Source organism: Clarias gariepinus, chromosome 16, assembly GCF_024256425.1.
Source record: "Clarias gariepinus isolate MV-2021 ecotype Netherlands chromosome 16, CGAR_prim_01v2, whole genome shotgun sequence".
Taxonomy (NCBI): Eukaryota; Metazoa; Chordata; class Actinopteri; order Siluriformes; family Clariidae; genus Clarias; species Clarias gariepinus.
In genome coordinates this window covers 8,784,051-9,027,843 of record NC_071115.1, presented here as the reverse complement: position 1 = coordinate 9,027,843, position 243,793 = coordinate 8,784,051, and the positions used below count along the sequence as shown (strand labels likewise).

General features: G+C 39.9%; 7 protein-coding genes across 7 annotated transcripts in view; all 7 read left to right on the top strand.

Moving 5' to 3' along the window:
- Positions 1-6,630: 6,630 nt before the first annotated feature.
- plcl5 (phospholipase C like 5) lies at positions 6,631-96,211 on the top strand. Its single transcript, XM_053514719.1, has 6 exons — positions 6,631-6,904; positions 67,158-69,647; positions 76,358-76,561; positions 78,292-78,367; positions 85,885-85,994; positions 95,105-96,211. The coding sequence occupies exons 1-6, from the start codon at positions 6,653-6,655 to the stop codon at positions 95,315-95,317; spliced, it is 3,345 nt and encodes a 1,114-aa protein (XP_053370694.1). The 5' UTR covers positions 6,631-6,652; the 3' UTR covers positions 95,318-96,211.
- Positions 96,212-101,315: 5,104 nt separating this feature from the next.
- Positions 101,316-102,011, top strand: hcrt (hypocretin (orexin) neuropeptide precursor). Its single transcript, XM_053515267.1, has one exon. The coding sequence runs from the start codon at positions 101,316-101,318 to the stop codon at positions 101,793-101,795; it is 480 nt and encodes a 159-aa protein (XP_053371242.1). The 3' UTR covers positions 101,796-102,011.
- Positions 102,012-105,486: 3,475 nt separating this feature from the next.
- kcnh4a (potassium voltage-gated channel, subfamily H (eag-related), member 4a) lies at positions 105,487-155,053 on the top strand. Its single transcript, XM_053515220.1, has 16 exons — positions 105,487-105,884; positions 124,344-124,577; positions 125,263-125,394; positions 125,500-125,624; positions 130,567-130,828; positions 133,070-133,227; positions 134,816-135,023; positions 140,524-140,718; positions 140,945-141,144; positions 144,018-144,267; positions 146,182-146,381; positions 146,583-146,621; positions 147,835-148,187; positions 151,321-151,406; positions 152,066-152,142; positions 153,407-155,053. Exons 1-16 carry the CDS (start codon positions 105,809-105,811, stop codon positions 154,211-154,213), a joined length of 3,402 nt encoding a protein of 1,133 aa, XP_053371195.1. The 5' UTR covers positions 105,487-105,808; the 3' UTR covers positions 154,214-155,053.
- A 5,432-nt stretch (positions 155,054-160,485) lies between these two features.
- On the top strand, positions 160,486-178,099 carry rab5c (RAB5C, member RAS oncogene family). The gene is made up of 6 exons (XM_053514551.1): positions 160,486-160,640; positions 171,295-171,615; positions 173,245-173,396; positions 174,211-174,333; positions 174,445-174,538; positions 176,569-178,099. Exons 2-6 carry the CDS (start codon positions 171,444-171,446, stop codon positions 176,694-176,696), a joined length of 669 nt encoding a protein of 222 aa, XP_053370526.1. The 5' UTR covers positions 160,486-160,640; positions 171,295-171,443; the 3' UTR covers positions 176,697-178,099.
- A 3,094-nt stretch (positions 178,100-181,193) lies between these two features.
- Positions 181,194-196,992, top strand: kat2a (K(lysine) acetyltransferase 2A). Its single transcript, XM_053515407.1, has 18 exons — positions 181,194-181,507; positions 183,883-184,006; positions 184,622-184,767; positions 184,949-185,038; positions 186,349-186,530; positions 186,669-186,860; positions 188,031-188,137; positions 188,513-188,602; positions 188,710-188,846; positions 189,371-189,579; positions 190,148-190,274; positions 190,347-190,457; positions 191,178-191,321; positions 191,625-191,739; positions 193,212-193,248; positions 193,334-193,397; positions 193,617-193,701; positions 195,249-196,992. Exons 1-18 carry the CDS (start codon positions 181,298-181,300, stop codon positions 195,440-195,442), a joined length of 2,364 nt encoding a protein of 787 aa, XP_053371382.1. The 5' UTR covers positions 181,194-181,297; the 3' UTR covers positions 195,443-196,992.
- Positions 196,993-199,747: 2,755 nt separating this feature from the next.
- On the top strand, positions 199,748-207,278 carry dhx58 (DEXH (Asp-Glu-X-His) box polypeptide 58). Its single transcript, XM_053515006.1, has 12 exons — positions 199,748-199,855; positions 200,658-200,834; positions 202,077-202,281; positions 202,493-202,683; positions 202,808-202,921; positions 203,027-203,159; positions 204,841-205,026; positions 205,228-205,475; positions 205,556-205,867; positions 205,999-206,189; positions 206,315-206,408; positions 206,502-207,278. Exons 2-12 carry the CDS (start codon positions 200,658-200,660, stop codon positions 206,685-206,687), a joined length of 2,037 nt encoding a protein of 678 aa, XP_053370981.1. The 5' UTR covers positions 199,748-199,855; the 3' UTR covers positions 206,688-207,278.
- Positions 207,279-225,345: 18,067 nt separating this feature from the next.
- The window catches only part of znf385c (zinc finger protein 385C), a 96,134-nt gene continuing 77,686 nt past the window's right edge, over positions 225,346-243,793 (top strand). Inside the window, exon 1 of the mRNA XM_053515065.1 lies at positions 225,346-225,410. Within this exon, the coding sequence (XP_053371040.1) occupies positions 225,353-225,410 (58 nt within the window). The 5' untranslated portion in view covers positions 225,346-225,352. The remainder of the gene's footprint in view (positions 225,411-243,793) is intronic.

Sequence of the window (243,793 nt, the reverse complement as noted above, 5' to 3'; positions counted from 1 at the left end):
TCAGACCCGAGGCGGGAATCGAACCCAGACCCTGGAGGTGGAGAGCCACAGTGATAACCACTAAGATTCTGAATATCTGATTGGGCTTTTATCTGTGTTCTTGCGTAATCTACCATTTATTAACTTTACCACCTCCAGAATCCACGGTTTATTCTGTAAATTCCCCTTCTGTCCAAGGGCGGTCGGGACAGATGTCCTGGTGCCAGGTACCACAGCAGCACACCCCCAGTGGTCTTGTGCCATCATACCCCAAGGGACCAGGGCTGTATAGAGTATTATACACAATATTGTTTATAATATTTTGCATTGTAATGTTATAGCTGATCAGTGCACGTTGTTGTCATGTATTTATTTCATTAGCAGACATTTTGCACTAAATGAACTGAACTGCCACGTAGTCACAAAGCAGCAAGTCACTGCTCCATGGAGCTGGAGGTCCTTTTAATATTTAACCAGATATACACATAATTCAGTTTATTACCGCATCCTCTACGAGATTATAATGAGTTTATATTGGAGCTGAATAGTTTAAATCACTGATTTATTCATCGTTTTTATTATGATACCTAAAACATTTAGGGGTTTAATGTAGTAACGTAATGTAGTGCTGTTTCGAGGTTTGTGTTCTGTTAACCAGCCACACTGCTGATTCCTGATACTGATCAACATCTCAGATGTGTGTTGCAGACTCTGTGATTCAGAGGCCAAGAAACTATAATCACTTTTTTCCGTTTAGAGAGAACTGTAAAACATAGTCTTTTTTTTTTTATACTATTTTATGAAATGAGCAGTATTGTTTATATTAGTAAACAAGAGTATGTTTTTGGATGTAAGTATGATTACAGCATCAAAATGCTTTTTTCAACAATTTTCATAAATACACAGAAACTTTCTCACTCGTCCTTTATATTGCTTTATCCTGTATACCGGGTCGCAGGGGGGCAATATCCAGGCAGGAGGCGGGGTACACCCTGGACAGAGTGCCAATCCATCACAGGGTACACACACACACACACACACACACTCACTAGCTCATTCACACACCATGGGCAATTTGTGAACACCAGTTATTCTAATCTGCATGTCTTTGGACTGTAGGGGGAAACCAGAGTACCTGAAGGAAACCCACCAAGCACACAGGAATCGAACCCAGATCTCTCTCTATCGAACCCTCTCTCTCTCTCCATGTCTCTCTTTACAGTCAAGTAGCACGTGTACACGCTCTATTTGTGCAGTGCTGCTTACCATTCCGGGCCTGAACTCGGTATAAAAGCTGTATTACTTTGAGTATGTACCTCTCCTGACTTTGCCGAGGGACTGCTGATGAGATGCAAATGTAAGCCAGTGGCTCTGTGGAAATAAAATAAAAACGCATTCCATTTATCAGCTACTTCTCTTCCATTGTTCTTGTCATATCGCGACATAAAAAAAACATGCGCTATATTATCTTTGGCTATTAACATGACCTTATGACCTTCGTAACCTTCTCATAGTAAACCCTTCCTCTCGTTATTCGTTCATCGAACTGGTTTCCTCTATTCATATCCAGGCTTTGCTTCTGTTTCCGAGTGTAAAGATGGGTTGGCAGCTGCATTGGTGATGTCTTTTTCCCTTTTCTTTTTTGATATTTCAAGCGCTTAGTGCTCTACATGCCTAATGCTTTATATGTCTTTCCAAGAAATACCAGACGTGATAAACAGAGAAATTGTAGCCCTGCAGCCTTATTTTCTAGTGTAATGTCAACTTTGATTGGACAATGTCTGCCTAATCTCTGTGTTTGTTCTCCTCCCAAGGCATTTAAAAAAAAAAAGAAAAACATGATCAAGGAAATGATTCACCGCACAGGCGATCAGGTTCACACATGATATTGCACATGTGCCTTCAGCACATCAGCTCACTGCTGATAACTGTGACGTACATGTACTGTATAATGGATGTGTTACTGAAAACTAGCAGGTCAAATCTGAAAAGTCTGATATGGCTGGTTCTGAAAAAAAAAAATGCACAAATCTACAATCTGGGCTTCAATGAAATCAGCCCCAGCTTTACTTCTTCCCCCTGTTACTTGCATATTTCACCTGCTGATGGTGCTGTTCCTCCTGATTCCTCTAAAGTAAGTCCAAAATAACAGAACACACACCTTAAGAGAATCTGATTGGATTCCAAGCATATTATATCCAGCAATAGTGAAATAATGAAAAAGCAAACCAGTGAAAACCTAATGTAAATGTAATGGTTTTCTTCAGTCAAGCAACCATCTTCTGTACATGATCTTCAGGAAGAAACCAAGCAGGCATGCATTAAGACCTTTCACACTCTTTTATATACCTTGGGATTAATACTCATATTCATATTGTCATAACATACCGTAGTCTCAGGCACATATATTGTATTCATTTAATTTTCATATCTTTTTATTTTTATACAGTGTATTGACATGTTGCCCCATCAGCGGGTACGTCGTCACACTACTGTATGTGGGGTACGACATCACACTGGATTTTGCACCATACAGTATAAAACAAGAACCAATTCAATGTTTTGTTATGTTTTAGCTATTTTTATTACCTTACAAATTCAAAATTTGATTCAGCTACAGAAAAGCTTGATTAAAAGCACTGAACTTGAAATCCTGAAACGTGGCCTTTTAATCACAACTAAATACAACTCATCTCTCCTCTTATTATATCTGCCTTCTGATTCTTGCCTTGTTTCTTTTTTTTTTTTGAAGGGCTAGTTTTCTTGGACAAAGTTTTTGTGCATGGCCAATGTGTATTTTTATTTTTATTATTATATTCTTATTTCATATTCTTAATTAAAAAAATTCAATCTTTTGTCTCAATGTCAGAAGCAGTTGTTGAAGCACTTGATTTTTATTACACTACTGTAACGATACCGCAAACGTCTTTTTCGTCTCTATGCCAAGCCGAATCCAACAAGTTTTAAAGAATAAAGGGCTTCACACTAAATATTGATTATTTTATAGCAATTGCATTACTTATTCTTATCATCTATAAACTGTAATTAAAACATTACACTTCCCTTTTGTCTCAATACTTTTGGCCACGCTCTAGTGCAAATGCAATCCTGCATCCAACAGAGGTTCCTAAATAGACAATGGTTCAATTTTTTACAACTACTAAGCATTTAATAATAAAAAAGAAAGCATAGTCATGAGAAATGATTGTGTAGGGATCTTGTGCAAGCATGCAATAGGAGTCACCAAGTGAATGGACATCATACCAGTTATCTTTATACAACATCAACCATCCATGTGATTTTAAGAAAGAAATGAAAGATTGCAATGATAGCAGAATATAACGTCAACATGGGGGTGTTGACATGTTTGACTGTATGCACAGATACCACAGAATGATCATATCATGCCGCACTTTATTGATTTCACCATAATGGATTCAGACAGTCTGACTTCAAGCTCTCTTTGGATGAAAAACTAAACTGATCAGGCACAGGCAGGTCAGCAGGATGATATGGACTTTAGTGAAGAGGAATTCTTTGTAAAGCTCAAAAAGAGGAAGTCACACCCAGATGAGTGTGCAGACATATGTTGCAATCCTTTTTTCCCCCACAAATACTCAACATTCCAAATTTTTCCAGATGCAGAATTCTTTTGCGTCTTTTCTTCATCACATCCAACACGTTTGGTTGCCACGATTTATTCACCACGAGTCCACACTAGCGGTCACTGCTGTAAGGGGAAGCTGAGTTAAGGAGGACCCAACCTCTTACAGCCCCAAGCATACACACCCATTCATACACCACAGGGAATCTGGAAACACCAATCTGCCTACAGGCATGTGTTTGGACTATGGGAGGAAGTGACGTACGCAGAGGAAACCCACTAAGCATAAGGGAAACATGCAAACTTCATGGACACCGACCGGAGATGACATTCGAACCCTCTGCTCTGGAAGTACAAAATGACAGTGCTGACCCCTGAGCCAGGTACAGAATGCAAAAAAAGCTATTACTAAGGCTAAAATTAAATTTTTTGTCCTAATCAAATGTATAATGATAAACAGATTGCAATAAAGGAAAAAAATTTTTTAATTTGAACTAATTTTTTTGTGTCTTTGTTTAATCAGACCAATAATTCTCCCAATTTTTTTTTATTTATATATGTTTTTATAGGTTTTTTTCGCAATGTGCTTTTTACCATATTACAATCTTAACACTTTTTTGTGTGTTTTAAAAAATAATGAATATTGAAAAACCTTTTCCCCTGGGTCTTAGGGTGACATATTGTAGATTACCATCCCATCAGCGTTATTAAATATTAAACTTCCAGAAACTAAAAAAAAAAAAAAAACAATAGATTTGAAATCACTCTCTGTAAATAATGATTGTTTATGTAAATTTAATAGAATTATGTAGATTAAATTAATGAAAACAAATGGCTAGGCTGCAAAGTGCTTAAAGATACAATTTATTATAAAATGCCTGTTTATCTAAAAATTCAATTAAATTCAATAAAATTTTATTTGTATTAACATTGGCATTGTCGCAAAGCAGCTTTACACTAGCTAACAACCTCAGCAGCTAACTCATTTGCCCTCTCATCTGTTCCAACCATTCAGCATGATCAGTGTACTAATCGGCAGCACAATGGCTCAGTGGTTAGGGTTTGATTCCTTCCATAGGTCTGTGTGCTTGGAGTTTGCATGTTCTCCCCATGCTTGGTGGGTTTCCTTTGGCCACTCTGCTTTCCTCCCACAGTCCAAAGACAGACAGATTAGGCTAAATGACGCGCCTAAATTACCTGTAGTGTGTGAATAACAATCGGGTGTCGAACTGGCAACCCGACCCCCTAAATAACTGTCACAGAAATGACGGATATGTTTTCAGGGGGTGGAGTATCTGGTGTGAGGGATGTCACCTGGACGGACCAAATATCAGTGTTCTGATCATTCAGCATCATCGGTATACTAATCATCTGCCTGATCATCTGTCATCTGCATTTGTTTCTCACAAAACATTTTTTGTGCTTGAATAATTCATAGGACAAACAAAAAGCTTTTTTCTGAAACTGCTCAGGTACTGGGACTTGACTTATAATGAGAGACAAAGTCCTTTAGGAAGCATGAGTACTATTCTTTAAAAGAAAAAAGAAAAAACCTCAAGAAAGTCTGATTGTTTGGAAGGAATGAGGACTGGTTCGAGACTTTTGCACAGTACTGTACATGTTTACAGTATGTTGTGTAATAAAGTTGTGTAATTAATGTACAGTAAGTCCCAGACCTGAGAACATTCGAGTTATGTATTTCCGCAGGTATTAATGGACTGTGGATCTAAGAACATTCGTAAATGCAAACAAACGCAGAAGTAGCTCACATGTATTGTACAAAAAATAGACACTGCAGTGCAACAGACACCAATAGTTACAATTACATATGATTTCAGTGTGTAAGTGAATGTATAAAATGTCCAAAGTCCAGTATATTGTATGTAAATACCATGTATTGTATGTATATAGTTATCTTCCCCTGAATGTCTTCCCGGGTTCCCTTTAAATGAGGTCAGCCGTCCCCGCTGCGTCACCAGGATTCCCCTCACAAATCGGAGGTGCAGTTTCGTGAGGGTATAATCCGGAACCAAAACACCAAACCTGTGTGTTTGTTTTTTTATGCTTTACATTGTATATTTGTGTTAAAGGTGTATAAGACTCACTTTGTCTGACTTACAAACAATCCGACTTACGAACAATCTGACTTACGAACATACTTCCTGAGCGAAACTTGTTTGTAAATCTCAGGCTTAGTGTACATATTACTTTTTGTCAGCTTGTAGTTTGGTGGCACAGTGGTTTGGTGGTCTGGGTTCGATTCCCACCGAGGTTCTCCTCCTGCTTGGTGGGTTTCCTCCGGGTACTGTGGTTTCCTTCCACAGTCCAAAGATATGCAGATTAGATTACTGGGCAGTATGTGTCTCCCCTGCAATGGATTAGCACCCAGTCCGGGGTGTACCGTAAGTGTACTGAGATAGGCTCCAGGTCCCCTGTGACCCTGTGTACAGGATAATGCGGTACAGTGAGTGAGTCAGTGAGTGAGCATGTACTGTGTAGTGTAGTGTAGTGTAGTGTAGTGTAGCTAGATACAAGGCACTAGATTGCAGATTAAGTTGATTGCAAAATAGCTTTACAAACTTTCATATAGTGCATGCAGTATAATTATTATATTTAATAACATGTTTAGAATGTAACGTTGTCCAGTGTAAAATGCAATACGTTGCACAGTGTAGTACGTTATAACGCTGATTATACATTTTATAGCTCGGTTGAACCGGAAACACGGAAACTGCGGCTCAGAGAGAGAGTGTGTGTGTGTGTGTGTGTGCGCGCGCGAGAGAGAGAAAGAGAGATAGAGAGAAATGCCTGATCGCGGCACGAGCGCCATCTGTGTGTGTGTGTGTGTGAGAGAGAGAGAGAGTTTAAATCAGTGAGTGTATTTACACACACATACACACACACACACACACATACACTCCGCCTTCATGGATGCATGAGCTCTCCGTCACACGCGCTTTCGGTTCGAGACGGAGTTTGAAAGCGTGCACGCGTCCGCTCGTTCCCGTAACCAGCAGCGCCGACACGTTGTGCACGATGCGCGGTGTGTGTAGCTGAGGGCGGACCACCATGGCCGAGCCGGAGGCTGCGGACGCACCGAGACCGGCGCGAGACTTTCCCTGCGCTTCGGCGCGCGAGAGCGATGCCGCCGCTGAGAGTGCGCGCGCGTTCCTCAATCCGGCCGCTGCTTCTGCCGCCGCCGCCGCGGGACCCGGAGCGCGCGCAGCCGAGGCGGCGCAGAGTAACGGCGGACAGCGGAGCCGCGACAGCTCGGCGGAGCGCAGCCAAGGAGCCGGGAGCGCACCCTGCGGCATCATGAAGGTTAGTGTGACTCTCTGTGTGTGTGTGTGTGTGTGTGCAGGTGCGCCAATTCCGGTGTGCACGCGCGGCAGCTCGTGCCTCAGCTTTGATCTCCATCTATAGGATATAACTCAAGTTCAGAATGCAGAACACACACACACGCGCACGCACACATCGTCTCGCGCTCCAGCACGCGCATCAGGCTTGCGGTGCAGCATGAAGTTTTTGCAGCAGCAGCAGCAGCACCGACAGGAGCGCAACATAAAGACCGGCGTCTGCTTGTTTGTTTGTTTGTTTGTTTATTTATTCTAATAAATCACATGATCTGGCAAAAAATAATCTATGGGAGTCTCTCCCTCACTCTCTCTTCCTTTGTGCATCATGATCATGTTATTTTATTTTTTTTTATCAGTGTATTCTGGATTTGTGTGTGTGTGTGTGTGTGTGTGTGTGTGTGTGTGAGAGAGTGCATATGAGATCCCATCCTTGGTGAATTCTTCTCTGACCTTGAGCTCAGTGTCCCAGGTCAGACTCTGGCTCCACCACAACTCTGATGCAGTTTTGCAATTTCTACGCTCTGTGGGAAAAAAAAGATCATGATAAAAATGAAAAGTGACACACATCTGTCCGGATATTGTAATATAGGCTACTGTATGTTGTTAATATCAGGTGAAGCGGTTAACACTGTCGCCTTGCACCTCCGGCGTCCGGGTTTGATTTCCGCCTCGGAGTCTGCGTGCATGAGGTTTGCATGTTCTCCACGTGCTTGGTGGGTTTCCTCCGAGTACTCCGGTTTCCTCCCACAGTCCAAAGACGTAAAGGTTAGCCTAATTTGTGTTCCCTGTAGTGTGTGAATGTTGACCGGAGGTCCTACCACGGTCGTAAAAATGGGAATAAATGCAATGGATCACTAATGGCCTCCATAGTTCCTAGTTGGACTACAGAGGTTCCTAGATGGATGGATGGATTGTGTTCATTTCACGCACACAGCGTGTTGTATTTTAAAGCCTGGATCGTAAAGTTTACTGTTAGACATGCGTTAAGGCCAGTGGATTGTTTATTCTTTTCTTTCCAGAGCTGGAGATGATCTTATTTAACATAAATAACATGAATAACGAAGTAGTACCTGTCGGATTATTGATTTGCATCACGCTGTGTGCAGAATGACACGGTTTTATGAGGGGAGCAAACACCAATCTATCATTGGATCAATCAGTGTGATTGATCAGCTGACACGAAGCTCGAGCGGCTTAGTTACTGCTAATTGAGTTTTTTCAGTATTGCAAGGACAAACATGAAGGTGTGGGAACAAACAGAGAACACACACACACACACATACACAAATTTACATTTGCATTATCATAATAAAATATCTTTCACTTTTTTTGTCCCTTCGTGCACTTACACCTGGAGATTTACACACATCCATGATTAAATGTCACAACTTTTTTTTTTTTAAGGAGAAGTCCTGTGTTCCCCCGTTTCCTTTAAAACTCTGCAGCTTCTCCAAATCCCATTCCCTGATCTCGGGTGGGAAATTGCAGTTTTGGAAGAAAGACTTTGTCCATCGGGCCGATCCACTCCGGTTTGCTTAGCAACCGAGACGAAGCAGCGCCTTATTCTGTCACTCGCTGGCTTTATTGAATTCCGCTCTTGGCTGTGTGGGTGTTTTGGCACTGGCGCAAGGGAGCGAGTGACAGGGAAAAGGATTGTGAGTGTTGAAAAGCCTGCTAGGTTTTGTGTTTTTGTGTGTGTGTGTGTGTGTGTGTGTGTGTGTGTGTGTGTGGCAGTGCAAACTTATCAGTGATTTAATAATAAAAAATAAATAATAAAAAAATAAAATCTAACGTTTTACTCACTCTATTCAGGTCCTTCACCTAGATTGATTTTGGTTTGTTTTGATTTCTTTACTTGCGGTTTGTTTCCTTATTGCTGTTTAAACTTTTAAACCTCCAACACAATCCGAGATACCATTTTCTGTCCAATATAGACCTAAAAATGTTCTTGTACAATACCCATAAAATTGTATTTACGATTCGATCTTTAATGCAAATAAATAAATAATGTTAGACAACACAGATTTTATTATTAATAAGAAAGTCAACGCTAAATATTTAGTACAACGAGTAAAGGAATAAAGGAAAAAACTGTGATGTGCTATTTTAGGAAAATAATCAGTCATGTGATGGAGAACGCAAAGTCGATGATGCGCAGTGGCATAGTGGCATGTTCCCCGTGCTTGGTGGGTTCCTACTCATGCAGATTAGTTTTAATGGTGTTTTCATATTGTGTGTGTGTGCTCTGCGATTGATTAGCACCCTGTCTTCAGCCCTCCTTGTGCACAAAGTCTCCTGGGATACACGACCACAGGCCCCCGTGACCCCGTTCAGGATAAGCGGTGTGTAACAGTACATCCTGAAGACTTTTATTCCTCTTAAAGACGGTGATTTACATTTACATACTTGGCAGACGCCCTTATCCAGAGCGACTTACATTTTCATCTCATTATAAATACATCTAAGCAGTTGAGGGTTAAGGGCCTTGCTCAAGCACCCAACAAGGACAACTTGGTGGTCGTGGGATTTGAACCTGCGACCTTCCGAACCGTAGTCCAATGCCTTTATCACTGTTGTTGAGCGTCCAAGAGACACAATACTGGTTTTTAATAAAAACATATCGCGATTCGTGTATGATGCACACCATAACGCATCCCATTGTCCGTCCAGTAAACGCTATCGGTTCCTAGAAAATCTGCTAGGAGAAAGTATGTTAAGAATGCAGGCGTGATAAGCTGTCTAAACGCCATGAGGCCTAGAGGACTAAACCAGAGCAGTTATACTGTACTCTTTGCAAAAGACATTGCAGGACAGAAAAAACTAAACAAATCTCGAATCGCACAATTAGGTGTCATACAATACCAGTGCCCGTGTTGTTATTTTAACCCTTAAGCTTAACACCGGGCTTGTGAGCTGTTCGCCTTTATAGTCTGTGTTGAAGCTCATTCCAGTCACTCAGGCTTGCTCAGACAGATCCTGACACAGAAATAAGATGAGCCCGAGGCTGTGGCTGAGAGGAAGACGAGGTGGATGAGAGCATGCGCTCACTGTTAATGTATTTCCCTGAACAAGATAAGCCACTCCATTTAACTTCGCTATTTCAGCACGTTTAATGCTGGGTCTCAGGGACGCAGCGACTCAGGGACGCATCGACTCAGGGACTCAGTGACGCAGCGACTCGGTCTGCGCGAATAGTTAATAATCATTATATAATTAATCGTTACATAAAAACCCCTTAAGGAAAGATAATAAACAAGTGGAACTGAATAGAGAGCTTAAGTATGACTCGCCTTTACCTACAGTATGTAGCGCGCTCAACACAACCTCTTTCTGCAAAGTCATGGCGAAATGCATAAAGCCTTCGGCTGCGGATCGAAAGGTCAAAAGGTCAAATCTCAGCACTTCCAGGATGTCCCAGTTGGGTCCTAGTGCATGACTTTTAACCCACAAGTGCTCACATGGATCCGGTCTTGTTTTTGTCGCTTAAATAATAATAATAATAATTTTATAAAAAAAGCATCAGGCAAATGAGCAAAATGTTCTCATTCCACAGAGACACGTCCCTCTCGTGCCTGCTACCTGTTAATCCTGAATCCAGAGTCTTATACAATTAGACTGAACATGAACAATAGCATTGCATTAAAATTGTCTCTTTTGTTAAATAAAAAAAAGAACAGTTTTATCCTTTATCCTGTCTACAGGGTCACAGGGGCGTAGAGCTTATCCCAGGAGACCTAGGGTACGAGGTGGGGTACACCCCGGACAGGGTGCCTACAGTATTCATCGCAGGGCACACACTTACACACACACACTATGGGCAATTTGGTAAACTCCAATAAGCATGTCTTTGGAGTCTGGGAGGAAAACGGAGTACCCGAATAAACCCCACCATATCAGTGCTGAGATATCATGCAAACTCCATGCACACAGAGGTGGGAATCGAACCCAGACCCTTGAGGTGCTAACCATTAAACTTTCTTATTTAAATTCATTATTATTTATCTCTATCATTTTTTTTATCATCACTGATATTTAACAGTGTTTTTTTCTTACTCATTGTAAGCCTCAAAATCACAACTTTTTTAAAATTTTGTATATGGTCTCGATTTGACCAGAGGTCCTACCAAGGCTGTACGAAATGGGAATAAATACAATGGTCACTATTGGCCTCTTTGGTCCCTGGTTGGACTGCTACACTATATTGCAGTATATTTTCACTATAAAAAGGCTCGCTCACTTATTACACAGTGAAATCTCCATTGTTCGTTTAACACTTTCAGAGTTCATTCGACTCCAACTGGACTCATATAAACACTGCTGGGTGTTAAATGAACACTGGGGGTTTTGCAGTGCAGTATATTTTCACTATATAGACGTGTATGTAGGGAGTAGCATGGTTTATTTTCACTTTGCACTGTACAGTAGGTTCACTCAGGAGTATTATTTCACTGTATCGGCTCACCACATCTTACTGTATGTAGCACTCTGTATTTTTACTGCATAGACTCGCTTGATAGAGTGGAGTAGGGTATACTTTCAACAGCGGTGGCTCATTTGGTTAAGGCTGTGGGTTCCTCGATTACTAATCAGAAGGGTGGGGGTTCAAGCCCCAGGACTGGCAAGCTTCTGCTTTTGAGCCTTCAACACTTTTGTCCCCTTGCGCCTTCATGGTCCGGGTTCAATTCCCGCCTCAGGTGTCTGTGCACAGAGTTTGCATGTTCTCTGCGTGCTTGGTAGGTTTCCTCTGGGTACTCCGGTTTCCTTCCACAGTCCGGAGACTTGCGCACATTGATAGCAGTTCCCTGTCACTCGCAACATGAAAACGGTACCCGAGAAATATGATGTCGAGTGAGCGAGCAACTTATTACCTTTAGTGAGTTTTCATTTAACCTTTCTGTCTCCCTCCATCTGTCCAGTTGAGTCTCCTGCATCACCGATAAAAATTAAAAAATGCACTTCACTTCAAGTACAGTGAAATGTACTCCTGCCTATAATAGCAGTTAAAATAATGTCAGTCTTGTTCGCTGCGTTTTTTTCTATTGCACACAGTGGGTGTAATGGGTGTAAAAGCCATATTAAGGGGAATTTAACAGCCTTATTCGTTCATTAGCATTTAATAGCTAACATTACTTGAACGAGCTGACTAGGTGCTACTCTGTATCGAGACCCTGTGTGATGAGACCAGACATCCTGTTGACTTGAGTCAGACTGGTTTCAATAGATTATAAAAACAAGCCCACGAGTTGAACGGTGCTAATCACGTCATGTGTTGTTGTTCGTCTTTCGGCTGCTCCCATCAAGCGGACCAGCCCATCCGCACGCGACTTGGCACAGGTTTTACACCGGATACCCTTCCTGACACAACCCTCCCTTGGGACGAGGACTGCATCCAGTGGCTGGGGTTTAAAAAACACATGGTATGAGACGATACGATACAATGTGATACTCTTTACTTTCAGAATGGCAACTTCTTCTATTGAGAACTAATTGGTAGCTCTGACAGTTATTACTGCGCAATTAACACGTGTACATTACATTCAATACATTGCCTGGTCAAAAAAAACAAACTTACCATTCAATCAAAAGGATTGAATTATTATAATCTGGGGTAGCTCAGTGGTTAAGGGTTGCACTACTGATTAGAAGGTCCCAGGTTCAAACTAGTGATGGGTCTTCATGAACGATTCGTTCTTTTTGAAGAACTCTCGGAGAGTGATTCGTTTATTTTCTATATGCGCAAATCATTGCAAAACCTCTGTAGGTTATGTACAGGAAACAGAATTGAGTGATTCTTTCTAAATGACTCTTCTACTCCGAGTCGTTCGTTCTTTTGTCATGTGACTCCCATAGACGCTATGCAGTGCAATAGATTCAAAAGAACGAACGACTTAGACTAGAAGATATGAGAGGTGAGCTACTCATTCTGTTTATTATAATATGTCCGTAGCTGCATTGTTCTATTTTTATTACTGGAACTTTAGCCAAAATTTATGTATGTCGACGTATTGGGGGTCTGTTTATTGAAAATGCAACATTTTATTTTATTTCTGATCAAAACAACGAAATGAACTAAATGACTCAAAAAAGATTCATTCATTTTGATGAACGAAATTCAAAGAACCAAGTCACTAAAAGGATTCAAACTTACTAGTTCAAGCCCCATTACCACCAAGTTGACACAGTTGGGCTCTTGAGCGAGGCCCTTAACCCTCAGATGTTTAAAGCGATAAAAATGTAAGGTGCTTTAGATAAGGGCGTCTTCTCAATGGAAATTTTTAATTGAACCAAACTAGGTTAGGAACGCTTTAACACATTATTAAAACCTAGAAGGATAGTGCTGAATCATCAACTTTGTGGAAAGAAAATGTGCTTTTGGAAATCGTGAATATAGATCACTTTGACTGCATTTTGTGTAGTTGCACGGTAAAAGATCAACAGTAAAAACCAAAACTGTGTTTCATAGTGAAAGTAAGAGCATTTTTATACACGTACAATATGATGAACTCATAGGATTGGGACCAAACAGCTGCGTTTGCAAAAGAAAACCATGCGTTAGCAAGACTAATCAGGAAAAAAAAAAAAACGCTTTAGTTTGTTAGGGAGCATGAAGACATAACAGACTTTGGAACAATGTGAAAAGGTCATGTGGTCTAGTTATGTTTATAGTGGCCACTGTACAAGCCTCTGGAGGCAGTGTTGTGATCTGGGTGTTGCTTCAGTTGCTCAGGTCGAGACTCGGCAGCGTTACAGTATACGTGGCAATCAAATGAAACGTCATCAGATGACGTGAATGTACTGAATCACCAGGTTATCACATTTATAGAGTTTTTCTTCCCTGACGGCACAGGCATGTTCCAGGACTCGGATTGTGCAAGAGCGGCTCTGGGAGCTTGAGGAATCATTTTCACACGAAATCAGGCCACCACACTGTGAGCTGTAATCAGAGCTAAAGGTGACTGAATGAAATCTTAGAGATGGATTGCTTTTGTTTTTGGCCAGGCAGTGTAATGTTTGTCAGTAATACAAGCGGAATATTACGTAACCGACGACTGTTCAGAGCAAATAAACATAATGAAGGCTGAAAAAAGAAGCAGGTGTGAGGGTCAGAGACTGCACAAATTATACCTTTCGTGGCGAATGATTTGATTACAACTTAATAGTAGTTTTTTCTCCATGCTCAATATTTTTAAAGGCATGTTTGCTTTTTGCTTTCAGCATCACTCAGATTCAGGGATCGTCTCTCGCACGTACTGTATGTTTCTGCCAAATAAATAAATGAACGAATGGTAAATATAATGCACTTTTAATTTTTTTTCCCGAAGTCTTTCCTTTTGCATTAAGTGTTTTGCTTTGTGAGGCCGAAGCGTAAAAACAGATCAGCTTGACTTGCTGAAAATGCTGACACTGGTGCAGGAGACACGGAGACCTTTATTTCACAGATAGCACATAATCTGCTTACTGTAAATATACACCTTTATTAGTATCTATGTGAAGAATTGCCACATCTTTGCAGCCTTAATCTAATCAAGAAGGAACGCTGCTCGAGTGTAAGTGCCGAACCAAACAGACACGGCTGATTTTATGCTAAGCTTGTGGCATTTTATCAAGTAACTGACCGGCATTAACCTTCATCAGGTTAAGAACTGTCCAGCACATTGTTAAGAACCTGGCAGGATAGTGCTGAACCGTTAACTTCGTGGAAAAAATGTGTTCAGGAAAGAAATGATAAATAACCTCTTGGTGAAGTTGCATTACAAAAAAAAAGAAAAAAAAGAAAGAAGTCTAGACTCAGCAACGTTATGTGGCAATAAAATGAAGTCAGCTGACGACCTGAATGACCAGGTTATCACATCTGTGGATATATACAGTGGAACCTCGGATTGCGAGTAACACAGTTTGCGAGTGTTCCGCAAGACGAGCAAAGATTTTTAATCAATTTTGACTTGAAAGCTAAATAATAATAATAATAGTATAATGATATCACTTTGTGAGAAACAGCTAAGTGATCAACAACTGATATGAGAATTAACCTTGATCTAATATATTATACTGTTCTTAGATGAAAACATGATTGTCGAAACTTCAAGGTTAATTAATGTCAACTTCAATAATTGCAGTTTAGAAATGATTACAATATACAGTATACGAATTCTGAAAAGTTGTCCCACACCTCACACAGCCCATCTCTCCCAGTTTACTGACTTCATCTGGAACTGGGCTTTTTAATGACTACGCTCTGTAACCCCAGTTCCTGCTAACACTTATGCATTTTAATTGAGTGTAAAGAGGTGGTGTAGTGTGTAGTGTGGCCTTGTCGGACCGTTGCTCGTGCCAAGGCATTAAGCTAATCAGCATCATGTTCGAATGTGACGGGGTTTTTGTGCCTGATGATGTAATAACATTTCTGCTCAGTGCAGTGTGCCTCAGGAGAACATGTGGGAGCAACGTGTGAAAACACACACGCGTGTTCACGGGAACAGCATGTAGAGAATCTGGGTCAGCGCTCTCAGGGGCCCTGTGGAGACACTGAACAAAGTGTGTGTGTGTGTGTGTGTGTGTGTGTGCTATTGAACATGCTATGGTGCTCATCCATGACAACAGCCAGTGACAGAAATATTTGTATGTGTGTGTGTGTGTGTGAAGTGCTGACTATCAGAGAAAAAGTGGATTTTCTTTCTTTCTTTCTTTCTTTCTTTCTTTCTTTCTCTCTTTCTTTCTTTCTTTCTTCCTTCCTTTATGTTCTTTGCATTTATTGCGTTCATTCACTCCTTTGTCCTTTTTGTTTGACCGTTTGTTCTTTCCTTCATTCACTCATCTGTCCATTTTTTCTTCCATTCTTCCTTTTTTGATCCTGAGTGCCTGTCTCATGTTCTGTAACCATGCTTTCGCAGTTCCTTTGTTTTTTTCTTGTTCATTTATTTGTGTGCCTTCTTCTCTTCTTTCTTTCCTTCCTTCCTTTCTTCCTTCCTCCACCAGGTTTTGCAGTAATGCATTAGCGCTTTTTATTGTTCATTCATTCACTCCTTTGTTCATCTGTTTGTTCTTTTATTCCTTCACTCATTTGTCTCTCCATTCTTCTTCTGTTCCTCGTGTTCTGCTCTTATGTTCTCTAACAATAGTTCTGAAGCTCTTTTGTTTGTTTGTTCATTAATCTGTTTACTTTCTGTTGCTTTCTTTCATCCAACCATCCCTCGAACTATCCATTATTTCTTATAATGTTCAGCAGTTGCCTCGCAGCCTTCAGACGTGTGGTTAATTCCTGATCCTTAATCCTACTCTGTGTGAAGTTTCTCATGTTCTGTTCATGTCCTGATGGGCTTTCTCAGGGTTCTTCAATTTCCTTTCACCGGCCCTAAATTGTGCCCAAGTGTAAAAGAATGTATAAATAAAAGTGTGAATAAGTATGGCATGTGCTTCAATCCCCCCTCTATGCCTCCAAAATTAAATGCATACTGAAGGAGAATGAATAAATGCCCATAAAGTTGTTTCGTAATTAAACAAAGTTAGTTCCATTCGAGTAATCTGATTGGACGAGAGGTATTACATAAATGCTGATAATGAGCATAACAGCACTGAGATGTTTAACTGCATGTATCACTCCGCATTACAGGTGATCTAACAATTGTTAAATTACAATAATTATCATCATCAGCATGGGTGAAAGTAGGTCAGTACGCTCCTTAGTATTGGAAAGAGGAGAGAACAGCTACCTGCCAAAATCCAGATTCAATTGGCAAGGTTGTAGGTTCAAACCCCAGCACCACCACGTTGCCACTGTTGGGCCCTTGGTCAAGGGTCTTATCCCTGAACTGCTGAGATATAATCAGTTTGGATAAGAGCTCTAAATGCTGTAAATGTAGAAAACTAGTCAGAATCCCAAAACTAGTCAGAATCTCTCTTTCTCTCTCTAACCCCTGATCAAGGGCACTACTTGGTGTGTGGAACAAGGGATTGTACACCCTACAGTACATTGCGCACCAGCTTTCCATTTAACGCTATTTGGTGATTCAATCCCAGAACCCAGCGAAACGAGTGAAAATATGAAATAAATCTTGTACAGTAAGTTTCTCACGACTGTCCACCGCCTTCTCACCTTTGGGCTCCATAGGACCGCTGTCCTCCCAAATTACAGTATGTTAGAGGGGTTAATGTACTGTAAGAGTAAGCGGTGCATGTTTTAACTATTGAAATATATATATTTATTGGAGAATCTAACGGTAGCATAGTCTGATAGACAAATACCCCCATCAAATAATGCTTCCAGTATATAATCAATAAAATGAACCAAACAGTTCCCAAGCTTGTCTGTCTTTGCACGCACATAAAAAATGATACATAGTGTGGATTAGCAGAACACCATCACAAACTTCGAACTACTGTACTCTCACCTCGTTAATTACACGGACCGCGAGTCAGTGGCCATCTGACTGCTAGTTTCACCAGTCACAGGAGGATATCACATCCTGTTTGTGTATAATAAAGAGTGTTTGACGAACTCTAGCATGAGGGCATTATTGCATACTTAGAAATCGTGAACTGAGTTGGTGGTCATGTGACCTGTCTAAGCCTGTCTGTGTTGGGAATTTTTTTTTTTCATTTTCCCGCTTCCTTTTTCCCCGTTCGGGATCACCCCGTGTGCTCCCTCTGTTCCATTCTCAGGAAGTGGCTTCATAATCCGGCAGCTCTCATTCCATCTCTCAGCCAAGGTGCCTGGGAGACCGCCATGAAACATGACACTCTTTACACTCACATATGGTGTGTGTGTGTGTGTGTGTGAATTCTAGGATCTGAGCTTGTGCCTGGTGTGTCTGGTGTGTCTGAGACTGACCTACTGAAACCATAATAGTTTCTGATCAATGCACTTCCCACAACAGGTTAAGTGTAACTCCATAAAGGCGTAATGAATAGAACAGCCCTGCTTTACTGTCGCTCTTCTCTCTCTCTCTCTCTCTCTCTCTCTCTCTCTCTCTCTCTTTCTGTCCATTTGGCCTGGAAGGATAAAGGATACAGAGCTATCCAGTTACTCCACTGAAAGCTTGCTCTAATCATTGTACACTTACGTGCGAACAAGAAAGGAAGGAAATTTAAGTCAGCAGTCCTTCCATCCTTTCCGTTCCTCTCCTGTGCGTTTCTCTTGTTGCTCTTGTCTTCTCGACCTCTTCATTCTGTCCATCTTTTGCTTGTTGTTGTTTTTTTACTCTCACCTCGCCGTACAGATGACGAGCCAGACATATTCTCTCTGCAGGCTGAATCGTTTCACCGAACAAATTAGACTGGTACTCAGGACAAGAGTAACGTCCTTAAACACCCACAAGGTTGAGAATTAGTCTGAAATCAATGAGGAGCTCTCCCCCGCGCTCTCTTTCTCTCTCTCTCTCTATCTTTCTCTCTCGCGTTCTCTCTCACCCTTTGTCTAAAACCTACTGTAGAACAAACACTTGAAATCAGCTGTCATTGGACATCGCACTCCATTACGTTTAGTAGCTTTTCCCCGAATGTGTCTATTAATCTATTAAGCCGTCCATCTATTCATCCATCTATTCATCTATTCACAATGAATCTGCCCTTCATCTGTCCACTAATTCCCAAATCTAACTATTCACCCACACTCTTTATCCGATAATTAATGAATTTATCCATTTGTTCATCCATTCATTAATAAATCTGTCTCTCCGTCAACCATTAAAACATAAATCTGTCTATTCTTTTCTACATTCGTTCAACCATTAATCTGTTCATACTGTACACACAGATATATCCGTTGGTCCAATCATTCAATGTACATTAATTGATCCACACGTGCACCCACTCATCATCTCACGATAAGTATGTCTATACATGTTCATACATACTGTACATAAATCTGTATATTTCTGTATATGCATATCCATCCATCATTCATTATCTGTATCACTTATTCTGTATGGGGTGACGGAGGGCCTACAGGATGTCCAATCGGACTTCAGGGCAGAAAGCAGGATAGTTTAATTCTGTTTATCTATTGTCTTTTTATTTGTTTGTCCATTCATCTATTCATCATCCAAAAATCTGTCTATTTATCTATCCACGCATCCATCCAGCTATTTATTCACCCATCCATCTATCCATTTATTCATCCATCCATCCATTTTTTAATCTGGTCATTCATTTATAATTTTATCTACAGTATTTACTATCCAAAAATTGTCCATCCATCCATGTTAGAATTCTGTGCATACATTTGTCCTTTTTGTCTATCCATCTTGCAGGAAATCTGCCCATCCAAACAGCCAGCCATTTATTTGTCCCTCCTTCTTTATATCTCTTAATGTATTTTTTATTTTGTCTATTCATAATTTAAACTGTGACCATCCATACATCTATCCTTTCATCCCTCTATCCTTCCATCCATTCATCTTTAAATCTTACTATCATTTGTAATTATATCTATTCATCTTCCAAAATATTGTCCATACATCCAAGCATTCAGCTTAAATTATATCCATCCATCCATCCATCCATCCATCCATCCATTTATTCATCCAATCATCCAGCCAACCAGGTATCCATCCATCCATCTGTCTATCCTTCTTTAAATTTTTTATCTATTCATCATTCAAAAAATTATCCATCCACCCATCAATCTTTAATTCAGTATATATATTTGTCCTTTCATTTATATATTTTTAATCTATCTATCCATTTATTTTACACATGTAAATTTGACTGCTTTTTAGACAGAAAAGAAAAAGAATTGCTAAAAGATTTGTCCATTCATCCATCCATCCATCCATCCTTCCATCCATCCACATACCTTTGGAAATAATTTCGGCTGCAGTTTAGACAGAATAGAAACGAATTGTCTTTCCTCCTTCAGCTCATGACTGTGTAAAAATGACAGGTCTAAAAATGCCTTAGCAGTGAGCTATTGCTTCAGAGGACAGGAATGTGCTAGTACAGAGAGATCCTGATGAAAGAGAAGACAGAGAAGTGGAAAGCCCTATATCTCTCTCCTTTCATCTCGCCCCCTATTTTACAGTCTTCACTAAATTTGTTTGATTGGCCCAGACTCTTTAGACTTTAGGTGAAGTTTCATGAAGGGGACAAAAGGACGGTGTGTGAGCTGTGCTTTACCTGTGCAGCAAAAGTGTGTACAAACACCGCGTTTAATCACTGCACACATGCACTAATCCCTGGCCTCTAATGAGGACCTGAAGATCAACTGATCAACTGTGTTTAGCTGAATGTTTGTATCCCTGTTCTTTCTGTCATGTTCATTTGCTTCCCTTCTTCCCCTCTCTGTGGTACGACTGAGGGCAGCAGGGAGACGCTGTCTGAGAGAGGAGGAAGCCGTCTGTCGTTTGAAAAAAAAAAAAAAACAGGAAATGAGAGTAGTTATCAGCTCGCTGCAAGTCTTATTACCAGCTGTGTGTTTCTGTGCATGTAAGTGTGTATGTGTGTGTGTGGGAAAGTGAAGTGGGAAAGTGTTTTGCTCATGCACATACAGTGCACAGCATTGCATGTCTTCTTTGCAAGTGTTTACCTCAGTCACGTGTTTGTCACAGTTTCGTAGTTTTTCCATCACAGGTCTTCATGACTCACGTTGTCTGGTTAGAAATGTTAGCTGAAAGTAATGCAAAAGTCGTCTCGAACCCTCAGTGAAATCCCCTTTTGATGTGCGATACAGAATGTTTATGGAGAGGACACCGTTGATAAGAGTAATGGAAAGAAGGGGAAATGGAAACCAGCAAGTGGGAGACAAAGAGGATTTCCAAAAAGAGGATTCGAGAGTTAGGGCGGCTTAGTGGTTAGCACTGTCGCCTTGCACCTCCGAGTTCGATTTCCGCCTCTGTGTGCATGGAGTTTGCTTGTTCTCCCTGTACTTGGTGGTTTTCCTCCTGGTACTAATTGGCGCAGGCTAACTGGCGTTCCCAAATCGCCCGTAGTGAGTGAATGATCGTGTGAGTGTGTGAATGTGTGCGTCCTGCGATTGATTAGCACCCCGTCCAGGGTGTACCCCACCTCATGCCCCCCATGACCCTGTGTACAGGATTATTGCATGGCTGGTGATGGAGACTATGTTGAGTAGTACCTTTGTAGAGTTACTCTCCTTATCTTGTAGAGTACTCTACTGAGATGAAAGTGTCGAGACGTTAAAAAACTAGGAATCTGGTCCAAATCTTTGGAATCAATTCCACAGTAAAAATGATTCATCTTGCACAAATGTACTAAGCACACTGTTTTGGCGTTTAAATGTTTTGGCTAGCAGAATGTTTTGTAGGATCTTTATTTAGAATTGTGCAAATAGGCAGCATGGGGAAGTACTGGTTGGCACTGTGGCCTTGCACCTGCAGGGTCAGATTTGTTCCTTGCCTCTGGTCAGTGGGAGTAGAGTTTGCATATTGGTGGGTTTCCTCCAAAGTGATTGTGTACTGTACTTGAGTGCCCTGCGATGGATCTGCACCCCGTCCCCTGGGATAAGTGGTATAGAGGACGAGGAGTGAGAATGAGGGCATGAATGCAGGTAAGATTCCACAGGGAGATAGTCCACACTGATGCATATTACAAAAAATATATATTTCGAACAAATAATTTGAAATGTAATCTTTATATCAGTAATAGATGATCAACTTTAAATGACTTAATGTAATGAAATTAAATAACCAGTAGCCACTGTAAGTCGTCATTAAATGAAGCTCTCTTATTATTATTAACATATTCAAATGTGAAGATGAGATGAAAATGGTGTATATGAATTTGTATATGAATAAGCCGGTACTTTACGCCAAATTTACAGGAAGCGTTTATGTGCTTTGAAATAAGAACTGTCTCATTTGGTAGGTAAATTTCTTTTGGTTTAAATTTGAATGCTGCGCATCTTTCTCTTACTGAAGGCACAGCTCTGTCTCATAATTCTAAGACAGTCATGAAAGTTTAAAACGCCTGCCTAAAAGAGTTCCGAATTATATGGAAAAATGAGTTTAGTTTCAGTTCTAGCTTAAAAATGGTGCTCATTTACCATGCAGCAGTACCATGGTAATATTGCAAACAGCTTTTTTTTAATCATGCAGTTATTATATTTGGAATAAAACATAATGGGGTGTTTTGAGGCGTGTCTCATGACAGAACGTCCTGAGGGGTTTTATTCCTCGTTTACCGCAGCAGTTTGTCAGTGATAAACATTATTATTATGACAGGTCAGAGTACAAGGGGTGTTCAAGTCAAACCGGGATTTTTAAATAATAGAGTAACAAAACACAGTTATGAGATTCAAAACTGCCTTTATTTCTTTATGTAATCCCCTGCTACTTATCTTTAGTACTATCCCTATGTACTTATCCATGCACTAGTGTTTTCTCAGTACGCCGGAGCCGTGATAGAACATTCTGGCCTTCTGTGTCAACTCACTAGCAATCTAAATGTTGATATTGAAGGCAGAGAGCTCTCTCACTCGTCACCTCCTGGAAATGCAGGTGTTGGTAAATTATTGTGTGTACAGTTCTCACAGACAGATGCGTCCCTTCCCGTCGATTTTTAAGCATCAGGCATTCCACTCACAGAATGTTCGTGGGAACGACTGAAGTCGACTCTGCCGAGATCATCATTCGATACGGCCTTCTTTAAAACGTTTGCAGCATTCAATCGTTTTACTGTGGTTTTACTATAAGAATCTCATCACCGTCCTGTGCTTGAAGTCTTCTGCAATGGCAATCGCTTTTCTGTCTTGATTTACAAGAAATGTCATCACAAGTCCCGGTTTGACTTAACGCCTAGATAGTATTTATCTGATTATACTGTAGTTACAGTGCTTGTAGCTTCCATTGTTTACAATTTTTTTCAGCAAGTTAACACAGGTCCCAGAGCTTCCCCAAAGTGTGTGTTAATGCTCCAGTTGAAATACTCTCAGATAATGCATTTTTAATATCCCGAACTCTCTCTGTAAACTCACACTGTATTATTTAGTTGTTCTTTCAGCTGTTCCCGGTATGTTGTTGCCCCAGCGGACCATCCGTCGCACATTTGCCCTGACTGGTTTCACTCCAGGCCCTGATGCAATATTTCCATTTTTATGAAGTTTGGGACCAGCACTAAGGATGCCCTGCGTCTGATGCCTGGGTTTGGGGTGTTAATTGAGAAGTGAAACCTGTACCTTCAGGTGAAAGGCCTACCACTGAGCCACCACTGCCTCCAAAAGGGTATTATTAAATACATGCTGTAAATGAGTGGAAAAGAAATATGGTTACAAAAATGCATGGTTAAGGAATGAATATTTTAGTGTTGTTATATATAGAGCATGGATTAATTATACATTTCCAGCTTTCACACGGGTCCCCCGGTGATCTTGGGAGATTTGATAAGATCAGGGGTTCAGAGTTAAGCTCAAATCCCCATGTGTTGTTCGTGAATGATGTCATGGTGTGGTTCCACCCATGGAGGAAGAGGCTCTGATTTCTGCCAGACACACACATGGGTGTCCTTCTCCACCACTGCTGCCCTTAAAGCTGCTCGGGACGTGAGACAGATTAACTTCGCCCTGCAAGCAGCTTTAAGCTGACTCACCATGAGAGAGTGCACATGTCTGTGTGTGTGTGTGTGTGTGTCTGTTTGTGTGTGTGTCAGAGAAAGAGAGAGAGACTTAGGAATTCAAGTAACACTTATATCAGCATTGACACAGCTACTGTCAGACTGACCCTAATGTTTGGACATGTCCTTTGGCTTAAACAGACACCACAGTCTGATATCTGTAACTGTACATCGTACCTTGTTTTCATTCCAATCTGCAGTCTAATACGGCGAATTAGATCTTCAGACTCGCTGCGAATCGCACGGAACGTAGTCTGACCGGTGAGTTCATTTGTGTGCCTTTTCGTTCGCTTGCTCGTTGGTTGCTATAGTAACGGCGCAGGTGTACGTGCATTTAAAAGGAAAGATGCAAGCAGAGTACAGGCCACCTCAAGGCCAACTCTTGTCCTCACCTGCTAGAGATGCTCTTATTGGAAAGTTCTGCCCTCAAGAAGCCACATGCAAAGAATGAAGGCAACAATAAAAACAAGCCGCAGAAAATAAAAAAAGGAAAAACAAACAAACAAACATGGACAATACTTTTCGAAAGGGTCAGGAGCTAGCGAGTCAGCTAGCACTAATGATCATAACTCAAACAGTGTTGGGCTTTTAGCTCATCTCAACTCAATCAGAGTTCAGTGGGGTGTTATTTACTGGAGACATGTTGACGTGACCTCATATGCTATAGACATTTTAGAGTCGAGAGTGAGTCAAAAATTATCTGCACTCTGGCTGTAGAATTCATTTTTAGACAAATGGAAAAAACATTTGACATAAAACAAAACTACTGTGCTCTGCTTAGCCCTGTGGAAGTCTTCCTAATTTATCCTTTACATTCTATCAGTCTTTAGTGTTTTGGTTAGCATTGTGCTAATGTGTCTTGTTCAGGTTTGTTGTTTTTAGCAATGTGCTAATGTGTCTGGGTTAGTTCATTTTTTGTTAGCATCATGTTATTTTGTCTGGGCTAGTCTCTGGTGCATTGTGCTAATGTGTCTGGTGTTTTTGGTTAGCATTGTGCTAATGTCTCTGGTGTTTTGGGTAGCATTGTGCTATTTTGTCTGGGTTAGTCTCTGGTGTTTTTGGTTAGCATTGTGCTAATGTCTCTGTTGGTTTGGTTAGCATTGTGCTAATGTGTCTGGGTTAGTTTCTGTTATTTTTTGTTAGCATCGTGCTATTTTGTCTGGGTTAGTCTCTGGTGTTTTTGGTTAGCATTGTGCTAATGTGCCTGGGTTAGTTCCTGTTTCTTTTTTTTTTTTTTAGCATTGTGCTAATGTGTCTGGGTTAGTCCCTGGTGTTATGATGTTAATGTAGCCTGGCCATTCTGTCTCCTCATCTGACAGATGGTGAGTTTCCTGAGCAGGTAACAGGTGGCAGAAATGGGAAGTAGATGTGTGTGTGTGTGTGTGTGTCAGGGATGGGGGGTGGTTAATGCAGGCATGCTTTGGCCATAGTGATGGTAATAGCATGTTATTTGGCTGTCAGGTTGATTCAGTTCTTTGCTGTGTGTGTGTGTGTGTGTGTGTGTGTGTCAGAGGGGGAGGGAGGGAGAGAGATTGAGAGAGAGTAGGGGGTGTACTCTCCCAAAGAGACCCCCCCACACACACCCACACACACTCACACACACTGACACTCACACACACTCTCACACAAACACACACATAACTTGTCCAGTACAGTACAAAAAAAAAAAATCTACAAGTACGGACAGCATGGTCAAGATTTTAGACACCACGAACCCCCAAACACACACACTTTTGTCCCCATCTATACTGTAAGTGTGCACTAATGTGTAATATACACGTGCTGTATGCTTCTATGCATGTCCACCTGTGACTGTGCACACATATATATTACTGTGGTGTGTGTGTGTGTGTGCTTGCACTCCCTGAGGGTGAAATCACTCACCACTGTGCTAACAGAAAAGCAGGCGTGCAGTCAGCGCTGGAACGCTGTGATGTCGTTACTTCATCAGCTCTGTGTGCTTCAGTTACAGCAACAGGTGTATGATCCTCTGATAATGTGTGTGTGTGTGTGTGTGTTTGTGTGTGTGTGTGTGTGCGTGTGTGTGTGTGAAACTGTAAAACTATGTGTGAGGATCTCATGAGAAGGGCACTGCGGTCCCCCTCTTGCTGATGTGGAGCCCTGGGGAAAAATTCTACAGCAGGATTTTTATGGGTCATTTAAATCTACTGTGTTATTCCTGTGTGTGCGTGTTGTTGATAGTAATATTTAATAATAAACAAAAAATCATAAACTCTTAATATGCAAGAAATCCAATTTTCTCCTTTTTTAAATTTTCTCCTGAGGTTTCCTAATTTCCTAAGCTTAATTTGTATAGTATTAGGGATGGAAATCACCATTTTCCTCCCGATACGATATTATCATGATACCGGGGTGCCGAGGTCGCGATTCTGTAAGTATCAAGATTTTTTAAATATCCTGATTGGATATTATATTTTCCCCGATTTTGTTAAAATTTTAAACCTTTAAAAAGTTATTGAGTAATAAAATGTAGCCAGTTCCATATGACATTAGTTTTCTTACTTAAAAACCAAATGCAGCATTTAAACAATACAAACTAACTTTAGTTAACAGATATATTCAAATAAAATTAAGCAAAAAGCTATTTTTTTCACTGATGCACGTAAATTTCTAATGCATGTGAATTTGACTAATTTGCACTCATGGTAAGCCTTTTGAAAAATGTTAACTAGCCAATTCTGATCACTAGCCGATCGACCGGTGCATCTCTGTTATAAATGTAAAAAAAAATTTCTTTTTTCGGTTGTTTTGCAATTCAGTTCCCTGCTTGTCTCTGCATGCATGCGTGTGGGATACTACAGCAGGGCTGTGTTTAGTAACAAGAGCACTTGATAAAGCCTGCAGCCTTCTGTACTATCGTGTTCACTCCTGTACTTTAGCTGGATTTTTTAGATCTATTTTTTTGTGGGGAGGGTTGAGCGATTCGCAAAATGAAAAAACATTAGGCTGGTTATTCGGCCGAACATTTATCAGCCTTTTCAGTCACCATCTGGAGCACTGCTTCTCCACAGCTGCATGTTCTTACAATAAATGTCTTCCCTCGTTCTTGTTGCTTTCTGGTCAGATCTATAGTGCACACGTGTGCAGGTGCGTAATCATCACAGAAAAGGTATTCTACCCTGTCAGAGCTTTCCAGAATTAACAGTAGCAAAAATTGATAGTTCCGTCAGTCTGCACTCCTTCATTAAGATCTCTTGAGCTACACAGGGCACGGAATGGGGTACACCCTGGATGAGGTTGAGAGTATTGCAAAAAATATAATAGTGTTTACCAGAGGTAGCACGTTCTGACACACTAGTAGCACTTTCTGACATTTTTAACTTTATAAGAATATAATCCCTATGGTTTTAACATTAGTAGTTAACCTTACACAAAGGGCGTTCAAGTCAAACCAGGACTTTTAATTTTGCTGAATAATCGAACAAAATTCCCTTTATTTCTCAGAGTGCCCTTGGTAATCAAACCATGCTGTTTTTTCACCAAAAAAAAGGCCATTAATGGAGTTCCTGGGAGGTCTGCATTTCAGACGTGACACAGGCAGTCCGATCATGGCTCTGGCTTATTGAGAAAACTTTCTGCCTTAATGGTATCCAAAGCACTATTGAAACACTGGGATAAGTGCATTAGTGTAGCAGGTGATCATACAGAGAAAAAAGGGAGTTTTTACTCTCATAACGGTCTTGTGTTGAAAAGTCCCTGTTTGACCTGAACACCGCTCATAGATTAAAAGACATAAATTGTTTATTCAGCCTGAATCAGGAAATAGCAAAGGGCCGTCTCTGATGGAAATTTCTGTCCCATGAATACAGACTTGAAAACGATTTTAAAATAATCAGAAGGTCAGCTGGTGACTCCTGCTTGCTGTGTGTGTGTGTGTGTGTGTGTGTGTGTGTGTGTGTGTGTGTGTGTGTAATAAAGGACCTTTGGGTAAAAGGGACATTATTGAAGCACTGTGATTGATCACTCCATTAACATGCTAGAGTAAGTCTAACTGCTTGTTATACACAGATTTACACTCGTGTTATATAATATTGACGATAGGTGGAATCCGATTTTTTTTCAGATTGATGTAAATCGGTGTGTAAACATCCACAATTCTGCCTTTTTTTTTTCTGTTTTCGCCGAACGACGGTTCTGTCCTTTCCATCCTCTCTCTCAGGCCCAGCAGGGAGAGTGGAGAAAATGTCTGTAATTAGCATAAAGAGGGGACAAAACCCTCTGTAAAAGACACCGAGGGTGTTAGTGGGGTGTTTAGAGAAGACTAACACACACACGCACACACACACACACACGCACGCTGCTTTATACCCCTGCTATAAACATATACAGAGGAGAACAGGAGGAGGGAGAAAGAAAGATGAGAAGACAAATAAATAACTGGCACAGTCCCTGTAGGCTGAGAGTGAGTCAGCCCTGCCTGCCACACACACACACACACACACACACACACGCACCCACTCAGAATCCAAACAGAGAGCCTCCTACACATGTATACAGATGTGCCCCCATACACAGGTACACACACACCTACAGTACTCCCACACTGGCTCTAAACAGAGAACCTCCTACATACAAGTACACAGAATCATCATCGTCCACACACACACACATACACACACACACACACACACACACCATCTGTTACATAGCATGCTCCTATTGCATGTGATAAATATGCAAATATCCAGACAGGCAGTCTGAACACTAAGTAAGGTGTGAGTGAGAGACATGGAGGACAGGATAGACGAGAGAGAGACAGAGAGAGAGAGGCCAAGGTTGTGTCCATTAGACGAGGAGATGAGTGTAACCGAATCCGATTAACGAGACATATATCAAACATCGACAGTAATGCTTTCCCTTGAGACTACACACTACACACACATACACACACACTCTACACGCTACACGCACCCCCCACACACTCGCCTTATCTGTTTCTTGAAATTGATACTACGCAGTGGCTTTTAACGGAGCGCTGAAGGCAATGTGACAGAAATGAAGCGGAATTTTAGGTTTAATTTGTGTAGCACTTGAAACGAAGAGTGGTTTTACAGATCCTTTCAATTCTAGTGTAATAATTATAATAATAATAATAATAAGCTTTTTGTCATGATCTAACTTCGATTCCAGTCTCGCTGCTATCCAGTCTGCACAGCCATGCGAGTAGCCCCAAGACCGCTCAGAACAACCGCTGCAAACACACAGGCAGAAAGAGCTACAGCAGCACAGCACCAGTAGAGAACCACTCTAACATCGACAAAAAGCATGTAGATGCATTAATACATTAGACGTGAGCAGACACTGCAGATTTTTTTTCCTCCACCGACATGCACTGTACATGGGGGAGCGAAGGCTACAGGAGAACCAGGACTCAGGTTGGGGTCTGGAACACAGCAACAAGCAACAAGCAGAGGAATAGAAGCTTTTAGATTCTACACAAGAAAAGATACACTCGAAATAAACATACAGACAGAAAGAAGGAAATAACGAAGGAAGGAAGAAAAGAAGAGATGAAGGATTGAAGAAAAAAGTGTTGGTAGGAAGACAAATAAAGGTAAAAAGAAGGAAGGAAGGTATAGAGTAAAAATAAAAGGAAGGAAGGACAAAAGGAAGGGAGGAAGGACAAAAAAAACAAGGGTAAAGGGAGAAAAGAAAGGAAGAACCGAAAGAGGGAAGGAGTGAAGAACAGTACAGAGGAAGAAGGAAAGGAAGGGAGGGAAGAAAAAGGTGTAGAGAAGAAGTAAGCAAGGAGAAAGTGAAGGAGAAAGAAAGAAAAAGAAGGAAAAAAGAACACTGTAAAAAAGGAAAAAGTGTAGTATTGAGGGAACAATTGAAGAAAAATTGGATGGGCAGGAAATAAATAAATAAATAAAGATGCATGGAAGAAAGAAAAACAGTATAGGTAGGAAGAAAGGAAGTACAAAGTATAGGGAGGAAAGAAGAAAGCAAGGAAGGTATAGGGTAAAAAAAAATTTAAAAGAAGATAGAAAAAAGGAAGGAAAAATGAAAAGAAGGAAAAATAGAAGAAATGTACAGTAGGGAAAAAAGTAAGGAAGGAAGGAAAGGGTGTAGGAAGGAAGGAAGGAAGATAAAGGGTAAAAAAGCAAAGGAGGGCAGGAAAAAAATGAAGGGATGCAGGACAATTTATAGAAAAAAAACATGGGTAAGGGAAAAAAGAAGGAAGAACAAAAAAGGAAGAATTAAAGAAAAATGTAGTGGAAAAGGAAGGAAGAAAGGAAGAAAAATTTATGAGGGAAGCAAGCAATGATAAAGTGTAGGAGAAAGAACGGAAGAAAAGTAATAATGAAGGATAAAGTATAAAACGTAAAAAAGAAATTGTGTATTAATGAGAAATAAAGAAGGAAAGATACATGGAATGCAGAAAAAAGTATAGGGAGAAAGGAAGAGAAAAAGGAATAAGTATTTGAGGAAATCCCTCCCACAGTCCAAAGAGCTGAGGTGTAGGATGATTGGAAAACCCTTCACAGGATAAGCAGTCAGAGAAAAAGAGGGATGGATGGATGGATGGATGAATGGATGTCTCACTAGAATGAGATAAAGTTTGTTGAAATGGCAAACATATCACGTCACCCTAGTGGAAAGTACAGTTGAGTGCAACACATGGACAATTTCACCAACTGTATGATCCCCAAGTCACTCTTCATTCTGATTAACCCCACAGTTTAATCTCTGCTTCACTCGTCTGCCATGCAGAAGATGCCGTCTGTGCATGGAGCTCATTTATGGTATTTATTGATTTCCCTGTCATTTGCAATACCACAGCTTTTGAACATATTTCATTATCAATCAGAGGGATTATGGGAAAACTGCGATATTAATGGTAATACTTTGAGTCTGTCATATGTACAGTAACAATACACGCAGTGTGTCCGTTCCTGTGCAGGTTTCTAGTTCACTATTCTTAGCAGACTTGCCTTGGAGTGCAGATGCAGCCTGAGATATTCCTCATGGACTGCAGATTTCTGCAAAAGCTGCAGTGTTTTTTCCCCCCTTCTTTTTTTTCATGCTGCAGTGTGAAAGTTGCACAGCAGAATTTTAGAGGCCAGGATGCTGAGTGTGTCTCTTACCGACAATCTCTTTCAATGTTCAGTCCACTGACCTGAAACTTTGCCCTTGCCTTTGAACTTCTCCACTTTTTTCAGCGCAAAAAACTAATTTCAAGACTTTCTCCTTGTCGTGACTTTAGAGCTACTGGCCAAAAATATAGATTAAAAAATGGAAGATTATATAACAATAATTTGTTTAGCGCCTTTGCCTTTGATCACAGTGCACAATGTTGTGGTCAATTCAACGAAATGAAATGAAAATGATTTCTAATGCCATCAGGGAATGTATATCCATACATGTGGTAACCTGGTCATTCAGTACATTCAGGCATCGATTTATGCGTTTTCCTTCTTACCCTGATGCACCAATCGCTCTGAAAAAGGGTCGATCTGGACCGCTTAAGCAACATGACCTTTTTCTATTGCTGTTTAGTCCCAGTCCTTTGCGTTCTCATCACACTGTGTGATTGGAAATGTTCTTCCTTGTACAGGTAGTCCCCGACCTATGAACGGGTTCTGTTCTGGGAGCAAGTTCGTAAGTCGGATTTGTTCTTAAGTCAAAATGAGTGGATATCATATGCCGTTGACACGAATATAGAATGTAGAGCATATCAATCCACTTGACTAATTCTGTCTGCTTTTTCCACGCTGCCATAATGTGTCCAAATACTGTAACCACGACTAAGGGAATGAATCTCACACATGTCAAATATGCGCCTTTTGTGCAACATTTTGTCTTAGAGCTGTTTTCCACTGTATTGGACTGTGAACTTTTTTTTGTTAAGGATTTTAGCAAAAATAGGATTATTCACCATCAGGACAGACATTTTCTATTATTGTGCTCCCGGACTGATTCATTGAAACCGGTAAGGCCCACTCACCCCCCACCACACACACACATATATACAATATACCAGACTTAAGACATATTATACATTCACTTACACACAAAAAATATAGTGTATAATTGTAAATATTGGTATCTGATGTACTGCAATGTCGTACAATACACGCGAGCGACTTCCGTGATTAGTTCACATCTACGAATGTTGGTTCTGCAGTAGGTTTGTATCTACAGAAATTTGTGATGTTAATGTTCATAAGTCTGGGACTACCTGTACATATTAAACACACCTCTAATTTCTACTGTCCAAATTTTTTATCATGCAACTTTACTAACCGCTGGAATGATCTCTGTTTTTCACATTTTCTTTCCTAATCATATTTCCTCTTCAAGTTGACACTTCAGCACTATCCTTCCAGGTATTAATAACGCCTTGGAAGGTTCGTAACCCAATCCCAGGCATTTTAAACCCTCTTATTTTCATCGCTTTACCCTTCTAAAAATGTGACTCAAGGTTAGAGATTTTAGCTTTAACTTCCTGATGAAGTTCAAACTTATTAAACGATCACGTTACCACTTCCCCAGAAGTTTCACTTATTGTCCAGAGTCTCATGTGCCCTTTCCACTGTGACAACATTTCTTATTCAGAATGGGATTTGAGCCTCTAACCTTATGTTAAATGTTAAACTGGGGTCATGGGTATAAAGAACAGATCAGCTCATGGCTATTTGTGGATTCAGTAGGACTAGAAAGGCTTAAACGTCTTAAAGTTCCTTTTATATCTCTTTATAAATGCCAGGTCTCACTCCACCATCGGGGAGGTGATCGCTTCCTTTCCGTGGTGTCCGTTTCATCCGAGATGGCTTGGGCCGGACCCTTATTCAAATAGCGTTGTTTGGAGCTCAGAAAAGAGCCTTTGTACTTTTACGCTTTCTCGGGTAATCATGACAAGCTGTAACAAGCTAAACAACTGTTTATAGGTAAAGTCAATTATACGAGGAAATCATTTTACAACATCGAGCATTACGATACTGTATAGAGTACTGTATATTAATGAATCTTTAGAGAGCACTTTATTCTCGGGTCATGGTAGATCCGGAGTTAAGAATACACCTTGGACAGGGTACCAGTTCATCACGAGGTTGGGCAGAGCAGGACACACACTCCTTGACACATACAGTACACACAAATGCACAAACCTGAGGGCAATGTTGTATAGTACAAGTACAAAGACACAAGTACTGATGCATAGCGTTTCGTCCAGAGGTGGAGTTACATCACTTAAGTAACTTTTTGAAAAAAATTACTCCTATGAGTAGTTTTACCGCACCATACTTTTTACTTAAGTAGATTTGTAAAGAAGAAACGCTACTTTCACTCCGCTACATTTGGCTTTACTCGACTCGTTACTTTTCTAACCGTTTATTCGACACTTTCGATCGACTTTCGGTTTGTCTTGTCTTCAGCAATGGTAGACAGTGAAACGAACTAGTCGCGGTTAGTTTAGCTGTTTTATTTAATGTTGCAATCTTACTCACTCACTCACTCATCCTTTATACCGCTTTATACTGTATTCAGGGTCGCGGAGATCTGGAACCTATCCCAGGAGGCTTAGGGCACGAGGCAGTGTAAACCCTGGACAGGGTGCCAATCCATCGCAGGGCACACACACATACACACACACACACACACAAGGGGCAATTTGGGAACGCCAATTAGCCTAACCTGCATGTATTTAGACTGTGGGAGGAAACCAGAGTACCTGGAGGAAACCCACACAGCACAGAGAGAACATGTAAACTCCATGCACACAGACGAAATCAGGAATTACGCCTGACCGGAAATCGAACCCGGACCCTGCAGGTGCAAGGCGACAGTGCTAACCCCTACACCAGAGTGCTGCCTAATGGTGCAGGGCTGCACTCTATGGTAAAGTGAGACCTCTTGCACATGTTCTAATGTTATTTTCTATCTGCTGAGCCATTAATATACAGTTTATCACAGGAAATAGTTTACACTGTTTAAACATACAGTACAGTCTTACCTACAGTAGGTATTAATTTCAAAAGCTTTACATTACGATGAAACAGTCACTTAGTACAGTCACTTTTCACCAAATACTTTTTTACCCTTACTTAAGTAATATTTTGGATGACTACTTTTTACTTCTATTTAAGTAATATTATTTTGAAGTACAGCTACTCTTACTTTGAGTACATATTTTGGCTACTCAACCCACCTCGACAAGGTTTCGACAAGGCAGCATGAGACACAGGATGTAAAAAAAAAAACATGAAAGGAATTTTAAGACATTGGCACCGCGGTTAACACTGTGGTCTCGCACCTCCAGGGTCGAGGGTTTGATGCCCATGTTCTCCCCGTGAGAGTATAAGTGGTACAGGATAAGTGGTATAAAGAATGAGTGAGTGAAAGAAAGAACGAAAGAACTAACCTCGAAATCAGGTTCGAGACCCCTGACCTGTGAGGTGGTAACACTGTGCTGTCTTGAATGAAACTTTACATGTCATGAATTAGTTCATTAATTAATAAACCCAGACGGGTGGTGTGTCATACCAGGAGTCAAACATTCTGCTGTTGTAGGAAAACAAAGTCTCTGAAATTACAACATCATCGTTTTCATATTTAAATACAGCACTACGACAGTCCTTGTCTGAGTATTTAAAGGGTTAAAGTTAATGGTCAGGAGCTGTGAAGGGGAGTCCAGGTGAGGTCGAGAAATTTGCTTAATTCTCTCGCAGGAGATTAATTTGCCTCTCAGCGCATAGATGGAAATGAATATCTGTGTACACAAGTGCTCATCATGATGCTAAATGAGCAGAATGGACTTAGTACGCCGTGCAAACAATGGCGATCGTCTCAAGAGCGCTGTGGTATAAGTTAAAAAAGAAGCAGCTGAAATGAGGTCCTAATTGAGAAGCTGAAAACAAAAATACGAGCAGACAAACAGAGAGCATCGCGGCCGTCTGGAATTAATTGTAATAACAAGGCTCACTGGATTGTCATTTGAAGCAGGGCCAGTGAGGGCGTGTTATTATTGTTACGGTGTAAGATTTTATATATAGCTTTGTGTGTGAGGAGTCAAAGTGTGCAGACGGGAAAGTAAACACGCCCATGCTTCAGATTGCACAGCAGTGCATGACTGCTCTAGTTTCCGTGCGAGCGCAAACACACAGAGGGCACGGCGTTATGACTTCCTGCTGATCCGGCGAACCATCTGAGGGCAGCGTGACAGATCTGAAGGACCCACGCAGCCACAAGGAGAACATGTAGACCGTAATCCTGAGCCGGATCCAAACCCAGAGGATTAAATCATACTTAAATACGCTGCATACTGAAACAGTGAAGAAGAAAAAAAATGAGTGTAAAGCCACATAGAGAATGCTGCTGAAAGGCGAACGCCAAGTTTCCGCTGGTTTTATCTCTACGGTATAGAATTCTAACAATAGCAGCTTAACGGAACTCTGTACAAGCCATTAACATCGACAGGTGCACGGAAAAACTCTCCGAGATAGTAGTGCGATTAGAGCGAGCGTGTTCTCAGCGGCCCGGTGCACCAGTGCGTTCAGGTGATGTCAGAGACAGAAAGCGTAGCTGAAGGGTCATGACCTCCAGGATGTGATGAAAGCGCCATCACCTAGCAACCAACGTCTCCCATACACACTCACCCCGGCCTGTCTTTTAATAAAAGCTGTAGAAAGTGCACAGCCAAAAACACGGTCTGAACGGAGAGTTGCTCAGCAGAAATCACTCCGAGAAGAAAACATTCAGTATAAATTATAAAGTTATGTTTTGGTGTGCTCAGATATTCAGGAATGAAATCTCGGTGAAATGGAATGAGAGATAAATACTGAAAGACGTACTGTATTACAGTATAATGTCCTTATAAGTGTGACAAGAGATGATCTGCAGGGTTGTATGGGTTAATCTGTGAAAGGAACTCGATTTGGATTATGATCCATGGTAGGTTTATGGTAACTATGCAACTAATGGTTAATTATCATTTATTATTATTATACAATTTTTGTAGCGGATTCCCACTTCGCGTCTGTCTCCATGGAGTTTGCATGTTTTTCCTGTGTTTAGTGGGTTTCCTCCGCATACTCTGGTTTCGTCCCACTGTCCAAACAAATGCATATAATAGGCATTCCCCAATTGCTCATGGTAAGTGAGTGTGTGTGTGTCCTGCGATGGATTGGTACCTCGTCCAGGGTGCCCGCCTCATGGCCTAAGTCTCCTAAGCCCCCCATGACCCTGTATCCTTCCAGCACAGTACAGCGATGAGACTTTTAGTCACAGTGAAAGATTTGGCCTGGAAAACCAGGTCTCTTCATGTCATTTTCACAGGTTTGGGCCATTAAAGGAGTTCCTGGGAGGCCAGCGGTTCAACATGTGAAGCAGGCAGTCCCATCATGGCTCTGGTGTACTGAGAAAACTTTTTTTCTTGATTGTATCCGAGCACTAGTGAAACGCTGGGATAAGTGCATTAGTGTAGCAGGGGATTATATAGAGAAATAAAAGGAGTTTTTTTAGTTTTATAACTGTGTTCTGTTATTCTGCACCATTAAAAGTCCCCTTGCATCTCACGTCACTGATGCTGTTTCCCTGATCAGTTGCACGGTCATACAGTAGCTACCTATATGTGTAAGTCGATGAATAGCAGGAGTATCTCTCTGGTTAAGGTGTTCAAACACCAGCACTGCTAAGTTGCTCCTGTCGGGCCCTTGTGCAAGGCCCTTAACCCTCAACTGATCAGATGTCAAAAATAAGATAAAATCTACATTACTCTGGATAAGGGTGTCTGCCAAATGCCATAAATGTTATGTAAAGTAAAAAAAGTTAGTTATACCCTTTGTCAATCCAAAGATTTTACACAGTACTGAGATTGGAGACTTATTTAACATACAGTAGGCTGTCAGGACCTTCTGACCGATCAGAAGTGAGAAAATCTCACTATTGTATAAATAAACATCTCTCTCTCTCTCTCTCTATAACACACACGTAGCCCTGATTTGTCTTGTGCGCTGTATTTTATACGACAAATACTGGACTCGCCATTTTAGATTTCTTTCATATGCATCCTTCAGCTTACTTCAATGTGAGCTTAGTGATCGAGTACCTAAGCTCCACTTGCAGTGTAAGATCATGTCATGGGCTTAATGCCTTAATGGGATAGAGTACGGGATTTCCCATGGGCCTTTGCTACTAAACCCGTTTTTGTCGAGGGATCGCTTTAGTGTGATACGGAGCCAGGTTCTCCTCAGGAAATGTGTCTCGTTTTACTAACACGACCTCAGTGTAGTTTGCTAATCGGGACAGTGACACAAAAACTCATCGGCATCCCGGAGCTCATTCAGAAACATCGGTGGGTCAGATTTGATGTTAAAAAATCATGACATCACAACTGATAGACTTGTAGGGGGAAAAATATATATCAACAAAACTGATGTGATATATTTGTCAAAAAACAAAACAAAAAAAAAAACATTTACACAGTAGAATTCACTGAGCCTGGCTCTTCTTTAGCATCTGAACTCGGTAGGAAATTTTGTATCTCAGTGCGAAATATCACAAGTCCCAAACAGTTGGTGCTGGAGCAGCAGAACGCGGACGTGTGTGTGTGCATTTTTCCAAAAATATCCAGATTGCATAAGCAGTCGTGAAATACAGTAAGTGCACCGCTGTGATAAATACCTCTGCATTTGATTGTAAATTGGAAACTTTTATCACAGATAATGTGAACATAATTTAGATTGTTCTATCTATCTATCTATCTATCTATCTATCTATCTATCTATCTATCTATTTTAAACCCTCTACTTGATAAGACACCATTATTTTATCCGTTCGACACAAGCTGAGGACGAAGCATTATTGTGTTTCGTAATGAATTACAGCATGACACCAGAGAAGGCGTATTTTGGTGTATGATGTAAAAGAACACGAACGGATCATTATGTAGAGCTAAAGGTAGAAAAGTAGCACTGATCCTTTGATAAGCTTGACATTTAACTAATCTGCTTTCCACAAAGTCCCTATAGTCTTCCTCCTTAAGGGTTTGCAGCAAAACCAGAAGCGAGCAGTGTGTGTGTGTGTGTGTGTGTGTGTAGTCTTAAAATGCTTTCCCATGTATTAAAAAAATAAAATAAAAATGGTCTAAAGCTGAACATGTACTTACCGTCCTCTTTAATTCCTCAGACAGAAATAATCAGACAAAAATATGGGTCGGAGTTAGAACTCATAAAATTCACCTTAGGATAATCCTATAATAATCTTTTTTTTTTAAATATTCAACTAGTTTTTATTAGTTGGACCAATTAGGGAGAGCGTCTCGTGTTTAGTTCTACAGCTCTGTCCTTCGGCTCAGTCGGCGTCTCATGGCATGTTACGTTAACACAAAATATTGGCCAGTTAGGTTCACTTCCTGCAGGTGCGCTGATTTAGAGTTGAATTGCTTTTCGCACTGAAGCAAACCAGATAGGTTCTGGTTTAGACTGGTTGCTTTGGTCCACACCTAAGTGCTATTGCTATGTTCTCACCAGAACAAAGAAGCCACACCCGAGTGGGAAAACTGACCCTTCAGTGCACAGACTAAACACGCATAAAAACGCTTGTGGAAATCTCCGATTTCATGCTTTTTTTATTTTTTTTTCGTTGGCAAATACTAGGACAAATGCGAAATATCAAATTCGCACAAATCATTTTTTTAAATGCGCAGTTGCTCGATAGGCCGCGCAGTGAAAGTAGACTGTTTTCAATAGTTTCTGGTAGTCCTTTCCTTCAAAGGGGACCGACTGTAATATGAGGACCGAGCAAAAGGACCTAATATGCAAAGTTTTACATTTTATTCATTTCATTTCAGTTACATCCAGTATTAATCTGTAAACTTGTTTTTAAGTTTGTGTATTGAACAAGCCAGTTAGATTTTGTGACTTCATACTGTATAAGAAGATATAAGAAGATACCCCATCCCTACTGTAGCTTGTGGCTCAGCTCTGATCTTCTCTGGAGGGGCGTGACTCTCTCAGAAAGACCTCATTTACATAAACAGGGAAAAGGCTCACTTGAAAAAGGTATAGAACTGTCTTATCTGATAGTATTTTAGCTGCAGCATTAACGTACAGTACACTTTAAGGAAGTTGTGTTAACTTGTTAAAGAAAAAGTAAAATGTTGGACCTTTAAGTCAACAAGTGGACCGAAACCCTGAACAAACACCCAGTTGAGGCTCTAGGTTATTGATTTGGGGATCTGGGTTCAAGTCCTGCTGTCGGTCGCTTGTAATATCATTGTCTCTGGGAGGGTATCTGGCGTAAATTCTGTGCCAAGTTGTGTGCGGATCCGATGGTCTGCTGTGGCGAATCCTTGATGGTAGCAGCTGAAAGGAAGGTTTATTGACTACATTAGAAATATCTGTTGTAGCTGAATATTTTTAAATAGTTACTCCGTTTTTTTGTAAGCCCAGTCTATTTTAAATGCAAAGTAAAGACAGAAGCACTGGTGAATCCTTCCTGACATCTTTCCAGTTCAACATCTGCCTGTAGTTTGCGGTCATTGGTAGGGCCCATGGGATCGGCCTCTTCCCTCGACAAATCCCTATCCGCTTGTCGAGTTATGGTTTAAGGGGATGCAGATGTTTCTTGTGGGTCACCACAGAGCCAGTTTTCATTGCAGTGGTCTTAGGTTGTCCATCAAATGCCTGCTACGTGGTGGCGTTTTAGAGGTAAACCCAACTGAATTACACTGGTGACCTGGTTATTAGACACTTGCCCATGGAAACAACCCCAGACTTGGCTCCAGGGATTAGTCCTCGAAACCTTCATCTGGGCCGAGCACAGTTAGTCTTTTTCATACCTTTCATAGGGGATCTCTCTTTGTGTGACCAGATCTGTTAATCAAGTATGAGGTGAAGAAGGAGCTCAGTTTGTGTTTATGCTCTCTGGTAAATTTATGTCCCTATCCTCACCTCTGAAAAAAAATAAGGGCACAAGAACAGGTGTTGGACATGAGGTTGGTACAGTATGCTTACTCCTCGTGATAGGGTGATGACAATCTGCCATAATGGAGTGCCTCGGCAAAACACCCAATGTTCCTCCAGGCAGGTGGGATTGTTTCAGCACCTTATAATGATGTCCTGTGGTCAACACTTTTTGGACTTATACCAGGCATGTTCCAGATAGTCTAGGCATCATCCCTAAGGTAGTGCTGGAATCTAAGGTTGAAGGTAGAAGAAATTAGATAGAATGGACTGAGTGACCGTTGAACATGCTACATGATGAGTGAGCTTTGCTGCTTGAAAATATTAAACGTCTACCATACAGTAGGTGCTTCATCCGGCGTCTGGAAACTGAAGAATTTTTTATATTTGGCTTTTAATGTCACCAGAAGGCTATTTGACTTGACATGCCAAGCTAACCCTCACGTCTTTGTCGCTATCTAGTGTGTGTAGGATGCTTAAGGGACTTTTGTACAGTAGCTATTGCGCATCTGCTCATCTTTGTCGTACGGTAATTTTGGTGATCAGAAGGTTTGTGTGGACGAAACACCTTGTTAAAGGGTATGCGTCATTTATCCATACGACACATCTTCAACTTAGGGACTCTTTATTCCGTTTCCCTGTTTTTTTTAATGGCACAGTTATACAGTATCAAAGACACACTACATCATAATGCTGTGTCTATGTGCCCCTGCATGCGTTGTGTCATGGCCAGGTTTTTGCGTCAGAGCGAGCGAGCAGGTGTGTGCTCACCGGGATGTCCATAGGGGGATTTCTGGAGACCTTCAGGATGAGTCCCACCTGGAGGGTCGAGATCCAGTGCCATGAGCTCAGTTTAGTTGATCTAAATTTAGTTTTGGCCCTCACCGCTTTCCATAGTGAGCATTCTCTCAGCACGGCTTCACCGCTTACCGTCCAGCAACATGGTCACTCTTAGTCGGCTCCGCAGCCTCATCCAGTGTGTAAAACCGATTCAGACAGATGGACAACCCCCTTATTATGGTTTCCAGTCACGGCATGAGCAATAGGACATAGTTATGTAACATAACACAGATATTAATACTTTTCTTAGAGAATTGATGTAATAAGTGGAACAGGTTGGTGGAGGAAGAAGTTTATGAAAAGATGCTGAAAAATATTGATGTTTCCTAGAAGCACTAAATAAAACACAGGTGCTGTGGAAAGTACACTGATGAAAAAGATGCCATTGAAGTGAAAATATTGTGAATATAGTTACATCTATACTTAAAAAAAAAAAGGTTACATCTAAACTAATATATGATTATTAATTTCTGGTTCTATCTGTAGATTATTTTTCCAAGTGTTAGAAATTTACTTTCACTCGTCATTTATACCGCTTTAACCAGTGAGATACAGTGGTTAAAACAGACGAGAGGGGAAATGAGGTTGCTGCTGAGGTTATTACATAAACAACCAATTTTTAAACTGTATCTTTAGACACTACTATTCATATTGATTGAATGTACACCATCAAATGTAATTTAATATCAGGCATTGGTGGCTAAGTTTTAGGTTTCTTGCCCACAAAGTGGACAGCACAGGTTTGATTCCCACCCAATACAAACCTAACCTGGATGCAGTGCCGGTCCCAAGCCTGGATAAAATGGGATGATGAAGCCTGTGCCAAGCTGGGTGCAGATCAGATGGTCCGCTGTGGTGACGTCGCAACAGGAGCAGCCGAAAGGCCGACAACAACCGTTAATTTTATTCAATATGATAGAAATGACGGTGGCACTGTGGCTTAGTGGTTAGCACTGTCGCCTTGCGCCTCCAGGGTCCGGGTTTGATTCCTGCCTCTGTGTGCATGGAGTCTGCATGTTCTCTTCGTGCTTGGCGGGGCTACTTCAGTTTCCTCCCACAATCCAAAGACATGCAGATTAGCAACCCTGTAGAGCTGCTTTCACGCAAATGTGCGTCGGTAAAAAAATATACGGAGTTGAAATGAACATAGTGGTTATGACATTCTGTCTTAGTTTGCGGCAAAGTGGTGAAAACGCGCAGTGTAAATATTTCTTCCTACAGGTTGCAGGATCGCTACGTGCCTTGGCATGCTTTTTTTCTCTCTCAGAAGGATGTCAGCTAGTTTGAGGTGAATAGTTCTGATGAAATAATGCCTCAGCAATTATATTTTTATCTCTTTTAAAATCCAACGACCTGCTCGTGTTGACTGTGAAATATATGACAGATAAGACACACAGACTCGCTGTATTGATGAGTGCAGCAGTGTGAACACTCAGCCGTGCTAAATGTGCGTCTACTGACTGAAGACTGGATTATTTAAGTCCTAATACAGAATTAGGAAGTTTGGATGGATGTTGCCATCACATGAAATGGTGCACTTACGGATCCCGAGTTTCCCAAATTCACTTTCGATCTTCAATATTGCCAGAGCCGCACCAACCGGGGCACTGCTTTCACACTTCACATGTCATGATCGAATCGAACCCTGGTGAGTTTTCCTCTGAGTCTCGGTTAGCTGATTAGCAAGCTGTTCCTGATAGCGGGAAGCAGTTTTTTAAAAGGGAAAATAAAGTGCAGTCCGCAGACAAAATGATATTTATGAACATAAAGTTTTGCTTCAAATCAAACCAAATCTCTTCACTCAGCAGTATGTGTGTAATATTTTTTACAAAGATAATTACAATAAGATAATTAGGGATGGGAATCACCAGGAAACACCGATACGATATTGGCACGATTCATAGGAGGCATTCATGTGGATGTTTAAATGCACAGTTAAGTCAAGCTACAGGTTAAGGGTTTTCTCCGGGTACTCCAGTTTCCTCCCACAATCCAAACACATGTAGATTAGGCTAATTGGCGATTCCAAATTGCCCGTACAGTGTGAATAAGTGTGTAAGTTCATCTGTTTGCCCTGTAATGGATGGGCACCCATTCCAGCGTGTACCCCACCACATGCCCCAAGTCTTTTGGGATAGGCTACAAGACCCCTGCAAACCTAGACCATTTGTATGGTTACTTTTGGTTTTGGTGCTGTTCTGGTGCTGTCGTCTTGTTATCAGCTTCTTCTGCTGTTACACATTTTTGTGATTTCTTTGTGAGCTCTTAGCCTCCGATTCCTGCCTCCGATTGAGTCATAAGTGCCAGGGTAGCTTGACTCACATCCGTATTATCTACTGTAGGTGTGCTAGTTTGACTTCAATTCAGTAAACTTTTACTTTTTATTATTTTTTTGGATTTTTTCCTGATTTTCTCCTTAACTTAGTCGTGGCCAATTCCTCCCCGTTACTAGAGGGCTCCCACATTAAGGCTACTACTATAATTCAGTCGGGAGGGCTGAAGACTATTACGTGTTTCCTCCGAACCACGTGACGCCAGCCGACCGCATCTTGCTTACGCACCGTTAGGGGCTCGGAGGAAACTGCTATTAGCTCCTTCCGCTTGCCCGGGCTTACAGATGCCCCTAAGTGGCTGTAGAGCCGTGATTAATGTGGGAGCATTAAGTACCTCTCATCCCTCCCCTCTGAGAGAGCTCGACCAATCAGCTCTCTCTAGACCTCCGGCTTTGAGAGGTAACAGCATCACCCGGGGATCGAACCAGCGATCTCCGGATGATAGGGCGAGCACTCGAAGGGCCCCTCAGTAAACTTCTAGTTGGACTAAGAATGTTTTTTTTTTAAGTTGGACTAACACGCTTAGTTGAATTAACTCAGCATCATTTAAGCTTCCTGAGTCTGACAATACATGAATTGCCACACAAAAGAATAAAAAAAAAAATCACGATAAGTTAAGTTTCAGTCTTTATTCGACATACTTAGGTTACTGCACAGGAAAATTCTTTATTCTTCACATATCCCAGCTTGGTTAGTAGGCAGAACACAAGGTCAGCCATTATACAGCTCCCCTGGAGCAGACAGGGTTAAGGGCCTTGCTCAAGGGCCCAAAGGCGGCAACTCAGGTGGAGCTGGGGATCAAACCGTCGACCTTCCAGTCAGTAACTCAAAGCCTTAACGCACTGAGGCACAAATTTAGTGATAACATAGTCTAAGAATATCACCATTTCCATGTATTAATGCTAACAGTTTGGCAAGTCATACAGCAGTACAATATCACATCTTTGCACATCTACACATGAATATGTTAAAAATACAAAAAGGAAACCTAAAGATTCAATTACCCAGTTATTAAAAATTTTCCCATAAAATCATCAGGTCAATGTTTAAACCTTGGTGGCGTAGTGGTCAGCACTGTGGGCTCACACATCCTGGGGCGAAGGTTTGATCAGTTCTTTATTTGAATAGTTCACATGTTCCTCCTCGTGCTTGGTGGGTTTCCTCCGGTACTCCGGTTTCCTTACGGTCCAAAGACGTGCAGATTACGCTGACTAGTCTTTCCAGATACCTCATTGTGTGTGTGTGTGTGTGTGCCCTGTGATGGATTGGCATCCCTCTCACGATGTACCCTGCCTCGTGCCCCAAGTCCCCTGGGATAGGCTCAAGGCTTTCCGTGACCCTGTACAGGATAAGCGCTGTAGAGAATAAGAGAGAGAGAGACAGAGAGAGAGAGAATAAGTGTGTGTTTTAAGCTTAAAGACAGAGCAGCTGTGAGAAAAGGAGCCATGTCGAAAATATACACACCGCAGTACAGCAATATACAGCACAAATAGATACTATTTCTAGTCAGCAATGCCATGTGTTTGAGTTTACACTAGCATTTACTATAGTATACTGTAGAATTTACTATAAGAAGAAGTAACTTCTTCACTGTAATATTTGCCAGTAAGGTTGAAGAACCCCGTAGTATTTTCTCTTATGTATAAAAAGGCTAGCAGTGCAATACATTACACTAACAATTATTAGCGAGCAATGCTAACGCCTATATAACAGTACTGGATTAAGGCTAACGGGTTTCCAGGGTCATCGTGGTGTGGTCCAGGGTCATTACTAACAGACATTCTTTTGAGGAACCTGATTTGCATAAAAAAGAAAAGAAAAAAGGAATTGAAAAGAACTTTGTTTAAAAAATGATCTGTGCGCTAACTGTGAAATCGTGACACGATGCAGTGACAGTATTATTATCTTCTCACTGCGTGTTAATTGCCTCGTCATGGGGCGACTGCCATGTCTTTCACCGCGTCTGTATTTCTAGGCACCTAAAAGCTTTAAAAACGCTACATTAATTAAACCTAGCATTACACATATACACACACAGACATCAGCCATAACATTATAACCACCCTGATAATAGTGTGTGGGTTCCCCCTTTTGTGCAACCAAAACAGTGAAGCACTGTGTGTCCTGAAACTTTTCTATCATTAATCTTTTCTTATGGGCTGCACCCATATTGGATCTATTGGATCAGATCTACACTCCTCCTCCCTTACTTTTGGTATGTCCTGCATTGCAGACCAGGAACATCCCACATGACCTGCAGTCTTGGAGTTGCTCTGATCCAGTTGTTCAGCCATTACAATTTCGCTCTTCTCACGGTAGCTAAATTTTCAATACAATGGAACCTTTAGTCCCAGAGTACGACCAAATCGGTTTACATCAAAAGATTCGTCTCAAGAAACCTAGGAACTGCCAGCTTAAACTGCCGCGAGTGATGGGAAGTTTGAACCATTTTAGTGACTCGGTTCTTTGAATTTCGTTCATTAAAATGAATAAATCTTTTTTTATTTAGTTCATTTTATTCTTTTCAGAGATAAAATGTTGGATTTTCAATAAAAAGACTTCCAATGCGTCTACATACACAAATTCCAGTAATGAAAATATTACAATGCAGCTGAGGACATATAAACAGACTGAGCAGTTCACCTCTCATATCTTCTGGTCCGAGTCGTTTGTTCTATTGAATCTATGGGAGTCACGTGACAAAGGAACGAACGATTTATTGAGTCATTGAGAAAGAATTGCTCAATTCTGTTTCCTGTACATAACCTACTGAGGTTTTGCGATGATTTGCGCATGCGCGCCCAGTAGAAAATGAACGAATCACTCTCCGAAACTACTCTTTCTTCTGAGTCACGTTTAAGATTCGTTTAAAAAGAATGAATCGTTCATAAACGACCCATCACTAGCTGGTGCTATCAGCTGAACGAAGGCATGAGTGCGCTGCGCAACATCGGTTTTGCTCATGGTCACATGATAAAATAACTTTTGTGCAAAGTGGAGTGACATCCAAGCCTTTGCAGAAAAGTGTTATCTGAACAACTCTGAGTAGAGTACTATGCCCAGGTTCCACCGTATCTGGTTATGATGACGGCTGAAGGTGGGTGGGATATACAGTATTAGGCAGCAGGTCAATCTTTTTGCTGAAACTGATGGGTTTGGAAGCAGAAAAAATGGGCAAGCGTAATGATTCAAGGGACTTTGAGAAGAGCCAAATTGGGTTGGCTAGAGGACTGGGTCGGAGCAATTTCAGAACTGCAGCTCTTGTGGGATCAAAAGGGATCCAAGGAAGGAAAACCGATGAAGTGGTGACAGGGTCATGGGTGACGAAGGCTCACTGATGCACCTGTCACTCCCCATGCTGGCTCATGTAGTCCGATCCACTAGTGTGGATCAAATTGATGAAAAGGTTAATGCTGGTCCTGATAGAAAGGTGTCTGACCACACAGTGCATCACTGTTTTGGTAGCAAACGTTGGAACCTACTCAATAATGTAATGGTTGTTCGGGTTGTGTGTGTACAGTATATACTGTATATATTCTAGCTGAGTAGTGGCTAAACTCCACTCAGTGGCTTGTCAAACGTGTGATGGCTATAGAGAGAATCACAGAAGGAGAATATGAGAGAAAGAATCAGAGAGATGGACAGAAGGAGAGAGGGGGAGGTCTTCACACTCATCCTAACACGTATTTATCATCTGTTACTTTCCTCCCCTTCCCTAAGCACATCTCTGGGCTTTTTCTTGCGCCAGGATCATGTTGAACATTTGGACGTCGCTGGTGTCGTTTATCATCGCCGGCGTTTTTTAATTTATTTATTCATTTATTTTCGGTTATAACACAAGGCTGTCAGTCAGCATGTTCATGAGTATAGCCGGCGTCCATCCTTTATATTTACGTGACAGCCACAGAGTGCCGATGCAGACGGAACTGAAATGACGTGGGCGAGTCTTTGGCAGAGTGCTGCATTCAGAGCACAAGTTACGAAAGCCCGAGCGTTTTTAGTCCTGTCGATAAAAAGCTAAAAGAGACACGATGAGAGGGAGACGATGATGAAGGCATGGCTACAGGCAGGCTGGGAGGATGTCGATAGAGGGGGAGGAAAGCTCTTTCAGGAGAGGGTTGGAAGCAGTTTTAAGGCTTTTTTTTTTAATCTCCTACATATAAATATCTAAACTTACCCTCTAGTGATGAAGAAGCGTTAAGGAAAAAAAAAAAATCAGGACCAGTTGGAGTGCCACAAAATTGTGGGATATGTGTCAGGTTAGTGCCAAAGGCGTTGGACTGCGAATCCCATCAGCCACTGTGCTGTACCAAGTTCAGGTCATGTGATTGTCTGTACAGTAATGGTTCATTATGGTTAATGAGCGCTAGTATGAATAGCTATGTTGGTTACTCAGACTCATTTATAGTGTTATTTTATGTCCATGGTTATGGTTTGAGACTTTACCTATCAGCCATAGCGTCATGACCGGACCCCCTCCCTCCCGCAGACCGGTAACGTTCCACAAGAGCTGCCCTGATCCAGACGTCTAGACATCACAATATTATAACCCAAGTTAAAGTCGATAAAATCCTCATCTTCACACTCTATATTGGTGTCTTATCCATATTCAGACGCACACATGTAGCACTTACTCTATTATGTGGTATTAGAATAATAATTAGAATTATTATAATTAGAAATGACCTTTTGTAACATCGACAGTTGTAACAGTTCATTTAAATGTATAGATGAAATGATAACACGTAAAAAGTATGACATTTTAGGTTTTAATTTTTTTATTTTACTATTTAAAGTAACTAATTACATTACAAAATTAATGTCTTTAAAAAGTAATCAGTTACATTACAGCGTTACTTTCTGATGAAAGTAACTAGTAACTTCGAGGACTTTTCCATTGCAGAAAATGAAAACCCCTTTGTGATTCCTCATGCATGTTGATTTAGGTAATATAACCTTTATAATTATTCTACCATCATCACTCAGCGGCCAAACTTTGTAACGTGTTACACCCAACACTGTTAGTGGAAAGTCCAAAGACATGCAGATAAGACTAATTGGCGTTCCCAATTTGCCCGTAGTGTGTGAATGTTGACCGGAGGTTCTAACACGGTTGTAAAAATGGGAATAAATACAACGGTAATCACCATTGGCCTCCGCGGCCCCTTGTTGGACTACAGAGGCTCCTAGATGGATGGATGGATGGATGGATGGATGCTATAAAGAGACACAAAACTGCATATTTTCTAGTAATTTTGTTCGAGCAACGCTGGCTGTTTGTGCTACATGTGTTAGTTTAATCATGTCCAGCTTGTGCAAAGCCTCTTTTCTCCCCCTGCAGCTCGCATTCCTATTCATCGAACAATAGCGGGATTATTTTAATTTGTCAAGTGTATCTACTTATCCTGTTGAAAGACGAAAAACAACAGATCATTATGTGCACCGAGGGACTGATAGAGACTGTGTGTTCGTGGTGTGTGTGCAAGCAAAAAGAGGCTTGTGACAGACAGACACTAACTAGCACACGCACACACACACACACACACACACACACACATGCACTTTCTGTCAGTTTTTAGCCTGTTTCTGTCTTTAGCTTTAGAGTTAAAGCATAAGGAAGTTTGCGCCGCTGGATTACTAATACAGATTTTGCACAGAACGCCAAAGGAACTTGAAGCTGGTAGATTTTGTCTGTATTTATTTCTCAAAAAAATTTTTTAAAGGGCTGTCAATCTAATACTTTTTATTTTTTTACACAAATTAATCATATGACCAAGTTTGACCCTAATGGCTTCCCATAATTGCATTATAGCATACTGTAAATTGAAAATTTTTGAATTCGTTAAATGTTATAAAACAGCATACTCTGTTTCCTCTAACCGTCCCATTTAATGCGGATAATAAGATGACTGAGGAAACATCACCAGGTGTGCTGGACTGCAAATTTCATTATTTACATTTACAGCATTTGACAGACACCCCTATTTTTTTTATTTTTATCTCATTATATATCAGAGCAGTTAAAGGTTGAGGCCTTGCTCAAGGGCCGAACAGTGGCAACATGGAGGTTGTAGGGTTTGAACTTGGAACCCTCCAAACCTAGGTAGTCCAATACCTTAACCACTGAGCTACCCAACGTACAGTAAGCTGTGGGAGTGGTGCTTCAGGTGGCTCAGGTGGCTAAGGCCCTAGGGTGTTGCTTTTCGGATCTGGATATCCGGGTTTGAGCCCCGTCGCCTGTGGGTTGCCACACCTCCATACTACCCAGCCACTTCATGCGGTGCCGGTCCTATTTGAGAGGTTTTAATTTAACATGTGTTAATGTTTGTGATATTATAAAACTGTGTAATTTGTTTCTTCTAACCAGTCTGTCATGCATTCCTTTATTCCAACATTGCACGTTTATAATGCAAGTAAATCGAGTATTTTAAAATTGTGATTAAATTAGACTGTGACTGTGAGTAACTAGATTAACAAATTTTATAGGCTATACATTATGTACTTGTATAATGTAGCTAAGCTAAGCTAAGCTATTCTATACTAGGCTCAGCAGAGGCACTCACTAATGATCACTGATATTTCTTTCCTTCCAAGCTTTATTTCCCTTTACTAATATCTTATGAGGCCATATGTGACAGTGAAATGTTGGACAACTAGATAATTGCCACCGCTGTTTTACATTCTAAACAGACCTGCTGTACGGTTAATGTTTGCATAGACGTGTGTGTACTGTATGTGTGTGAGAGAGACCAAGCTACGGATACAATCCTACAGGGAACCGGCAGTGAGTGTGAGTGTGTATAACTGTGAAAAGGGCAGAATATATTGATGCCATATTGATATGAACAGTATGTACTGGGGTTAAACACAGTAAAATCCCCTGTTTGGAAATTCAGAGATCATTAGAGGACCTACAGTATATTGACTCTACTACAGAAGAATTTTTTTATTTCGTTTGACCCTTAAAAGAACTATTAAAGATCTGAATTATCCAAAGAGCTCAGGGACAACAGGAAGACCTGTCTTCTTTGACACTGTAGTGATAAATGTCAGATCCCTACAGAAATACACTGCCTGGCTAAAAAAAACACACTCCAAGATTGCATGCAGTCACCTTTAGCTTTGATTACAGCACATAATTTGGTGGGAAGTTCATGCATGAAAATATTTCCATGAACGTCTTTCACAATCCGAGGCCTGGAATAGTCCTGTGCCTGCAGGAAAGAGGGAAATCCATATATATATTCATGTGATGACCTCGTCATTCAGTACATTCAGATCGTCAGCTGACTTTATGTTTTTGCCACATAATGTTGCTGAGTCTCAACCTGACCACATGAAGCAAGTCATACTATAACACTGCCTCCAAAGGCTTGTCCAGTGGCAACTATGCATGACGGGTGCATCGCTTCATGTGCTCTCCTTTTTACCCTGATGGACCCATCGCTCTGGAAGAGGGTCAATCTGGCCTCATCAGACCACGTGACAGTTATCCATTGTCCAAAATACAATCTTTATGCTGCCTAGCAGATCGAAGCGTTTTTCTGGTTTGTCTCACTAACAGGTGGTTTTTCTTATGCTCACACAGTTGTTGTTTTTTTACTTATTCTGCGTGTATGGAAATTCTTTTACTTTCATGTATGGAAATTCTCTCACTTTCATTATTAAAAATAGCTAACGATTTTACTGTTGATTCTTTTTTGTTTTTTTACCAAGCAACTTCACCAAGTGTTAAAATGAAATAAATCACCAATTATAATTTTTTTTCCGTCCACATTTCTTCCAGTATTTAATAAGGTGTTGAAGGGTTCACAGCCCAAGTCCAATCAGTTCAAATCTCCTTAGTTGTTTTCTTTGCTTGATGCAGCCCAATAATTTGACCCTTCTGAATTGTGATTTGTTTGGCCAGGCAGTGTCAATACTGTAGGTGTTAAAACCACTTATTGAACTATATTATCTTGGTGGTAAGCTTCTTGCCTGCCGCGTGGAAGACCCGGGTTCGATTCCGAGTTAATAGATGCAGGGCATGCTTAGTCTTAGCTCCGAGCCTGGATAGTTTGTGTGAGGAAGCGCGTTCGGCGTAAAAGTTGTATGCAGATCGGACGGTCCAGGAGAACGACGAATTTTAAGGAAGTGTTTGCAGTACGCCGCAAAACGTCTGGATCATAATCTGGCACATAACTGTTCATAACTTCACTTCTACTCAACCTTTTGATTTTCATGATTTATCATGCAGGTTTAACTTAAACGTAACAAACGTAAATATTGCCAAAGTTTCATTAAATTCTGTCCAGCCAGTTTTGTGTGATGCTGCAACAAATTCTGATATGAAACGTAAATATATAATTGAAATGCAAGTTCTGACCAATGTCAAAACTTTTCTTTTACTGATATACAGTACAATTATTTTAATTTCTGTCTTATCATGTAAACCTTTACAGTCTATTCTTGGCCTTTATTTAATTTGTAACCCCCCCACATTATTTTGCACAATTTTTTCACATTATTTCTTGGCTACATGTTTTTAAAGTTTTTAAAAAACCTCTGCAATTCAAGTGAGCAGGTTAATAAATAAGAGCTGAGTGATAAAAATAATCATTAATCAGAGGTGTGAATTTCACAGCTGAAACGGAACTCTCGCCTTAAAATAACCTTTTTTCTGTACAATATGTATGTAATATTTTAATCATTTAAAACTGCAGTTAAACAGAAGGTTTTGGAGTTGTGAAAGATTTAAAACAAAGAAAATAAATGTACAATTTGATTCCTCACCAGTTTCTTTTTTTTTTTAATAGAAGTGAATTTATTTATCAAAAAGATCAGATGTTTATTCTCTTCTATTAAATTGTGAGGTTAGACAACACTCTGATGGATTAGATTCAGAATGAATCAAACGGTTGTGCACAATCATCTGGAGTTCATACCAGTTTGAGTGCATGTCATCATTAAAGCAAACCAAATAATAGCACCAAAAAAACTGAAAGACTGACTGACAAAACCAAACAAAACCCGAAATAAAATGATAAACAGCTTTAAAAATGTGTGTGTGTGTGTGTGTGTGTGTGTGCGTTGTTATGCACACTTTTGGGGAGTGGAAATGGAGTGGATGTGTTTGCGTGTATGTGAACTAGTATGCGAATGGCGTGCGTGTGCACCCACATCGCTTTAGCAGGGGGTTCACGGAGGAGGAATGAGGTAAGATGTGATATGTGTTAGTGGGACGATGGGTCGTCCAAGAACGATTCGTTCTTTTTTAACGAGTCTTTAACGCGACTCAGAAGAACGAGTAGTCTCGGAGAGTGATTCGTTCATTTTCTACATGCGCAAATCATCGCTAAACCTTCATAGGTAACGTACAGGAAACAGACTTAAGCGATTCTTTTTTAATGACTCTTCTACTTCGAGTCGTTCCTTCCTTTGTCACGTGACTCACATAGACGCTATGCAGTGCAATAGATTTAAAAGAACGAACGACTCGGACTAGAAGATATGAGAGTTGAGCTGCTCATTCTGTATATTATAATATGTCCTCAGCTGCATTGTAATATTTTCATTACTGGAACTAGAGCCAAAATCTGTGTATGTAGACGTACTGTATTGGGGGTCTGTTTATTGCAACATTTTATTTTATTTCTGATCAAAAGAGCGAAATGATCTAAATGACAGGAAAAAGAGACACTTTGTGGAAAAAAGATTCACTTTGTGACACAGTACTGTAATATCATTTATAATAAAAAATGTTAAATAAAAGCATTTTCACTAGTGCGTTCAGACTTTTTGGATACCACTGTATACACACTCGCTGTCTATTTTAATAGGTACACCGTACTTCTGCACATTCATGCTGCCATCAAATCAGCTGATCATGTGACAGTGCATTAAAAAAAAATATTCCGATTCTGCTGAAGAGGTTCGGTTAAAGATTCCATCAAACATCACGATGGAGAAAAAGGGTCATCTCTGTGACCGTGTCATGGTTGTTGCTACCAGATGTGTTGGTCTGAGTGTTTCATAATCTGGTGCTCAGTGAAGATTATAATAAAATGGGCTCGTCTGTGGACTCGTCGAGTTCTGGAACTTGAACCCCTTGTGGTTTTCTTCAGGTATAGCCCATTCACCTTAAGGTTTGATTCTGGTTGTAAAGCCTGATTAATTGAGTTTCTATAGACATGCTGTCAGCTTAAACCAGTCTGGTTATTCTTCTTCAGATTAGATTCTTCCGATTAGGTTCATTGGCTTTCCAAAATTGCCCGTAGTGTGTGTATTTGCAACCCGTCTAGGGTGTACCCTGCCTCGTGCCCCACGTTTCCTGAGATAGGCTCCAGGTCCTCTGTCACCCTGTATACAGGATGAGGCATTCTAGAACATAAATGAATGAATTAATGATAATAATAATAATCATAATAATAATCATAATAATAATAGGTATTAAAAGCCACTGTGCATACTAATCCTAATTATATATATATATAGTTCTATTTTTTTTTTATTGAAGGTTACAGATTATTACCAGGACTTAGTTCTGTCCCGTGTCTACATCCTGCCATTAGTGTTGGTGTTCTCCAGCCTGTTCTTGGCTTTAGTCCACTTTCCTTTATAGTTGGGTTTCCCACAGGAAACACACTCACGCTTACACACACACACACACACACACACACAGGCTGTCCTCATCCTAGTTCTGCTAGACCTTATCAGGCAGGTGACCTTAATACACAGCAGCTATGCGTACTAGACCTTCATAAGGTGACTTTGACTTGAAATAGAAACCTGTACACACACAGGAGCTCATTGGTTAGCACTCTCGCCTCGCACCTCCAGGGTTGGGGGGGGGGGGGGGGGGGGGGGGCATTCAGATCCTGCCTGATATACATGAGAGGAGCTCATGTTTAGGTTATCCTGTATCTGGTCCAGTGTGACTGAGGGATGCTTTGTACTGTACATGGTGCAGTGATGCATTAGGGAAGTCTCTGTTTATTAAGGACAGAAGACTAGAGATGTTATACCACCTTCTGATTACGTGGTCTCACCTGCCGATACTGAATTTAGCCAATTTATTGATTTTCTTTCTTTCTAAGGATAATAACTGACAGCATGCAAGAATGTTTAAGGAGTTGAATGACAAGTTCAATTAAATGTTTCCAATAAAACGTAAAATATTCGATAACTTATTCGATAAATTTTTAAAAAATTATACATGATCAGACTGCCTGCTTCCCGTCTGAAACTCTGGCCTCCCAGGAACTCCTAAAATGACCCAGAGTAATAAGTAAGAGGAATAATATTACATTTGTTTACTGCAATTTTAGTAATGGATAAATTCAACTGTACAATCAGCCCTAACATTAGACCCCAAAACATTAAGCAAATATTGTGAAACTCATCAGAGGAGGTTATTCCGCTTTACTTAAGACAGAGAGGGAATAATAGATAAGAAGACGTACACAGGTAATGAGAAACGTAGTACAAAGGGCCTTAAAGGATGTTAAGGTGCTCACCCTATTAGTTGAAGATCACAAGTTCAATACCCGGGTGATGCTGTAACCTCCCACAGCCGAGGGCCCGGAGAGATGATTGACCGAGCCTCCCATTACAGCAATCATGGCTCAACAGCCAATCATGGGTGTCTTTGAGCTCACGCAAGTGGAAGGAGTGGATAGCGCTGTTCTCCGAGTGTGTTACGCCACCCCAATGGTGCATGAGCAAGCGGTTCGATAAGATGGGCTGGTGTCATGGTTTGGATGAAACACATGATAGTCTTTGGCCCTCCTCAACTGATAGGAGTATCCTTAATGTAGGAGTACCTTTGGAATAAAAAAATCGGCCCGGTTTCCATTTTGCCTCTAAAAGACCACTGTGGGTGTGGTGTGGTGTCTGGCACCAGGACGTTAGCAGTGGATCCTTTGGGTGCTATGGATTGTGGAGTGGGACCTCCATTGATTGTTTGTGCAGACCAAGGGTGCCTAAATGGATCACGTCTGGGGAATTTGGAGGCCGGATCAGAATCCTCGAACTCTTTGTCCAATAAGTCCCATAAACAGAAAGCTGTTATGCATTACGTCTTCTGGTGCCTTTCCATCATAGCCAGCATTAACAGCAATTTTTTCTACAGTCCTTTCTGTGGGATCAGATTGGACGGGATAGCCTTCAGTCCATAGATGCATAGATGAGCTTGGGTTACCCATAATGCTGTTACCAGTTTACCAGTATATAATTTATAACCAGTAAGTTCACCAAGCAGTGGTGTTGGTGTTATGGCTCATCAGTGAATAATTAAGATATTTTACCGAAGTTAAGATGTTTTGCTGTAAAAATAGGGAGGAAGCACGAGGGGCGAATACTTATGCAAACTACTGTAACATCAGTTCAACAGTTATCCCACCACAACCACAGTGTCTTTTCAAACCTGAGCTCGAGGATGTGTGAGACGTCCATGAGCAGTCTTGGCGAACCTCAGTGCTGATATTTTTAGCTGTGAGTGGGCTCCTCTCGCACCAGGGGAGAACTGCGTCACTTTACGCCAGAGAAACTCTCACAGAGCAAAACAAAAGCCAACACCCCAGAGCTGCTATAAAAAAAAAGCAGAAGAAGAAAGCAATGCTCCTGCATTTGCGTGCATAACAAGCACACAGGAAGACAGTTTATCTGTGTCAGAACGAGCGCTGATGCAAAGCTAAAACATTCAGACAAAGATGTTGTGCTTTTCTTTCCGTATTATTGTCACCGTCTTCTCTTCTTGATGAACTAATTATTGTTTTCCCAGCATTGCTTCATGTCTGTCATCACTGTTAATGATAACTGAGAAGGTCTGCGTCTGCGTGGTGAACAATCACGGCTTCTCAAATCACAAGCCCTTTGTATCTGACTGAAAAATTCACTTTTATCTGTGTCTCTCTTTTTAAAAAATGTATTTAGTCTTTTCAACACTTCTGCTTGCTCTCTCATTACTCCCACACAGGTGCTGATCTACCTGCCAATTATTTCACCCACACTAACCCCCTTCACTGAACATCGCAGTGTGTTACTCTGTGTTTCTCAAGCATTTTTATTCCTATGGAGAAAAATCGTGCTTCCGTTTTAACTACAGAGGGCGTTCAGGTCAAACTGGGACTCACTGCGATGAAACCTGGTTCAAACCAGGTCCAACCAGGACTTTTTATTGTGCAAAGAAACTAAATACAAATTATGAGAGTAAAAACTCCCTTTATCTCTCTATATAATCCCCTGCTACACTAATGCACTTAGAGTTATTCTAGTGTTAGTGCTTGGATACCATCAAGGTAGAAAGTTTTCTCAGTATGCCGGAGCCATACTCGGTCTGCCTGCTTCATGTCTGAAACGCTGGCCTCCCAGGAACTCCTTTCCGCAGTGGGAAGTATGAGGTCATCCACTGTCATGCAAAAACAAAATTCCTTTGGTGATTGAACGAGGCTGTTTTCCCAAATAAAAGAAAAGGTCATTAAAGAAGTTCCTGGGAGGCCAGGGTTTTAGCAGTGGCGATGATGTGAAGCAGGCATTCTTGGGTCTTTTCTTTTTACAGTGGGTGAACTTACAATCATCACCTGGTTTGAAATTGATAACTTTCAACAGCTTATAGAAAATAGAAAACGTTTGCTTCCTCTGCAAGGTAAATGCAAAACTAACTGTGTTTTGATAGGGTATAGTTTCTTCTTCTTTTGAGTTTATGGATAGTTTCTACGTTGCTTTCACCTACTGGACTGGAGTGGAGTTTGAAGCCAAAGCTGGGCTTGGAAAAAAGATTATCTCTTTATATGGGATATGATATGTTGGTGCATTGGTGGCTCAGTGGTAGGTGTTTCGCCTGTCATGCGGAAGGCCCGGGTTCGATTCCCAGCCAGTATCCAAACCCCAGCCACAAGATGCAGTGCCGGTGCCAAGTTGTAGTGCGGACTGGGTATTCCGCTGTGGCGACCCCCCTGTCGGGAGCAGCTGAAAGTGAACTTACGGGATATGATATGTTACATAGCATTTAATTAATCAGCCCATAAATTACCATAAATTTAGTAGTTTAATATTTTAAAACCTGTAAGAAGTATAGCTGCTTGAGACAAATCAGACAGTAAAGTTTAGTGCTATTGAATCAGATATAACTGAGTCAAAAATCACAACGCCCAAAAATATAATCATTAAATCTAATTTAGGTCCTGGGTTTGATTCCCGACTCGGGGTCTGTGTGCATGGAGTTTGCATGTTCCGCCAAAAGTCCAAAGCCATGCTAATTGGCATCTCCAAATGGCCCAAAGTGTGTACAGACACGGTTGTACAAATGGGAGGAAACCCAATGGTACACTATTGGCCTCCACAGTGCCTAGTTGGACTACAGAGGTTCCTGGATCAATAGATGATAATAAATATACATATATATTATTTGCTCCAGCCAACCAATTTACCATGCTATAATCATATTTTTGTGTATAAAAACAATTAAAGTGTAGAAAAGAACTGTAAATAAAGTAAAATATGAAATAAATAGACATTAAACATCACTTAACCTTAATTTCTGATTATTCTTGGCACCGGCTTCTTTCAAAAGGAAACTGAAACTCTCTTTTCTTCTTAATGCTGGTCTTGCTAACATTCTTCGGACTCATGGTTGTACGTCTTCACTAAATCTTGACTGACTTCTGCTGCTACAGTGTTTATTACCAACTGTACAGTACGTCAGCAACAATATACGGCTTGCCTCAAGTCACGTAGCTGTACAAACACTGCCCCTTTAAATAAGAGTGATACGGTAGAGCTGTAATCAAAACAGATCTCACTCCAGATCATCCACTTTAAAACCACAGACTTCAGCCTCGCTGCCTCATTACGACCTGATTATCAGCGGATACGAAACGATTCGGACAGCTGAGACGTATCAATGGCGTGTATGCATGACAGTAATGATGTACGAGCCTGAGAGCGGTGCCTGACCTTCAGAACATTTTTGCTTCAAACTAAACGTACGGCTCGACTCCAGATCAGTCCGTTCTGTGATTATTGACTTGAAGGTTGTGAGTCATTTTCAGGCATTTAGTGGAACGTGGCGTGTTGTGTATACACAAGCACAAACACAGACAGAGCGGGAGAGGGACACAAGGCTCAACAAAATAAAAAGCCTTCTTTTGTGTGTGTGTGTATTATTCCGACTGTAGTTATTATCAGTGAATAATACACTTCAATGTTTATTCGAGTGGCCACTTACGGTGCACTCTCCGCGAGCGGTTCGGATTTATCTGAACAGAACAGGACGCCGCGGGGAAAAAAAAACAACAACATTCAGGCGCCTCTCAACTCTCAGCATGAACCGCCAGTGATTTGCTACGAAACTCGTACTCTGCTTGGCTTGTTTGGCAGGACAGAAGGCGTGCTACAGAATGAACCTAAAGATAATTTGTTGCTTTTTGCTGCTGATTAGCTGTAGAGGGCGAAAACTGCCGTTTCGGTTAATTAGGCAGCGTGCAGCTTGTCAAGTAGGAGTATCACAGAAGCCAGAGAAGCTTGGCTGTGTTTCAAAACCCTCAGTCCGAACCAGGACGACGTCGTATTGGCCAAATACGTTTGTTCATACTCAATTATCAAGCTCTCGCGACGTCTGTATAAATATAACCGACGGCCAAATTTCAGGAGTTCGGTTGATGAGTTCTTTAATGTCCAGCCACCGGTGTAGAGCAGATAGCGCACTGAAGAAAGAGTGAATTCTGGAGACTCACTAGGAGTGATGGACAGAGTTCCTGATTTAGGTTTCCCAAGCCTGATCGGACCAGTGAGGAGTTTCCACTTAAAGGTGGAGGAAGCCATGGCGAGACTGGAAGAGTTCAAGTGAAGCATTAATCTGGAACGCTTTTTTCTTATTTTCAAAAAAACAACAACAGGCAGCTAATAGAACCAATAAACTCTCACTCATTCTCTATACTGTTTATCCTGTTCTGGGTCATGGGACTCGGCGTACAAGGCAGGGAAAACCTTGGATGGGGTGCAAATCCATGGCAGGGCACACAAGCACTTTACGATTTGGAAACTTCAGTTAATCTAATCTGCATGTCTTCGGGGAGGAAACCAGAGTACCCAGAGGAAACCCACCGAACACACAAAGAACATGCAAACTCCACACACACACACACACACACACACACACACACACACACACACGGGAATGCAGGACTTGAACTCTTGAACCCTCGAAGCGAGAGACCACTGTGCTAACCACTGTGCCACCATATCATTTTACACGCGGTATCTAAACTGACATGCTTAAACAAGAACTCAAGATACAATCAGTATTAAAGGTCCCGTATTTTACTATTGCTGTAACAAACAAAGTCTCTCAGATTCACTTCTTTTTTTGAAAGCACTGCTTCAGTGTTTATGCAAATGAGCTACTACTAAGCAGAGGTGAGGAACAAACCAGGGCCGGGTTTCCCTTAAATGATGTCATAATAGAGGGCGAATCTAATTGGCTTGTTTAAGCCCAGGCCAATCCAAAAATGGAAAAAAGGAACAAAATGCAGAGAATGTATTTTACTCCTTCTTTTGTTTGTTTGTAGAGACACTCCAGACGTTTAAAAATGACTCCTTTAAGGCTAAGCTGAGCGTTGAGTGCATTACTGGAAAGGAAAGCAGAATTTGAAAAGCATCTTGGACAGAACGTGGAATTCTGAAATGTAAACATATTCTTTGTGTTGTACGTTTCGAAACGTACTGAAGACATGACAAATAAGAATGATGATGTTTTTCGGTGGAGCTTTTTACTCATGTGTATATACTGTTTATCCATCACATTGCACTTCGGTTTGGAGTCTAACATGTCCAGATTATACACGGCACAGCACGTCTTTGAATGTTTTTTATTCATTGGGTGAAATAAGCAATCATGAAATCCATGCAGATTGTTGTTATGTGAATTACTGTGTACAGGTGCATTCACATTTTTTATTCAGTAGTTATAATAAGAACAGCGCAAATGGATTAAAGTAATATTACACGAGTCTATGCAGCAAAGAGTGGAAGTGTTTAATGAAGCCCAGTCCCCTGGAGTTTAAGAGGTTAATTAGAAGCAAAAAGTAGCAGTAGATTTTATTCACTCGCTCTCCTGTTCAAAAGCAAATCAGAGATGTTAATAAGTGGCGTAAAAGAAAACCACCAGTTTGTACGGGTGTTCACACACCTCGTCTGAATCCACGTGCCGTCGGACTGATGCATGGAAACTAGCAAAGCTTTCTCGGGTCAGGATTCTTCTTTTCGTGTTAATTGGGTCAAGTGTGAGCAGGTGTGTTTGGGAAAAGCGCTCAGCAGGATTGGGTAAATAACAGTGTGTGTGAAAGTGGGATAATTATTAGGCCACATTCAGAGCCTTGAGTGCAGCAGAGAAACTCCAGGGTCAAAGAGAAAAACTGTTTTAATTAACCCCCAGTTAGGATCAGAGTAGTGTGTAATAAGGTTATGGGATTCTTGCTCTCGTGTGATTTAATAATCGGCCCGGTCGATACGATATAATCCGACAGAGTTCCCGTGCTAATTTTAATACGATCTTCAAATCCTGGGTTCTGGTGCAGGATTTAAATGTATTTATTCAGCAGACGTGTTTATCCGAAGTGGCTTACAGGCGAAGCAGAATACCACCTGCTGTTAACAGAGATGACGACTAGTTTAAAAATAAGTGCAAAAAAACAGTGCTGTGTGAAGCATCTCATTGACCTGGGCCAGGCGATAGTAAAAACTTTGACCTCTTGATTTATTTATTTCATAGCGACGTAGTCAGTTTGTAGTACATTAATACCACACTTATGTTACTTAGTGTTACTTAAGTTGGGGTGTTGGGACGGGAATCACCAGGGATCACTTGATTCAATATAATCATGATACCTACAGTAGGTGGCGCATCAGTTTGTATTGCCGTTCTATAATGTCACATTTTTATTAATATCAAGAACTAATTAATTTTTTTTTCTAGGATTTTGTTATAATTTTAAAAAATCTTCCAAAATTATTTGCTCCTACCACACAGGATGCTGTGCTGCCTGCCAATATGAATAGTTTAGAGTGCACCACCTGTAGGATTATAGAGGAACTGTTACCACCTAATACTGTATACAAATTCATATTCAAATTTTATCTGTCACATACACGGTCATACACAGTACGAAATGTAGTGAAATGCTTATACGACCGCCAGTGACCTTAAAAAAGAATTAAAGCTTATAATAGGAAATAAATATGAATAAAAGAAATACGATAGAAAAATTAAATAGAAAAATTAAATTGAACTAGAAAAAAATTGAACTAAAAATAGAAATATACTGTACAAATAGAAATATAATTTCTATTATAAAATGTATACATTTTTTTATACATTAAAATCATCTTTTGAAAAATCGATTTTGGATTCAGTGTGGTGATATATGAATTGCCACATCAAAGAATCTGATATGTAACTGTGTATCGATTTTTTTCCCATCTCTACCAGGATGGGCGGGGCAGAGTTGTGCTAGACAGATAGCAGTTCTTACCTGTACAAGAAGCATTCTATGTCCAATCGATGGGCTTGGTCAGAATTCTGGGAATTTTGAGAAAAAAAGTCTAAGAGTTCTAAGAGTAAAGTCTGAATTCTGAGATAAAAAATATCTGAGCCCTGAGATTAAAGTCAGAACTCAAATATCTTATTTATTCTTTTCTGTAGGTGAGCCTGGTCATTAACAATGAGCCTGAATTGAAATACTGTAATTTAAACACGGAAAAGTGTGTGTTATGCAGAGAAATGAGCGGAGAAAGTATAGAGAAACCATCCTGGGTGCGAGCACTTCACTTCTGCGGGAACTGAACACCAACAGCACTTCTAAACCCTCAGGCAGATGACTCGTCCTTTTAAAGAGAACCTCTTATATTATACAAAACTTACTCTTCAGATATTTTAAGAATGTGACAGGGCTCTTCAGGTTAAGATTTTAAAACCTAATCAAATTTCTATCCTAATGTGACCTCATAGAAGAAGAGCCCCTCCCCTTGCTTGTTGCTCGACTCTGGTGGTCTCTGGAGAGCCACGGCTCATCAGTAGTTCATCGACATAGACAATGGAGTGGTGCATTTGGAGGAATAATGAAATAAAGAAGTTCAAAATATAAAAAAAAAAATGCATTATGTGAGGGGTATTTCAGCTGGAGCATTAATGCACATACTTTAAGGGAGCTCTAACCTGGACCGACCCATTTTAAATGAAGTGAAATAAACGTTTACAGAAAGAAGCGTCTACTTTAGCCTTTACTTTAGCTGCACACGAGAAATGCAACAAGCACTAATCATTGTGCAGAGGTATTTTTTTAACCTCATGTGAAAACAGGAAGACCTTTGGGTGTTTCTACTTAAATATTCAATTGCTCTCAGAAAAGCTGATTTAATATTATTCTTTTTTTTTTATAGCTTTCAAAGCTTAGATAAAAATCTGCTTCTCTTATAATCCAAAAACCATGATCATTATTTTAAAGCATCTCTCACAGCAGTGGTTTAACCAACTGGCTGATGTCATGTTGTTTGACCCAAAATCTGTTTTATGATCCAGTAACAATGACATAAGTCCTAAAACATCTGGAAGTCATAAACATTTAAAACATTGCCATGGGGCGATCTGAATACACTATATGATACTGAGGATTGAAATGGTCACAAGTTGCTTTATAAAGAGCATTGTGGACAATCTACCCATCCCGATTTTTTTTTTGTCCTTTTTAATTTATTTTGTCGTATGCTTAAACAAGCCAGTCAGATTTTCCTTCTAATGTGACGTCATGTAAGGGAATCCCTCCCCCGGCTTGATCTCAGAACATTTCCATAAATGGTGAATTGGCGTGTTCAGAGGAGGAGTGAAATAAGTTTGAAGCAGCATTAAGAGACACACTTTGGAAGAGCTTTATAACCTGTGTTAACGTATTAAAGAGATATAGGAGTTAAATATAGGAGCTTTAATTTATCATTTCTTTCCAGCAAAGCTGAACTTTTCATCTTGTTCCTGATTATATAATTCAATCTTGTAATATTTTTAAAGCGCAGTATGGTGGTAGAGTGGGTACCGCTGCACTCAGAGCTCCAGTGTCCCCAGTTTGATCCCGAGCTCTGATTACTGCCTCGATATACAGTACAGTAGTTTCACATGTTCTCTCAGTGTGTGCGTGGCTTTCATCCAGGTTCTCCTGTTTCCTTCCACCTACTAATGACATGCTAGTAAGTGGATTGAGTATGCTATAACGCTTGATTGCCTGCAATAAGAGTTTGTGTATGTATGTATGTGTGTATGTATGTATGTACAGTATGTATGTATGTCAACCAAAACACAGCACTGGGGTCATTTTTTATGTTGCTTATAATACTGCTTGAACGTACTTCTGAAGTTTATGCAACATGGAAGTGAACAATCAAGCCTCCCTTAAAATTTCAAGTTGCTAACTTCAGCCGTTTTGAAAAGATAAAGATTTATACGTGACCCAAAAATGTCGATTTTTATTGTTATACTATCTCGCTTCAAACTATTTCTTTATGAGCATTGATACTAAAACCAGTGTTTACGGATTGACAGGAAAAAGAGAGCTCTTTTTGAAGAAACACAAGGGTACGAATGCAGCACGCAGGATGAACCGGTGTGAAGAAGAGCGAGGGATAGTGTCAGGCAGGTATATTATGGGACGGACGAGTTCTACACTTGGTTAGCACTGTCGCCTTGCACCTCCAGGGTCCGGGTTCAATTCCTGACCAGGCTCGATCCCCGTCTCAGCGTGCATGGAGTTTGCATGTACCGTGCTTGGTGGGTTTCCTCTGGGTACTCCGGTTTCCTCCCACAGTCCAAAGATATGCAGGTCAGGCTAATTGATGTTCCCAAATTGTCCGTAGTGTGTGAATGGGTGTGTGAGTGTGTCTACAGTATGAGTACGTGCCCTACGATGGATTGGCACCCTGTCCAGGGTTACGCTGCCTCGTGCCCGAAGCCTCTTAAAAAAAGCTCCAGGTTCCCGCGACCCTGAATACAGGATAAAGCGGTATAGAAGCTGAGTGAGTGAGTGAGCGAGCGAGTGAGTGAAAGTTACACTGTTCCCTGGATACCGGAACTCGCTTCTACATTAAAGTAACCTTGACTGCGGTATTGTAGGGCGACACAGTTAAAGAGAAATCACGCCGGAATACACACAAATCCCACTTCCTATCTCTATCTCTCTCTCTCTCTCATGCAGCCACACACACAGAGGGATATCCGGATCAAGCTTGTAGGACTATCGGGGCATTTTATAGACGCAAAACCTAATTGGTCCCATTGAAAGACATGACAGAGCTGCATTGGGAAAATCATAAATCATCAAACAAGCTGACAATGTCGCATTAATATACTTTTTATCGCTGCTCTTTTTTGTAAACTTCTTTACTGGTGCTTTACTGTTAATCACAAATCTATAATCATAGATTCAAGTAATTATTGCATACTGATATTGCTTATTGTTTTTCACAGGTCGCTTAGAGTATACATACAAAAATTGAAATCATATAGCCCAAGTAATCTGATTGGATGAGAGTCATTCCACGAGTGCTGCTATACAGCATACCAGTATATGATAGAGATACAGATATAGAGCATAACAATTTCTGATTCTGAGCAGTAGTAAGTTTGCTTAGTACTGTAATGCTGTATATCAGCACTCGTGAAATATATGACGAAAGTATGGTCTGCAGTACTGAGGAGCGAGCAGCTTCCTGCCAAAACCAACATTCAAAACTAGTCCAGGAAGCACTTTCAGTTAGAAGACACATCTGATAACATCATGTCATCTTACACAACACCTTTTCTCCTTAGTAACTGCAATTGAGTCGTTCTAAAGCATCCGTGTTGCTTTTCACGGCTATCATGAACGACAAAGCTAACTAGCTTCTAACACAAGGCTGGATCCCAAATCCCTCTCTAACTCCTGATCAAGGGCACTACTTGGTGTGTGAAACAAGGGATTCTTAGCTTACACTCTACATAGCACACTAGATTTTTATGTTACACTATTTGGGATTCAACCCCAGAACCTAGGATGTTAGCTTATATTCTAAAGAGGAATATGCAGAAATACAGTAAGTCTCCGAACATGAGTTACGAATTTCCATAGATACGAATGGACCACGGTTCTACAAACATTCGTAGATGCATACAAATCTCAGAAGTAGCTCATGTGTATTATACAAAAAATAGACACTGCAGTGCACCAGATACCAATATTTACAGTTATATACAATATTTTCAGTGTGTAAGTGAATGTATAAAATGTTTCAAATGTTTATGTCCGGTATATTGTATGTGTGCGCATGTAGAGGTGTGGGGTTAGCTGAGGTTTAAGCTGTCCTGATGGTCAATAATCCTTATTTTGTAAAAAAAAAAAAAAAAAGGGGTCCAATACAGTGGAAAACAGCTCTGAGCCAAAATGGCGCCCGGGATTTCCCAAGCGATTAAAAGGCACAGAGCCAACATTGTGTGAGAATGTTTCCTTATGTGCGGTTAATGTGTTTTTGGCAACATGATGGCAGTCTTGGAAAAGTAGACAAAGATTTATTTAAGTGGATTGGTATGCTTTACATTGTATATTTGTGTCAAAGGCAAATGAGACTCACTTGGTTGGAATTAAGAACAAGTTCAACTTGCAACCGTGCTCTCGGAGCAGAACTCGTTCGTAAGTCGGGGACTACCTGTATAAAGTAAATCTCTTAAGTTTCTCAGGACTGTCCACCACCTCCATGGTTTATTCTCCTCACCTTTTAGCTTAAGACTTTCACAACTATCTGTCACTAACTGTAACATGTTGGCGGAAAAAAATAACTGCCCCCTTATGCCTACAACCACAACACATCCGTGCAGATATCTATTTTGATACTCCATCTCTTAATTATAATATAACTACCTAACATTTTTGGGTCATGAAATAATTAATCATATGGTGTTGTTATTTTATTATCATTACAGCACATTGTATTAATAATTGGCTGAAGCTCCATCATGTCACCTTCTATTTTGTCTCTCAGTTATTTGAAAAAAACATCCATCAGCAAGTGTTTCCATGAATAAATTTGCTTTAGCTGTGACACGCTGATTAGCTAAGAAATGTATACGCTAACACAAACACGGCCATGCTAGCTCATCAGAGAATGTTCTTCTTTCTGTACTGAAGAAGCAGCCTTATTTAGATTTATGTAAGGATATTGTGAGGAACAAATTAGAGCAAGAACCTCTAGTTCTGTTTCTGTGGGTCATTATTATTGAAAGTGCAGTGAGAAAGCATATACATAGTACCTTATACAGTTGTGTGTGTGTGTGTGTGTGTACGAGAGAAAGAGCGAGAAAGAGATCCTTCTAATGTTAAGTTACACAGGGTCAGTGTCACACTGCACTACAATCTACTGACTGACAAGCTTTTGTGTGTGTGTGTGTGTGCATGTGTGTGTTCATTGCTAAAGAGCACGCTTCCCTTCATCTATCTTTCCTCTGTTCTCTTGCCCTTGAGGTCATTATGGATACACAGGCCAGAGGAAGCTCTTTAACCCCATCTGTCAGAGAGAGAGAGAGAGAGAGAGAGAGAATAACATACATAATTAGGTGTTTACACCTCAAAGCTTTTCATCAAAAAGCAACAAATCAGAGCTCAAAATGCATGGACACACACACACACACTTAGGGGAATATTCAGTACTGAGCATTGGCGGTGAATATCAAAAGCCTGTACTGTATGGGCCTAAAAAGCTGAAGTTGTTTTTTTTTTGATCTAGAGATTTTCATTATGCATCAAAATTAAGGAGCAGGATTTGTAAAAAGAGAACGAGATTAAGCTTCTGACTGAAGATGTTTACACCACAGCTTCTCACACCCCAGAGATGTAAACAGCTTGTGGCATGAGTTGGTTCTGTACAGAGTTGTATACTAATGTTTTCACTTCTTGCGTGTATTTTCTGTCTTGTTTTTGTTCCTGCCGCTGATTTGTATTAGACTTGTTAAAGTCTGACCTAAATGGTCAGTTGTTGTTTATTTAATAGGAACAGTGGGGACAGTGGTGGCTTAGTCAGTTAAGGCTCGGGTTACTTTCCGGAAGGTCTGAGGTTTAAGCTGCCACTCTTCAGCCCTTAACCTTATCTGCCCTTGAGCAAGGCCCTTAACCCTATCTGCTCCAGGGGCGCTCTGTCCAGCCTGACCCTGCACTCTGACCCCAGCTCTTTAACAGGGATATGCGGAAAAAAAATCATTAGAACTTTAATCATAACTCAATCATATGCTATCTTATGGCGCACTGGGACTTTGCGGTTAGCACTGTAGCCTTGCAACTCCAGGTCCCAGGTTCGATTTCCACATTGGGTCTGTGTGTATGGACCTTTTGCAATATTGATGTACTAGAATCCTCAAAGACCCAACCCAAAAGTCATGCTCTATTTACATATGTGAGCTCTATGATGCATGCGCATATTCAGCATATGGTGCTTTCTTGCATTTTGTGTACATTTCCACCAAAGCTACAGTAGATGTACTGACAGCCTCTGTTTTGCTCTCTCTCTGCAGAACAACTCCAAGCAGAGGCAGGTGAGGAAGAAGACGGTGTCGTTCAGCTCCATGCCAAGCGACCGCAAGATGAACAGCACGGCCGCCTGCATGGCCTTCATGTTGGAGGGATGCGAGATGAAAAAGGTCCGCTCCAACTCACGCATGTACAACCGATACTTCCTACTAGACCCCGACTTGCGCTGGCTCCGCTGGGAACCTTCGAAAAAGGATTCGGAAAAGGCCAAGCTGGAGATCAAAAGCATCAAAGAGGTGCGGTTAGGGAAGAAGACCCCTGTCCTACGCAGCAATGGTCTCTCAGATCAGTTTCCAGATGAGTGCGCTTTCTCGATCATTTATGGAGACAACTATGAGTCTTTGGATTTGGTGGCAGGCACAGCAGACGTGGTCAGCACCTGGGTGATGGGACTAAGATACCTGGTCTCTTACGGACGGCACATGGTTGGAGTGGTCGAAGCCTCTCAGCCGAGCGTAAGAACATCCTGGATCGGCTCTGTGTTCGAGTTGGCCGATGTCGAAAGGCAAGGACATATTGACCTGTTTCGTGCCACGCAGATAATTAAGGGGCTAAATCCAGGCATGAGGGAATCTCGGATTGAGCTGAAGTTTAAAGAACTTCAGAAAGCCAAAGAGCGCTACAGCGAGGCCATTGACATAGACTTGTTCGTAGAAGCCTATTGTGAATTGTGCACAAGACCTGAGATATTTTTCCTGCTTGTGCAGTTCTCGAGCAACAAGGAATACTTGGATTCAAAGGACTTAATGTTGTTTGTGGAAGTTGAGCAAGGTGTAGAAGGAGTGACAGAAGAAATGTGCCGCGAAATTGTAAGAAAATATGAGCCATCAGCTGAAGGTCGTGATCACGGCTACCTATCTATTGATGGTTTTACACATTACCTCTTGTCTTCTGAGTGCCACATTTTTGACCCACAGCACAAAAGTGTTTGTCAGGACATGACGCAACCACTGTCGCACTACTACATCAACTCCTCACACAATGCCTCTTTGCTGGAGGACCATTACTGGGGCTCCTCAGACATCAGCAGCTATGTCCGTGCCCTGCGTATGGGCTGCCGCAGCATAGAGGTGGTGGTGTGGGATGGTCCTGACTGTGAGCCCATAGTCTACGTAGGCAGCTCCGTTGCCTCTCAGTTGGCCTTCTCAAAAGTCCTGGATGTCATTAACCAGTATGCCTTTGAGAGCTCAGAGTATCCTCTTATTCTGTGCCTAGTGACACACTGCAGTGTCCCACAGCAGAGGGTCATGGCCCAGCACATGAAGAAGATCCTGGGGGACAAACTTTACACAGAGCCTCCCAGTCCTGAGGAAAACTATCTGCCCTCCCCGGAAAAACTAAAGGGCAAGATACTTCTGAAAGGGAAATGCCTGCCACCTGACATACAGGATTCTGAAGGGGATGTGACTGATGAGGAAGAGGGGCTTGAGATGTCACGGCGCTTGGTAGGAGCCGAGGAGAAGGACCATCTCAACGGTTTTGGTTGCAAGAGGCTACAGCTCTGTAAAGATTTATCAGATATTGTCACCCTTTGCAAATCTATCCAGTTTAAAGATTTTGAATCCTCAAAGAGGGAACAGAAGTACTGGGAGATTTGTTCCTTCAACGAGGTGGATGCTAATCGCTTCGCTAATGAGTACCCTGAGGACTTTGTCAGTTATAATAAGCGATTTCTGTCTCGGGTATACCCGACTCCCATGCGCATCGATGCCAGCAATATGAACCCACAGGACTTTTGGAAATGTGGTTGTCAGATTGTGGCTATGAATTACCAAACACCAGGCCTAATGATGGACCTAAATTTGGGCTGGTTTAGGCAAAATGGCAACTGTGGTTACGTGCTGCGTCCTGCCATAATGCGTGAGGAGGTCTCGTATTTCAGTGCCAATGCTCGTGATTCTTTGCCTGGTGTATCCTCCCAGTTCCTCCATATCAAGGTGATCAGTGGCCAAAACCTGCCAAAACCTCGAGGCTCAGCAGCAAAAGGTGATGTGGTAGAGCCGTACATCTATGTAGAGATCCACGGGATCCCTGCAGATTGTGCGGAGCAGCGCACAAAGACTGTGTCACAGAGCGGTGACAATCCTATTTTTGATGAGAGCTTTGAGTTCCAGATAAATCTTCCTGAACTAGCGGTTTTGCGTTTTGTGGTTCTCGATGATGACTACATTGGCGACGAGTTCATTGGCCAGTACACCATACCATTTGAGTGCCTGCAACCGGGATATCGTCACGTACCCCTGCAGTCACTTACAGGAGAGTTTTTGCCCAATACTACGTTATTTGTTCATGTGGCCATTACAAACAGGCGTGGTGGGGGCAAAGTTCACAAGCGAGGTCTTTCTGTGAGGAAGGGTCGCAAAGCAAGGGAGTACACTTCAACCAAGACAACAGGGATCAAAGTAATAGATGAACTTTTCAGGGCTTCCACACAGCCACTTCGGGAGGCAACAGATTTGCGGGAAAATGTGCAGGTATGGCTAACCCAAGCATTTTAGTAAGATGTCAGAATAGAAAAAGTAGTTGCTGCAATGATTAATAATAAAAAATCATAATAATAGGTGGCATAGTGGTTAGTATTTTGGACTCACATCTCCAGGGTCAGGGGTTCGATTCCTGCCTCCGGTCTGTGTGTGGGGAGTTTGCATTTAGGTTAATTGCCGTTTCAAAATTGCCCTAGTGTATGTGTGTGCTCTGCAATGGATTGGCACCCTGTCTTGTGCCCAAAGTCTCCTGGAATAGGCTCCAGGATCCCTATGACCCTATATAGGATAAGCGGTATATAAGATAAATGGGTGAATACATATATAACAATAGAAATAATAGGTAAAACAGTGTAAGCGTGTTCGTGAGAAATAGTTTGACTGAGAAAAGAAACAAGTAATTAGAGTTTATGCGAGAGTGTTTGATCAAGCAAAAATTTGATGTGTACAAATGTTAGCGGCGTAGTGGTTAGCACTGACACCTTGCACCTCTATGGTCCAGGTTCGATTCCCACTTTGGGTTTGTTTGCATGTTTTTCCCATGGTTGGTGGGTTTCCTTTGGGTACTCCGGTTTCCTCCCACAGTTCAAAGACATGCAGATTAGGTTAATTGGCCTTCCCAAATTGCCCGTAGTGTGTGTGTATGTGTGTGTGTACCCTGCAATGGATTGGCAGTCCAGGGTGTACTCCAACTCATGCCCTGAGTCTCCTGGGATAGGCTCCAGGCCTTACATAAACCTGTATACAGGATAAAGGATTAAAAAAAGGTTTGTCAGTAACACGCCCAAGTATAACACCATATAGCAACAGCAGTAATATGTCCCCCTAAGTGATTAGATGGATGTTTAATCACTGAAAACAATCCTCTTCTCCACTGCCTGTTCATCATGCCTACTTTACAAATATCATTATTAGATTCCACAGTATTTATTTAGTGCTACAAGCTACAGGCCTATCCCTATCAAAACCAATGAGTTATTTTATGCACCTTGTTGTCTGTTAATATAATAAGGACTGATCCATGGTACCCAAAGACTTTAAGTGTCAAATGTAACAAGCACCTTATAGTCCATTATGCCAACTAAGCAGTGTATTTTCTTCCAGTAGTGGTTTAGATGATTCTGCGAAAACCAGGGAGACTTGATTACAATCGTCTCAGCACTAATGCAGTATTTTATTCCATGTAGAAAATATCGTGTTGGCCTAATTACTTAATAGGTGTATCTCACAAAAGGGAGCAATAAAAAGTATGGCAGGGCAGCTTCCGACTTGATAAATGCAAACACAATCTTTAGACAACTGAGCCATCAGAGAATCTGCAGCAGTAATTACGAGCTGTTACTTTGGTGTTCAAGTATTTTGTCTGAGATGTCTGAGGGTTAATAAGGTTTGCATTATTGAGGTGAGAGTGCTAAGTTTGTCTGCTTCTGGATGTTGTTCATTATCATCCCAAATGAGTTCATTATTTCATTATTGACAGCACAGAGCATTACTAAAATAATAACCCTAATATAATTTAGCAATGTTTATAAAATGAAGTCAATTACAGTAGTTCAAATGAAGGCAAAACCCTGAGCTTTTTTAGCCATTAGTATGCTTTAATATAAATATATACACTATATATACTGATCCACTCTTCTATTGGATCAGACTACACGGGCCAGCCTTCACTCCCCATGTGCATCAGTGAGCCTTGGGAACCCATGACCCTGTGGCCAGTTCAAAGGTTTTTTTCTTACTTGGATCACTTTTGGTATCTCCTGACCACTGCAGACCAGGAACATCCCACATGACCTGCAGTTTTGGACTTGCTCGGACCCAGTCCCCCAGCTATCACAATCTAGCCCTTGTCAAAGTCACTCAAATCCTTATTCTTGCCCATTTTTTTCTGCTTCCAACAAGAGTTCACTTGCAGCCTAATATATCCCACTCATTCCAGCCAACAAGATATTGATAATGTAGCTACTGTGAGAAGGGCCAAATTGTGATGACTAGACAACTGGGTCAGAGCAACTCCAAAACTGGTCTGCAGGGGCCAGGACGTAGCAAAAGTAGTTTAAGGAAGGAAGGAAAACCGGTAATGCAAATGCGGATTGAAGGTTGGGCCGTGTAGTCTGATTCAACAGAAGCGCTGGTGTAGATCATATTGAGGAAAAGGTTAATGCTGGTTCCAATCAATAGAAAGTTGCCAGAACACACAACATGGCGAAATGGGAATAATACTATTATAATAATAATACTAATACTAATACTAATAATATACTTATTTGGTGAGTTTCACATTCCCATACTCCTCCAGCAGTAACTTTAATGACAGCCAGACACATCTGAAACTCCAAATGCACAGTTTGATGTCTGAAGCCTCCCCCGTTGACACACACCAGCAGGTCGTTCACATAAGCAGTTAGTTTTTTTACAGTCAGTCACTGATGAATGCTGTGTTGCTACTTGAGCTGTAAGAGTTAATTAAGAGCACCAAAAACATGGTTCTCGTTTTCCATTTGCAGCCTAATGATTAGCAAGCTGTAAGTGGATTTATAAAAAAATTACAGCGGGGCAAATACTTTCTAACACAAACAGTCTTCGGGACAGAGAACTTTGGGCTTTGTGGTTCCTCAGAAAACCATACATGCTGCATTTTGATTTATTGTTTTGTTGCAAAAAGGGGTGGCACAGTGGCCTCGAACCTCTAGGGTCAAGGGTTCGAGTCCGGCTTCAGGTCTGAGAGTGTGGAGTTTGGACATTTTAAACTAAGTCTTTATGAATGCATTACTCAAAACCCATAATCTACTTCAAGAACAAAAAGACAAAATCATACTATGGCACTGAAATCACCAAACTCACTCACACTTGCCTTATGTTTGTAATGACTTTGGAGATTTGCTGTGTTATACAAAATAACCTAAAAAAACAATGATAAATAGAATAAGATTTACACAAAATGAAGATAATAGTCATGATGAATTACTTTCCTTCTCTTATTCTATGACCTCTACTTTAACGTCTTTAACAACTGAAGGAAGGTCCATTGTGGTGGTAAATTTACTCCTTATAAAGTTCTCCAGGAAATTAGATTTTTTTTTTTTTACGGCTGATCAAGATTAAGACCTGATGAATAATTGCTCGGAGCTTGTATTATCTCTATATTTAATTGCTTCCGTTTTTTTTTTTGCGAATAGAGAATGAAACAGCATATTTTAACAAATATCACAAAATTGCTCTTTTTCATCCTGCGCCTGATGTTTTCAAAGATTTCATCTTTGATTTTGATGACTTATGGAGACGGGAGATTGGTGTGTCTGGCAGTTTATATATCCTCTACACTACTTTCAATTTTAGAATTGAAAAAAATGTAATACCAACAGTATCGCAATACAAATTGAATCGGCGCCTAGGTATCGTGATAATATCGTATCAGGTGATCGCTGGTGATTCCCATCTCTAATGAATTATTACTACTTTTTAATTATGAAACGTAATCTTTAGTGCAGAAGCAACTTCAGTAGTATGAGATGGTATCCCTAATTCTCTCCCGTTTTCTGTAAGTGCCATGATGTCGTTGCGGAAACTGAAAGTCCTGCTGCACTTCTCAGTCATATTTGATTAACTCCAAATCAATAGGACTAAATCATGTTGCATGGATTGAGCTGTGAGAGATAAAGACCAAATCCGTTATAAATAACACAAGTTCATCCTGGAAATGATCGATATGAGGGTTAAAAGGGTTGGCATTCGGGTGATAGCGTCTGAAACATCAATACACACGCTGATGATGAATCTGGACGGATGATCCAAATGTGTTTTGGAAGAAGCAGCATTTTCCCGCGCTCCCTGTCACCGTGTGTGTCCATTACATCATGGGACTTAAACTGTGATGTGAAGGGTCATTAAACTGAAGGGGAATGAAGTAATGCAGCACACAAGAGAAGGACAAGCTGTGGGTGTATAGAAGAAAAAAAAAGAGAGGGAGAGAGAAGGAGAGAGTGTGAGCATGCGTCTATGCATCTCCATGTGTTACAGCTCAGCAGATAGTTTCCTCGTGGGAACCAGATGTCCCGGTGGATATTTTCACTATGCGTTTAAACAAACCGTTGATCTCCCTCACACCCAAAAGCTTATGAAGAGAGAGAGAGAGATATACGGGCGAAAGTGAGAAAGGGTTGTTCTTTAAGGACAAATGGAGAATCATCGTGGTGTCTGGCACCAGGACACTTGGGTGCTGTGGTGTTGCAAGGTTGGACTTTCAAGGATCGGATTTGTTTCTCTGGTGTATCCCATTAGTGCTCAATAGGATAGGGACCTGGGGGTGTTTGTAGGCCGGGTCAGTGGCCTTTGGTCCTTTAATCTGATGCCCTAGATGTTACGATGTCTTTCTATTGGGTCAAGCATTGACTTCTTCAGCCATTTGTACTGCATTTGCTTTTTTGTGGGATCATATCAGACAGTCTAGCCTTTGGTCCCCATAAGCATAAATGAAGCTTAATCAATAATCAGTGTTAATGTGTTAATGTTTTATGGTGTTAATGTTCAGCTGATCAATGTATGTACGTGTGAATCTCCCCTCATCAGGGCCAGTTTATTGTATTTTGCCTGGTTTGAGGAGGCGTGATAAGATCTGTACTTAAGATCTTCACAGAAATGTGGAGTTGATGATTCCAGGATGTTATGGAGGGTAAAAAATATCTAATGTGACCACAGGAATGGTGATGTGCTTTACAGAAATGTTAGGAAATAGTGATAAATGGGATAACAATGTAGCGATATCCCAACCAACTGGCCTTGATCCTTATCTTTGGTCTCATTAGATGATTAGTGTTATACAGAAGCAAATCAAAGACATACTTGATCAGCAGAAACAACCTTATCAGGTAAACCTAGGACGAGGAATAGAACTACAGTATATTTTCTGACATCACCACCACCCACCATTTTTTCTATCCAATTAGTAAATTAACTATTTAGCTCTTTAAAACTTACTCATTAACTACCATAATGGTCACTAATAGAAATGGTTTATCATCGATTTGCCAATAAAGCAAAAACCGTTTAAACCAGAACAAAGAGCAAAGCCCTTTGGAGATGGGACAGGAGTAGATTTGGACCATATGGGAATGGGAAGTAGATGGAATAGCACTTCAGGAGGGTTAAGTGTCGAAGGTTTTGGGCTGCAGATGGCGATGGTATTCTGACACATGGGGATTATGTCCAGATAGTGTTTAAGAATGGTGTATGTTTAAGGGTATTTAGGGATGGGGGTTGGGACCATTTAAAGATGGTTTTATGAGACCTGTGATGGTGTAGGGGCACACAAGAATGCAGGTTTTTGGAATAATGTTGCAGTTTCAATGTTGCTGGAGCAAGTAGAGATTTAAATCAGGATCGGGTGGGGATAATGCTGAACAGCGTGAGGTTTGGGTGTAAACTACATTACATTACATTACATTATGGCATTTGGCATACGCTCTTATCCAGGGCGACTTACATTTTTATCTCATTATACATCTGAGCACTTGAGGGTTACAGGCCTGTCTTAAGGGCCTAACAGTGGTGGTGCCCTTGGTGGTCATGGTGGTTTCATGTGGGTTTGAACCTGGGACCTTCCGAACCGTAGTCCAATACTTTAACCAAAGACCTATCCCTGACTCCATGGTGCTGGGCCAAAAGGCAATGAGGTAGGCCAGATAAGATAGGAGTCAGGTAGTCTTGGGTGGAGATGGTGTTGGGCGGAGATGGTGTTGGGCAGCATAGTGCCAAATAGTTATGGTGTTGAGGGCCCAACAGTGGCAACTTGATGGTTGTGGGGTTTAAACCTGGGATCTTCCGAACCGTAGTCCAATGCCTTAACCACTGAGCTACCCCTCGCCCAAATATGACGTTATACTGTTGATGTTGTTGGGCTGCGAGGGGTTTGGATAATTTTGTCCCACACATACTGTACATAGGGTAAGCATGATGTCAGGGTACAGGTAGATATGGTGCAGATAGTGAAAGCCATTGGATCACATTGGGGTAAATACTGTATAAACCATGCTTCATATTGAATATAAGCCAGAATATATGTGTTTAATGTTTACAGACTCTTAAAGCCCAAGTAAAATATCTAGCACCCAGACTTCCCAGATAAAACAAGAACACATTGTTGCAAATACCCACTTTCTTTGCACTGATGATCTACTAAATCACTGAAATGAGAAAGAACAGTGATGCCATGGGAAACTACTCCAGCAGCATGAAACGCCTATTTCATCCAAATGAAATATTGGAGATCACATTCTGCAGATCCATGGCTTTGAATAAAGTTCACCGCTTTTATAGCTCTTTTTTTTTTTTTTTTTCAAATAGTCCCTTCTTGCAATTGAAATCGCAGCGATTGCATTTTTCTAGAACAAACCTTATTGTGCCTTCCAGTTTAGTTATTCTTTAGTTGCAGAATGTGTCCTTTCATTATTAACCAGCACATGACCATTACTTAGCTCCTGACCCAGCGGGGAACACTTACTTTCCCCAAACAGAGATTGGAAAGGTCAGCTGTATGCATTTTTGAAGTCTCATAACATGTCATTTGGCTGAAATTGTAGTCGCTGTAATTACGCCTATTATTATTATTATTATTATTATTAATATTATTACAACATGTATTATAACATAAAATTTTTCTAAACTGTAAAATGCACTAAATTGTGTGTGTACATCTCCGACAGAACGCAATGGTGTCATTTAAGGAGTTATGTGGGCTGACCCCTGCGGCCAACATGAAGCAGTGTATCCTGACCGTCTCATCATGGCTGCTGAACAGCGAGAGGTCGTTGCGCGTCACCGTAGACTTGAGTGAGTCCTATCCCACCATGGAGGCCCAGGGTGCCGTCCCTGAGCTACTACGTAAAGTCCTCATGGCCTACGACACGGTGAGCTAGCATGCCATCTTGCCAACATACCTACTAAGTTCAACTTCAACCTCACCTGATCAACACTGGCAAGATTTACAGTACAGTACAGCGGTACCTCGGCATATAAATTTAATCCGTTCCGGAGGAGAGGTCTTAAGGTGGAATTTCTTATTGCGAAACGCTTTTTCCCATAGGAAATAATGTAAATGCAGATAATGTGTTCCAGCCACTCAAAAATATTACCAATATTACACTATAATCATATTCTTGCATATAGAAAAGACATGGAAATACAGTCAAATATGCAATAAATAAACATAAACCTCACTTAACTTTAATTTATGATTCCTCCTGACACAAACAAGTTTTGATGTGCTACTGGAAGTACGCCAAACCAGATGTACACGCAACTGGAATTACACATGACTGGCTCGGTTGATCGTATGCAGAAAATGCGCCGCATGTCTGTGCAAAAACTTTTAGTTCTTAAGGTGAAAATTCTTAAGGCGGAGCATTTTCCTATGCCAAAGTACCACTGTATGTTTCTCCATATCGTTTAGGGTTCAATGCTACCATGGCAAAATTGATCACAAAAAAAATCCATGCCTTTTGCTTTTAAAAAAGTTTGAGAAATACTGTCTATTTTGGTGTTTGAATAAAAAGACTACCTTTAACATCCCCTATTTGGAACTGTTCATGCCTGTTCCTGCGGTGAGTTGTCACGAGTTGACTCCTACACTTCACTCTTGGATCTTCAGTAAAGTAGCTCGCAGCCTTTTGCGCAACACAGACATGTACTAGCTTTTTTTTCCCCAGTGTTCTCTTTTTGTCAGTTTTATACAAAGTACTCAAACATTTGGCACATGGAACCGTACATTTTCACCATCGTCTTCATCCAGAACCAAAGCCAGAAGCTTTCGGGTTATTTTTCTCAGCAACACAAGAGGAACGAATGCTATTCGGTGGTGTTGCTAGCAGCACGGTTTTTATGATGATTGGTTATGTATTGACATGAACACCGAAAGCAATACACCTACAACACATATTACCAGTGCTGTTCAAGTCAAATCGGGACTTTAGATTTGTGCAGAATAATAACAGAAGACAGTTACGAGAGTAAAAAAACTCTCAGTACACTAGAGCCATGATCAGAAACATTTTGTCGCTTCACATCTGAAACGCTGGCCTCCCAGGAACTCCTTTAATGGCCCAAACATTATGTGGCCTTCTTTAAAGCATTTGCACTATTCAGATGTTTTGACTTGAACTGCGGCTAAGAGTCTCATTACTGTATGGTGCTTGAAGTCTTTTGTAAACATCAATCGTTTTTTTAGCAGAAATTTCATCACAACTCCCGGTTTGACCTGAACGACCCTGGTACAAAAAAATGTTTTGTCTGACTTAAAAAACAAACAAACACTGAGCCCACCTTTCGCAGACAAAATAAAAGAGCATCACTGAATGCAGGGTGTTCTAATTAGTTTGATGCGTACACCATAATAATATCATGCACACACACACACACACACACACACAATCCTTTCAGATTGTATTGTACAGTTAAAACTATTGGCAGCTTTCATTAGTGTGTAATATTTTTAATCCATCACCAGAGCCAGAGAACGCTCTCAAAGAAATGCAGACTTGTTGGCACATAGCATGAGAACCTCAAGTCACTGTGTGTGTGTGTGTGTGTGTGTGTATGTCTGTTTTCCTTCCTGCTGAGACTTCCTGTTTCCTTTCCATAGATGATCCAGACGAGTCGTACTCTGATCGAATCAGCTGATAGTGTCTACTCGAAACTTACTCAGTCACAGCGAGCAGGTGGGATCTCACTCTCTCTTTCTCTCTCTATTCAATTTCTTACTTACAACAGTCCAAACAAGCCTGAATGGTGATAATGGTTTCCTTCTAATGCTTAACATTTGATCGTTGCAGGTGTGAATACTGTAGGTCACTTTTTTGAAGTCCACTCGAGCCCATTGTCACAGACAGTTCGTCCTTTTTGGTCCTTTTTTTAAATATCTGACCTCTTAAAGTGAAAGCTCAGTGGTCTCCTGTGTCCTTTTTAATCCTGTCCTGTAAGATCTGTGTGTGTTGAATTGGAAATAATACACTCATGCATCTCTGTCTAATCTTAATTAAGCATACTGTTTTTGTCAACTCGTCCCTTTCTAAGCTCTCCAGCTTACTCTGACCCGATCCTCTGCTTTCAGCTAAATCTACATATAGCATGTGATTAAATGAGCCGTAGCCGAGGATCTGACACAAAAGCCCAGGAAGAAAAAAAATAGAGTTGCTGAACAGTGTCTTTTTTCAAAGGCTACATTGATTGTCTCTGTTGCAGTATATTTTAAATGCTCGGTTCAGTCTGCGTCTGTCGGTTAACAACCCTGGCTTGTAGGATCCATCAACAAATGTCCACTCTTTAACAACAGCACAGAATGATACACTAAGGACAAAAACGCTGAGCAGCCAGTTAAAGTCGCCTTTGTTGAATCGTTCTGATCAGCAGCTTTGAATGTCTAATTATAGACTCAGTGTTAGGTGAAGGAAGAAGGGGAGATATGATTAAGCAACATCACGACGGTGATGCGGTTGTAGGCACGGGGTCACAGCCGGAGTACATCGGCACGACCTCGAGTGTGATACGGCTTTTATACAACAGGTACACAAACTTTTACTTATTCCTCTATAGAATATCAACTAAGTTCCAGGGATCTGGGGTTGAATCCTAGTGAAAAGCTAGTGCGCTATTTAGGGTGTATAATCCCTTGATCAGGGTTTAGAGAGAGATTTGGGATTCAGCCTTGTGTTAGATGCTAATTAGCGTTGTAGCTCAGCGGTGTTAGTCGTGAACAGAACAACATGCGCGGTCATTAAGGGACCATTCAGAAGGACTTAGAAACAGTTACTAAGGAGACAGCGTGTTGTTTATGATGAAATAACGTTATCAGATGTGACGCAGCGTGATATTTTATATTATATATTATTATATATTATTACATTATTATTATTACATATACATGTATATTGTATTATTACATATGATATAAATAACATACAGTATATATATATATATATATATATATATATATATATACAACATGTTATAGTTTAATATCCCAGTGCTGTTATGCTGTATATCAGCATTCATGGAATGACTCATGTCAAATCGTTCTGAACTTTTGTATATTGTTGGTTTATATTCGGTTTTTATGCTGCATGTTCTCTCTCTCTCTCTCTCTTTCTCTACCTGTTTTTTTTTTTTCAATCCAAAGAAAAAAAAGAGAGAGAGCGTTGAAAGCGTTGAAACATGCTTAAATTTCAATTCCGAAAAGCTGCTTGAACGATGAGCAGATTCGAGAAAGAGAGAGACGGAGCAAGAGAGGGAAGAATGTTAATAAGTAAACACGGTGAGCTTCGACACCCAGACCACTCATTTTCTCTTTCTCTCTCTTTCTCTCTTTCTCTCCTGTGCTTTCTCTCCCCCTCTCTTCACTCTTCCTTGATCTGAGAGCTAGGCTGAATCATCTCTTCACTAATGGCGTGCTGTTCCATCTCTCACAAAAATAGACTCTTGTAAGGACGCTGATATTCTGTACCATTTAAACTCTCTCTCTCTCACTCTCTCTCTCTCTCTCTCTCTCTCTCTCTCTCTCTCTCGCTTATGCTGTTTTATCTGGACGTGTCCAGCAGAGCATCACAGCTGCCTGGTTTTTAATTAGTTGTGTCAGTGTGAGTGTGTGTGTGTGTGTGTGTGTGTGTGAGCGAGAGACAGGTTGAGAGACAGACAGGAAGACAGGCGGAGGGAGGACTGTTGAAGGTGTGAATGGCCTTGTCCATCACCTCTAGTTTTCCAGTAAACACATTCCTGCTCTTCTTTTCTGCATGCTTGTGCCTTTTTTTCCTCTAATTCTGTTTATAATGTCACCTCAGATGTGAGACCACACACACGCACACACAGATATATATGTCATGTCAGTTTGATCAGGTGTTGAAGAGGCTTTAGTGCGTTTAGTGAGTGACAGGTCAAAACTGACACATGCACTCTTTTTGAAAAAGTCGGAAAAGGAATCTACTATATGCCTTCGTATTGCCTCATTAAAACCGTTTTTTTCGGTTGAGCTGTGAGCCACGAATGCACTGCTGTCTTCATTTCTTCATCAGAAGTGGATCCGTCCTTGTAAGGCTGCATTTACAGGAAGAAAGAGGTGAAAGTCTGATGGAGCGAGATCAGGACTATAGGGAGGAGGCGTAAACCCCTCAAATTGAATACTGGTCCTTGAGAATCCCAGAAAACTGAAAAACATCAATGAATTTTTCAGATGGTGGTCAGCTTTTGAACTTTTTCTCGGTCTGCGATTGAGGATGTTTCCGTCCCATACTCTCAGACTCGTAGTGATGAATCTATGTCTAATGATTCTCTCAAAAAAACTTTCCCCTTCCTTAGAGAGAGTATTGGCCCAAGTCTTGTTTGCTGATATCCAAACCCTTCTGTTTATGCTCTTTCGTATGTTGTTTCAGCATCAAGTAAACCCTCCGACAAAAAAACTAGTCACAGGAGGGGCGTCCATTTTTGCCCACACGCATGTTACAAATGAACTGAAATTAACATGTTCACTCCTGCACAGCATAACTGGAGTGCAAATCATTTTTGACTCACCGTCGTATTCTGCGCACAAGTGGTGAAGGTTAACCTAAGCATCCTTTCTTTAGTCTACATTGTCCACAATACAGCTTAATCAGTTAAAAGGTTTGGCAGGATGTTTATTAATGGTTTAAACAAGGGGCGTTCAAGTCAAACCGGGACTTGTGATGACGTTTCTCCTAAACGAGGACATGAAACCAGTTGACATTTACAGAAGACTGTAACAAAACTGCAGTAAAACACTGAAGTGACTCAAAGCCCAATGCAGTCGTTCCCACCAATATTCAGCAAGTGGAACACCTGTTCCTTAAAAAATCGACTTGTCACCAACATGTGGAAGAGACGCATCTGTCTGTGTGAACTGTACACACAATCATTCCTCAACACCACTTCCACATCAGAGGAACTCGGCTGGGAGTTATCGCCATATCCTCCGTACAGTCCTGACCTCGCTCCAAGCCATTTCCACATATTTGGACCATTAAAGGAGTTCCAGGGAGGCCAGCATTTCAGACGTGAAGCGGGCGTCTGATCATGTCTGGGAAAACGTTTTACCTTGATGGTATCCACGCACTACTGAAACGCGGGAATAAGGTGTTTGTGGAGCTGGTTGGGTTATCATCCACCCCATGCTTGGTGGGTGTTCCCCCACCGTCCAAAGACATGCAACGTAGTAGGGTGTACGCCCTGAGCTCCCCTAGATCCCCTAGCTCTCCAGGCACTCCACAGAATTATTATTTTTTTAATTAATAAAATAATTAAATAGAAAAAAGTTGTTTTGTTTCCATATAACACGTTACTAGGCCCACTTGTTCTCTCTCTCTCCTGCTCACTCAGACACTGATTAAACTAAGTGTCTTAAAGGCAAACCTCATCTTGTAATACAGTAAATGGTTTGTATCGATGTGTTTAGTGAGTATGGGGGTAATTTGTTGCTTGTTGCTGTATTATCGTAATTCCCTTGAGAAATTATCACTGACATCAAAGAAAGGAGATGCTACAGTGGCATTTGATAGAAAAGAAATCGACACAGCAAACTGTTTCGAGGGTTTGAGGCCCCATAATGCATTGCATCTCCGAAAAAAGTCTTGAGCAACAGCAGGAGCTTGCTTCTGGGTAAGTAGCTATCTCCGAAAAAACGGGCGTGTTGCAGTGGATGATGATATTAGCATTAACTTGAACAGTGTTCACATTACAAATTAAGACGAACGGACGTAAATCTCTGTCTTTAGTAGACGTAGACATGAAGCAAGGATTCAACTCCACTGGACGCTGCTATCACCAGGTAGTCTTATGGCATCCTGGGTAATGTCCAGTACTGCCAGGATTGCATAATTAAATAGTCGTTACTCAGAATGATACAGAAACTCATTTATTTGAATCAGTCATTGCTCCCCCTGGTGGAAATATGCAGCATTGCAACTAGCTTCCAAACATAGCGTAAATGCACGATAAATGGGTGGAGCTAAATCCATCGTGTCATCGCATACAGTAGGATCATGCTCCGAGCCAGGACCGGGCTACACTTTTAACCAAAGTGATTACGTTTAATGAAACACAAGTCTGGATTCCATTGAAGCGGTTTTGTTGTTGTTGTTAGCCTTTCGCCTGCACCCGTTGAGGGGTCGCTGATGTGTGTCTTTTCTAAAATAATGAACTGGTTCAGGATGGATTGTTTTGTTTTTTTCTTTATTCCACACTGTTCATTTTTCTGTGCACGCTAGTTTATTTCACACAGTGATAAGGTGGGTATGGTTCTCATTATAAAAGGCTGATTTGAAGCTGTTTGGCTCAGTGCGATGAGGTCATTGTGTTTCGCAAATGCCTCCATGAATCAAAGCCAGGAAAACAAATGCCTCCATTCTTTTGTGTCTAAGGCCACCCTTATGGGTATTTATTCCTCGGCGCTTGTGAAGTAAACGGTCGGTGGTGTGGGTGACGGTCGGCTACAATGATGATATTGCGTGTGGGTGTGGAGCCGCAGGACACAGCTGTGAGTCTGGCAGGCGTTCAGACAGAAGAAGTGTTTTGACACCTTTAGCTTTGGCACCCCATAGCATGACGGGGTCTGTCTAGAGACTTCATTCTCCATCTCACACTCTCTAACTGGTTATCTGACTCATCACACACACATACATACACACACACATACACACTTTAGCACTTTGTTTCGATTAAAAAGAAGTCGTTATAGCATGTTCCAACACATTACAAAACCATCTAACAAATAGAAAACAATATCTTTTAAAGGCCACCAATTCCGCAAAATTTACTTTTTAGTAATTTGTAGAAGTTCAGATGAGTCTCCAGTGTGCATGTCAGAGATAAAAAAATGTCCTTTATTATTATCATACTGGCAAGTTAGTGTATATTTCCTTTTATCGGAACCTCATATGAGAACCTTATTTCCCACGACCCTGCTGTTCTCTGTCAGGGTGGGTGTGGCCCAACAGGAACTCGTTTACATAGACACTAAAACAGTGTGTTCAGAAGGAGGAGGAGCGAAAAGGGAGCCTGAGGTATGAAAACATGCTTTATCTGAGTTCAGTTGGAGTGAATTGAATTAACACACACACACACACATTTTGGGGAAGCTCTCAAACCATTGTTAAACAAACTAAAATATGACACCTTTAAAATATAGACGCAGAGAAATTATTTGTCAGATGTTTTTTTTCATCTGAAAACTCGAGCTGTTACTTTCTAGATTGGTGTTAGATTCAATAGAGGTGTTTTGTAATATTTTCTGGCTCAGTCCCTTATTATACAATATGTAACACCACATGCACCAAAAAAAAAAAAAAATTATTATTAATAAACTCCTTTAGAGTTAAAAGAGTTAAATTTGTACAAAATGCACCGTAACTTCCATAGCAACTCGATTTAGCTCAGGGCACTGCGGAAGCTTCACCTAAGTCTCAGGTGAACCTTGGAATGCCTTTTACACCAAACAAGGGTTGTGGAATCTGTCGGAATGTTCTAGGGGACAAGCTTCACAATCGGTGTGCAGAGCAGGAAAACGTTTAACGACCAAGACCTATTGTGATGTACTTATATCCAACTTATTTTTATTTAAGAAAGACTCGATTCCTATCCAGTGCCCAAACCCCAGCCACTGCATCACCACCTCAGCCCAAGCCCATATAAATTGGGAGGGTTGTGTCAAGAAGGGCATCTGGCTTAAAATCTGTGCCAAGGTATACTGTGGACCGGACTGTCAGCGGGCAGCCGAAAGACTTACAATAACAGACTTGAAAAATCTGAACTTTACCCTTAAGATCAGTTTCACTCATAACTGCTACTCAGAAGCCCTACGCAGCAGTGGTACTTAATTTATGTTACATACAGAACAATGGTACCATTATATACATATAAAGAAAGAGGACAGAGATTTAGTCAAGTGATTGGTATCCTTTACAAGGTATATTCGTGTCAAAGGCGTACAAGACTTAAGAACAAATCCGACTTACGAACGTTCTCTCAGGGTGGAGCTTGTTTGTAAGTAGGGGACTACATGTATTTTATGATTTCACTATCGTTTAAGTGCCTGTCATATTTCTGAGATGGTTCTTCGGTCTCTGACCAAAGCTCGGATTCTGGAGAGTCTTGGTGGTTCTTAACATTTTATGTTTCATAAGGATGGAGGCTTCCTGACACTGGATAAAATAGTTGCTGTTTGTAATGGCTTAAAAAGGGTTTTTGCCTTGTTTTTTTTATATGCAAGATACTGTAAATTGTGAGAGCTTCTACACACAAGTGTGTACATTTTCAAAATCTGGTCTAATCAATTGAAATCACGACAGTTAAAGAAAGTAAACACTAAATAGGAAACTAAAATTTCAATGATATAATATAAAACAAAACGTGTTTGCATAGTCATTATGCTTTATTTATTTATCAGTGTGCATGAAGTGAAGAGGCTTGAATATTATTGTGTGTAAGTCATTGTAGATCTTGAATGGTATTTCAGTCACATGTTTTAGTTCAATTGGAGTTTTATTAGTTTGCGATACCGCAGTTTCAGACAGACAAAGCTTTGATTATATATCTCCAGGACCAATTGCACAAATCTTTCCAGGAAAAGAAAAAAAAACTCCACTACCCTAGTAGTCTCAGTGTAAACATGCTTTTGCATCTGTAGCAGCATAAATTCAGACACACTCGGTGCTGTTAAAATGTACAAATGTCTTGTAAATGTCAGTGATTTGTTCAGGCCAAACTGGGTTTTTCTGAAGTACTCTGTCAATGCTAATGGCTTCCAGAGCGAAATGTGGTTTGGGTTTGCTGTTGAGTACATTTTTGTTGTTGTTACTCAGTGTGCAGAAAAACAGAACACATTAGGCAAAAGTTTGGCTCAGCGGAAAAAAAAAGAGAGACCTCAGGGCTTGCATGAAATACAGACCATTTGTTTTAAACAATTTTATTATTTATTTTAAATATATATTTTTTAATGGTTTAAGGAAATCAGTTTAAATGGTAATGCATGCGGCACGTATTAATAAAGAGAGCATAATTTTGCACCTTTTTAACAGACAGAGAGCAGATGGGATTGTGCCATCTGCTGTGTGGTTCCGATGAAGCACGTAGCACTTCTTTTTTTTCAGGACGTTTGTCTTCCCTAAGGATATACTGTAGACAGAGACCCCTGGTGTAGTGTGGAGGGATTGAGTGTTCTGGTGTTGTTTTGCAGGATTGGATTTCCATGAAGATCTGCACAGGATTGGCGCTAAGGAAGGCCTGAAAGGAAGGAAACTGCAGAAGGCGATGGAGAGCTACGCCTGGAACATCACCGTCCTCAAGGTGAGTGCTAAAGACATACATCGATCAGCCATGAAGAATTGACTTTTTATTCAGCGATTCGTGTTGCATTGCCTTTTTTATGGTGTCGGACCAGACAGGATGGACTCTGGTGAACCTCGGGTGCCCATGATCTTGTCACAAGTATACTGGTATATAATTCATAATTAAATCTTACTTTGTTAATGTTTTGTCGCGGTAATAATATGGCTGATCGCTCTGTTTACACATGCGTATGCATCTATGACTTGATGCATTAGCCAAAGATTAGCAGATTTCTACATCACAACATGGAAACATTAGTGTAGCACTTAATAAACAGCAGTGTTTCAGGGCAGCACAGCCCTCCCTGTTTTTATTGCTAATGCCGCAGTAATTAATTGCGCCTGATTCCTAGCTACATAATTATGCAAGCTTATTCAGGGTCTTGGCAGGACACACAGACATTTGCTGAAGTCCAACTGTAGTTCATGCATAAAAAGGATAACACCCTACTTCTGCTCGGTAATTGGGTCTTGAAGCATTTGTTTTTTAATCTCTAGAGCCTCCGTTAAGTATTTTAAGGATGGTGGTTAGTAGCGGATGTAAGTATTAGTGAGGTGACTATAATATAGGACTTGATCATCACTCCTGCAGTATTTAAGCTTGTTGGATGTTCCATTTAAAAATCCTGGGCATTGAACTCATACTGTACAGTGTTGCCTCCGTGGCCCTTTGTGGATTCGACAGCCTTCACACTGATGGGAAGGTTTTCTATAAGATTTTGGAGCAAGTCAGTGCCAATTCAGTGAAAGGTGAATTTAAGAACTCAGACGCTGGTGTAAAATGAGAGAAGTTATGTATGCTCATTGCTGTGAAAAAGTATTTGCCCCTCCGTGTGTTTTTTTTCTTTTCTTTTCATAATCGTCACACTTTAATGATTAAGATAATCCAAGAAATTTTTATAAAATTACAAGTTTTTATACAAATACAAAATGCAGTTTTTAAAAAATAACTTCATTTATTAAAGGAAAAGAGCGGTCCAAATCTACCTGGCCCTATGTTTAAAAGTAAGTGCTCTCTCTTGCTTAATCATAAATAACTGTAATTAACCCTATTTATTTTTTGAAAGGTGAGTTAAATTTCACTGGCCACACTCAGTCCTGATCACTGCCACTGATTACCTGTTATTTGTCACTGCCAGACCTGTTGAATCAAGAAATCACTTTAATAGAACCGGTCTGACAAAGTGAAGCACGCTAAAAGATCTAAACAGCAACACTGACCCACTGACTTGCTCCAAAATCCTGTAGAAAACCTTCCCAATAGTGTGAAGGCTGTCGATTCCACAAGAGGCCACGGAGGCAACATTATATGCTTTATGTTCAATGCCCAGGATTTTGATATGGAACATTTAACAAGCTCAAATACTGCACGAGTGATGATCAAGAGTCCTAGTCACTCTACTAGTTATTAGGTTTAAGGGGGCAATTACTTTTACACATAGGACCAGGCAGCTTTGGATAGCTTTTTTCCCTTAATAAACGAAATCATCATTTATGTTCTCCTCATGCTAGGTGGATTTCTCTGCTTTCTTTTTTTTCCTTAGACAAAAGACATGCGTTCTAGGCTGATTGGTGTTTCCAAATCGCCCGTACTGTGTGAGCACATGCTCTCGTGCTAGCCTCCAGGTTTAGTTCCTACATCTTTATCAGAAAACTATGGGTGTCTATGTACTTTTTGCATGTCCATGTAGGTGGAGAACACAAGGAGTACATGATATTGTGAGTGATATCTGAGGTATACATCAACACACTGTAGTGTCCATGACAAGCCATGCATTTCCACTCTAGTCGAACCCAACTCTCGAATCCTCTTAAAAACCCTTTGTCACAGTTGACGGTGCGCTACAGAACTTTTACGGCGATGACACAGTTGACGAGAGCAGCGTGCACTGATGGATGAAAAAGTTTAAAGTAGGCAAACCGGCATTGAAGACAAACCCGAGCAATGGGAACCACCAACTGCGACAAGCGGGATTCGAGAGTTGGGTTAAATGATGGCGCAAAAATGCATCGCTTGCGATGTCCTTCGTATAGAGGAAGAGTTACTCTACCAACATGTGCAATTTGAGCGACCTACTTTATGTCAGTTCGTTAAAAAGTTATACCCAATATAGTGCAGCTGTCGTACTGTAATATGGCGCGGGTCATAAATAAAGATGGTGTGTGAATGAGGGTTATGGAGGAAATGCGCTGTTTCTACTTGATATACTGTAAATGAGCCAATCCTAACACGTGTAACAGCTACACCAAAGAACAGAAATGTGTGACGAGTTATACCTGATGTTCACTCCCAAGGTCATGTGTTCCCCAGATAAAGCATGTCAGGCGTGGATCAGATCATGACAATCCTTGTTTATGATACTGTATGAAGGAGGATAAAAGACGGTGGAGTTTGTGTGTGTGTACGTGATCAGGGTGGGAATACGGTGCAGGATGAACAGGAGTATATATAGGGAGGTGGAGTGTATATGAGGTTCTTAAGATGAAGTATAGATGGGATGGAGATAACAGATAGAGCTGGAGTGTGTATGGGATTTGTAGTGTAGTGGAAGGAGCGGGATGCTCACTATTGTGGTGTGCTTCTGTAGAATGGAAAATGTGCCAAACCAACCGTACCTGTGTGAAGGTGTGTGTGCACATGTGCACCGGTTTCAGGTAATATAGAGGCACTTGGACAGATCAGAACACACATCGTAAGCTGACAGTGTTACTGTGATGACAGAAGAATTTGGCCTGGGGTTGTACCTAATGTCACCTGTTCTACTGTGGAACCGTGCGAGTGTGGGAAACATGACGTGCGTACGGTGGTTTAAAATGTTAAAATGGTGTGCAAGTACAGTTCTGGCCTAGTTTAATGATGCATGGTGTAAAAACCCGAACTACATAGAAACGGACACGGAAAACGCAGATACGTAAGAAAGTCTGTCTGTGTGTAAATGTGTGCGCCATCGCTCTACTATCTAAACCAGTCTTAACGTGCATGTTTCACAGCTGTGTGCATAATTCATAATCCATGTTTTAAACTATGATTTATTTATGTCAGATGGCGTGCTTGATTTAGGTCAGAGACTCCTGCTTATTACAGGAGCAGAGATGCAAAGGTGGTGTTTGGTACTGTAGATTAAGGTTGCAGAGAGAGCATCCAGTTGGGGGTCATAGAGCGATGGTCATGTACTGTATATATGTGTGTGTGTGTGTGTGTGTGTGTTATATAAGAAGGAGAGCGTACGGTGTAAGGCAAATAAAACTCACATGCTGTTTCAGTCTCTTATGAAAATCTGTACTGATTTTAATGCATACATGGTTTAAAGCATAAAGATTTTCAAATTGCTGTAAAATTCTAGCATCTGATTGGTTGTAACAGCAGAGTCATCTCTGATTTCCTGATACTTTTCTTTTAAGACTTAGACAGGGTGCCAATCTATCACAAGGCTTCACACACACACACTTATTCACACACTACGAGCAATTTGGGAACAAATTTGGACTGGACTGTGGGAGGAAACCGGAGTACCCGGAGGAAACCCACCAAGCACGGGGAGAACATGCAAACTCCATGCATACGGACCCAAGGCGGGAATTGAACCCTCACCCTAATGGTGCAAGGCAACAGTGATAACCATTAAGCCTGCGTGCTGCTTAAAATTTAACCTGCTTAATTTCATGTCCTTTGCACAGTACTGTTTTTTTACATTAATAAAAGAGTCTCCAAGGTCTTGGGGAAAATATTAATAAAATGCTCTTTTTACCTTCAAGAAAGGGAAAGAATGTATATGGTCACTGTAATGTACATTACAGCAGGAGCAAATTTGCCACAAAGGTAATTCTAAAATATTAACAGTATTAACAATGTATGTACAGTATAAACCCATAAAATACTGATACATTAATATTTTCATTTATTATATTATTTAAATATTGCTGTGCTATACAGTATATACAGTACAGGTGCATATCAATAAATTAGGTAATACATTAATTTATCATTAAAAAGTTGATTTATTTAAGTAATTTTAATTTAAAAAGTAAAACTCATTATATAGATTTATTACATACTGTATAGACCGACCATATTTCAGCTGTTTATTTATTTATTTTACTTGTGATGATTATGGCTTATTATTAATGATTATTATTAATGATTATTAGTGTCAAAATTAGAATATTACTTAAGACCAATACATGATTTTTAATAAATCAATTTTATTTGTATAGCGCTTTTAACAATTGTCATTGTCGCAAAGCAGCTTTACACAATCAGACGAATTATTTGAGTTTGTATGGAATGTGAGTGTGTATGAATCAAAATGGTCAGTTTGTCCCTGATGAACAAGCTGAGGGCGACAGCAAGGGAAAACTTCCTGGGATAGTAATAGGAAGAAACCTTGAGAGGAACCAGACTCAACAGGGAACCCATTCTCATCTGGGTGAAACAGAGAGCAGCCATACAGTGTGTTAGGTGGCAGGCAGCTCAGCTATACCAGTTGATGTTAACTGATGTTAATATGGAGTCCAGGTAGTTATTGGAGGCTCAGGGAGACTGCAGCCAGGTCAAGTCCTCAGAGAAACAGCTGTCAACACCAGTCGAGGCCAGAACCGTCTTCAAGGTAGAGTGAAACCATCCCCAGACACCAGACGCATCCCAAAGAGACACACTGGGCATCCTTGTGCAAGATCTCCAACCAGAAGCGGGGCACCAGGATGAGTCAGACAGGTCCAGAGGGCCTTTAGATTTTTACTCTAATACAGAAATGTTGGACTACTGAAAAGTATGAAGATGTACAGCTGGAGGCTCCCTTTGCATGAATTCCTGCAGCAGTGCGGCGTGGCATGGAGGCGATCAGTCTGTGGCACTGATGAAGTGTGATGGAAGCCCAGGTTGCTCTGATAAATTGAGCTCCTCTGCATTGTTGGGTCTGGTGTCTCACATCGTCCTCTTCATAAGACCCCTTAGATTCTTTGTGGGGTTTGGGTCGGGTGATTTTCCTGGCCAATCAAGAACACGGATACTTTCATCTGAAAAGAGGACTGAGCAACAGTCCAGTTCCTTTTGTCCTTAGCCTAATTAAGACGTTGTCTTTGGTTCAAGAGTGGCTCGACACAAGGAATGCGAAGGTCGTAGCCCATGTCCTGGATAGAGCATTCTTATAATACTAATATTCAGTATCCTTTTTGCTAAAATATCACACACTCCCCCCCAAAGACCCGAACCCACAAGTTCCTGCACCACACCCATCCGAGTCGCCCCTGCCCCTTTTTAGCTATTATTAGTTGAGGTGCACTTTGTGTTCATTTGCATGCGCGCTTGGTTAATGGTCCCTAACAGCAGCACGAACGATTGCTAAAGCAGCTGTAATTAGTGCTCCTCTTATCAAATATGGTCCTTAAGCTCTGAAGAGAAGCTCTAAGAGGCACTTCTTATCTGTGTGCACATCTTACTCGTCTTTCTGGTTCACACTCGCACACGGACGGCGTGCTGCCGAGGAAGACGCTGCTCTACTTTTACCTTTTCTCTCTTACTGGGTTATTAATAAAGTTAATCTGAGTGAAAGCACTTTATACACACTGTTATCGGCGTGTGCATCTCTCTTGCGGTCCTGCCTTCCTTGGTTCACGTGTTTTTGAAGAGTTTCCACTGAGTTGTTTTTTTCAGAGGTTGTTTTTTTTTTTTTTTTTTTTGAAAAACACATCAAGAGTAAGTGTGAAGTGGATAAGTGAAAAAGACTGAAATGTGAAAAAGGGGTGAGAGAGTGGGTGGGTGGGTTAGAGCGTGATAGAAATCAAATGAGGGAAAGTGTCTGTGTGTATTGTGTGTGTGTGTGTGTGTGTGTGTGTGTTGGAGGTGTAAGCTAATGGTAATATGTGTATCTATATCAAGATCCCCACCTCATGTTCTCTCCGTGCTTGATGGGTTTCCTCTGGGTACTCCGGTTTCCTCCCACAGTCCAAGGACATGCCGAATGTGCTAATCGAATTGAATGAATGATAGAACTTGTGAACTTGAGGCATGTGCATATATATTTATGGACTGTCGCCTTGCACCTCCAGGGTCCGGGTCCGATTTCCGCTTTGGGTCTGAGTGCATGGAGTTTGCATGTTCTTCCCGTGCTTGGTGGGTTTCCTCAGGGTGCTCGGGTTTCCTCCAACAGTCCAAAGACATGCCGATTAGGTTAATAGGCATTCCCAAATTGCCCGTAGTGTGTGTGTGTGTGTGTGTGTGTGCATTGTGATGAATTGGCGCAGCTCAGGGTGTACCCCGCCTTGTGCCCTAAGTCTCCTGGGATAGGCTCCAGGCCCCCGCGACCCTGTATACAGGATAAAGTGGTATAGATGATGAGAGACTGGGTGTAAATGCAGAGATCCTGATCTTATGACTTTTCATTGCATCCTGATACACACGTCGAGTCTCAGCCAGTTGTCTTGAGAACTTTTTGGCAAGTTTTCAAAAACACATATAGAGTATATCCCGTCTGTTCATCTGTTAATTCTGAATAATGTGTTCGCACTATAATCTACCTCAATGAAAGGAAGTTCCATGTAGCACAGTTACAAGTGTTCCTTTCATCTTCACGTATAATATAATTTTTAAAAAATTCGAAACCACCGAAGCACTTTGCATTCCGACACGGTTACTCCGTTTGTTCCAGTAATGATAACATCATCATGTTTATGGTCGTTTGTTTAAGTGGGGGGGAGGGGGGGATTGGGGGGGTGTTGAACACATTGTCTCAATGATGGAGGTCCAAGCTGTGTCTTTCCTTTCCGTCAGCTGTGTGCGTCACACCTGCATGCATAATTCATCTGTTTTAAAATATATGATTTATTTATAGCAGAAGACTTGCCTTATTTAGGTCAGAGCCTGGCCCAGGCCCATAAAAACTCCACACAGCAACAGCCGGAGCGGGAGTGTATACACTCACACACTCACGATTAGTCCCGGTGTATTAGTGTGATTATAAAAAGTAAAAAAAAAAAAAAGTCAAAATTTTAAGCGCACCCTTTCTTTCCTGTTTTTTTTTAACGCCGTTCCGCCTACACTTTCATCTCGTTTGTCTCCTCTCTTCTTGTCCGTGCTGATTTCATTTTAGCTTCTCTACTCCTTCCAGTATCTCATTCACTTTTCCGTCCATGTCTCCTCCTCCCTTCTCTTCTTCCTTTTCCGTCCGATTCGCTTCACATTTCAACCTGTCTCTTAACACACTTTCACGTCCTCTCTACTATTCTCTGCTCATCTGTCCTCCTTTCCTCTCCTCTCTCCTCACAGTTTAAAATCATCCGAACAAGTTAGCCGTGTCCTAGTCCCACATTTACTGGCCTTTCTGGAGACACGATGAAAAGGGGCCCTGTGTCCTCTCCATGAGGACGAAAGAGAGAGAGAGAGAGAGAGAGAGAGAGAGAAGGAGAGTATGGTCAGGCACTTCCATTAATTAATCCAAACCTAAATGCTACATTCAAGGACAGTTTTACTTGAGTCACTCAAACACACACACACACACACACACACACCTACACAAAATAATATTCAATAAGTCACATGCTCATAAACCCAAGAAATCCATTTTATAGCGCACACACACACACACACACACACACACACGTACACACACACACACACACACACACACACACACTTGGCATGGCTGCCCCTGACTGTCCTTGTACACTCCTGGCATCCCTTCATCTCCTTAGTGTTTCCCTGAAAGGGCTGCTGCTAGAATTTATAAAGGACATGAAGGACAATTCTAGCACAAAGCAAAGTGCACAAACCTTTTCTTGTATTGCAGTGACCCCTGCAGGCCAAAGGCAGATACTACATCTTGGGATTAATCTGTAATAGTATACAATACTGTGCCCAAGTTATCTTTATTATCTTTACCAGAGGATAAATGTTTACAGACTTTCAAGTATTCTTTCATAATGTTTTATATAACATATATAGTGTATACTGTATATATATACACACACACACACACACACACATAGTACCAGTCAAACGTATAGACCCACCCTTTAATTCATCTACATTTTAAAACAATCCTGGAGATTTCGAAACTCAGTGGGAAATAACACATATAGAATTATGTAACTAACAACAACAGTCATATTATATCAGTCATGTTATTTTAAGACATGAAGGTCAGCTGTTCTGTAATTGTTCTTGCATGAACGTTCAAGTACGTTTGCAAAACCCATCAAGATGAAACTGGCTCTCATGAAGACCATCCCAGGAAAGCGAGTCCAAAATTGACCCCTGCTGCAGAAAAGAAGTTGCAGGTGTGTCCAATATTTCCCAGAAAGGGCCTGTGTGTGTGTGTGTGTCTGTGTGTGTGTGTGTGTGTGTGTGTGTGGACTTTTATTTCAACGAAGCACAAGCCACACCTAATTCCACCTGTTTAAATGAACTGTTGTTGCCTTTCAATGGACTCATCCTCAGGTGTGGCTTCTGCTTGGTTGGCCCTTTTTGGAAAAGTTTGGACACCACATATTTATTTATAGCACCTCAGATTAGAGCTGTTATGTCCAAATTACTTGTATTGTGTAAGTAAGTGTGTATGCTTGTGTTCTGCGATAGATAGGCACCCAATTCAGAGTGAACACTGCATTGTACCCTGAGTCCTTTATGATCGGCTCCAGGGCTATTCACAACCCTGTACAGTATACGTATTGTAGAGAGAGAGTGAGTGAGAGTGTTTTGCATAATATTTCTCCATAACTCACATATCTATTTACTTCTGCACCACAAGAGGGCAGACTTGCATTTCATGCCGTGTGCAATTTTTACATTTGTTGTTGGGAAATTTTTCAAAAAGATTTACATGGAGGTGATGGAGATGTTTATGTGTTTCTCTCGTGTTCATTATTCCAATAGGATAACAAAGCAGCAGCGGACGTGTCCAGCCTAAAATGTCATTGTTATCTATCAGATTGATATTAGGTTCCTGGTCTACATCATACTGTACCACCTTGTCAACGCTTGTGTTCATCCAGTAGTATTAAAACACAGACATTGAATCCATGTGACAACTACAAATGTTAAAATGACAAACATTTTGTCCCTCTGTCTCTCAGGGCCAGGCCGACTTGCTGAAGCATGCCAAATCCGAGGCGATGGACACCCTGAGGCAGATAAACTACGCCGCTCACTCTTGTGGCTTAGCCAAGAACGGAGCCTCCACCTCGCCGGCCTCGCCTTTGCTGCCTCCTTACCCGCGGTCCCTCGGAGCCTTACACACGATCCCCGAGACAGACTACCCTGCCACAGACACAAATACCCTACACTGATATATATAAATACATACAGAGCTAGAGGCAAAGACAAAGAGAAAGGGAACAAGACAGGATCTTGAAAGGTGGGAACAATGAGAGTGAGTTCTTTAAGGACACCTAGATGGAGGGAAGTGCAGGAGAAGGAATAGAAGAAGACAGGTCTGTACAGATTGGTCCACAGGTCTGTCTCTCCGGCGAGTGGAACGCTAAGGATTCCACCAGCTCTGAAATGGCTGCTTTATGTTACTGTATGGACTCTGGTTAAATCACTAACCTGAGCCTCGTACATTGTAACCTAATGCGTATCAAACTCAGTCCTAGTTAAACATCTTTGAAAGTTGAAGGCCAGGGACGTCCCGTAAGATTGATAATAGTAATAATACTCACTGGGAGCTCAAGTAATAAATAATAATAAAGAATTTCATAAATCAAGGGCAGGCTGTAATAAAGGCACATACATATTCATATTTTATGTGATTTTTATGTTTGGACTTTGGAAGTTTTTTTTCTCTCTCCAGCGTGTGAAAATGCGTTAACTCTCTGTCCTAATACTCACCGCAGTGTTCGAAACTGTAACTTGATCTTCTCCTGCTGAGGCGGACCGAACTCGAGGAAGAAAACAGAATACAGCACAGAGACTCAGATAAAGCAAATAATTTAAATTGTGAATTAATTCAGTCGCTAATTTTAGAACTCATTGAAGGACATTTTACAGTCTGGCTCGGAGCAATTCACCGAATTGTTTGTGAACAAAGTGACTATTGTAATAACTGCTATAACTATTGTGGGTAGGTATATTAATTAATATTAATACAGTAATTTTATAATTACAGTATGTCCTGCTGTACCCATAGTCAAGATGTCACTGGAATGCACAAGGCCAAAGGTTAAAGGCCAAGCATGGTGAGAGGAAACTGGGGTGGGGTGGGTGGGTGGGGTCGGGGGGTGGGGGGCGCGTTTATTTTCAGGGTAAGAGTAAATGGTGTTGTGGCATCTGCAAAATAACACCTCATTTGATTTCTTTCATTTATTAAGCCCGTAATATATTATAAAAGTGAAATGGCGCTAGAACTCATTGTTTCTTGTCTTTTATTTGCACCTGAAAAATCATCAAGTTAAACTTTCAAGACCTTTATGTTTGCCTATAAATCTGTCTTATAAACCTTTATTTATTACTTTAAAATGATTTATTTATTACATTTCAATTATCTCTGTTTAATTTCAATTGCATTTCAATTCTAACCCAGGTAAATACTCAGCGTTTATTACTCACAGCGATTTTTTGCTAAACATTGCACATTTACTTTCATTAAAACATTGACGTCTTGTGCTTTTATCTCTTTATAGTTTTCTGATGTGGAACGTTTATTTATTCCCGCAGTCATTTACATTACATTAGCTAGGAACATCTAGGAACAGGCTTTCCCATTCCAGCCTCTGTTTTTCTCCTCTACTTTAATGATAATAAGAAGAAATTCACAGCTTGTCGTGTTACAAAAAAGCTGAACTGTCCGCTGTCCTGAAGACAAGAAATTTTAGCTTTATCTCTGACTATTGAATTGGTGAGTTATTGAATTCCGCACTATGGAATTCACTGTTGCTAATTATATTATCATTAAGTTCTTGGATACCATCAAGGTAGAACATTTCCTTATGGTTGGACTGCTGCTTCATGTGTGAAACGCTGGCCTCCCAGGAACTCCTTTAATGACCCAAACAAAAACGAAAAAATGGCTTGAAGCGAGGTCAGGACTGTACCCAAGTTGTGGCAATAACTCCCAATCGAGTTTTCCTATAATATGTAAGTGCTGTTGGGGGATGATTTTGTGTGCAAGTCCCACAGACAGATGTGTCTCTTCTGCAAGTTGGTGTCTGTTTTTACTTGTGGAATGTTCACAGGAATGTCCTCCCAAGCAACCTCGCCCGGGATCATCATTCACAGATATATACCCTCTTTTAAAACAGTTGCACCATTCAAAATATTTAACTGTGGCTAAGAATGTTATCACCGTGCTTATACTGTGCTTGAAGGCTTCTGTAAAATGTCAGTCAGCCTTCATTCTCGAGAAATTTCATCACAAGTGCTGGTTTGACTTGAACTTTCTTCGTACATTACTCTTATCCTTAAGGTTTTTTAAATTTCCTGATCAAATATATTTAGATAAATATTATGTTGAGAAGCATTATAGATGAGATCTGGCTGTTTAAAATGTAATACAAAGCATAAGGTTGAAGAGAATATTAAATATAATATTTCAGCCTATGTGGAGCTTTAAAGGTCACATATTTGACCATTTCTTTAACAAGTTAACATAAGTGTCATAGCTCCCTCAAAGTCTGTCTGTTTTCACTTAGCTGTAATTCCCTTGACAGCATTTCAGTGTTCACATAAATGTGATACTGCTGAGCCACACCCTGTGGCAGGGGTTTCCTCTTGTATGAGGTCACAATAGGGGATGAAATATACACCATATACAGAAAAGTATTTGACAAAAAACCTGTTAATAATTGAATTCAGGTGTTTCAGTCAGACCTCTTATCCACAGTGATGGGCAATCTTAATGCTTCAGCATACCAAGACATCTTTCAACTTTGTGGCAACAATCTGGTTCCTATTCCAACATGACTGAGCCCCTGTGCACAAAACAAGAACTATAAAGACATGGTTTAGTGTGGAAGAACTTGACTGGCCCTAACACAGAGCCCTGACCTCAACCCCATTGAGCACCTTTGGGATGAACTGGAACAGAGGCCTTCTTGTCCAACATCAGTGCCTGGCCTCATAAATGCTCTAGAGAATGAATAGGTACGAATTCCGACAAAAAGACTCCAAAATCTGGCGGACAGCCTTCCCACAAGAGTGAAAGCTCTTATAGCTGCTAAAGGGGAGGCGACTTCATATTGAAGTGTATGTATTTGGATACAATGTCATTGCAGGTTTCTCCATATAGTGTAGTCGGCTTGTTTTAAGTCAAATAGGCTTTTATTGTCATTCCAACCATATACAGTTCAGTACACAATAAAACGAAACAACGTTCCTCCAGGATCAAGGTGCTACAGTACATACATGCAACAACATAAATTTACAACACAAATCTACCGGAACCAGCTAGCTAACTAAGAGACCTAATTAGCTGAGTAGCTCAGATATGAGAGATTTACAGTTTTTATTTTTTAATTAACCTAAAACTACTTCTATACAAAAAACGAACAACAATAGACTACAGGCAACAAAGTGCACGTGCAAATGTGCGGACAAAGAGCTACAGTGATCAGTGACAAAACATATAAAAAATATCTCTCCAAGTAAAGTCCTGCTGGATCTTTATGTTTGTAACAGGATACGTTCATGTCATCTATACACACTATGGGTAAAGAGCATGATTAGGACACGGTGGTCGTTCTTAAAACAGTGACAGATAACAGTCATTAACACGAAGCACTCTTTAAACCAGACAAAACCTCCTTCCCTTCATGCTCATTACCCTTTACCCACCTCACACAGGTGATGACTTCTCTCTCCTTTCATTTCTGTCCTGTTCGTGCTAATCACTGACTTGATGGCATGTGATAACGAAGCTCACACAATACTGCCCCAAAAGTCTCCATGAAGCTCTATGGATACCTGAAGCAATGCATGCTGATTAACCTTATTAATGATGAAAACCACAAACATCCTGACGAAGTATCACAATCCAGCTCTCAAATGAGCAAACATGAGGATAAAGAAGATGGTGCAGCATCAGGTGGACGGCTTTGTTAGGATTATTTCCACAGGCTACGTCAGCAGTACATAGCTGTGTTTTATATAAACTTTCTCATTTACTCCTGATCAGAGAGATCATTGGAAGCCTTAGTCTAGGATGGTGCGTGTCCATATCAAGCAACGAGAAGCAATGAGATCCCACAGTGCCTTGCTGCATAAGGTAAGACCTGCTGAAACATCTGGACTAAGGGTTGTGGAATATCAGTATTTAAACTTTTAAAATGTTATCAATATGTTTTTGTGGAAGGATTTTGAAATAAAAGGGCAAGTCTACGGAAGTTTATTTGTTATATAATAAAATAAAAATAATATATATTTTTATATTGCTAAAAAATCACACTCTCATGTAAAAAGCCTTAAACTCTGTGTAAGGGTCCGTCTCAGTAAAGGTTCGAAATTAGAACGTTAAGATAGTTACGTGTTGTACAAGTGAAGCTGTACATTCTCTGTAGTTTTATATGTAATACTTTAAAAAAATCATATATCGCACTAGCTAAGGTTGATAATAGTCATCATAAAATCATACAAAATTACAAAATCTCAAAGCTTTAATCAAGTTAAACTTGTATATTTTGAATCAAATGCCTGAAAATACTAATTTTAACACATCATTTAAATTTTCTTTTACCTATTGTATACGTGGATTAGTGGTTAGCACTGTCGCCTTGTGCCTCTAGGGTCCGGGTTCAAGTCCCGCCTTGGGGTCAGTGTGTCAGGAGCTTGTATGTTCTACCCGTGCTTGGTGGGTTTCCTCCATGTACTGGTTTTCTCTCACAGTTCAATGACATGCAGGTTAATTGCTGAACCCAAATTGCCTGTAATGTGTGAATGTTGTCCTACCACAGGGGTACAAATGAAAATAAATACAACGGTAATCACTATTGGTCTTCAAAGTCCCTAGTTGGACTACAGAGATTCCTAGATGGATAGATGGATTATGATATACTGTAAGAGTTATGGTTGTAAGAAAAATTCCTGATGTTGTTGTGAGCACAAACTCTATCTATATAGCAGACCAAATGATAGTGTATGAGAATATGCTCAACCTGTCAAAAGGGATTTTCGTAGCTGGTTAGTGAGGCTTGCAACTTTGCACGCTTTTCTTTTTGTGCAGCACTTTAGAGATGATCCCTTAAAAATTTACTTGACCAGGGTAAAAGGAAAATGACTTGTTGCCACAACGCACCCTAAATTTATGGTTAACAGACAATACCATGAATGAAATTAAATCAATAAGATAACATACAAAGCTTGGTACTAGTGCATTGTGAGTTACGATCATTGCGGAGGCATCGTCATGTTATACAGTAGCACAGATAGACATATAGTTTTGTCTTAGATAAGTCTTAGACACATGCAAATAAATGCTGTGGAGCAAGAATATCTACCAAGAAAAGGAACATAACAAACAGTAAAGAGTAATTAATAAAACTAGTAAGTAATTAATTAACGGGGACTCTTTAATGTCAAGTACAATTTGTGTAGTTTTATAAGGAAATCAGGTACAAGTTTTACTGAGCATCTTTCAGAACCAGCCACAGCTCTTTCAGCGCGTTTCATCAACTGCATTAGAGTTTGACACAAAGCAACCGAGTGATCCTTTTCAGCTAGGTAAAATATCTTATTAGAAATTTCTATTTTGATTTTATAGCTATCTGCTGAATGTGCTGATGCATGTAAATTGCATAATGTCATTTATTAACATTTCATCATATTATATAGCCTATGGTCACACACCATGGTAGGTTAAAGTTTACGATGCTATTATATTATGCGTGTGTTTGCTGGCTGGATTTTTTTTTTTAATCTAATATTGTATACTCCCCGCTCGTCTTCACATGTATAATCGTAAAATAGCCTATAATTTAGAAATTGAATGGTCTTTAAATGTCTTTGTCATATGTCACTATAATGGTCAGAGGAGAGATACATAAACATCTGCAAACATATGGCTCACTATGTATGTATTATCTGTAAAAAGTTATTAATACTAATTAAATATGATATAAGAATATTATTGTGTGTTATTTTTTTGGTGGTGAGGGGGGGCTCTGATCAGTATTATGTGCTGCTTTCTTTTCTGGTATACAGATTTTTTCAATTTAAGTTCAATTTAATATTTTGTAGTGAAATAGTTACTGATGATCAGAAATTTTTACTAATTTAATAATAAATTTCTTTTAAAAAAAAAAAAAAAAAAAAACATATGAAAGTGTGTGCTGCAACCTTTGTGGTAAATGTTTAGGGATGAACTCCATGATCAGGTGTCCACAAACTTTTGGTCCTATTTTTTCCCTCTCTTTTCCCCTTGAACAGAAGGCGCAGCTCGTGCTCTTCCTCGCGCTGATGACGCAGCTCACATGTGACGCCCACGCGGTGGCCAACTGCTGCACGCGCAAGCCACACACGTGCACGCTGTACGAGCTACTCTGCCGCGCAGGATTCCGGGACCTGACCGACCCGAACGGGAAACTCGGCTGGCTGAGCAGCGACGCAGCCGCCGGGATCCTGACGCTCGGCAAGCGGAAAGCGACCGAAACCCGGTACCAGGACCGGCTGCAGCATCTCCTGCACAGCTCGCGCAATCAGGCTGGGGGGATCCTCACCATGGGCAAGAGGGGTGTAGAGGCAGAACCCCTAAATGATCAGAGTCCTGTCAGTCTGGACCTCGACAGGCCGCTGAAGTACCTGATCCAGCCGGTGGACAGAGACTCGTACACACACTGATCCTAAACCACTCAGTGTTCTCATTCATTATTCACCTCATCCACTGGACTAGTCATAATAAGGAGTTGTCAGGAATGTTTCTGTATATAACTGTATGTTATTGCACCCTCAGTATTATTATTAGTAGTCCTGTATTAACTTGAATCATATACTGTATGTTATTTATAGTGTAATGTTACAAGGACCCACAAGCTGGCAGAGTTGGATCATGTTGTAAAATCAAGCTTCATATAATAAAATAATGAAATGAATAACAAGTATTGTGTGAACAAACATATAGAAGCAAAAAAGTGGAAAAAGAAAACAAGTGTCCATCATTAATGCCGTTGGACTTGAAAGCCAGAATTGTTTCTAGATGTCAAAAAACAAAAAAGACTTTACATTACAGTATGGTATTCTACCGCTCTAAAGTTTAGGATCATTAACCGTTTTTTTTTTTTTTTTTTTTTTTTGGTGGTGGTGGTTTATTCACTACATTTTACAACAATAATACGTATGGAGTTAGGTAATTAAGTAAGAAAAATAATAACCAGTTGTTATTTTAAGACATGGATGTCAGCTGTTCTGGAACAGTTCTTGCGAGAACAGTATTGTGTCAAGTGCGTTTTCAAAACCCATCAAGCACCATGATGAAATTGGCTCCCATGAAGATCAGCTCAGGAAAGCAAGGCCAAAAGTGGAGAGGAGAAGTTCATTTAGAGTTACCAGTATTAGAAATCACTAATGAACAATCAGCACCTCAAATGAGAGCCGTTATGAAGCTTTACAGGGCATAAGTAGCAGATACGCCTCAATATTCAAGTGTTTAAAGGAGATTATTTTATACTTTGGACGCCTTCATCCTTGATTTAGAGTGAAAAAATTAAAAACAGGAACAACCATGGAGTGATCCCAAACTTCTGAGTAGTAGTGTGTGTGATAGTCATCGTGAAATGCTGTTATGGTTATGGTAATGTTATTCAAGTGAAATAGGGGTTCATTTGGGAAAAAAAAAGGAAATCTCCCTGTCTCTTTTTAACTAAGTAAGTTATTCAACAAAACAGAAGTATTATACAACAATACCCTAAACCCCATTGTCATGTAAAAAGCCTATACAGGTATTTTTTCCCCAAAAATATGCTTATTTATTTATTTATTTATTTATTGGCACATCCTAAAGTCCTAGCATGTTCTTTTTTTATACCAAAGCGATTTGCCAACATTTCCATTTTTTATGATTGGTTTATAGATTAAAGTCCTAAATGTTGTAACATTTGTTAACTGTGGATGTTCCAAGGGTTTGTATTCACCTGACCCTTACACCTACAAGTAAGTTCTCCCCATGTTGCCAACTTCAACATTCTCATTTGTAAATGCATGGAGTTGTTCCAACACAACAATGCTCCCGTTGTCACAGTCAGGCCAGGCTCCGAACCCAATCAGACACATCGCCCTTTATCACCAGAGTATTAATCACAACCACCTGTCTCCAATCAGCGCTAACACATAAAAACCACACACCACGCTTCAGTCAGCATCCGGGCTCATACCCATGAGTGTGGACTCAACTTCCTACTTACAAGTCAGAAGAAAACTACTTACCTTTGCCTTTGCTTTCAGAAGTTTTCCAGTCATTGTCCCTGAGTGCTGCTCTCCGCATCGCTGTGGTGTATGGTTGTATCCATCTCCCGTCATCTCCAGGTTTGACTGTCTATCACTTCGTGTCCCCTCAAAAAAGGAGAAGATAAGTTAAAAGTTGATCCATGCGCTCCCCATGTTCACTGTTTCATGATCAACCTCAACATCCTCAACTTACCTGCTAACAAGCTAAGTCTCGTACTCTGAAAAATAAACTGACTCATCTTGTTACTTACCTTTGTGTGGAGTCCATCTTCGTTACACCCGTGCACCGAGTGAGATCCATGAAAACATGATTTGCCCAAGCTGGAGTGGGAAAACTCGAGTGGCCTCAATTTTACTGAACACAGTTAGAACAAGCTAGAATGCTGACTTGGGTGAGACAACTTTATAATAATGCCTCAACTTTGAAATAGGATGTTAAAAAAACGCACATGCCATACGATATAATACAATACAATACAAAACAATATACCTGATTGTCAGTTTATGATTAAATTTGTCTTAAGGTATGATGCTCTATATACTGCACTTTTAGCCATTGATGTTAATAAGACAGAACAAAATTCAAGAAAAACAAGAATTCAATTTAATTCAATTTGTTTTTATTTATATATATGTATCACTTTTAACAATCGTCAATGTGGCAAATAAGCTTTACAAAATCAGAAAGAAAATTATGGAAATAAGTATGAAATGTAGGCGGCACAGTGGTTAAGTGCTTAGCACTGTACAATAACTTTGCACCTCCAGGGTCCAGGTTCTTTTCCCACCTCTGAGTTTGCATGTTCCCCCAGTGTTTGGTTGGTTTCCTCCAGGTGGGTTTCCCCCCAAATTGCCTATAGTGTGTGTAAGTGTGTGTGTGTGTGTGTGTGTGTGTGTGTGTGTCTGCTCTGCGATGGATTGGATTTATGAAATGTATTTTTGTGCAGAGTGCAAGCAGGGACTCCAGCAGGATTAACTATAACAGCTTAACTAAAATGCAGAATGGCTCCTTACAAAAAGTTTCACATTATCATTGATTATACATCATGTTTAATTGACAGCACGTTGTTACAGTATATTATCCAACACGACAATGTCTTAATAAACTCTCAGTTTATTAAGAGGGTTACATTGTATAGAGTCCTGTGGGATCATGCAAGTCCCCGTGAATGAGCCGTTACTATAGAAACAATATCATATAAGTAAGAGAGCATTAATATTAATCAGTGATTTGAATTATAGCCGGAACTACTGTCAGAGCTGCTGGTATATCCGATTAAAGAATGTGCTGTGATGCATCTTAGCTTTTCTTTGTAGTCTAAGTAAAAAGATGAAATCGTAAATTTGACAAACTCACCACATCTATAAGCAATGAAATACATTTTTGGTGCATTGTGCTAAAAGTCACATTTTATACAGAATAATGGCTGAAGCAAGAAGCATTCAGCATTTCTTTCTTCTTTTGATTAAAAAACAAACAAACCTGTTTTGTTATTCCTTTTCCTTTCGAAGTCATTTTGGTTGCTGCATTTGTTGTGACTTTTCTAGTGATTTAAAGAGACATAAGCTCATTTCCTGTAAGTGATTTCAGTATTAAAAGCCTGATAAGGGAATAAAAGAAAAAGAAAGCAGAAACGAAGAGAGAGAGAGAGAGAGAGAGAGAGAGAGAGAATGCTGGCTGGGTGGCAGAGAGACGGAGATGGAGACCAAGAGAATGTGATAGTGTGAGTATGTGAGAGAACAAATGAGGGGGAGGGAGAAAGAGAAAGAGAGAGAGGGAGGAAGGGAGAGAGAATGCTAGAAGAGGCACTAGTGTAAAATGGGATGCTGAGCATTAGAGGGATGCTGACTAGACACCTGCTGCAGCTACAGTCAAGGACTGAAGAACCAAAAGACGCTTTAAAATCAAGCAGCCTAAAAAGGACAAAGAGAAATCAACAAAAGGACAGATCAAACTAAAGGAAAAGATTAGAAGAGCATTTCGGAGGAAGCGGTGAAGTGTGGGATGTGGTCCGAATCCGTGGGAAAAGAATCAAATGTAGGAAAAGTTAAAAAGGATTGAGGAGATGGGATTTTTCTTTCCAAGCTAACCAGGAAATGGGCTTTTTTTTATTCTTCATGGAGAAGTGCTCGCTGCATATTTACAAGGAGAAGGCAGCATACATGGATGACATCAAGTGTCGCACCAAAGATTGACTTAAGATAAACGAAAGTGAATCAAGGATGAAGTGTGTCTAAAAAGTAGTTCATCTGTCCAAACAGCTAAGGGGAAGGATCATTTAATGTACTTTTCAATACCTCACAATAGACATCTTTACAATTGGATTCTCCTCAGTTTTTTTTACTCTCTTTCTCCTCATTTTGCGGTTCTTCTTGTGGTCATGGAGTGATTTCAGGACTGGACAGCAACCATGCCTGTAATGAAGGGGCTCCTGGCCCCCCAGAACACTTTCCTGGACACCATCGCCAAGCACTTCGACGGCACTCGTGAGTACCAAAATAACCCTTCTGCCTCCGGTACATTCAGTCTGACCTCTGACCTCTGACCTCTTGCTTCTTGTTGAGGAAGTGCCTTTAAAACTCATTCAAGCTGATATCAGAGAGAGATACAAAGAGAGAAGCAGATTTAGGAGCTTAACAAGTCAGTTTAAAGGATTTCAGTAATAAGCTAACACGAAAATGTACATCCTATACATTAATGTTCTCTGAATGACTAAGTTTGCTAAAATATACTGTATAATTTGTCTTTTATAATTCTAGTTATAATACACAGTATAAGTATAGGTAGATAAATGCAACTAACCTACAGTGATGTACTGATGATGAAGTAAATGAGTACTTATTGTATGCTGTATGTACAGTATGTGTGTATTTTCTATACAAACATTCAAAACAATTTTTTTACACTCTTGTTCCTTTAATTGTGACTTTACATTTTAACTTAAAAGGCTAGGTTCTTTTTATATATATTTATTTACCTTTTTTTGGCATACGAACAAGGCACTATGGACAGAGTGTTCTTTAGATTCTTGATTGATTTTTTTAAGCTTCACATGAAAATCCAGAGTGGATGACTAGGAAAACCATTCAACATGAAAATATATTCTATGTCTATTCAAGAACATTTTAAAATGACGAGTACAATCCCAAAGCGTAGTCTTTTTAAAGCTGTGAATATTCATCTTATGAATATTGCATTTGATTTAGCTCTATTTTGCAAATTGCGGTCTGAGTTCCAGTAAAATAAAAAAAATAAAAATGCAATCATTAACTGAAGCTTTTAAAAATGATCGTCGATAGCTGTATAAGTGCCTCTCCATTCCAAACTCATAAAAACCATGACGCCATACTATAAACTAGTCACCTGTAGACCATACTATATTTTTTCTCTCTTTTAACAAGCCACCAATAATAATTATAATAATAATAATAATAATAATAATAAATGCAGGTTAAGGCAAGAATCCCAAATCTGTTTTAGGTTTAAAGGTTCTAAACAGAACCCTGTACAGATGTGTACAATGCATGAGAGCCATGAACGCATGGTTTGTGAGGGGTGGCGTACAAAATCTAGCGTAGCCCATGCCCTGACCTTAACACCACCGAACACCTTTGGGATGAATGAAACGGCGACTGTGTGTCTGACCGTCTCGCCCCACATCCGTGACTGATCTTAGTAAAGCTCTGCTGTCACAGCCACGCTTCGAAATCTAGTGCAAGAACAAAGTGAGGAACAACTACATATTAACACCATGGCTTCAGAATGGGATCTTTACCAAGCATATGGTCACATGGTACATATAATGTACTGTACATTTGTAACAGGTATAAATTCATTTTTATAAATTCATTCAGGTATCAACATTTTTTCTCTCCCCTGTAGTTAATGCAAAGAAGAAAATTCAACTTATTAAAAAACTCAATACTCCAAATATTGCCATATGAAAACATACCTTATACATTTTTATCCAAAAAGTAAAATACATAAACATATATATATATATATATATATATATATATATATATATATATATATATATAATGCATTTTTTATAATAATAATGTAATAATAATGCATATATATAATAATAATAATAATGCATATAGGTGCCCCCTTTCATTTATACATTTGTTCTCTTCTCTCCTACTTTACATGGATTCCAAAATACAATTCATCAAACGTCCACATCTTTTAATTCATGCATATAAATTGAACATTTATTTTCTTGTATTTTTTCCACAGCTCAATAAATTATTAAAAGCTTCCCTTTTCTGCTCTATCTCAGGAAAAAGCCTCTAACTGTACATACTGTACGTATGGATAAACCCAGCGGGTAAATTAAGTGAGAGTTTATTAGCTCTGTGTGGTATGTAATGTATAAATATTATGTAAATCCATACTTGGAGTTATGTAAAGTGGATCCAAAGGACATATTGAAGTCTTTTAATGAGCCACGGGAGGTGTTAAAGCAATTAAGCCTTGGCACTTACTGTACCAAACATACAGTAGCAATTAGACGTTTTTCTAAGCTAATGGCACTTTAACTAAATGTCACACATTTGATGTGTAACAAAAACCCTTTTAAACTATCAAGCACCTTTAGAAACCTATTAAACAGAACACTTTAAAAAATAAATATATATTTTACATTTCAGCTGTTTGATTCATATTTTTGATATCGAGCATGAAAGGGGGTGTGGGGGGGTGTGATGTAAATTCTCTCTTATTTTGCAGGTTTATAATAATAATAAGTATTATTATTATTATTATCATTATTGTGCAATTAAAGAACATGATATTTTGAATCAGTTTATACACCGTCAATGGGAAATTTGTTTCTACACAAACAGCTCAAATAAACATAACCAAAATCTACCTTACAATCTTCATGTTATAAATTTTTCGCTTGTTGCCAAGGTGAAAGTAGATTTCAATTCTTACTGATACTCCGTTTCTCATTATATTTCTGCTTATTCGCCTTCAGAATAGCCTCCGCTAACTATCTGATCCAGGTTATAATCCCAAATAGTGTAAAATAGTTAAAAACTAGTCTGTACAAAGCTAGTGTGTACATTCTCTAGTTCCACACACCAAGTAGTGCCCTTGTTCAGGGGTTAGAGAGGGATTTGGGATTCAGTCTGGAGTTCGTGCTGAATCCGGAGTCATCTTTTAAGCTCATGTAACTGCGAACAAAGTGATGAGGCTATTCATGAATCTGGCAGAGTGCTGGCAAAAGCTGTTTTAGAATCCGGAACGACTTAGAAGCAGTTACTAAGGAGACAAAGTGTTCTTTAAGATGACACTTTGATTATCTGATGTGTGTTCTTGCTGAAATTGATTCCTTGACTTTCAGCTGCTCTCCTCCTTTTTTTTCCGGTAAAATCTTTTAATGGTGTAAAAAGCGTACCGAAGAAGAACTTCCACCCATGCTTGTTGCACTAGCATTTTTTTTTTATTATTATTATTAAATTAACTTAAAATTTCACTACTTTGCATTGCCCATCACCCAGACATCCTTGTTTTGTTGTTGTTGTTGTTGTTGTTGTTGTTGTTTTTTTTTACTGTAATCTTGAGGAATAGTTCTCCTGGCTTCCTGAAGGACTTTTTCATACATTTTTATCTCGTTATGCATCCCAGCAGATGAGGGTTAAGGGTCTTGCTCAAGGGCCCAACAAGAGCAACTTGGTGGTCATGTGATTAGAACGTGGGACCTTCCAAACCATAGGTCTTAATCACTAAAGTATAAATTATTCAAGCATTGAAACGGCATCTAACTCAAGGTATGATCCAGTGAGAAACAGAGTTACAGATGATGACATGATCAGGCTGGTGATACCGAATGCTTGAACAGACGAGAGGGGAAATAACTGCCGAGGTTTATTACATAAACCACCAATTTATGGTTTGTATCTTTAGGCACTTCGCAGGCTATTTCTTTAATTTAATCTACGGCATTTAATTTAGTATGAAGAAATGAGAGGAGGCTCCAGACTTCTACACAGGACTGGCTTTAAACCACTACTGCTCAGAATGAGTCCATTTCCCACCTGTATTTTTCTCATCTTCTCTCCCAGCAGGAGAGGTTGAAAGGTGTTAAATGCACCACACGGATCAAAAGAAACTGATTGCCACAATTGTGTTGTTGTAGTCCAGGTGGGAATAACACTTTTGAAGTAGACCTCCAGGATTTCCAGAAATGAGTTGACCTGAAGTCTAAGATGGAGCAACAGTAATCTCTGGAGGAACTTCCTGACATGTGATGTGAGGTCTCCTGGTCTGTACCTGTCTAAGGAAGCAGGAGTTGTCTACTTTCGAACAGTAACCAGGCAGGATGTTTTCTACAGCTCGGGCACCTCCTGCTGCTGAAGGCTCCGGCTGAGATGATGTCTAAGGATCCTACACAGCTGTTTGGCACAAACATTCGGTACCCTGGGACAGATACTGTGTATCCTGTTGCTTTCCCAAGATTTAGCTTCTCAAAATGTCGTTTCACCTGGCTGGTAGAGACAGATATGATGATGAAGAGTGATGGCACATGATGAACAGTGTACGGTAGAGCGAACAGCTTCTCTGTTTCACAGCATGAAATTCCTATAACCTCTGCAGCGTGGGTGTATTTATGTTCCTGACCTCAACCCTGGCAATAAAGGCTGAACTGATAGGAAAAATGTAATAAAGAGGAAAATATCTCAAATTCATACAGTATTCATATTCAGAAAAGAGCTCAGTTTAAACATAGAGAACAGATAATAATCACTGGTTACTGACAAGGACTACATTACTAACCTAATTACTCAAGCGGTAAATTAAGTAACTGAATGCTGTACAGTACATGGATATAGGCGAGGGATGATTATTATACAGATGAAAGAACATTGATCATTGTGTAACAGGTGAAATAATAATAGATACTAAGCAATACTTAAATAACATAAATAACTCAAATAATAATTTAGCATAACAGGTTGATAAAAAGCATTGCATTAGCTTACCATGCTTAAATGATTTATTAATATTTATTTATGATGTACTCGGTCTCAATATCATTTATCCTGTACAGGGTTTGGATCTGTCAATATTAACAGCACGGTTACTCGGCTGTGTGTGATAATGGCACATTTAGCGTACTGAACCAGGATAAAAAGCTTCTAGATAAAAGTTTGGATAAAACCAAAGCTGTGTGCTTAAGCTACCTCCAAGGGGAACTAATTTTACAAGACTACATTAAGTGTAAGATGTACGAGTGGTGGCTCAGGCAACTAAGGCTCTACAGTAGGTTACTGAGTTTCATACAAGAGGATCCGGGTTTGAGCTGCTGTTCAGTGGGTTGCCACACCCCGTTCTACCGAGTCACAGCATGCAGTGCCGGCCCCATTCGAGAGATTTTAATTCAACATTTGTTAAATGCTGATGTTTGAAATATTATAAATCTGTTTTCTTTTGTTTGTCATGCATATCTTTATTTCGACATTGCACATTTATCATATAAGTAAGTCTAAATTTTTTAAAATTGTGATTAATTGTTAATAGTTAAAACATTTTTGATTTAACCAGAATTTATTATAAATATTAAAAGCACTATTAAATAATATAAATATTAAAAGCACCAATATATTAGTGCTTTTAATCAATTAAAAATCTTTAGTTAATCACAGTCAAAGTCTGTTTAAACCTAAAAAAATTATCACGATTAATCACAATTTTAAAATACTCAGACTTATATATATATATATATAATATTATTGCTTTTAGTCAATTAAAAATCTTTAGTTTATCACAGTCAAAGTAATTTTTTTTATCAAGATTAATCACAATTTTAAAACACTCAGACTTACTTTTATATATATATATATATATATATATATATATATATATATATATATATATATATATATATTTCTACTACTCGTCACCCAACCAGGGAGGGTGCAGGCTAAAATCATTTTAAAAAAAAGCTCTATCCACCCACTTTCCCATGCGTGAGCTCACAAACACCAATGATTGGCTAGTTTTACTATAATTGATGTTGCCACCCAGAAATCAAACTCGAGATCTTCATTGTGCGTTAAATATGCTGTCAGCTTGGTGTGTAAATTATCGGTCTGAAAGTTACGTAAGTCCATCTACATCACTCAAGATTTGTTCAGTAATTGTTTCATATTTCTTGTGCATATTTTTGTAACTGAAAAATATATATATTTCAATTAGTCCCAAAAATGTAAACAAGCTAGTAACTCTATTTAAACCACTGTGACCCTGACCCTCACCCCTATATGAAAATGAGAACCTCTCACTCACATAGCTTTTTGTGTTGTCCTGCAGGATTCTGTGTCCTTTCATCTCAGACATCCTGTAAATCTTTCAAGCACTTCCTGTTCATATTTGTATTCGAACGCATTACGCATATGGTGCTACAACCGTAACACACACACTGACTCACTGCTGTGTAGAAGATGAAGTTTTCACGGCCTGCGTCACAAAACAGAATGAAAAATTGAGAAAGCTCTACTTTTGACTGAAGGTTGTGTTAAGCGTAGTGTGTGGTGATGTTGCTGTCCTGCTACTCAAAATATAGACTTTTTTATCATCATGTGAACTAGTTTGGCATCCATAGACTATTAGCATGTAGATACGGGGTAAGTGTGTATTGTGTTTTAGTCACGATTCAAATTCCTGTTCGGGTTTTATACCTTTAGTCATTCTCGGATGAGTGCTTGTGTGTGGGTGCTTGTACAGCGTGTTTTGTGTGTGATGTAGAGTTGCAGTTTGATTTTAATGCCAACTGAAGAAGAAGCCAATTACTAAAATCATTAGGTAGGACTGTCCAGTGCAGCCAGGTCTTCTTCGCTCTTTCTTCTCTGTCCTCGAGGAATATCTTCCTGCCTGGATCTTTCTGGCCAGTACCTTCGTCTGACATTCTCCTCCGTAGACTCGGGTCTGACTCATTTCGGTCAGTGGGTTTGATGCAAACGCTGTCTGACTCACAAAAATAAACGCACCACTTCGGTTAATAATGGGGTTACAGGAACATGCTAGCGTCACTGGGGCTTTAAAATGTGGCCAATTACAGGCTCACAACTGGTGGAGAAGTTGGTGTGGAATGATTGAGCAGGTACTTTAGTGTGACTGGACCAGTGCGATATTCCTGTATGGTTTGGATGTGGGTGTCTTTTCCTGATTGTGCTTAAATGTTGGGTATTTTTTGCCTATTTGTCTTGACGTAAATGATTGAGATCATTAAACTTAGTTTAATATTACACAAAGATAACCTGAGTAAATATAAAATGCAGTCCAACCCCATCTGGCCCTATGTGAAATGGTAATCGCCCCACATTCAGGCCTGATTACTGTCAAACCTGTTGACTAAACAGAAAAAAGGGCATATCTAATAAAGTGAAGCCTGTGAAAAGATCTATTAAAGATCTAAAGAAATCCAAGACCAGATGAGAAACAAAGTATTTGGACATGTATGAGTCTGGAAAGGGTTACCCAGGCATTTCTAAGGCTTTGGGACTCCAGCGAACCAGGGTGGGTGCCATCATCCACAAGTGGAGAAAACATGGAGCAGTGGTGAACCTTCCCAGGAGGGACCGGTCTACCAAAATTACTCCAAGAGCGCAACAATGCCTCATCCAGGAGCTCATGAAAGAACCCCAAACAACATCTAAAGACCTGAAGGCCTCACTTGCTTTAGTTAAGATCAGAGTTCCAAGGCGAAAGCAACTGGTGAACAAAAAAACCCCACAAATCTCATATTTATAAAATTTTTGGATTATAACCCAAGACATTTGGGCAAATATTCTGTGGACTGATAAAAGTTGTGCGTGCTGTTACATCTGGCGTAAATTCAAACGATGTTTTATAAAAAGAACATCATACCAACAGTCAAACACAGTGGTGGTAGTGTGATGGCCTTGGACCTGGACGACATGCCAGAACTGATAGAACCATGAATACTGCCAGAAGATTTTACCAGAAAATCCTGAGGAAGAATGTCAAAGCACCCTGAAGTTGATTCTTTTTCAATAACCGCACCTAAATAAACGTTTTCCTCCTCTTACAGCACAGCGATTTTTCGATGCTGATAAAATGTTAGTCACCTCCCCATCAGCCTCCCTCTTCTCCTCTGCTCTGTTACCATGGAAACGATAACGTATTAGAACAAATGCAGTAATATAAACCTGTGATTTTTCTGTAGCAGGAACTGCAGTCAGAGCTGCTTATATAGAAAATAAATCAACACCTTCTGACCGGTTCTCATTCTCAGTCCTGGGTGTCCAAACTCTGTGGTTGTTTACTGTGGCTGTCTCCGTCTGGGAGGCTCTAATGAGATAACCTGTTACTTGAAAAAAGAAAAAAAAATCACCTTCCTTCCAAGAAACTTCCAGGCTGAGAAAATCATCCAAACCCCAGGCCATGTTCATTACATCAAGACTTTTTTTCTTCAACCTTGTTTTTTAAGTAGAAGACATTGCGTTTTACTTTAAAAATACACATAAATCATAACGCGCCAGCGTCGGTGATATTACATCATAAATAATTGCATTCGATTTGGATATAAAACTATATATATATAAGTCAGGATGCTGGATTTTATAAGTGGAGTATGTGGTTTTGGAAATGAATACAGTAACTTAGTTTTATTTCTCATTGAGCTGTTTTTGTCCCACAGACCTGTATGTTGTTTATTAGATAACAAGAGTGTGACTCATTAAAACAGAGCACAGAGGTGCAATGGATTTAATGGGGGGGAAGACACGTGAGCTTGAATGAGTAATAAAACGTGTGGGTGTCTGTGTGCAGGCGGTAGTGCGAGTGGAGAACTTACACATGGGCACTCATCCAGCTGTAAACACGGCTCATCTCAGAGAAGTCAGGGGAGGTGGGTGGGGCAGGGCAGGGCAGGGCGCGGTCAGGTTATTGAAAAGGATATTATTAGAAGATGGATAATTATAGTACTTATAGTTTGGTTTTATATGTTCTATCTATCTATCTATCTATCTATCTATACAGTGCTGTGAAAAAGTATTTGCCCCCTAAGGGCCGATCCTTAAACAGGCTGTTAATGCTCAAAAACCCTCTAATGTGGCTGAGTTAAAACAATTCTGCTAAGAGGAGTGGACCAAAATTCCTCCACAGTGATGAGAAAGACTCATTTTCAGTTATTGCAAATGCTAAATTGCAGTTGTTGCCGCCAAAGGTGACACAACCAGTTATTATGTTTGGGGGGCAATTACTTTTTCACATAGGGGCAGATAGGTTTGGCCAGCTTTTTCCATAATAAATGAAATCATTGTTTAAATACTGCATTTTGTATTTACTCTGGTTATCTATCTATCTATCTATCTATCTATCTATCTATCTATCCATCCTAGGTATATCTAGGAATATCTAGATAGCTAGATAAGGGTGATGTTATGTGTAAACTGCACACACAATCATTCATGAACACCACTTGCACGTTCGGGTGGGAGTAACGGCACCAAAAAAAAAAAAATAATAATAATAATAAAGTCCTAATCTCGCTCCAAGACATTTCCACATGTTTGGGCCATTAAAGGAGTTCCTGGGAGGCCTACCTTGATGTATCCAAGCACTAGTGAAACACTGGGATAAGTGCATTAAGGTTGCAGGGGATTCTATATAAAAATAAAGGGAGTTTTTAGTCTTATAACTGTATTCGTTATTCTTCATATTTAAAAGACCCGGTTTGACTTGAACCTCCCTTGAAAATACTTCATAGGGAAATAGTGTACATTTGGAAATTTTCTGTTGCAGAATTATATGTGATTACATCGAAATCATATTTACATCCCAGTATCTGATGGGTAGTGCACTGCAAATTTAAGGCATGTGATGTCACAGTAGCATGGAGGGATAAAAAGTTCAGAAATGTGGGAAGGCCACCTTTGTAATAACACTGCTATCAGGTTTTAAACACTGATTCACAAATATTTACAGATTACTTATAGATTATGTAACCTCTCTCAGATGTTTCAGGACAATAAACAACAGGATGTGATGAGACAAATTCATGAACATGATCTTATTTCACAAAATATCACCTTTAGGGTCCGGGTTCGATTCCCAGCAGGGTTCGATGCCCACCACTGTGTGCATGGAATTTGCATGCTCTCCCTGTGCTTGGTGGGTTTCCTTCAGGTTCTCCGGTTTCCTCCCACAGTCCGAAGACAAGTGTGTATGTGTGTGCTCTGAGATTGATTGTCCAGCGTATACCCCGCCTCATACCCTAAGTCTCCTAAGCGACCATGTATATTGCTGTATAGACAATGAGCGAGTAAGAAATATTTGGTATTACTGGAACAATGTGTGTGTTTGCGTGTGTGTGTGTGTGTGTGTGTGTGTGTGTGCCGTATCCTTAACAGCATAAATCTGTTGTGTTGTTTTATTTTTCCTAACTTTGCTAGACAGCATGTGTTGGAACGGCAGTACGCTAACGGTTAATGATATGCCGAGTGTCACCTCACCACCTGTCTCACTGATTATCGCTACTTCTTCAGATATTAAGACGTTTCTTGTGTCCAGTTGCTATGGTAATGTGAAGAAGGAAACATATGGCAGTGTTCTTGTTTCTATCGCCGAGGTTACCAGGATACAGCGATACGGCTACGGTCCGAAATAGAAAGCAGCGGAAGAGGATTTATATCAACCCACGTTTCTTTTCTTTCTTTCTTTTTCCTCCTCTGTTTCTCTCTCACTTTCACTCTTTAAGAACAACAATTGAAAAACTTTTTTTTTTGCATGGTTGTTTGTTACAGAAAATGATCTGTTTTGGAAAACGTGTATGGATTGTAGAAGCAGAGGTCCGTAGTTCCACCTCGGTACGAAGCGAGCTGTTTTTTAATGGAACCTGTACGTGGGAACTTTGATCCTGTTTACTCAATCGTAGACAACAAAGCTCTTCACACTAATGCATCTTCTTTTCGTCATGGCACCGGGTTGAGAAGAGGATCGGCTTTATTTGGCATGTAAGAGAAGAAATGCGTGCATGCGAGTCCCAAGCTACCTTCACCACCATGTCTTAGGAACACCAGGAGAAGTTATTGTGCACAGATACAATAAAAGCACCTGCCTGTCATCTACTCACGCCTACTCAGACCTGAGCGCACCGAACAATGGAGCAGAGATGAATGCAGGGATGATGATGATGATGATGATGATGGCCCGATGCTATATTTCTCCCAGCGCCTGTCCCGCAGGATGAATAACATTCACCAGCATAATATGTTACACAACCAGGCACAGGGCAAAAACAAATTGTGTAATCTCACCCACCAATCATGGGTTTAATTTAACCTGCATAATGCAACAGCTAAACTAGAGTGCATCAGCCAGCATGTAAGTTTTATTACATGTCGGTGTTCTCACCACTCACTGTCTTCTGTTTTGTACAAGGCACAAAAATGAAGTGCTGTATGTGATTATTAATCATAAAAAACATTTTTAATCTGATCTCGTGAGACGTCCATACTGTACCGCTTATCTTGTGTAAGGTCACGAGGGCTTGGAGACTATCCCAGAAATTCCAGTGAACAAGGCAGGGGGCACTCAGAACGGGGTGCCAACCCATCACCTGGCACAAGTACACCCATCAGCACACCCAGTCATTGTCACTACTGGCATGTTGGAAACACTATGCATGTCTTTGGACTGGGGGGAAGAAAATGGAGTATCCAAAGGACATGCAACCATGCAGACTTGAACCCACAACCCTGTGGGTGTGAGTCAAACCACCATCCGGTCAAAAACCTGACCTTGACCCTTCCTCAATCCCTACACTTAAGTCTTGGAAATTGTTACTTCTCTCATACGCGATTGGTACTGTTACTCCTTGGTGTTACCAAGATCTGCCTGCTTTCATACAATAAGGTCATGTGATTGCATAATATGTCGAATGGCTGCCCGTAAATCGCATCCTGTAGTCTATAGACAAGCAAGCGCCGACGTGATATTTGTTCATTTATTCATTCATTTATTCATCTTTTATAACGCTTTATTCTGTGTATAGAGTCATGGGGGGCCTGGAGCCTATCCCAGGAGACTTTGGGCACGAGGCGGGGTACACCCTGGACAGGGTACCAATCCATCGCAGGGCACACACACACAATTCGGGAACGCCTGTTATACTAATCTGGGAGGAAACCAGAGTACCCAGAGGGAACCCATCAAGCAAGGGTACTCTGCACGGTGCCACCCAGGATGTGATGTTGTGTATAACAAGATCACAAGTTTGTATCGTCTGTATGGACATGGCATATACAGTACCTGAGGTGGGTCAAGCCAGTAAGACTCCAACATTCATGATACTGAACCTCAGCCATAAAAGTACTGTATATAAAAGCTTTCAGATGCACCCTAAACTAAACATGTTGGTTTTTTAAATTTTTTAGAATTTCACTTGTAAAGATTTAAATTAGTAAGAAGCGACCAGCAAAATGGTCATTAACTGCCGACCACAAAAGGGATGCACAAATACTGTAGGGACATTTCCTCATTACAAAAAAGTTGTTCAAGACGTCGAACAGCAGATATTGCATACAAAAGTTATTTTAAAAAAGGAATATTAAAAAACAGACACACATTAATTGCATTATTGCCTCTGGTCATGGTGCTGTTACTATTTTTGCACAACTCAGTGAAGGCTTCTTTCTCAACAGAACAGGGAGAGTATCTTTCATGATATGAAATGCCATCGCAACAAAAGTCAACTTAGGATATTCTCTTCAAATTTAAGTTCCTTCACCCGGTAACAGAGTGACACTGTATTATAAATAGAGTAAAAGTTCTTATCGTGCGTCGAACGTGCCAAGCTCCAGAATGACATCATTCTGACCGCAGAATGAGCGATGATTAGGATGTAACTGATCACAACGCACGCTGAATCAAACGTCCTCTAGTCCCCAAACATAGTTCTCAAAAGGTGTATTACATGAGCGGCAGATGCTAATGAATATTTACGAGTATGCAAATGCAAAGACATGGTGTGAAAAAAAACAATATGTCGGAAACCCAAACTTTTTCTTAGCAGATTCCGTTAAAAAAAGGTTTGCTTCATTTTTTTTGCGATTTTGTTTTTGTCTGCCATGATATATGTTTATAAGGAATATTATAATGAGGTGACAGATCATGTGATCTTAGTGCTATGGAAGGGAGGTTGGGTCTAATTAGCATGCTAAAAGTACAGGTTGCACAAAAAAAAAATTCCAAAATTATTTTTTATAGATTGCAAGGTCAGAACAATAATGGTCATCACACGCATTTTTATGATTTTTTTCATTGTGCACTTGTATAGTCTGAATCAAAATGTATAGACAAACACCTTGTACATTTTTCATCAATTAATTGCTGCATTAAAAGTCATGAAACATCCCTAAAACAAGTTAGCTGTAGTCGTTATGTAAATGCAGCTACGAATTATTAGACTGTTTTCTCTCTCGTGTAATTAATCACTCTCACTCATTATTTAAATCGGAATTGGATGGGGGGGGTGTTGTTGGGGTGTTGGGCAGGAGCCTATCCCAGGAGACTTAGGGAACATGCGGCGGGGTACACACTGACCAGGGGGCCAATCCATTAGTCTAATCTGCATGTCTTTGGACTGTGGGAGAAAACCGGAGTACCCGGAGGAAACCCACCAAGCTCGGGGAGAATTCTAGTTTTATAGACCCCAAGGTGGGACTCGAACCCAGAACCTGGAGGTGCAAGCGAGGCGAAGGTGATAAAAACTGTGCAAGCCACTGTGGCACGTCTCTTGTAATTAATTAGCCAAAAAAAAAATTTAAATGATGCCAGTGTTTCCCACTTTCCCAAATTTCAAAGTACAGCGTTAACTCTGGTTGGTATCAGAGTATATTTTGAAACAGTAAATATAGGTCTGCTCACAGAAAACACTGCCAATATCAGTAATTATACACTTTGTGGCATGTGGAATATCTGTGTACGATACGCATCCTAGTGTTATTTGTTACTATAGAAACAATAAGATTACAATAAGTGTATTAATAGAAATGTGTTAGTTGGAGTCTACAAAGCTATTTACAGCATAAGCATAGATCTACCAAAGGAATCATTTGGCAAATTCTCCATTACCCAAAACTTAATTAAAATACATGTATTAGTCTCTTTATATTCACAGTTATTCTACTGGTGAGAATATAAAGCAGTCAATGCTAAAAGCTTAGCATAAAAGTTCATGATCGACTGAGGCCACTTTAAAAAAAAATCCAATTCCATTACTATTCATGAGCATGGGTTTGATTCTGTGTGCCACGAGTAAAGTAATTTGTATTCTTATGTTTTTTTGTTTTTTTTGCATTATGTGAAACGAAATCTGCATAAGAGCAGAACATACCCTGCTCACAACGCTTTCCTTTTCAAGCATTTTAAAAGCATTATCTGTTATGGTGGGGCGTGTACAGTACAGTAATCGAGTGCTAGGCTGTGAAAAAGGGGGACACATATACACTGATATTAATACACGGAGAGACGTCCAAAAACAATGGAATGGATTCGATATAATTGGAAGGAAGAGCCAGAGGCTGGTGAGACATGTACGCACATACAGTACATTATACACACACATACAGTATACAGTACACACACTTACACATTCTGACATCCTCCCGTCAGAACAGGTCTTACATAATAGGATAGCTTAAACAGCAAAGCTCAGGTTAAGCAGAGAGTGAAGTTGCCATGGCCACAGAAGGTCTTTTGTCTAATGAAATAAGCAGCTTAAACCTGCAGCGGACAGGATTAGGACAGGTTAGAGGACAAGTCATCAGGAGGCGGAGTCATTGCCCATTAACACACATGGAGTGTCTTGTCTATTTAAGATACTTTGAAATAGTTTACTAAATGTATATGTATGTATAGTTGTATGTGTATATAAGTATATATACAATATGTTTATTATTCATAACTAAAACTGTTAAGTATTCAAATCAAATAGTTTACTGCACAATAGGCCACAGATGCTCTTTGTCATGCTATTGTTATAATAATTATATACAAATAAAATGTATTATAATTATAGAATTATAATAATGTAATATACACTATATACACTGTATCTTGTCATACAATCGCCAGAAGCGGGTTATTTTCCCATGGCGCACCCTGTATAAATAGCAATTCCCTAATTTTCGCTAGTCACATTATTACGTGCGAAGGATTAAAATTATTCTATTCATTCATTTATATTTTTTGTGTATTTTTTAAAATTATTTTCTTCCCTAATTTATTCGTAGCCAATTCCCAACTTTCATTAGTGCGCTCTACAGAAGGAAGCGGTAGGCTATAACACACTCAGAGTATAACGCTATACGCTCCTTTAACTTGCGTGAACTCAAAGATGATTGATCCCGTGATTGATCAGCACGCTAAAATGCCACCCATCCCACGCAGAGAGAGCTCAGCCAATCAAGGCTACACCATCACCCAGGATTCATACTTGCGATCTCTGAATAATAGGGAGAGCTTGTTACCTCTGCAACACTCGAGGGGCTAAATTATTCTAATTATTGCTTTATTTATCTCAGAGGGCTAAGGCACTGAGTTACTGATCAGAAGGTCGGCGGTCTGAGCCCCAGCTCCACCAGGTTGCCAGTGTTGGGCCCTTAAGCAAGGCCCTTAACCCTATCTGCTCCAGGGGCGCTGTTTTATGGCTGACCCTGCGCTCCGACCTCAGTTACGCTGGGATATGCGAAGAAAAAGAAAAACCTTTACATGTACCCAGATGAAAGCACCCTCATTCTTTGAAAGCTGCAAAATGAATAAATGTTTATCTATTAATAAATGTATTCATTCAATCAAGTAAATCTACAGCCTGGGATTGTAAAAAAATTAGCCTCAGCCTCTACTTCTATTTATTCTGTGTAGTCTTACTTATAATTCTTGGTAGAGGTATTGTTTTTGTAACACTAGACTGAATCTCAAATTCCTCTCTAATCCTGGATCAAGGGCACTACTTGGTGTGTGGAACAAGGAATTGTATGCCCTACAAGAACGTATGAGATAATTGAAGGAATCATAGAAAGTAAAATAAGATTAAGAATCTATAGTGTAGCTTGTGTTCACTGAAATCAGTGTGTGGAAGTAGAAGTTGGCTTGATGTACGCTAGTAACTGTGAGACTGCCTCCTCCCGCTGCTACTTTTTTTCTCCTTCCGCTTCATCTCCTCTCGCATCAAAGCAAACACACACATCTATTTTTGTAACATATACACCAGTTGTATGTGCATTACCAGTCAAAGGTTTGGGCACACCTTCTTCAGTGATCTTTTCAGATTTTTTTTTTTTTTTTTTTACAATGCTGAAGGTGTCCAAAATATGCAATAATCTCCATTAAACAATTAATATCGAGATGTGTCTGCTACTTATCCTTCTCTAGCCTGAGGTGCTGTATATTAATTGGTGATTTTTGAAGTTTTGGTCTTGCTTTCCTGGGAAGGTCTTTATGAGAGCCAGTTCTGTCATGGTGCTTGATGGGTTTTACAAATGCAATTAACACAATACTGTTCTTGCAAGAACTGTTCCAGAACAGCTGAACTGAGTCTTAAAATAACTGGCTGTTGTTTTTGTTGTTACTTAATTACATAATTCTATACGTTATTTTACAGTTTAATTTTTTTTGTATTGTTCTAGAACATAGAAAGGAAATCCAAACCATTGACTGGTATTCTATATTGTATTACTGCTTATATATGATATATACAGTATATAATAAGACCTTACTGCACCTAGTTTAAAATCTAACCCTACCCTTAAGCACAATAAAAAAGTAAAATAAAAAAAAGAAGAAAGAATACAGATACACAAACAAATCCTTATATTTACTTTAATTCTGTCGGAAAAAAGTGTAATGTTTTCTTCCAAACCCTGTTAGAGCAATTTTGGCGTCTCTGTAGTCATTTATTTTTCTGTACAGAATGATACATGGCAGGATGAGGATGTGGTGTTATTATTCATGAAGTTGATATCACCTTATTTTAGCCTGTAATGCGTGGGCAGCCTGTGTGAGTTAGAGCACGTCTCTCAAGAGTATCGTGATTCATCCATGACCTCATGTGTAGAACTTAAAGAAGAAATAGAAGTTAAGCTGTTGTATTTTATCACATTTATCTCAACTGAACTAAAAACAAATGAGACAGATTTGTCACAACTGGCAGTCTCTCTCTCTCTCTCGCTTTCTGTGTGGATGAGAAATGTGCTGCATGTTCACTGTTAGATATATTTAATATATTTTTAGCTCTTCCAGTCTACATGAAATGTTCATCCCTGTACCTCTCTGTAAATACTGCACTTTACATACATTAAAAATAATGGAGCCATAAAGAACCACTGAAGAACCACTTTTGGTTTCTCTAAATACCAATCCATGACATTACACCATATACACTGATCAGCCATAACATTATGACCACCTGCCGATTTCTGCCACCTTCGTTTGTAAACAGCACAAGGTGCAAATAAGAGATTATTACAGTATGTGTACTACTAATTTCCTTATTTTTTATGTATTATATGATATGCCTCAATTAGTGTCTGCTACTGTTAATGTTTAAAGCATTCTCTCATATTTCTAAAACACCATGAGTTAGTTTCGTCTGAGTAATCTGATCTGATGAGAGTTATTCCATAAGTGCTGATATGGAGCATAACAGCACTGGGATGTTTACCTATATGTAACATCCCGTGTCTCAGGTGTTCTAACAATCGTTAGTTACAATTGTTAATTAACTATCAGTACCCAGCATGGGTGAAAGCAGGTCTGTACAGTCTACGGTACTAGAAATTAGCTATGGGTCGTTTATGAACGATTCGTTCTTTTTGAACGAATCTTTAACGAGACTCTTTTACTCCGAGTCGTTCGTTCTTTTGTCACGTGACTCCCATAGACTATGCAGTGCAATAGATTCAAAAGAGCAAACGACTTAGAATGAAAGATATGAGAGGTGAGCTACTCATTCTGTTTATTATAAGCTGCGTTGTAATATTTTTATTACTGGAACTATAGCCAAAATTTATGTATGTACTGTAGACGTATTAGGAGTCTTTTTATTGAAAATGCAACATTTTATTTTTATTTCTGATCAAAGGAACGAAATGACTTAAAAAAAAAAAAAAAGATTCGTTCATTTTGATGAACGAGATTCAAAGAACTGAGTCATAAAAGGATTCAAACTTCCATTACTATTAGAAATAGAAGAGAGTAGTGATGGGAAGTTTGAATCATTTTAGTGACTCAGTTCTTGGAATCTCGTTCATTTCGTTCTCGTTCAACGACCCATCACTAGAAGAAAGCAACTGCCTGCTAAAACACACATTTAAACCCAGTTACGGGAAACACTTTCTGCAGGAAAACACATCTGAAAATGTTATCTCATCTTAAACAACACTTTGTCACTTTAATAATCGCTAAGTCTTTCCAAATGGCCTCTGAACCGTCCATGTTGTCCTGTTCATGGCTAAAACAAGCGACAAAGCTAGCTAGCGTCTTACACAAGGCTGAATCCGAAATCCCCTTTTAACCCCTGATCAAGGGCACTACTTGGTGTATAGAACAAGGGATTCTACGCCCTACATAGCACACTAGCTTTCCATTTAACCTTATTTGTGATTCAACCATGGATCCAGGAAGTTAGCTGATATTCTGAATAATTTTTATACATTTTTCAGTGCAGTGACAGAAATCTGAAAATTCTAAAGATTAATTGCACTATTTGTGATATATTCCTACTGGTACACAAGTCACTGCTCAAATGATAAACTAATCAAACTACTTTTTACCCCCCCCTCTGAAGGCAGTTCCAGTGATCGTATCATTTGATTTCTGATGTAATTTTTTCCCCTTCATATATATATATATATATATATATATATATATATATATATATTTTTTTTTTTTTTTTTTTTCCTATTTAGACAGCAACTTCCTGCTGGGAAACGCGCAGGGCTGTCGTGGGTATCCCATCGTGTACTGTTCCGATGGCTTCTGTGAACTAACCGGCTTCGCACGCACCGAGGTCATGAAGAAGACGTGCACGTGTCGCTTTCTCCATGGAGAAGAAACGAGCGAGAGAGTGACTCAGCAAGTGCAGAAAACTCTGGAAGGCCAGAGAGAATACCAGGCTGAAGTGCGCTACTACAGGAAGAATGGTACAGGACATTTCTGGAACATTCCCTTTAAATGATAGTAACCTTTAACTCATGATTGCTTTGTATTGAGATTAATAGTGCTTTTGTAGAATATAAAATATAAATGATTTAAAATTCCTGTGTTGTGTATTAGGATGTTCATTATGATTTTTTTTTTTCTTGTGTTGGTTGCTTAATCCAACATACTGTACATAAAGGGCGTTCAAGTCAAACCAGGACTTTTGATTGTGCAGAATAACAGAACACACTTATGAGAGTAAAAACTCCCTATTATTCTCTATATCATCCCCTGTTACACTAATGCACTTATCCCAGTGTTTCAATAGTCAGGAAGAAAATTTCCCCAGTATGCTAAAGCCATGATCAGTCAGCTCTGAAACACTGACCTCCCAGGAACTCCTTAAATGACCAGTGAATAGATCAGAAATCAGCATGCTCTAAGCAAACTCCGCCCGACTCGCCAATTACGGATAAACAGCCCTCATTAAAAACGTTTCCCCTCTTTAAATGTTTCACTGCATCTGAGAGTCTCATAGCCGTACCATGCTTGAATTCTTTAGTAAATGTCAATCAGGTTTACGCCTTTATTCATGAGAAACTTCATCTATCCTGGTTTGAGTTGAACGATCCTGTACATAAGTTTGGTATCAGATCTTACAACATTGATCTTTGTGTTGGACCTCAGGAACGTCGTTCTGGTGCATGCTGGATATCGTGCCTATAAAGAATGAGAAAGGAGAGGTGGTGCTGTTCCTTTTTTCCTTCAAAGACATAACTGACTCGTACGGCAAGACACACCACGCCTCCAAGATGCATGGTATTGCCCTGAATACACCAAGCAATAAAATCAAACGTTTTATTTTTAAGGCAAGTTTATGTCTAGCTAATTGTACTGGTTTATTTTTTGTTGCTGCTCTTTCAGAAGATGGCACTCAGAACAGGAAGTCCAGCCGTTCTCATCTCAGTCGTGCGCGCGAGCGGGGGCGGAGCGTCCTGTACCACCTGACCAGTCAGTTCACCAATAGGAACAAAGGAAAACTGCCGAACGTGAGTTACCATGACGACGTGCTTATTATTAGATTGTTCTGTCTTTTAGTTAACCTTACTTTCTAACTGTTCACGCTCTGCTGGATGGAAGCAGAGATCTGTGTCACATGTCTCATGGGTCACGTCACATTTTTAATTGGCATGAAGTGCGTACTGGAGAGCTAAGATGATTCATTCTGTTTTTCTACAACTTTTATACTCTGTTCAAGTTCCTTTGTTTGCATAATTAGGGGGATGGTTTATATATATACTCAGCAAAAAAAGAAACGCCCCTTTTTCAGGACTGTGTATTTCAACAATAATGTTGTAAAAATCCAAATAACTTTCCAGATCTTTATTGTAAAGGGTTTAAACAATGTTTTCCATGCATGTTCAATTAACCATAATCAATTAATTATCATGCACCTGTGGAATGGTCGTTAAGACCTTAACAGCTTACAGAAAGTAGGCATTTACGGTCACAGTTCTAAAAACGCAGGACACTAAAGAGACTTGTCTAACGACTGTGAAAAACACCCAAAGAAAGATGCCCAGGGTCCCTGCTCATCTGCGTGGACATGCATTAGGTATGCTGCAGGGAGACATGAGGACTGCTGATGTGGCTAGGGCGATAAATCGCCATGTCCGCACCGTGAGACGTCTAAGACGGTGCTACAGGGAGACAGGAAGGACAGCTGATCATCCTCGCAGTGGAAGACCACGTGTAACAACACCTGCACAGGATCGGTACATCCGAATATCACACCTGCGTGACAGGTACAGGATGGCCACAACAACTGCCCGAGTCCCACCAGGAACACACAATCCCTCCATCAGTGCTCAGACTGTCCGCAATAGGCAGTCCATGAGGAGGAGATGCACTGTAGTACTTCAAGCAGCTGGTGGCCACACCAGATACTGACTGGTACTTTTGAGCCTCCCTTCATTCAGGAACACATTGTGAAACATTTTTAGTTTATGTCTTATGGTGTTGACTCTTTTAGTGTTCATACAAATATTTACACATTAAGTTTACTGAAAGTAAAAACAGTTGAAAGTCAGAGGACGTTTCTTTTTTTGCTGAGTATATATATATATATGTGGCAGAAAGGCAAAAAGCTTTTTATATTTTATGCCCAACTTAACTAAATAAATCCTATAACAGAGGTTTATATCTAACTTTTGAATAAAAATGTTTTTAAAGAGTCCATAATAGAAGGACCCAAGTGATCGTTGAGGCTACAGGGGGTTGATTTATAGGATGGACTTTAGGTAGGATTTTAGGTACTTAGGGTCAACTGTCCAGAGCAAGGGAGAGTGTGGAAAGAAGGTAAAGAGGTATGGACAAGCAGGTTGGAACAGGTGGACAAAAAGTGTCAGGTGTACAAGATAGTTATGAGACCAGTGATGCTCTACGGCTTAGACGAGATGAAGATGTTGAGATCCTCTTTGGAATTGACAGATATCGATAGGATCAATAATGAGTCCAAAGGAGGGAGAGAGACAACCCATGTTAGATGTTAAGGAGATCCAGATTGAGGTGGTTTGGACATGTTTAGAGGAGAGATTGTGAATATATCAGTAGAAGGATGCTGAGCTTGGAAGTGCCAGGCAGGAGGTCTAGAGGAAGAACTAAAAGGAGATGTGTGTTCCCTGAAAGGGAACAGCCGAAAAACAAAGAAGAAGATAAGAGACATGATCAATAAGCTGTCATCCACTTGCCACACCTCTACCAACAGTTTTTGGTTGCTTATATTAAGTAGATAATGATTTTTGATACAGTACAAATGATTTTTGCACAGTACTGTGCAAAAGTGTTGACCCACCCCTCATTTTTTCATATTAAATTGAATTTATAGATGCAGATTAAGTTAAAGAAATTAGAACAAATGTTTTACTGTGACAGGCTGCAAAGTGCCTAAAGATAACTTTTTTTAAAAATTGCAGCAACCATTTAAAAGAGCAGCAACCTCATTTCCCCGATTGTCAGTTCCAACCACTCAGCATTCAGCATCACTGGCCAGATCATCTGTCATCATTTGCACCTGTTTCTCACTGGTTCATGCCTTACTGTAGATATTTTTTCAAATGATTGAATGATTCACTGGTCACTGTGTGGCTTAACAAACAAAACAATTCCTCTGAAACTGGTCAGGCACTAGGACAGGACTGAAGATGAAAAGCAAAATTGTGAGCCGAAAAGGTCCTTCAGGAAGTCTGGAGAACTATTCTTCAAGAACACATTAAAATACAATAAATGAGAGGTATCTCAAGACTTTTGCACAGTACTATAAAATATGCATTTTTGTATTAGAAGGTTTAAAGCCATTATCGTTTTTGTGCTCCAAATATCTGCGTATTTTCATAACCAGATAGCCTCTTTGCTGTTATTCCATCACAGTGGAATTTTTAAACCCACTTTGGCACCAGTACAGTACTATATTTTCCTCGCTTTATTCAAAACCTTAAAAATTTTGTTCACTGACTAAATCATTTTTATTTCATGCGTAACCAAGTTCAAGTAGGCTTTATTGTCATTACAACCATATACAGTTAGTACACAGTGAAACGAAACAACGTTCCTCCAGGACCAAGGTGCTACATGCAACATAAATTTACAACATAAATTAACAGGGACACTAAACTAGCTAACTAAGAGGCCTAGTTAACTGGCTAGCATAGACAGGACAGAGAGATCTAACATAAATTACAACATAAATAAAAAAAAACTAACTAACTAAGTATAACTATTTTAACAGACAACATAAAGTGCACGTGCAAATGTGCAAACATGAGCAACAACAAAGTGACAGTGCGCAACCACGACATAACAGAACATAAAAATATGGTGTTGAGGTAGTGGGTAAACGTAAATGTAACAGTTACAGAACATAAAATATGGTGTTGAGGTAGTGGGTAAACGTAAATGTAACAGTTACAGAACATAAAATATGGTGTTGAGGTAGTGGGTAAACGTAAATGTAACAGTTACAGAACATAAAATATGGTGTTGAGGTAGTGGGTAAACGTAAACTTAACAGTTACAGAACATAAAATATGGTGTTGAGGTAGTGGGTAAACGTAAACGTAACAGTTACAGAACATAAAATATGGTGTTGAGGTAGTGGGTAAACGTAAACATTCTTTAAAAACAGCAGCAAGAATAGAGGAATTAGTGCAAAAATTAGTCCAGTAATGATCATTGTGCAAAAAGATAAACAGTGAAGCATTTACAGGTTGGTGTGTACGATAATTTGGTGGTGTAGGTCAGTGTGTCTGCACTTGTGTTGATTAGTCAATCCAGTCCCAATATTTTGAGGTAGTTGAGTTAAGCTGTGTGATAATGTTTGTGTTAGTGTGTCTGTGTGTGTGTGTGTGTGTGTTTATCAGTCCAGTCCCTTTTTGTTGAGGAGACGGATGGCTTGTGGAAAAAAGCTGTTGCACAGTCTGGATGTGTGTGCCCGAATGCTTCGGTACCTTTTTCCAGATGGCAGGAGTGTGAAGTGTGTGTGAGAGGGGTGTGTCCGATCAGCCACAATGCTGGTGGCTTTGCGGATGCAGCGTGTAGTGTAGATGTCTTCAATAGAGGGGACAGAGACCCTGATGATCTTCTCCGCTGTCCTTACTATCCGCTGTAGGGTTTTGCGATCCGATATGGCACAATTCCCAAACCAGACAGTGATGCAGCCGCTCAGAATGCTCTCGATAGTTCCTCTATAGAAGGTGGTCAGGATTGGTGGTGGAAGCTGGGCCTTTCTCAGTCTTCTCAGAAAGAAGAGACGCTGTTGGGCTTTCTTGTGTAGGGAGCTGGTGTTGAGGGACCAGCTGAGGTCCTTCTCTAGGTGGACACCCAGGAATTTGATGTTTTCGACGATTCCCACAGAGGAGCCGTTGATGCTCAGCGGAGAATGGTCGCCTCGTGTCCTCCTAAAGTCAACAACCATCTCCTTTGTCTTGTCAACATTTAGAGACAGGTTGTTGTCTTTACACCAGTCCGTTAGCCTCTGCACTTCCTCTCTGTACACTGACTCGTCGTTCTTGCTAATGAGACCCACCACGGTCGTGTCATCAGCGAACTTAATGATGTGGTTCGAACTGTGTGTTGCTACACAGTCGTGAGTCAGCAGTGTGAACAGCAGGGGACTGAGCACGCAGCCTTGTGGGGCCCCAGTGCTCAGTGTGGTGGTGCTGGAGGTGCAGTTTCCGATCTGTACTGACTGAGGCCTACCGGTCAGAAAGTCCAGGATCCAGTTGCAGAGGGAGGTGTTCAGGCCCAACAGGTTCAGCTTCCCAATCAGTTGTTGGGGGATGATAGTGTTGAATGCTGAGCTGAAATCTATGTACAGCATTCGAACATATGTGTCTTTCTTGTCCAAGTGTGTGAGGGCAAGATGTAGTGTGGTGGAGATGGCATGTAGTGTAGTGGAGATGGCATCGACCAATCAGAGCATGAAATAGAATGGTGGCTAGACAGCCGAGCAGATGTGTCACGGTTGGACAGACATGATACAGAACCATACATGATACAGAATCTCGCCTTATTTATAGGCATAACAGAGTTTAAGAATGTTAAAGAATGAAAAGACAGAAAATACATCCGTGTACAAAATATATTTAACATTGAATCGTACCTCATATGTGTCACTCTGTATTTACAGCGCTGATTTGATTAGACATGATGCAAAACTACCTTGCGATGATGTAGTGTCTGATAATTCAGTCTAACCTGTCAATGGTCAAGAAAATACAGAAGGGCCCAAAAAAATTTAAATCACATTTCAACATGTAAAACATGGCATCAACAATGGTGCGCCTATTCACATCTTATTGACATTGACTGTTTTTTGGGGCCACTATAAAGTTTAAGCCATATAACGATGGCATAAACCTGTGCTTGTGTTGCAGGGGTCAGTATGATGTAGAGAAAAAAAAAAACATAAAACATGTCCTTGTGTGTAAACAGAATGTTTTCCCGAAGCCCACTCTTCCTGAGTACAAGGTTGCGTCAGTCCAGAAGTCACGCTTCATCCTGCTCCATTACAGCGTCTGCAAAGCGCTGTGGGACTGGTTAATCCTCCTGGCGACGTTCTACGTGGCCGTCACTGTCCCTTACAACGTGTGCTTCTCCGCCCCCGACGACAGCAACCAATCAGACCCGGAGTGTGACTCCTCCTACCGGAGCACCATCGTGAGCGACATAGCAGTAGAAATGCTCTTCATCCTCGGTGAGTGGAGTTTGCTTGTGTTTGGAAGGCTGGGGTCACCTGACATGTATTACCATGGCAACACTCCATGGAAATGTCTTAACCAGCCCAATGTAGCAATTAGTGTCCACCCAAACTTCTCCTCCAGTTTTATCCACACACTTCGAGACACTTTGAGAATTCCTCGAGTCGAGTTCCACTTATTAAAAGTGTGATATCGGAGCTGCGGTTTGCATAAATGTGTAAATAAGGTGAAGAAAAGGTGATAATTGCACCTACTTTTACCCGCACGCACACACACACACACACAAATCCCTTATTAAGCCCTGCTCAAAGAAAGACTACATATGCTTAAAATATTGAGGACAAAGACTACTGGGATTTCTGTCTCAGAAGATTTTATGTGATCTAATTGTTCTCTCTCATCCTGGCTGAACCTTCCAGGCCTGATAAGCCCAAAAAGTGTATACTTGTACTGAGATCACTAATCTTTGTTTGGTTAATAATCTCCAGTGGTGAGGGCAGATGATTATACGCCTGAAATCCTGAAAAAGCATGTTATGGTATTAATAGCTTATACTAATTAGCTCATTATTAATAAAAATTTGCTACTTTTATTAAATGACTACTGCAAACACATAATCTCTCTTCACAGCTTTAGGATATAAGATTACCATGGATACAAATTTCAGCACTTGTTCAGTCTTTGTAACATACACGACTATTTCCCACCATATTTCTGACCACAGTTTGTGAAAACGTGGTGGGGAGGCTTAAAAAATGTTTTTGAACATTTCAGGTCTCAGGAAAATATATCCTAAAAAAAAAGCACAGACATTACTTCTATCTTCTATCTATTGTACCTATATATGAACATTTTTACAGTAAAACAATATAAATGCTTTTTTCAGACTTTTACTCTTATTTGCAAATTATTACTCTCTGACACAGTAGGTTGTCTACAGAAAAATGTCCAAATTGAAAACAGCTTACTGTATATTGTAGAAGCTCTAAACTGCCACATTTAAGCAACAAACAACAAGTAACAGACAGATTAGAAGCCATTTCATATTGTATCTTTTCTAATTAATGAAACATACAGTAGTGCCATGAATATATAGCAACGCAGTGGCTGCCACATATCCAGAAATAAATTACAGACATTCATTGTGTAACATCTGCGCGGTGTTCTATGAAATAGGACACTAGTGATTTGTTTGTTGTGCACATGTTGCTGGATGTTGTGTTTTTTTTACAAACATTGCAACTCGAAAGTTAAAAAATTTCTTGCTTTATTCGAAAAAAAAAAAAGTTTCTTAAACCTAAAGAAAAAAGAGTTATCTCATTTTGCTATTAAACTATATATATATTTATTTTTATTTTTTTTTTTTTTTTTCTGGGTGTTCCCATTAAGGTGTTGCCCCAGTGGACCATCTCACCTCATGGCCGGTCCCTGACTTAACTGTCACACTTTGTCTGAGCTTGGAACCGGCACTAAGGATGCCTTGCCCTCAGGCCGAACACAGGCCTTCCACCAACTAACCATAACTACTGTATAACTCCACCACCAGGTTAATTTTACGCCAGTAAACAGGGTGACAGGATCATGGGCACCCAAGGCTCACCCATGCCCATGCGACCAAAGGTCAGCCTGTCCAGTCCAATCCTAGAGAAAAGCCAATACAGCACAACTTAATGAAACAAGTCAATGCTGCCCATGACAGAAAGCCACTAGAACATCCAGTGCACCACAGCTCACCACAGCAGAGCAGGAAAACAGTCCAAGGCTGCTGACCCGGCCTTTAAACTCCTCAAATCCCAAGAACCCATGGGATGCACCTTACAAACAAGTCCAATCCAAGAAGGCCCCGCCCCACAGCCCACAGTAACCAAATGATCTGCTACCAGACACTCCCAAAGAGGCACTTCGAGCCACACCCTGAGTACAAGGGGATCTGCCTAAGGAGTACAAGGGGAACAATAAATATAGTAGTGTTAGTAGCGATAGTTTATAAAACAGATCAAGAATAGATGCCTAAGAGCAAATATTACATTCCATGAATACATTTTTTTAAATATGTCCAAAGATTATGGTTTGTTGTAATAAAACATGCACTACAAATGCAGTACTAGCCTTAAAAACACAATTTTTATAAACAGGATAAAGTGGAGCTGGCGGTAAAGGTATTAATTGAACCTTTTTTCTTTAACTGCTGTTTACATTACATGTGTTTTAACCGTGTAATGCTTCGTTTGCGGCAGATATCATCTTGAATTTCCGCACTACTTATGTGGGACCGGCCGGTCAGGTGGTGTACGATGCACGCTCCATCTGCCTTCATTATTCTGCCACTTGGTTCATCCTGGACCTCATCGCCGCCCTGCCCTTCGACCTGCTCTACGCTTTCAACATCTCAGTGGTGAGTTGCGCATTGTTACACTCAACATTTCATTACATACCCAAACCATTAAATGGCGAGTGTGAATAAAATTAAAATTGAACAAAAAGTACAATATATATTCTACATCACACTATATCCATAAAATATTCAAATATGCATGACTGCTTTGCATGTTTAAATAAATACTTTTGCTGATTTTTTTTTGTCATTTTGTCCACTAGATCGGTTGTGTGTGTGTGCGATTTATCCTGAACAAGCTTTTTAACTCTTTTGCCTGTAGTCAGAAACATCTGTTTAGTCCAAAGTTACTTTTAATACATGTCTAGGGGCAGAATTTAAACATTTACACTACAGATGTTAATTTTTTTAAACGCTTTTATGAATTATTTAATTAAAGTGGTTTAGAAATAAAGCAAAAAATTTAGCACAAATTTTTACTGTTTAGAGGAACTTGTATTTATGTGTTGCCACCATATCTGATTATTCTATATTAAGACCAGTATTGTAATGTACTGGTCTTTTTAATTTGTGGACTATTGCATACAAAATAACACTGGTAGGACTTAGTTTTATCGGCATGTTGGAAACGACAGTTAGCCTAATCTGCATGTCTTTGGACTGTGGGAGAAAACCAGAGTACCCAGAGGAAACCCACCTCACGGGGAGTGCCATCAAACTCCGAACATGCACACAATGCTGGAATTGAACTCATGACCTGCAGGTGCAAGGCGACACTGCTAATCACTAAGCCACCGTGCCGCCATACATTATACAGAACGTAAAAGAGACCAAAAAAAAGAAAGCTGCTGGATTTTGCATGTAAAAAAGACACAGTTGCAACAAAGTCCTCAGAAGAACCGTGGGTGGTTCTGCAGCATGCTCAGTAAAGCTTAAGTAATGCGTTTATAAAATTGTGCAAATTGTATCTGACACTAAAGCATCCTTAAAGTGTTGTCACACCAAATACTAACTTTGTTTCAATAATTACTGTTTACTCTGCTTTTCCCTACTTTTCTCCCCCCCTTTTTTTGTTTTTGTAGACCTCCTTGCTCTACAGCATTTATTTGCATATGCATGAGACTTTTGCACAGTGCTGTAGATGTTCAGGTCTTTCTTCTGTGTATGGAGGAGAGGCTAAATAGTATAATGTAAAAGCACTTCCTTTACGCTGATACTAATTAGTCCCAGCATGGGAAAAAAACTGTGCTTAATGTCTCATTATTTAAAACATTGTAGTTATAAAACAATGTTTTTGAGTGGGAAGTATTGTCCTTTTTGACCTTGTTGTTTTCTCTGCCGCTGGCACTCGATTTGTTGCTTGCTTTTCACTTGTATTTTTTTGAAAAAAAAATGGAAAAAGAGTAGGAAGGTTTGTTTTTCAAATATGAATCTGCAACGTGTTCTCAATATTGCAAATCCATACAAATGTATGCAGTCCAACATGTATGGGGAAAAGACTTAAGGTTATGAGCTAAAGGGCTGGGTTAGATCATTCCTTTTATGCAATCATTATGCAAACATTATGCAGTTAATGTGCATGAGGTTATATTGGTGTATGTGCACATGCAGCTCTGAGATTATCATCTTAGTCGTTGTTTTTTTGCAGACCTCCTTAGTGCACCTGCTGAAGACGGTGCGTCTGCTGCGTTTGCTGCGTCTGCTGCAGAAGGTGGACCGTTACTCTCAGTACAGCGCCGTGGTGCTCACACTGCTCATGTCCGTCTTTGCTCTGCTCGCACACTGGCTCGCGTGTGTCTGGTACGTCATTGGAATCAAAGAGCTCAGCAGTAACGACCCGGTTACCTGGGACATAGGTAAGCAAGTGTGTGTGTGTGTGTGTGTAAAGTTGTGTCTAAAGGTTTTACAACCTTAACATCCAAAAGCAAGTAGGACAAAAAAAATCCAATACAAACTACCAATACCCAAATCCAACACCAAGTGTGGGCCACAGTCCCCTAGTGGGTTGCAAAGGTACTGCAGGTGGGTCATTTATAACTTATAAACTCATAGACTATACCACTTTATCCTGTATACAGGGACGCGGGGGTCCTGGAGCCTATCCCAGGAGATTTAGGGCAAAAGGTGCGGAACACCCTGGACAGGGTGCCAATCTATCACAATTTCATCTGCATGTCTTTGGAATGTGGGAGGAAACTGAGTTTCCAGAGGAAACCCATCAAGCACGGGTAGAACATGCACACAGACCCTGAGGCAGAAATCAAACCCAGACCCTGGAGGTGCAAGACGACTGTGTTAACCACTAATCCACTGCTCACTGCCATCAGGTTTAAAAATCCCATTAACTGTTTCTGATTTAGTAGTTACATTTAAAAAAAAACTAAACAAAAACAGGTAATAAAACTAAGCCTTGGAATTTAAACAACATGATATTCTTCATTTATGTCAGCCTTGTGAGTTTCCTCCCACAGCTGGGTTGCACATAATTTCTAACGTTTCAAAATGGCCTGAAGCCTTGTTAACTTTGGGCATGACTGACCTAAACAATATAAACGCCTTGACAGAATGCAGAATTGTGCCTGCTGATCTGCCCAAGGCATTAGATTCAGTCGACCATAAGCTCCTGTTGGTCAGACTTAGTGATATCTGTATGGAAGAGAAACCTGTAAAGTGGTTCAGGAATTATCTTGTTTAACCCAGTGTCCCTACACAGATGGTCATAAAAATCAGTAACGGAGTCCCCCAAGGTTCAATTCTGGCCCCTGTGTTGTTTTTGAACATTGATTGCAGTTGAAACAGCAGTCTGCTCAGTTGTCTCGTCTCTGAGTCAGGCTGTTGATGAGCTCCAAACTGCCTCAAGTGTAAGCCTCATTGTATTTTTTCAAGATAGTTTTTAATGCTAAGAAAAACAAAACTATGCTATTTTTTTTTTATGCCAGCCGAGCGCATCTTTTCGAACTGCTCGCTCACACACCATTAGGGACGGCGTAACACACTCGGAGGACAGTGATATCCACTCCTTACGCTTGTGTGAGCTCACAGACGCCCCTGATTGGCTGTAGAGCCGTGATTAATATGGGAGCACTAAGTGTCTCTCATCCCTCCCCTCTGAGAGAGCTCGGCCAATCAGCTCTCTCTAGAACTCCAGCTGCGAGATGTTACAGCATCACCCAGGAATCAAACTCCGATCTCCGGATGATAGGGTGAGCACTTTACCACTGCGCCGCTCGAAGGGTTTTATTGTTATTTTAACAATATAGAGTAAGTACAGTACAGAGGAAAATTAAACAATATTACTCCGGGACCATGGTGCTACATAAAACATCCCAGAACTAAAAATTATACTGAAAGAAAACTGTATATAAAGTCCAAGCTTGTTTAAACAGTGCAAGACAGTACACAAGGTAATATGCAAGACAATGGTTAGAGTTACATAGTTAGAGAAGTGCAGTACAAGATATTGTAATGATTTAATAATAATAAATGTAATGAGTCTAAACATGACCTGCTGCTTGGGGGCTATAATGCGTATTAATAAAATACAGTATTTAAAGTGTTTTTTTGTAGTTTGTTCAGAAAAGATCATTGCAAAGAGACCAGTGTAGTGTGTGTGTGTGTGTGTGTCCAGTCCAGTATGTCTGATGGCGTGTGGGATGAAACTGTTACACAGTCTGGTTGTGTGGGCCTGAATACTTTTTGTGAGCATCTGGATGGACGATAGATCACGTTCACTGTGTTAGATACCAAGTGAAGAAATCTAGCTTTTTAGAAGCGAAATATAGCTAGTCTTAATGCTAGCAATTTGTTTTTGTATGTGTTCACTGTCTAGAACTTGTCTATCACTTCTCTGTGTTTTATGTCCAATTTATTGTACAATACATCCTTTATGTAAACTTTTGATTATGATGATTTGGTTTCTTTGCATATATTAAACTTAAGGAGATAACAGAATAATTTTTTTTAACTACAATCCATATCATACCATACTACATATCTTTGGTTTGTTTAGAATTTGGTCCAGTGGCGTTTTCCGTTTTTGCACCCTGGTGATGGAAAAATGTTAAAAGGAAACACTACAGTGTTTTGTTCAAAGGTTGGTTCAAAGCTTTGATTAAAAAAAAAAAAGCTTATCATTAAATACTGCAGTCATTTTATAATAATAAATAATTGAGCCCAACTTTAATGCTGTTTTTGACAGATAACCTTTTTTGTGAAATGCTTCTATTTAAGTTTTGTTGCCCTGTATTTTGTTGTGTTTTTAGTTATTGTTTTTTTTAATTATTATTATTATTTGGTGGTTATGCTTTTTGGTGTTGCTGTTGTATTCTTGTTTTTGTTATTGTCTTTTTGTTTTCTTGCTGTCATGATTTTGTTTTTCTTTTTATGTTTTTGGAATGGTTCTCCTTTTTGTTGCTACTGTGTTTTTGTTTTTGTTATTGTGCTTTTAAATTTGCAGTTTTGTTTTTAGTTTTCTTGGCATGTTTTAGGATACATGTTTTTGATGTTGCCTTTGTGCTCTCAGGTGTATTTTAGTTTTTTTATGTTTTTGTTTGGTTTGCACTTCTATATCCACCATAGTTACGGCTTCTAGATAAAAACATTCTTTAATATTAATGTGTTTCTCGTTTTGTTTTTGTTTTCACATCTTAGATGAAGCTGTAACGTTTTTTGGGTTTCTTTTCTGATAATGTCTTGATATCTGGTTTGTGGTTTTTTAAAATTCAGATGCAAACAAAGTTTTCTGTAACTGCACAGAAGAATTGTATATGGGTCATAAAGCTTAAAAGTGCGAATGAATCAAGTACTTGTGGGAGATTTTACTTGTTAATGTACTTTAATTAAAAATGTTAAATAAACGCTATATCTCTAGTCAAAAAGGACCAAAGAATGACTCAGGACTTTGCGCAGATCTGAATGAAGTAAGCAGGATTTATTGCAGCAATAAAACCCAAGTGAGCCGCACTTGAATGCTTAGGTCATTAATCCAAGCATGATCAAGAGCAGACTGTCTGACAGTTACATGAACACTCATTATATACAGTTTTCAAGGGGAGGGATGCACACCTTGTCTTATCCTCAGTACTTTTTTGTATTTCTTACCAAATCTTTTAACCCGTTATAGTCTAACTTTTTCCAAGAAATTCTCCCATTATGTTTAAGTTTTTCTACCATGTTATGTTACGTCATATACCTCGTCAATTGACTCCCTACTGTACCTCATCTGTACCTCCTGATTATATTTTTTCCCATTATAATTAATTTTTCTTGCAAATTACTTTCCATTATCTTTACACTTCTCTTGTTTAATTTATTTAAAAATATATATTAGGGTGGCGCTTAATTTTACTATACATTGCTGGTTTATTCTACAGTTCTCAAGAGACAGAACATGGGTAAGCATCTCTTTCGCATTATTTAAATTTCTTGTCTTGCTTTCCCAATTTGTTGCACTTACGTATTTAATTTTAATCTTACAGCTGATTGTACTTGCCCAAGTGCTTATTGCATCCCTCTGGACAGCTCAGTCAGCATGAACAGCCCAAATTATAATCCTACTGAACCTGCCATGGACGGAGCCTCATCCAGACTGAGTGTCAGTCGTCTGTGTCATTATTGCAATTTTCTACAGGAGAGAAGGCTTACGTATTTCAGGAAGGATGACTCCAATCCTGGTCCTTCTCAGAGACTTCGTCTGGAGGTAAACAGCCCCTTACCTCATGCCTTTAGGCCTGTAAGGCCAGAGTCTGGCACTCCAGCTCCTTCTGTTCTAAGGCCTGTTTGGCATGTAAGTGTTGCCAATCAGTCCGATTTTAAAGTGTCCGTTAGTACACAAACTAACGAGAGTGTAACTGTTGGTACCCAAATGGATTTTCCTCCAGCACCTGCACCAATTCTGAACCGCGCCATTTCTGCCTTAGTTCCCCCCTTCCTGTGGGTGTTGTTTTGGCTCAGAGAAGGTTGATGTTTGATTTCTTATTCATTTTATTTTGCTATTAATGCTCTCCCAGACCCCTTATATTTTTTGTACTTTTATGTTGGGCCTTATACTTTGTATTTTTATTTTGAATTTTTCATGTATCTCCTTGTTTGTCATTATGTAGATGCACATGCTATTTTGTGTTGTCTCTACTTCTTATTAAACTCAGTGTTCTTAAAACTGATCGTGTGTCTTTTGGTTATTTGTCTATATTCTTACTTAGACATGTGTTAGACTTGTGTGCGTGACTGCAGGTGCACGTGTAGCACGTGAATCCAACACATGTTTCAATCCTTCAATAAGTGTGCTCGTGTCTGTGTCGGGTCCGGCACCTGGCGCCTTAACTTATGCTCGTGTCTCTGTCGGGTCTGGCACCTGGCATCTTTTTATCCTGTCTATTTATCATGACATCATTATCATTTACCACATGACAGCTAATTATAAAATAAGTACATGTCTGGGTCACTCTAGGGTTTTTTCTCATGTACTTTGGGTACACACTGTACACTGAGTATCACTACCCATCCCCTTACTGTTTATGTTTTATGATCTGTCTCATAGTCGTCTGATTTTCTCGTCTCACCTCTGAGTGAACCCAGTATGTTTTATGACTTGTCATACTCTCTGCCTACTTCTACTGTATATTATTTCACTAGGATTAATATTATGTTGATTAATATTAACATATTTTTCCATTGCTGCACACACAAGTATATTTTACTAAAATATTCTTACATACTCTTTATCTCTACTGTTGGAACAAATTTAATTCCATATTTAATCATGACGAATTGAATAATAAACAGCTGCAAGGTTAATGAATTCTCTCATTCATTATGCCGTCTAATTTATGTATTTTTGACCTTATCAGCTGCATGATGCAAACAGTCCTGACAAGACGTTAACTTCTTAGCTGCTCGTCTTTGTGACTTTTTCAATCTTGCATGCTACTATATCTGTTCTGTCACTATCATCGATCACACCAAGACTAAGGTGTCCCGGTCTCCACATTTGGCCCAAGCTACAACAACATCAGAATGTTCATTTCAGACAATTCAAACCATTACACTGGTGCAGCAATTAAAATCAGGCTGGTGTGCAGTCTGAACAGGTATTAGGACTGATATTATTATACAGTAGGTAAGCACAGTATTGTGAATATGTGGACATTCATTGAGCACTAAAGTGAAATAAATCTGATACTAATGCTCGCTGCTCTCTAGTAAAAGAACGGCGTGTACCGTAGCAGAGTAATGTTTGTACGATTTGGCACGAGTCTGGAGAACAAAATGGAGAACCTATATATTGATGCACATATCCAGAACTGTGCTGAAGTCTTTTAATTTTTCACGCTTTGCTTTGGTCTGACTCACTCCCAGGCTGGCTGCAGGAGCTGGGGAAGCGCTTGGAGACTCCTTACACAAACGGCACAGTTGGCGGGCCTTCCATGCGCAGTGCCTACATCGCCTCGCTCTACTTCACCCTTAGCAGTCTGACCAGCGTGGGATTTGGCAACGTCTGTGCCAACACTGATGCCGAGAAGATCTTCTCCATCTGCACCATGCTCATCGGGGGTGTGTACAGGATCTGAAATGTTCAAATCCTAATTCTAAATGAACAGCTGTCAGACAACCAATCAACAATTTTTAGACCAGATGTCTGTCTGTGATATGTTTTTTTTTCTTGTGTGTGTGTCTTACAACACAATGCCTCCTCGTTACATGCCTCTGTGTGATCATTATGCTGTGCTGTCTTGCATTAATTAGCAGCGAATTATCTATCTGACTCTGCTTCTCACAGCTCTGATGCACGCAGTGGTGTTTGGCAACGTGACAGCCATCATTCAGCGCATGTACTCACGACGTTCCCTCTACCACACACGCATGAAGGATCTCAAGGACTTCATCCGCGTGCATCGCCTGCCTCAGCAGCTGAAGCAGCGCATGCTGGAGTACTTCCAAACCACCTGGTCAGTTACCAACGGGATCAATGCTAATGAGGTGAGACAACCCGCAGGAAGCTTAACGAGGTCTTTCTGCCGCAGGTTTGCAGTCCATCACTACACATCTACAGTAGTTCCAGTCTAGTCGTATAATAATAATGATAATAAATACTGGTATTGGCTTATCTGATTGTTGTTTGATGATGCAATGTGCTTATTTACTCCTAACCATGATACCAACCTACCAGGTGATACAGCGTGACATAAGCTTAGTGCACGCTGTTGCGCTAATGAACAGATAACATGATATGACAGCAGTCTGGACATATTTCATGACTAATGATGCCAGCCAAAGCAAAGCAGACTGCAAACTGTGCTCTGTGGAAAAAAAAAAAAAAGAGGACGTGCTAAAGGCATTTTTTTGCAATAAAACCAATGAGTTAAAACGAGATGCAACGTAAAACTCAGCATGAGTAGTGTGCTACTGCTAGCAAGATAGAAAAACTGAATTGTCTACAGATAAGCTTAGATAATTGAAAAATCAGCTCATTGTTTTTCTTGACTATGGGAAGCAATTGGTGATTGATGACAACGGTTTCTGACTCCAACAGGAAAAACAAAAATGCTAAGCTGTACTTATAGTAAAACAAACTCGTAGTCTGAGGTAACTAATGTAGCTAGCACACACACACAGCATTCAAAATCAGGGTTGGTGTGGTGGTGGTTTGAAACCTAAAAACAGCTTTGTTAAGAGTAGAGAGGAGGACTTTTAAGAGGCTTAAGAGTTCCTATAGCAGAGGACAAAAGCAGAGGACAAAATGGCGGAAAGAAGAAATATTCTTCAAACACTAAAAGTACAGCTAAAAGTAAACACTCCTCCGCTGTCCAATTTTTTGTTGTTGTTGTTGTTTTACATCCTTCCATGATCCCTCTTGGACTGTTGGCTACATACCATCCAAACGTGCAATTTAAATAGACTGTCCTGCAATCATGTAAACTAGTAAAAGTTGAGCCATTTTGCTGCCAACAATCTAAAACGGAATACAAGTGATAAAATCAGTTTGGTAAATAAATGTAAGAACTTAGTTAATTAAAAAAGCCAAATGTTGAAAATTTGTCTACTTTTGAAGCCACACAGCACTTTATTTACTATATAATATTTAAGATATTTAGCCTATGAAAGAAACTTTGCCTAAAGTAGCCGGCATTCATGATTATACAATTTTTTTATATACAAACATTATGATTTTACTGTCTGTTCTACTATCAAATATTCTATTTTCACACAAAGCATATTTTAAGACCTTTACAGAGTTTGTATTAACCAATCACAGTTCTTGAATTGCTGCATCATCCCTAGCAACGGGGTCAACCACACCTCCAAACGAAGATAAGGGTTTTTGTACTTTCCTTACTCAGAGTTGTTCTGAGAAGTTTCCTAAGTCACTTTTAGCCTAGAACTCCCAGCTAGGACTTTTTACGCTAAGAAAAGAGCTCTCTGAGAGAATTCTAAGAAGCTTGGTGAATACGGGCCCTGGTCACTAGTCCAACGGCTTAACCACCGAGCTACCCCTGCCCCCAGCCGAACTACAGTACGGTTCTGTGCAAATGTCTGGAGACACCCTTCATTTCTTCGTATTTTGCTTATATTTGTAATGTCGTCTTAAGCAGGAGCCTTCCTTAAATACTTTTTTGGTTTACATTTTCACTCTGATCCCTGTACCAGACCCGTTTCAGCTATTTTTTTTATTTATTTGTTAAGTCACCTAGTGAACTATACATTATTTAAGCATAAAAAAAAACTAACTTAATGCATGAACCAGGGATAAACAGGTGCAAATGATCAGGCTGGTGATTAATGATTAGTATACCGGTGATGTTGAATGCTGAGTGGTTACAATAGATGAGAGGGAAAATGAGGTTGCTGCTGCATTTTTAAATTGTTTCTTTAGGCATTTTTCAGCCTGTCACAGTAAAAAACACATTTCCTACTTCCTACTTCTTTAATTCAATCTGCATCACTGAATGTAAGTTAATATGAAGAAATGAGGGGTGGCTCAGGACTACTCAATTTTAGTCTTAAAAAATTTCAATCTTAATTTCTGTCTGGATGTTATTGTAGCCAGACAAAGCCAAGGATGATCTAGAAATCCTCAAACAATGAGATATAACAGGGTACTATAAGACATCCCAGCATGACCATATAATTAATGCATTTAATATACTGTATAGTCAAAAAGACAAACTCAATACAATCATGTTGAGTCAAACCAATATTCTACTGTACCTTTTCTTTTCTCTCCTTTTCTCTTAGCATATCTGATTATATGCTAACTCTCAAAATGGGTGGCATGTTAGCACATTGAGTATGAGACATATCACACAGAATACGGGTCGCAGCTTCTTCACCGAGCTAATTGCCACTCGACTCATCTTCACTGAACAGCGCCTTTTGTTAGGCTGTCTCAATGGTTAGCACACAGTAAAGGGATGGCACAGCTAATTACTGTAGCAGGCACAGAAAATTTGAGGTGAAAGGGAGGGAGAGGGGGGGGAGGGTGACTCTCATTTACACTTTGCAGACGTACTAATTTATTCAGTGATTAAGGGGCAAAAACAGCAAACACACTTCTGAGAACTTGCAGGAACTCTGTGTGTTCTGGCAACTGTTGCTTGCGTCGTGTCTCGCTACTGTTGGCATGATTTTAAATAACGTTTAATGTTTAATCTCCCCCAAAGCTGAGCCAGTGTTTAATTAGAGTTGGACAAGTGGTTAGCATACACATATATATTGCGAGCTACATCAACTTGCGTACAAAGGATTTTCTTTTAAAAAAGGTGTTACTGAGAAACCAAACGATGATGATGAGGGGTATGTTGCTTCATCGTTAGCTAACTGTTGATATAACTTGGTCTAACCTTCTCTTCCAGCTGCTGCACGACTTCCCGGATGAGTTGTGCGCGGACATCGCCATGCACCTCAACAAGGACATCTTGCAGCTGCCCCTCTTCTCCTCTGCCAGTAGAGGGTGCCTGCGTTCACTCTCCCTGCACATCAAGACTTCTTTCTGCGCCCCAGGTGAATACCTCATCCGACACGGAGATGCCCTCCACGCCCATCACTTCGTTTGCTCCGGATCACTAGAGGTGCTTAAGGATGGCATGGTGCTTGCCATATTGGGTAAGTCATACTCTGCAATTGTTCAGCTATATTTTGTTCAGCTACTATTGGTATTATAGTTATTGATGTATAGTATAATTACAGTAGACAAAGAGTATAGTATGCATTATACACCGACCAGCCATAACATTAACACCATGTACATCAGTAAACTGGTGAAAAAAATTCATCTGGGATTTGCAGACAACGTACCTAAGGGCACTAATTTAATCTACAGACTCCCCCAGTACCGACCTGATCGAGCACACATAGGATGCACCAGACAAACAAATTTGAACCACAAAGGCCCCAACCCTCAAACCACAGCAGAGTCAGGTGTGAGGGGTCAGAGCTGCACCCACAGCATTAGGGGAACTTATACAATACAATACTGGGCTTTGTGGTTATCATTGTTATGTTATTGTTGTTTAAGTTATGACTGATCAGTGTAAATGTTACATCATAATTACCAGTATTATAGGAACACCCATTTTGTATTTATACTTACTGGCCATTTTTCCCTTTTATTCACAATAGTCTAATTAGTGCTGCCTTGTTTTTACTGGGATAACGTGAATAATGTTTCTCCTGCTGTTAAAAAAAACTTAAAGATAACTTGTAATTATGGCATAATAACACAACAACATAAAACAATATAACATACTAGTTACGCTGTTTGAATGTGATAAGATCATGAAGACTGTGATTAGATCATAAAGACCGTTTGGGGCATGGATGTTTAGGGAAACTGTACAAGGTTTCAAAATGAGACAAAAACGCAGACGAGAAAAGAGGCAGAAATTATTATCAAGCCATGTCGCAAACTCTGTAAATGGAATATATGCGAAGAACTGGGAGTTACACACGGTAAGGGATTCACAGAATTGACTTTGCATTCATGATGTATGCAGTTCTGTTATTGGACAGTTTTCCCTGACCACTGGACAGTTTTTGAGTTGGAATTTGTCATACAACCTGTATAACCCCTGGAGGGCGCTCCTTGCCCTTTAGACCTTTGGTGTCTAGCTCCAGTCTAGTCTAGTGTCTTTGTCTTGTATCTGTTTCTCTGCTGTTGTTACTGTTCATGTTCCTGTTCTTGTTCCTGTTCGGTTCCTGTTCCTGTTCAGATTTCAGTTCTGTTTATTTATGGTGTTGTATTTTTAAATTAAAGCCATAATCTGCATTTACGTCATGTCGATGCTGACCTCTAGATTCAGAGCTGTGTGCGGTTACACCAGTGACAAAACTCCAAAAGGACCCAGTGCTACTCTGCAATAATTATGATTATTTGTACATGAAGCAGGCCTAAGACAGGTACATTTGGATGTATCATTACCAATGATCGTCATTACATCATTTTTTAAGCATGTTTTGACACACTCTAACAGTTCTCCTACAGTTTTTTAAAAACATATCGTTTAACAATTCTACACAAGTACTTTTCACGGCTGGTGTTAGCATTTTACCCTAATTTCTTTTTTCCTAACCAGGCCATCCAAATGTTCGAGAGCTCTTTTATACCCTTGTAAACACATAAAGTTTGTCTTATAATGGTTTATTGCTGCTAGAAAAGTTTAAAAATACTGAATGTCCCCAGTCCGTTTTTATTTGTAATGAGCTCCCTTGGGTTTTTCAGCTGGTCATTACTATTGGTCTAAGCTAGTATGTTTTTGTAGCTTCATCCTACCTTTGGTACAAGCTTAAAGGAGGCTCATGTAAAGACAGACAAGTCGTCCGGTCTATAATGCAGCTTTTCCAAACTGGTTTCTTCTTGCATCTTTTACGCCGCTTATCCTGTATAGGATCATGGGAGGCCTGGAGCCTATCCCAGGAGACTTAGGGCACGAGGCGGGGTACACTATACAGTATACAGCAAGCCAATCCATATTGCCTGAAAAAACGCTCTCATTTGATTTCTCTGGATGTTGTGTGCAGGTAAGGGGGATCTGATTGGAGCAGACTTGCCCGGGCGCGATCAGGTGATCAAGGCCAATGCAGACGTGAAAGCTCTGACCTATTGTGACCTGCAGTACATCAGTATCAGGGCGCTCCGCGAGGTCCTCGAGCTCTATCCCGAATACGGCAACTGCTTCAATGAGGACATTCACCACAACCTCACGTACAACCTTAGAGAGGTGAGATCGCTAAAACCAAGTCAAACCATGCTGAAGATATACGTAGGGTTGCAGGGTAAATGGGTTACCATGGTAACCAGATGACCTGATGATCAGCTAGATGTAGTGCTTTAAGGCACCTAGTTCCTGCTTTACTTAATACTCAACTCAATAGGATACAGTTTTTTGAAACTCAGGACTAAACATGTTCTTTTCCCACAGGGTCAGACTCGATTTCCTCGTTCTCCGAGAACCTCACAGGTACCATACGCACAGGGATAGTCATTGCATGCTCATAACACACACACGCTAGCTCACACATGCACTCACACTCACACACATTGACTTGTGAAACATATTCCCAGCTATATATCACACTCACACCTGCACACTCTCACAAACCTACAACCAAGCGACAAATTCAAACACATCAACAACATTTTCTTGAAAATATCTTGGAAGATTTAATATTGAGAATGCTTGTGGTAATTACTACTCCACTTGAGTGAACACACTGTATAATCATGCTGCTATTCAATTCTAAAACACACACAGTGGTTGATGTACATTTCATGTGCAGAAGAAATTGTATGTGTAATTGGATTTGAGTAATATGTAAGAGTCTCCTTTATGGTCAGGAAGCACTTCAGTGGTAAAGTGGAAAGTTGCTCTACTGTACAGCCTTTCGTCACCTTTACTTAATGTCTCGTAAAATAGTTGAATTTGAATAGTAAGGATTCAAAAACGACAGAGTGTGCTGTTAGAGGGGACAAACAATGACAGAATGGTGTAGATAGTGACATAATAGACAATAAACATTTAGTAGCAATCACAGATCATCATTCATGTATAGTGTAGTAAAAAAAAAAATGAGCGTACTGCAACACAAATCACTAAGATGAAAGATATATATTTATACAAACTCCTTATATATCATCTTTGGTTGTTCTCATTTAGTCCTATTATATATTACTTTTGAGGTTTATAAAAAAATCACACTCCTAGAGCAGTAAATAAACATATCCCCATGAAAAAGGTACTGTATCGGAGTATACCGTACCCCTGGGTCACCACTGTTGGGCTTTTGAGGGGGGAACCCTAACGCTATGCCCAAGACAGCACAAGCCCAGTTGAAGAAAATGGGATGGTTGTAACAGTAAGAGAATCTGGCGTAAACCCTGTGCCAGATCTTGTTAATCAAATAATCCGATTTTTTTTTTTTTTTTAAAGTCATCAATGCTTTCTGACCAATTAAAATATATAAAATATGGTATAAACTGTTGAGATACAGAATCATCATTAGAATATGTTATAAAATGATTCCACAGCTACTCATCTGTTAAATGTTGGTTGTGATCAATAGTGAGAACAGAACTTAGGCTCAATTATTAATTTTTGTGAGAGTGTCTGACGTGATCGATGTTATCAATTTCTCTAATTCTCTTATCTCTCCTCTATTGTTCATGTTTGTCAGGGTCGTTCTGACACCCTCCTTACTCCTGAGCCGAAATTGCCCTTCATTGTGGAAGCCGAGGACGAGGATGATCCAGGACAGGAAGTAGGCAGGCAGCCTCTGCTCGCCAGCATGGAGGGAAACTCGAACCATTCTGCTCTGAGCGCCATGTTAGGGGAAGAGCTGCGTCATTTCGGCATGCTCCGCCTCTGCCGCTCTCCGACCCAAGGCTACAGAGGACAGAGTCCCTCACCTCATCCACCAGGCAGCGAGGAGCTGTGCCCCCCGGTGATCGACACGGGCCCCGTCAACCGTCCGGCCAAGCTGCTCATCCCCTCACTTACCTGCGTCAGTCCGCTAGACCTGAGCCCCAGGTAACGACAATAAAATGCTGTAAATAACCGCAAACACACACACACACATGGGCAGTGTTGGGATTTAAACACACAACTTTGTAAGGGTAAGCTAGGTGTAGCTTGCAATATTCTCCAGAAGATTATGGGTTTAAATCCCAGACTGATTAGTAGTGTGTAAATAAGCGTGCGCCCCTTGATGAATTGGCACCCTGTCCAGGGTGTACCCCGCCTCATGCCCTAAGTCTCCTGGGATGGGCTCCAGGTCCCCCATGACCCTGAATACAGGATAAAGCAGTATAGTATAGAAGATGACGAATGAGATGTACAGTAGCTAACGGATGTGTGTTGTTGTTATCTACCTCGTAAAATATAAAAATTTCTAACCTGGAATTTCTTTTTCAGTGGTTTACTGTAAATTTTTACAGTACTTTATTGGGAACTCTAATGCTAGAAAAATGTTGTACTAAAGTGTAAAAGCTTTGTGCGTTGTGTAAAATATTGTAAACAAAAGCACAGTTATAATACTTGAAACTGCAAAAAATGCAATTAAAACAGCGTCCAAATATAAACTAAAAGGCTTACTACAGTAATTATTCATTTAATTTATTTCTACCTAATTGCTCATTCCACCTGTTCTACATGTGGATGTACAGTATGAATCATGTCTTTGTCTCTGTGTGGGAGTGTACTGTACAGTATGTAAGCGAATTGTGTTGTTCAGTTAATTATTGTAAAGCTAAAGGCAGTTTTCCACAAAGTTATCAATCAATCTGAATGTCATTCTGAATCTGTAATTTTGTGGGAATATATCAAATTTAATAATACACATGCCTATATACAGTGCATAGATACACACATATCTCAGTATCATAGGCATGTGTATTTGTGGTTCAAATAGTGTACTTGCTGTAATGGTAAAAGTCACGGGAATGGTAGAAGTTAATCATATCTAGGGTGAAAGCAGCATAACTCTCGACCGAACATTCCAAGCTCCTCACGACTCTAAAATAATCAAGTCAGTGAAATGAAAGGCTTGATTTATTAGAATGTGTTTCTTACGCACTCTACAGCCGTGACCGAAAGTTCTGAGAATGACACGAACATACATTTTCTGCTGCTGATGTCTGATGGTAATGATTAAGCTTTAAGGACAGGTTGAAAGTTGGGAAGCTATTTTAGTTTCTGATATTCAATGAAGAATGAATAAGCACACACACACACACACACACACACACACACACACATTGTGCACATTGTGTACCGAGTCTGCCTTTACAGACATGGCCAAATATTTTCACAAAGTCTGCTGCTTCAGTGTTTTTGTTAGTTGTTACTATGGTACACTGAAGTATAATTACAAGTTTTTTGAAAGTGTCGAAGATTTTTATTTGCAGTGTTGGACCTTCTTTTTTAAGACCTCTGCAATTCACCCTGGCATGCTGTCAATCAACTTCTATGCTACATCCTGACTGATGGCGAGCCCATTCTTCCATGATCGATGCTTGGAGTTTTTCCGAATTTGTGGGTTTTTCTTTGTCCACCCGCTTCTTGAGGATTGACCACAAGTTCGTAATAGGATTATGGTTTGGAGAGTTTCATGGACATCAACCACAAATGTGGATGAGCCACTTAGTTATCACTTTTGCATTATGGCGAGATGATCCATGATGCTGGAAAAGGCATTGTTCATCTCCAGACTGTTCTTGGATGGTTGCTCTCAGAGGATGTTTTTGTACCACTCTCTTTTTAGGCAGAATTGTGAGTGAGCCCCCTCCCTTGGCTGAGAAACAACCCCTTCACATGAATGGTCTCAGGATGCTTTACTGTTGGCATGACACAAGACTTCAGTATATCAAAGTAACATCTGACAAAAAAGATCTGAAAAAAAAAAAAAAACACTGAAGCAACAGACTTGAATATCAGAAACCAAAATATCCTCCCATCTTTCCATCTGTCTTTAGAACTTTATCATCATCATCGTCTCCAACGGCGTCTTTTATTCTGGACTTAAAGTCAATCTGGAGCCTGGAATCTCAGAACACACACACTCACTCACACAAGGGAGAAAAGTTGGTGAAGAAAAGAAAAAGTTCAATTTTATTTAGATAGCGCTTTTAACAATGGTCATTGTCTCAAAGCAGCTTCACAAAATTAAAAAAAAAAAAATTATGGAAGTGTGTATATGTGAGAAAAAATTGTCTAGATAATAATAAGATGAATGAATGAATGATGAATGAATTGTCTCTGATGAGCAAGCCAAGGGTGACGGTGACAGTGGCAAGGAAAAACTCCCTGAGATGGCAATAGGAAGAAACCTTGAGAGGAACCAGACTCAACAGGGAACCCATCCTCATTTGGGTGATAACAGATAGAGATGATATAACATCATGTGTGTTATGCAGCTGAAAGTTCAGTATAACAGAAGTAATTTAAATCAACATGAAGTCCAGTTCAGCACAGGGATGAGTCAGTAGGTGCGGAGGGCAGATGGGGTCTGGATCACTGGACGCTCAGGAGCAGCATGTGTAGCTCCAAACCATCATGAAGGAGAATCCAGCTGGAGCTGGTCCCTCTTTGGATGTCTCAGAATCCTCGCAGGGTTGGCCTACTGAGTCTACTGAGGCTGGCACAATCTCCAGATGCCTCGGGATGGGTAGAAAAATAATGAACAGGTGGAAAGAATTAGTTGCCATTCAGAATAGATGTTCTGGAGTATGAGGTTGCTTTTGTAAGTGGTTGGTTTTGTTGAATTGGTGATTACAACCAAATGAAAGACCACACTAAAAGTACACTGCAAAGCAATACTCGTGCATGCTTTTTTTTTTATACATGAAATAGCATTTGAATAAGGACCTAGACTAATTAATATTGCTCATTAACTACCACACGTGAGCCATTAAAATGAAATAGGGCACAACTTGCCATGTTTAAATAGTCTACAACGCTCCAATTAAATGGGCCTTTTTCATTAAGTTTCCCTTTTTTTAATCATGCGAAAGGCATTTGCTGAAATGTCAGCATGCTTTAATGAATGTCAGAACTAAGCTGCTCTGTAAAGATTCAAGGAAAAGAGTTTTGTATTTGGATTGGTTTTGAATTTTGGAGAAAAAAAAAGACATTTATTTGAGAGTATCCTGATGTCCTTATGCAGGGTTGTGGATGGTATTGAGGACAACGAACCAGCGTTTCACTTCAACGTGGAACCCAGTGAGGTCACCTCCAATCGACGGGCCAAAGGTAAGAGCTTATCAGTATTGCTTAGCACATGGTTGTAATGTAAATGCCAGTAATGTGCTGTATATAGCCCTTACTGTACGTATATAGTGTGTGTAAATGATATGGTTTTAAAAAATATATAATGATTAAAAGAACGATATATACCTAAAATGTACAGTACTGTGCCAAAAAAAATGCTACAAAGCGAAGATGCCTGCAAAAATCAACTAGACATTTAAATATTTAAAAAAGCAAAAAATGGTATAAATAGTCAATATTGAGTGTAACAATCTGTCGACGTTTTAAAAAAAAAATTCATCAGTAGTCTCAGGGACCCTCAGGGACCACCACAGTTATTTCAGGGGCTTTGATTAGGGCCAGGGGTAGCTCAGTGGTTAAGGCATTGGATTATGGTTCGGAAGATCCCGGGTTCAAACCCCACAAACACCAAATTGCCACTGTTGGGGCCTTGAGTAAGGCCCTTAACGCTCAGATGTGTAATGAGATAAAAATGTAAGTCACTCTGGATAAGAGCGTCTTTCAAATGCCTAAATGTAATTGTCATACCCCACCTATGATAAAAATTTTAACATATAAGACCCAAATTTACCTTTTCAAAGATTAGGGTGCCGAGACTTTTATACGGTACTGTGATTCTCATAAGTTTTTTTGCTTTCTAGATCCCCTTCAGGTGAATGCCAACCTTTTGCTTGAGACAGAAGAAGTTAGACAAACCATCTCCCAACTCAACACAGAGGTATTCAGTACACACACACTCACATGTTTGTCTGGATCATAACGCTAATGCATAACAAAAAGCATCACTAAAAGTTTAGTTTTATGATATTTTATGTAAAGTAAATTGGAAAGACTTTCAGGAAGAACTGTGACGTAGTGGTCTACACTGTGGAGTCACATGTCCAGGGACGAGGGTTCAAATCCTGCCTTCTGTGTGTGTAGAGTTTGGCAGTGCTTGGGGGGGGGGGTTCTCCTGGTGCTCCAGTTTCCTCCCAAAGTCCAAAAACATGCAGATTAGGATATATTGTTTGAGTGACTGTGGTACCCTGTCCAGGTACATCTAGTAGATAGGCCCTTTAGGATAAGCTCCAGGCCTCGCAATGAGTGAAAGAAAAGACTTTCATTTTCTCTTTCTATATAAAATGATCATTCTGTTTAAAGTGCTTGTTTTTGTTTTTTTTAAAGAATTTTTACAATAATAATTCTATCGTAATTCTATTTAAAATATTTTTTTTTCACAATATTTCTGTGCAATTCATCTATAATTTTTATTTGTACTACTTTTTCCAGCCCTGAAATTACATCCACCTCAACAGAAAAAAAACGTTTCCTATTTCTATTTTTTACTAAAATGCAGCCAAAAAGCTGTACTCGACAGGATCAAGGGTATGGGTTCTTTTCATTGTTGTCATAGCAATTTGTCCCATGGCGACAGGATACAGATATAAAAATTCTCATGCTTTTAAAATGTAATGGCGAGATTTTTTACGAAATAAATATTTATTTTTATATTGATTAAACGTTTTACTCAGTAGACACAGCAGGAATAACTAAATTTTTTTTTTTTTTTATTCTTTTTTTAATGCTGCAGCATTTGGACCTTTACTAATTAATAAAGCACATTAATAATAAATCATTACATATTACATTTATTTCACACATTTCTCAAACCTTGAGTTGCTCAAAATTTAGGACAAAGAGAGAACACAGAAATACTCTGCAATTAGTGAGAGATGCAAATGTGTGAGCTCTGCATGTGAGCTCTCCAGTTACCAAAGTTAAAGTCAGAGTCCATGGCAGGTAGGCAGGCAGGCAAGATGAGATGGGAACATGAGGATATAAATAAAAACACTAACCAAAGGCAAATGTAAGTATACACACATATGGGAGCAGAACAATGGACTGGGAAATGCTCCTTGTGCTGAGGGGATTTGTGTTAAGCACAAGATGATAATCAGTCAATATACAAACAGTGTATAAGATTGATTTCTACTGTGTTTCAGATGAACCGCTTGAACCAGGAAGTGTCCAACCTTGCTAAAGGTCTGCATGAGATGATGCACTTCCTGCACACCCACGTGACCATGCCCCACTTCGCTCCACCCCTTCCAACATACTCATCTTTTAGCACCAGCCTGACACCACCTCCGTCTGACTGGCCCCCTCGGGTGTCCTTCAACATTGCCCAGGCTCCCAGCTGTGGCTGCGGAAGAGGTTCTGTCCTGGGACAGGAAGTGGAAATGGAGCATCTCCATCCACCTCCCAGTCCTCCACACGGCACCTGCCCTCACTCTCTGTGCTGCCCCGAACAGGAACGACGCTCAGCCTTGGGACTGGAGAGTCAGCCGAACCCATACCAGACGTCCAGGACAACACCGAATTCGCAATACATGGGCCACTCAGCTAGCCGGCAGGTGCCCTGTCTTCTCAGCTTGGCTCCGAGTTTCCCGCCTGTCTCAGGACCTAGCAGTATAGGACCTCAAACCAACTCTCCAAGTCAAGCTCTGTATTCCCATGGCAGCCTTAGTCAGCCGCACACCTCTCTGAGCCTGCAGACCACCCCTGACCTGACATGCCAACGCTCAACACCTATCCACATCTCTCTGACGCCAACTGGCCAATCGCAGCCCCTTACAGCGGTCAGTTCACTCATGCGTGCTGGGATTTGTAGCCCGAGCTCGTTACACTTGCCAACAGGGCCTAGACAGAATGACCTGGTCGGGTCGAGTCCTGTTCACCTGCATGACCCTGCCCTCAGCCCCACTGCAGAAATGACCGCTACGGAGAACTTGGGTCCTGCAGGGGTCTAAATTCAGTATTTACCAGATAACTTTCCCAATTCTCACTGCATGCCAGTTTCTCCAAGAAAGCAGTGGTGTTGCAAAAGAGTTTATAGACTGCACAAACATTTTTTTGGTTTGTTTGTTTGTTTGTTTGTTTTTTTGCTTTGCTTTGACACTAATACCTCACAATCTCCATTGCAGCTAGCTTCACCAAAGAACAAGTGCTGCTTGGCATCAAACTACATGAGACATGAATGTTCAAATGACAACATGTATAGGATGTATGCATGTATGTACGTATAAAATGCAAATTATTATATAGAGAGATTTGTATGCCAAACAAACTAAAACCAAAATAATTGCTAAAACAGATTCTTTGAGCCAACTTACCATCGTTTACCATCGTTACCAAGTTTTTCGTCTAGGCCCCTTGAGGGACCACGTCATCGAAAGGCTATTGGTAAAACAAATAAGGGCAGTTTTTAACCATGTTGGACAGGAGGATTGAACCAGTTTGTCTCCAGGTCAAAAGGTTTGGTTCTAAGGAACAGCAACAACAAAACTGATTTTCTTATGTGATATTATTATAATATTTTATGTAAAGTCATTGAAAAAACTTTCAGGCAGAACTGTGATGTAGTGGTCGACACTGTGGAGTCGCACCTCCAGGGGTCGAGGGTTCAAGTCCTGCCTTATGTGCGTGTAGAGTTTGTTAGTACTTGGTGGATTTCCTCAGGGTGCTCCGGTTTCCTCCCGCAGTCCCGAGACATGCAGGTTAAGTTATTAGCGTTTCAAAATTGTCCGAAGTGTGTGAAAAAGCGGGTGAGTGTGATTGTATGTGTGTGTGCCCTGTGATGGTTTGGCACCCCATCCAGGGTGTACCCCGCCTCATGGGATAGGCTTCCTTCAACCCCGTATACAGGATAAAGCGGAATAGACAGCGTTCTGTTATGTCTACATGACATTGATTTATCAGTTTGCTCCAACTTTAAAGAAATAAGTTCCTTGATTGATTGGCTACTCAACATGGGAGTCGCATTTAAGATATTTCCACCTCATGGGCAGCTTTCCCAAATCCAAGGGTAAAATTCTAAATGAAGATAAAACACTGAAAGCTGAAAAAAAAAGAAACTGTTCAAGTTTTGTAGAGAAGGTACACCTGCACTGGTACAGGAAACACTGAAGTTGGAAATTTCCTCCAAATGAAAAAAGAGAGAGAAATTCCAGGTTGCTAACTCCACAGGTTGCTAGCCAAGCTAACAGAATCGATATGATGGTTGTCATTTGTAGATGAAATTATTGTCTAGGTAAAAAAAAAAAAAAAAGTTCATACAAATTTTTATGTATCAACTCGTTCACACGTTTGCTGAACAGGGTTTACTGCAGTTAAGTGTCTTATTCTGAACCGCGATTGAGATTGCAGTGGGACTTGTGAAGGCTCCAAGGTCTGAGTTAAAAATATTTTCTGGAACGCATGCTACTTTTCCTACCGAGTCTAAGCTCATCGAGTTCATTTGTGCAGCCTAAAGTAAACGTACTATAGAGAAGCCAATGCCGGCACAAGGAATGCTGTGCTAATTAAATTTCCTCGCTGCATGATCTTACTTGGAGATATTTTTTTCTGTGTTTTCTGTGTTTCGTTCTTTTACTGCTATGGTTGTTTCGATCACCTGGGGATGTTTGTAAGACGTGCCATCGTGAAACTTTGAGCTTGGGGGGGCTTTTTTTGAGGTACCAGTTTTTAAATGCTGCATTAATATGATCCTCTACACTTTCTAATAATGAAAAAAAAGAAAAACCTTTAAAAAAGTTAACGCACAGGTTTCCTGGCTGTATGAGGATTCTATTTTCATATTTATTTTGTACTATTTATTAAATGTCCTGCTGATTTGTTATAGCATTTTAAGACCTCTCATTATTACATTTTTAAAGGTTTTTGCCTGCATTTTAGTGTCTGACTTGTATTTACTGAACAAAATCTTTTTCTTTCTTTTTTTTATATGTCAAGTAAAAAAGTCTACCGCTTCCTTGCATCGAATGCTGATTAAAGTGTACTGTATTTAAAAGAAAAAATAAATGTTGCATTTTCCCCTGAAAAAAAAGTCTCTTCAAATGATCAAAAAAAATAATTAAATAAATGAGCGCTCTCAGTGGGGGAGTCGTGATGCGAGCCACTGCTCCGCAGAGAGCATTACACAACTGTTTGTTTATTTTCCTTCATATTCCCCCTACTGTATTCCCTTAAGCACGTTGTGTCAGACAAACACAGGATTTAATGCATAAATCTTCCCACGCAGGTTGTCTGGCTGGTAGGGAGTGTCATTAATAAGCCGAGCTTTTCACTCTCGTCTCTTCCTTTCCCTTTCTCCCACAAAAAAATCAGTGTTTGTCCTTTAACTCTGCTAGATCACAAGTTTTCACGTTTTCAGATTTCTGTCAACTGCATAAAACCCTTCCACACGGTCGGTGTGGCTGCCTTATATAGGGCCATGGGGTTGGAGACAATAATGAGCGCTTGATCATCACACACTATAAAAAGACATCGGCTGGATGTAGGAATGTTTCATACACTGGCTTTTTTTTAGCCTCGATCATCTCAATGATACGACTTTTCATTTGCCCAGCTCATTAGCGACAAAAAATAGGTCTGTGTAGGCATTATGACTCACGGTTACAAATCAAACTAATAAGATGAAGAACAAAAGCGCTGGCATAAACGTACAGAGAAGAACATCGAGAGAACATTTCCTCAGCATTAATGCGTAATAAAGACATTCCACTAATAGCTCAAGAGCTGGCTGATCCTTCTGCTTTCATTCTTATAAAAAAGATATAAAATGCACTTTATGTTACAGAAACACTCTTGTGCTTTTTAAAAGGATAGTGTGGGTTTTTTTCTACGATTGTTTAAGATCAAACTCGAGGTGCAAATACACTATATGGACAAAAATATTTGCCAGGTCCGGTTCATCCCAAAGATGCTTGATGGCGTTGAGGTCAGGGCTCTGTGTTAGGGCCAGTCAAGTTCTTCCACACCAAACTAATCAAAGCATGTCTTTATAGTCCTTGCTTGTCCTTCATGTTGGAACAGAATAGGTTGCCACAAAGCTTGAAGCATACAGAAGCATTGTCCAAGATGTCTTGGTATGGTGAAGCATTCATTTTGCCCTTTACTGGGGATAAGTGGCCAGATTGTGACACGTGACTTAATAGCTGATTTGATGTGGCGGGTCATATATACTACAACATTCGGGGGCCCCCTTTTTTAAAGTTAATAAGTCTTAATACTGTAGATAGCTTGTCATGTTACAGAGAAATTAGGAAAATGCAAAGATCTCTGTCCTGTTAAACTTTCAACACTTGGGACTCTCACAGACAAACCATCACGACCCATGATTAAACATTATTCTCTCTCTCTAATGGTGCTCCTGAGATACCGGGCATCTTTCCCTGATCCATTCCGAAACCCTACCTCTGTTTGGAGTTCTGCTCACTTAGCTAAAGTGGACTTTATGGTAACTACAGCATGTTTCCTGTCCAACGTTTTTTTTTTTTTTTTTTTGCAATATTAGCAAAAAATACCAGATTCACACAAAATGAGAATGAGTTCCCTTTAAATAAAAAGCTTTCCAGATTTTCTCAGGACAGGGAAACGTGTTAAAATTCCTGTCTGTGGTAATCACACATAAGCTTCAGATGTTCATATGCCTGCAGATGAAGGGTGAAAATGGCCTAAATTGGCTAAATCCGTTTGAAATTGGATATATTTCTACGCCCATCCAGCTGCCCTAACATCTGTCACATAAGAAATGGCTCGGATTCAATTTGAATATCTTTTCAGACAGACTGTAAGTCTGTAAGTATTTTTTTAGAGAACTAAATTCTTTCAAGAATGAACAGTTTATATTTTTGAGCATCAGGCCAAATCCGTATTAATTGCATGAAACAGATGGCGGGTGAAGGTTAAAAGATTTCGATTTAATTATAGCCTACTGCCTGTACTCATCCAGCCTTGGTAGTAATTATCAGTGTTTATGTTTGACAGAGTACAAGTGGGCGGAAAATCAGCTATTAGACAGCGCATGCTCGATTTCAACACTCAGTAAAATGGAAAGCTGAAGAGAGATATAAAATGAGTAAAGAGAAAGATTCTCAATAATGAAATATGTTCTTTTTGGAAAATGTATGTATGTAGCACCATCTGAAGGTTTTAATTGGCAATTACATTGATAATAATAAGAATTAATTAACTTACCTTAGGAACAGCAATCGACATTTCACATCATGTGATCATGTGTTTTTCACCTGTGATTATGTGAATAATATTTGATCACATGTAAAACATGGACAAAATGCATAAAGCAGACTGCGGGTAATTAAAAAAAAAATGGGCAATAAAGTTCTTCATGTGATTATTCAAATAGAACTTTTTGCGACCATGTAGTTCAAGTAGCATTGGAGCTTTATAATTTATAAAGAAAACAGGTAAATGAATAATAAGGACATTAAACTTTTAATACATAAATACATAACTTTAAAAACATAAATATATTATATAATACAATAAAAAATAGCCTTTAAATAAAATGAATAGGTCAGCTGTTTAAACCATCTTCTACAATCTTCTACAAGGGCGTTCAAGTCAAACCGGGACTTTAAACTGAATGAAGATGTTAAAAAGATTAGGGGACCTAAAGAGAGTTATATATATATATATATATATATATATATATATATATATATATATATATATATATATATATGCAAATGACCAATGTAAATGACCATTTATTATCGGACAAGGAAATTGTTTAAGCTTTAACAGACACTGAAAAAGAAGAAATGTAAATACAGTGCTATTAATGTTTGTGGATAAAAGCAGCACTAAAGAAATTTATGATGATGTTTGATGATGAAGATTTTTTATTGTACGGTTGTGCTCTTTTTAAAATGTATTTCTTAACTCCATTGTCATTGCCATGTTGTGACGTCAGTGCTCATACTGTAGCACTTAACAATGACATTTAGGGAGTTTGTGGTTAGCACTGTGGCTTTGCACCTCCAGAGTCCTGGGTTCAGTTCATGCCTCATCTGTGTGTGGAGTTTGCATGTTTTCTCACTGTGCTTTATGGGTGTCCTCCCACAGTCCAGAGACATGCAGATTTGGCTTTCCCAGATTACCTGTAGTGTGTGAATAAGCATGTAAGTGAGTATGTCCCTGCGATAGATTGACAGTCTGTCCAGGGTGTACCCCGCCTTGTCCCCTAAGTCCCCTGCGACCCTGTATACAGGAAAAAGCATTATAGATGATGAGTGAGTGAGTGAGTCATAACCACTATTTTCAGTTAAACCTTCTTAAATAAGCTAAATACCAGCATTGCCAATCAAGTGCCACCTTTATTTCACCCAGCCACCCACCCACCCACCCAGTGTCATCATGGTTCTATTTGCCCCGTGCATTTTCCCTTCAGTCACCAATTATAGACACAACAACGCAATCACTGAGTCACTTTACTACCTAAAACACGCTGGACACCGCAATTCTAAAAAAGTACGCCTCTTTTTTTGGCAATTATTTAATTAAAGCTGTGGCCAAAACTTGACACAAATATTAATTTTCACAAAATCTGCTGCTTTAGTGTTTTTAGGTCTTTTTGTCAAATGTTACTATGATGTACTGAAGTCATGCCACCAGTAGCAGGCAAGCATCCTGAGACCATTCATGTGTAGGGTTGTTTCTCAGCCAAGGGTGTGCGCTTACAATTTTGCCTAAGAACAGAGTCATGAATAACGAATGGTACGAAAACATCCTCCGAGAGCAACCATTTAAGAATAGTCCCCTTTTCAGCATGATAAAGCATCTTGTCATAAGGCAAAAGTAATAACAAAGTGGCTCGTAAAAAAAAACATAGAAATTTTGGGTCTGTGAATCTTATTGAGAGTTTTTGGTCAATCCTCAAGAAGCAAGTTGACAAACAAAAACCCACAAAAATTCAGAATTCCAATTCCAAGCATCGATTATGCAAGAATGGGCTGCAACACTGCAAATATAGACTTTAAATGTACAGTAATTGTCAATAAAACCCTTTGAGACTTGTATGAATTGTTTGTATCTAATGTTTGAAATGTAAATAAGGTTTAAATGAAATGCTTGTAATTATACTTTAGTTTGCCATAGTAACATCTGACATCTGAAAAATAAAAATAAAAATAAAAAACACTAAGCAGCAGACTTTGTAAAAATGTATATTTGTGTCATGTGTCATACACAGTGGTTGAATTGTGATTTTGGCTTCCCTCAGTCAGTCCCTCCACCCGGAAGTAGGCGGATCCGGAAGTCAGTTCCCGCAGGCGGAAGTGAAGGCCGGGGCCCGTCGGCTGGACTGGAGACGTCTTGGGGCGGCGAGAAGGGAGAATTCGACTTAAGATACATTTCCAGGACAATTTACGAAAGGTAAGGTAAATACACACGTGTAGAGTTTATCGACGTCTACGCGTGGTGTGTGTGGGTGAGAGAGAGAGAGTGTGTGTGTGTGTATCAGCGGTCAGTCTGCGCGCGCTGGACTAAATCGCCTGTGTCATCTCGCTAGATGCTAACCTGTTACGCTACCAAGTTAGCCGCCTAGCTAGCGTCTTAGCTTGTTAGCTTTCATGACAAGGGTTAAAAATTCTGGTCACTTATCATCCCGTGAGTCGAGTAATAACTTCTCAAGGCTGGTAGTTAGCGTAATGCTAAGTAGCTAGTTAGCTGGTCGGTTGGTTAGCTCGAGCTGCATTTACGCGCATTTACGTGCGCGTAAATGTTTGGTGTAAAAGCAGACGCGTCTGTATAATTACAGGTATTGTTATTATTAGTGTTATCGTAATTATTTATTTTTATTTAAAAAATATATTATAAGACCGGATAGGTCAAGTTAGCTGGGAGCTAATTAGCATGGAGGAGAAGAGAGAGAGATTCAGCTTCTGCTTTCTACATTTTGACGTCGTTCAGGAGCCATAATTGACCGCGCGGCTTCTCTCTACCACTCCCTTCAGCTCAGTCTCTGCTTTTATTCACTCCCTGTTTACACAAACAAACAAGTCTAGCTACCTCCAGTAGGGTTTGAATTGTCTGTGTGGCTCCAGCTCGGCGCAAAAGTTTGCATCCCCTATCCTAACCAAAGAGTACCCAAACTTTCAACAGCTTTGACTCTAACTCTTAACAGTACTTTGACTACACTCTGTCAGCTCTATGTCGGCCTAAATACCAAATAATAATTTTTTATTATTTTTTTTTTTTACACGTTTATCTCAACAGGCTATTCACTATTAAGTGAAGCCGGAGATAGTTGTTATTATTATTATTGTTGGTGAACATTCAATTATTCAGATCGACATTAGTATTTCTAGACCTAACGTTACTTGTTTTTTTTTAATGAGATCATTTAACTCCAACTTAAACAGAGTAAGAAATCGATAATATGACTTTGGCGTAACAGGTTGGAATTTCTGTCTCTTTACGTTATGCATTATGAATCACACTGAGAAGCATTTAATCTAAAACATAATGTGCAAATGAGATAAGATGTGTTACGTGTCAACTGGATATTTCCAAATGTTTCACTTACGGTGTCCAAATTTTGCAATTGTGGCTGCGAAATTATTTTGGAGAAAGCCAACACACAAATGCTGTTGCTATGAATCCTGTTATGTTCGAGAGGTGTTTAAATTTTTTTCACACTGCTGTAATATAATGATTATGAAGGTCATGTGGGCTCCTGGCATGAGCCCACCCCCTGTTCCTGTCTCTTCAATGATATGTGCATTTTTACTGTAAAGAAGGAAATAGGAAAGCTCGAGTTCTAGGTTCGAAGGTCAGTTCAGTGATTACCGGGACATAAGATCGAGTGGCGTCACCATGCACAGAAATGGGAAGTCTGCAGGAATTGTGTCGTCTGTGTTTAAATCTCGACACTCTGCGAACGCAGTAGTTTATCTTGGGTTGTGTTTTAGATTTTGTGGCCTGGTGGTAGTGATGAAGGTGGAGGCTTGGTGGTCTGGTTTCTTCACATTTACATGGGCCAGGTTTACATTGAAGAGCTAGTCCTCTTTTTTCTATTCTTTTTTTATATGACTCTGAGACACTTTTTAAATAACTGAAGAGCAATTTTTTGTAGATAAACCATAGGAAACGAAAATAACCTTTTCTTCAAAGCATGCTGTCCTTTTGTGTCAGTCAGATTCAAGTGGTCCAAGATTTTCCATGTTCGTTTAAAATGCATTAATGTTACTGAGTAATATTAAATACTTTAAATTCTTTAAATATTACTGTCAATGCTGGAACATTAATATCTAGTTACATTTGACTGTGCCAGTTTTTATTTTATTTACAGTAACTCATCACAATATGTTTAGGCCCTTTTATACTAATAATTCTCAATATTTAATAATAATTATTAATGCTGCTCGATTAATAACTTAAAGACTTTGCAATATGGAATCACAATATGGACTCGTGCAATTATTTGATTGCAAAAGGCTGCAGTTTATTACAGGTAATATACGCATAGAAGCGAGTTTTTTATTGTTTATTTTTGCAATTATTTTGTGTTGATCAATAAATACTGCCAAAAATACCATATATCCAGTTATTTGTTTTTAGCCTTGGTAAGTACTTTTGAATGCAAATGGTACATTTAATAGTTTAATTATATAAGATCTAATTCTCAGTGACCTATAGAAGATAGAATGCAAGAAATGGTTAATTCCGTTATACTGTTGATTAGTGGCTCTCAGCTACTGTGCTTCATATTTTATTTTTATTTTACTGTATATTTTAATGCTTTCTCAGCTCTCAGAAAACCTGATTTAATTAATTAACTAATTTATCCTAATTGAACTGTGTGTGGTAGAATGGGGAAAACATACACTGTACAGGGTTGATGGTCCTCCATGAATGTGACATTGTATGTGATTGTAAATTACATTCGTTCTGATTCTCTTAATGGTCTTTTCTATGATGACCCTGCCTCATCCATAGGGCACAAAGGCTTATTGAATGGCTCAACAAGGGGGAAAAAATCTTCTATGACGTGTATGTTACTGTGATATGATACCAAATCGTGATTCAATTTAACACTTAGGAGAGATTTTGGATCGATGTGTGATGAGAGACAGCGCTGGCTATCCTCGAAACACTTATCTGAAGGAAAACCATTTGGGATAATACTGCCTGTTGCTCTGTTAGACTTTTACAAATGTCATTGTTTCATGTTGTTCAGCACCAGGATGGACTTTTGCTCTTTATTTTACAATCATAGAACTGCTGCACCATTGGGTTTATGTTCAGAGCTGAAGCCTTTGTCTTTAATCCAGAATGCTGAATGCTCTCTTCCTGTCAAATGTGTGTCAGTCCACAACTGGTCGTTTTGTTAGCTGTATTGTGGGGTTTTGGTAAAACTTTTTTTTTTTTTTGCACATGCATACACACACAGTCACCACTACCACTTTATCTCATCTCGGTGGTTATTTGCTGTGCTATGTGAAAGCGAAACACACTCGCTCAGTTCGAAGTATCTCACATTGACCACTTAATGTTCAGAGCAATATAGCGTCATGTGATGAACTGGAAATCATTTAAAGTCACACGTCGCATTTTTACTTCTTTTCCCTTTAATTTGGAACCTGATAATATGTTCTGTTTTTAGATTATGTTTAGTTATGACCAGGCATAATTGTGGACAACACGATTAAAAATAATGGCCGGAATTCTTTAATTTGGACGTCATTAAGCAATAGGTCTTTGTCTCATACAAGTCTAAGAGAGATCCGGTCTCTTGGTTTATGACGAGGTCAAATTCAGCTCTGGTCACTGATTAACTTGTGTAAGCTGTTGCTCATTAGGGTTAAGTAGGATTAACTGGTTAATATATTAAGGAGAAAATTGTCAGTCTTCGAGTCACAAGCAGAAATCTGGTGCTCATATTAATGCGTTCAAACCTTGGAGAGAAAAATGCCGTTGCATTTTCAGTCTTAAAATAGTAAAATCAGTTATGATTGCAATACATAAGGAATAAAACAAAATTCGGGACTCTGTTAAGAAGAAAATAGTCGTTCGTCAGGTTCGTGTGAACCTGAGTTACCGTTAACACCCGGAATTGGCCCGATTAGTTTTTTTTTTTTTAGACAAGAGATTATTCTGGAATGACATACCATATTTTTGAACCATTTATAGTCACGTTTCATGTTGTGAAACATCCGCAAAACATATTAGTTCCTGTTATCGGTTGCATTTCACTAGCTTTAGAAAGTCGTTTCTTTGCCAGCATCATCTTGTTTTTTTTTTTTGTTGTTGTTTTTTTTTTTAACACTCACAATGGAGAGTTCTTTCAAAATCCTAAGTAATGGTGTCCTTACAGTAATGTCTCTATAGCAATGATTGTGTGATGTTTTTCTATTTATTTAGATTTAGATTACCTGACACAGTAGGGAAATCCCTTTTTAGTGTTTACAATAGATCATTGAAAATAAGGGCATTTATATATAAACTCATGTTTGGATTTTTAACCAGCACAGATGGAGATATAGAAAGTGACTTTTTATGCTTTCTGAGCAATCAGGTCAGATAATTTGAAACAGTATTTGTGGCATAATTTTTTTAAAGGGCTTTTGTGATCATATGTATGTATGTGTGTGTGTGTATATATGTGTATATATGTATATAATGTGTGTGTGTATATGTGCTTGGTTAAAAAAAAAACTAAAGGTGTATATGTGTGTGTCTGCATAAGCAATTGTGTTATCTGCCTGTTTGTAATGCAGAATGCTTCTGTAACCCCAGATAGGCTAACGGTCTTCTCTCCTAAATGCTCACACACACAGAGGCTGTTGGCAGGTTCTCAGGAAACGGGTCAAAAGGATGGGTTGATATCCAGGGAAGCATTTCCTATTTTTGTGTTCAGTAATGTCCCCTTTCCTCTTTTTTGAAGTGTAAGGTAATCTTACACTTTTGCTGCTTGGAAAATGAAACTGTGTTCAAGACCCAAAAAAAGGACAATAATTTAAATCAAGCAGAAGATTTTGTTTGATTGTATTTTGCAGTTTCAGTTTTACACTCCAAGCTAGAATAGCGATCAGCTAAAAAATTGTTTACCTGTCGGATATTACAGGTTTAAAATTTTTGTGCACGCTTTTAAACGTTCATGTGTTTCATATGAACGTCTTGGCAATGCATGGGCTTGTTTCCTGAACAAACGGCACTAAAGGTGAATAATAATTACACCGTTTTTGGTTTTCTGTTTTGTTTGATGACAAATAGATCTTGGCAGCACGTTAGCCAAAGTGAAACAGAAATTTTAACGTTAACTGGAAAAATCTCCACATGCACAGACAAGCTTGGAAAAACTTGAGATACTGCTTTCTTTTTCGATAATTGTTCTCTTACAGAAGTCTTGACTTTAACTGTTAAGTATCATTTTTTAAAAAGAGTACCTCACTTATATTACATAGGCAGGAGTCAATTCAGTTACGAATCGCGATTCTTTTGTGTGGTGATTTATGTATTGCCATACTGACTTGAATTTTTTTTATTACTGTTAATATTTTTTACATTTGTAATAGACGAATCCAGTGAGCAGAACTGGCTGGCTTTCAGCGCTTAATTTGCCATGACCGGCGATCAGCCTCAGATATAACCGATACTTTAATGAGCACACAAGCATTGGTGTGATACAAGAGAAAAGCACTTTTATGGCATTACATTATCTGAAATTATGTGCACTAAAAGCCTCTGATCTGGCTTTTTTTTCCAAACTCTGAGAACGAATAAGTCTTAAAACTGACCCATCACACATGTTTACACCAGTCTTAAAATGAAGCAAATGCTAATTAATCTTAAAAATCTTACACAAAATGTAAGCTCGGTAAAATTTAGCTATTTCGTTTAATATATTGTAAATATATTAAGAATGTTGTAAAGCTGGTCATCAAAGCCAAAGTATAAAACTTTTGAGTTTTGGCAACTTTTTTTTTAAAGCTTCACAATCATAACAAAATCAGGAAAAAAATATAAATCGAATTGGGACGTAGGTATCATATCGTATTAGATGATCCCTGTTGACTGCCATCCCTAATGCATATGTATTACCTAAATCTACAGATTTTAAAATAAATTATAAAGTATTATTATATTATAATAATAAAATTAATTGTTTTAAAACTAATTAATTCATGACCACATGTATACATTTCCAGTTAAGGAAAAAAAAGGGACAGTTCTCAGGTCTTGTTAATTGGACCTTTATTCAAAAGAATCTGATCTTGTTTCTGTGTGTGTCTATATCTAAAATCTGCTATCGTCAGTGGTGTTAAGAACTGCCCGGTTATTTCAGTAATTAATGGACTTGTATAGTATAGTAAACTTTTCCACATAAACCCACCAGTATACAAATGAATTGGTAGACTTTGAAGTCCAGATCTGAGCAAAGGAGTTAATAATACAACTTCACCTACTGCATCCTGTTCCTTGGTAGCAGCACTTCCTGTTCTCGTCCTTTAAATACTGCACCACTGTCAGAAGCAGAGGTACCTGTGGCTAGTGGTCGGCAAAAATACATAGGCGAAGGTGGATCACGTTTAAATGTATGACTGCAGCTTTAGACATAATGGACATTAGTAAATCCCCCGCCATGTAATTTCGGACCACCCGCTAGGAAAAATAAAAGAACGTGTCCATGCGGCTCCAAATTCAGCAAGTAACATCAGGTCAACAACGTTGAGACGCTTACATGTTAAGCTAGTCATTCACATGTTATATATCATATAGACGTTTAATGGAATCGCAAATTTTTTTTTGGCCGTACGTGCATCTCCACACTGACTACAAAGTCTTATACGTTTGTGCATTTATAAAAAAATATATACTTTTTTTGCACAATCTTGTCATTCCTCTTTAATCCAACAGGTGTTGTACTCTAAACTATTTACACATTTGCAGGCAGCACAGCATCCTGTGTAGTCAGGATTAATTTAATTTTAAACAAATTTTAATAATTTTTTTAGCATATTTAATAAATACTTGTATCACAATACAGGTAGTCCCCAACATAAGAACATTCGAGTTATGAATTTCCGAAGATTCAGACGAGACGCGATTCTACTTCCGGTTCAACAACAGAAGTAGCTCATGTGTTTTGTACAAAAAAATAGTCACTGCAGTGCACCAGATACCAATGTTTACAATTTTATATACAATATTATCAGTGTGTAAGTGAATTTTTAAAATGTCTAAAGTCCGATATATCGTATGTGTTTATAGGGGTACGAGAGAAATGAGCTGGCCTTACCGGTTTCAGTGAATCAGTTCGGGAGCATGATGATAGAAAATGGCTGTTTTATAAAGCTCTCCTGATGGTGAATAATCCTAATTTTGGAAAATCCTTAACATGAGTTTACCGTCCGAAACAGCTCTGAGCAAAATAGTGTCCGGGATTCTCCTTGCGATTTAAGGACAACATTTACATTTCACTTTGAGATCTTTAGGTGTGATTATGGTTTTTGGCCACATGATGGCAGTGTGTGGAAATGGGACAGAGTTGAAGTCAGGTGTATTGGTATGCTTTATGTTGTATATTTGTGTCAAAGGCGCATAAGACTCACTTTGTCGAACTTAAGAACAAATCAGACTTACGAACATGCTCCCGGAACGAAACTAGTTTGTAAGTTGAAGACTACCTGTAAAAATTGGTTTGTAGATTACCGTTGCTATGATTATACATCATTTATCACCCTTTCAAAAAAAAGATCGTGTAGGTGTCCATGCTTTCTTTCCTCTTTCATTGTAGTTTGAATAAGCAATGTTCAAAGTTTATCCTGCTTCTAAATGCAGCGTAATTTGTTGTACTTGTACACAGCTCTGCTCATTGGCATAAACAAACACCCCGAAATTGACACATCTGTTTCACTCTAAAAGTAGTTGGCGCATGTAAAAAAATAAATAACTAAAAAAACATGCTAAGGTTTGTTTAGGAAAATAAAAATCAAATTCTTATTTGTTTTATTCACTGATGTTTTTAATAATGTAAGTGCGAGAGGGCCGTGTCTGTAAGATGTGTACCATTTTTACTATACTATAGTTGTTAGGGAAATATTAATAATAATGTCCTCTAATTTTTCTTCGAAAAGTCCCTGTGGCTAAATTCCCCCAGAGTGTAGATCAAAGAAATCTAGACAAATAAATGTAAACATGCACACACCCTCCCACACCAGAGGAGAAACAATACTATGTGTACAGTTGAAAAAATGAAAAACCTGGTCTCTTCATGTCTTTGCTTCACAGGCGATCTTCCTCATAAGCCAGACTCCTTCCCTTTTCCAGTCATTTTGTGCCAGTTTCTTCTGCAGTCACTAGATAGAGCGTATAATAGAATGATGGATTATAGAATAACCACAGCATTGCACTGCCACTCAGTGCGGGCAGAGGGAATCTGTGTAATAGCTTCAATTTTCTCCTATTTGCTGCTCATTACACAGGCTTTTGTACAGAAAGAACACTGCAATCTGCATTATCATACCTCTGAACATTATTCAAGACGTTCGCACTGGGAAATAACAGGGGGTTATCTTAGTAAGAAGTCATTTTTATGTGGTTGGCGTCTTTGTCGTAGTGTTCGAGAGCTTATGCAAAGTACCAAAAGTACAAAAGGGTTGTCAGTGTTCTTGCAGTTCTGCATAGTAATGGATATGACTAAAACAAAGCAGATGTCTTAGGCATTTTACTGCATATCGTACCATGTATGTGGCACATAAAATTTGAATTTAAGATGGTTTAAATAGAAAAATATAATCAAGTACTTTTTTTCCTCCCTTTTTCATTTTTTCATGGTTTTAGGACTTCTTAGTTGTTTATCTCACGCACGTAATTTTCATTACTGCTCTTTTTTGAGGTTTTAGTGAGTTTTCAACACATCACAAAAAGTTGCCTAAATGACCTACGACACACAGGAAACAGCACTGAACTAACAACTGTCATTTTTGTTGCTTGTGTTTTTGTCATGTAAGCAAACATTGTTTACAGTTTAAGTTGAGCATTTATTTGTTACATGTACATTAATGCGCAGTGACATTCTTTATCTGCGTAACCCAGCATAACTGGTCACCCATGATACAGCGTACCTGGAGCAGAAAGGGTTAAGGGCCTTACTCAGGGGCCCAACAATGGCCGACCTTCTGATTAGTAACTCGGTGCCTTAGCCCTCTGAGCTACCATTGCCCCACCACCAACCTTTGTGTAAACAGCCAAAACGTTTTAGTTTATTTCGCTCAGTTTAGGTCAGTAGTTACATTGCTGCCAGCTTTTGAGGCTGTAATGAGCGCCCATAAGGAACAAAAAGGCAGAAATGGCATCATTTGTCATTTTTGTAACACGGGTCATTTTAGTTTTAATGTTGAGGTTTATTCTGCCAGAAATAATATTAGATGATCTAACATGACATTTGTCTGTAGTGAGTATTCATCAGTCCCTTTGGTGTTGCTTTCACCTTTCACCATGTGCTCACATCTAGTTTTTACTTTTTTGCACACAGTGACAGTGGTGACGTGCTACTACACTGTTTAATGAGAACAAGCACAAGTAATAAACTAACAGTACACCGGCACACAGACTTCCTTTCCAAACCCACTTTTTTGCCTCTCGGGATTGATGAATCAGACCCGAAGCAAACTTTGATCTACTTTGTAATTAATTACTGAGAATCTTGTACAAGGTTTCAAACATCGATTGAACAGGCTGACAACACCAGTGTGTCCCTGCCTCACGATTATACTCCCAAGGTATTTTTATCATTTGAATGTTTTCCGCTCTGTGTAGACATTTTGGTTTAATTCCTTGTGTGAGTCAAATGAAGAAGAAACTGGCACTTGCTGAGTGACACACTTGGTTTAAAAAAAAATCAAGATCCGTTTTGCTAGGTGGTGTTAAGTAAGCTGTTGTTAAGCAACAGACACTGTGACTGGCTGGTTAAATTTATTGTAAATGACACAACACGTTTTCAGTTCTGTGTGAATTGGCTGCTTTAAACAAAATGACTCCTGTTGTGGCTTGTTTTTTTTTTTTTGTTTTTTTTTGGCAGAAGGTCTTGGCATGGTATTAGAAGCTTTGTCGAGTCCTACCTTGAATTTCTTTTGTTGTTGTCGTTTCATCGGTTTTTTTCTGTATTTTAAAATAATTCTACATATATTGAATAGTTAAGCAAAAGGGACAGTATTGTCAAGTGCGTTAGCAAAACCCATTAAACACCATAATGAAACTGGCTCTCGTTAAGACCATTGCAGGAAAGTAAGACCAAAAATTATCTGTGCTGCAAAGAAGTTCATTTAGAGTTACCAGCATCAGAAATCACCTCAAATTAGAGCCGTTATGAAGGCTTTACCAATCAAAAGCAGACACATATAAATGTTTATATTTCTAACAAAATTTTCATTACATCATTACATTATTTTTTAGCATAAAAAGAAATGACAGTTACAGAAACAATCAGGACTGTAAAAATGCCAGTGAAAGCATGTCAGAAATCTCTAATAATGATACAGTTTCAACTAAAGTTTGTAGTAATGCAGGTGTCCATATTGTTTTCACCGTCCGACTTAAAAGCACAATTTGGGAAATGAGAGCATCCAATTAGCATGTGCGTGCAGGCGCTGACAGCAGCAGGTAGCATTAGCATGTTAAGCTAAATTAAATTTTAACGCCTAAACAAATGTCTTTCAACAACTGCGTTCAACAACTACTTTGCTGTTATTAATGTTAAATTACTGTAGTTGGTTAGGTAGTATGTAAATTAGTTGTTTTGTATTTGCTTAAATTTATGTATACTTTAAACTTTTAGTGTATTGTTTATTTATTTATTTTATTTAATAAAAAAGCAGTTTTTTTTGGTATCAACTTTTTTTTTTCTTTTTTCGGTACCAGTATCGTTTTAAAAGTACCAATTTGGCACCTAAACTATACCTAAACCTATTCAGTTTAGAGTTATTAAGAAGGCTTTTTAGAGCACAAGTAACAGACACATCTCTATGTATCTACATGTATTTGCACACGATGCATTTCTAATGGAATCTTTTTTGATTTCTAGGTTTCCTCCGCCTGTGTCTCCTATCTTTCCTTTTATCCGTTACATAGCCCGTCTCGAACCTGGTATCCTCTGCTCCCTCTCTCGTCCTCCGTGTCCTTGCTGAGCTCCAGTCCCAGCGTTAGCCCAGCCTGCTCTCCTCTAGTGCTGGCATGGCGGGGCGAGGAGGAGCGACGCGGACCAACGGCACTACCGCCGCAGCCGCCAACAAGATCTGCCAGTTCAAACTGGTGCTGCTGGGAGAGTCAGCTGTAGGCAAGTCCAGCTTGGTACTGCGCTTCGTCAAGGGCCAGTTCCACGAGTACCAGGAGAGCACCATCGGAGGTATGTGTGTGTATGTATGTATGTATGTATGTGTGTGTGTCTGTGTGCGTATATGAGAGTTATTGAAAAAGGACATTTGATGTGTCCATTTGCATGGTTCGGTGATGTTAAATTTATTGAAGTAGCCAAATCATTGTCATGTTGGTTTTAATTATACAGATATCCCTCGGCTTACAAACATTCGAGTTGTGATTTTCTGCAGGAACGAATGGACCGCGGTACAATCACATAGTAGTAATAAAAAAAATAGACACTGCAGTGCACCAGATACCTATATTTACCAATATATTTAATTTCAGTGTGTATGTGAATTTATAAAATGGTTGGGGCGGGGGAATGAGTCGGCCTCACCGGTTTCAATGGATCAGTCCGGGAGCACGATGATAGAAAATGTCTGTTCTGTAAAGCTGTCCTGATGGTGAATAATCCTAATTTAGAAAAATCCTCAACAAAAACCAATATAGTGGAAAACGTATTGTAAAAACTTTTTCGTAAGTCGGAAAATTTGCTTAGAATGTAATTAGAGGTCACATTTTTCCCATTAGCCGTATGTGAAATTTCAAAACCTTTTTGTTGAGGGGGCCAATAATTCCGTAACTGGGAAAGTTGCTGTAGTTTCTTTGGTTAAAGAAAACTTTTTTTTTTTTTTAAGTGTTTATTTATTTACTTGTGACAATTCTACTGTCTCTGCATGTTAACTTGGTTAATGCTGAAGCAGATATTTTTCAACATTAGATAGTAAATAGCCACAGTGAGAAAGAAAAGTCACTCTCTTGGCAGACATGGTGTCATGTGACCTTAGTGAGCTTAGAAAAGTGTACTTGTGGACTGTATATCGCAGGAAAATCTTTCCTCGCACAAACACCCAGGTTGCGAATAAACGTCTTTAAAGGTTAAATGGCATCGCATGTTTGTGAACTTTCTGATGTCATCAGAAAGGTGAGCTGGCACTTTCCATTCGAGCAAGCTGACGGGAAGTAGCTGCACCTCGTGTACTAAGCAGAGGAAGCAGGGTGCCTGTGGAATTTCCTGGATTTTCTGGTTTGTGTGTGCGAGCATTTGTATTTAACTCAGACTGAGGCTTGCTGAGGTTTTCCGAGTCGAGTCAAGTAAACGAGATTGTTTAGTGAAAGGAAAGGCTTTTAGTGGGACATTAATTCCTGTTCAGAAACAGAAGGAAGTTCTTCATCTTATTACGCACAGGACGCAACATGCTTACATCAGCCAGTGTGTGAATAGGGTCAGCACTTTTTCCTCCTCCCTGTTTTTTTTCCCCTGCCTAGCAGCAGGTCAGAGTTCATAGAACCGGGTATGCTAGTTACCCACGATCATGTGAGCAGCCTCGCTGACTCAGCACAAGTCTCAACTTTAAAAAAAAAATTTTTATTCAGGTTTCTCTCCTCGTCTTGTTCTCATGAGTTGAAAACATAGTTGGTACAGTACATCACATCCCTAGTGCCAGAGAAAATCAAATCTGGGATCAGGCTTAAATATGTCAAACGTTCTTGAATGATTTATTTAAAAAACTTAATTTTAAAGTGTGACGTATTCTTTATACGTGAACATGATTATTATCCTCATTATCATCATTCTTCATGCGTAAAATCTTGCCTCTTGTCGTCCTTACAGCTGCATTCCTCACGCAGACAGTCTGCTTGGACGATACAACAGTAAAGTTTGAGATTTGGGACACAGCCGGACAAGAAAGATACCACAGTCTGGCTCCGATGTACTACAGAGGAGCACAGGCGGCCATTGTAGTCTACGACATCACTAACACAGTAAGAGCGTGCGCACACACATACTCCTCATTATCATTTGTACAGACATTTAGATTTAACATTGTAGTGCTTAAATTGCTGACATGGACTAAATAAATGAGTGTTCGAGACAAGCTGTCCTTGTGTAAGGATTTTTAGCTGTTTTTTTTTTTTTTTTTTTTTTCATGAAGGTCTCAGTCTAAGCAGTTGCACCACAAAATTCTCTTTTCATTATGACAAAGTTGTGGCCATTTTCATTTATTTACATGCCTTATTTTTTCTTAATACCTGTATGGCTTTTCATCTTTGCTTTTGCCACAGCAGCCCTTTTTATTTTTGGAGGACATGATTGCTTCACTTTGTAGAGCAAATTTACGATAAACGAGACACAAGCTTAACTGCAGTTAGTTTTACCGATAATTAAATTAAGAGTTTATAGTCATTTTAGCTGCAGGTCTATAAATTTTGACTCCAATGGATTCTGGTTATAATTTGTGGAATCTTCTTGCTTTGTCGTCAGAGGTCATTGTGCTGCCTTTTAAATATTATCTAGTGTGTCTTGTCCCAGGCGCGCACACACACACAGAATACACATTTGCTGAATACATGATTATGTAAGAAGCTCAGCTGACTGACTGCTGAAGTCAATTATGACTCCCTGTGATAGACAGACCTTTGTACTGCTTACTCTTATTTTCTTATTTTAAAGCATGATTAGCCAACCTCAGTGGTATTCTGTTGACGCATCTTAAATCTCTCTTTATGCTTTCTTGTGCATGAAGAGATATTCAAGCATGTGTAAAACCTTTCCGTAACAATTGCGGTTAAATTCCAGGACACTTTCACCCGAGCAAAGAACTGGGTAAAGGAGCTCCAGAGACAGGCCAGCCCCAACATAGTCATCGCCCTGTCTGGAAACAAAGCCGACCTTGCTAATAAGAGAGCTGTGGATTTCCAGGTATGCACACATGCATATATCATGCGCACATACAAAGGTAGCTTTGATGATGTTAATGGTGGTGGTGATCATCTCATGTTTCTTTCTGATTTTCTGCGCACGTCTTCCTAGGAAGCGCAGGCGTACGCAGACGACAACAGCCTGCTTTTCATGGAGACATCCGCCAAGACCGCCATGAATGTCAATGAGATCTTCATGGCCATCGGTAAGCAGCAGCTGTCACCACTTGCCGGTGATGTTTCTGTCTGTGATTTTGAGTGGATTAAGCATCTTTAAAATCAGATTAAAAAGACAACTTTTGTGTTATGGACACATCTATTATGAATTTGACAAAGAGAAAAAAAAAATAGCTTTTATGACCAATGGTCCTTAAACGCTCGTTATAATTTTGTTGTATGGTTTTTAATGTAGTGTTTCTCTTTAGCTTAATAATTTACATAACCTCTGCAGAAGCCGAGACCTTCCTGTTTATAAAGCCAGAGTCACTGAACTTCAGCCAGTTTATTTCCCTTTCGATTATCAGCACCAGTATTTTCTCATGCGTACAGTTGACTCCACTGAGAGACCTTGCTGTACAATCAGTGCTCTAAAATAGGCCGTGTTAAATGCTTTACTGACTAGCTGTCTGCTACAACAAAGCTTTCTTTATCCCGTGTCCTCTGGCTACTGGCTGTGCCTACATCCTGTTTGAGTTGTCATCTTGTTCAGATGCACGGTGGATTTATCTCTGTGAAGTTTGTCTTAAACTATTTTCTTGCGTGTTTAGTCTTTTAGATATTCCAGCATTACTTTTATATCAGTGTATACTTGAAAAGGGAAAAAAAAATTATTTAAGTGCTTTAAAACTTGGCATGGTTGTTGGTGGACTTTCAGAAACTGCTGATCTTGTGGGATCATCTCTAGGGTTTACATAGAATAGTCTGAAAAAGAGAAAATGTCCAGTAAGTGGCAGTTCTCTGAGTGAAAATATTGAAGTATACTGAAGAATATAGTTTTTCTCTCAGGTGTCCAAATATTATTGGCAAATCTATATTGTGATATACGTTGTAGTTCATACAAATACGCCATGAACTACAATGTGTATAAATATTTCTTGAATATATATTTGTTCATGGTTGACTAGCAATACAGTGCTTTAAATAAGAAGTAAAAAAATTTCACAGCTTCAATAATTTCATTTATTAAAATTATTGTAATTATTTACAATTATTATAAAATAAATTTAAAGCAAAAATAGTTTTTAGAAAAAAGGGTTTTAAATATTTCATATAATATAATTTATGTGTATGTATACAGTCGGTAAAAAAAGTATAAAAAGAAAAAATAGTATGATGTATATAATATTAATATTATCATATCATATGCAGTATATATCAATAAAAAAGTATCTTCATAAATTAAATATTAAAATATTTATACAAAGTTTTTCTTTTAATGAAGTGTGTATACATGTGTTTGTTTTTGTTTTTTTGCCTGATTCTGTACATACATAAAATGCTAAATCCACAGCATCTCAAACTTGTATTTTGAAGTCGTGTATTATGAGCCTGAAATCATCATGTAGCCTTCCTATAGTTTTAGGGCATTTCACAGTGCATGTACAGCGTAAAGAAAATGGCGTTGGATTTAGGATATTTTTGGTTTGATGGTTAAGTTAAATTGGCATCACTCTCAGCTGGAATTTAAATCCTGATAAAATGTCTGAGCAGGGAATCACATTTTAAACCGCAAACACTATTTAATCACTAAGAAATGAAGGCTAAAACTAATTTAATTAGAAATGACTCTAGAAGATGCCTTCAACACAGCATTCACATCGTGTATGACTGTGCTGTAGAGCTGTAGACGAGCAGTGACTCATAATCGCACTGTCGGGTGTCACCCAGAAAAGGATGGGTTTCATTTTAAGTCTGGTTTTCTTCCTCATGTCGTCTCGGAGTGTCTTTGCCACCGTCGCCGAATTTAATTCTGCTACAGCATGGATTTGTGTAGCATTGCATAGAGATATTGTTAAGAGCTATATAATTAAAATGATGTACAGAAAATTGATTTATTAGGTTGAGGTGCCGCCGTGGTAATTATTCTTATTCATATAAATTTATAATTTATTTGTGAAATGTTTGAACGAAAACATTCTGTTTATTTTTACAACTAATTTTAAAAAAATCAGTTTCTGACTAGCTAACCATTTTTGTTTTCTCTCTCTTTCTCCCCAACTTCCTGTCTTTTTAACAGCTAAGAAGCTTCCGAAGAACGAGCCACAGGGTGGGGCGGGGCCTGGGGGGCGCGCTCGGGGCGCGGTCGACCTTCAGGAGGCGACACCTCAGGGCAGATCCGGCCAGTGCTGCGGAGGAGGAAACTAACCATCCGCCCGGTCGTGCGGAGAATGTGGCCCGAGGATCAACACAGACACATTATCAACCAACTCATAGTCTGACAGTTATGTCTATTCACAGCCCCAAGTGGAAAATCTAGTCAGTTAGACTATGACGTCCATCAGATTCTACTTCTGAACTGACCAAAGGGGCCGTTCACAGCCACTTGTAAATATTTTGACCAATTATCCCTCCTTCTCATAGTCAGAGCCACAATCCTCCTTCTTAGCAGCTGTGTTTAAGAATCAGACACCTGTCAAAACCTTTTGTCCAAAAAACAAATGATAAATAATGAAATGAATTCGGGATCGAAGGAGGGAAACCGATCAATTCTGTCGCACTTAACCGGAGTTGTGAGGTTCTTATTCTTAGTCTGTATTTACAAAAAACAAAACAACAAAAAAAAATCAACACTGCAACAGCTGAAGGGAAAACAGACTTCCTTCTACTTTATATTCTCACCCTCTCTCTGAGTCTCTCACTCTCTTGCCCCATTCTCCCTCTCCCATCAGTGCACTCTTAACTCTCTCCGTCTTTCTCTTAGTGTCTGGGCACGGCTCCTTAAAAGTATTGAATCCTTTTTCCTGATCTAATTCCTCAACAAGAGGAGACAGACAGACAGGGGGCGAGAGTCTGTTTTCCCTTCACGCACCGCATTTCTGTAGATTCTGTATTATTCTTGGTTATTGCTATTATTATTGTAATTATTATGAATACCACTACTCCAAGACTAATAAACGTAAAACCATAGATTAGTTCTCCCCCCTCGGAAATCATTACTGTCTGAGATCTTAAACTGTAAATGCTTCACGCATTAACAGCGGTAACACCAGTGTGTCTTTAAGCATTAATGAAATGAGATTTATCGAATCATTCAATCAAAACCAAGCTGGTGTTCAACACGAATAACACAAGGCAAGGTTCGCTTCCTCTGACCAAAATCACAATGTACGTGTATTGAAAATAACTATGTTGCTGTATTTGTACTTTGTATTTTCTTTTTCTTTTTTTTTTCTGCAAAAAAATATATATCCAATCATTAGCCATCATCAATACAGTACCTTCCCGAAACAGATCAATCTTCCATCTTTTTGGTCCCTTTTTTTATTATTTTTTTTTATTTTGGTGAAATGAATTTTTTATTTTATTTTTTTTTAGTTTTCTGAGTGCACTGGCTGTCTGTCTTACGATTATTTTTTTATTTTATTGTTTTTGTTTCCATTCACCTGAAGGTGAACTCATCATCTTGTAATTTAGCACAACAGATCAGAACCGCTGCCCAGGCCCCACATGGAAAGGGTTGGACAAATGTTTTGTCGTCTTTCTTGAATGGGGGACACAAACAACAATCTTCTACGTGTAATTTTACCAATAAAAAAATGGGGAAGGTATATTCTTCTGTTGTATGTGTGGTTTTGTTATTGCAGCATGTACAGTAGGGCAGCACGATTTGACAAAAAAATCACACTGATTATTTTAAAATATTCTGATTACGATTTGGACTTTGACTACTAAATGCACCATGTTGTATTTAATCATATTTATCGAGGGTAACTAGACAAATGCTCTCATTAAGACGATATTTGGCAATATTTATTTATCAACCCAAAAGTCTTAAAAAAACAACAAATGTGTCGATTTTCGACAAATACTCGACTATGCGTATACTGTAATAAATTGCAGCCTTTTGAGATTATATAATTGATTATATATTCGATTTGGAATATGTAATTTAATTTATAGCATGTATCTTTCCCTTTACAAACAGTTCTCTGTAGTTAAATATTATGAAGCACATGTTGCTTAGTAGTAATATCTGGTAAAACTGCTATACTAATAATTAATTTTGTATTAACGCTGAGTGAGATACTCTCTGATGCACTGATTTGTACAATCCTGGTCAGTGTAATGCCACACTGCCTTCCAGTGGAGAGCATGTATTTCACAGCTGTAGTGCCAGAAGACTAAAAGAAAAACAAGGTGCATTTCATCATTGCAGCACAAGTAGCAAATATACTCAATTATACACTTCCTAGCCAGTAAAAAAAAATATATAAGCATTTGAATGGATAATTAATTACTGCAGCAATTAATGTTTAAGCAGCATCCATTCTTTTAGCTTCTATTCTATCAACATCATGTTGATGTCTTGTACATCTAACTGATGTAGTGAGTATCTTTTGTTGTCATGGAGAAACGTTACTTCTTACAAAATGGTCAAATTATTAACCTGCATCAAGCAAAGAAAACTAAGGAGATTGCTTCAAGTTCCAACAAGCTTTCAGCCACAAATATATGCAAATCTGGAAATAAATGTGACACTGAAAAAGTTTTTTTTTTTAAGCAATACCACAATTTTTGTGGACACTCAGTCATCACATCTGTTTGTTTGTGTTCAACATCTCCTGCCTGGTTTATCTTTATAATAACCACACTTATGGGAAGTAATTCTACTAGATTTTGTATTGTTCAGCTACAAGAATATTATAATAATTCAATTACTTGTCACATGTACCTTACAGCACAGTGAAAGAATTTTTTCACATATCCCAGTTGGGGTCAGAGTATTCAAGAGGTACTGGTATTCGATCCTCCGACTTTCTGATCAGTAACCCACAGCCTTGACTGATTGAGCCACCACTGCCCTAGGGTAGTGAGGGCAGGCACTGGGGTACAGTCGGGTGTTTCATTTCATACCAAATGTTTTTGGTAAGAATATGATAAAGCCAGGAAAACTGCTGGCAACGCCATTTTGAAGTTTACCATCGAGGTTGTTGAGCAATTATTCTTTTGCCGCTAACACAGTTGTCATAGTTCCAGGGAAGAGGAGACTGTAATGCTACGGCGTACAAAAACATATCCTGTATAGCCCTGAGGCAACAATTTGTAAAGAGATGCATACAGTATGTAGTCTGGAGTCAGTTCCAGGTTCAAACCCCAGCATTGCCAAGTTGCCACCGCCGGGTCTTTGAGTAAGGCCCTTAATAACCCCTTAACTGCTCAGATGTATAATGAAATAAAAATGTAAATCGGTCTGGATAAAGGTGTCTTGCTAATGCCGTAAATGTAAAATGTGACGATCAGGTGTTCACAACCTTTCAGCCATGGCGTGCTTACCATCAATTATTCAACATACTGTATTTTTGTATTAACAATCATTTTTATACTAAAAATATATATTAGAGGTCCTGAATAAACATATTGTTTTATAATATTGTAAAAAAATCCACAAGCATTTCTGAAAGGCATACATGACAATGGATCAATATAATATTTTAGGTAGAAACGTCTAATGCAGAGTTGTAAGGAAAGAGATGCGAACAAACACTATCACAAAGATGGCCATCACGTGAGATTTAAACGATACTTCCGGTTTCATTCAAATACTGCATGTCGAGCATGTGAAGTTACAAAAATGTTGCTTATTAATTTCTGTCACAAACACACACTTCATTGCTATCAACTATCATATATTTATTACAAAATACATTAATATTTTTACTAGAGTTTACCCGCGGCCCCATCCATGTGCAGATTCTGACTCCCACATTTCTCGCTGCGGCTCCTTAGCTTCAACGGCTCCAATGTTTCAACACATATATTATTACCTCACAGAATGACATAAAAGGTGATGATGACGCTGTCTACTGTTACATCAATAACAATGCCTACTGTTACACCTGCCACCAAACTAAACTCGCCACCAGTGGCAGGACAAACAGAATTTCTGTTTTATATATATTTAATGTTATATAGATACAATTACTCACTTACTCATCGTCTATACCGCTATACCCTGTCTAGAGTGTACCCTAAGTCTGGTGCCCTAAGTCAGGGTCCCGGGGGACTCGGGGGGGTGGGGGGGTGTATTGGGAGGCTAACTGGCATTCCCAAATTGCCCATAGTGTGTAAATGAGTGTGTGAGTGAGTGTATGTGTTCGTAATCCCTGTGATGGATTGGCACCCTGTCCTGGGTGTACCCCGCCTCATGCCCTATGTCTCCAGGCCCCCCGGGACCCTGCCCCCCTCAGCCCCCATGGGACACTTTATCCTGTATCCAGTTAGCCTAATCTCTACTTTGGACTGTGGGAGGAAACCAGAATACCCGGAGGAAACCCACCGAGCTCCATGCCGCTTGTTATATATACAGTCAGACAAAAAAAAAGTTTCATATTATTATCATAATACTAATAATGCACCCAATGTAATTTGATAAAACTCCTCCTTCAATGATCATGCGATCACAACCAAATCTTGGTCCATATGGTCTCAAGACATTGAGGATGCAAATTAAAGAAACAAACATAAATAATGAATAATATAATTATATAAACAATAAAGTGGCCGACTTCCTGTTTTAATAAATCGGACTACATTACCCGTGGCGCGGGTTATAGGTGCTGCGCATGCGCACCGTGACCGTAGTGTGTCTCGTGGAGACGGGCGCGAGCGAGGCCTGAAAATAAACATCGAAGGAAGTTGATTAAGGCGCGCGTGCGTGCGTGCGTGAGTGAGTGAGCGAGCGAGCGGGAGGCGCGCGGGTTTGCAGGACGAGCGAGCGAGCGAGCGAGGTGGGACACGGCGTTGAGATGGCGGAGGCTGCATCCACACAAACCCGGCTTCAGCAAGGCCAGAGCGGGGGGTCAGCGGGTTCGGGATCAGCCTCGGGTTCCGGAAGCAGCGACCCGGCCCGGCCCGGTCTGAGCCAGCAGCAGTGGGCGAGTCAGAAGAAGGCGCAGGTCCGCGCTTTCCCTCGGGCCAAGAAGCTGGAGAAGCTCGGAGTGTTTTCGGCTTGTAAGGTAGCTGGAGCTAGCTGCTAATTTCACCGCTGCCTGCTAGCGCGTTTAGCTAACAACTTAGCTCGCGTTTGTGCACACAATGGACTGAATGGCAGGCTCATAAACAACATACGAGTATAACCTGAACATTAACACACACACACACTTCTCTGAATAATATATAACCTCATTAACACTGTGGGTTATAATATTCACAGTCACTATGTTCTCTTCATGTTTCAGACCAGTTAATAAAACTCTTATTTATTATCTGAAATATCAAGCTTATTAATATAATCATATAATAAAGCCAACATTAATCCCAACCTAGGTTATAACTGTTTAGTCCAAAATGTTTCATGTTGATAAGTTGGTATATCTAAAAAAATATATATTTTTTGCACCTTATAGGTTCAAGGCAAAATTGTATTTTCATTTCTATGATGTATTAATGTACTAGTCGTCTGTTCGTCCAGTGAAATGCTTTCTAGAACCTGCATGTCCCGCCTCTTTTAGAGTCACTGTGTCACTGTCAGACCCTCCGCTCCTAAAACACACGGCCTGTCGGTGTGTAAGGCTGGGAATCAATTCTGACTTTTCATCGTTATTTGACAAAAATCTGATTATTATTATTATTTCTTAATGCCTTTTCAAATCAGATCCAAGTCACTTTTTTATGTGGTCTTATATCGGATAAATGTCCGAACTTTGTTCATGAGACTTGAATGAGAACGTGCCGATTGGAAATGAAGGCATTTTTTTAATGATTTTTTTCCCCCCTGCATGTGTGTTTATTGGCGCTTGCTGGCGTCAGTCTGTACCGGCGGCTCGGAGATGTCATAGCAGTGATAAAACAGCTAAAGCGACACGTCTGGATTTCTTTCTTTGTTTTTGAACGCATAAAGCTAATACTTAAATTGGAGCTGAGTCGTATACGGTCTTAAATTAGATACATAATCGATATTCGGTCAACTTGAATGGGAACACGCAGATCGAAATTACTGCGACTTCTCGTCTGTGCGTGTGGCTCGGAGATTTTCAAGTGCTAAAGCGACACATCTTTTTTTTTTTTTTCTGGACCTCAGTCAACAAGTACAGCCTAATAACTGCTTGTCATCTTTGGGAGCAAAATCCTGAGGTTAAACTGTGTTAATTATTTGAAATAAATGTGGTTGTACGAGCTTGTGGCATTTTTTTAACTCGGATGACGTGAGAAAAGACTATGGGCACGGAATATAAATGTGTCCATGTTGGATAAAAATCTCTTATAATTGTGAGCGTGAACCTGTGAATTGGGTCTGATCCAGAATTGGACAACGTGGCTTGTAATCGGTGCTGCTCGATTAAAGTAAAAATCATAATCGGGATTATTTAACAGCACAGGACAACTCATTGATATTTAAAACGTCATCCATTTATTCAACTTTAATCAAAACAACCTGGTGTGAGTGAGTTTAACGAAGGACGAAAGTGAACTACTTTATAGTAAAAGGATATCACTTAGTATCTTGTTTCCCTAATTATCGGGAGCCGAAACTGTAATTAAAATATTGCAGTTCGAATAATTGTACTCCCCTGCCCTGGGCTTGTTGCTAAACCTTTTGCAGTTGCGTTAAACTAAGCTGGTTTGTTTTACGTTAAACAGTGTTCGAAGTTCAGTGTATAGAATCAAAACATGGCTGTGAAGCCATTTTGTTGGGACCTTGGGAGTGTGAGTCCAAAATGATCCGTGCACTGGTTATATCACAACTTCTGTTGGCCGCACTGTCTTATCAGCGCTTTTCGTTTAAGGCTACTGTCTCTCCAGTCACTGCTGTGAAGGTGTGAAGGTGTGAACCTGTTCTCTCGGTTCATTTGTAAAAAAACGAACGGCTCACTTGTGGTTTGCACGAAAGAAGAGAAGCGTGCAGTGATTCGTGATTATTATCACCCCATCATCCGGAGATCGCAAGTTTGATTTCCGGGTGATGTTGTAACCTCTCGCAGCCGGAGGCCTATAGAGGAGCTGATTGGTCTAACTCTCTGAGAGGGGAGGGATGAGGGGTACTTGGTGCGGAATAAGCGGAAACGCTGTCCTCAGAGTGTGTTACGCCGCCCCCAACGGTCGAAAAGATGTGGTCGGCTGGTTCGGAGGCAACACGTGATAGTCTTTTGCCCTCCCGACTGAGTGGTAGTAGTAGCCTCGATGTGGGAGCCCCCTAGAGCCCCGGAGAAATTGGATATGACTAAATTAGGAGAAAAAAAAAGGATTCTTGCATTCGTGGCTCGCAGGTCAACTTATAACATTTTTTACAGTAGCTTGTTGATAGACAAACAAAGTGTTTTGAATAGCAAGGAGAGGAAGGCAAAAAATAATGCATTTGTTTATTATTGAAGTTTTTCTTCTCCTCCTCAAGGCTAATGACTCGTGTAAGTGTAACGGCTGGAAGAACCCTCACCCTCCGACAGCCACCCGGATGGAGCTCCAGCAGCAGGCGGCTGATCTGAGTGAGGCGTGTCGTAGCTGTGGTCACTCCCTCGGTACACTTTTCTCATGTCCTTATTTTACATATATAAAATATTAAAATATTGTACTTGAGTAAAAGTCTTTCTTTGGGGCAAATGTTAAATATTACTCAAGCATACGTAAAAGTCCTCCATTTACTTGTGTACCTGAGTAAAAGTATGAAAGTACTCACCTTTAGATTTAAGTATTAAACGTACATAAAGGGCTTTTATTATCTCGCCGCTCCTTTTCTCTCTCGCTCTCTCTCTCTGCTTCCTGATTGTAAACCTGCTGTTTTTGTTGCTTTCCGCAACCAGCTCTACTTCTGATTTCAAACGCCAGTTATGTTTTATACACATTCACATTTCATACAAACTTAAATAATCCTTTTGATTGTGTAAAGCTGCTTTGCGACAATGTCAATTGTTATATGCGCTATACAAATAAAATTTAATTAAAATTGAATTATGTTGAAGCAAGTCACACAGTTGCACATAATATTCAGCAGGTGGTTGACTAAATTCATGTAAATATTCATAGTTTAATATATTTTTTATTTTCTTTTTTTATAGCTTCTGTAACTATTACAGGATTCATTTATTGTTCCTTGAGGCGACTTGGCCTTTTAATATTTCAATGTTTGTGTTTAGCGCAGCACGTGTCTCACCTGGAGAACGTCTCGGAGGACGAGATTAACAGGCTGCTCGGGATGGTGGTGGACGTAGAGAACCTCTTTATGTCCGTGCACAAGGAGGAGGACACGGACACCAAGCAGGTCTACTTCTATCTCTTTAAGGTAAGCGCACACAGATCAGATGTCGTACCTTGGATGGTAACCTGACGCGAGACTTGGACAGTGCACGCTTATGAATTAAGCTGGTGCTTTACACCACGGATGAAAAGGTGTGTGATGTAATTGATTTATGTGGTTTATTTTAGTTGTGCAAATGTTTGTTTGTTTTGTTTTTGTTCTGTAGCTGTTGAGAAAGTGCATTCTCCAGATGGGTAAGCCAGTGGTGGAGGGGTCGCTGGGAAGTCCACCGTTCGAGAAGCCAAACATAGAACAGGTGAATAACTGCCTGAGTGTGTGTATGTGTGTGTGAGAGAGAGAGATGTGTTAAGCTTCCTTATTCAGAAATTTCAGTTGATGAAATTTGTAACCAGAGTCTTTGTACTCACTCACACACACTCACGCAATCGCTCTTACATTCTCTCTATCTCTCTCTCTCTTTGGGGATGTCTCTTGTTTCCTTTCTTTCTCTTTCTCTCTCTCTCTCTCTCTCTCTGTCCACCTCTCTGCATCATGTGCTCCTTTTCTGTATGTCCCCTGCACTCTCACTCTGCTCTATGTCTCTTTCCCTCTTCATTCCCATGTGGTTGTCTCTCTGTCTACCTCTCTCTCTTTTACTTCTTCTGTAGCTATCCCTATCTACCTCTGTCTTTTTCTCTTTTTTAAGGTTTAAAGGTGCTTTATTGGCATGACAAATATTTACATTCGTATTTGGCAAAGATTAGTTATACAGTTCAATCTTGGATTGAGAGCAAAATTTGTTTGTAATCGTAAGCTCTCGTATATCAAAGCGAATTTCTCCCTTAAGAAATAATGGAAACGCGGATGATTTACGAAGACCCAAAAATATTCATATAAAAATAATTAATACAAAATGTAAAGTAAAAATAAAACAAATAAACCTGCAATTTACCTTTAAAAAGAACTGTGGCTGAAGTGAGACACGAGAGGGAGCAGGAAGAGGGTGTCTAATGACACTCAGACACTTGGGCACACAAGAAAAAAATGCTTCTCTCACGCACAGGGTCATAATGTTTATAGTGAACAGTACACGCGCGCGCGGATGTTGACTATGCAAGAGACGCACGCGCACTAAGACCGAGCATGGGAGATGATTACCCATAATCCCGCAGCATGTGCGTGAGAGAGAAGAACCATTGGCTCAGTTGTGATCATGTGATGCTCGTCAAACACAGCCTATACATACCGCTCGTTTATCGAGTTAAAAATTTAAAATATTGCCCATGTTTCAAAACCCTCGCAGACCAAGTTACTTGCAATCCAAGGTTTTACTGTAAGTCAAACGACAATAACAGGAGTAGATAGTTAAAGAAAAAAAGTATAGGAAGCGTAATAATAAATAAACGTATATAAAATAGGAGTACAGAGAATTAGTTAAAGTCAAATATATATGTTTTATAATGATGATGATAACAGCGATCAGTGCGTATTTGTGTGTACGTCTTTCGTTCTCTCACGTGCACTCTCACTCTCTCTTTGTGGCTCCTCCCTCTCATATTATCTCTCTCAGACTGGGACTGTCTCTCCCTCCTTCTGACTATGTCTCTCTCTCTTTGTCTCTTTTAGGGAGTGTCAAACTTTGTGCAGTATAAGTTCAGTCACTTGGCTCCTAAGGAGAGACAGACGATGTATGAGCTAAGTAAGATGTTCCTATTGTGTCTGAACTACTGGAAGCTGGAAACGCCGTCTCAGTTCCGCCAGCGCGCCCAGAAAGAGGACGCGTCTGCCTACAAAGTCGACTATACCAGGTGTGTGTGTGTGCTGGTTTTTACGCAATATTACTCTCTTATGAGTGCTCTGTATACTGATGCTGTTATCCAAAGCGACCTTCATGAGACGCGTGCGAGCGCGGCCCTGATTCTGATTAAATGTGTTTGTTTGTTCAGGTGGCTCTGCTACTGCCACGTGCCTCAGAGTAACGACAGTCTGCCTCGCTATGAGACGTGTCAGGTGTTCGGCCGCAGTCTGCTCAAGTCCATCTTTACCGTCACTCGCAGGCAGCTGCTGGAGAAGTTCAGAGTAGAGAAAGACAAACTGCCCCCGGAGAAGCGAACGCTTATCCTCACACACTTTCCCAAGTATGATGCACACAAACAAGCACCCACAGATACACTGCTCAGTCTGGGAATAGTCCCATGCTATAGGAGAAAAAAAAAAAAAAAACTCCATAGATGTGATAACCTTGTCATTCGGGTCGTCAGCTGACTTCATTTTATTGCCACATAACGTTGCTGAGTCTCGACTTGACCATCTGAAGCAACTCCAGATCAAAAAACTGCCTCCAGAGGTGTGTACAGAAGTGGTTTTCTTATAGACACACATCTGTTTACTCCCAATCAGATATGGGCAAATTATACAAATCCTGTATTTCTCTAGGGAAAATATTACTTAATTATACGTAAAGGTCTTTCATTTACTTGTGTACCAGAGTAAAAGTACAGAAGTACTCACCTTTAGTCAAATTTACTTAAGTATCAAAAGTACAAGTCTTGTATTATCAAGCTGTTTTTGTCGAGGTCTGCAGCCAGCTCCACTTCTGATTTCAAACACCCGTTACGTTATTAGGTGTGTCTCGAAGCAAAAGCAAGCCACAGTTGTGCATAAGAGTCAGCAGGTGGTTGACTAAATTCCCTCTTCAAATACTACACACTGCTATCGTTGGAGCCATGGAGAAATGTAGTTAGGTATTAAGTACTTACCTTACATTAATTTTAAATGAAGTAAAGGTTAATAAAGGAGCTAAAAAGGTAAATATGTACGTAAGTACAGTAACAAGTTAAATGTACTGTTACCTCCTTTGAGTTCTCATCACATTGTGTGTGGAAAGGCTCTTACTTTTACTATTAAACATTATGCCACTTCATCCAGTGTTTAAGTGATCTCTGATCACTGATATTCATGATTGATGTATTTATTTTATTTGTTTCTTTTTTTTTTACACTTCATCGAGCGTTTAAGTGATTTTTTTACCACTAATATTCATGATTTATTTATTTTTATTTATTTATTTGTTCATTTAGATTTTCCTGAGCACTATCTTTCCAGGTTTTAATAATGTGTGTGTGTTTTTTTTTTTTTTTTGTTTTTTTTTTTAATCCAACCGCATTCATTTAAATGTTTTCTTTGTTTGATGCTGGTGAATAATTTAAATTTTTTTTCTTTTTTTTTTTCCCACACATCAGGTAGTGCATGTCAAACTGGACTAACATTTCTAATACTTTCGTACTGTGTGTGTGTGTGTGTGATAGGTTTCTTTCTATGCTGGAAGAAGAAATCTATGGTGAGAATTCTCCTATATGGGACGCTGAATTCACCATGCCGGCTAACGAGTTAGCTCAGCTGGGGCCTCAGACAGGTTTGAATACTATTCTCGACATTGTGTATGTTTGTAGGTGGCGGTCGCACTTCCTTTATGAATTAAACTTGAATTTTTAATTCTTGAAAAGAATTATTTTTATTATCTAGCCTTTTGTAATTCAAATATTTGCAGTAACACTGAAACCTTCATTTTGTGTCCAAGATTATTTGACAGAACTGACAGTTCCTGAAAATTATGATGTTTATTTAATATTAGTGTAGATCCATTTTTATTTATTTACCCACAATATTTATTCAGTGCTGATATTATGGTATCTGTTTTTCAAATGATCCTAATTGCTTGTACAAGTTAGAGGGTGGTGTTGTGCACTAAATAATAAATTCTCAGCCATATTTGTTTTATTTTCTACAGTTTTGAGTCCGGTGGCGGTTTCTTGCTCTCCTCTGCGTAAAGGCGCCGGAGGCCCCGCTCTCGACACAACCTCCTCCGAAACCGTAACAGGTACAGCACAAATCAGTACACCGTCCAACATCATTTAGGTTAATAAATGTTAAGCCAATTAGAGCATAACAGCCCTTAATTTTTTTTATCTATCTTGTCTGGCGCAGGAGAGAAGAGGAAGTTACCGGAAGCTCTAACCCTTGAGGATGCGAAACGGATCAGGGTGATGGGAGATATCCCTATGGAACTAGTTAACGAGGTCATGATGACAATCACTGACCCTGCCGCCATGCTGGGGCCAGAGGTCAGTCAGTTTGTGTCTGTTGATCGCACACATCTGACCCCATATTGCTATTACGACAATGCTGTAATAGTGTGGATTTCACATTGTCTAAGGTGTGAAGTCAATTGTAACAGATCTGGAAACATCAAAGAATGGAATGAATACCGTTGCATTACATCGTTGTTTAAAATTTTAAAATTTCAAATTTTCTTTGAAATTTTACACCGTTTGATATGCAGTGAAATGCTTGTACAACTGTTAATGACCTGAAAATAAAAACTAGAGATTTCAAATAACCAGATACCAATTTTTACAATTACATACAATATTTTCAGCGTGCAAGTGAATGTATAAAATGTCTAAAGTCCAGTATATTGTGTGTGTAGGAGAAATAAGTCAGCTTTACCGGTTTCAATAAATCAGTCCAGTTTCAATAAAATTTGTCAGACTCACAATTACAGACTCTATTCCCCCCACGTAGACCTGCAGTGATGAAAGAATTTCTAAATTTTTCTTATAATTATCTTTCTGTCTCCGCTCCAAAGACAAGTCTCCTGTCTGCGAACGCGGCGCGGGATGAGACAGCACGTCTGGAGGAGAGAAGAGGCATTATAGAGTTCCACGTGATCGGTAACTCACTCTCCCAGAAGTCCAACAAGAAGATCCTGATGTGGTTGGTGGGCCTGCAGAACGTCTTCTCGCATCAGCTGCCCCGCATGCCCAAAGAGTACATCACGCGCCTGGTCTTTGACCCGTAAGTCTCTTGAGTTGTACTTCAGTGTAGATTTGTTTTGTGTCCTGTGACCTAAAGTACATGTTACTTTATTTTGGCCAAAATAAGTAAATTGCTGCAAATCCATGCATAAACAGTCAAGGATTAAATTAATTGGTAATATTTACTATGTGACTTTAGTCTGTTTTTCTATTAATGCACAAGACAATAGTTTGAATAACTTCACAAAATATAGTTGATTTTGTTACTTTACTCTTTAAGAGTGCCATCTCGTTCCTTGGTCTGTCTAGACACAAAGTTAAATTGAGTAAATCTCTCACTTTTTTTTTTTTTTTTTTTTTTCCTTGAACATGTTTTTCGTTATTTCTATATTTTTGGGGAAAATGTGTTTCCGTAATATTTGTGCTTTTACTTTTTGTCTCAGGTGGTCCCAGTCATTATGTAATCAAGGGCTATAGTTAAACAGCACACAGGCTTTATTCATTTTGTTGTGTAAATATTGATGTCAGATGTTTCTGGTAAAGATGATTCTGAACAAAATGCACTTTTCCTGCCTGACATCTTTGAGCTCTTATTTGTTTAATGACAGGAAACACAAGACTCTGGCTCTGATTAAAGATGGCCGTGTGATTGGTGGGATTTGTTTCCGAATGTTTCCCACTCAGGGATTCACCGAGATCGTTTTCTGTGCCGTTACGTCAAACGAGCAAGTGAAGGTATGGAAGAGCGCGAGCATTAGTTCTACACATTCTGACGTAGACACCTAACGTTGTGTGTGTGTGTTTCAGGGCTATGGCACTCATCTGATGAATCACCTGAAGGAGTATCACATCAAGCACGGCATACTTTACTTCCTGACTTACGCTGATGAGTATGCCATTGGATATTTTAAAAAACAGGTGCAACTCTCTCTTTTTCTACCCCTGTACCTCTCTCTCTTTCTCTACCTCGCTTGCTCTCACTCACTCAGTCACACTGTCTCACTCTTGTTCTTTTGCTCTCTCTCCCTCGCTTGCTCTTTTCCCCTTACTCGCTCTCCCTTGCTTGCTCTCTCTTTCTTGTTAGTTTCCATTTTCTTTCCAAAGCTCACGAAGTTGTTCTTGTGCCAGTGTTATTTTATTTATTTTCTTCGCTAATTATTTTTTTTAAACAATCATCATATACAAACCCATCTAAAAATTACTGAATGAAGTTTATTACTATTATTATTATTATTATAATTATTATTATATTATAGAACAAGAGAAAAGAAAAATGAGAGAAGAACCAAAAACACACGCGCGCGCACACGCTTCAGCGTACATACATTCCAATATACAATACATTCTAACCTATTTAAAATAATCATTCAGGCAATACTTGTAAATTTGTGAAATAAATAATCATTGGTTGTTATTTGTAACAGATCACCTCAGTAGAAACTTTTTCAGTGTGTCTTTAATCTTCTCTAGCTTAAGAAAGCTATAATAAATGTTAAATCCTATCTTTGAGACAGAAGGACATTTTTAATGGACTTCCAGTGTAAAAGTATTGGGACGTCTGGCTAACAAAGATGAGAAAGCAATAACGACCCCTGTTTGTTAGTGTCATCCTGTGTTTTTTAAATCTCCAACTCTCAGGGTTTCTCCAAAGACATCAAAGTTCCAAAGAGTCGCTACCTTGGCTACATTAAAGATTACGAAGGCGCCACCTTGATGGAGTGTGAGCTCAATCCCAGAATCCCCTACACAGAGCTGTCACACATCATCAAACGGCAGAAAGAGGTGAGTCACACACATCAGCCTGGACTCGTGAGAGAGAGAGAGACAAGAGACGCGCTTCACGCTCCTGTGGCGTCTGAGACGGCTCACCTGGCATGCCCCCAAAAAATTAATTTCACAGTTGACTGATCTGCTTTTACGTGAGCCGTGCATCATGATGTTCAGCACCATAAAAAAAAAAAAACTTGGATTTGTAATGCATTGAGGCGTCTCTTTATCTGAAGCCAAAAAGCTTCTTCAAGTGCAGGTTGAACCATGTGGATGCAGTTCCTGAGCGCAGGCTGTGTGTGTTTGTGTGTGTTTCAGATCATCAAGAAGCTGATTGAGAGGAAGCAGAGCCAAATCCGAAAGGTGTACCCGGGCCTCACCTGCTTCAAAGAGGGAGTGCGACAGATCCCAGTGGAGAGCATTCCAGGCATTAGTGAGTGTTTTAATAAAAAGACTGTTGAATACGACATTGCCACGTTTTCTTTTTTTTTCTTACTCGTCTTAGTCGTAGAACTTGATGTCATAAGGATGCCAGCATCAGGGTAAAGGGAAAATTTACCTTTTTTTTTTTTCCTGTGACTAAGACAAAACGTCACGGATATCAATGGACAGTGACGAAATCAGCATGCGCTATTGTTGACGAAAAGGAACTAGACTAAAATGTGGCTTAAAAGATAAAAACTAATAAAACATCTGTCTCTATTTTCATCAACATATAATTTTTGTCTCAATCCACTGCGATACGCCGTTCATTCATTATGACACGAGCAGCAGTGTTTCCCAGGTCACGGTGTGCGGTGTATCAGGAATGGTTTGCATGTAATTGTTACCACATGTTAACATGATTATGTTGTAATGTATTTTATTTTATTTTATTTAAAGTAAAATTACTTACTTTATTTATTTACATTTAATTTTATTTAGTCCAATCTAGTTAAACCGTTGCCAAACACATTCAGCTAACATGTTTGCAAATGATTGTGATGCATAGAAGCTACAGTATCTCTATAAGAGTCAAAGTGTGTAAATTCATAGAAAAAAAAAGTTTCAAAACACTGTATTGCCAGACTGCTCCTATTGCTTTTTAGTTATATGGAAGTGCAGCAGTTGTTTCGATTGTTAAAAATAAATATTTTTAGGTGAAAACATCAGATGAAAAGATGGATTTTAAATGGAAAGATAATTATTTTGTGAAAAAATTTTAAAATATGGTTTTAGCTAGACTAAATTGACTGTAGTGTTAATTAATAACAATCTTATTTCTAACATTTTACGTTTTCATTGACTAAAACTAGAAACTTCACACTAAATCTGAATAAAACTAGACTAAAATGTCCAGACTTTTAGTCGGCTAAAACTTGATTAAACAAAAATAGAATAAGATTGACTAAATATGATAAACTAACAGGGACATTTATCCTGGAACTAAGACTAAGACTTAAAATTTTAATAGCTGACAAAAAGTTAACACTAATTGTGTTGTATTGCTGACGGCAGTACCACAAAACAAGAGTTTTTTTTTTCTTTTTTTTAAACTCCTAAAGTGTCACCTTTTAACCTGTCATGCAAGAACAGCGAAAAGTTTTACAAACTGGACAGATATTCGGTAAATTGTTAAATCCTACAGATTGCCACAGTCAAGCAAGTGACCAAACAAATAACTTCCTGTGAGTTATGAGCGCCCCCTAGTGCCCAGAGAATCATTCATGTAACATTTGTTCCTCAAAAGAGCATCTTGATTTAAAAAATAATAATTTTCTCTAAACACTTTTCTTTTTAAACAATTTTATCAAGTCCAATTAAATGTTAATATCACACACTTTATACAGTTGATTTAGGATTAACGCTAGTCTTTTAAAGGAAGATGATGATTTAAGCCTTTTTTCTGTCTTTCTCACTATTTAGGAGAAACAGGTTGGAAACCCAGCGCCAAAGAGAAGAAGTAAGTGACCTTGTATCGTTGAGCTGTTTTGTCGATCATCCTGTTTATTATATACGTTCATCTTTAATTAGTTTATGTCTTACAGCAAAGAACTGAAGGATCCTGACCTTCTGTACAACATACTGAAAAATCTCCTGGCCCAGATTAAAGTAAGTAACATCAAGACACATAAAACTTGAAAGTTCACTTAAACATCCTGGAACAGACACATTTTTACATGGGATCTCAAAAAGCCTAAAATTGAATTTAGGGGGAAAAAATAAAATCTGAAACCCAGCCGAATAAATATCACCAGCAATTTTTGGATATAAGAGAAAAATTACCACAGGATATGAATAGAATTTTATGTGTGTGTTTGTGTGTTACAGACACACCCTGATGCTTGGCCCTTCATGGAGCCGGTGAAGAAATCTGAAGCTCCTGACTACTACGAGATCATCAGATTTCCCATTGGTCAGTTTGTCCTCTTGTAGCTATTGACAACCTCTATAAAACAACATTAGAAAAACACAACAAAACGACAGTACAGCAAAACATAACATGAAAAAAGCAAACACTTCTGTTTGGATTGTTCATAAATGTAATACCTCAAAGCATTTTATAAGCAAGTAGTTATGATTAAATTGAATTATACCCACAGCTGTAATCATGTAATAGTGTAAAAAAAAAAAAATCTAAAGGATCAAACATTACAATACTTTGTAAAAAAAAAAAAAAAAAAAAAAACTGCTAGAAATATTTTGTCAGCTTCTGACATGCGACACTTTTTTTTTTTTTTTTTGGAAATATTAATCCATAATATTAGATGATGCGAGTCAAATTGTAAGCACAAACTCAGTGTTAAAGTTTTTTAGGTTAAACACGCACATGAAGATGAATTTCATTTCACTCTCCCATATTCTTATAAAATTTGCATTTACAGTTCATCTTGTATAGCATTTTTATTAAGTTGTGTATATCATATTTGTTCTGTAATTGAGTTCCTGTGTTTCTAAGCCTGTTTGTTCTGGTGAATCTAAATATCAGTAACTTAGTAACCCAAAGCAGCCTAGAAATTGTCAGGGTTATTTAAAAAAAAAAAAAAATCCCTTCTTTAAATAACTGCAATCTTATTGTGTATTTAAATAATTAACCTAATATTTGTATAGTTGGTTTATATATATATATATACAGTCAACCTTCACAAAGTCGTGGTTCAGAGTTTTCCCGTTTGCGGATTTTTCCTTAGAATTGAACTAATAACTGTTCTCAACCCCTAGGATTTCATGGAAACTGCAAATATCCTCTGCAATTTATTTGAAATGCCAAGATATACTTTTTTTATGGGTTTTAACGCTAAACTGTTAAGAACAATATATAATTGACTAATTTCCTAACATAAATATTAAAGTAAATTCAGCTAGCTTTCAATTTAAAATATAATACTGTATAATGTAATATTTTTTTTGTACTGTTGAGAGAACACAAAGCAACCATAGAGAAAAAACTTACATTGGGATTGTGAATTATTACCGTATTTATCCTACTTACTGTATGCCAAAGAGAATGGCGGTGCATACCAAAGAAAATGTCCTTGCATGAATTACATTTACAGTCGGGGTGACATCGCTATTTCTGCATTTTAGCACTGCGGGAGACACAGCAGTACAGTACTTATTTATTTAAATAAATAGTACAATATTTATTTAAACTATAAAAATAGGCTTTTATTTTTGACCACATCCAAAATTCTCATTTATATATATATATATATATATATATATATATATATATATATATATATATATATATATATATATTTTTTTTTTTTTTTTTTTTTTAAACAATTCGAAGGTGCTATAAGAATGTAACCCCCACATTACTGGGGGGACTGTACATATTTTTAGGAGGTTTATTGTTGAGTATCCCTGATCCATACACATTAGCAAAGTGTTTTAAAGATGTTTTAAAATATGAACTTAATCTCCACCTGTGATAAAATACCTAACTCTGTCCATTAGACCTGAAGACTATGACGGAGCGCCTGAAGAACCGCTACTATGTGACTAAGAAGTTGTTCATCGCCGACCTGCAGCGAGTGATCACAAACTGCCGAGAGTACAACCCACCCGACAGCGAGTACTGCAAGTGCGCCAACACGCTCGAGAAATTCTTCTACTTCAAACTGAAAGAGAGCGGCCTGATCGACAAGTGACCCCCAGCGCACAGGTGGAAGGGTTTTAACGGGACGTGGCGCATAGAAACGACGGCAGAAAACTCTGCCCTCGTGTAGAGACGGATAAGAACGAACGATCTGCGGAGTGAGTGTGGGGGAGGAAATGCGCGAGAGGTTACCGGGCATCGGAGGACGTAATGAGGGTAAAATTTATGAACTTCCGGTTGGGTTGAGCGTGTATACAGGAGAGGGCGAAATTATTTGGACGTTTATTATTATTTGTCTGTTTTTGGCACATTATATATACACACATGCGCGCACACACACACACACTGTTAAGAGAACATTACATGTCTTATTAAGCCAGTTCGTAACAATACTATATATATTGTTTTATATCACATCGCTGTCGAATGCTCAATTCTGATTGGTCAGAAGGTTTTGAATTATTTCACCAGCTCTGTTATATCTACAGCAATCAGCCATAACATTTACCTCCATATTGTCAGATTCCTCTTGTGACATCTGGGACGTTCTGTCCCCTCAACTGGTGACTGTGGATCCTTTAGGTGCTCTAGGTTGTGTGGTGGGGCCTCCATAGATCAGACATGTTTATACCGGGCATCTTATGTGTTTGGGTGTTTGATCGAGTTGGGATCTGGGAAGTTTGCAGGCCGAAAAGGTGGCCTTGGGCCCTTTGCCTGCCGGGCCCCGTGCACTGAGCGTTCTTATGACTTCCTATCGTATCGTATCGAGTATAAATGTTTTTTTTTTTTTTTTGTGAGTTTTGCTGCTTTCGCTTTTCTTTGAGATCGGACGTGACGTGCGCACACATGCATAAATAAGCCCTGGATGCCCATGATCCTGCCACCATGTTTCTGATATGTAATTGATAATCATTTACATATGTTTCATATGTAATGTAGTTTTAATGTTCTGGCTGATCTGTGCTATATATATATATATATATATATATATATATATATATATATATATATATATATATATATATATACACATACATACATAGATACACACTACCACTCAAAAGGTTGGGATCACTTGCAAATTTCTTTGTTTTTGTTTAGTGATTTATTGTCTACATTCTACGACAATACTGAAGATTTCAAAACTGTGAAATTACACGTATTGAATTTGGTAATGTTGTAACAACAGCAGCAACAGTCAGTTGTAATTTTAAGACACTGAGGTCAGCCTTTCTAGATCAGTCTTTGCAAGAATTGTATTGTGTCAAGTGTGTTTGCAAAACCCACCAAGCACCATGATGATGAAACCGGCTCTCATTAAGATCAGCTCAGAAAAGCAAGACCAAAACGTATCTGTGCTGCAGAGGAGAAGTTTATTTAGAGTCACCAGCCTTAGAAATCACAAATTAACAAACGGCACCTCAGATTAGAGATGTTATGAAGACTTTACAGAGCGTAAGTAGCAGATACAGATTGCAGAATTGACTTCAGTATTGTTTTAAAGTGTAGAAAGAAATAAAAATTAGGAACAACCATGGAGTAAGAAAGTGATCCTAAACTTTTGAGCAGTTGTGTGTGTGTGTGTGATAAACAGCACTCTGTTGTACACACACACACACACACACACACACACACACACACACACAATTATACACATGTACACAGAGTCAGTAAAAAAAAAAAAAACACTTATTTACTTTTATATACTATCGTATAAAATTGTATAATTATCGTTAATGTATAACACATAGCAATAAATTTACCATTAAAATATTTATACGTTAGTTTTTTTGTTCTTCTGAAGTATAGTTTTTTTTTTTTTTTTTTTTGCTGACTCTACAGTACGTGCGTGTGCGCGTGTGTGTGTAAAATGTGCAAGTAATACACATTGTGTTTGGTAGACACGTCACATACTAAAAATCCAACAAAAAAAAGAGAGAAAAAACGTGTAATCACTGACATGAATTTTTCTTTAAGGATCTGTTTATTTTTTAGCATTTCTGTAAGGAGTCACCCGTGTCAGCACTTTGAAAAAAAAAACGGCTGCAACATCTGTCCTTATACATTCTCAGAAAGAGTTCAGGACATGAGTTGTACCTCTTCCTTAATGTATTATAACCTTCAAGAGAGACTGATAAGGGGACGACCGTTTATAGCTGCTTTAATATAATATAATATACGTTATAACAGAAACGACCTTGTTTCTTGGACGCTCCACAATATTGAAATCTTAACTACAGATCGTAAAGTTAAGAAAAGTGCATGTTGCTTCATAACTAGTAAAAAAAAAAAAAAAAAATCAGAAGAAATAAACTTTAAAAGGGTTAGTAGTAACCCCATGTAACAATGGCTCACATTGCACCAACCCATTAATGATTGATTGAATGATTGATTATTTTCTTGTGACGTCGTGTTCAGAACTTTTCTTATCTGTAACATCTCTTCACATGGGCTACTTCACTGCCTGCTGATTAAGCTTTCCTTTTTTTTTTTAATGGTTAGATAAGTGGTGTCCAGCTCTGCATATATGCTACAGATTCAGAGTTTACTCAGTAACATCTCTTAGCCATATTAAGGGTAAAAATTTTTATTCTTTTTTTCTTTGAGCAAGAAAATAAAAATAAATAAATAATGGTATCAATGTTAACAATGCATACTGCTCCTGGGGGAGACGAGGCCAGTTATCAGTCACAAGTGTTCTGTATTAATTGTCTTTATAAAATCGTATACATCAGGGTTTTTTGTTTGTTTTTTCTAATTATTATTTTTATTATTCTTTGCATTCCCATATGTGCCATTCCTTCAGTGAATCCATATGGAATCCACACTAACGGCTCCTTGCCCAGGCCATTGAGCTACTGTCGTTCTTCTCTGGACTGTAAGGTCACGGCTACTGGTTCATTGTTTAATATCAAAGCTATGAGTATCCGGCTAATGTAGTCTGCAGTTTTGCTGATCCTGTAAAACATGGCATGCATGATGGCAGCATGCTTTAAAACAGTTTGTGCTCCGTCCTTACCACGTGCCACGTCTGTGTACAGTATGTGCCGGATCGCAAAATAGATCTTCATGACATGGAAACGTTTATCCTCGGGATATCAGATCAGCACATCGCGGGTTTCCACCTCTGTTCATTTTGCAAGTATAAGCCATATATAAATCATTGATGTCATGCCAATCCCTGCTAAAATAACGTAAGCTGGTAATTTATTTTTTTCTTTTTTTATAACAGTGCTTTAACGGTGTCTTAACTTACATTTTTAAGCTCATCTTCTGTTTCCGGGACAAAAAAAAAATAGACCTCACAATAAAACAGACACTTGTACCACGTGGAACCCTTTTATTAAGGTGTGTGAGGAATGCTTTCATAACACGGATTAATACACACCCCGTGTACCTGTCTGTTTGTTCCTGCTCCGGTATTGCATGATCTCGGCAACCTTACTATTTGCATTAAACAAATAAACTCATGATGTTGGCTGATGTTTTTTTTTTTATTATTATTTAACTTCGCAGAGTTTTACACAGTGCTCTTGAAATTATTAATGGAAGCTCTTCAATCAAATTTTTATTTTATTGTTGTATCAGGATGATGTTTTTTTTGTACTTATATGTCCTGTAAACAATAAAAAAAAAAACGGGAATGATAATGACTTTGGTTACATGTCGGTGCATTTCTTTGTACTGTAATTCTGTTTATACAAAAAAAGAAATAAACCTTTTTTATAATGTATCAGTTTTGGTTATTAAAATATTCCTTGTTTTTAAAAAAAAAAAAAAAAAAACTTTTGTATTGTTTTGGAAACCGAGCCGTGTCCAATGAAAAGGTAAACTGTTGTCACATCTCCTCTAGTTATTTGTTTGTTTTTGTTTTATTTCATCTGTTTAAGACAGGCAAGGGGAATCCCTTCAGTTTCTCTTTCCTAACGTCACTTGGCTGCACGAAGGGCTCCTCAAGGGTCTCTCCTACATCCTGTTGTGCTTTTTATATTGTTTTGTATGTGTGGAATTTATTTGTAATCGTCCATATGTGAAACTCTACTAAACTATTTTTCATCTTTTCTTAGTCATTTATGCTATTTCTGAAACCATCTCGCTGCTTTTCTTGCACATTCAAGCATAGCAGGTCAAATCCACCCACAGGTTTTTTTTCCACCATTTAAAAAAAAAAAAAAAAAAAATAGTTATTGTTTTTGATGAAGAAGCTTTTACAAGTCGTCATATGTTGCTATTACACATTGTCGCTACCATTACCCACGCCCACCAACTGAATATTATTTGTTATTTGTCCGTCAGTGCTGTACGTCATTTCCCCCCCTAGACTGGGCCCTTCCTTTCCACTCCCTGTCTCCGTCACTGTTCAGTTTCGTTTCTTAGATCAACCTGCTGACCTGTTTAAAGAGCAGAGCAGATGATTCCTCCTCACAACACAACACGCTTCGTCCAGTGACAGCTTGACGAAAAGGTAATCTTTAGTTCTTTTAATGTTTTTCTTTCCTATTTATGATGCAGAGAGAGAACAAGCAGGAGCCTTTGGAACTAAGGCAACTGTGCTACATTACATAATGCTTTATCTGTAAAATGACTACAGGTGATGTTAAATAAAGCTGATTCAGGGTTTTTTTTCCGCCCTAGTTGTCATTTAAATATATTAGAGCTGTTCAAGTCAAACCGGTAATGTTGATTTGTACAGAATAACAACACAGTTGTAAAAACTTCCTTATGATCAGATTTTGCTGTGCTAATGCACTTATCCCAGCGCTTCACTAGTTTTTCTCCAGAGCTAATCGTACTGCCTCCTTCACGTCTAAAACGCTGGCCTCCCGGGAACTCCTCTAACTGCGGAAGATGACTTGAAGCGAGGTCAGGACTGTACTAGAGATGCGTCGAATTCCTGTAAAATCGGTTTTACGCTTTCGTTCAGTCCCAGTTTGACAATTTAAAGAAGTTATAGAAGTTGAAGAGAATCGGGAAAATGGTGCATGATTTAAATGCCATTAAAATGGCTGACAAAAAGGAGCTATTCTTAAATATGTTGGTCATGTTTAATGCTTTCAAGTAACGCAAAAAACATGTACTTGTATAAGAATAAATAAATCACTTTTGGTCACTAAATTTATTTGCATGTGTAGATGTACAATACAGTCTATTCACCTGAGGGATTTGTGTAGTTGTCAGTTAGTGCTAAGGGGGAAGGCTTTAGTTTACTGTTCAGAAATCCAACGTCTTAACCACCAATCAATCCACCACTATTTGTGTTTGTGTAGATGGCGGAGATCTCACTGAGGCCGTACCAGCAGGAGGTGATCCAGGCGGCTCTAAGAGGGGAGAACAGCATCATCTGGCTGCCAACAGGTGGAGGAAAGACTCGAGCTGCTGTTTACGTGGCCAAGGAGCACATAGAGACGCACGCCAATGCCAAAGTGGCTGTTCTCGTCAACAAGGTACGGAGCACTAAGGTCCAGACAACAAACATCAACCAGAAGTCTTCACAGCAGTGTAAAAATTATCTTTAAACAAGCAGCTTAATTATTATTTCCTTTATAGAATGTGTTTCAGTAGATTGATATTTCGAAATGCCTTTATGTGTCAATTATAGTGATATAGCTTTTTTTGTTTGTTTGTTTAATTTGAAATGAAGATTGATGGCTTTGTTTAAAATAAAAGCAGGAAACTAATTATATTTGTATTGCATTTTAACAATGTTAAATGTTGCCAAGCAGCTTTACAAAAATAATTATAGATTATAGAAAAAAATGTAAAGGAAAAAAATTATATATATATATATATATATATATATATATATATATATATATATATATATATATATTACAGGAGGAAACCTTGAGAGAAACCCAGACTCAACAGAGTACCCATCCTTGTTGGGGTGATAACGGATAGCAGGAAGAGATAGTTACAATCCATAATAAAAAGAAAAAACTGACCACTAAAGCCAAGTCCAAGACCATCTTCGTGGTTGATGAGAGTAACCGTCCTCAGTTACCACATGCAACTCAAACAAGACCATACAGGGCCATCCTTAGCATCAACCAGGCGCCTACAGACATGGACAAGTGGGTCACCAGGGTGTATCAGACATGCACAGAGCGCAGAATTGGTCAGGATCACTGGTAAATCGACAAGGGAGACAGAAACTCCAGTATGACTAGATATGATAGCATAACTAAAATAGACAGTTAAAGGAACAGTTGAGAGTTGGGAAGCAAGACAACCAGTCACTTCACTAATAAAAGCCAAACATACCAGTTCACCATGAAACTCTACGCCCATGAGTCCCCCAGATTTACCCCCTCCACTTTACCCAAAAACAAATATATGCATAAAAATGTATAAAAGTTATTCTATAAATTTTTCTGATGAGGTAACAACAAGCACCCTGCACATTTTGATTTATGTAGACATTATTGCAGATCAGAAAATACCAGCAGTTCATTCGGGTATCATGGTGCAAAACCATTTAGTGCATTATATGTGAATAGTAGTAAATCTGATTAATTAAATCTAATGGAATAATCTGGTAACTGTGTCATACCAATAATGAATCAGTTGTTCCCTTTTATACAGTAACCATGTTACGGCCTTGGTGTTTTGCCTATGTTTATGCAATATTGTATCAATAATAATAATAAAATGTTATTAATAATGATAATTGTGTGTATTTTTAGGTGCACCTGGTGGATCAGCACTTTAAGAATGAGTTCCGGCCCTTCCTGGGTAACTCTGTGAAAATGGTGGCCATCAGCGGAGAGAGTAGCGAGAAGGACTTTTTTGGCTACGTGGTGAGGGACACAAGCCTGGTCATCTGCACGGCTCAGATCTTGGAGAACGCCTTAATAAACAAAGAGGAGACCAAGAACGTGAAGCTGACAGGTAACACCTGCGACACAGACACGTATACGTATCCAGGAGCAAAAAAAGACAGTGAAAAATGCATGCTTTTTTTTTTTTATATTATTTTTTATAGAAATAATGTTTACAAGGAATCTGTAATGCTGAATATTTAACTAAATTATTAACTGAATTGATAATCCAAGTTACAAATAGTTAACATGCCATTAAACAACATCATGTCAACATTCAGACTTCACGCTGCTGATCATTGACGAGTGCCATCATACTCATAAAGAAGCAGTGTATAATAAAATCATGGCACGCTATGTGAGACAGAAGATCGCATGTGAGAGAGGTCTGCCTCAGATCCTGGGCCTTACAGCGTCACCGGGAACAGGAGGAGCCCGGACGCTGGACGGAGCCATCGCACACGTCCTGGAGGTACGACTTAACGGAGATGTGTGTTGATGAATGTTCCTCAACAAAGCTGTTCATTTGAAGGAGATTTGTTTTTGCTTTTAATTATGAAAAATTTTAAATCACGTAATGTTTTTCAATCAAACAGATCTGTGCAAACCTGGACTCTGTTATCGTGTCGACTAAAAATTACAAGACCGAGCTTAAAGCTGTCGTCCCCAGACCAATAAAGAACTATGACATCGTGGACGAACGGCTTTGGGTATGTTTGTGTTCCAGTGAATACTCTTATTACATCTCCACTGACTAAATGAATCAAAAGAGTTTTTCAGCTTAGCGTTGTGTGCATGTTTTTTTTTTTTTTAAGGACCCGTTTGGTGATCACCTGAAGATGATGATGAAGCTGATTCACGAGTTCATGATGTCGGACCAGAAGTTCCCTTTGCGGGCGTTGGGCACTCAGGAGTACGAAGCTGATGTGGTGGAGCTGGAAAAGAAAGGTCAGAGGATACTTCCATAGCGACTGTCTCAGATATGGTTTGGTTCCCAAGCTCCTGGTCAAGACACAGGAGATTTTATTTGGGTCGCCAAGGTAGCGTTTATATCCACCAATATAATTAAATAGATTTCCACCAATATCACGGTTTTGGTCGTACTGTAATTCCGCCTGCAGCTAGAGTAAAGGAAATAAAAACGCATCAGATGGTCTGTGAGCTCCGCCCATAACTTCATTTATTTGATATCATTTGTAAAGTTGTGATTTATTGTATGTAGCTTGTCTTAGAAATGTCTGGATTACCGTTTAAGGTAATAAAATGATGTGTAGATGGCCCAGCACCCACTTACAGTACCTCTTAACTTTAATCACACCACGCACCGCACCACTTTCTCTTTCTCTGGATGTCTGTACTGCGATCTTTAAACAATGTCTTAAGACGTATATGTCTTTTCAGTATTTGGGCAATGACGGAAACTTCATACGGGAAACAAACAAGCTGACATGGCAGCAAGACAAGCCCTTACAGAAAAAAATAGTGTACGTCAAATCCCACCCTCTGACCAAGCCACTGATTAATCAGTATATATTAAATAAATGGCAAGCTGAATAGAAACAGTACCAAAACAACTAATTATTCGAAATAAACAAAGTGGTGGGAAAAATATGCTTTTACCCCTCCGAATCCAGACACGACCAGGTCATACTGTATATACAGGGTGCCATACAATATAGGCCATACAAATTTAACCCATGTGTGTTTATTAAAGTATGAAGAAGCTCCAAAATGTCAGCACTGTAGCACTACTCTAACCATAAAGCATATACTTTTGACCTGCCCAAGTTTTAATAACATAAGAAAACAAGATTGAAAAATCATATTCTGCAAGAACCGTATGTAAAGTCTTGTTCTTCTGGCCAAGGCCATGTTATAATTTGATATTTATTTATTTTTATTATTTTATTTTTTTTGACTATTTCCACAACTACTTAAATCCCTTACATTATAACATTTTATATTGGTTCGAATAAATCAGTTTAATATGTATCTGCCATGAAATAGCCTGAGAAGCTGATATGGCAATAAATCTTCATACTAACAAACAAACAAACGGAAACTTCAAAACACTTTTGTAAGTCGTTCTGGATAAGAAGAGTGTCTGCCAAGTTCGTAAATGTAGATGGCAATGATAATGATTGATAAAATAAGGGTAATTTATGCAAATATAAATGGTTTGGTTTGTCAGTTTTGAAAAGTGGGTCCTAAGAAAGAAAAACTTTGGGAATCACTGGCATAGGAGGTTTGGCCTAAAATTTAAAGACATTTTGACAAGACACTTGTACTTTTCAGATGATAACGTAGTTTCAGTTTGATATGAATCATTTTCATCCAGACGATGAGGGAGAGGAGGAAGAGGAGGAAGAGGAGGAGATGTAGATTGTGCTAGTTACAAGTTCAGCTTCTCATGTTTGTGACTCCCAACATGTACCAGTCCAGGGTGTCCCTTCAATGCCTTGTCCCCTAAAATTCCTGGGCTGACCTCCTGCCGCGTGACCTGTCACCCTACACAGTATGGGCTATATAGAAAATAAAAAGGACACAGCTCTGTTAAGTTAGTTAGCAGTAGACGCCACATTACTGAGAAATGCTTTTGCCTAAATGTAAGTGTTTGTGTGGTTTTCAGGTGTGCAGGACAAGAACAGGATTTTGGCAAGATGTGCTCTCCACCTGAGAAAATACAACGATGCTCTGCTCATTAACGACAGCGTGCGCATGGTGGATGCTCTGAGGCTTCTGGAGGAGTTCTACGCTACAGAGAGAAGAAATGTGATCGACCTCACTGATGAGTTTCTCACAGGACTTTTTAATGGTACAGACTCGTCTGGTCCAGTCCATCGCCACATTTCTTTTAGAAATAATGACCATGATGCTTTTCAGTCAATATGTACTGCAGTTTCAGTGTTTATTTTAATGAACATGTTTAAATTGGTTATAGATCTGGGATTATTTATTTTTATTATTTCAGTCACAGTGTGTTAAGCAATGATGATGATGTTTATTGTTTACTTAGAGAACAGAGTGGAGCTGATGCAACTTGCGTCTAATGCGTTACATGAGAATCCCAAGCTGGATCGGCTGCAGCGCACCCTGGTCGACCAGTTCAAAGACGAGAGCTCGCGCGGTATACTTTTCGTCAAAACCCGCGAGATCACCCGCTGCCTGTACGACTGGGTGCGTGCAAACCCGGCACTGCGGCGAGCCAACATCAAAGCTGCTAATCTGGTCGGGGCAGGAACCGGAGCCAGCCACATGACACAGGTAGGACTTTGGTTAGAAGACATGTCGGATCTTTCCAAGCATTGCCGGATTACAAACGTGGTGCATGTCTGTCTTTGTAGAGGGAGCAAAAAGAGACCATTCAGAAATTCCGAGACGGAGACCTCAACCTCCTGATCTCGACCAGCGTGGCCGAGGAAGGCCTCGACGTCCCGGAATGCAACGTGGTGGTCCGGTACGGGCTGCTGACAAACGAGATTGCACAGCAGCAGGCCAGTGGGCGGGCCAGGGCGAAGGACAGCGTCTATTCGGTGGTGACACAAGCGGGTGGACGGGAGATGCGCAAGGAGAAGACTAACGAATATCTGGAGGAGTTAACGGGCAAGGCGATCGCTCGCGTGCAGAGCATGGAGCCAAGGGAGTTTCACCGAAAGGTCTTGCACCGAGCTTTTTAAAAAATATTATCATTATTATAATAAATCGTCTCATTTGGCTTGTGTAGGTGAATTTAACTGATTTCGATTATGTTTTGTTTTTGTTTTTTTGTTTTGTTTTACGGTCGCAGATCTTGGAGCTGCAGCGGGAGGCAGTGACGTCACGCATCCTGGAGGCCAGGCAGAAGGACAAGAGAAGGCTCCGCTATGACCCAGCTGAGGTAGCGTTCGAATGCCGCGGCTGCTTCAAATCTGTTGCTCGCGGAGATGACATGAGACTCGTGAACGACACGCAGCACGTCAACGTCAACCCTGATTTCGAGTAAGTCGCATCGACGTGTCAGTCGAGCAGAGGGAATCGGAATTAACCGTCATAGGTGTCATCATACTATACCGTGACTTATTCTTGGTTGCCATGGTTTCCGTGTGTGTTTGTGTCCTTTACAGGACGTTCTATAAGGCTGGAGGGCAAGTTTACTTGGAACGGACGTTTGAAGATTGGGAGCCGGGTCGTACCATCAGCTGTGCTGCATGTGGAAAGGTAACGTGCGTGAGACACTCCCAAATTTGTAACGGAGAACCAGGTGAGCTAACATTTTCCTTTTTTAAATTCAGGTTTTTTTTTTTTTTGCAGGATTGGGGGATGGAAGTGAAGTTTAAGAACTTGGTCTTGCCGTGTTTAAGTATAAAGGGCTTTTCGATGAGGAGTCCTCAGGGTAACCGCACGGCCAAGCAGTGGAAGGACGTCGAGTTCGCCGTAGAGGACTTCGACTTTACTCAGTATGTGGAAAACCGCTTTGGAGACCTCACGCGGGACTGAGTGTCTTTTACTTTGTCCACTCCTTCTCTGAGGTACCAGGAAATCTACGCACTGTATTGTCACCCTGAGCACTGTACTGTCCACCTCGGTTTCTTACAGACTCTCTCTTCATTTTGGCCATCAGGTGGCGCTGTAGCGCAACAATTCATTCCAAGTTAATCAAGCGTCGGATTCTCTGTCTGCGATCGCGTCTTAATTCAAATACTCCTGCACTACATAGGGTGCATGTTAGGATATTTAGTGTAGCAGCCGGTGCAGCTTCGAGACGCACCTAATGTCTCTGGGGAACGAATATGCTAATTCGCCTTGAAGCTTGATTGCCTGATTAATTCTAATTCATGCTGATAAATGTGCATTAAAATGCTTGACATCATGAAAAGCTCGTGGTTTGCGACCTTGTGACTTTCTCGAAGACTCGTCCATGCCGTCTAGTCCAGAACGACCTTTGACCCTTTTTTCCCCAGAGACACTCCTGCAAACCTATTATTATTATTATTAATTGATTTTCTGTGTCCTTGATGTGCTGTTTTTATTATATACTTCATGAACTTTTACTGTAAACAATGTATCATAAAAAATGTATGATCATGATTGTTTCATTTTTCTGGAGCCTTTTTTTTTCCAGTGGTGTTTTTAAGCATTTTATTTACGTTTGGGATGCGATAAAGTATTTAACGCAGGTTCCTGAGTGGGGTAAAATAGACAAACAACTCAAGGAGCGACTCGAAGGGTTTAAACGCGCTTCTCACAGATCCTTGATTCCAAATGTCACGAGCACTGCAGTGACACCTGAATCAACAAGCAGGTTACTGAAGCATGGTCTGAGTGGGTGGGTAAAAGCAACTCGTACACACTCTGTCTCTCTCTCTCACACACACACACACACACACACGCTTACAAAACGTCTGAGTCACAGCGCTGCGCTGCACTGTTCATCCTGTGTATTTCGAGCCACACTCGGAGCTAATAGGTCGGGCAAGCAAGTCGGAACAAACTTCATGAGGGTTGCTGAGATTCCCAAGTGACGCTATGGTGAAGGTTTTCATGCTTTACACTTGATGAATGGAGCTTCTTCGAAAGCCAGATAACATAAAATAAGCAAACTGGGCTATGCAATGCAACACAACAGTGATAAAATTATAAAGTAAGCATCACGTTAACATTTCACAGGAACTCTGCTCTGATCCAACTTTGTTGTGGTATTATACGTAATTTTGTCTAAAAGTATTAGATTTTAGATACAGGGTAAATTTGATCCGGTTACAGATCATGATTCTTTTGTGCCTAGGGACTATCTGAGCATTTTGATTCATACACATTCACATTCCATACAAACTTAAATCATTCTTTTGATCGTGTAAAGCTGCTTTGCGACAATGACAATTGTTAAACAAATAAAATTGAATTGAATTGAATTGTGCGGCAGTTCATGTATTGATCCATCACACTTTGCTGAACTGGTTTAGAGTAACAAAACCATTGTTTGAAGGAGTCCTCAGTGATGTAAAAAAAAAAGTTTTTATTAATAAAAACAAATAAATAAATCACTTCCACACATCAAGATGTTTGCTTCGCACCACCTTTATTGACTGTTCTTGATCACTCGACTCCATGTAACACATTTTGTGTTACGATTGGTTATAAGAGTTCAGTCGTATGAAATGTGAGCCTGTCAGATCTCTTCCTCATTCCTCACATTTATCTACAAAGTACCCACTGTGCTACACCTCTCATTTTGCTATTAACGACTTGCTAAGATTTCGGTCCGGCCCCTTCCTGTGTTTTGGACAGCGGAAACTATGAACCTGACGCGTACGTCCATAATGAACAACCGGCATTACAGTAGCAGTACAGTGTTTAATAGTTTAGTGCGCAGGGTTTGATTGGGTCAGTTTAGCTGATTCGTTCTCCACTCGCCCACCACAAGGAATTTGGCATATTTTGGACAACAATTTTAAAGAAACAAAGACCACCTATGAAGTTTACAACCCACCAAAAAGCTGCGTCAAACCACTTAGAATTTTTGTTAAAAAATGATTTTTATTTTTTTTATGATTTCTTCCGAACCGTGGCGAGTTGGGATGAACTTCCTACAGATGTCCCTAGGATTTCTGATCAAAGCAGTTCAAAATCAAATTTGGGGGCGTGGGAAATCCCACTAAGCTGACACAATTGAGACGCAGGCTTTGTCGTAGCAGTTTATTTAATTCGGTATAATGTTGTTGAAAAAAAATGTCTTCTGTCAAGCCAGGCTACGAGCTTTGAGAGCGCACTGTTGTGGATCGTCTTGTAGGAATTATCACGCTACATCTAAACAACCCTGTGGAGATTCAAATGCATGCACGGACACTTCATGCACGTTCTCATTTGTAATCTCTGTATTGTGCTCTCTGTTTTTATCCACTCAGACTGTACTAATGACATGTTTGGGCTCAGTTTGTAGGAAATGAAGAGAAAGACAGACAGAACCGAGAGCAAGAGAAGGAGGGAGGGACAGAGGGAAGCCTGTACAGCGGCACTCTCATTTAGTCATCCTTGTTTATTCCCTCCATCACACTCATCTTCTGTCTTTCCTGAACTAGCCCGTACACCAATTATCCCCCCCACCTCATTTTTTTTTTCACTTTCTCCTTTGTCAGCCTGTCATTGTGGACTTTGTAAAAATGCACCCTGTCAGTCTTTCCTCCCTTTTCTTTCTCCATTCAGAAGGTAATCGCCTGCTATTTTCTGCTTTCGAAAGCATATTAATAATCCGACCGACTGGCTGTTAGGAAACGGAGAGACAGAAGGAAAGCACGTGTGCGTGCGCCACTTTGTTCAGATAGCCGATAACAGCAAGCAAAAAGCAAGATAATTTGCCCAAATGGAGTAATTTGCACAGTGCAATTGGTGAGGCCTTTTCACAACTAACAGCTGTGTGAGTGTGTGTGTGAGCACACATGCTTGTGCATGTGTTTGAACACTGGAAAGACAAAAGGAAAGAGAATATTGCTTGCAAGGCATAAATGGTGGCGTAGTGGTTAGCACCATGGCTTTGTATCACCAGGGTTGAGGGTTCAATTCCCGCCTTGGGTCCGTATGCATGGAGTTTGCATGTTCTCCTTGTGCTTGGTGGGTTTCCTCTGGGTACTCCAGTTTCCTCCCACAGTCCAAAGACATGCAGATTTGGTTAATTGTCATCTCCCGATTGCCTGTGGTGTATGCATGTGTGTATTGTAATTGATCAGCACCCTGTCCAGGGTTTACCCCACCTTATTCCTAGTATAGGCTTCAGGCTCCCTGCGACCCTGTACACTGATAAACGATATAGAAAAGTAGTTATGATAGAGTACTTGATACAATTCAAGCAAATATAGTGTCCTCCGAAAGTAATAAAACAGCAAGGGCAGTTCATTAGGTTTTTGCTCTACTCTGAAAATGTTTCAGGTGGCACTCAATGGTCACCATTGTCTCGCACCTCCATGGAAGATGGTTCGATTTCCACCACAGGTCTGTTTGTATGTGCTTTGCTTGTTCTCCCTATTCTTAGTTGGTTTCCTCCCACAGTCCAAAGACATGCAGGTTAGGCTAATTGGTGTTTCCAAATTGCCTGTTGTGTGTGTGAGAGAAAGTGTCTTGCGATGGATTGGCACAATGTCCAGGGTGTAGCCCAAAGCAGGCCTAAAGTCTCCTGGGGTAGGCTCCAGGCTCCAGGCTCCCAAAACCCTGTTTTGAATAAGTGGTTAAGATGATGTATGAATGAAGACATATGAGGTGGAGATCAATAGATGCATTTGAGAGATGAGAATTTCAGCAAAAGTACTGGAACAGTAAATCCTAAAGTGAATTAAAGTCAATAACACAAATTATTTGTTGCCTCTCCCTTATTTGCAGTAAACGCCATCAGGCTTGTGACCTGGTGACCACCAGAATTTTCTGTCGGTTGTCTCGCACCATCTTCCAGTACCTCTTTGTAATCCCTCTCTTCTGTCTCCTCTTCAGGACATGACACGGGTACATTGAGGGGTTAAGGTCTGGTCACTAACATGGCCAGTCTTAAGCCGTACACTTTTTTTTTTTTTTTTTGTCTTGATTAAGCTTTTTGTTATGATGGAAGTGTTGCATGTCTATGCTCTTACCAATCAGATTGACCACGTTTCTTTATAAATTGTCTAAAATGTAGTTAATGTAGACTGCTGAATTTTAAACAGATCCTTTTTTTTTTTCTTCTCCATACTTCAGGCTTTACTCTTGGTTCCACTACAAGCTCATCTCTGAGGTTCTTTGTGGATTTCATTCTGTCCTTCTGATTCTTGCAGCTGATGAGAGTGTTGCGTCTTGTGGTTTTAGCATCTATATTCTTTTCCCTGGAAGAAGCGATCAATACTTTTGCTGGTGGTCAAAAGCCTTGAATTGTAGTTGTCCCTTGCTGAAAACAGGTGATGTCACTAATAATTTTTCGTTCGTCTGGCTAAAGCTGGTTTAGTTAATGGTTAATGAAACAAATAGAATGGAACAGGACTTTTACTTTATGAAGCACAAAAATGCTTAATTCTTCAGTGAAGACATCTTTTTGACTCTACGCCCAGACAGATCAGGCAGGTTTTTTGAACAATAAAGTCATCACGGCGTGTGCAAGTGATCAATCTTTTGTCGACTCTCGACTCACTCACTGGATAGACGGCCTCTCCTTTTGCAGGTGTGCGTAGGATTGTCGCAGATGAAAACGAGCACAACTAGGCGATTAATGTGAAAAGTGTTAATGGATCTTAGGCTTTTCCCTGCGTATAACTTGAGGTCCTGGAGGTCTTAGAGCAGAGTTGCAGCTGACGCTAAACGAGGAAGTTTGGCATGTGAGCGGAGTGATGTAACGCGCCCTGCTGCCGAAGAGAGAAAGGCCCAGCAAGGAAAGCCATCCAGCCGTGGGACGTCTAAAGGAACTCTTGCCTGAAGTCACACCCAAAGGAGAGCTGGGAAGGGCCGGTTGGCCAAGACAGCAGGAGGAGTTGATCGAGGAGCATGCAGGAGCCGCTGCCATCACTCGCCGGCCTCGCCAGCTAGACGCTGCCTCCAGACTTGGGTGTGCACACCTTCACTATTTTCATTCCCTTTTCCCTTAAAACCTTTCCTTCCCCATTTTTCCAAATAATACCCCCTTTTTCATAAGACCTCGTCTCATATCCGTGTCTGTGGTGCCACCCGTGCATAAAACCTGTTCCAAAAATACTACTTGATACTAAATAATGATTTTTGTGTAAGATAATAAAATAAAAAAAACAAAAAAACAATAATAATAATTATGAATGTGTGTGTGTGTGCGTGCGTCCTGCTATGGATTGGCACCCTGTCCAGGGTGTACCCAGCCTCGTGCCCTAAGCCTCCTGGGATAGGCTCCAGGTCCCTGTGACCCTAAATACAGAATAAAGCGGTATAGAAGTGAGTGAGTAGTAATTATTTGCGTTGTCCCGATACTTTTGGTCACCACTGCAAGCGCACCTCTACAACAGAATCAAGCTGGAGATATACAGAACAGTTGCAGTAGGCAGTTGTCGGAAGCGTTCAAATTTTCTCCATCTGTTTGTGTGGGTTTCCCCTGTTCTTCACTTCTCTTGTTTTCTCAGAACCGTACACGACAAACTCCTACATGCTCACCGGAAAGGCAGAATGAATCACGCGCACACGTAATTGTGCTGCTTTCGTTTCTCCGGCCTTTCTCCGAGATGTGAGGATGACCCAGTCCTCCTCCACTCAACTCATCTCCTCTCCTCTCCTCCAGCCACTCAGCTTATCTCTCCATTCTGTCACTCACTCCCTCACGCTTGCTTTTGTCTCGTGGAGAGCAGCACACACTCGGCTCCGTTCCTCTAATCCGTTATTAGAATATGAAAGAGCTGCTGGAAACATGGTGCTTTCAGACAAGTGTGAGGACAACTCTCACTCTTGTTCTTTTTTCCATCCGTCTCATCCATTAGCTATCGCTCGCTGATGATGGGATGGGATGGGATGGGATAAATCTGTTGGTCTTGTGGTCTCTGTTCGGTTTGTGTTTCATGACCACTCCGCTTTGTTTAACACCCAGAGTCATGCACCAAGAACGATGTGTTTTAGACGAGGTGTCGGGCCAAGTTTGATTAACTGTGATGGATAATTTTTATTTTAGAAGGGTTAGCAGTAAGGCTAAGCACAGATCGTTTAAAGAAGGGCGTTCCAGGGGCAGCAGGGAGGCAAATCCAGTGTGACTAGAAGACAAAAATCATAACCGCGATGGTTAAGCCAGACATTTTCGCTTGTTTACATTTGTTTATCCTTGGTAGTATCCCCATTCACCATCTGTTTACTCTGAGAATTGATTTGTCGTCCCCTGTGTCCCTTTTATTACGACAGCCCACTGATTGTGGTTTTAATGAGAGCAGCTGAGTGAGCTGGATTTGGTGGACCTGATATCAAGTGGCCGCCTGTTAAATCAAATGTACAAGCGGCATCATTAGTCCTGTGCTCCAGGAGAAGCAGAGTCACAGGGACGTAGCTGGAAATGACACTAACAGCCTGACTGGGGAGAGAGAGAGAGAAGTGAGTGCAGGGAAATACAATGAAATCCACTGTCTGTGTGTCTGTCTGCTGAGACATTTCAGCTGGGTGGTGGGACGCATAGTGAAAGTGGGTTTGCACTGATGGGAAATGGCTATTTATGTAGTCGAAAATAGAGTGAACACTCTCTTACACACACACACACACGTTTAATGTGTGCCCTGCAGGCACAGGTAACCTTCAGCAAGCCAACACTGCTATTAAAGAAGGAGTGAGCGTAGGGCAGCAAGGGGGGTGGGTTCTGTGTAAAGTGTTTGTGTGGCAGAAGGGCGTATCACCTATTGACCAGACCGGAGTTTCACTTAGCACTGCCATTTCTGCTGAAACAAGTGACCTTGTGTTTCCTGCTCAACTTTGAAGGTACCTGGTTCATAAGTGGCCACTGACAGACTTGTTCTACCTCACACATATGCAGCGGTCTGTGGCATTTAACCCCCATGAGCTTGTTGCAAAAATGTTCTTCATATATATACTGTATATACTTTACAATTTATTTATACAATTTATATTTATATATACAAGTATTGGTGCTTAAAAGTGTTTTACCTAGGTGTAGTGTCTGAAAAAAAAAATTTAATCTTAAATTTCATTTAGATGAAACTTGGGCAATGTAGATTTTACATGAAAAGACATATAAACCTGAAAAAGCAAAATTATTAAGATATCGCACCATGAAGTTGACGTGGTTACGGACACTACAGATTTCTCTTTACTTTTCCAAAATTTTTCATGGGATGCTTTCATTTAAGCAACAATTTTTACAGGTCTATGCTTCTAGAAGCTTACACCAATTTTAGTATTAATACTTAAAGAAATGTGAATAATTTGCATTTTAACATTTAAAATTGGCCATTTTGTGGGCATACGTAAAATTCTCTTTCCAAAACGGATAAAGTTAGCAACTTGAAGATTTTAAAGAAGCAAGATTCACTTCTTTCGTGCACACATTTTCTGTATGTATTATACATATAACGTAAAATAAAATTTTAAATCAGCACTAATTCCGTGTTTTGGTTATACTATCAGTAAGTTTGGACACACCTTTTTCCTAAGTTTTGTTTACATTCTATTTTATTTTTAACATTGTAGATTTATCCTGAAGACATCCAAACTACAAAAGAACATGCGTGGAAGTATGTAGTAAACAAAAGTGTTACATTACCCAGAATATGTTTAATATTTTAAAATATTCAACATGGCTACATTCAGCTTTGATGACAGCTTGGGACTCTCACGGCGTTCTCTCATCAGATTGACGTAAATGTTTGACATTTCTTGCTGACGTCTTAGTGCTGCTACAGCGACTGTACAAGTTCATATTATGGCAAGAAACACTTGATGTTGATATTGAGATGCATCTGCTACTTCTGCTCTGTAAAGCCTTCATAACATCTTTAATCTGAGGTGCTGTTTGTTAATTGGCGATTTCTAAAGCTGGTAACTCTAAATGAACTGCTCCTCTGTAGCAGTGGTAAGTTTTGGTCTTTATTTCCTGTGATGGTCTTCATTAGAGGAAGTTGATGAGTTTTGCAAATGCACGTGACAATACTGTTCTTGCAAGAACTATTCCAGAACAGCTGACCTTCGTGTCTTAAAATAAAAAACTGACTGTTCTAGAATGTAAAAAATAAATCCAAACTTTTGACTGCTACTTGTATTTGATTACACACACACACACAATACAAGCATGTCTGACTCTTTGGAAGCAAAATAAGGAGTGAAGAAAGAGCGGCTCAAGACTTTTACACAGTATTGTGTGTGTTTGTTTATGGCTATGTATGGTGTATGTATTTGCCAACCGTTAACTCTCTTCCAAAGTTGTTTGATGCAAGAAAAATGGGCATGCCCAAGGATTGGAGCGACTTTGACAAGGGCCAAATTGTGGTGGCTAGACAACTGGGTTGGGACAACTTCAAAGTGGCAGTGAGATATTCCTTGTGGCCAGAGGTAGGGCAACTAATGAACCGGCAATAGTGGGCATCCAAAGCCTAATGATGCTTATGGGGTTTGCTGTGATTCCACAGAAAAGCTTTTGTAGTATAAATAAATAAAAGGTTTAATGCTGGTTCTGATAGAAAGGAGTCAGAACACACAGAACATTGCAATATGGTGCAGTCAGGGTGCCCAAGCTGTATTCACCACTGATTGCACCTTAAATGGCCAAAGTGGCATCAGAACTGGACCATGGAGCAATGGAAGAAGGTGGCCTGATCTGATGAATCACCGTGTTTTCTTTTACATCATTTGTGTGTGTGTGTTGCTTACCTGGGGACTAGATAGGCCTCTCTTATCAGGCTAATCTGCCTTGCCATACTGTAAAAATATTTCAGGAATGGTTTGAAGAACGTGACCAAGAGTTGAGGGTGTTGCCTTGGCCTTCAAATTCCACAGATCTCAATCCGATGAAGGATTTGTGAGATGTGCTGGACACACAAATCTAATCCATAGAGGCTCCACCTTGGTATAGTATCTTATAGCATCTAAAGGATCTTCTGCTGATGTTTTTGGTGCCAGATACCACAGAACACCTTCAGAGGTCTTGTGGAGTGCATGTTTGAGAAGCATGCTGACAACCCAAGGAGGACCTTCAAAATATTAGACAGGTGGTGTTAATGGTATGGCTGATTGGTGTATATCCTGTCCACATTTTTTTAACTTTGTATCCTTGTGGTTTTGTTTTTAGATTTAACTTTAGTTTTCTTGTTTAATTACTAGTTTATTATTTTTTCATCTCTGCACACCAAAGGTCCAACGAGGAACATCGAGCTTTCCATCTCTTTTGCCGAAAGGTTGTTTTTAAAATTCAAACCCAATGTGCAGTGTAGTGTAAAAGCACTTGCTCTGGCTCCCGTAATGACAGGTTTGTTGGGCTGAAGTCAAGCACTTGTGCTCACATACACACAAACACACACTACCATGACATGGATGAGAAACTTTTCAATCAGTGCAGTGCCGGCGCATTAGACATCAGATTTACTGCATGGTTTGGAGAAAAAAAAACACACACAAATTTATCAGGAAAGTGTGTTTGCTTATAGAAAAAAAAAAATCACTGGTCCATTAGAGTCCATTTTCTGAGTCGTGTTTAAGTGTTGTACAATTAGTTCACTTTATTGTGTGATTAGCATCGCTCTGTAAAGAGACTCATTATTGTAAAGTTGTATATACCTGTTGTCTACTTAACAATGCTATTAGAGTCTGATGTTAGGCTTAAACACGTATCCGTGTCAGAGCAGAGATTTGTTATGCTAGTAACAGCTTCTTAAAGGCTTAACATGCTAACAAACTAGCGATCATTTTTGTAAACAAGATAAGTTAGCAACAGGAACATGTGTTTTATACTGTAATTATTTTTTTTCTTTCTTTGTCCAGAACACTTTTCTTTTTTAAACAACTAGGATTAATTCTGTATAAACAATTTACAGTATAATGAAACCATTTTGGAGTGCTGTTTAGCAAAAAAAAAAAAAAAAAAAAGTTTAGCAAAACTAGCTTGTTGTTAACAGTCTAGCGGTGTTTAAATTCACCTCAGGAAAAGTTTTTTTTCCTTAAATACTCTGCTAATATTGTGTAGGTAATAAATAAAATTTTCACAAAAAAAAAATACTTGAATGTTTTAATCTTAAAAAACTGGTAAATTTCTTGAATAGTGGAATCGTAAGGAGCAATAAAAAAAAAAAAAAATCCTAGTGAACCTGCATATAAGTCACATGAAACCAAACATGAAAAACATATTTTGTGATTATAAATTGGTACTGTTTAATATGTAATAAATTAAAGATGGTTTGTGGAAAGATCTCTTCACAAAAGACTAATAATTTGGCGTTTTTTTTATTTAGTTGTTGTATTTTTGATTATTATTTGATCACACTAATAAATACATTAAATGTTTTAGAATAGCCAAAATGTTACATTATCACTTTATATTCATTTAATATTATTATATTATTAAAGTTAATAATAATTTGGTTCCCGAGTAATGTAGCGATAACCTGGAGAGCGAATCAGGGGTGATGCTGGTTGGCCGAGCTCTTTTGGGGTGACGGGGGGACGGAGATGGATGGCTCTCTAGCACTGTCACAGCAACCGCGATGTTAGCCAATCATAGGGGGCAAGCGGGAAAAGTGGTTCTAGTAAACCTCCAAGTATAGAGCAGATTGTAGGCGGGAAACTTACCTAGCATTACAAAATGCAGACACTGGACATCTGTATGTCTTTGGACTGAGGGAGGAAACTGGAGTACTTGGAGGAAACCCACCAAGCACGAAGAGAACATGCAAACTTTATGCACACAGGCCTGAGACGGAACCCCGATCCTGGAGGTGCAAGACGACAGTGCTAACCACTTAGCTTTCATCTTATATGTTACTTAAAAGAAATGCTAAAAAGTATTGTATATTAATTTTTCAGGCAATGTGGTGCTTCACTTCTGCCCCTAGTGTGTGTTCTCCCCATGCTTGGTGAGTTTACACCGAGTGCTCGGAATTTCCCCACAATCCAAAGGCATGCCTTGTAGGCTAATTTGCGTTTCCAAATTGCCCGTGGTTTATGATGCGTGGTAGACCGAGACATCCTGACCAGTACTAAGTGAAAACCCGGTTCCTAATAATCCCTTGCCCTTTTAAGAGTAGCAGATGATGATGGTGATGGTGATATTTATTTCCATTGTTCTTTTTAAGATAACCGTAATAAAACCTAGGGCCAGGACTGTATCTTAAGTACCAAAATCATAGGACATATTATTGTAGATCAGATTGGATGGATTACAGATAGTGAGTTATAATACAAATTCATCAAAAGTACCACTAATCATACCTGATTACACATTCCTGTGAACTTTTATATTAATTCAGCAGGTTTAAGAGTGCTGGGGTTAAAAGTGCATCTCTTATTCCTGCTTTTTTTTTGGCACTGATTAGAAAGACTAAGGCATTGTGGGAGGAAGTGGTCTTTCCCTGGCTCGCCGATGCTATCCATCAGTGCAGTGTCTAAATTAAGTCGCAGCTTATTTCCAACCAATGCTCCATCTGTTCAGGCCACTCTCTTGCAGTAAAAGGCTCTTCTCAGCTCGACTTGGCACTGCGTGGGGCTTAAGTTTGAAGGAACGGGTAAAGAAACAATGTTAGCACTGTTCTGTATTTGAAAAATCTGCTTTTGGCAGCTGAAAGACATCCTTTTTAAGTGTTGCAAAACACCGCTTCGGATTAGCTTTGTAGCCTTGAAGCCACTGTCTCCTTGTTTGTCAAATTTCGAAGCTGAGCGGGATTTAGACTTGAACCGTTGCCACCGAAAAATGTAACAGAATCTATTTAATCTGGATGAAAAAACTGTAAAATACTTTCCAATAAGTCTGTATGGAAGGATTCTCCAGTGTGAGCACTTTGTGACGGTGTAAACATTTTCCACTATGGCAAAAATAAATAATAAAAGTTCTACAGTTGCAGTTACATACGATACTGTACATATACTTATTAATATAAACCTGAAACATGATAAACTAACACTAAAGCTATTGAATGTTTTCCGAGTCATTTTTCATCTCAAAAATCTAATCATACAGCTCAGTAATATCTTACACCTTTGACACTTACAGTGTGTGTAGGGATTGTAAATGTGTGAGTTTTTACGTGTGGATGTGTAGGAGGATTAGATAATTCCACTCAAAGCAACCTTGCTGCTGCTGGTTATAATGCTGGAGTTAAGAGCTCTTGGTGGGCCAGTGAAAGGTGCATCATCTCAGAGTGACATTTGATCTTGAGGTCACAGTGAAACGCTTTCCAGCGGCACATCATTCCAAGTCGACATGTTTAATTAACCTGAAGGGGCACAGTATCAGCAGGTGTGTGTCAGAGCTGCTAGTAAACATGTTCCTGAGAAGAGTAGGGACTGTTATACACTTGAATGAACATTTAACTGTGCCTAAAAGAAAAAAGTAAATGTGATGTTTATTAGGAAGGCTGTCGTGAGATGGACTGGCATCCCAATGAAGTATGTGAAATGGTATGCGTCCAGTGTTTTCAGAATAGGCTTATGATCCACCATGATAAATGTGATCAGAGAAGACTGCTTGTTTAGATTTTTTTTTTAAAAAGCTTCTTTTCGTTAACGATTGTCATAGAACATTAAAAGGGGTCTACACAGAACCTTTGAACATTAAAATTGTGAGATTTGTTCTGGTAGCATGAGGAAATTCCCTGATCCCTGAGTTCTTCACTCACTCATCTTCTATATCGCTTTATCCTATATTCAGGGTCACAGGGATCTGGAGCCTATCCCAGGAGGCTTAGAACATGAGGCAGGGTACACCCTGGACAGGGTGCCAATCAATCGCAGGGCACACACACTACGGGCAATTTAGGAACGCCAATTAGTCTAACATGCATATCTTTGCACTGTGTGAGGAAACCCACAAAGAACGGGAAGAACATGCAAATTCCATGCAAACAGAGACGGGAATCGAACCCGGCCGGGAATCGAACCCGGACCCTGGAGGTTCAAGGCAACAGTGCTAACCACTGTGTCGCCCCCTGAGTTCTTTTCCAATTTTTTTCAATTAGCTTGGAATAAGAATTTTTCCTCCTTTTGTGACTTCTTTTAAGATGGGGGCGTAGCCCAGCAGTGGCTCATTTACATAGACACTGAAATGCTGCATTTGGAGAAGAAGCGACATAAAATCAGTCTAACCCTAGCTCTAAAACGTGTAACTGTTAAAAAAAATATTAATTGATTTTTTAAACTCTCAGCATGCAATTGGTATAATTAAACTCCACCTACTTTAAAACAACCAATCAATATAAACACTATTAACGCTGACAAAATTTCAGATGCACATATTTAGATCCATCTCATCAGCTTTTCATCCTACATACACTGTCCTTTCTAGTACTCTAAAGGGTCCTTGGTTTGTCCCACTGGGGAAACTGTCAGTTCTACAGACTGGACGTCCCTTTAGAAAAGGGTCCAAGCAGAACCGTATATATAACCTCTTATCTTCTAATTGATTTCATACCGTATGTCTACTGTACATCTTTTTATACGAGAAAGAGACATTGACGTGTAAGAGACAGGGTGAAAATGTAATCTGATGTAACTAATGTTTTCTCTTCCTTTTGCTGGTAATTGCTTGTATCGCAAACACACACGCATACACACATATGGGGAAAAGCACAGATGCGTGTTTTTCACAAGTGCAATCAAATGAGGCTCTTTATGTTTCACTCCTACACAAAGAGCAGCTCTCACCAATCACTGACTCACTCTGTTTCCTCTTAACACGCATACAGACACCTCAGTGTGTTTCTGAAATGCTTTTAGCTTAAAATGACTAAACTGCATTTGGCGCTCTGCAGGAATTCACCACACAGTGCAGAAGGTATCCCTGGCGGTTGCACAAGGCGCATTTTGAAAATGGGACCACAATATGTTTGTGTAAACTGTGTGAATTATACTCAAATAACAGGTATTTTATCTTATACGTGTCTTCACATGTATAGCGTTGGAAAGTTCTTTGAACGTTGGAAAACGTCTTTGAAGCACTGAGAAAGTTCTGACATCCAAAGATGTCAATCATGACTTAATTTGGTCCAACTGTTGTTATATTCAGTTAACTGTTAGGAGAAATTTAATTAGCATCAAATTTAAATTGAATTAGTGCAAAAAACCCTGTCAAAACTAAGCACTTGAATGAAAATACAATTTGTGGTTAAGTCAATTAATAACAAATCACTTATCATGTTTGTACAAGTTGATCCACGATCATGTGCAGGATGAGCACTTTTAGTTTAACAGCTGAAATGATTTTAAATAAATTGAGAAGTGATGAAGTGTTTGTCACTGATAAAGTGAAGTGTCTGTACCCTACTCTGCTCTGCCTTTAACCAATCAACCACTGACCCTAATCTAGCTTTGTCTCTGTTCGACCACTACCACTACTCCACCTCTAACCCTACTCCACCACTAACATTAATTCAACACTAACTCTACTCTACTACTCATCCTACTCCACCATTATCCCTGCTCTACCGCTAACCCTACTCCACCACTAGCCCTACACCACCACTACCCCTACTCCTCCACTCACCCTACTCTCTAACCCTACTCCACCTTTAACCCTACTCTACCTCTAACCCTACTCTCTTACCCTACACCACCACTACCCCTACTCCTCCACTAACCCTACTTTCTAACCCTACTCCACCACTAACCCTACACCACCACTAACCCTACTCTCTAACCCTACACCACCACTACCCCTACTCCTCCACTAACCCTACTTTCTAACCCTACTCCACCACTAACCCTACACCACCACTAACCCTACTCTCTAGCCCTACACCACCACTACCCCTACTCCTCCACTAGCCCTACTATCTAACCCTACACCACCACTAACCCTACACCACCACTAACCCTAATCCACCACTACCCCTACTCCTCCACTAACCCTACTCTCTAACCCTACACCACCACTAACCCTACACCACCACTAACCCTACACCACCACTAACCCTACTCCACCACTAACCCTTCTCTCTAACCCTAATCCACCAATAACCCTACTCTACCTCTAACCCTACTCCACCACTAACCTTATCCCGATATTATCCTGAATTGTGACCTGTCATAATTTGTGGTAAAATAAATATTTCAGCCTTTACACACTTGCTGCAAAAACCTCAAGAACGCTCTCATGCCTTCTCAGCTGAAAAGTCAACCAATCCTCTCAAAACTCACCTTTTTAATCCAAATGTAAGATGTTCCACTTTATACAGTAAATTTGGTTGGCACACGAGACTTAATCAACCACATACATTTATCTGTTTTCCCCCAATTCTTCCTTTCCATCTATTCATTTTGCTCTTTTCACAGGCCTTCAAAAGGCTCCATTAAGCTGCATTTGAAAGTGCCCTTTGTTTGAAAGCTTGATGTGCACTTTTTCAGCCCGTTGCTGTGGAAACCAGGTGAGTCAAATGGAAAAGTCAGGACTGATTGGACACATTTTGATTACGGGGAGTGTGTGTTTATGTGAAACACAGAGAGAGAGAAACAAAAAGAAGAGAGAGTGCCTGAGTGTGTGTGTGTGTGTGTGTGTGTGTGTGTTTGATTTTGGTATGGCGTGGCTGGTCGGTTGGGGAAGATTGTATTTCGTGCTTGACCGTCTCTCTCTCTCTGGGTTTATTTTGGTTGACTGCTCCCTGCTGTTTGAGCAGAATGTCAAAGGACTTGTACACAGGGGAGTGGAGTGTGTTTCCAATCGCATCTATCAAACACGTGCTGACAGTACGACCCGAGAACGGCATACACACAACTGACAACAGGGCTGCTGGACAGTGTCCATGCTGCAAGCTTGTGTTTGTTCACACGTGTGTGTGTGTGTGTGTGAGAGAGAGAGAGATGCCAATTTAGATCCGAATTTAGATGATGATTTACGAGGAGTGTTCAAGTCAAACTGGGACTTGTGATGAAATTTCACTAGGATAAGGGGCCTTAGTGCACCAGGGGATTATATAGAGAAATAAAGCAGGTTTGTACTCTCATAACTGTGTTCTATTTTCTTAAATTTCTCAATTTCTGAGCTGTTCTCAATTATACTCATAATGTACTGCTTGCATTGAATGATGTGCGGAATAAAAGGGTTTCTTTATTTCCTTCAACATTCTGAAAATTCTGAGTTTCAGTTTAGCCAAAACAGCAAATAAAGGAGTCGAACCAGGACTGTACCCGGACAAACAATTGTCTATGTAAGCACGTAAATGTTTGAAAAGCATGTGATTTGAGGCTGAGGTCTAATTGGATTTTTTCAGATCATCCTTGAGGCGCAGCACTGTGCGCCCCGAACCCTCCCACTTTTGTTCTTAGCGAATAAATATTGTTTTTAAATATTTGTGCTCATGTGATTGGACCATACTCCACGAGTCTTATTAACGGTCAGCAGATTGTTATTAATGTATTGAATAGTGATTGACACTAGCCAGTTAAATAGGCGAGAAAATTTTGTCATTTCTTTGCTAAAATACCCCATCACAAGGCGTTCGGACGAAGAATTAGAATTAATTAAGCAGCAGTTTTACTTACAGTAAGAATCTCGCACTGTGCTTAAAGTCTTCTGTAAACATCAATCAGATTTAACCCTTCATTAACGAGAAATTTTAACACGGGTCCCGGTTTGATTTGAACGGCCCTGGTAATTCAATCTAATCTACCTGCTCCACCACACTGCCACCCCTACAGGTTGCTTTAGTGTTATAGATAGAATGACATTCCTGAAATTGACAAAACGCAGGACATGCTTTACTACATGACATACTACTTCTATATATGTGCCCTTTAAGTCAACTCTGACATGTATGAGGCATTATTATAACAATGAATCTGTAACTAAGTACCACGCCTGCCATACAGTACAGTATGTAACACTCTGTGGGTGGGTAAGCCATAACATGTACGCTGCAAGTATTAAGGCAAGCGTGTGTCCTTATTTGATACTATGGGTCACCAAAAGTCCAGTGCTAGCTTTATTTAGAGATGGATAAAGCCGTGGAACTGCACACACCTCTTATCAGATGACTTAGTCAGGATGAATGTATTTCGCTGAGCGAAGGTCAGCTCAGGCTTCGGGCTAATTAGCTCGCTGTCCAGACAAGTTACGGGCAAAAATCTGACACAGAATCATTCATATCTCATATTGAATTTCATTTTGCGAAGGAGCAAAACACTGACTGGAGGTTTACTAATTGCGTTTGTCGAATTGTCAAGCTGTGTGAGGAGACGTCATGGAGGGCTTGGAACAAATGAAAGTCTGGATGAAATAGGGTTCTGGGATGTTTAGAATCATTCATTCATTCATTCATTCATCTTCTGTACTGCTTATCCTGAGTACAGGGTCATCGGAAACTTTAGGCACAAGGCAGAGTACATCCTGGACAGGGTGCCAATCCATCGAATCGAATCTTGAGTTGAATTGGCTTCCTGTTGAAAAAAAACATTGAAACAGATATAAATTTTATAACCAATTTCACAAAGCTTTACAAATGTTCAATATGCGCACCGCCTGCGACACAAAGTTAGTCCAGCTCCAGCCAAAGACGCTTAAGCATATCTTGCGTAACATTCTCCAGCGCCTTAATGATTCTCTGCTTGAGTTCCTCTAGGCTTGTAGCAACAGAGGCGATAAAGACCAGTCCTTTCACAGAGACCCAGAAAGGGAAAAGAAAAAAATCACAAGGGTTCAAGTCAGGTGAATGTGGTGGCCATTTCAACAGCACATCATCATTATGACTGGCACGGCCGATCCAAAAGTAAAACATGAAACTTTTTATTGTTAAAGTTTTTACACATCTCGTTAAAATTTGAGCGAGAATTGGCTATGAGGTTAGACTACGAAAACGATGTCAAAGGTTTTGGGACACCCTGTATTTTTCGCAGCTAAAATAACAGCGCTGAAGTGAATTTTAAAGCGGTATGGTAATTCTAAGACGAAACAAAGAAAGAACAAAAAATAGACTTTTTCCTCATGAGATTCCCTATCTGTGATTCACTCTCCGAATATTACTGAACACGAGGTGTGTTTATAGCTGACGATGAAAGAAGTACGACTTTAGGTAAACAAGGTGTAAAAATAAACTTTACTATATCCTCTCTTTCCATTGATTGTAATAAGATGCAATGACAGTAGATTCAAAATCTTGCCAGGAACTTTGGATCAATTTTGTCCATTTTCCCCCTAATATTTAGCCAACAATCCAGTGGAAACCAATACCATATGGAGTAATTATTATTACAACATTTTGTTGCATAATAATAATAATAATAATTACGTTAAAGCTGATCAGCTTATTTTTGGCTTTAACCCTGTAAAAACTCTTTCCTAACGCTAATTATTTAATAATAAGTGGGAGTTATCAGACATGTGTATAATGTTTTGCTTTGAATGTGAAAGCAGTTGCTGTGTGTCGGCGCGCGCAATGACGCACGCGGGTCTTCGGTTAGAAGCGCGACACACACACACTCTCTCTCTCTCTCTCTCTGTGTGTGTGTGTGTGTGTGTGTGTGTGAGCGCGTCATCTCGCTTCACGCTGTGAGAGGAAGCGCAGCTGGGCATGTTAGTGATGTTGGGCTCGGTGGTGGAGGAGCACGCGGAGGAAAGAAACGCTCGCGGTAAGAAGCACGCGCGGGAGCACGCGCAGTTGCATGAGTGATTATTATCGCGCGCGGGCAAGTTGGTCTGATGTGAAACGCTAAGTTTTATGCATGACATTTTTATTTATATATTATATTCTTATGATTTTTTTTGGATGGGTTGTTCAGTGTGCATTTATAGGATACAAATGGGACTAAGAAAAGAGAGTAAAGTACAGTATGTGGCAAAAGTGTTCGAATATTTTCTATTTAAAAAAAAAAACGAGGAGAAAAGGAGAAAAAAGTCATGCACTTGTAGAATTTGTGAATGCACGGACTTGGGTAAATCTCTATTGATGTATCTGACTGATTATTATTTATTATTTGGTTTAGTTTATTAGAATAATCGATGCAATCCATTCTACTGTATCAGAGAAGAGCTACTGTAGAGTTTCGCAACTCTCAGGTTTATGGTTGGTAGTAATCATGGGATGAATCTGTTTTTTCCAAACCATGTCCAGAATGTCCGTGTGCACGGAGTTTGCATGTTCTCCCTGTACTTGGTGGGTTTCCTCGGAGAGTCCAAACACATGGAGGTTAGGTTAATTGGTGTTCCCAAATTTCCACGTTTGGTGTGTGTATATATTTTTTTACTTAAAACTGATGAAGTGTTTCTTTTCTCAAAGGTAGAAGTAAGTTTTGTATCTCTCAGGTTTGTGCTTGGTAGTAATCATAGGATGCTTCTACATTCCATTTTTTCCTGAATTACCCCCAGGGTCGAGGGTTCGATTCCCGCCTCGGGTCTGTGTGCATGGAGTTTGAGAATTTAAAGACATTCAGATTAGGTTTATTTGGTTAACGTTCACAAATGAGTGCGTGAGTGCCCTGTAAGGGATTGGCACCCTATCCAGGTTGTACCCAGCCTTTTGCGCTAAGTCTCCTTGGATTGGCTCCAGTCCTCATTTACACAGGATAAAGCGATATAGACGATGAGTGAGTGATTCTGTGTGTAAACGACTCAATGGCACAAGCGCTGTCTAAGCCAATTCAGTTGTTCAGTCAATCAAACAAGCAAGCACTAGTGTTCAAACAAGCTACTCTACCGCTTCTTATTGCAAAACTACACATTCATAGATCTTACATCAACCTTTTGTAATCTTGTGTAGGTCTGTTAAATAAAATGATTTTCATGACCTTTGCATGAATGTTTTTTTTTTCAACAGGTAGAATTGACAAGAATAGAATAGTGGAATAGTATATTATTGTAGTGCTGGACATCTTAGAGAATCTCATAAGCATTTGTGCAATGCAGCACAGTAAAATATGAGGTCCGTTCAAGTCAAACCGGGACTCGTGATGAAATTTCTTATGAGTGAAGCGGTAAAACTGATTGACATTTACAGAAGACTTCAAGCTCCGTACAGAGAAGAGACTTTTAGCCGCAGTAAAACATGTGAATGGTGCAAACGTTTTAAAGAATGCCGTACGTCCCTGAATGACGACCCTAGTCGAGTTGACTCGGAGCACACTGCATTCGTTTCAGTAAATATTCAACTTCTGATCCATGAAAATAGACAGATAAGAAGAGACACATTTGTCTTTGTGAACCTCTACAAACAATCATTCACAAACCCTACATGTACTTGCATATTACAGGAACTCGGCTGGGAGTTATTAAAACATCCCCCGTACAGTCCTGACCTCACTCCAAGCCATTTTCAGATATTTGGGTCATTATAGGAGTTTTTGGGAGGCCAGCGGTTCAGACGTGAAGCAGGCAATCCAGTGAGGGTTCTGGTGTCCTGAGAAAATGTTCTGCCTTGGTGGTATTCAAGCACTAGTGAACCGCTGGGATAAGTGCTCGAGTGTTGCAGGAGATTTTAAAGAGAAATAAAGGGAGTTTTTACGGTAACTCTCATGAATGTTTCTGTTAAACGGCACAATCAAAAGTCCCGGTTTGACTTAACCGCTGCTCATAAAATGGATGAAAATCATAGAATCCGTTTGTTCATGTCCACAACTTCACATGGGTAAAGTGAGTGACACTGAAGGGACAATTTTGCTGTTGGAATGTAGAGTTCGGTTGCCATCGAGTGCAGAATGCAACATGTTTATCAGACTAAAGGAGGTCTGATGGTGTCGAAGGTTTTGATTAAAGTTACAGAGCGACAGCACTGCTACCATGCTTGTAGAGCATGCTACCATAAATCTTGTAGTTCCTCCGTCCTCCATTCTCTCTCTACGTAGACATCAAGACCTATTACTATTAACACACACAGTGGTACCTTGGCATAGGAATGCCTTTCGCCTTAAGAACGGAAATTTTTCAAGAAATTTGCTTCGGCGTACAAAGCATTTCCGGCATACGAGCGACCGAACCAAGCCAAACCGAACACCGGCTAAGTTGCACGGATTTCCGGGAGCCGTTGAGCACCTTGGTCCTGGAAGAACATTGTTTCATTTCACTGTGTACTTAACTGTATATGGTTAAAATGATAATAAAAGCCAACTTGACTTAAGCAAGAAAAAAAGGGAGCCACTTTAAGTCTTTTGGCCGCTGCCAAGAGGAATCATAAATTAAGGTTAAGTAAGGTTTAATGTCTATTTATTTCATATTTTACTTCATTTACATGTCTTTTCTAAATGTTTAGATTGTTTTTAAACCGCTTGTTGCAATACAGAATTTCGCCTCGAGAACTCACCTCTGGAATGGATTGAATTTAAATGCCAAGATATACAGTACAGATTTTATACATATAAAATCCTGATCGTGCTGTGACTGTAAATCTGACAGGTTTGTGAAAGGAGTGTGTGAAATAACTGTCCGTCTAGATCTCATCTTCAATCTCTGGTTTCCCTAAAACACGCCAGGAGGGGTGGACTGATGACTTTACATCAGGCCTCTATGTAATCTACGTCTTGCGCCGTGTCTGACACTCATCTCACCATTCACACGAGCGCACACACTGAATAAAACCTGAATTTCTGCCTACAGTTTGCACAAATAGCCTCATTTTTGGTTGTATTAATAGACACGTTTCGAGAAGCTGATTAACCTATTTTTCAGGCTCTTCCTAGCATGGTAATTGTATAATGACTACTCCATGTCTATGGGTTCTCGTTAGGCACCATTTAAACTGAAAAGGAACACAATTATGTTTTTCTGCTATAGGGAATTGAAGGGCAGCCACCTAATTTGCACTCAGTCTCTGGCAGGGCAAACACAATTTATGCTCTCGTATTGGGTTAAGACTGCTGTTCCTCTGCCCTGTCGCTTTGTCGCACATATTGTATAGTAACTTGCGTCCTGTTTCTAAATTACTCACTCATCATCTATACCGCTTAATCCTTCACCTTCAACACTTGGCAGGGGACCTGGAGCCTATCCCAGGAGACTCAGGCCATGTCCACACGTAGCCGGGTATTTTTAAAAACTGAGATTTTTCTTCTTCGTTTATAAAAATAATTCCATCCACACGACCTACGTTTAAAAAATATCTTTGTCCACATAAAAAACGCCCCGTTAAATGCTGTTAGGAGCCTCCTTAATCAACAAGGGGTCAATCAGAAGCCTAGACAAAACGTCAATACTTGTTGCGCTTTGTAGAAGTCCGACGGGTCTCGTCTGCGGGGTCTGTGTCATCTGAGTTTGGTACAATATGTAGCAGCAGTGAGCTTAGTAGTACATTCAGGTAGCTCTGTTTATTAAAATAAGTAAAAAGTCTAGTACGCAATGTTAACACAGTCACTAGTTTACTGTATGTACGTCCACTATTGCACAAAATATCATCATAAACAAAGCTGACATCAAATCAAGGAGACGAGCACACAGACGATTACATCATCGGCGCAAGGTGACAACAAGCCAAAATCTCTGTTTCCCTTGTCCACACAACACCACTGAAAACGGAGTTTTGGAAAATCTTTACTTTGGACGGAGTTTTCCAAAAGCTCAAACTACCAAAACTGTCCTCGCAGGAGGACGAAATCTCCGTTTTTAAAAATACCTGGCTACATGTGGACATGGCCTTAGGGCACGAGGCGGGGTACACTTTAGACAGGCTGCCAATCTAACACAGGGCACACACACATACTCGCACACTACGGGCGAATTTGGAAACACCAGCCTAATCTGCATTCATTTGGACTGTGGGAGAAAACCCACCAAGTACAGGGAGAACATGCAAACTTCATGCATACAGAGGCGGGAATCGAACCTGGAAAGGAATCAAACCCAGACCCTGAAGGTGCAAAGTGCTAACCACTAAGCCACCGCGCTGCCTGTTTCTAAATTATATAACTACTTTATAATTAAAAATCTTTTTTTTTGTTAGATAAGTGTGATATTAATGCGCCAGACAAGCCTAATTCATGTGGCCACCCTTAGAGACAATATGGATGAATGACACTTATTAATGTCTGTTTTTTTTTTTCATTTTGAGCATGTTTTTGGTCCGTCTCTCCAGCGTCTTGGCTGACGTATGACTATAAAGTTCTAGTCAAGCCAGACGCACAAGGAAATCACGGTGAGAAAAAAAACAACTTCTTCCACCGCCATTACGACTGCCGTTGCGACGTCTCTTTTTTCCCCTTCACAGAAATAACTGATGTTTATTTAGTCGTGCTCTGTTATGTTAGCTTCATTAGTTTCATTTTAAGTGTTGGCAGGTTAGTGTTTTGTGAAGCCAGTTACTTAAAAAGCTTGTGAGTGTGTGTGTGTGTGTGAGAGAATGTGCAAGTCAGGAAGTTGCCTGACAAAGCAACAACAGAGACAAAGTTGTTGGATATGGACCTGCTAATTATGTACCTTTTGACGGTCGAGCCACCGAACCGCACGCACTCCGGTGAGGACAGACACAGCCGTCGACCCGAACGACTTCCCGGTGGCTTTATAGCTCGTAAAGCAGTAACAGGAAAACCAACACAAAAAGACAGAATTAAGAGACAAATCCTCTGGCCTTGTGTAATAATGTACAGTATGTGTGAGGATTCGAGCTACATACAGACAAAAACAGCACATTTGTAACTGTTTGACTTTTTTCCTCCCTTCAACACTCAGCACTAATTGCACATCCGCTCAGTGATATGAGGACATTGTAATGGTTCAAGAGTTCATAACCAGTGGTGGGTTGTAGCTGAGTGCATTTACTTTGCTACTGTACCTAAAGAGAACATTTCACCTATCTGTACTTTTACTGGATTAGTTTTATTAGAGAATACTTTTTACTTTTACTCCGCTTCAAAGTACAGTAAATATCTCACCAGTACAGTAAGTCCCCTACATACGAACATTTGAGTTACAAACATTTGAAGATACGAACCCATGGTGCAAACCCATGTTCAAACACTCTTCGTGTGGATTATATAGCCATCTTCATGTGTCTTTTAGGAAATGCTCATTCGCATTCACTCTTCCAGACTGGCAGAAGTTCTGTCTAGGAAAGTGGGAGTAAAATGGAAAAAAATAGTTTTTAGATACAAATCAGCCAACACATGCCATAGTAAATACACGAGTCATATGCCATAGTTAAAGTCAGTAGATTCTAAAAAGACTCTTTGTTTCCAGAGTGCCAGACCCTTTTTTATTTTTAATGTAGACCTGAGGAATAGTTCTTCAGGCTTCCTGGAGGATTTCTTCAGCTCTTGTTTGGCTCTCATTTTCAGTCCAGTCCCTCTACCTGATCAGATTCAGAGGAATGGTTTTTGTTTGATAAGCCACACAGTGACCGATGAATCATTCAAGCATTTAAAAAAATATCTAACTTAAGGCATGAACCAGTGAGAAACAGGTGCAGATGATGACAGATGATCAGGCCGGTGATTAGTATACTGGTGATGCTGAATAGAATGCTGGTGGTCGGAACAGACCAGAGGGGAAATGAGTTGCTGCTGAGATTGTTACATAAACAACCAAGTTATATCTTTATGCACTTTGTAGCTGGTCAAGCTGAGACAGGGACATGCGTGCCCAAGACACACTGATTTACATGAAGGCCTGATTACTGAAGCACAGCTTGCTGTGTTTTGGGCTGGGTAGCTGCAGACCGGTCACAGTGTCCATGGTGATCCCATGAAGGCTTCTATAGCGGGCATCTAAACGTCAGATCTGGACCGTGGAGCAATGAAAGACAATGGACTATACCGGTAAATTATGTTTTTTAAGATGTTGACTTGTCCAAGTTCCCCAGTTTTCAATCTAATCGAGTATGTGTCGGATGTACAGGACGAACAAGTCCAGTGCATGGAGACCAGAGCACACATTCAAGGGGTCACAATGCTTGTAAATGTCAAATCTCTGACTCTGTTCATTTGTGCATGTGCGTTGGTGAGCACATTGCGTGTGACACCTGCATGAGCGTGTACGCTGCACCACCTGCCCTTTCCTGTAGTAGACTTCCTCCAGCAGCCGTCACTCCACCACCCTCCTGTTGGAGCTCAGGACGGAGTCAGCAGGAGGCGACCCCGAGGTCTCGCGGCGAATGTTACAGCACCATGGCCCCTCTGTTTCTGCCTGGCAGACAGAAGGGACTGCGCCCTCCATACACCTCAACACACACCCTTTAACCAAACGGCCTTCACAGTCTCAAGTGTTTGATGCACGAGCGTCCGGCCTCAAAGGTATACGTGTGTGTGTATATGTGAAGCCAAAGAATTCAACTCTGGCTCAGATTTAAACAGATGGGTGTTGCTCAAGTACACACTCGCACACACCACATGCGTCAAAGCAGCACCGCAGATCTGGGCCTAACAGTGCGCTTCTGTGAGCGGACATGCGACGCGCAAACAAATAACACACACATGAATAGAGGGCTGAGTGAGCGAGACCAGGTACGGCACCTCTCTCTCTAATCCCGTCGGGATTCTTCTGTATGAAAGAACACACTGTTACCTCATCAGCATTTTTGCCTGTGTATTTGTGTGTGTGTGTGTGTGTGTGTGTGTGTGTGCATGCCAGTCTGCCTGTTCATTCATAGCCGTGTAGGAGAAGAAACAGCTTTTTCTAAACTGAAGGTCTGTATGACTTGGTGTCGATACCTACACAGGTGAAATATTTGTGTGCTGTGGGTGAACTGCCCCGGGGCGGTACCTCGGTGAGGAGGGCGAATAGTAACTTCTGGAGTTACCGCGAAAAATAATGTTCGGGAGCCTGTGAGGAATTTGATCACAACCTGTCTCTCTACAGTATATCTCACTCACTCTTTCTGTCTTTCTCTCTCTAACAAGATGTCAAAGTCGCCTTGTTAGACTCAGTGTTTAAGGTGTTGGACTATGATTCGGAAGGTCTCAGGTTCAAACCCCACAAGTTGGGCCCTTGAGCAAGGCTCTTAACCCTCAACTGCTCAGATGTACTGTATAATGAGATACAAATGTAAGTTGCTCTGGATAAGGGTGCCTCACAAATGCTATAATAAAGCAATCTGAAGCAAAATAAAAGTTTGCGTCATACCTTGATGTATGAGTAATCAATTGCATTACATGCGTTGCTGGACGCGACCTTCGTTTTATGCCAGATACATTTCGACGCAGCGCTTGCTGTGCTTCAACGTATCAGCAAGGATATTGGGGGGGTTGCGGTATTTTCACGTTGGATGTTTTCCTTCCTTTTCTTTTCTTTAAAGGTACGTCATGAACACCGACATATTTCTTTCTCATAGGTCCTCAATATGAATTCACACTGCTTACCACCATCCTTGTGGAAAGTCGAGTGAGTGAGTGAAGCGTTAAACGGCGTGATGACTTTCTGGCGCCCGCCTTATGGGACCACCAGTGTTCGAAGCTCTATATACACATTGGAGGAACACATTCTATGTTGTTTTGTTCAGATTGCTTCGATCTGATAGAGTATCTGTATCACTAATACTGTCACAGAATATTCAGGGCCTCTTTTGAGTGAATCGTCCTGTATATTCTGCGTTAGAAACAATAGATTGTTTAAATTGCGTAATCGATTACACCGACCAATATGAGGGAGATGCCAGATTGTTTTTTTTTCTGCAGCGCCTCTGAGACGATTATTCTAAATCTCATCATCCAATGGAAGCGTTTATTTGAAAGCATGATTTACGACAGAGTTTGATTAAAGAGGATTGATTGTTTGACTCTTATCCCCTGTTCCGAGTCAAATGTAAATGTCCAGTGTGATGGTAAAAGGTCCGTAAACAGTGATTTTATTATTCTACTGCAGTGAGTTTAAGTAGGAAAAGTTGCAGACATCTGTATCCGTTCAGCCAGAAAAAATGTTAAGTAAATGAAATGACAAAATTGGATCTTGCTTATGGTGGAGCAATGTCAAAAGATTCACTGTGTCCACATGAATCCTGTCTGTGGTTTGAATACGCACTCGTTTCAAAGTGCTTAAACATTATTTTGAAAAGGCGGTTCGGAAAACTGTTGCAATCACTTCATCGTGTTGAAAATGCAGTTCTAACCGTTACAGCGTCGATGCGATTATTTAAATTTTTCTTCCATCTTCATCACCTTCACATCCTCCTCCTTCCTCTCTTTATCCTAATCTTTTTCTTTTTTTCTTTTTTTGTCTCTTTCACTTTTGCATGCTTTAGCTATCTACACACCCACCTTGTAATACGAGGGGTGTTCGAGTCAAACTGGGACTTGGTGATGAAATTTCTTGTGAATAAAGCGTGAAACTGATTGACATTTTCAAAAGCACAGTACGGTGATGAGAAGACCGTATGTCTGTGAATGATGATCCTGGAGCCCACTGCAGTTTTTTTTCTGAACACTGCGCGACCGCTTGCCAACTTGCGGAAGAGACCAACGCCACTTCCACATTACAGGAACTCGGCTGGGAGTTATTGCCACATCCCCTGTACAGTCCTGACCTCGCTCCAAGCCATTTCCACATGTTTGGACCATCAAAGGAGTTCCTGGGAGGCCAGCGTTTCAGGCATGAATCAGACAAACAGACCGATCGTGACTCCGGTGTACTGAGAAAACATTGTATGTTGATGGTATCCAAGCACTAGTGAAACACTGTGATAAGTGCATTAGTGTATCAGGGGATTATATAAAGAAATAAAGGGAGTTTTTACTCTCATAACTGTGTTCTGTTATCCTGCACAACCAAAAGTCCTGCTTTGACTCGAACACCCCTCGTACATTCAGCGTCTAAACCTGACCCTATTAACCTTTCACTCGCTCTCTCATGCACACACACGTCCTATCGATCGAAGACGTTTCTCAGATCAGCGTGACGAAGTCTCAGGTATGGACGTCGCTAATCAACTGTGATACTGAACTGAAAAAGAGTCTGATGGAATCGATACCCTCTCTGTGTGTGTGTGTGTGTGTGTGTGTGTGAGAGAGAGAGAGAATGGGTATATGTGTGTGAGAGGGAGAAGCCGATTGCAGTGGCAGATAGTCAGGATGTAATAAACTGAGGGTGACAAGGTTGATTAAAACTAAGCTGATGGGCTTCATTGTGTCTTTAGAATCAGTCGAATCCCTTGATCAATATGTGTGTGTGTGTGTGTGTGTGTGTATTCTGCACCTAGCTTACAATGACAGGATGATAATGGCTATTTCAGGTTAAGCCACTGACCTCTTAATACAGCACCAGTCAAAAGTTTCGACACACCTTTTAATTCCTAACAGTGAAATGACAAAGACTGAATCGTGTAATGAAGTGAAGAGAATGAGGATCACCGGTCCATCATGAAGACTTTAAGACGTCAAGGTCGGTCCTTCAAGAAAGTACAGTATTTTCGAGTGCAGTTTGATTTAAACAGCACTCGTAGTATAAGCATAGCTATCCTTATTAGCTAGCGTGACAGCCTTGTATACAGAACATAGATGACTTGTAAAGGTAATCGTTCCTGAATCCTGATTATGTCACGGCTTTCTGTGCCTGGGAGCCAAGAGGGTTAAACTGGCCGTGTTCTGTAAGCAGGATCACGGGGCTAACCCTCTAAGTGAGTTTCGAAAAAAAAAAAACCTTTCTGAGTGACATGAGGCGAAACCTTACATAATATGTGCATGATTGATTTCACATTCAAGTACTGTAGGTAGATTGATTAATGAGAAACAGGAAATGGTTATGGTGGCACAGTGGTGTAGTGGTTAGCACTGGTGCCTCGCACCTCCAGGGTCCGGGTTCGATTCCCAGCCAGGCTTGATTCCTGTCTTTGTGTGCATGGAGTTTGCATGTTCTTCCCGTGCATTCCAAAGACATGTAGGTTTGATTAATTGAAGTTTTCAAAATTGCCTGTAGTATGTGTGTACCCTGCGATGGTATTGGTTGTAACGACCTTGCTGCAGAATCCTGGATCAGATCTGTGAATTAAATAATTTATATATAATCTTAAAATAATTTTTCTTTATACAGTGCTGTGAGTTCTTAATTTATTTTTTTGCCAATTTGTCACACTTAAATGTTTAAGATTATCAAACAAATTTTAATATTGCACCCGAATAAATAAACAAAAGGAGTTTATTAAGGGGGAAAAAAGCTGTCCCAACCTGTCTAGCCCTATTTGAGAAAGTAAGTGCCCCCTAAACCTTATAACTGATTATAATATAACGTGTTACATCGGGCCAGATAGGTTTGGGCGGCTTTTTTCCCCTAACAAATAAAATTGTCATTTAAAAACTGCATTTTGTATTTACTCCGGTTATCTCTGTCTAGTCTCCTAGTGCTTGGTGGGTTTCCCCCAGGTTTTCCGGTTTCCTCCTACAGTCCAGAGACATATTCTGATTTACCCAAATTGCCTGGTTTTGTGTGTATGTATTTGTGTTTGTGTGCTGTTGATGGATACCAGGGTGTACCCCGCCTCAAGTCTTCTGGGACAGGCTTCAGGCCCTACGCGACTCTGTAAACAAAAAAGGATGAACAACATAGAGGATGAACAACATAGAGGATGAATAAATGAATCTTTGTGTAATATAAAATTTTGTTTGATAATCTCAGTCATGTAAGTGTGACAAGTATGTAAAAACAAATAAAAAAAATCAGGATGGGGCAAATACTTTCTCACAGCACTGTACGTGTTTTCACGTACTGTAAACTCCTTTATGAGACAATAAGGAAATGCTAATGTTGTATAATACTGCTACATTGCTTTGTGAATGGAGAGCTTTTTTGGGGAAACCAAAAGGATATGGATCATGTCTCTAAATAGAGAAAAACGTCTTTAAAACCTCGTCAGACTGAAGATCTGGGCCGGTTAGACAGTAAAAACCCACTGCCTTTACCATCAGAATAAACTAAAAATGAACAAAGTTAAATATAGACCCAAGTGGGCGATTTAGATATTATTCCCCCCTGTGCTCTCTCTCTCTCTCTCTCTCTCTCTCTCCGTGCTTTAGTTGACATTTGCGTGGAATTGCCCCGATCTGTTAATCACGAGTGTTAATGAGCCTTTCAAGGACACACGTCCTCCTCCGGCTCGCCTAACCCGACCCCGAGCCCAGCGCTCGAGATGCCCGCGAGGCGCTGCGGCTCTAAACAGCCCTGGAGGAGGCAGTGACGTCTGGACCGAGCTGACTCACTCAGGGGTCGTGTCCGAAAGACGCTCTTGATTTTTCAGCATCCGTCTGCTACTTCTGCGTTTCTCCTTTTCTCCTTTCTCTCTCACACTTTATTTTTTGCTCTTTTTTCCTCTCTGTGCCCGACTGTGCGATTCGGCCACCGCTGTGTGAATCACAGTCACATTGTGCAGAGAGGAGAGGATTCAGGGTGAAGGGCGTTAGCTTTAGGAAAAAAAATATATTGATAAAAAAAAAAAAAGACGAAGAGGAGAACCTTGTTGTTGCTGAAGCAGTGAAGTGTGTGTGTGTGTGTGTGTGTGTGTGTGTGTGTGTTTGTGTGGGTGCTTCTATTAGCTTTTTAAAGAAGCGATGGCTAACTGTGTGTCAGTGTTAGTGTGTGGGCTGGTAGTATAGAGAAGCCTCTATATGGGGATGAGAGGCAGAAGGGAGGTTTTCTTTAGACTGTGTTTCGTAATTAAATATTTCCCGAGGTCAGACCCAAGCAGGGACGAGTGATGTGGTAGAAGTATCGCACCACGAGCCCTGAGACAGGATACATATCTAGGTTTTTGCTAGCAAAACATTAGCATGGCTATCCATAAGGGCAATACAATTGGTAACTAAATAAAGTCTCTGTATCTTTTTCTGTATTCATCATCAATCCATTGTTCATCTCTCTCATCGCTCTTTAATGCCAAATGGAAATGTTGACTTTTAAGAAGATTTAGTTTTCTACTGCAGCTCCCAACCAGAGGGGGGCGATATGGCGAAAAATATCATATATATATAATGACTGGAAAAAAATAACAATGCAAAATGTAGTGTTACCCTGAAAAAAATATTGAATATTTACAGATTTAAATTAAAATGCTAAGAAAAGGGCGAAGAACTGAAAAAAAAAATATCTAAAGAACACCTATTATACAAAATTCACTTTTAAGTATATATTTTTTATTATATGTTTAAGTGAGTCTCCAGTGTGCTCTTCAGTATGTGTCCAAACTCTTGAGTCTCCAAATGTGCTTATTGTTCCTTTTTTTGGGGGGGTTTTGGCCAGGACTTAAACAAGCCGGTTGTTTTTTCCCCTACTGTGACCTCATCTAAGAAGATTCCCTTCTCCAGCTTTGTTGCTCAGTTCTGCAGTTCTCTGGAGGGGTGTGGCTCAGCAGTAGCTCATTTGCATAAACATTGAAACAACGCATTTGGAGGAGGAGTTAAATAAAAAATTGTTTTAAACAAATGCATTATCTGAGAGACTTTTTAGCTTGAGCATTAACACACTAACCAATAATAGTGTAAAACAGAAATATGACCATTAGGGACCTTTAGGATGATTTTGCTAAAAATGAAAATTCTCAGCATGCAATTGGTACAAACTAAACTCCAACAACTGTAAAATGACCAAGCGAACTTTCAGACGTGAAACCTTGGTTAAAAAAAAATGTGTAAAATACGGGACCTTTAATATTTGTTAGCACAGAGAAAATGGCACATGCATATTATATGTACTAGCGGTTGCTGTTCGACCAAGTCTAATAAAAATGTAAAAAATTTATGTATGTTGGCCCTAAGGTGCAAAACGCTGATCAAATGAAAAACAAAACACACTATGATGTTAATTTAAAACATAATGCGGTATTCCTTATTGACCATCACATGCTTGTTTTTGAACCAACTGAAATCACAAGCTCGTTTCTGACTGTTCAATTTTATTTATATAGCGCTTTAAACACTGGTCATTGTCGAAAAGCAGCTTTACATAATGCAGCTTAATAAAAAATTTGAAAAATGAGTTTGAAATGTGTACAAATCAAAATTATCAAATTGTCCTCGATAAGCAAGCCGAGGGCGACGATGGCGGGGAAAAACTCCCTAAGATGGTAACAGGAAGAAACCTAGATAGGAACCAGACTCATCATGGAATCCCAGCTATCTGATATCACCCAAATGAGGACGGGGTAATATCAAAGAGCAGGGATTGATCTGGAGTCATACTGTGTGTTAGGTGGCTAGATGTTCGGTATAACAAGGGAGGTGTTTGTTAGCACGAGGTCCACTTTGGTTATTTGAGGCTCAGGTACAAAACTGTTTGTGGGATTTTCTCCCTATTGAGTGATTGCAGTCCCAAGTCATCAGCGAACAGCTGTCTGCATCTGCTGTGTCCGACCTGTCTTCATGATTACTCCAGTCACCACACACATCCCAAGCAGACCACACAGGGCCTTCGTGTGACGAGATCTCCAGCCAGAAGCGGGGCACCACGGTGAGTCAGACAGGTCCAAGGGCAGAGGAAGTCTGGATCATGTGTAGCTAAACAGAGAAAGAGAACAATTAGGTATGGTCACTGTCATTTAAAAGGGGAGAGCCACATAAACAAACCGATATTAATGCAAAATGGAAAGTTAGCCATCACATGCTTGCTTCTGCTTGATGTAGCCAATCAGAAACGAGCTTTAAGGACTTACCCATGTCGTTGTGTTTTTGGTTTGTTAGTGTTTTGCAGATGTGGGCAGAGTACACCAATCTTGTACAGTAAAAAGTAAAAGTACAAGTCCCTCATTTACATGTGTACTTGATTAAAAATAGAAAAGGACGCATCCTCAGATTTACTTATGTATCAAAAGCACAAGGCTTGTATTAGTTCCCGAGTGTAACCGTGCTGTTTTTTGTTCTCTGTCTGCAACCAGACAGAGTCTGCTTCTGATTTGAAACACCTGTTTCGTTATTAGGTGTGTCTTGAAAGAAATGCAAGTCACCCAATTACACATAATAGTCAGTAGGTGGCTTCAAATTCCTGCTTCAGATACTACACACACCTGTGATGGGTAACACAGTGCCATACAGAAATGTCCTGAAGTAAAAGTACAGATTATGGCTGTACGTTTGAGCGAAGTAAAAGTAACAAGTATCTTCTAATGAAACTACTTAAGTGAAGTTACAAATAGGTGAAATATGTACTTCAGTAAAGTAATATGTACTTCAGTAAAGTGACAATGTACTCAGTTACCTCCAGTGTATGTTTTTTGCACTTTTAGCTCTAGGGAAATGACTTAAGATGACGTACTGTACAGCATTTACTAGATCATCCATCCTACTACTACAACTTAAAACTATTCTCTTTTATGATCTCTCACTCTCGATCTCACTTTCAAAGCTCTCGCTCCCACTTGACCTCCTCATCTCCTTTCTGATCACTTCTTCTCTCACGTTTTCAGTCTCCTCTTCCTCCTTAAATAGCTTTAGCATGTCCCATTTAATGGCCCTCTAATTGTCTCCTGCTGTCTGCCTTTGTCCTTGGCACACATTCTTGGCTTCATTTATATGTCATGCATGACTTAAAAGCAATTATGATGGCGAACATAATAAGCATTACAGTACATAATTAGGCAACACAACAAGCCTTCGCAAGACAGAGGTTAATCTGAATCTATAATTGCTTAAGCATGTGATTGTGTCTAATGGTTGGAGCATTATCATGCTGAATAAATGATCACCACACTGTATTTTATATTAATATTAGTAATGTAATGCAGTGCCACTATCTATATCTGTATTCAAAATTGAACTGGAAGTAGGTGTGTTCTCTCAAGTTCATAACTGGTATCATCCAGGTTTTATGAGCCTTTTTCAGTCTACTGTGAATAGTTAGGAACATCAGTTGCCGTCTGATTATATTGGATCTGATGGACTTCGATAAAATGCCGTCCTTTACACTGCGTTCTACCAGCTGCTTTATTAGGTACACTTGTTCAACTGCTTCTTCATGTAAATATTAAGTCAGCCAATCACATGGCAGCAAGTCAGTGCATTTAGGCATGTAGACACGGTCAAGACGATCTGCTGAAGTTCAAGCTGAGCATCTAAATAGGGAAGAAAGATGATTTAAGTGACTTTATTACGTGGCGTGGCTGTTGGTGCCAGACGGACTGGTTCGGGAATTTTCAAAACACCTTGTTCTGAAAAAGAGAAAATATCCAGAGAGTGTCAGTTTTCTAGGTCAAAATACCTTGTTGGTGCCAGAGGTCAGAGAACATAAATTCATGGATCCATACTGCTTTGTATTAACGGTTCAGGCTGGGTTAGGGTTAGGGTTAACTCTAGGTGGTGTAATGGTGCGGGGGAGATTTTTGAGGTATACTTCAGTCCCCATAGTACCAACTGGGAATCGTTTAAATGCCACACCCTACCTGAGTACTGCTGCTGATCATGTCCATCTTTTCATGACCACAGAATAACGCATCATCTCAAACTTTTTCTTGAACTTGACAACGAGGTCACTGTACTTAAATGGCCTTCATAGTCACCAGATCTCCAGAATCCAATAGAACTCCTTTGAAATGTGGTGGAATGGGAGATTTCACATGGATCATGGATGTGCAGCCGACAAATATACAGCAATCGTGTGATGCTTTAATGTCAATAAGGACCAAAATCTCTAAGGAATGTTTATTGTTGAATCAATGCCATGAAGAATTTAGACAGTTCTAAAGCAAGTCATAGCATGGTGTACATAATGAAGAGGCTGGTGAGTGTAATTTGGTGAGTGGCTGTATTTTTAGCACTAAATGCAGCCCAAAACAAATGGAAGTTATTTTTAAATCTAATGAATTTTTTGGAGACCTTAGGAGACACAGTTTGGTGCTGGTTGAAAATAAAATGTTGAAAGTAAATGGTCTCCGTGGGTAGCATCTTTAAACAATCAGGGCTTTCCTTTCGTGAATTTTGGAAAAATAAATGTTTAGAAAAGTTGACGAAATGCGGCACGTTTTTTAAAAGTCAGATTACTGGTGGCTTAGTGGTTGACACTGTCACCTTGTACCTCCTTGTAGGGTTCGGGTTCTCCCTGTGCTTGGTGGGTTTCCTCTGGGTACTTCAGGTTTCTTCCCACAGTGCAAAGACATGCAGATTAGGCTAAGTGGCGTTCCCAAACTGCCTGCAGTGTGTGAGAGTGTGTGTGCTCTGCAATGTTCAGGGTGTACCCCGCCTCGTGCCCTAGGTCTTCTGGGATAGGTTCCAGGCTCCCTGCGACCCTGAATACAGGATAAAGCGGTATTGATGATGATGAGACTACTCGAGCAAATCACACACGATAAACTTATTCGAATCCATATACACACAGTGTGAATCCATATACACACAGTATTAGAATATTACCAACCTATTTAGAGTTATTTTTATCGGTTTGCATCCCTAATCTTAAAAATGTGGTTTTTGTAAAGACAGGTTACTCGAGTATACATTGAGATGTTTTAATCTGCCAACATGTGATACACGAAGCTTGGAATCTGGCAAAAAAAATTATTAAAAAAGCTACAAATCCTGGCTCATTCGAACCATACACATAGCCTTAAAGTGCAAACTGGCCATTCTGCTATCATATCAGATCCACTACAGCTTTATAACACTGAATCCATCTCTGTCAGTATAAAAACGCGGCTTTCAGACCACATGAGAAATGGCTCTCTTTGGATGTCCACTGAGATGCTGTAATTTGCTCGTTACTGAAACACCACAGGCTAAAGCAACACAGCAGGAATGATTCAGACATGAACTGTTCCTTTTTTGTTCTGCGAGCCATTTTTTGTTGTGGCAGTGAACAAGTATATGAGGTTATAGAGGCTTTCAGATGTAGAGATCCTTCTTAAAGGTTTTTTTTTTTATCAGAACGTAGGTTTGTAGACGAATGTGGGGTGGCTACGGTGTGCGTGCAATAGAGATGAGTGGTTTAAGTTATAAAAGAAGACGCTGTGTGTAAGGTGTACGCGGTGTTCTTTTCAGTAGTGAGTGAGGGTATGATTTGTAGGCATTGTCTGTGATGACATCACTCAACTGGTTGAACACCTTTGACTACTGTTTAAGCAAACTTTGCTGATTGGATGTCTACGGGATCGAGTGATATTTCTGTAGGATGCTTTTGACATTTCCGTAGTTACTGTTAAGCTTAGACTAGCCCCAGTCTTTCCAAAAGCATTCTCAGATAATTAAGCCGCCAAGCGCTGCAGGTGTGTAGGCAACCCTGTAGGGTGTGTACACTGACCAACCAGACCATTAACAGGTGAACTGGACAGCTATGATCACCTGATCAACTATACACCGGTGACAGGATCATGGGCACCCTAGGCTCATTGATGCCCACAGGGATCAAGGGCCAACCAGTCTGTTCCAGAAAACAGAAAAGCCAATGCTAAAATGCTAATCGCTAAAATATTTAAGGGTGACCACGATAGAAAGTCACCGCAACAGCACAGCTTGATGCACATCGAGCCCAAGGCCACCAACTCCCCAAATCCCAACCAGTTCCTATCCCTGTGTTCCTATTCACTGGATCTGGATTCAATAGAACACATTTGGGATATGGTACAAGGAAGATTTGCACCGTGAAATGATGCAATAACATCATCATGGAGCAAAAAAATCTTAAATGAATGTTTCCAACTTTTTGTGGAAGAAGTGAAGAAACTTTTTTAAAAGCAAGGTGTGAAGCACTACCCAGTAACAGCGAAGTGAGTGTATAGTTATCTACCTATATATCTATATCTACATATATTTAAAAGCTTGGTATAGTGTCGCCTTGCACCTCCAGGGTCCGGGTTCGATTCCCTGCCAGGGTCGATTCCCATCTCTGTGTGCATGGAGTTTGCATGTTCTCCCCATGCTTGGTGGGTTTCCTCCGGGTACTCCGGTTTCCTACCACTGTCCAAAGACCTGCAGACTAGGCTAATTGATGTTCCCAGATTGCCTGTAGTGTATGAATGAGTGTGAGTGAGTGAGAGTGTGTGTGAGTCCCCTGTGATGGATTGGCACCCTATCCAGGGTGTACCCCGTCTCATACCCTAAGTCTCCTGTAATGGGCTCCAGGTCCCCACAACCCTGAATACAGGATAAAGCGGTTTGAACGATGAGTGAGTGAGTAACTAGACAAATCTCATTAAGAG

Coding starts and splice junctions, on each gene's coding strand:
- plcl5 (XM_053514719.1), top strand. CDS start 6,653: ATGGCCGAGCCGGAGGCTGCGGACGCACCGAGACCGGCGCGAGACTTT. Junction 6,905..67,157: donor CACCCTGCGGCATCATGAAG/GTTAGTGTGACT, acceptor CTCTCTCTGCAG/AACAACTCCAAGCAGAGGCA. Junction 69,648..76,357: donor ATTTGCGGGAAAATGTGCAG/GTATGGCTAACC, acceptor CATCTCCGACAG/AACGCAATGGTGTCATTTAA.
- hcrt (XM_053515267.1), top strand. CDS start 101,316: ATGAACTCCATGATCAGGTGTCCACAAACTTTTGGTCCTATTTTTTCC.
- kcnh4a (XM_053515220.1), top strand. CDS start 105,809: ATGCCTGTAATGAAGGGGCTCCTGGCCCCCCAGAACACTTTCCTGGAC. Junction 125,395..125,499: donor CCACGCCTCCAAGATGCATG/GTATTGCCCTGA, acceptor CTGCTCTTTCAG/AAGATGGCACTCAGAACAGG. Junction 133,228..134,815: donor ACGCTTTCAACATCTCAGTG/GTGAGTTGCGCA, acceptor GTTTTTTTGCAG/ACCTCCTTAGTGCACCTGCT.
- rab5c (XM_053514551.1), top strand. CDS start 171,444: ATGGCGGGGCGAGGAGGAGCGACGCGGACCAACGGCACTACCGCCGCA. Junction 174,334..174,444: donor AGAGAGCTGTGGATTTCCAG/GTATGCACACAT, acceptor ACGTCTTCCTAG/GAAGCGCAGGCGTACGCAGA. Junction 174,539..176,568: donor TGAGATCTTCATGGCCATCG/GTAAGCAGCAGC, acceptor TCTTTTTAACAG/CTAAGAAGCTTCCGAAGAAC.
- kat2a (XM_053515407.1), top strand. CDS start 181,298: ATGGCGGAGGCTGCATCCACACAAACCCGGCTTCAGCAAGGCCAGAGC. Junction 188,847..189,370: donor CCGCCATGCTGGGGCCAGAG/GTCAGTCAGTTT, acceptor TCCGCTCCAAAG/ACAAGTCTCCTGTCTGCGAA. Junction 190,458..191,177: donor TTGGATATTTTAAAAAACAG/GTGCAACTCTCT, acceptor TCCAACTCTCAG/GGTTTCTCCAAAGACATCAA.
- dhx58 (XM_053515006.1), top strand. CDS start 200,658: ATGGCGGAGATCTCACTGAGGCCGTACCAGCAGGAGGTGATCCAGGCG. Junction 205,027..205,227: donor TCTCACAGGACTTTTTAATG/GTACAGACTCGT, acceptor TTGTTTACTTAG/AGAACAGAGTGGAGCTGATG. Junction 206,190..206,314: donor AACGTCAACCCTGATTTCGA/GTAAGTCGCATC, acceptor TGTCCTTTACAG/GACGTTCTATAAGGCTGGAG.